Raw genomic sequence first — 288,358 nt, forward strand, 5'->3', positions numbered from 1 at the left:
CCAAGGCCGTCATTTACAACTTCTACTTGAAGCACACAAGAAGCAGTGACGACGTGCCTCCTGTCGACACATCGGCGCAACATCTCAAGTGGAGCCTACGGAGGAAGTTGCAGAGCAGACTTCTACTCGAATTCCACAGCAAAAAACCAGAAACTGTGGATTATCTTACCAGCGAATGGAACAGTGGCGGTCACCTCTTCACCATCACTGAACAGTCCATCACCTTCAGCGTGTGACACTTAACATGAGAACGACCCAACCCCAAGAAACAGTTTTTTTTCTTATTTCCTGAAATTAAAATATTGAAACCTTTGTATTTCTTTCTAAAAAGTTTTCTTTATCTTTCTTTTTTGCTGGTTTTTTGCTGTGGAATTCGAGTAGAAGTCTGCTCTGCAACTTCCTCCGTAGGCTCCACTTGAGATGTTGCGCCGATGTGTCGTCATAAAAGGGCGGCGCCCAAATTTTACTTTTCTCTCCTATTTTTCGCGTCCACGAAGTCTATTGGCTGGTTAATTGGAAGAGACAGTATGGCAGCTATTCCAAAACTAAAAATATTTATCATAGGCAAAGCCAAAGAACATCATTTCTTTTTTATGGCTGGCTATTGGCACTTTTAAATATTATCACCAAGTCCCCTGTGCCACCATCAGCCACCCTAGAGTACCAAAAGGTTAACAAACCCTTTGACACCCCTATAACAGAGGATCAAAGGCCACGCGCAAAAAATTAACTCTGGCAGTGATGGAGCCAATAGTAATCAGCAGCCATTATTAGCAACGAATTAACGGTAGAAATTTTCGAATTTTGAATCAGTAAGCAGAGCGCTACCCCTTCACTGTCAGACCAGAAAAAAGGCGCAATCGAACTCACCAAATTAAATTCTTCAGGGAGACATACTTTAGAACTGGGGGGGGGATGGCTTAAAACACAAAATCATAGCTAAATCCTCAGAGACTAAGAGAGCCAAGAATAGAAAGACAGAGAGATAGATAAGTAGAGATTAGATTAGATATAGATATCTATATAATATCTACACCGATAACTTTTAAAAAACTACGATGGTAGTATGGTAGGCATCATTTGTTCTATCTCATATTGTGCTCTGCCTTCACAACGAGTTGCCATGGTATTGCACTACCTCGAATAATAACGGTTCACTAATAGAGAAGACTATTGTTACTTATTCTCAACCCAGGCCAAAGCTATTGGCCTATCATCGGTGGGTGGGCAGGGTAAAGTAACAATAGCCAATAGTCTTCTCTATTAGTGAAGAGTTACGTATTCGAGGTAGTGCAATACCATGGAAACTCGTTGTGAAGGCAGAGCACAATACGAAATAGAGCAAATGATGCCTACCACACTACCACCATAGTTTCTTAAGAGTTATCTATGGTGTATCTACACCGATATTATATAGATATTAAGCTCTTAAAGTATTATGCCTTGTTGCATTTAGTTAATTTTAAACATTATAATATAAACCTTTTGGCATCTCTCATGTTGTATGATTATCTTTACAACTGGGTTGTCATGTCTGCAATGCCAGGTTACCTGCCCACCCACCGATGACAGGCCAATATCCGTGAAACGGTCACCAGAGGGAACCTGATATTCACGGAGTTTCCGATAATAGGTAACAACAATCTTCTCTACTGGGGTAACGTTGCCTATTCGAGGAATTTATGAGCTTTTGAGTAGAGTGAGTTGAAGAAGTAACTGTCCCTTTTTTCCTTCGACGGCATTTCTTCCTCTTCCTCTGCTATATCTTTTTATCTTCCTACATCTTTTTTGCTTTGCTTTTCTATTTTAAGTCTAATAGGAATAGTATGAGGATAACAAAGATCTTTATTCCATACCATATTTCAAACGGTGCTATTTCGTCGGGTGACATTCTGAAAGAGGAAAGATTTTCTGGATATCTAAGTTTTAATATTATTATTTTTTTGCTGACCCTGGTAATGTTCCCAGGGTGGAATTAATTGACTGCGGACACAGTTGGTTTTTTTTTGTTTGTTTAAAATGAGTTTCTATGTAAGTGAGAGAACTTTGGAGTGCACTCTGGATATAGAGTATGAACCAAGACAAGTGATTGAAGGATTAGGAAAATGCGTGAATTTACCGAGATTGCAGGAGTTTATTCTCCAGCCTTTGAGGAAATACCAAGTATTATGTAAGGACTACGTGACTAGAGATACATTGTTGAGAGGTTTTCCCTTTTGAAAACCAAGTAATACAGCCCCATTTAGTATTACTTGGTTTCAGTATCAGAAAAAATATAACTATAGAACGGTATCCAAATGAAATGCCGAATACATATTTGAAAACTCACTAGAAGTATATGGTAAAGTTACGAGAATAGAAATGCATGCGTGGGAGGGTTTCCCAGAGTTATATACGGGAAAGTCACGGTGCAAATGGAAATGAGAAAGCCGGTTTCCAATATTATTTATGTCATGAGAACTCTACTACTTCTGAATTATAGAGGGGTAGAGAAAAAATGTTTGAAGTGTGGCAGCAAGGATTATTTATGTGCGAAATGCATGAAAGGGTGTTGTTTTAATTGCAAAGAAGTTGGGCACATTAGTAGCGACTGCTCAAAAGCATGCAATAAATGTGGGGAAACAAGCCACAAAGCGGGCAGCTGCTATTCTAGATCATATGCAGAGGCCATTAAAGGAGGGGAGGAAAAGGGAAGTGAAGAGAATTTGAAAGAGGGAAACAACATGGCATTTTAAAGCCACAGGGAGATATAAAAAAGGTACTTTCAGTAGACCAGCAAACTTTATAACAGAATAGAGGAGGAGAAAGGGCCTATAGATATAAGACAAGATATCCCCACTTTAATGGAAATAGAGGATATAGCAAGAGGTCAGAAGAGGGGGAGAATATGGAGCGGACGAAGGTGTGGGAGGAGCAAAAAAATGTAAGAAGCAAACTGCAGAGGAAGACAATATCACCATAAAAGACATGAGGGAGTCGAATTCGAAGGATTCCGAAGCGAAAGGCAATTAGCATTAGCATTACTAGAGGCATATGATGCAAGAAAGCAAGCTTATGCAGCATCAGCCAAAAAAAAAAAAAAAAAAAAAACCCTTCCATTTCACCCCTCCGTTCGTTCAAAATACCTGTCCAGCTGAGGCTCAAATTTATTTAGGCTATCAACTTCCACAACAAGGGATGGAAGTCTGTTCCACCAACCACATACCGGCTGGCTAAAGGCAAATTTCCGCACATCGATCCTACATCTGTTTTTCCTCAATTTGAATTTATGCCCTCTCATGTGATTATTCTGAGCAAGAGGCAGTATCCCATCAGCATTCTGCATGCTCAAACTATTCAAGGCTTTGTACACCTCTATCAGATCACCTCGCCGGTGCCTAGTCTCCAGTCATTGTATTTTGCAAAACTTAAGCCTTTCTTCGTAAGAGCAACCCTTCGTTCCGTTCACTAACCTTGTTGCCCTTCTTTGTACTCGTTCCAGCAGCTCTACATCCTTCTTGAAATGAGGCCTCCAGACCTGTATACAGTACTCAAGGTGTGGCCTGACCATTGCCTTATACAAGGGAATAATCACCTCCCTATCCCTGCTAGAAAAATTCCTTTATATCATTGATAAGACACCATGAGCTACCCTTGCAGCCCGTCCGCATTGCTCAGAGAACTTCATATCTGCCTGCACAATTACCCCCAGGTCCTTTTCATTCTCTACCACTGTCAGTGTAGTACCACAGACTTGATACGTTGCTCTGGGGTTGCTGTTTCCCATATGTAGTACTTTACATTTGTCAATGTTAAACTTCATTTCCCACCTCTCAGCCCATATGCCCAACCTTTCCAGATCCTGTTGCAGCAGCATAGCGTCAGTAGCGTCCTTAGCAACCCTGCCAACCTTCGTATCGTCTGCAAACTTGGACATTAAGCTTGATATACCATCATCAATATTATTTATAAAAACAGAAAACAACAATGTACCCAACACTGAACCCTGAGGGACTCCACTAATAACATTAGTCCACGATTAGCAGTGTCCATTAATTACCACTCTCTGTCTTCTGCCACTCAACCATACCTTTATCCAGAGCAACAATTTCCCACCAATGCCTCACTGCTCCAATTTGTGCAGCAGTCTTCCATGTGCAACAGTATCAAAAGCCTTTCTAAGATCCAAATATATAATCTCAAAGTTCTTCCTTGCATCCAATTCTTTTGTGACTACATCGATAGTATCCAATCAAATTGGTCAGGCAAGACCTTCCCTTAACAAAACCATGCTGTGTCTGAGCTATAACTGAATTCTTGTCAAGATGATCCTGCAGTGCTTCTTTAACCAGTGCTGCAATTAATTTTCCTGGAACAGAAGTTAAACACACAGGTTTATAATTACTTGTGTCAGCCTTTGATCCTCATTTGTGAATTGGGGTTTCATTTGCACATCTCCAGTCTGTGGGTATCTCCCCTGAGTCCAAGGAAGTTCTCATAATTATGGCTAACGGATTGCTTACTTTCTTTGCTGCTTCCTTTAATATAACTGGATAGATCCCACCCACCCCAGGTGCCTTTGTTGTATTTATGTTCAACAATTTCTCCTCCACTTTACACTCAATTATTACAAGATCATCTAGCTCACTGCCAGTGTTTACTTCACCTGTGGCATTCCCTTTCCTGAATAACTCCTCATGTGTGAATGTAGATGCAAAATATTGATTTAGTTTGTTAGCTACTTGAGCAGGATCATCAACAGTTGACCCATCGATATCAAGTGGTACAACCTGATTCATCCCCTTCCTTCTAGAGTTTACATAAGGAAAGAACTCTTTGCTGTTTTTCTTTGCATCCTTGCCAATGATTTCTCGTAATCTGCCTTCTCCTGCCTAATCTCCTTTGTAACTTGGTTAGAGATCAACTTATATCTATCATAGGCTTCTATGTCACATGTTAATTTATATGTATCCCATGCAATTTTCGTCTCTGCCATATGTCTCATTAGTTCATCTGACATCCATTTAGGCCTGAACTTTGAACAATATTTCTTAGTTGGTACGTAAAGCCTCGTTGCTTCCAAGATAAGTTCTGTGAATGCATCCCATTTTGAGTTTGCTGTTGGTAACATGATCAGTTGGTCCCACTGTATAGAATTTAAATACTGGCTCAGACCATCGTAGTCGCCTTTACGAAAGCAATAACTCTTTACTTTTCCCCTGATTGAAGTTACCTCCTTGAGTAAATCCCACTTCAGCACACTGTGATCACTGCCACATATTTGTTCCTGTATCTGCAGATTCTTAATGCATGAAGAATCACTACTGATAATCAAATCAAGAGTATTGCTCCCTCTAGTTGCCTCCCGAACATGCTGATTTAGGAGACAATCATCCAATAAATCCACAAAAGCCTTGCTAGCGTGTGAATGACCAACCCACCAATTCCACTAAATATCTGGGAAATTAAAATCCTCCATTATAAGACTCTCATATTTACTGGCCCACTATTTCCCTGTACAGTTTTTTATTATACTCAGAGTCATTAGGCCTATAACATACTCCTACTCTCAATTTTGATCTCCCAATGCTTATGTCACACCAAACTGAGTCGACACTGCACCGTCCAGCGATGTCGACTGGCTTCACTTCCTTGGATTTTATGTGTTTCCTAACTAATAGCATAAACTCTCCTCTCTTCCTATCCTGTCATGTCTATCCTTCCTATACACATTGTACTCCCCAAATTCCAGTTATGCATTCCTTATATCTGTGTGAACCCATGTCTCTGATATCCCAACAATATCTGCCTTTGATGTTTTGAGCAATACCTCAAATTTATTTACCAAACTCCTAGCATTGGTGTACACGCAAGTATACATGCAACTGTTCCTATTCTTAGCTACCCTAACACGACCCATGTGTTTATTTGTACCGAACTGACTCCTAGCTGTCTCTGAAATATCCTGCATCTTGTTTTCCAGGCTGCTGCTCATTCCAAAAGAAGCAGTGCAAGAATCACTTTCACCTCTGCCAGTGGCTACTGTTAATCTATTAATCCTTGTATTCCCCCAAGCTAGCAGTTTTCCGACCCACCTAACACTGCCTCGATAGCATCAGCAAATATTCTTGCACCCTTTCTATTTAAGTGTATCCCATCACTGTAGACGCAGTCTCTCCTGTTAATAAGTACCTACCAGGCTGAAAAAAATTCTACCCCTTGAGCCTTGCACAGTCTTTTGTTCCACAGGCTTTTCCGTCATATTATGCTCTTGCCTATCAATATACTCATGAATCACTCGCTACAGCAAGAAGCACAATATCATGTGAATTCCAGAAAACCCTGGGTTTTGAATGATCTCTCTAGCAGTTTAAGTTAGGACAATATATCTAGTGTTCTGCATTTACTCTGAGAAGTAATGAGCGAATGGCAACATCTAGACGCGTTGTGTTTTTCATCCCGGGACACCTCTTAGCTAAGGGCTGACCCGAAATGCCGCAATTAATGATTCTTAAAAAAAATGATTGTTAGTGATTTGCATGTATTTAAAAAGAATGGTCACGACATAATTATAACAAACAAAATAAGGTTTATTTAACATATATGTATACAAATGAGTACAATATAACTGGTAAATAAGTTAGATTAATTGGTATTTAATTGTTAGACAAATTAATTGAATGCAAGCATTATCTTGCTGTTAGCTATATTACAATGTTGTAATATTCTTCATATGGTTTTTCCACTAATTCCTTAGCAAGTACAAAATAATTAGTGTTTGTCATAACATACCTCTGTTCAAAATATGAAACAGGTAATTATATTATCTTAATAGTGTAATTAGTAATTGACAATTAAATTAATAAGTCGCATTATTATTAAAGTTAAATACTAAGAAAATAATACAGTTGTCGGGGTATATTTATGTGAGGAAAGGTGTCTTATAAATGCATTAAAACGTATGCAGGTAATAGGATTGCTTTTGGGTGATTTAATACAGTTTGTTATTAAACAATAAGGGTTGTCTTACCCGAAAATATTCTGCAACGCCTCGGGGGGGGGGGAAATCTGTTCCAGACATCAATATAGTTCTTTTTCTCATCTTTTCCCTCGTAATTATTAATTTACTTCTTCTTTACACAATGACAAAAATCGGCCAAAACTATCACTGATCTTCTTGTCATGTTTTACTCATGAACTTAACTGTGTGTCCGTCTGTGTTTCTGTCCCCCCTCTCTTTTTCATCTTCAAATATATATATCTCTGCATCCTCGGGGGGGGGGGGTGAGAAATGAATTGATGCTGTACCATGCACGGCGTCGTAGTGACAATTAATATCTTTATAAAGGTCTTGTTATGCAAGACCTGCTGTGTCTTGTTCTGGTAATTTCTACTCATATAACAATTCACCGTTCTTCGGACCTTTGCGTTCGATCAACGCTCTTTTCCGCTCAGGAGAACGGGTGACGTCACTGTGGTGTCCCCTTACGGTGACCGCACCCCTGGGGTGATTTGAAAGCGAAAGTAAAAGCTTAGCTCAAGTGACGCTATCGTTATATAATTTAGTTGTACAGGCCGTGAAAAATATATCAGGCATTATTAGGCCAAATACCTCTTGAAAGTAAGTGAAAAGGCTGAAAATGAAAATATTTTTCACACACCTTCCCCCTACGGGCAAGAAATTCTGAGCGCCGAGAATTTCACAAGCTCAAAATTTCTCAAGTTTATTTTTTAAAAAAAAAAACGTGTAACATGAATTCTACCGGTGTAAAAAAAAATGAAGTGACAGACATCTTTCCTCTTACAGAATTTGGATTGTTCTCCACTATGATAAATGGTACCCCAAACAAAAAGAAATAATGTGTCTACATACACTTCTCAAAATCTTCTGAGTCCTCTAATCCTACCTTGGATGAGCCAACAACTTGGTCTGCAGACCTTAAACAAAATCCCATATTAGCAAGTAAATTTTCACAAGAGGTGTTTATCATATATGCAATGTCTATATTGTAGCAATGTTTATTTTTGTATTAACACAAATTGTTGTAGTATGTTGCACTGAATGTTCTCTACACAAACGTCTGAACTGGACATTTGAAGCACTGGAATACTGATAGGATTGTTCATTGTTGGTCAGGGAAAAATACTGGAACTTCTTCTCAAAGAATTCTTTGGTCACATTTCCTTTATATCAGCATTGACTCCACACAATAGTATTACATGCAACAAAAAAAATCAAAGAATCAGTATCTATTCCTTTTAACATAATTAGTATAATATGACACTAGATATACTATTCATTATGACAGTTAGCAACTGAGACAACACAAATGTTCAATACATATGACATCCTTTTATAATAAATGTATTTAAAAATATATCAAGTAAACAGCAAAAAAAAATATTCTTCTAACAGGTGAACATTTATTTTACTTATTCTATCTTATTTATTTATTTATTTACCCTTTTTTTTTTTTAAAAAAAGAAAAACATCAAACATTAAATGATTATATAATATAAATCCTCAAATATAATTGCAAATTCTATATATTATTTGCAAGAAGTACAAAAAATCAAAGAATACATTGAATAAATATGGCTACAAGTACTAACTTATACTTGCAATGTTATAAGACTACAAACTGAACTGTAAAAATTTAGGCAGTTATATCAACTGACCAATTGTATAGTTTTAACTGTTCAGCACCTTCTGATGGTGCAACCATCATCTGTGGAGAATATCTCACTAACTCTCCAGACATAGAGAGAGTTCTTGGGTCCACAAATCCTTAAAGTTTAAGGCCACTGAGTACACTTGTCAGCTGTGAAGACTGCATCATATTCCTTGAGTGATTTCATGGAGATAGTCCTTCACTATTAACTGGAACACCATGTCAGAGCATGAGAAAGACTAAATGTTCACTACAGTTCTGAATGGGAGAACTTTTTGCATGCCTTCAGAGGAAGGACAACCATCATGCACATAAAACTGAGACATCCTAAAAAAATATCCTCTAAGCAACTGAGCAAGAAGATAGTAAAATGTTAAGTGGATCTCATTTTCTCTTTTTGTCTTTCTTTTTTTCTTTCTGGACAATTTGTTCAACTGATAGGTTCACAACCTTTATTCATCTTTTCAGATTTGTTTTGACTTGTAGGAGAGGGGGTGAGGTCTCATGCCATTTACCCTTCATCTATACACTTTCCACTCACTTTTCTTGTACTTGATCACATTCCAAAACTGTCACCTCCTTATTTCTTTTCAATAAATGGATTTTTCTCTCTATTTTCAAAACAGAAACACACAAGTCACTCATGACAGATAAACAAGATTCCCTTAACAGAAATTGGTAACCAATCTCTAAACTTGAAAATGAGCTCTGATCTTCGCAATCAATGCAGTATTTTAATCATCAGCTCTTTGGATTATCAAAGGCAAGAGCACAAGAGTGATATTTCAACAGTTTGCTTACTGTTTTCTTTTCATTATTGCAGTTGATATACATCAATATGGGTACTGTCTAAACCCTTTTACTTTAATACCATATCACTTACCTTTCTAACGTCATATGTGATACAACTGTAATTAGTGGATATACTCCTTTTCAAAAAAAAAATAATTATTTATGGAACTACTACTCTGATTTATATTGTTTCAACTTTAACTCAGGATGAGGCTGAGTATTCCTTTAAAAATGGTACAAGGAAAGATTCTCTTATCTTCATCTAGAAACACAGGTGTTACTATTTATTACACCCTACTCTTCTCTTCGGAGGAACGACAAAACAAGCAGTGACTGGGCGGAACCAGCCGTCCTCAGGCCACTTATTTCATCCGATCTTCAAAAGAAAAAGCCTAAATATATATATAGACATATTTATATTTTTTTCCAGAATCTTTTCTCTTGTAGTGAAATTTTAGTCAGCAATGAGAGAGAGAGAAAACAAAAGAAACTAGGGGGTGCACCCAAAAGGCCCTAGTATCCACTGCAACCTTCCTCTCAAAATTGGCCTATACAATTGCAACATGTTTTGTGGAATGAGGGTGATAATATAGGTTCCATAAGAAAATATTTTCCTCAATGGTCAAATTTGAATAAGAGTTCTAGTATTTATCTTCTTTTACCTTCTCTCTTTTTTTTTTTTAAACAACTCCTGAAAATAACTCTTGTTTTTATTTGAAATCCAGATTCTCTTTCCATGTTCTCTACCTGTATCCTTTAATTCTCTGTGCTCACTACATCATCCCTAACATAACTGCTGATAAACACAATGATAGAGTTTGATCAGAACTAACCTTTCTGTTCCCTTTATAAGTAAAAACTTCATGGGTCTGATACTCTAATTAATCAGAAACTTCATTTAATGTATCTCTTAGCTTATAATCAAATCATCTTCAACCGAATGCAATATTCATCTCATGACACTATGCATCAATTTAGCATGATACTGGAATCATTATTCTTATATAACTTTCCCTCTCCAAGAACTGACTTCTTTTCTTTAAAGATGGAGGAAACACAATAACAAACTTTTCCTCATACTGTTTTCTCTTTCTCACAAATTTCAATTTTGCTTCTTTATAGTTTTAATCTCTCCACGCATCTCTTATAAGACCTGCCAAATCAAGGCCTCTGTCATCATTTGGTGTATTTAACCTCGCGGTAAGTGGACCTCCCAACATCCACTGAATAGTCCTATCTAATCCACTGGGTTGATCAGCGTGATCAGCACTTCCATGTTCTTCTGTATTTTGATCTGAAGGTTCGCCTCTCTGCATCTCTGTTTCATGAGAGGAGCTTCCATGTTCTGTTCCTACTCTACTGTCAAAAGCTGATTCTGGAATTCTCACTTCGTATTGTGACGGTGGATTAAGGGTTACCACATATGGTGTGTGAGTTACACGACTACGACTGCGCAAATTATAGTCATGTGTCTGTACTGGCCTATGGGTAGATTCAACTGTCTCTTCAGACTGTTTTATCACTGACGGCCTATTTTGGTTCTCATTTGAAGATGTCGTCAAAGGTTCTGAAATAGGTGCAGTTCTGGTTGGCTGCAAATACACAGGTTGGGGGTCTATGGGTGGGATTAAATCACATTCTTCTATTATGGGGTCATCAAAGATCCATGTTTCTTTTGGCACTTTTGGCACCGTCTCTGTACCAGATTGATCTTGTATTTCACCATATTCTGATTCTTCTGACTCTTCTACTCTAAGTTCAGGAAACACTTTCCTATTTACCACCTTTGTCAATCTGTCAACATTCACTAACTGCTTGTCCTTAGGTTTATTTATATTCTGTATTTCAAAATTGACTGGAGAGGTCTGATTGATCACACGGTAAGGTCCTGTACTCAATCGAGCCAGTTTCTTCGTGGTACCAGCTTTTACCTTAGGAGTGAAAAGGTAAACAAGACTTCCTACTCGAATATTCTTATCCACAGCCACTGCTGCTCTACGTTGTTCTTGTTTCTGCACTGCTTCCTCCAAATGTTCAGAGACCATTTCATAAGCTCTACGGAGTCGTGCACACATTTCTTCTGAATAGTTCTCTAAGGATGCGTAACTTGGCCTTAATTTTGCATGCCATAAATCTGAAGGTAACACTAAATCTCTGCCATAGATTAAAAAGTTGGGTGTTTCTTGAGTAGAACTGTGAGTTGCAGCATGATATACAGCCACAGCCAGTGGAACCATCTCATCCCAATCTGACTGGGTCTGATTTACGACATGAGATAATATGTTCGCTAAGGTACGGTTTAAACGTTCGACTTTTGCGTTGCACTGCGCATGAAACGGAGAGGTATGAATTTGGTGAATGTTCAATTTTTCACATACTTGTTGCAACAATGAGGACATGAAATTAGTACCTTGATCTGTGAGTATGTATTTAGGAATTCCATGTCTCGCTATCACATTGTTTATAAATGCTGTGGCTACTTCATCTGCCTTCTGAGTTTTGAGTGGAACTGCTTCAACATAACGCGTGAAATTATCCACTGCTAACAATAAATATTTGTGTCCTCTCAAGGACATAGGAAGTGGTCCTAGGATATCTAATGATACTCGCACCCAAGGTGAATTTTCACTGGGAACTCTCATCAGAGCTGCTTTAGCTTTCGGATTGTACCCTTTTCGTTCCAAACACGATGGACATGACTCAATATAATTCTTAATGTCGCTGTAAATCCCAATCCAGAAAAAATTCTTTTATACCTTCTCTAATGTCTTCTGTAGAGACCAATGGCCTCCATTGTCGTGGCATGCTTTCAATACCTCTGTCTTCAAGCCCACTGGGACCACTAATTGTTCTGTTGGCTCTTCTCTTGTCGCTCCAGGGTCAGATAAAGTGTAATGATATAGTATTCCCTCTTTAGATAAGTAGAAGAAATCTGGGATTTTTGCTGATGCCTGGGGTATTCCTTCCAATTGTTCAATTAACTTTTGTAAAACTGGATCTTCTCTTTGCAGGGTTTTAATTAAATTTCTGGTTTGTTGCTGGGGCATCACCAATGACTCCATAGTTAAATCAGCTGATATGGGAGCCACTAACTCAGTTGTTTTAGGCTTCCTTGGCCTTTTTTTCTTTTCATCCTCTTCTAACACTGGCCTTGAAAGAAAGTCTGCATTTGAATGTACTTTACCAGGACGGTACTGAATTTGGAAGTCGTATTCTTGCAAAAGCATGCTCCATCTCGCTAAGCGGGGGGAAGGGTTCTTCAAATTGAGCAAATAACTCAAGGGTTGGTGATCTGTTATCAGGGTGAAATGATTGGATGCTAAAAAAGGTCTGAACTTTGTTACCGCGAAAACAATAGCCAAAGCTTCTTTCTCTGTCGTACTATAATTCAATTCTGACTTCTTTAATAGCCTAGAAGCATAGGCTACTGGCTGTCTTGTATCTTCATCCATCTGAAGCTCGAGACAGGCCCCTACATAGTACGCTGATGAATCCGTTGATAAAACAAATGATTTTGTGAAGTCAGGAAAAACCAACAGAGGTTCAGTTGTCAAGGCAGTTTTCAGTTGATCGAAAGCTTGCTGCGTGGAACAGTCCCAAACAAAAGGTGTTTCTTTTTTTGTTAGCACAGTGAGAGGTCTCGCTATCTCAGCAAAATTTGGAATAAATTTTCTGTAGAAACCAGCCATTCCAAGAAACGATCGCACTTGTCTTACGTTCCGGGGGGGGGGGCATGCGTCTCGAACGGCGACTAAGTTTTCGGGATCAGGACGAATGCCTTCCGAACTGACTAAATGCCCAACATATTTTAATTGTTCTTTCAGGAACTCACATTTCTTAGGTTTTAGCTTAAGGTCGTATTCTCTCAGACGCTGGAAAACCTTACGCAACCTCAAGAGATGTAAATCAAGGTTGGGCGATGCAATAATTATATATTCAAGGTAAGCGAAAATCGATTCTTCCCCAAGTCCATGAAACACTAATGATAAGGCTTTCAAGAGTGACGAAAATCCATTTTTTAATCCATGTGGCATTCGAGAAAACTCAAATAAGGCTTCTCCAGTAGTGAAGGCGGTTTTGTGACGATCAGCTGGGTGCACCTCAATTTGATGGAATCCGCTTCCTAAATCAAGTGAAGTAAAATAATGCGCTTGTGCCAAATGTTGAAGTACCTCACTCACATTAGGGAGAGAATAATTATCAGAGAGAGTTTTAGAATTGAATTTTCGAAAATCCACACAGAGTTTATAACTAGCATCTCGTTTCTTGACTAAAACAATTGGCGCTGCATATGGGGAATGGCTTGGTTGTATGATGTTGGATTCCAAAAGTTCATTCACCTGCCTCCGAACTTCATCTTTCAACAAGAAAGGAACTCTATAAGCTGACTGCTTAACCGGTATACTGTCCGTCAATTTAATTCTATGTTTATATACCTTTGAATTTCCTAGCTGAGCTGGAGACTTGGCAAAAATGTCTCTATATTCATACAACAAGTCTGATAGTTCATGTTTCTGATCACCAGTCAAATGATCAAGATTAAAATCACTTAAAGTCACAGGAGATGTCTTATTGTCTTCTACTTCCTTACCTGCAAAAGTAACTGGATTAATTTCAACCCTTTCCAAACTAGCAATACACATCCCCTTTGGAAGATATAAAGGCTCAGTTGACAAATTTGCCACCAGGACTGATACTAATCCATCGGCCTGTACTTTGTCCACTGAACAACGGACAGCTAAGTCCTCATGACCAAGGTTATAATTAGGCTCTGTTAACACAAGTTGTTCTGTGGAAACAGCAAGCTGGTTACAATAGGCTGTCAAAACCCTTTCGGACGATCCTGGTAGTACATGTTTACATGTGAGTTTAGCTACCATGGGTTTAGAACTCATAATTTGTTCCCTAACCTCTACTTCTCTTAAACAAATATTCAATGGGATTGAGCGAACCATTTTTTTACCTAAGTCAATTATGAACGAAAAACGTCTCAAAACATTCAATCCTAATATAACATTATATTGTCCGGTGAAATTTCCATTAGCTACCAAAACATTATCTTGAAAACATGCATTATCCAGTTTAATGTTTACTGTAATTTCAGTATGGATCGGCACTACATATCCAGAAACACCCGTTACCGTCAAGTTTGGAGCTCTTGGATTTAGAGATTTATCTTTTTTAATTTTATTAAATAAATCTGTACTAATTAAAGTTACGCTAGCGCCTGAGTCTACCAAAAATTTAGCCTCAACATTTTGAACTGATCCCATGATCAACGGCAATTGAGAATCGTTATCTAAAATATAAACTCCATGTTGCACATTTTTGTGGTTGGCATACGATTTAGCTCCTCTATAATAATTTTGACCTGGTAAAACATTTCTATGACGCTGATAGTCCCTTCTATTTCCTTCAGACATCCGTTTATGTCAGAAATACCTATCGCTACCTTGTCTGTAACTTACATTATCTACCTGGTTAATTTGCCTACCAAAAATCGCTTTAGGGTGAGTTTGCCCCTGATTAAACTTATTTCTAGGCATTTCTTTTGTTGCCCCTGTGTAAGAGTTCATATCTGTCCTATTTCGATTATTATAATACATTTGGTTTGCATTTTTCACCCCATTTCCATTAAAATTGCAACTTTGTGTATTAACATAAGGCGGCCGATATTTTGGTAACGCAGTGTATTCGCGCGCTCCGCGACTCGGGCACGGACGGTTAGAATAAGTTGGCGTCGGTCGGGAGCTGCTCGGACGACGGCAACCGGCATAGCGTCTTACTGCCTGTCTTGCTTCGTAAGTAGGGTTACAGTATACATGCTTCCCAGCATAACACGGAGCAGGAACGCGTCTCTCACTTCGGGCGAGTTCATTGCTACTGACGCCTGAGGGCATAGCGTCTCTTCGTTCGTCAGACTGCGAATACGTAAAACTACTGGGCGCTCTGTTATTGTAGGAAGGAAAAAATGGATAAGCTGCAGTATCAAAATTTTGACATCGTTCCGTTTCGTAAATTGGCGTTTGTAAATTATTACAAGTCGCGTTACTTACAGCTAATGCTTTAAGCGATTGTTTTAAGTCCAGTATTTCATTTTGTAAAGGTTTAATAAATTTTTCAAAATAATTTTCCTGCTGGCTACCGACTACTTCATTATTAGATTGACAGTATATGGCATTAATTGGTCTGTGTTTCGTTTCTGTAAGAAGTTCATTCGTCTCCTCTCGTTTCGAAATAACAATTGCCTGATGGAAAGTGAGGGGGTTTTGTGACAAGACTATCCTTTTAATTTTATTTGAAACACCCCTAAGAAACTGGGCTAACATTGCCTGATCTAAAATCGAATTTGCTTCGGGAGTTTCATTTTGTATTTTAAACGCCTTCCTTGCCAGGTTTTGAATTCGGGCTCCAAAGCTGGCGACATTTTCGTCAGGTTTTTGCACAGTATTAGCGAATTCACTTAAACAAGTAACTATGGGTTCCGTTTTTTCAAAGTGAGCTAAGAAAGCATTTTTAAACACGTTATAATTTTCTTCCTTACGCAATTCAGTGGATTGTGCTAGAAATTCTGATGCCAAAGAACGAAATTTAGATCTTGAAATGGCGATCATTTCTGAGCTCTGCCAAGCCGCTAATTTCCCTATGCTTTCTAAAGTTTCAAAAAAATATTGTACAGATGGACCTTCATCTGTACCAAAAAAGGTAGGCACCAAACTTAGGTAACCTGCGATATTAGCCACATGCGGTCTGTCAGATCCGGGAGGGGATTGTGTTTGTTGCGTATCAAACAATGGGGCAGAAAGGTCGGTTGAAGTTTGTGGGATTTGTTCTTCCATGTTGGATTTATAAGTGTCTATGTTAAATTAGACGACTCTATTAATATTTGAGTAAAATTTGGGGTGGGAAGGTCCCTCCAAAACAGTGTACTTACCTTTACGTAGCTGAAACAGAACTAAACTGTTAGTACTGAGCAATGCTAAAATCTAAATGAGTTTCTAACACATATAGCAACCAGAATTTTTTTTTTTTGTAATTTATTATTATTATTTGTTTTGACAAATCAATTAACTACTTCTAGATGCTTCTGGTTGTTATGTGTTACTATGATGTATGTACTTGAGGACTATGTTATTTGTATTGCTGAAAAAGAAAAAAAAAATTAATAAAATGTCTCTAACCATTCTCTGTAAACACACAAAATCACGTTTCCCTTTTATTCTATTACCACATTAATCCCTTTATTTGTCTTCTATTCACTAGTTACTCTTGTTGTGCTTTGCTCTTCAGTTTACAGTAATCCTCATAACTCACAGGCTTTCATATAAAAAAAAGAGGTTTTTCATCCCGCAAAAGCACATTTCATCCTGGTCACGATTAGCAACAGTGTTCCACAGGCTTTTCCGTCATATTATGCTCTTGCCTATCAATATACTCATGAATCACTCGCTACAGCAAGAAGCACAATATCATGTGAATTCCAGAAAACCCCGGGTTTTGAATGATCTCTCTAGCAGTTTAAGTTAGGACAATATATCTAGTGTTCTACATTTACTCTGAGAAGTAATGAGCGAATGGCAACATCTAGACGCGTTGTGTTTTTCATCCCGGGACACCTATTAGCTAAGGGCTGACCCGAAATGCCGCAATTAATGATTCTTAAAAAAAATGATTGTTAGTGATTTGCATGTATTTAAAAAGAATGGTCACGACATAATTATAACAAACAAAATAAGGTTTATTTAACATATATGTATACAAATGAGTACAATATAACTGGTAAATAAGTTAGATTAATTGGTATTTAATTGTTAGACAAATTAATTGAATGCAAGCATTATCTTGCTGTTAGCTATATTACAATGTTGTAATATTCTTCATATGGTTTTTCCACTAATTCCTTAGCAAGTACAAAATAATTAGTGTTTGTCATAACATACCTCTGTTCAAAATATGAAACAGGTAATTATATTATCTTAATAGTGTAATTAGTAATTGACAATTAAATTAATAAGTCGCATTATTATTAAAGTTAAATACTAAGAAAATAATACAGTTGTTGGGGTATATTTATGTGAGGAAAGGTGTCTTATAAATGCATTAAAACGTATGCAGGTAATAGGATTGCTTTTGGGTGATTTAATACAGTTTGTTATTAAACAATAAGGGTTGTCTTACCCGAAAATATTCTGCAACGCCTCGGGGGGGGGGGGAAATCTGTTCCAGACATCAATATAGTTCTTTTCTCATCTTTTCCCTCGTAATTATTAATTTACTTCTTCTTTACACAATGACAAAAATCGGCCAAAACTATCACTGATCTTCTTGTCATGTTTTACTCATGAACTTAACTGTGTGTCCGTCTGTGTTTCTGTCCCCCCTCTCTTTTTCACCTTCAAATATATATATCTCTGCATCCTCGGGGGGGGGGTGAGAAATGAATTGATGCTGTACCATGCACGGCGTCGTAGTGACAATTAATATCTTTATAAAGGTCTTGTTATGCAAGACCTGCTGTGTCTTGTTCTGGTAATTTCTACTCATATAACAATTCACCGTTCTTCGGACCTTTGCGTTCGATCAACGCTCTTGTCCGCTCAGGAGAACGGGTGACGTCACTGTGGTGTCCCCTTATGGCGACCGCACCCCTGGGGTGATTTGAAAGCGAAAGTAAAAGCTTAGCTCAAGTGACGCTATCGTTATATAATTTAGTTGTACAGGCCGTGAAAAATATATCAGGCATTATTAGGCCAAATACCTCTTGAAAGTAAGTGAAAGGGCTGAAAATGAAAATATTTTTCACACTTTCCAGGGCCGAAGTGATCGAGAAGGCTCTCGCCATATACTCCCTCCTATCGTGTCTGGGCAGAATTGCAGACACTTTCAAATTCAACCCTAATTCACGGCTTTTTTTCAACAGTGACCTGTACTTGTTAAGTAATTCCGCCGGTCTCCTACTCTTAGGGGAAGGAAGGGAAAAGTTATTGGGTGTACAGCATTTAACAAAGTATGTACCACCATGACAGGAAAAGCTGGGGGAAAAGCTAATAGAATCGGAGCAAAATCCGAGGAAACCCAGAATAATATTAGAACAAACCCGAGAAGGAAAGATAGGAAAAATACAATTTATGTGGAAGGATATTTTTTTTTTTTTTTGGTAATTTAGTAGGTCAAACGTTTTTAGAAATCACACAGCAGTTAAGTAACTCCCGAATGACATGAATCACGGTGCAAGAACAAGAGCTTGGGAAGGCCTTGTATGGTCTTAGTTTATCCCAAACGAAATTGGTAAAACCCCTTGTGGATTCATTCGCGGTACCTATGGTAACTATTGGTACCTTGAATGTCCGGTGCTTTTCCCAGGGATACACACAACATCATGTCTGGAGAATTACATTATTGATGGGAATCAGAATTTTGGTTATTCAGGAAACCCACATTTACAGTGTCTTAACAAAAATTTCAAAATAGATTTGAATGCTTAAGTTTTTGGAGTTTTGGCGCAAGAAATGCCAGGAGGGTGTGCATTATAATTCTACCACCCTTGTAGGAAGATTTAGTAACCTTCAAAAAGATGCGGAAGGTAGGGTAGTCTGTATAGACTGAAAGCTATATTCACACACAATACGGCTGATATATGTGTATGCACCAAATGCTGCTCCAGAACGGGTCCAGTTATATAATAATCTACATCCATTTTTGATGGGTACACGCTGGATTGTTCTTGGTTGCGATTGGAATTGTGTCTCGGATCCAGTCAAAGATAAGACTGGTACGGGGGATCCTGCAGGATGGACAAGGGGTTCTCTGGAATTGAACGACATTTGTCTAAAGTGCGATCTTATAGAAGTATGGCGATGGCACAATCCTACAACACGAAACGCAACATGGATTAGGGGCACAATAGACACACGCATTGATCGGATATATGCACCAAGAAGTATGGCAAATAAAGCAACCAAAGTTAGGCATGTTAGTATTTCTGGGACACGTCCCGTTACAGATCACAAATTGTTAATAATGAACTTCCCTCTATGTCCAACAATTGATTATGGTAGAGGTATGTGGCGCCTAAACTCAGCTCTCTTGCAGGATGATTGGTGTAGCATTGAGAGTTTAACGCAGGAGTTGGCGCAGTCTAAGCGCTGGACATGGGAAGAATGGGTAAATTTCAAGCAGGCAGCAAAGACAGCATTCCAAAAATTAGCGAAGAAAAGAGGTGTGGAAAGTAGAAAAGTGCTAAGACATCTGTATGAAGTGAGGCGACTGTTAAACTATTGTTATGATGAAATGGGGGGTACAACAGGTGCAAAAAGAAATACAATGACATCTGGAAACGCAGTCAGGAAACAAAGCAGTCCAAATGCAATTGCGGTATAGGCTTGCCGACAAGAGGGCAGGGTTTATTTTCTATCAATATAACAGGACACAAACAAGCAGTTGCCCCATACAGCAAATTCAGTTGGGATCACGTCAATATGATTCTACCAAGGATATCATGGAGTATTTTAATGAAGCGTACAAACGGACGTATGCAGCATTTCAAGGGCCAGCGTTACCAGTAAGTTGGGAGATGTCGTGGTTCTCTTCGGCTCATCGGCAGGAACATAACCAGCCAATCTCTTTGAAGGAAATATCCCTAGCCTTGGGAGAAATGAAAGGGAGTAAAGCGCCTGGCCCAGCTGGACTAATAACAGAATTTTACAAGAAAGCTTGGGAAAAGATTGGGCCAATTTTGGCTGCAATATTCTCTGGTTTCTTCGTGGTAGGTCAAGTCCCGGAAAGTTTTCTGGAGGCCCAGACGGTATTTTTAAGAACACAGGGAAGAATGGGCAAGGAAGTGAGAGACTGGTGGCTGGTATCACTACTTAATGTAGATTACAATTATATGCCAAAGTACTGAATAGTTGCCTTAAAAGACACCTAGGGTCCATTATAGGAGCAAATCAGATATGGGGTGCCAGGAAGAGCTATGGGAAGAGCAATTATTGTGAGCGGAAAGGTTGCAGTATAGTTGTAGCGGTGCTTGACCTAAAGAAAGCTTTTTAAAATCTTTCCCACAATTGTTTTCAAAATTTGTTATATACTGTACAGAAGGGCTCACAGTTAAGAGCAGCTATTATCAGCTTATACAAAGGAGCAAATACTACTCTTGTGATCAATGGGTATAGCTCGGATAAAATAAAACTGGAGAGACAGCGTTGTCCACTAAGCCTTTGATATTTATAGAGTTATCTAACTGCCTAAGTAGGCTCCAACGCCATTGAGAAGAAGTTCATCTCCCTGGATCAAATCCTGATTGCAAATATATAGCTCATGCTGACGATATCATTTTAACTCTGTCTCATTGCAGTTCCCTGCGGAATGCGCTGGATCTCTTCAGATTCTTTAGTTTGCCTAGTTGTCTATGTCTTAATAAAAACAAGACAACATGTCGACAATGTGGAAGGAATGCTCTACTTTAATTACCAGTGGGCCTCTCTTTCTCAGCGGAGCCCATCACCATTCTGGGGTACTCTTCGCAAGACGGCCAATAATAACAACCTGACAACTATTGAGCTCCTGGGAAGAAAACATCAGCCAGTGGAACTTAGGTCTATTGTCGTTCTCTAGAAGAGTATTAATCATGTGAATGATTCTCATCCCAATAGTGATGAACATTGTGATGGTAGTCACTTTTAAATATCTCACACAGAAAAGGTTACATAGGAGACTATTTAAACTCTTTTGGAATAATAGGCAAAAAGACGTGACGAAACAAATATTGCATTGTAGAAAGGCTCTCGGAGGCTATGAAATATCACAATTAAAGTGGCTACGGTGGGCAGAAGTAATAAAGCACGTTCGATTGGCCTTGTGGGACACGCACGTAGCTTCCACCCTAGTAAAATACCACATGGGGAGGTTTACTAAGTTGTTACTAGTTGCGTATTAAGGCCCTGCAGCAGAAACAATACCACCCTTGTATAAACTGATTATCAAATATCTTCAGCAGCTGTCGGTAGGAGGTCTAGATATGGAAACAAAACTAAAAGTTTCAGAAATATACTGAAAATTATTTGACTTATACACACCACCATCACCACCAGTACAGAATCTCCGAGCACGGCACAGTTTAGACGAAACCCAGATGTTTAGAAATCTTCATATCGGGTATGGGTCAAGTCTTGGAGAGTGATTTAGGGGCATTTTCCGGTAGAGGTAAATAAAGCTAAGTTCCGGGGATACTCAAATACTGAGTGTCAATATTGTAAAGGGCGGAAAACAGTAGAACATGCGTTTTTTTCCTGTCCAACTGTTCAACGTATCTGGAACAAGATTCATAAAATTATGAGAGTACCGCGATAATAGGGGATCAGGTGCTATTTTTGCAATTTCGTGCGCCTGTCTCTGGAGCTACACATATCTTGATATTCGTAATAAATGAAGGAAAATACCAAGCATGGATAATTAGGAAAAGAAAAAAAGAAGGAACATGTATGGAGGTATACAAATATACTATTCAATCCATGCATGCTGAAATTAGAAGATTTCTGGTGTTAGAGTTACTCCAACTGGGGAACCAGAAATTTCTAAAACAGTGGCGCTATACCGCATCACTGTATCGGTTAGTAGATAATAAGGTTTATGTGCAGTTTAAACGGTAAAATCTAGTTTAAGTCAGGGATTAGGGGGCAGTAATCTAACTAGCTTAGTCTAAAAGGGATAGGGACCAAGCCGGCTGCAGGCAAATGGTCTCTCTGCCGACAATGTTGCGGCTTGATTTTAAATAAAACCCTGTGTAAAGATGGAAGAGTGAAAGAGGTGGAGGACATGAGAACTCATGTAGGGAAGCCAACTCCAAGTGGCTGCCTGCTGAGCAGGCAGTCACATGGGCAGTCACCATGAGCTACCCTTAAGCTGCAAGGGTAGCTCATGGTGTCTTGTCAATGATATACAGGAATTTTTCTAGCAGGGCCAGGGATGTGATTATTCCCTTGTATAAGGCATTGGTCAGGCCACACCTTGAGTACTGTATACAGGTCTGGAGGCCTCATTTCAAGAAGGATGTAGAGCTGATGGAACGAGTACAGAGAAGGGCAACAAGATTAGTGAATGGAACAAAGGGTTGCTCTTACGAAGAAAGGCTTAAGTTTTGCAAATTACAGAGCCTGGAGACTAGGCATCGCCGAGGTGATCTGATAGAGGTGTACAAGGCTTTGAATGGCTTGAGCATGCTCAATGCCGATGGGATTCTTCCTCTTGCTCAGAATAATCACCTGAGAGGGCATAAATTCAAATTGAGGAGGGACGGATGTCGGATAGATGTGCGGAAATTCGCCTTTAGCCAGCGGGCAGTTGGTTTGTGGAATAGACTTCCATCGCTTGTTGTTGAAGTTGATAGCCTAAACAAATTTAAGGCTCAGCTGGACAGGTATTTCGAACGAATTGAGGGGTGAAATGGGAGTAGTGGTTGTTTTTTTTTTTTTTTTTTTTTGGCTGATGCTGAATAAGCTTGCTTTCTTGCATCATATGCCTCTACTAATGCTAATGCTAATGCTAATGCTAACATGAACTGGGCCCTCCGCAGAGTGTTTCTGAGTGAGATTGACCCTATTGGGATATAAGATCATTATAATATAAGATCAACACTGAACCTGTGGGACTCCACTAATAACGTTAGTCCACGAAGAGCAGCACCCATTAATTACCACCCTCTGTCTTCTCCCACTCAACCATCCTTTTATCCATTGTAGCAACTTACCCTTAATACCATTCTGCTCCAATTTGTACAATAGTCTTCCATGCGCAACAGTGTCAAAAGCTTTCCTGAAATCCAAATATATGGTATCAAAATAATTTTTTCACATCCAGTTCCTTTGTAACCACATCATATATCCTATCAAATCTTAGCCGCTTGCTTCCTTACTGCTGTTCGGCCATTATGTTCTGGCTCTCCAAGTTGTCTGATATCTTCCTTGTAATGTTGCGAGCCAGGTGATTGGTCTACATTTCGCCTGATTTCTTGTATCTTCGTGTTCAGGCTTCAGATATGTAATTCCTTGCGTGAGAAACTTCGGGATTGTCTCTGGGTGCCTTATCATTCGGGTGAACTGCTCTGCCAGGTGATTGTGTGTGGAAGTGAGCTTCTTGTACCAGTAGTTAAGGAAGTCATCTATTCCTGGAGTTCGCCGGTTGTGAGAGTTCTTGATTGTCTGTTGTACTTCTTCTTGACGAATCTCCCACCCTATCACTTCTTGTACCTCCTTGGTTTTCTTGCGTTCTAATTCTATCCAAGGAACTCGACTGTTATGTCTTACTTCCCTGCCCCGTATGTTTCCCCAGAACTCCTCAATCGTTTTCTTCTCGGGTGGTCCCTTCTTTCCCGTCTTCTCCGAGACTCCTGTAAAAGCCTCTTTGGTCCTCATCGAAGATTTGGTTTTTTTTTTTTTCCCCTCTGGGAGCTCTCTTTGTATCGGCATAGTCTCTTGCTGAGTGCAAGGAGGTTCTGCTTTGATGTGTCCAAGTATTTTATTTTCTCTGATTTTTTGTCTCATGTTTGCTGTGGACGCTGCATTATTATTATTATTTATTTAAATACAGTATAGAGTTGCCTTGTTGATATAAACACCGTGTCATTATTAATATGAAGATTTAAATTTCTCTCTACCACCAGAGGTTGTTGATGTCGTACAGCTGGACGAGCGCTTATTCTTGAAGTATGTATCATATCGGTGATGTCATTGTTTTTATTTTTTGTGTTATGCGGTGAATGTCTTATATTCACTTGTTGGCATTGATACGTGTACTTTGCATTTAATTTCATTAGATATGGCAATTCCAGAAGAGGAAGACTCTTCTGCATCTTTACGTCAATACGCCGTTCCACGGAAGACGCCTTGGACAGTTTACCATATTTCAACTTTCGTTGTCACATTTTTCAGGTAACAATAATGTATATTGTATGATTGGAAATTAAGATAATTAAACGTAATTTTATTTGTTGGCATTGATCAGCTTGGCGAGAAAAGTACTGAATTAGATAAATTGCTGAAGCTGATTAAAAAAGATTGTTCAAAACAGGGGCTGCCCCAAAATTTTTCGGAACCCTGTTATTATTATTAGTCATATGGTGCAAGGAAGCCTGACGCTTATGCTGTACCAGCCAAAAAAAATTCCCAAGTTACTCTATCCCGAATGAGAGAGAGAGAGAGAGAGAGATTCAGAAGAAGGGAATCACCAAGAAAGCAAGAGAGAGAAGAATGATGATATCCAGCTCAGGACCCTGGGTTTGCCAAGCCCATACTCACCAGATGCGAGCCCCTGCTGTTCTAGAATTACTTGCGGGGCCCTGGGGTCCTGTGTCTAACTTATACAGGTGTCTTTTTGTAATAGTTATTTTTTATTTTTCTAAATTTTACAGTAACTAAGAAATAATTAAATAATTTTATATTATATTAAACAAATTTTAAATAAGAATTTCATTACGATTTAATACATTAATCAACAGTACTGTTTAACAAATGCAGTTGTTATTCATTATTTTCTTACATCCAGAAGTTTAGAATGCGGTAGGGCCATTGATAGAAATGCGGAAAAGATGTGGGTGATATTATTATTTAGACCATTTAAGTGTGGGGGCCCTGTTCAACAGAACTTATTGAACATGCTTGTGGCCAGCCCTGGTACAAATAAGTGCACAAATTCAGGATTAACCACACTCCCTGCACCCACCATTGGAAGTCAAAGTAATTGTAAGTCAGTTAACAAAAATGTTTATGTGTGGAATTCTTTAAAAATATTGTTTGTTTACATTTTGTAATCTTCTTGCCTTAACTTTCTCAGAATCTTCATCCTCACATTTGCTTTCTGCTTACTACTTACTGCTTGTTGATAGCAGTAAATCAAGATTAACATACCAACTGTGTGGTATAACATATAGGGTAGTGGAGAATGAAAATGACCTGGGTGTAATTTGTAATTGTTCAGTCAGATATGAAGTTCTCTGATCAGTGCTTCGGTGACTGTTCATGGCATTTTTTATCAGTGATATACAGCAAAAACTTGGCTAGCAGGCATAAGGAGGTGATTATACCAGTGTACAAGGCAGTGGTTTTCAACCAGGGTGCCGCAGCACCTTAGGGTTCTTCAAAAACATTCCAGGGGTGCCACAATTTGGATTTAAGTTTTTTGACTTTTTTTTTAAAAATTTATATTTATTTTATTATAAAAAGGTATCTTTTTAATTTTGTAGTGATCTATAATCGATGTTTATTTAGTACCTCTATATAAAGAATAAAATTATTATTTATATATATATATATATATATATAATTTGCATTTGAGTTTTTAATTTTGTTTATAGTTATATTATTGTAATAACTATCATATAACATATTTTTTTGATATATATATATAGAGAGAGAGAGAGAATTGGACCTAACAGGCAAAAAATTGAGTAGGTGCCACAAAATAAAATAAATTACTTAGGGATGCCGTTATTAAAAAAAAGGTTTAAAACCACTGGTACAAGGGAATGATTAGGCTGCTTCTTGAGTATTGCACACAGTTCTGAATGCTTCATTTTAGGAAAGATATAAAAATGCTGGAATGGGTGCAGAGAAAGGCAATGAGCTTGTTTAAGGGAACAAAAAGGTCTTACCAAGAAAGGCATGAATTCTGTAAATTGCAATGGCTGAAGTCTAGGCACCTATGGGGTGATCTGATCTGATTTGAGGTGTTTAAGGCTTTGAATGGAGTGAGCAAGTTCAGTGATGATGACATTCTTCCCTTACTCAGAATACACATATGAGGGGGACATAAATTCAAATTGAGGTAGGTTGGTTGTGCAGAAGTTTGCCTTCATATAGCAGGTAGTTGATTGTTGGAACAAACTTCCATTTGTTGTTGTGAAAGTGAGTAGTTTGAATAAATTCAATGGAGTAGACAGATTATTGTAGGGTTTGGACAGGTGGTGTTGTGGGAATTTTTTTTTTTGCTGATACTTTTTTAAGATTGCCTTCTTGCATAATTAGCCACTACTAATACTAGTCCACTGCAATCACAGCTCAGTAATCATTCAGATTTATTGCCATATGGTTAGTTTGAATAACTAATCGTACGGCATTACCCTTGGAGTTATTTTATTTTTGTGTTGTTTATCTTGAAATAGGAATCACTGTTCCACCTATTAAATTAAAAATCAAGCTCATCAATAAACATGCAAAAAAAAGTCCCACTTATGGGACATTTTGGGTCTGGTACTCATGCATTTATATTTTTGTGTGCTCGCTACTCATTTTATTTGTTTAGTAATCCAGATTCCTTCCTACCCTTTACACTGCTTGCTACTGTATCATTTAGTTGTCCAATTTGATTGCAATTTGTGTGTTAAATTTTTAAAGGATTTACTTCTCTGATGACACTCCTTATTTTGATGTACTCTGGCAAAAGAAATTACAAAAAAAAAACTGTGATAAATGCTTGAACGATTTATATATACCACATGAAATAATATTACTGATAGTGAGTAAACATGTGAATTGAAGGATACGTTTTTTTTTTTTTTTTATGAAGTACTGTAACTCTGTAAACAGTTATGGGAATTCTGATCTTACCAATTTTTGTATGTATTTTTTTATCATAACATAATGAGGAGTTGCTCTTGCTAACATGATGATGATGGATGCTTCACACATTACTAGAAAACATGAATGCATGTTGTAGAGACAAATAAAACTACTTTTGCATGTAGTGACCAGGTCACTGTTGAAAAAAAGCTGTGAATTAGGGTTCAAATTGAGTGTCTGCAATTCTGCCCAGACACGATAGGAGGAAGTATATGATGACAGCCTTGTCGATCAATTCGGCCCTGGAAAGATTGTGCAAGGCTCAAGGGGTAGAATTTTTTTCAGCCTGGTCTGTACTTGTTAACAGGAGAGACTGCTTCTACAGGGATGGAATACACTTAAATAGAAAGGGTGCAAGAATATTTGCTGATGCTATCGAGGCAGTGTTAGGTGGTTCAGAAAACTGCTAGTTTGGTGGGGGGATACAAGGACTAATAGATTAACAGTAGCCACTGGCAGAGGTGAAAGTGATTCTTGCACTGCTTCTATTGGAATGAGCAGCAGCCTGAAAAACAAGATGTAGGATATTTCAGAGACTGAAATATCCTACACCTGCTGGGAATCATTACGGTAAAGGTAAACACATGGGTTGTGTTAGGATAGCTAAGAATAGAAACAGGTTCATGTATACTTGCGTGTACACCAATGCTAGGAGTGTGGTAAATAAATTTGATGAATTTGAGGTATTGTTCAAAACATCAAAGCAGATATTGTTGGGATATCGGAAACGTGGTGTTACACAGATGTAAGGAATGCAGAACTGGAATTTGGGGAGTACAATGTGTACAGAAAGGATAGGAAGGGAGGAGGGGTTATGCTATTAGTTAAGAAACACATAAAATCCAAGAAAGTGAAGCCAGTCGTCATTGCTGGACAGTGCAGTGTCGAGTCAGTTTGGTGTGACATAAGCATTGGGAGATCAAAATTGAGAGTAGGAGTGTGCTATAGGCCTAATGACTCTGATGAGTATAATAAGAAACTGTACAGGGAAATAGTGGGCCAGTAAATTAGATTGTCTTATAATGGGGGATTTTAATTTCCCAGATATTGACTGGAATTTGTTGGTTGGTCACTCACACACCAGCAAGGCTTTTGTGGATTTATTCGACGATTGTTTTCTACATCAGCATGTTCGGGAGGCAACTACAGGGAGTAATACTCTTGATTTGATTATCAGTAGTGATTCTTCATGCATTAAGAATCTACAGATAAAGGAACCACTAGGTGGCAGTGATCACAGTGTGCTGAAGTGGGATTTACTCAAAGAGGTAACTACCATTAGGGGTAAAGGGAAGGGTTATTGCTTCCGTAAAGGCGACTACGATGGACTGAGACAGTATTTTGATTCTATATAGTGGGACCAACTGATGATGTTACCAACAGCAAATTTAAAATGGGAAGTATTCAAAGAACTTATCTTGGAAGCTACTAGGCTTTACATACCAACTAAGAAATATTGTTCAAGGTTTAGGCCTAAATGGATGTCAGATGAAGTAATGAGACATACGGCAGAAAAATGCATGGGATACATAAATTAATGGGTGACATGGAAGCCTATGATAGATATAAGCTGGTCTGTAACCAAGTCACAAAGGAGATTAGGCAGGCAAAGGCCGATTATGAGAAATCCTTGGCAAAGGATGCAAAGAAAAATAGAAAAGAGTTCTTTACCTATGTAAACTTTAGAAGGAAAGGGATGAATCAGATTGGTCCACTGGATATTGATGATTCAACAGTTGAGGATCCTGCTCAGGTGGCTAACAAACTAAAAGAGTATTTTGCATCTATATTCACACATGAGGAGTTATTCAGGAAAGCAAATGCCAGAGGTGAAGTAAACTCTGGCAGTGAGCTAGATGATTTTGTAATAACTGAGAGGAAAGTGGAGGAGAAATTGTTGAGGATAAACATAAAAAAGGCAACCGGGGTGGATGAGATCTATCCAGTTATATTAAAGGAGGCAGCAAAGTAAGCAAACCCTTAGCCATAATTATGAGAGCTTCTTTGGACTCAGGGGAGGTACCCATAGACTGGAGATGTGCAGATGTGCAATTCACAAAGGAGGATCAAAGGCTGACACATGTAATTATAGACCTGTGAGTTTAACTTCTGTTCCAGGAAAATTAATGGAGGCACTGGTTAAAGAAGCACTGCAGGATCATCTAGACAAGACTTTCGTTATAGCTTGGACACAGCATGGTTTTGTTAAGGGAAAGTCTTGCCTGCCTGACCAATTTGATTGGATACTATGATGTAGTCACAAAAGAACTGGATGCAGGGAATAACTTTGATATTATATATTTGGATCTTAGAAAGGCTTTTGATACTGTTGCACACAGAAGACTGCTGCACAAATTGGAGCAGTGTGGCATTGGAGGCAAATTGCTGCTATGGATAAAGGGGTGGTTGAGGGGAGAAGACAGAGAGTGGTAATCAATGGACACTGCTCATTGTGGAATAATGTTATTAGTGGAGTTCTTCAGGGTTCAGTGTTGGATCCATTATTGTTTTCTGTATTTATAAATGATATTGATGATGGTATATCAAGCTTAATGTCCAAGTTTGCAGACCATATAAAGGTTGGCAGGGTTGTTAAGGACACTACTGACGCTATTCTGCTGCAACAGGATCTGGAAAGGTTGAGCAGATGGGCTGAGAGGTGGCAAATGAAGTTTAACATTGACAAATGTAAAGTATTACATATGGGAAGCAGTAACCCCAGAGTAATGTATCAACTCTGTGGTACTACACTGACAGTGGTAGAGAATGAAAAGGATGTGGGCATAATTGTGCAGGCAGATACGAAGTTCCCCGAGCAGTGCAGACTGGCTGCAAGTGTAGCTCATAGTTCTTGTCAATGATATACAGGAATTTTTCTAGCAGGGATAAGGTGGTGATTATTCCCTTGTATAAGGCAATGGTCAGGCCACACCTTGAATACTGTATACAGGTCTGGAGGCCTTATTTCAAGAAGGATGTAGATGCTGGAATGAGTACAGAGAAGGGCAACAAGATTAGTGAATGGAACAAAGCGGTGCTCTTACGAAGAAAGGCTTAAGTTTTGCAAATTACAGTGTCTGGAGACTAGGCACCGGTGAGGTGAGGTGATCTGATAGAGGTGTATATAGCCTTGAATGGTTTGAGCATGCTCGGTGCCAATGGGATTCCTCCTCTTGCTCAGAATAATCACCTGAGAAGGCATAAATTCAAATTGAAGAAAGACAGTTGTAGGATAGATGTGCGGAAATTTGCCTTTAGCCAGTGGGTAGTTGGTTGGTCGAACAGACTTCCATCCCTTGTTGTGGAAGTTGATAGCCTAAATAAATTTAAGGCTCAGCTGGACAGGTATTTTGAATGAATGGAGGGGTGAAATGGGAGTGGGTTTTTTTTTTTTTTTTTTTGGCTGATGCTGCATAAGCTTTCTTTCTTGCATCATATGCCTCTACTAATGCTAGGTTATACAACTCCAATTTTGCCCATAGAGCAGAACAGTCAGATGCATACTAGGGTTGTAAAGGATTTAATATTATTGAGAGTTGGTATTGTGATGGAACTGGACAGGAATTTTTGTAATGACAGGTTGGCTAGAAGCAGAGCGTAAGTTAGTTTTGAAGGAGGTAATGGTAAAGATAGCATTATTATTATTCATGTGGGTTAATGATAGTTTGCATGCATGAATTGACAACCTGCTGGGCAAGTATGAGGGATTTAGGCTTGAATGAATTTGTCTGTTATACTGCCATGGCATCATAACAGGGACCATATGCAGGGTTCTGAGAAGTTATGAGCATGGCCTGCTGCAGTAATTAGGCCATGCTGAGAGGGAATCTATTTCGAAATACCTGAGCAAGAGGAAGAATCCCATCGGCATTGAGCATGCTCAAGCCATTCAAAGCCTTGTACACCTCTATCAGAGCCTGGAGACTAGGCATCGCCGAGGTGATCTGATAGAGGTGTACAAGGCTTTGAATGGCTTGAGCATGCTCAATGCCGATGGGATTCTTCCTCTTGCTCAGAATAATCACCTGAGAGGGCATAAATTCAAATTGAGGAAGGACGGATGTCGGATAGATGTGCGGAAATTCGCCTTTAGCCAGCGGGCAGTTGGTTTGTGGAATAGACTTCCATCGCTTGTTGTTGAAGTTGATAGCCTAAACAAATTTAAGGCTCAGCTGGACAGGTATTTCGAACGAATTGAGGGGTGAAATGGGAGTAGTGGTTGTTTTTTTTTTTTTTTTTTTTGGCTGATGCTGAATAAGCTTGCTTTCTTGCATCATATGCCTCTACTAATGCTAATGCTAATTTTGTAAAGATAGAATACATTTGAAGAGGTGGTACAAGGGTTTGTGCCAGTACCACTGATAAGACCTTAAGGTTGAGGGAAATTTTTAGTTGGGAGGCAGAGGATGAAGTAAAACAGAACATTTATTTTTGCTATGTATACTTTTGTCCCACATGTTATCTCATATAAGGCAATGGTTATGCCACATTAAATACTGCATAATAGACTTGAAGCCTCTTTTTAGGAAGGATGTTGATCTGTTGGAGGGGGTACCAAGAATGGCAATGATACAGGTGAGGGGAATAAAAGGTACTTATACCAGGAAAGGCTTTGTGAGGAGTTCTGTTTAAAGCTTTGAATGGATTGGCTAAGCTAAATGCTGATGGCATCCTTCTTCTTGTGCTGGAGGAGACATGAATTTAAATAGAGAATGGTTGTGGGATAGATGTATGGAAATTTGCTTTCTGTCAGTGAGTAGTTGAATGCTGGATCGGACTTCCATCTGGTGTTGTGAATAGTTTGAATAAATTAAAGGAAGAACTAGACAGATTATTAGATGGGTCAGGTAGGTGATGTGGAAGCTTTTTTTTTTGGCAGATGCTGTATAAACTTGCATTCTTGCATCATTTTCTTATACTGGTATCTGGGACAAAGGAATCTGCAAAAACTGGAAAAAAAAGTCTTGCTTACATTCATGTCTTAGGAACAGAAATCTTAATGTTTATTTTATTTTTGAAGTTTCCATCCTATTAGGATGGATACAAATAAGATTTCTGTGGTTTTCTTTTATTCCCTGGCCCTAGAATCAGTAAGGATTCTAGCAGCAATGTAAACAATAATGAAAAATTTTTTTGTCTTTATTTAGTTGAATTGTAAACAATAATGAAATATTTTTTTGTCTTTATTTAGTTGAATTGTAAACAATAATGAAATATTTTTTAGTTTTTATAATCATAAAGTAAGGAACTCGGAGACCTTTCTAATTATTGTCATGGTCAGTTGAATTAAAAATAAACCTTTTCAGTTAATTCAGTTGTCTTTCATCATTAAACTAGTTAGTTGAAGTTAATATTATCATGTAATATGCCTTATTTATAAAAAAAATGCAGAAATATATTGTGTGGTCATTATTTGTAACCATTTTAGTTAGGTCTTAAAATTTGAGGTATTGGTTTTGGCCTTCATTATCAGATTTATTTTCACAATATTTTTGTATGTGGAAACAAAATGCAATTTTTTTATGAAATCTTGTTCTAACTGAAATAATTTCCCATATATGTATATATAAATAATTGTTTTTTTTGCTTCCACAAACTAACTAGAGCCAGCAGTAGGACCAAAACATTTCCCCCCACATCAGAAGGCCACTGGAGCAGTTCCTAGTCTCCACCTGTGCATGTAACTATCAAAGGTGCAGATTTTGACTGTATGTTAGTTGTACTTGTGTATGTAATTAGCACAGATCAAGAATCAATACATAATAGAGGACAACCCTTAAGAAGACATGAATAATACATGTTGCTCTGTACAAAATGATAAGACTTTGGCATTATTTTCTTTAGTTACTCATTCTTGTGATATCAGTATTATCAGACAGTTTTTTTGCCTATCTGAATCAATTTTTTATTATCAATGATAGAATTTATTATCAGTGATAATGTAAATTTAATATCACTGATTACTGTTATCAGTGATGATAATAAACTGATTAAAAAAAATTGTGACCTTGTTATAGTATATAACATGAACTTTGTTATACAAAATGATATAGAGGTGCACAAGTTCTTTGGTGGGTGTGGACATGTATCTCCTGCCGAAGGCATGTTGTTTTTGTTTTGAATATTAGATGTCTTGGTACATTGGAGTAGAAATGCACCATGCCAACCTTAACTGAAGCAGTAATTTCACATATTTGTTAGGTGGTTTAACATACTTTTTTTTTTTTTTTTTTTTATAATGTGCATGTAATTGTTAGGGTAGGGGGGTACAGTCCTATAATAAGTACAAACTAGTATGCAGTCAAGTTACTTAGGGAATTAGGCAGGTTAAGGCAGATTATGAGACATCTTTGGATACAAATGCAAAGAAAACAGCAGGAAACTCTTTGCTTCTGTTAAAACATGTTCTACACTGCCTTTATTTCAGAGAGTATATCCAATGTGCCATTATTTTTGGAATGTTCAGGAGTAGTTTCTTTAAAACCTGCATAAAAATAAATAATGGTTGAAAAGTAAAGATCTAGAATTCACAGCTAAAACCAAACATTTTTGGGCTGAACAAATCTCAAAATTTCTTAAAAAGTTAATTCTATATACATAAACTAAATTCAAACCAAGCTAAAAAATCGTGCCAAGTATGTTAAAAAGAAATAAATCAATATGGTAAAATCAAATGGTTGTTAATTTCATGTGCCTCTACAGCACTCATTTATTGACTGATTAAGAATGAATGAATATATGCATCATAGCACATTGCTTGGGTGCCATTTGATAAAAAAAAAAATATATATATATTCACATCAGCAGCAGATCTTAACAGTAGAAGCAAAGGAATGAATCACATTGTCCACTGGATATGAATGGTATAACTGATTGATTGATCCTGTACAGATTGCTGGTAACAGAAGCATAGCTAGGTTTTTGGTGCCCTTGGCAAATTTGTGGCTACGCACCTTTTTTCAATAATTGGCAAAATCGTAATAAATAAGTAGAGTCAGACCGCTGTTTAATGAACTTCTTTATAGCGAATTTTTCTATTTAGCAAATTATATTTAAATAGTTTCTTTAGAACTAAAAAAGTTGTCCACATGGGTAAGCATTGTTTGCACCTCTGGCCTTCAAGCACTTTAGGCAACAGTGCTGTTGCTAAGCGCAAATTAAGAGCTGAAGAGATTACCATCTTCAACTTAGTGGTACCCATAAAACCTATCTAACTACCTGTCCCACATACCGAGAGGTCGAGCTGGTCACCTGCTTTCTATGTATCCATAGCCAGTGGGCAGATCAAGGTGTATTCCACATTCAGACAATAGTCTCTGGTCAACCTTCTACTGTAAGCACCCTATTAGAGATTTAGGGGAGAGTGGTTTTCCTTTAGTGGAAAACCACTCTCTTCTAAAGAGAGGTTTATAAATGCCATTATGCCTGGCATTTGGATTGTGAAAAGGCATTTGATTCCATACAGCATAAGGTAATGTTTCGGGCACTGGAAAGACAAGGCATAGACATGACATACAATATGATTTTGAAGAAAATATACGAGAACGTTACCTCCTTTATTAGACTAGACAAAGACAGTAGCAAATTTAAAATTGATAAAGGAGCTAATCAATGAGACACAATATATCCAAAGTTGTTTACTGCTGCCTTTCAAGAAACTTGTCGCAGAAAGGAGTCAATGTGAATGGAGGGTACCTAAAACCATTTACGATTTGCAGATGACATTGTGAATATAAGCCATGATCCTGAAGAATCGGAGGAAAATCTTAATCATGTTTTTGTTAATGGAAAATTAGGTTTAACTAACTTGTTAGCCAACTAACTAACCTTGTATGACACATTGACCTAGGAGCTGGATGAAGGGAATAACTTTGACATTGTTTATTTGAATTTTAGCAAGGCATTTGACTTCCTTACGATAGGTTGCCATATAGCAGAGGTGGCCAACGAGTCGATTGCAGATTTAATTTTGGTCGATCACGACGAATTTTAAATACAGTCAGTCCTCGTATAGCATGATAGTTGTGTTCCTAGAAACCCTCGTGCAATGCAAAATTTCACAATATAAACAACAGGCCCTATGGGAAAAATAGGGTTATATGTCGACCACCCAAGATTGAACACACATTTGTAACCAAAACATTACCAAACACAATAAATTATCGTAATAAAATACTTACGTATTTTATTACGACTATTATGTAATAAAATATTGCTAATGATTTTGCTTCTATTGTAAGCAAACTTGTTTTTTGTTTGATTTTCTATCGAAACAGGCGACAGCCGTTCAATCTCTTCCAATTCTTTGTGCCCTATAATCTAATGGATTTTAATTACATTTTGAGTTGTTCCTGCTATGAAAATTGTTTTTATTTTCTCTGCATTCTTTGTAATTCTCGGCGTTGCCTCATCTAGAGCTGTAGCACGTGCAATATCACATGGTCTTTCATTTTGCTCAAAGCGTTTCACAATTTCATATTTTTTCTCTATCGACAGAGGCGGACTGGCCATAAGCCTTACCAGGGAAACCCCGGAGGGCCGGAGGCCGGTGTGATTTTGGCCATAAACGTTAGTATGAGGCCACTACAAATTTTCCCGGGTAAGAATTTTTGATCCAGTCCGCCTCTGTTTATCGATATTGCTTTTCTTTTTCTCTCTGAATCTGTAGTGTCTTCACCAGGATGCTTCCTTTTCACACCTTTTAAATATTTTACTCATTTTTACGGAATAAAGCACAATTACAAAATGAGGAGGGCATGCTTGATACACATAAAAAAAGCTGTACGCGTGTAGCAACTGAATAAACAACACCGTAAATGCAGAGACACACTATGAACACCTCACTAGCTCACATTTTACGAAAGCACATTTCTGGGGATTAATACCATAAAACAATAAAAACAATTTCCAGTTGCATTCCTGCTAGTGGAATCTGTTATAAACTGGTAGTAAACTTGATCTAATTGCATTTGCGATAATATCGATAGCTGGAATTGTGTGGGTTTTTACGTTATTATGGTGAAATGTGTTATCCCTTCACTGATATAAAAAACATAAATACATTTTCAGAATCTTCTCTTCATTCCTATCGTGTTGCGTTTAGTTGGAGTGATTCTGCGTTCAACTGCAATTTCTTGTAAACACAAAGGCGAATCGTGCATAAACGAATTCGGTTCATGTTATATACAATATCGTTCCCCTATTCATAAATCGTGTATCATCAAATTCGTGTAGTGTAAACACGTGTTATACGAGGACTGACTGTATACAGTCATCCCTCGATTTGTGCACCTCGTGCAATGAAATTTTTGAGATGGTAGATCGCGGCACAATTTGAAGGAAAAAAGTAGATCGCATCACAAATTAAGTTGGCCACTCCTGCCATATAGGAACATATTAGGGATTACTGGAAAGATTCTTAGATGGATTGCTGGGTGGCTGCAGTGCTGAAGGCAGAGGGTTGTGATTCTTCAGATTGGTATAACATCAGAAGTTGGGTCCCCAAAGGATTGGTTCCTGACCCACTTGATTTTGAATTTCACAAATGACATCAACAGAGAAATAAAGGTTGTCAAAATATGCAGTGATGTAAAGATTGGAAGTTGCCAGTAGGGCTTACAATACTGGGATCCTGGTCATTTTTTTCTGGTATTGATGGCACCTCTGTGGGAGCGACAGAGGTGCCATCAATTTCTTACATTAGTACACGCTTCTTGATTAGACCGGGGTTCGAGCCCCTGACCACGAAATACGGAAGATGCGGAAAGGTCAGGGAATGACCACCACATATCCCTGGGGCAATATGGCCTTAGTTGCTAATGCTCCTAAAAACCAAATAACAATAACAAATAACAACAACAAAAAATACCGGTTTTTTGGTACTAATTAAAAAAAAAAAAAAAATTGTTTATAATTTAATCACATAAAGGTTATAAAATCACCTTTATGTGATTATGACGTCATTATCCTCTACTAGCAAATGTTCGATAAATCATCGATAGGTTACCATGCAACATTGAAACCTCTCCACAATTCTTGGACAGCAGTGTCCGAGAATTGTGGAGTCTTCTTCATGTCTGACCATATCGTACCTCCCAAGTCCCATTCCTCCGCTACTGACTTTAGTTCAACACCACCAAGTGTATAAGTTATTTTGGGGTTGCAGGTGTAAGACCTTGCATTTTGCTGAATTAAAGCATAGTTGCCACTTTTCTGATCATCCCGAAAGTCTATCTAGGTCACTCTGAAGAAGCTCTGCTTGGTGGCGATCATTAACTACTCTACTGATCTTTACATCATCTGCAAGTTTAGACGTCATGCCCTCCATCCCTTCATAGATGTCATTGAAGATAATCAAAAACAACAGTGGTCCCAATACTGATCCTTGGGAACCCCATTTCTTACATTAATCCAATCTGAGAAATAACTATTTATAACAACCCTCTGCCTGGTTCCTTGAAGCCATCATGCTATCCATCTAAGGATTTTCCCTATGATTCTAGCCTGCTTCAGCTTATAAAGTAACCACTCATGTGGGACTGAGTCAAATGCTTTGCTGAAATCCAAATAAACAATGTCGAAATTATTCCCTAAATCCAGCTCACAAGTGACCTGTCAGAATGGCTAACCAGATTTGTTAAACATGATTTTCCCTTTACAAAACCATGCTATGTATCCTACAGAATTCCATTTCCATCTAAATGATCCTGAATACCACCCTTGATCATTGCCTCCATGATTATCCCTACTACTGAAGTTAGACTGGCTGGTTGGTAATTTTCCGTTACACTCCTAGAACCGCCTTTATGTTCCAATTTACACCAATCCAACGGAATCTCTCCTGAGTCCAGTGATGCTCTCCTAACTAGTCTTAATGGTTCAATGCACTCACTTGCCTCCTCCTCTAAGATTATAAGGTATATGCCATCAACCACAGGAGCCTTCCTTGACTGTAGGTGCGAAAGTTCTCATTAAATAATCATTTGAAAATTTCAACATCATTAATTACATTTTTTGCAAATTCACTTACATAATATCTCATTGACACAAAGGGTTTTTTAATGTAAATATCGATGCAAAGTAACTGTTGAGTTCATCTGCAACTTTAGCTATGTTATCTAATACTATCCCACGTCCATTGCATAAGGGTCCAATCTGATTTGTCCTTCTGTTCTTTGCATTTATATATGTGAAGAATTCCTTAACTGGACTCTTTGCTCTCTTCTTTATTCCTTATCCCCACTCTTTGCTCTCTCCCAGACTCAGTAAAGATACTATAGTGAAAATTATACTTCGCTGAATGAAATGTCTTTCTCCTTCAGAAAATGATGAACATAATTCAGCCATGGAATACCAACATGGAACAAAACATCAGTGTTCCACAAATTCTTTCCAAAATAAGAAATTGTCTGACTCCAATGTGATTTTAAAAGATGAACTTGAGTCAGAAATTAATGAAATACTTAACTATTTTTTCTAAAAAAGTTCAAAGCCTGGAAAATATGGACTGAGATCTTTTTCAATTATCTCAGTACAATAGTACCAGAGTAGAATCTGAAGGGATGTTTTCTGCCCCTAATTAAATACTGTATGTACCAAAATTAGATCCATTTTAAACGATCATACTATGATTGCTTATGTTTCTTAAGAGCTCACTTTATTCGGAGAGGTAGTGTGGATGCTTAAACATAACTTAACCTTGCAGTAACAATATGTATTTTTTTGTTTTTAGAATAACTGTATTTTAATGATTTTTTTTCAGAATATTTATTATTGCAAGAAAAGTTTATTTAAAACATGAATTCAAGTAATTACAGTACTTGTTTTTTTCTTACTTTATTGCACCTAAATGTGATCAAAATTTATTGAGAAAAATGTTTGTTTTTGGAATACCGGTATTAATACCGATATCTCGGTTTCATAAATTAAAAATACCAAAATACCAGTATTAAGATTTTGACTGGTATTGTAAGCCCTAGTTGCCAGTAATCAGTGCAGAGCAGCACTCATTCAAGATCACTTGAACAGGCTTCTAGGATAGTCAGAAAAAGTGGCAGCCATGTTTTTATGCAGCAAATGCAAGGTTGTAACTTGGGGAATAGCAACCCAAAAATAACAGACCTGGTGGTTGTTGTTGTTGTTATTTGGTTTTTAGGAGCATTAGCAACTAAGGCCATATTGCTTCGGGGATATTCGGTGGCCATTCTGTGACCTTTCCGCATCCTCCGTATTTGGTGGTTATGGGCTTGAACCCCGGTCTAATTAAGAAGCATGTGCTACGCACTGCTGCTCCTGCCCACCTGGCTACGTAGGCAGCCTAGACTTGGTGGGGTTGAATTAAAAACAGTAGAGTAAGAAAGCAATCTGAGATTTATTAAAGATGATTTATTATTATTTATATATTAAAGTGACCAGACATCCCGGATTTCGGGGGACACTCCTGGATTTCAGTTGTTTGCCCTGCATTGCAAACTGTCCCGGAAAATGTCCCAGATTGGAAAATAGCCTCCATACTTAATGGCAAACATAATGCAAATGATTTGCATTGTTTTCCAGTAACCAGTGGTACAACAAAGAGTTTTTTTTTTTCTGTAGTAAATAAGTTGTGGGCATCAACAAAAAACAACTAACCATAGAAATGCTGAAAGCAATACTACAAGTTAAGTGCAATTTTGCTAATTCTTGTGAAGAATTTTATGAAGAAATAGCAAATAATGAAGAATTAAGAAAAATTCACTGAGCAGAAAAATATATTTAATTATATTATTTAATTTCTCTTGTTTTTATTGTTAAAAGAAGTATGTATTTTTATTATTAGTATTATTTCACAGAAAAAAAACCTAACCTTTTTTCACTAAACAAAAATGAAAGTCGATTAAAAACATGACCCCCTGTAATAATTGGATACTATGATGTAGTCACAAAAGAACTGGATGCAGGGAATAACTTTGATATTATATATTTGGATCTTAGAAAGGCTTTTGATACTGTTGCGCATGGAAGACTGCTGCACAAATTGGAGAAGTGTGGCATTCGAGGCAAATTGCTGCTATGGATAAAGGGATGGTTGAGTGGCAGAAGACAGAGAGTGGTAATCAATGGACACTGCTCAACGTGGACTAATGTTATTAGTGGAGTTCCTCAGGGTTCAGTGTTGGGTCCATTGTTGTTTTCTGTATTTATAAATGATATTGATGATGGTGTATCAGGCTTAATGTCCAAGTTTGCAGACGATACAAAGGTTGGCAGGGTTGTTAAGGACACTACTGATACTATGCTGCTGCAACAGGATCTGGAAAGGTTGAGCAGATGGGCTGAGAGGTGGCAAATGAAGTTTAACATTGACAAATGTAAAGTACTACATATGGGAAACAGTAACCCCAGATCAACGTATCAACTCTGTGGTACTACACTGACAGTGGTAGAGAATGAAAAGGACCTGGGGGTAATTGTGCAGGCAGATATGAAGTTCTCTGAGCAGTGCAGACGAGCTGCAAGAGTAGCTCATGGTGTCTTGTCAATGATATACAGGAATTTTTCTAGCAGGGACAGGGATGTGATTATTTCCTTGTATAAGGCATTGGTCAGGCCACACCTTGAGTACTGTATACAGGTCTGGAGGCCTCATATCAAGAAGGATGTAGAGCTGCTGGAACGAGTACAGAGAAGGGCAACAAGATTAGTGAATGGAACAAAGGGTTGCTCTTACGAAGAAAGGCTTAAGTTTTGCAAATTACAGAGCCTGGAGACTAGGCATCGCCGAGGTGATCTGATAGAGGTGTACAAGGCTTTGAATGGCTTGAGCATGCTCAATGCCGATGGGATTCTTCCTCTTGCTCAGAATAATCACCTGAGAGGGCATAAATTCAAATTGAGGAAGGACGGATGTGCGGAAATTCGCCTTTAGCCAGCGGGCAGTTGGTTTGTGGAATAGACTTCCACTTGTTGTGGAAGTTGATAGCCTAAACAAATTTAAGGCTCAGCTGGACAGGTATTTCGAACGAATTGAGGGGTGAAATGGGAGTAGTGGTTGTTTTTTTTTTTTTTTTTTTTGGCTGATGCTGAATAAGCTTGCTTTCTTGCATCATATGCCTCTACTAATGCTAATAAGAGTGTTTTTTTTTTTTTTTTTTTCCCTTCTATTAACAACTATTTTTCTCAGTTCATGTTCTTCATGCAGCATAACACAGAGGGGTACCTTTCCTGACTTAAAATATAATATTTCAAAATTTTAATATTTCTTAATGTCCTATACGTTATATTTATTATCCTATTATTATTTGGTCTAAATTCAAAGCATCATTTTAAATTCAAAGTGAAGACAGATTCTCTACAAGAGAAAATCACAGTAAGTTAGCATTTGTCCGATTTTACGAATATTAGCGGGTCTCGATCACACAAGTTGTCTGTCCAACAATGAGGGGTACCTATAATGAAGATCAACCTATATAGGCTATATATATTTTTTCATTTTTTTTTTTAAGAAGTGTGATATTTTATTTTATGTTTAGTTCAAAGAAGCATATGTATTTAATTTATATTTTGTATGTGTATATTGTTTCTAGGGGGTTTGTAAAATTTTCCCCCCAGATTGGAATACTAAGGATCTGGTCACTGTATGATATATGCAAATATCAAGTTCTCTGAGCAGTGTAAACAGATGGCCATTTAAATTCTGTGTGTTGTTGATGAGTTATCAAACAATAGTCTGACATGATATATTCCCTCCTATCATGCCCAGACATGATAGGAGGGAATATACGATGAGAGCCTTGTCGATCAGTTCGGCCTTGGAGAGATTGTGCAAGGCTCAAGGGGTAGAATTTTTTTCAGCCTGGTCTGTGCTTGTTGACAGGAGAGATTGCTTCTACAGGGATGGGGTACATTTAAATAGAAAAGGGTGCAAGAATATTTGCTGATGCTATTAAGGCACTGTTATGTGGGTCGGAAAATTGCTAGCTTGGGGGGATACGCAGACTAAAACGTTAACAGTGGCCGCAGGGAGAGGCAAAAGTGATTCTTGCACTGCTTCTATTAGAATGAGCAGCAGCCTGGAAAGCAAGGGGAGATTTCCAGGATTGCTAGAAGGCATAGTGGAACTAGTAAATACATGGGCTGTGTTAAGGTAACTAAGAGTAGGATTAGTTGCATGTATACTTGCATGTATACCAATGCAAGGAGTATAGTTAATAAATTTGATGAACTTGAAGTGCTAGTCAAGACATCAAAGGCCGATATCATTGGGATATGAGAGACATGGTGTCACACAGATATAAGCAGTGCAGAATTGGAATTTGGGGAGTACAATGTGTACAGGAAGGGAGCAGGGGTTATGCTATTACTTAAGAAACACATAAAATCTAAGGAAGTGCATCCAATCGATGTTGGTGGACAATGCAGTGTTGAGTCTGTTTGGTGTGAAATAAGCACTGGGAAAGTAGGTATGTGTTATAGGCCTAATAAATCTGATGAGTATAATGAGCAATTGTGTAGAGAAATAGAGTGGGCCAGTAAATCAGAATGTCTTATAATGGGGGATTTTAACTTTCCAGATATTGACTGGACTTGTGGGTTGGTAACTTGCACAGTAGCAAGACTTTTGTGGATTTATTGGCTGGCTGTTTTTTACAGCAGCATGTTCGAGAGGCAACCAGAGGGAGTAATACTCTTGATCTGATTATCAGCAGTGATTATTCATGCATTCTTCTTCTTCTTCTTGGTCCTTAGCTGGCAGCTGGGGGAGGCAGTTGGCCACGCAACCAGTATGCTGCTGTAGGTGCCGCAGGGTTTCGGACTTGCTCTGTGATGTTCTTCTATACTTTACGATCCATGGCGTCAGTCCTGGCCTGGTTAAGGTCGAGACGTCGGCTCTTCAAGTCATTTTCCACTTGCTTGGCCCACGTTTTCCTAGGCGCGGTCCGTTGGATGCTCCATTGGGTGGGTCGTTGTCTCCAAAGGAGTGTGGATGGTATTCTGTTCGTGCCCATTCTACATACGTGGCCAAACCATCTAAGCCTTCGCTTCTGGATTTGGTCGGCAATGGTTGGTTGCTGTTGACATCTGGCACGGATGGTATCATTAGTGATGCGGTCACGAAGTGAGATGCCCAAAATCTGCCGCAGGCATCGCATTTGGAATACCTCAAGTTTGTTTAAATCTAGCTTGAGACAAATCCATGTTTCTGATCCGTAAAGGAGAATGGGCAGGATCAAAGTCCGGAAGAGTCGGATTTTAGTCTTTGAGGAAATGTTGGTCCTCTTCCACAGACACCATTTGAGCGAGGCGAACGCAGTGGCCGCCTGTCCAATTCTGCTGTGGATTTCCATGGTGGATGCAACTTTCTTCTCCTGGACCAGCGACCCAAGGTATTTAAAGTCCTGCACTTGCTTGATCTGGACGCCTTCGAGATAGATGGTGGCTTGCGACCCATCTGTTGTCAGGGCCTTTGTCTTATCAGCATTGATCTTCAAACTGTATGGCCGGGCAATGCGGGCAATGTCGTAGAGGATGTCCGTGGCTTCAGAGTCGTTACCAGCAAAGATAGCACTATCATCGGCAAACATCAGGTCAGTCACATAGTGATCTTTGTCATATTGTATGCCCTGTCTGTTTCTGAATGCTTGCCTCATAATGGCGTCGACCACAATGTTGAAAAGCAACGGGGAGGCTACATCCCCTTGGCGGACTCCAGTTTGGATGGTAAATTCCTCAGATAAATTGTTCTGGATGCGCACCTGGCTGGTTAAACCATTGTATGCAGTTTGGAGGAGTGTGATGACTTTTCGAGGTACATGTTCGACCACTAGTAGTTTCCATAAGGCAGGCCGATGGACACAGTCGAAAGCAGACTTAAAGTCAATGAAAACAATGACGGTTCGCTGTCCATACCGGATCCTCTCCTCCATCAGCTGACGGATGGCAAAGATTTGATCACAGCATCCTCGCCCGGGTCTAAATCCCGCCTGTTCTTCTCGACTGGTTTGCTCGCGATGTTTTTGCAGCCTTGACTGGATGATCTTCATAAAGACCTTTCCGATGATGGAAAGGAGGCTGATGCCACGGTAGTTCTTGCAATCCCGGTTATCACCTTTCTTGTGGATCGGTACAATAATGGCTTTCCTCCATGTTAGCGGAATTTGTTCAGTGCACCAGATGGTTTTGAGCAGTGAGTGTAGTCGGCAAAGCAGTACATCTCCCCCAGCTTTGATCGCTTCTGTGGTGACTTGGTCCACTCCTGGTGCCCTGCCATTCTTTAGGGATTGTATGGCTGCTTTCACTTCTTCTACTGTAGGCTCAACATCGACCATGGAGACTTCAGGGAGATCAATCGATAGTGCGGCTTCTGGCGGTCCCTGAGGTGGGTCATGATTATACAGTGCTTTGAAGAATTCACTCCACCGTTGCAAGCGTTCGGACGGTGATCGCATGAAGGTCCCATCAGCATTCTTGATGTTGTCACTAGTCAATTTGGTCTTTCCACTCAGACATCTGAGGGTGCGATAGAGAGAGCGGTACTCGTTCTTGGATGCCACCACTTCAAGGTCGTCTGCCACTTGATTCCAGTATGCTTCTCTTTCCGCTGTCATCCTCTGTCGGACTTCTCGGTTTAGCTGCCGGTACCGTTCAAAGTCGACCAACTTTGCCTGCTTCCGTTTGTCCACGAGGTCGAGGCACTCGTCTGATATCCATGGTTGCGTTCGACGTCGGGCAGGTGGACATAGGGGCTTGGCACATTCCAGGATGGCATCAGAGATCTGCTTTTCTTCTTCATTTATATCCTCGGGCACGGCTAGCGTCTCGAAGCGGTTGGATAGGGCGATCTGATATGCCCCTTTGTTGGCAGTATTCATTAGCTGCCTCCAGTCCAGCTTGGCTGACCGAGATGACCTTTTTGCATGCCGTAATTTGAGCTGCACCTTAGCCCGGATGAGGTAGTGATCAGATCCGCAATCAGGTCCCCTCATGGCACGAACATCCATGAGTGATGAGCGAAATCGGGCGTTGATCAGAACGTAGTCCAGGATTGCTGAGTCCTTGCCACATGGATTTCGCCATGTAAGTTGATGTTTTTGAGGGTGCTGGAACTGACTGTTTCCGCATCCGGGGTAGCCGATGCGCCAGCACTGGGGACCCAGGGTACTGGTGTAAAGTGGACCACTGGCCATAGCAATATGCTTACTACGCCGAAAAGGGCAATTAACATTGGCGAATGGAATGTTCGAACGGGGCACCACGTTGGACAAAAGGAAATCATTGCCCAAGAACTACTTAGGTGCAAGGTATCAATCGCGGCATTATCCGAATTAAGGCTCACCGGGTCTGGAACGATGATCATCCAACCACCAGCACCTAACGAAGCGGTTATGCTATTCATGCATTAAGAATTTGCAGATAAAGGAACCACTGGGTGGCAGTGATCACAATGTACTGATGTGGGAATTACTTAAAGATGTAGCTACCATCAAGGCTAAAGGGAAGGACTGTTGTTTTCACAAAAGTCCTTCCCTTTAGCCTACAGAGGTCTCAGACAGTTTTAAATTCTGTACAGTGGGATCAACTGATGATGTTACCAACATTGAATTCTAAATGGGAAGCCTTCAGGGATGTAATTTTGGAGGCTACTAGGCTTTTCATTCCAACTATGAAATATTGTTCAAAGTTTAGGCCTAAATGGATGTCAGATGAATTAATGAGGCTCATGGCCCAAAAGAAGAATGTATGGGATGCATATAAAGTATCAAGTGACACACAAGCCTATGCCAGGTATAAACTAGTCTGTAATCAAGTCACAAAGGAGGTTAGGCAGGCAAAGGCAGATCACAAGAAATCTTTGGCAAAAGACGCAAAGAAAAACAGCAAAGAGTTCTTTACTTATGTAAACTCTAGAAGAAAATGGATGAATCAGATTGGACCACTTAACATAGATGGGTGGACTATTGATGATCATGCTCAGGTAGCTGATTAATTGAATGATTATTTTGCATCTACATTTACACATGAGGAGTTATTCAGTGAGGGGAGTGCCAGAAGTTTATCAAATGCTAACAGGGAGTTGAGCGATTTTGTAATAACTCAGAGCAAAGTGGAGGAGAAATTGTTGAAGTTAAGCATAAGGAAGGCACCTAGGGTGGACGGGTTCTATTCAGTTATATTAAAGGAGGCAGCAAAGGAAGTAAGCAATCCGTTAGGCATAATTATGAGAGCTTCCTTGGACTCAGGGGAGGTTTCCATGGATTGGAGGATTGTAAATGTATCACCAATTCACAGTGGGGTTCAAAAGGTGACACAAGTAACGACCTGTTAGTGTAACCTGTGTTCCTGGAAAAATAATGGAATTACTGGTTAAAGAAGCATTGCAGGATCATCTAGACAAAACTGCAGTAATAGTTAAGACACAGCATGGTTTTGTTAAAGGGAGGTCTTGTCTGACCAATTTGATTGGCTATGATGTGGTCACAATGGAACCGAATGCCAAAAATAAAGGGATGGTTGAGTGGGAGATAACAGAGAGTGGTAATCAATGGACACTGCTCTTCATGGACAAATGTTATTAGTGGAGTTCCCCAGGGTTTGGTGTTGGGCTCATTGTTTTGTATATTTATCAATGATATTGATGAGGGTATATCACGTTTAATGTTCAAGTTTGCAGATTATACAAAGGTTGGCAGGATTGTTAACGGTGCTACAGACAGTATGCTATTCCAACTGGATCTAGATAAGTTGGAAAAATGGGCTGAGAAGTGGCAACTGAAGTTTAACATTGACAATTGAAAAGTACTGCATATGGCTAGCAGTAACTGAAGAGAAACGTACCAAGTGTGTGTTACTACAATCAGGGAAGTTGGTACTACACTCAGGGAAGTGGAAAGTGAAAAAGACCTGGCGGTAATTGTGCAGTCAAATATGAAGTTTGCTGAGCAGTGCAGACAGGTGGACAGGGCAGGTCATGGAGTCTTGTTAATGATATATATGAATTTTGCTAGCAGTGACAGGGAGGTGATTATCCCAATGGTCAGGCCGCACCTAGAGTACTGTGTATAGGTCTGGAGGCCTCATTTTAGGAAGGATATAGAGTTGCTAGAACAAGTACAAAGAAGGGCAACAAGATTGGTGAGAGGAACAAAGGGATGCTCGTACCAACAGAGGCCTAAGTTCTGGAGAGTAGGCACCTGCAAGGTAATCTGATTGAATTGTATAAGGCCTTGAATGGGTCGAGCAAGCTTAATGCTGATGGATTTCTTCCTCTTGCTCAGACTAAGAACCTAAGGGGGCACAGTCTCAAATTGAGGAAAGATAGTTGTAGAATAGATGTGCGGAAATTTGACTTTAGCCAGCGGGCAGTTGATTGGTGGAACAGGCTTCCATCTTTTGTTGTGGAAGCTAATAGCCTAAATAAATTTAAGGCTGAGCTAGACAGGCATTTGGAATGAATGGAGGGGTGAAATGGCAGGGTTTTTATTTTCTTTTTTGGCTGATGCTGCGTAAGCTTGCTTTCTGGCATCGTATGCCTCTACTAATGATAAATGAATTGTAGAAGTTTTCTTTTAGAAGTTGATTATTGGAAACAAGTTGCCCCTACGAGGTAGTTGAGGGTGACAGTTTGAAGCAATTCAGTGGTCAACTGGAGTGAAGCATGTAATTAGTCTATTTGTTTATCTACTAATTTTTTTATATATTTATTTTGTATATCTTCCTTTTTATTATTATTATTTTATTTTTTTATTATTCTTTTTAATTTTTATTTTTTAGTTATTATTTTTATGTTATTATTATTTTGATTTATTTTATATTTATTTCTTTTTTTGCCAATATAGCATAAGCCTATGGTGCATTGGCAGAAAAAAAAGTATTAGCTATATTGCACTATATTGCTAATATTAATATAACAGCAAAAAGTTTGGGCAGTTAGTATTAGTAATGGCCATATGTAATGTATAGTCAGTTCTGCTGTAACACGGTACATGTTCCTAAAAATCTCCGCGTTATGGTATTTCATGCATTAAAAACAAAAAGGCTTATGGCGAAAAAGTTCAGTGTGGTAAGTAAAACACTAAAAAAAGTTAGAAACTCAATAAAATTGCTAACACAGGTTTAAACATCCTACGTTTTAATAAATAAATATTTTAGTAAACATAGCACTGTAATATATATATACTAATTGATATTTCTGTTCACTGACTTTTTTTTTTTTTTTTATTATAAAATTTAAAACAGTAAAAAAGATAAGCAATCGATAATGACGAATACCAAGCACAAATTGCGCAAGTGAGATATGCAGTAACAATTTTTTGTGTTTAAAATAGGAAAGAAGAGAAGATTCCAAAAAATTGTTTTTTTTATACGGTTGAAGATGTCATGGAAGGGTTTCACATTTCACCATAATAACGTAAAAACCCACAGAATTCCAGCTATTGGTATTATCGCAAATGCAGTAATGTTGAGTTTACTACCCGTTTATAATTAGATTGCACTAAAAGAAAAGCCCAGTAAACTGGGAACTGCAAATTGTTTTGTGATAGTGACCTCCAGAAATATGCTCCTCCACTCAAGCTATCCACATCACGAAATTTCTGTTTGAACAGAAAAATTTGAGCTCCGAAAACGAGTTGGCCAATATCACATGTTATCTTGTGAATACAGTGAAAGACAATAGTCCATCTCCGATCAATACAACTACAGTAAATGGGAAATATAGCTCTCACACATTTGGCAGCTTCATAAGAAGGGCCTCAGAGGGGACAGGCATTCTGTGTGTTATCAGACACCCAATCTAAAACACTGATGGATCCAATATATTTCTATTTCAGAAGATTTAGGAGAAGTCTGGTTGGCCTGCCTCTCTAATGATGAAGAAGCTTCATAAACTTGTATGTATTGCTGTGCAGGTCACCATGTTCAGCTTGGTGCCAGGTTTTGCATTCATCTGGTGTTACTCGCAGACAGTGGCGCCTCCGTAGCCAGGTGGGCAGGAGCAGCAGTGCGTAGCACACGCTTCTTGATCAGACCGGGGTTCGAGCCCGTGACCACCAAATATAGAGGATGCGGAAAGGTCAGGGAATGACCACCGCATATCCCCGGAGCAATATGGCCTTAGTTGCTAATGCTCCTAAAACCCAAATAACAAACAAACAAACTCGCAGACAAAATCATGCAGGAGCTAATGCAAAAATCATGTTATACTCACATTGTTCCCTAATATACCAGTTGCTTTGGAGAAAATTCACGTTGCCAGAATGTGCATTATAGCAGAACTGACTGTATTGTATGGGCCATCTCTCTCTCTCTGCACAGTCAGAGTGACTCATCTGCTTTCCTAAATCCCATGTCTTTTAAAGTACTCAGTTGTGAACAGAATTTTTCATATTTCATTCCTGATTAACTATAACCAGATTAGCGAGGGTTTACTGTGTCTCGCACCATACAGATTCTATATTATCATGCGAAACGTCTGACTGAATATAGAAAAACTTTCGTCACACTGTCTGCTTTTGATAAGAAGCATGACCCCACCATCCCTTCTGTCTTCCATAACCCCCTTAAATACAGTGTATACCATAGTTCTGTGTTAGTATATAAAATCATTATGCTTGTAGTTAATGAAACTTGAGAATAAGGTCAGCTCTACCACTAGAACACAATGTGCTCACTTGGCAGTATAATGTTTCATGAAACTAATAAATGTCATCAATTGCAGTTTGCTACCTCCATTGTTCTGTTGTTGGAGCTGACAGCAAATATCTAAATGATTTTTGTACTTGTTGCTGCCAGCACAGAGCCATCGCACAGTCCTTACAGTACTTAATAATTATTAATACAATATTAATATAAATATATTAATTAATTTCAGTTTGTTTAAAATTTGGACTTGTCTTAGGTTTTTTGTTTTCTTTCTTATAGTTATGCACTCTTCCATGTGACCAGAAAGACATTTAGCAATGTAAAAACAACAATTTCTGAAGTGTGGAGCCCAACCAATACCTCCTTTCCAGATATATATGATGATGTAAGTTTTGTATACATTTGCTTTTACATTAGTATTGGCAAAATGCTGCAAGGAAGCAATCTTATACAGAATCCACAATAAAAAAAAAAAAAAAAAAAATTCTTAACCATTTCCTTCTGATAATTTTTAACCTGGAATTAGCACTACCTAAATACAATAAAACCCTCATAACATTAGTCATATCCCACTCACAACATTAGTCCATGAAGAATAGCCATTTATAAATGCTGTCTCCTACTAACCATCCCTTTAATAATAGTAGAAATTTGCCTCTTATGTCACAGTGCTCCAGTTTATACAACAATGTGTGGGACAGTATCTAAGGCTTTATCGAAATCTGAGTATATAATATATTCGTTGCATATTCTAAACTTCATGTCATTATTCTGCCTATATGCCTAGGTTATCTTTTCATTAATCTTTTGTATCATCGGAAACTTGGGCTTCAGTCTTGAAATAGCTACATCAGTATTATATATAAATATTAAAAACAGTAAAAGGTCCGACACCAAACCCTCACAATATTAGTCATATCCCACTCATAACATTAGTCTATGAAGAATAGTGACAATTTATAAATGTTGTCTCCTACTACTTAACCATCCCTTTAATCCTAGTAGAAATTTGCGTCTTATGTCACAGTGCACCAGTTTATACAACAATGATGTGTGGGATGTAAGGCTTTATTGAAATCTGAGTATATAATACCAAAATTGATCTTTGTATCTAGTTCATTCCTTTGTGGCTGCCTACTAGTAGCTAATCAGATTGGTTAGTTATGGTCTCTGCCCTTAAATTCATGCTATTGTTTATGGTGCATATATGAGGGGCATTCAATAAGTTATCTACCTAAGTTACTCCCCATTGTTATATTTCAGTGATTCATGATTTATCGTGTTCCTACATATCTCAACTTGAATCAAAATTTTGATCCCACTATATTTATAGGTTGTGCTTGCTGTACAAGGAAGACACCTGTATCAAATTATGAATTTGCTGAAATTGGTGCATCATTCAGTCATCAAGTTTCTCACTAAAGAAGGAAATGGTCCAAAGGCTATTCATGGAAGGATGGTGGCTGTGTATAGCAACAGTGTACCTTCAGAGTAGCAGGTAAAATTCTGATCAAAACAGTTCAAGTGGGGTAGAGAGTCCATCAAAGGTGATCCACATATTGAAAGGCTGGTCTTGGTGCATTATAGCCTTGGTTGCTAATGTGCCAATAAAATCCAAATCAACCAACATCCAGAAAGGCCTGTGACAAAACTACTCCAGAAATTTGCCAAGCTGTGGGAAATCCTTGTGCTGAATGATACATTTAAAGGTGTCCAAATCTCTAGGGAATGTGACATATCTGAGGGAACAGCTATACTTATTCTTCATGAACATTTGGAGATAACTAAGGTCAGTGCAAGGTGGGTTCCCAGATTTCTGACCCCTGTGCAGAAGCAATTCAGAGTACTGTGTTATGAGGAGAATTTAGAGTTTTATGGAAGGATCCTGAAACTTTCATCTCCAGAATTGTTATGGGTGATGAAACATGGGTTCATCACTGGGATCCTGAGACTAAACAAGAATCAATGCAATAGAAGCACAAGGGTCCCCACCCAAACAATTTCAGACAACTTTCAGCTGGCAAGATTATGGCCACCATTTTTTTGGGATGCTGAGGGAATTTTGTACATTCACTACTTGGAACACAAGCAGACAGTCACTGAGGAATTATATGCATCCCTAGTGTGCAACCTAAGGGATGTCATAAAGGAAAAATGGCATAGAAAACTTTCCAGAGGTGTGCTGCTTCTTCAGGACAACCCACCAGTGCACAGGTCACATGCTGTTGCTGCTGCTTTGAGGGACTGACTTTATAGAATTTAACCATCCACCTTAAAGTTCAGATCTGGCCCCCCCATGACTATTTCCTGTTTCAACACCTCAAGAAAAATGTATGCAGATGTCACTTTGCTGATGATAATGAACTAAAGTTTGCTGTTTCTGTGTTCTTTGATGGACAGGACAAAGAATTTTTTTGTTAGGTATATTGTCAACAAAATGGAACAAGTGTATTGAAGTTCAGGGGAGTTACATTGAAAAAACAGATTTTTGCCTCTATCTCATTTCCTTCATAAGCAGGTAGATAATTTATTAAATGCCCCTCATAAACATTTATGAAAAGCAGTTAAACACTGAGTTAATCCTGAGACATATCAAAATAAAGCATAAAAAAAAACAAAAAACGAGGATTGGCAATGGATCTCTATAGAACAGTTCATCATTTGAAACCCTCATGTGTAGATAAGTTAAATGAGAGCATATTTACTATTTCTCCAATCAAATCTAAGCATATAAGCTGTTCTGAATGTGATTTGTGTTATGGAACAAAATAACAAATGTATGATAAGTGATATGCCTAACTCAGTATTCAAAATTAACTTTAGTATCTGAAACTCGAATCACTTAAACATCCAGAATTTACACTTTTTTAACCTATTTGCAGTAGGTACTGGTGGCCACCACTAATTAGCTTATGAATTACTACTATAATAGTGGGCAGACAATGACAGTAATGAGAGACAGTTAAATATAATGTGTGTACATGTAAACTTGCTATTGTTATAAACATAAACAAAGTTCAATGTCGTTGAAATCATGAATCCATTTTAGTCTCTTGGTTTAAAGACTGCTGTGTTTAAAAAATAAGCCATATTTAAATATTGGATTTTATTCCTGTTATGTTTCTAATTGTTAGAAGAAGGTAAATTCCTCTTAATCATAAATCCTTATGCTGTATATTTTAATTTTTTCTTGAATATATTATTAAAAACTTTATTAAATTTTACCATTAACTTATCATTCAGCTTGCAAGCATTACCATTTAAAATCCAAGGCAAAAGCTAACTCATTTATCTTGATAAACTTCAAGAAATCATTAATATCGAATCTCATTTACTCCAAACCAAATGCTATTGCAACATTAATGTTATGGATTTTTTTTTTTTTTTTTTTCTCTACAAAGAAACTCCCTCTATATTTTTTAAATTACAAACTTCCACCTTCATGTACTGGCTGATACACTATTGCTAGCACTGCAACACACACAAAAAAAAAAAAAAAAAGAAGCAGTTTGAAGAGAAATAAGTGCAGGAAACATGAATATGAATACGGTAGAAGTAGTAATGGCATGTGATGCAAGAAAGCAAGTTTATGAGCTTATGCAGCATCAGCCAAAAAAAAAAAAAAAAAAAATCACACCATTCCCTCCAAATGCCTGTCCAGTTCCTCCTTAAATTTATTTAACCTATCAACTTCCACAACGACAAATGGAAGTTTGTTCCAGCAATTAACCACCCGCTGGCTAAAGGCAAATTTCCACACATCTATTCTACCTCTATCTTTTCTTAATTTGAATTTATGCCCCCTTAGGTTCGTAATCTGAACAAATGGAAGGATCCCATCAGAATTCAGCGTGCTCAACCCATTCAAGGCCTTATACACCCCAATTAGATCACCGCACAGGTGCCTAGTCTTCAGCCACTGCAATTTGCAGAACTTAAGCCTCTCTTGGTAAGAGGATCCCTTCATTCCCCTCACCAATCTTGTTGCCCTTCTCTGTACGCATGTACAGAGAAGAAGAACAGGTCTGGAGGCCTCATTTTAGGAAGGCCTCATTTTAGGAAGGATGTAGATTTGCTTGAGCATTCAAGCAAATCTACATCCTTCCTAAAATGAGGCCTCCAGACCTGTTCGCAGTACTCAAGGCATGGCCCAACCGTTGCATTATACAGAGGGACAATCACCTCCTTTTCCCTGCTAGCAAAATTCCTATATATCATTGACAAAACCCCATGACCTGCCCTGGCAGCCTGTCTGCATTGCTCAGAAAACTTCATATCTGACTGCACAATTACTCCCAGGTCTTTTTCATTTTCTACCACCTTAAGTGTAGAACCACACAGTTGGTATATTTCTCTGTGGTTACTTCTACCGATATGCAATACTTTGCATTTGTCAAGGTTAAACTTCAGTTGCCACTTCTTAGCCCATCTGCCCAAATTATCTAGATCCTGTTGCAGTAGCACACTGCCATTACTGTCATTGACAACCCTGCCAACCTTTGTATCATCTGAAAACTTCGACACTAAGCCTGATATACCTTCATCAATATCATTGATAAATATACAACACAACAGAGGACCCAACACTGAACCCTGTGAGACTCCACTAATAACATTAGTCCACAAAGAGCAGCACCCATTAATTACCACCCTCTGTCTTCTCCCACTCAACCATCCTTTTATCCATTTTAGCAACTTACCCTTAATACCACTCTGCTCCAATTTGTACAATATCCAAAATCCGAAATACCCGAAATCCAAATATATGATATCAAAATTATTTTTTGCATCCACTTCCTTTGTAACCACATCATAATATCCTATCAAATTTGTCAGACAAGACTTTCCCTTAACAAACCCATGCTGTGTCTGAATTATTGTTGCAGTCTTGTCTAGATGATCCTGAAATGCATCTTTAACCAGTGACTCCATTATTTTACCCGGAACAGAAGTTAAACTAACTGGTCTGTAATTACTCGTGTCACCCTTCGTTTCCCCCTTTATGAATTGGGGGATACATTTGCACATCTCCAGTCTGTGGGGACCTCCACTGAGTCCAAGGAGGCTCTCATAATTATGGCTAAGGGTTTTCTTAGTTGCTTTGATGCCTCCTTTAATATAACTGGATAGATCCCATCCACCTCAGGTGCCTTTCTTATGTTTAACTTCAACAATTTCTCCTCCACTTTGCTCTCAGTTATTACAAAATCATTAAGCACCCTGCTACAATTTAATAACCTTCTGCCATTTTCAAACCTTAATAACTCCTCATTTTTGAATGTAGATGCAAAATACTCATTCAGTTTGTTTGCTGTCTGAGCAGGATCATCAGCAGTCGAACCATCAATATCAAGTGGAACAATCAGATTCATCCCCTTCCTTTTAGAGTTTATATAAGTAAAGAAATCCTTGCTGTTTTTCTTAACATCTTTTGCCAAAGATTTCTCATAATCTGCCTTTGCCTGCCTAACCTCCTTTGTGACCTGATTACAGACTAGCTTATATCTGCCATAGGCTTCTGAGTCGCTTGATAATTTATATGCATCCCATATATTTTTCTTCTCTGTCACGAGTCTCATTAGTTTATTTGATAACCATTTAGGCCTAAACCTTGAACAATATTTCTTAATAGTATGCAAATTTTAGTAGCTTCCATGATTAATTCCTTGAATGCTTCCCACTTAAAATTTACTGTTGGTAACATCGTCAGTTGATCCCACTGTACAGAATTTAAAAACTGTCTGAGACCACTGTACTCACCTTTACGGAAGCAAAAACCCTTTCCTTTACCCCTGATGGTAATTACATCTTTAAGAAAATCCCACATCAGTACACTGTGATAACTGCCACCTAGTGGTTCCTTTATCTGCAGATTCTTAATACACGAATGATCACTGCTGATAACCAGATCAAGAGTATTACTCTCTCTGGTTGCCTCTCAAATATGCTGCTGCAGAAAACAATCATTCACTAAATCCACAAAAGTCTTATTAGTGTGTGAGTGACCAACCCACAAGTTCCAGTCAATATCTGGGAAGTTAAAATCTCCCATTATAAGACATTCTGAGTTACTAGCCCACTATTTCTCTGTACAATTATTCATTTTACTCATTTGAGTCATTAGGCCCATAACACACTCCTACTCTTATTTTTACTTTCGCAGTGCTTATGTCACACCAAACTGACTCAACCGTGTATTGTTCATCTATATCAACTGGATGCACTTCTTTCAATTTTGTTTTTCTTAATTAACAGCGTAACACCTCCTCCCTTCCTGCGCCTCCGTAGCCAGGTGGGAAGGAGCAGCAGTGCGTAGCACACGCTTCTTGATTAGACCGTGGTTCGAGCCCGTCACCACCAAATACGGAGGATGCGGAAAGGTCAGGGAATGACCACCGCATATCCCGGAGCAATATGGCCTTAGTTGCTAATGCTCCTAAAAACCAAATAACAACAACAACAACAACAACCTCCCTTCCTATCCTGTCTATCCTTTCTGTACACATTGTACTACACAAATTCCAGTTCTGTATTCCTTATATCTGTGTGAGACTTATATTACATGTGAATGAAATCAGTGTTAAGTGATATCTATAATTTATAAATACCAATGGTCTAAGTAATTAATATAGTGGATAGGTAAGTAAATTTACAAAGAAGTAACACTATTATTTTTAATTTGACAATATTCCTTATATATGGATATTATTAATATTGGGAACACGATGCAAGGAAGCAAAGCTTATATAGCATCAGCCGAAAAAAAAACAAAATAACTTTATTCTTTATTTAACTTAACTGTATTTAACTTTATTTCCCCATTTCTTCTAATACACTGCCCCCTGGTTCTAATGGCATCATTTGTATCACAGATTTGGATATACTCCATGATTTTCTGCCTCACCCTGCCATTGAAAGAAATTCTGCGAAGAAATTTAATATTGCTTCTGCAAACTTTACACTGCAGGAGGCTTTTGTAACAAGACTTCTGTGGATTTACTGGATGACTTTTCTACAGCAGCATGTTGCTGGCAGTACACGCCCTCATGTTCCATATTCTTAACTGTCAGTTTGACTGATGAAGGTTAACAAACTAACCGAAGGCTTTTGTATGTATGTATCTGATTTAATATATATGTGTTTTCCAATTAATATGAAACTTGTCATTATTTATTCTGTCTCCATTTTGCTCTGTGTCCACAATAGTAATAATGAATCCAGAGCGCACAGGCCTCTTTAATCATATTTGAACTGTTCTTGGCCAACAAACATTTGACATAGTCTTGAAACTGCAGAAGAACTTCATTTTTATAGCCTGTGGTAGACAACATCTCAGATTTGCCCACAGGTGTAAATCAAACAACGTCATCCTGAAAGAATTTCTCTGCAAACCTCCATTTCCTAACGAATGTATGTGATGTGCCTGTCAAATCTTCAGCTACAAGGCTCCCAACATTTGGATCGGCTGCCTTCATTGAGACTTAAAAATGCTTCAACAAGTAAAGCAGCCCTGTTAGTCGAACTTAGAAGTTAAGTTCCTGATCCTGTTTACACAAATATAGGCCATACTTTGTGCTCCCAAGCCATCAGAGAACCTTAACGCCACTGTACACGCCAAAAACATGTTCACTGTTTTAATTGGTGAGTCCCGTGAATCTCGTCATCGGCATAGTACCGCTTCCACAAATTGCACACAACTTGTATTGAACTTAAGCAACAAACAGTTATCTACAGAACAAGTAAATCTGTTGACTCTGGGTATGAAATTTGCTGTTCTCCCAAGAAACCCACTAATCATAGATATTGCTTTAGGCGCAGAAGTGTGTTTAAGTGGCAAACACAATTCGCCTAAACATTGCAGCAATTTTGCATCATACTCATCCTGCTTCTTCCAATTTCAACTGCAAAAATTTCTGTCCTTAAAGCATTGAAACAAGACTCATCCATCATCATCCTGCCAGCAGATAAAGGACTTCGAACAGTCATATTGAATTGCACAGATTAAGCCCTGCTGCTCTTGCAGGACATTTCTGCTTACCAACCCCTAGCTGTTCTTCCCATCAAAGCCTTGGAATGATGGGAGTCGAAAGTAAACGTCCTCATCAACAGTTGGTTTAAACAGAAGAAAATAACAGAATCCACACGTAATCGTCTCCGTTCTTCCGGCTGCCAGAATCCACAATTCTATGGACTACCGAAGGTTCACAAAGAAGGTATACTGTTCAGACCCACTGTCTCCTGTTGTGGCTTGCCAAGTTATGAATTAGTGAAGTTTGTTTCGGGGCTCTTTTCTCCCCTAGTATGCAAGACCACCAACACTGTCTCTAACAATAGTGAATTTATAGAATGGATCTGAACCCTATCCATCTCTGAAAATCAAATCATGGCATCATTTGATGTAGTGTAACTTTTCACCTCCATCCCAGTGGAACTTACCATCACATGTGCAAAGGAACTCTTGGATAACGACCAAACCCTTGGCAACACGACCGAACTAACACCAGATGATATCTCCACCGCCCTCAGACTGTGCTTAACAGGTGGTACAATTATTTTAAATGGCTCCATTTACCAACAGGTGTATGGCACAGTCATGGGTTACCCAGTTAGTTCAGTCACAGCAAATATCGTGATAGAACAATTAGATCCCATTACCTTTCGGTGTTGCTACGTGTATGATGTGTTTGTGGTTATCCCCAGAAATTCGGGTGACCGACTCTTAGACCACCTCAATTCTCTGTTGCCTTTCATAAAATTCATCATTGAGCTAGAATCGGACAATACCATACCATACTTAGACACCATTGTCTGACATGAGGGCACACACTTAAAGACAACTGTCTATCATAAACTAATGTGTGCTGGCCAATTTACCAACTTCTGGTCAGCACATGCGTGCAGCCATCTTCTTGCCACTGCACGAACCTTGTTAACCCATGCCTGGATCCATTCTAGTTCTGTAGATGAGAGGCGCACTGAGATTGCTAAAGTCAAGGCAGATCTTATGAGGTGTGGCTATCCCACCAGTATCCTTGACAGATGTGACCTACAGACACATGACCACATAGTGGCTAACAGGAACATTCAAGGTAATGACTCAACCATGAGCACCTTTACCCCATACTACCCAACCCTATCACAAAAGGTTTCTAGGGTCCTAAAATCACCCTTTTAACTGTCAGTTTGGCTGATGAAGATTAACAAACTAACCGAAAGCTTTTGTATATATCTGATTTAATATATATGTGTTTTCCAATTAATATTAAACTTGTCATTATTTATTTTGTCTCCATTTTGCTCTGTGTCCGCAATAATCCACAATAGTAATAATGAGACTTGTTGCAGAGAAGAAAAATGCATGGGATGCATATAAATTATCAGGCAACACACTAGCTTTTAGTAGATATAAGCTAGTCTGTAATCAAGTCACGAAGGAGGTTAGGCAAGCAAAGAAAGATTATGAGAAATCATTGGCAAAGGATGCAAAGAAACACAGCAAAGACTTCTTTATTTATGTAAACTCTAGAAGGAAGGGGATGAATCAAATTGGTCCACTTTATATTGATGGTTCGACTGTTGGTGATTCTGCTCAGGTTTCTGACAAAGTATTTTGTATCTGCATTCACACATGAGGAATTCTTTAGTGAAGTGGAGGCCAGAAATTTGTCAAATTCTAACAGGGAGCCAAACAATGTTGTAATAAGTGAAATGACAGTGCAAGAGAAATTGTTGAAGTTCATAAGAAAAGCACTTGTGGTGGATGTGACCTATCCAATTATATTAAGGGAGGGAGCAAAGGAAATAAACAAACCCTTAGCCAGAATTATGAGAGCATCCTTGGATTCAGGGGAGTTCCCCAGGGACTGGAGATGGGCAAATGTATCCCTAATTCACAAAGTGGGTCAAAGGGTGATGCGAGTAATTACAGGCCTGTTAGTTAAACTTCTCTTCTAGCAAAAATAATGAAATGACTGGTTAAAGAAGTAATGCAGAATCATCTAGACAGGCAGTTATAATTCAGGCACAACATGGGTTTGTTTAGGGGAAATCTTGTCTGACTAATTTGATTGGATATTATGATGTGGTCACAAAGGAACTGGATGCAAAAATTAATTTTGATATCATATACATGGATTTCAGGAAAGCTTTTGATACTGTTGTGCATAAAAGACTGTGTGACATTAAGGACACGTTGTTATGGATAAAGGTATGGTTGAGTGGGAGAACACAGAGTGGAAATCAGTCGATACTGCTCTTCATGGGCTGATGTTATTAGTGGGGTTCCCCAGGGTTCAGTGTTGTGCCCATTGTTGTTTTCTATATTTATTGATGATATTGACGTAGGCATGTCTGGATTTATGTCCACGTTTGCAGATAATACGAAATTGGCAGGGTGGTTAATGCAGTATGCTACTGCAACAGGATCTAGAAAAGTAAAGCAGATGGGCTGAGAAATGCTAGCTGAAATTTAACACTGACAAATGTAAAGTACTGCACATGGATAGCAGTAACCCCACAGTAATGTGCCAACTATATGGTAGTATGTTGAGGGTAGTACAAAATGAAAAAGACCTGGGGATACTTGTGCAATCAGATATGAAGTTGTCTGGACAGCTCATGAGGTTTTGCCAATAATGTACAGGAATTTTGCTAGCAGGGTTAAGGTGGTGATTCAGTCTTATATAAGGCAATGATCAGGCCACATTTTGAGATACCGCATACAAGTCTGGAGGCCTCATTTTAGGATGTAGAACTGCTGGAATGTGTACAGAAAAGGGCAATTAAATTTGTGAGGAGTCACAAAGGGATGCTCTTACCAAGAAAGGCTTCAGTTCTACAAATTGCCGTGTGTGTGGAGACTAGGCATCTGCGAGTTGATGTGATTGAGGCATTTAAAGCTTTGAATGGTTTGAGCAAGCACAGTGCTAATGGAATTCTTCCTCTTGCTCAGATTATGCACGTGAGGGGACATAAATTCAAGTTGAAGGACGTTTTCAGAATAAATGTGAAAGTTTGCTTTTTCCAGCGAGTGGTTGATTGCTGGAACAAACTTCCATCTGTTTTTGTGGAAGTTGATAGCTTAAATAAATTCAAGGAAGAACTAGACAAACTATTGGAGGGAATGAATAGGAAAACAATGCTGCCTCCTTAAAAATTGAATATACACATCAGTAAACATAGATTTATCTTTTCAGATTCTTTATATGAAATATAAAACAGGTGGTAGTACAGTAATTGAGCCAGCACAGCAGAAAAACAAAATCCTTAATTGGAAGTGCTGACAGGAGCGATAGCTGTGACATCAGAGCAAAAGTAGAATTTTATGATATTGTGGTGGGCGTGATATTGGACTGCAAAGTGTTAACCTTGTGAATGGAATAGATATCCACTAAATCACAACATAGCATTAAGTGTTCATATTCACCATAACATGTTTTCTTATTTATTACATTTTCTTATATTTCAATGAAAGCAAAATTTATTTTATGAATATATATTGATATTATTGATTTTGGTTTTGAAACAGCAATGGAATGGTCACCATTTTTATGAGTCAAGTGATGGTGCTTCATACTTTCTTGGTGTCTTGGATACAATATTTATGGTTTCATATGCAGTGGTAAGTTAATAAATTTTTTTCTGTTGTAATAAATAGGGATGAAATGGATTTGATCAATTAGTGTTGTACAGTTATCAAGTTCCATGTTGTTTTTGAAGAATTTGGTATGAGTCTAATAAATACTGGGTGCCCACATTATTAAATATACATACCCTTTTCATAAGATGAAGTGCTCCTTCAGTAACAACATCACGTGTTGATACCATGTGATATAGATCCAGATGAGCAGATACTTAACAATGTTGTATGTATGCAATTTTGTATATATAACAATGTTGTATATGAGAATAGAGAAGTTCAATGTTATAAGTGACTTCGAATATGGCATGGCAGTTGACCAGACTTGTTGGTTTGAATATTTTGGAAACTGCAACCTTGCCAATGCTTTTGTATATGACTGTCTCTTGGGTATGTCGAGATTAATCCAATAACTAAATTACATCCAGCAATGGTGATCTTGTGGTTGGAAACAGCGCATTGATGCAAGAGGTCAACGAAAGCTTTCAAGATTTGTGCAGGGTAACAGAAAGGCTGCAGCCAGTCAAATAACAACACAGTACAGCCAGTCAAATAACAACCAAAGGGGTAGAACTTCAGAACTTACAACCCATCATACCTTGTCATAAATGGGGCATTGTAGTCAAGTGACTGAACCAGTTTCCACTCTTGTCAGGAAAGTACAAGGTTTGGTTACAGTGGGCCCAAGAATAGCAAACACTAGAGGTTTGGAAAAAATGTTGCCTGGGCCGATGAATCCTGGTTCCTACTATTTTCTCCTCAAAGTGGGCACCTTTATGTGGTGGGAGGACCACTTAATGATGTGCTGTAGATTAGCATCACTGGAATCCAGTGCCCATAGCCTAGGTTCCAGGCTAACATCATAGGAATGTGGCATGTTTGCTTTGCACTGTGACCTGTGGAAACTCAGAAAGGGGGAAATCCTGATGGCTCAAAGTCCCAGCTTCACCATTTTGGCCTTGCTTTTTCAATACACGTGGTCCTGAGGTTTCTTGCCCAAGATCAGTTGGCAGTTGGGTTCTCCTGGAAAGGTAAACTATGTCAATGCCATGTTCTGACCTCCCCCCCCTGGTCCGAGGGACAGGATTTGGGCTGTTGGTGGGGTGAGTATGGTGTGTGAATAGCCTTGGCATCCCACTCCCAAGTGCTTCCCGATGGTTCAAGGGCCCAGTTTCAATGCACCACTTTGTCAAGAAAGATGGTCCTGGGATTGCTCACCCAGGATCAGTTAGTTCACCTGGAAAGGTCATTCATGTCAATGCTGTGCCCTACCCTCATGGTCTGAGAATATGATTTAGGCTGGTGGTAGTCTGGGTAGCCTTGCTGTCACACTCCTGAGTGCATTCTGGTGGTTCAAGGGCCCAACTTCAACACACCACTTTGACCTTGCTTTGTCAAAATATGTAGTCCTGAAATTGATTGCCCAGGATCAGTTTGCTAGAGGGTTCTCCTGGAAAGGTCAACCATATCAATGCCATGGCTCTACTCTAATGGTTTGAAGGACAGGATTCAGGCTGACAGCAGTGTAAGTATAGTTTCTGGATAGCCCTGGCATCCCACTTCTGAGTGCATGTATTGCTTACTGGGTAGTAGGCATCCCATTTGTGCTCTGTGGTGGATGGAGAGCTAGGATACTGAATCAAAATAAAGCATACCCTGAATCCTCATAATCAGAACTTTTCTTCCCGGGAGGGGGCGACATTTGAATCAGACAGTGAATGGATGCTGATGACTGGTTTGGATGAGAGCCAGGGCATTTCATGTGCTAATTCAAAAAACAGTGCCTGTTGAGGCACTATACAAAAAGCATGCAGCAGAAACCAAATGTGTATAAGCCCATCTCTGCTCCTGCCTCTGTCAAAACCAGATGGTTCTGTTGTCACTTCAGCCAAGGATAAAGCTGACCTGCTAGCATCCCATTTTTCTTCCAACTCATGTATTAATGATCTTGGTAAAACACCTCCCACCATTCAGTGCCTCCTGTGGTCTTCCATCAAAAGAATGTCAGAAGGATTTTGACTAATCTCAATGCTAAGAAAGCTCCAGGTCTTGATGGTATTTCTCCACTTGTTCTTAAAACCTGTGCTCCTGAACTTACCCCCTCTTCTTTGCTGCCTTTTTTCACTTTCTTATTCCAAAAGAATGTCAGAGCAAACAGATGAATTTGATAGATTGAGGTAGAAATATATTAAGCCAGAGGAGATTCTAATTGGGAAGTCTCTGACAAGGAATATCAGAGTGAAGACATGTACAAGTACTGCCTTTGAACCAAAAATAATCTTAAATAAAAAAATAATTAGTGAAACTGGAATGAGTAGTGGTTCAACAACTGATGATTGAGATTCTATCAAAAAAAATAAGCAAGGATTAGCAGATTGTAGGTAGAAATGGACATCATTGAGATGGAACTAAGATCATATTTGTGAAATGAATGTAAAAGTTTTAGGGATGTTTAGATCTTTTCTCAGGTAAGTTTGTTCTAATGGTTTTTGACTGTTCATGATGCATTCATGCGTCATGAATATACCCAGCTCCTTGACATAATTTGGCTTCAATAATGCCATAACCCTTTTAAGGGCACAAAAGGTGATATAGTTGTACACGTTGGCACTAATGATATCAAGAGTAGGAGACTGGCATAATTACTTAACAAGTACAGGTCACTGTTGAAAAAAAGCCGTGAATTAGGGTTGAATTTGAAAGTGTCTGCAATTCTGCCCAGACACGATAGGAGGGAATATATGATGAGAGCCTTGTCGATCAATTCGGCCCTGGAAAGATTGTGCAAAGCTCAAGGGGTAGAATTTTTTTCAGCCTGGACTGTACTTGTTAACAGGAGAGACTGCTTCTACAGGGATGGGATACACTTAAATAGAAAGGGTGCAAGAATATTTGCGGAAGCTATCGAGGCAGTGTTAGGTGGGTCGGAAAACTGATAGCTTGGGAGGAGACAAAGACTAATAGATTAACATTAGCCACTGGCAGAGGTGAAAGAGATTCTTGCACTGCTTCTATTGGAATGAGCAGAAGCCTGATAAACAAGATGCAGGATATTTCAGAGACTACTGGGAGTCATTGCGGTACAGGTAAACACATGGGTTTTGTTAGGGTAGCTAAGAATAGAAACAGGTGCTTGTATACTTGCGTGTACACCAATGCTAGGAGTTTAGTAAATAAATTTGATGAATTTGAGGTATTGCTCAAAACATCAAAGGCAGATATTGGTGGGATATCAGAGACGTGGTGTCACACAGATATAAGGAATGCAGAACTGGAATTTGGGGAGTACAACGTCTACAGAAAGGATAGAGAGGATAGGAAGGGAGGAGGGGTTATGCTATTAGTTAAGAAACACATAAAATCCAAGGAAGTGAAGCCAGTCGACATCGCTGGACAGTGCAGTGTCGAGTCAGTTTGGTGTGACATAAGCATTGGAAGATCAAAATTGAGAGTAGGAGTGTGCTATAGGCCTAATGACTCTGATGAGTATAATAAGAAACTGTACAGCGAAATAGTGGGCCAGTAAATCAGTTTTATAATGGAGGATTTTAATTTCCCAGATATTTAGTGGAATTTGTGGGTTGGTCACTCACACACTAGCAAGGCTTTTGTGGATTTATTGGATGATTGTTTTCTGTGTCAGCATGTTCGGGAAACAAATAGAGGGAGTAATACTCTTGATTTGATTATCAGTAGTGATTCTTCATGCATTAAAAATCTGCAGATAAATGAACCACTAGGTGGCAGTGATCACAGTATGCTGAAGTGGGATTTACTCAAAGAGGTTACTATCATTAGGGGTAAAGGGAAGGGTTATTGCTTTCATAAATGTGACTACGATGGACTGAGACAGTATTTAAATTCTATACGGTGGAACCAACTGATGATGTTACCAACAGCAAATTCAAAATGGGAAGCATTCAAAGAACTTATCTTGGAAGCTACTAGGCTTTACATACCAACTAAGAAATATTGTTCAAGGTTTAGGCCTAAATGGATGTCAGATGAACTAATGAGACATATGGCAGAGAAGAAAAATGCATGGGATACATACAAATTAACACGTGACACAGAAGCCTATGATAGATACAAGTTGATCTGTAAGCAAGTTACAAAGGAGGTTAGGCAGGCGAAGGCAGATTACGAGAAATCTTTGGCAAGGGATGCAAAGAAAAACTGCAAAGAGTTCTTTACTTATGTAAACTCTAGAAGGAAGGGGATGAATCAGATTGGTCCACTTGATATCGATGGGTCAACTGTTGATGATCCTGCTCAGGTAGCTAACAAACTAAATGAATATTTTGCATCGACATTCACACATGAGGAGTTATTCAGCGAGGGGAATGCCAGAGGTGTATTCAACTCTAGCAGTAAGCTAGAGAATCTTGTAATAACTGAGAGTAAAGTGGAGGAGAAATTGTTGAAGATAAACACAAGAAAGGCACCTGGGGTGGATGGGATCTATCCAGTTATATTAAAGGAGGCAGCAAAGGAAGTAAGCAAACCCTTAGCCATAATTATGAGAGCTTCCTTGGACTCAGGGGAGGTACCCACAGACTGGAGATGTGCAAATGTCACCCCAATTCACAAAGGAGGAACAAAGGCTGACACAAGTAATTATAGATCTGTGAGTTTAATTTCTGTTCCAGGAAAATTAATGGAGGCACTGGTTAAAGAAGCACTGCAGGATCATCTAGACAAGACTTCATTTATAGCTCGGACACAGCATGGTTTTGTTAAGGGGAAGTCTTGCCTGACCAATTTGATTGGATACTATGAAGCAGTCACAAAAGAACTGGATGCAGGGAATAACTTTGATATTATATACTTGGATCTTAGAAAGACTTTTGATACTGTTGCACATGGAAGACTGCTGCACAAATTGGAGCAGTGTGGCATTGGAGGCAAATTGCTGCTATGGATAAAGGGGTGGTTGAGGGGGAGAAGACAGAGAGTGGTAATCAATGGACACTGCTCATCGTGGACTAATGTTATTAGTGGAGTCCCTCAGGGTTCAGTGTTGGGTCCATTATTGTTTTCTGTATTTATAAATGATATTGATGATTGTATATCAAGCTTAATGTCCAAGTTTGCAGACAATACGAAGGTTGGCAGGGTTGTCAAGGACACTACTACCACTATGCTGCTGCAACAGGATCTTTAAAGGTTGAGCAGATGGGCCGAGAGGTGGCAAATGAAGTTTAACATTGACAAATGTAAAGTACTACATATGGGAAACAGCAACCCCAGAGTAACGTATCAACTCTGTGGTACTACACTGACAGTGGTAGAGAATGAAAGGGACCTGGGGGGGTGGTTGTGCAGGCAGATATGAAGTTCTCTGAGCAGTGCTTACGGGCTCCAAGAGTAGCTCATGGTGTATTGTCAATGATATATAGGAATTTTTCTAGCAGGGATAAGGAGGTGATTATTCCCTTGTATAAGGCAATGGTCAGGCCACACCTAGAGTACTGTATACAGGTCTGGAGGCCTCATTTCAAGAAGGATGTAGAGCTGCTGGAACGAGTACAGAGAATGGCAACAAGATCAGTAAATGGAACAAAGGGGTGCTCTTACGAAGAAAAGCTTAAGTTTTGCAAATTACAGTGTCTGGAGACTAGGCATCAGCGAGGTGATCTGATAGAGGTGTATAAAGCCTTGAATGGTTTGAGCATGCTCAATGCTGATGGGATTCTTCCTCTTGCCCAGAATAATCACCTGAGAGGGCATAAATTGAAATTGAGGAAAGACAGATGTAGGATAGATGTGCAGAAATTTGCCTTTAGCCAGTGGGTGGTTGGTTGGTGGAATAGACTTCCATCCCTTGTCGTGGAAGTTGATAGCCTAAATAAGTTTAAGGCTCGCTGTACAGGTATTTCGAATGAACAGAAGGGTGAAGTGGAAGCGGTTTTTTTTTTTTTTTTTTTTTTGGCTGATGCTGCATAAGCTTGCTTTGTTGCATCAAATGCCTCTGCTATATTATACACTAGCTGATCTAGATACCTAGTAGAGAATTACCAATAGGTTCAATCCAGTGTTCTGTCTAGTGGCCAGCCCGTGAAAACCAATTTAGTGCTGTACTATCGAAATGTAAGGAATACTGGATCTTGCTATGATGCCCATCATAACCATGATGGAAGAGATGGGGTTTATGTGATGAAACATTTATACAAAATTAAGAATTGGATAAAACTATTACTACTGTTAAAATCAACTTTATGAATATATGTGTGTTGTTGATTCTTATCAATATATATATATATATATAAAAAAAGCCACTTTTGGAGTATACAAACAATAGAAAATATCTATGACTATAAAATTTTTGTGTAATTAATATTTATTCATTGTTTAGGGGCTCTACATCAGCGGATTTGCTGGGGACAGATTTGACCTAAGAAAAGTTCTTGCCTTTGGAATGTGTTCATCAGCCATAACGGTAAATAAAAATCTCCTCTTTTGTAATTAAAAATGTCATTAGGTATTGGGACCTCACTAATGCAGTGGTTATGGCTACTGCTTTTTTTTACACTGCGCTGTAGAAAAGTCTGAGTTGAAGAAGAACTTTTTTGATTTTTTTCTCCCTGTGACAGAGTATAAGAGCTTAATTAATTTACCACAGCCAAGATTTGGCTGTGGTAAAGTAATTGGATATGAGTATTTACATTCTGAGATTAAGGCAGTATGCTGTCTAATACATGTCCCATTAACTGTCGTCTTGATATGTTGGTTAAAATTAACTTGTAACCTTTCTAGTCTAGGTGGCTGTTCCAAATAAAAATTTAAATTTATTTATTTAGTCAGTCTTGGGCAAGGGTTATGTGGGTTTTTCCCCTACTGAAAATGCAGTTTTTCATCCTTCTGTTTTGAGAAGTTACTGATGGCAAAAATCTTTGAGTGCCGCAGTTTGTTTGGTCTTTAGGACAGTAATAATGCAAAAGATTACTTAAGTCGGGGGAGCACACAGATACTTCCCAACTTAAGTAATACTCGACTTATGTAAGGTTTTTGCCAGCCGGTGCAAACTTAAAAAAATCCTGGAAACATATTTTTCATCCTGTAGGAATAAATGGAGGTATTGTGAAAATGTCGTAATGTGAACCCAATAAAATACTGTTCTTTTGGGAATTAGGTCCAAGACATCAGAAGTTGAAAATTTTGCTATACAGTTGGTCGTCGACTTACGACCAACTTCTGTTCTGACTGACAGGTCGTAAGTCGATCTGCTCGTATGTCGGCCATATATTTATTAACTGTATTTTTTAACCTTTCTAATCTTTTTATCATCTTTATAATATTTTAAATTTGTATCATCTTTTATTTTTCATTTTAAATACAGTAATGTTTTTATCTTTTACTTAGTGATACTGTACATACCTTCGTTTCTACGCCTAGGCTATCTCTCTCTCTCTATGAGGTTAAATTCAAACGTTCTCTACATTTTAATTGGTTTATTATTCATACTGTTTATAAAAATACAAAACTACAGTCTATAATTATATTGTACATAATGTGAAAAATAATACTGTACATAATGTACTGTAAACACAAAAATACAATCTAAAATTAATGTAAAAATTAATACAAATGAAATTTACAAAATCAATTTTTAATCTTTGCTTGTGCTGGGTTGTGGATCATCAGGGTCATGTTCTTGGGTTGAGGTAGGAGATGTTTTCTTGATGAGGAACATGCTGAGCTTTGTTTGAACAGTTTGGTTCTTTTTTTCTTCATATATCTCACGATAGCAACGCACAGCATCTTGAATGATACGTTCAACCTTTGTAAATCGTTCGACATTAGGGTCCATTGCTTTGAAACTGGCGAGAGCTTTATTCAGTTGCGAAAAAGAATCTGATAAACCCTTTGCAGTGAATTTCTTTTCTGGCTCCTCTTTTTCTTCTCTCGCTTTTTCTTGTGCCACTCTCTGTGCTTCCAATTCAATCAACTCTTCATCTGAAAGTTCTTTTGTCTCACAATCTAGCAACTGCTCTACGTCTTCTATTTCACATTGTAATTTAAGTTTTTTGCAAGTTTAACTATTTTTTTTCTGTAATCACTTCCAGCTCCTCTCCTTTTTCAGATCCTTCAAATGTAGTATTCGCATAATATTTTAGACACTTTTTTCAAATTCCCGACATACAATTCTTTGTTACACATTCCCACGTGGTTGAAATATTCTTGATACACTGAAGAATGTTGTACTGCTTCCAAAAGTTTCGCAAAGATAAATCAGCATCAGAATCTATCGCTTTGATGGCTTGTGCGAATGTTGTTCTGAGATTGCGAACCTTGAATGCTGAAATAGCACCCTGATCCATGGTTTGAATAAGAGCGGTTGTGTTAGGTGGCATGAAAACCACTAACATCACGATGAAGGTCATCCAGATGAGGGGGGGGCAGGGGCATTGTCCATAACCAATAAAATCTTGAAAGGGATACCTCTCTCCGCACAATATTCACGAGCCTGGGGAATGAAGCAGTTCATGAACCAGTCTTCGAACAGTGCTTGAGTCATCCAAGCTTAAGGGTTTGAATGGTAGTAAATGGGCAGTTGTGTGTGCTTGTTGATGTGCTTAAATGCACGAGGGTTTTCTGAATGATAAATGAGAAAAGGCTTCAGCTTTAAACCCGCGGCATTCCCACCAAGCAACAAAGTTAACCGATCCTTAAAAGCTTTGGATCCTGGCATCCATTTTGCTTCTTGGTGTATGTACGTACGATTAGGCATGCGTTTCCATTGCAAGCTGGTTTCATCTACGTTGAATATTTGTTCCGGTAGATAACCTTCTTCTTTGATTAAAGAGTCGAAACTATCAACGAATTTTTTGGCTCCATCTTCATCTGCACTTTCTGCTTCTCCTGTGACATGTACATTATGCAAAGCAAATATTTTTTTAAGATGCTTAAACCACCCAGTACTAGCCTGAAAATATTCTGCGTAATCGTCTCCGGTGCGTGATTTTAAACTCTGAAACAAACTTCTAGCCTTCGCTTGCACTGTGTGAAGGCTCATGGGTGTATTCTTTTGTATTAAATCTTCCATCCACATAAACAACAATTTCTCCATTTCATGGATGGGTCCCTGTCGTTGTTTGGTTAAAATTGTAGACTTAATAGGTGCAGAACCTTTCACAGCTTCCTGAATTCTTTCTTTGTCCTTAAGTATCGTCGATACCATGGAATGTGATAACTTCAAGTCACGTGCTATCGTATTCACTTTCTTTCCGCCTTCATACTGCTAGATAACTTTCATTTTACACTCTAAATCAATAGTTTTCCTTGACTTCTTAGCTGGCGTATATGTAGATGAAGGCATTTTCCTTTTACTAAACATTTTATGGGTATTTCAGTAGAATTTTAATTAATACACCACACGCAACAGATGCTTGAAAGCGACTGAGTGTATATGAGAGAGAGCGACTGAGTGTATGTGCCTGGTGGTGTCCTCAGGCCTCCCGTCATCGATGTGCCTCCTCACCTGGGTTATGGGTGTCCTCAGTAGTGACTTCCTGATTTATTATTAATTTATTTATTATTATTATTTTTTTTTGTGGTCGTAAGTCGACAACCAAGTGTATAACTAAGCTCTTTATCTCTTCAAAAGGTCATTTTTATAATGGAAATTGCACTTCACTTTTATCGTTATTATATGTTCCGTTATAAGAATCAATTTTGTGAACGCCTTTGTGATTTTTCTAAAGCACATTTCTGGAGGTCATGACCATAAAACAATAAAAAGAATTTGCGGTTTATTGGGTTTTCTGTTAGTGCAATCCATTATAAATGGGTAGTAAACTCAATCTTATTGCATATGCAATAATACCAATAACTGGAATTGTGTGGGTTTTTATGTTATTATGGTGAAATGTGTTTTTCCCCCTTCACTGAAATATTCAGTTATATAAAAACATAAATAAATTTTCAGAATTTTCTCTTCATTCCTATTTGCTTATTACAATGATGAAGGAAAAGTGACCAAAGGAAAGTGCAAGTGGTGGCAGTGCTAGGAAACAAAACAAAATTGATTTTTTAGAAATGAAGCTGAAAATGATTAAGAAGCACGAAGCAGGACAAAGTTTGTCATCTATTGCACAGGAATTAGATCTCGCTGCTTCAATGGTGAATACTATTTTAAAGGACAGTGTGCATATAAAAAAACATGGTAAAGGATTAACAGTGATCACAAAACAGCATTCAGGTGCTATATTGGAGATGGAAGAGCTATTAATAATGATGGAAAATCAGATTCAGAAGCAAGTGTCCCTGAGGTGTTTGTACTAGCACTTGTCTTAATCTTTTTATTGTACATTTTGAAGCACACTTTTGTAATTTTTCTTGAACGTGAGATAAAAAATTGAATATATAATTCTATTTACACGTTCATCGAACATTTATTTTTTGCTTCAATCAAATTCAGTGCACATAGCTGCAAGTGCTACATAAGCATTTAGGGAAATTCCGACTTATATGAAATTGGACTTATGTAGAGTTACGCAGAATGCAACCCTTACGTAAGTCCGGGAGTATCGGAATATAACTTTTGTTAAATAGGTTAAGTGTGCCTGTGAAATACATTAGGCACTGCTTAATGTGCCTAACGTTGGGCACATTAATTGCTTAATATGCTAAAATTTCAAAATCAAGCTTCATAGAACAGATTCAAATCATCAATTGCACTGCATTCCATTGTGTATTAGAATCAGATTTTTGGTTATTAGAATCAGAATTATTTGTCTATCATTGCGTTTCTTCTAGAAACTGTATGCTAAGCAAAAACAGAACTTGTAAATACTAAAGTGATGCAATCTTCCAAATAAAATTAGCTGCTGATCCCTTGATACTTGGTTGCTTTGTCCTGCTGTTGCTGGAAAAGATTTTGAGGTGATCGTAAATCAGTTCACCATGTGAGGTGGCAATAGATTGGGGAGTAATAGCATTACTGCATAAATTGCTATTTCAATCCTCAGAAAGTACTCCTGCTGAGTCTGTATATCTGTTATGCAGTGCCACTGACTTTGATCACAAATCTTTGCACTTGAAGAATAAAGGTTTGTTGCAGGAGATTTTATGGTATTCTTAAAACTTTCTGTTTGTTGTCTTCTTTTGCATTCTTCTTACTGAGTTCTGGAATCCCAAATTTTTAAATTGATATCTCATGCCCATGCAAAAAGCGCCCTTGGTGCAGCCCTGCCACCACCACAATTTTGCACCGTACTTGCTGTCTGTTTCTTTATTCGAAAGTAGTACAGTACAGTACAGTACAGTGCAGTGCAGTGTAACAACTGACTTGAATCTGTTAATGTTAGTTCTCATCAAACAGTACTTGATTTTTAACTGTTTCTGCATTTTCACTTTTTCTTTTAAGTAAATGTCAGTAAGAAAGAAAAGAATTGATTCTGATGTGGTGCAATTTGAGTTTAATAGAGAAGTTGCATCTTACAGACAGATGTGAGTTAAACTTAAACAGCCTTTCAAAAAGGGAAGTGGATCTTATTTTGGGAATGCCTGTCATTGTTATTAAAATTGCATAATAATAGGATTAGCAAAATTAGAAAATGGAAACAAAGTAAATTGTCAATCCTTTGATAGAGCATTGTTGGTTTAGTTCAAGCATGCCAGCATTGTGATATTCTTTTACAAAATTCAGTGATTTTGGTGAAATTATTAAGAGAGGAATTAAAAGCAACCAGTGAATGGTTGATGAGATTGAAGGAGAGACATGGCATTATTTATAGAAAAATTCATGGAGAGAATTAAGACTGATAAACTGTGTTAATATTATATTTGCTGAAGGAAGCAGGCTATGAATGAAAGTTTTTATTGCCAATAAAAACTTTCATTCATACTATCCCCATCACCCAGAAAGTGCCTGTCCAATTCTTTTGAATTCACTAAACTATCAACTTCAAACAATGGTGCCAGCGATTCATTCCAGTGGTGTACAACACATTGCCCAAAAGTAAATGTCATGAGCAGTCTTTTGTTACTCTCCCCAAATTTTGTATTTTGTGCCCTCTGATTCTCTTTTTTGCTAATGAAAATATACCTTCCTCATTCATTTATTGATTTCTTATAGGGCCTAATATTTTTTTTCTGAATCCCTCCCCCCCCCACACCAAGATGTCTAGTTGCATTTGCACTTTCTAAGCTGTTCATATGGACAGCAATTATCAACCCTCACCAATCTGGTTGCAATCTGGTTGCCCATAGAAGTTCTGTCTTTCTTCAAGTGTGGCCTTCAGACTTAGAGTATTCTAAATGTAGACTCATTATCATCTTATACAAAGGGATTCCCTACTTGTGAAAGGTCCATATATCATAGAGAAGATACCATGTGCCTAGCCACCTGTTTACACTGTGTGAAAAATTTCATGTCTGAATGAATCATAATCCCTAAATTTTTTTCATCCTGGATCACTTTTCACTATCCTCTTCTATCCCAGCTCCTGGATTTTTGTTCCCTAGGTGCAAAACCTTACATTTATAAGCATTAAACTTAAATTGCATTGTTGGTTTAGTTCAGCATTGTGTGATATTCTTTTACAAAATTCAGTGATTTTGGTGAAAAATTAAGAGAGGAATTAAAAGCAACCATTTGTTCATGCAATATAATTAATTTTGAAGCAAAATAGCCTGGTTCTAGTCATTAACATCCTTCCTATCTTTAAATCATTAGCATTAGTAGAGGCATTTGATCCAAGAAAGCAAACTTATGCAGCATCAGCCAAAAAAAAACAAAAAAACAACCCACTTCCACTTCACCCCTCTGTTCGTTCAAAATACCTGTCCAGCTGAGCCTTAAACTTATTTAGGCTATCAACCTCCACTACAAGGGATGGAAGTCTGTTCCACCAACCAACCACCCGCTGGCTAAAGGCAAATTTCCGCACGTCTATCCTACATCTGTCTTTCCTCAATTTGAATTTATGCCCTCTCAGGTGATTTTTCTGAGCTAGAGGAAGAATCCCATCAGCATTGAGCATGCTCAAACCATTCAAGGCTTTATACACCTCTATCAGATCACCTCGCTGGTGCCTAGTCTCCAGACACTGTAATTTGCAAAACTTAAGCCTTTCTTCGTAAGAGCACCCCTTTGTTCCATTCACTAATCTTGTTGCCCTTCTCTGGACTCGTTCCAGCAGCTCTACATCCTTCTTGAAATTAAGCCTCCAGACCTGTATACAGTACTCTAGGTGTGGCCTGAATAAGTTTAAATAAGCCTAAACAAGTTTAATAAGCCTAAATAAGTTTAAGCCTAAATAAGTTTAAATAGATAGCCTAAGTTTAGATAAGTTTAGATAAGTTTAAATAGTTTAGATAGCCTAAATAAGTTTAAGGCTCAGCTGGACAGGTATTTTGAACGAACAGAGGGGTGAAGTGGAAGTGGGTTGTTTTTTTTTTTTTTTTTTGGCTGATGCCTTATACAAGGGAATAATCACCTCCTTATCCCTGCTAGAAAAATTCCTGTATATCATTGACAATACTCCATGAGCTACTCTTGCAGCCCGTCTGCACTGCTCAGAGAACTTCATATCTGCCTGCACAACCACCCCCAAGTCCCTTTCATTCTCTACCACTGTCAGTGTAGTACCACAGAGTTGATACGTTGCTCTGGGGTTGCTGTTTCCCATGTGTAGTACTTTACATTTGTCAATGTTAAACTTCATTTGCCACCTCTCAGCCCATCTGCTCAACCTTTCCAGATCCTGTTGCAGCAGCATAGTGTCCTTGACAACCCTGCCAACCTTTGTATCGTCTGCAAACTTGGACATTAAGCTTGATATACCATCATCAATATCATTTATAAATACAGAAAACAATAATGGACCCAACACTGAGCCCTGAGGGACTCCACTAATAACATTAGTCCACGATGAGCAGTGTCCATTGATTACCACTCTCTGTCTTCTCCCCCTCAACCACCCCTTTATCCATAGCAGAAATTTGCCTCCAATGTCACACTGCTCCAATTTGTGTAGCAGTCTTCCATGTGCAACAGTATCAAAAGCCTTTCTAAGATCCAAGTATATAATATCAAAGCTATTCCCTGCATCCAGTTCTTTTGTGACTGCATCATAGTATCCAATCAAATTGGTCAGGCAAGACTTCCCCTTAACAAAACCATGCTGTGTCCGAGCTATAACTGAAGTCTTGTCTAAATGATCCTGCAGTGCTTCTTTAACCAGTGCCTCCATTAATTTTCCTGGAACAGAAGTTAAGCTCACAGGTCTATAATTACTTGTGTCAGCCTTTGATCCTCCTTTGTGAATTGGGGTCACATTTGCACATCTCCAGTCCATGGGTACTTCCCCTGAGTCCAAGGAAGCTCTCATAATTATGGCTAAGGGTTTGTTTACTTCCTTTGCTGCCTCCTTTAATATAACTGGATAGATCCCATCCACCCCGGGTGCCTTTCTTGTGTTTATCTTCAACAGTTTCTCCTCCACTTTACTCCCAGTTATTTCAAGATTCTGTAGCTTACTGCTAGAGTTGAATACACCTCTGGCATTCCCCTCGCTGAATAACTCCTCATGTGTGAATGTCGATGCAAATATTCATTTAGTTTGTTAGCTACCTGAGCAGGATCATCAACAGTTGACCCATCAATATCAAGTGGACCAATCTGATTCATCCCCTTCCTTCTAGAGTTTATATAAGTAAAGAACTCTTTGCTGTTTTTCTTTGCATCCCTTGCCAAGGATTTCTCGTAATCTGCCTTCGCCTGCCTAACCTCCTTTGTAACTTGGTTGCATATCAACTTGTATCTATCATAGGCTTCTGTGTCATGTGTTAATTTGTAAGTATCCCATGCATTTTTCTTCTCTGCCATATGTCTCATTAGTTCATCTGACATCCATTTTGGCCTAAACCTTGAACAGTATTTCTTAGTTGGTATGTAAAGCCTAGTAGCTTCCAAGATAAGTTCTTTGAATGCTTCCCATTTTTAATTTGCTGTTGGTAACATCATCAGTTGGTCCCACTGTATAGAATTTAAATACTGTCTCAGTCCATCATAGTCGCCTTTACGGAAGCAATAACCCTTCCCTTTACCCCTAATGGTAGTTACCTCTTTGAGTAAATCCCACTTCAGCACACTGTGATCACTGCCACCTAGTGGTTCATTTATCTGCAGATTCTTAATGCATGAAGAATCACTGCTGATAATCAAATCAAGAGTATTACTCCCTCTAGTTGCCTCCCGAACATGCTGATGTAGTTTACTGCTGATGACTTTACTTCCTTATCAGTGTCATTAAAGAAGAAAAGAAATGGAAATGGCCCCAACACTGATTCCATTGCTCATTATACTGTCCATCCTGAGGCATGTCCATTTATTAATACTTTTATGTCCTATCTTCTAGCCAACCTTTGATCCATTGAAGAACCTTGTTATTGATTCTAGTTTGCTCCAATTTATATAATAGCCATTTATGGGGAATTGTATCAAAAGCTTGTAAAAAAGGTCAAAGTAAATAACATCAGAGTTGTTTCTTGCAGCTAACTGTTTTGGTCAGCTAAGAATTACCCTTCATGAACCCATGCTATGATCCATTAGAGATGCCATTCCTATCAGAATGGCCCTGTATTGTATGCTTAATCAAAGACTCCATGACCTTGCCACTGAAGCCAGATTCACTGGTCTGTAGTTATTCATCATAACTTTTGCACTTTCATTGTTGATTGCACAGATGTTATTGTGTCTCCAGTCCTGAGGATTTCCGTACAGTTTAATGATGATCTCATTAACATTCCCAGTGAGATGAAATGCATGCAGCCTTTTTTTACTATAACAGGATGTATACCATCCACTCTGGAGCCTTACCTGTACTCAGTTTCAGTAGTCCCCCACCCTTCCACGGCCTCTTCTCTGAGATTGGAATATCACTTAATTTACAGCAGTCTAATTTCTTATCACTGATTTCTCATGAATTGAAAGGTGGATCCAGGTTACAAGTTGGTGCAGCCTTTGTTGGATCAAAGGCTGGCTGTTGAACTTATACAGTTTTCATTTCAGATGATATCTTTATTATGCATGGAAATATTTTGCTACAACTTCACCCCAGATTATTGTATGATTTTTAAAAATGCTTTTGCTTGTGCATCAAAGAGATTGAGAACCTGCTGGAACAAGCAAAATGAAGCTTTCAGTGATAGGTAATTCTCCTTGATGTTTCAGAATTACCTGTGCAAGTGGGATAGGCACTTGGGCAAAACAAAGAAAAAAAATAATTGCACTAGTTTTGGACAGCTGTCCAACTCATCCAAATTTTGAGGCAGAGTCATCTGATCTAGAGATGACAGTGTAGAGGACTTGATCTGATTGCAAAAAAAATGAAGGGTAATATTTAATACTTAAATTAATTCAATTTAATTTAATTTACTTAAAACCATTTACTTGTATATCATGACCTATAAGTTGGTGTAACCTTAATAAATGAATTGTTGCTAGCAGTAACTCCAAAGAGGAAGATGAAAAGAATAATAATGATTATGAACCTTAACAAAACCCAGTTAGCAAACAGAGAGTACTGATATCGATAAAGTCTCTAAGCAAGGCTGTAAGAAAGATGGTTATGTGGGGGGGGGTGATTAGCAGATCCTCATCAAATGGCAGGGTCAAGGTGTCATTGTTCAGTGATGAGACATACATAATGTGATTAACCCAAAGAGATAGATAAAAGTCTGATATGTTGGTAGGCTGATAATTCTCTTTGTCAGGTATGGATATTGATGGTAATAAAGTTTAAGATTGCCAGCAGTCACTTTGGAATTCACAAATTGGGAGGATCTTGTGTTAGTGAATAAAGCAGACCTTTCTGATGGATGGATTTGGTGGATCATGGCCTTAAGTCCCCCTTGCACCATCAAAATCACACCTTCTGATGGATAAAAAAAAAAAAAAAAAAGTAAACTGCAGCAATTATCAACACACAGCAGGGTGGAAGCCTCCTCAACAATTCATGTTGAGGGAAATGGACCATAATCTGCCATGCTGGTCCAGTGCAGGTTGGCAAATCGACTGTATTTAGCAGTCGGGCTTGAACCCCGGTCTACTGAAAGAGCGTGTGCTACTGCACTCCTGCTAATGACCACTCGGCTATGTAGGCCTTCTGATAGATACTATTGTTAAATTTGAAGGTGAGGTTTTGCATTTGATAAAGGTGGAGAAGCTGTCATTCCACTAGGGTTTGCTGATTTCCTCTGATAAGAAACATTCTTTGGCCATCATAGAAACGTTAAGTATTAGTATTAGCAATGGCCACATGGTGCAAGGAAGCCTATGGCTTATGCTGCACCAGCCAAAAAAAAAATTTAATAATAATAATAAAATAAAATGAAATAACAAAAAATAAAAAGAATAAAATAATAATAGCAAGAAGAAAATTTAAAATAATAATACTATTTAATAAGAGAATTGGAAATAGACAACCTATGTGTTTCCCTCCTCTCATAGGTAATTATCCAGCTTACCTTTTAATTTCCTTCTGAGCCTCTACCACCCATGTAGGCAACTTATTCCAGTAATTTATAACTTGCTGGCTAAAATAAAACTTTCTGCAATCCACTCTAAACATCTCCCCCTGTAACTTTAAATTATGGCTCCTTGTTCTAGAATCATTTTTAACCGGGAAAATTTCGTCCTCATTCATTTTACTTATGCCTTATTCATTTTACATGAAGTATAGCCAGCATCTAAAATAATGCTGGCTATACTTCATGTAAAATAATCTCATTCATGTGAAGGGGAGAAGGAAAGTAGTATCTCCCATGGGTAGACTTGAAAGAGAAAAATAGCTGGGTTTTGTTGTAGATATTGCAAATCAAAATGGCAATTTCTTCTTACATTGCTGATCAGGTCTTGACTAAATTTTTTTTAGTAATATTTACCATGAAGGGGATAAAGGAAGATGGTAAGATTGAAAGTAGAATAATGGATAAATTGGTAGGTCAGTAATTTACAGATCTATGAAGATCCTATCCAGATAAGTGGAGCCTCAGGAGAAGAGCAAAGGAAGGTGGGAGGCAGTCTATTAATTTGGAAAATGAGGCAGGTTGATGTGAGTGGAGGGAGTGTTAAATATTACAGTAAAGATTAAATATATATGTCCAATTTTTGGAAATGGAGGGATCAGCAAGCCTATGATACTACAAGAAAAAATAGCTGATACAGCTAAATAGACAGAATGAAAGTTGAACTTGACAGATAAATAACAATTTCTAACATATGAGGGGCATTCAATAAATTATCTACCTACCTATGAAGGAAATGAGATAGAGGCAAAAATCTATTTTTATTTTTCAATGTAATTCCCCTGAACTTTAATAGAATTTTTCCATTTTGTTGGCAATGAGGAAATACCAGACAAATAAATTTCTTAGTTCTGTCCATCAAAGAATGCAGAAACAGCAGACTTCAGTTGATTATTATCAGCAAAGTGATGTCCACTTACCTTTTTCTTAGTGTTGAATCAGGAAATAGTCACTGGGGACCAGATCCAGAGTGTAAGGTAGATGGGTATGTTCTGTAATGTCAGAGTCTCTCAACACAGCAACAACAGCATGTGACCTGTGCACTGGGTTATCCTGAAGAAGCAGCACACCTCTGGAAAGTTTTCCATGGCATTTTTTGTTTATGATATCCCTTAGTTCGTACAGTAGGGATGCATATGATTCCCAGTAACTATCTGCTTGTGTTCCAAGTAGTGAATGTACAAAATTTCCTCAGCATCCCAAAAAATGGTGGGTATGATCTTGCCAGCTGAAGGTTGTGTCCAAAATTTTTTTTGGGGGGGTGAGAGAACCCTTGTGCTTCTATTGCATTGATTCCTTTTTTGGTCTCAGGATCCCAGTGATGAGCCCATGTTTCATCACCTGTAACAATTCTGGAGGTGAAAGTTTCAAGATCCCTTCCATAAAACTCTAAATTCTCCTCACAACACAGCACTCTGAATTGCTTCTGCACAGGGGTCAGAAATCTGGAGACCCACCTTGCACTGTCCTTAGTTATCTCCAAATGTTCATGAAGAATAGGTATAACTGTTCCTCCAGATATGTCATATTCCCTAGAGATTTGGGATACCTTTAAATGTATCATTCAGCACAAGGGTTTCTCACAGCTTGGCACATTTATGGAGTGTCACGTGCCTTCCTGGATGGGGATCATCTTCAATGGACTCTCTACCCCACTTGAATTATTTTGACTAGAATTTCACCTGGTACTCTGAAGGTGCATTGTTGCCACACACAACCATCATTCTTTCATGTATGGCCTTTGGTCCATTTCCTTCTTTGGTGAGATGGTAAAATTGAAAGTAGAATAATGGATAAATTGGTAGGTCAGTAATTTACAGATTTATGAAGATCCTATCCAGATAAGTGGAATCTCAGGAGAAGAGCAGAGGAAGGAGCAGCTGATGCTACAATTTCAGCAAATCCATAATTTGATACAGGTGTCTTCCTTCTTTCTGTTATAGCACCAGAATCTAAAAATATAGTGGGATTAAAATTAGTATGATTCAAGTTGAGATATGTAGGAACATGATAAATCATGAATCATTGAAATATAACTTTGGGAAGTATCTTAGCTAGATAAGTTATTGAATGCCCCTTGCAGATTACTTTTATGTGATCAGATGTAATGGGCCAAGGAAGATAGTAATTTCTAGTCAGATACCCAGTAAATTGCAGTATGTTTAAAAGTTTTGTTCCTAGGCACACAAGAAGAAGAGAAAGGAGGTTATTGTTTAAGTTTCTGATGTTATGGTAGAATGCAGTGGTGGTTCAAAAAGTTTGTATTATAACACATACAGGAAAGCCATGTCATTATGATTCCCTTTTTTATTTTTTGACATTGTCCCCAGCCACAGCAATGCACATCTCCCACTGATACTGTAGTGCTTTGATTCCATTGGAAAAAAATGTCTTTATCGTGGTCCTCCAATCAAGCACCCACAGTTACCTCAGAGTTGGAGATGTAAAATAAAGACTTTTGACTTTTATTTGTTGTGAAACAAATAAAAGTCACTAGGGGCTAGATCTGGATCGTTTGTGACTTTTGTTCCCCAAACTGAAGCTGGGTGCCGAAGCAACTGAAATCCTGAAGTCTGTATGGCAGTCATGCAGTTTGTGAATTGTGACTGGGTGCATTGTCGTGAAGGGGCAAGACACCTTTTTGCAGTTTTCTGTGTTGCTTTTCCTTGACAGTTTGACATAGTTGCTTTATGAGATCATGCTGTAGTATGCACCAGTGACAGTTAGGTGGTGCCGTTTTCCAGGTAGTCAATCATGGTGATGCCTTCTGCATCTCAAAAAACTGATACCATTACTTTGCATGCTGACAGAGCAACATGAAACTTCTTGTTAGGCAGAGAACATAAATGCTTCCACATCAGACTTCATTTTTTAGTTTCTGGTTCAAAGTGATAAACCTATATTTCATCTATTGTAACAATTGGGGACCAGAAATTTTGTGGATCCTCACAAAGCATGTGCATATTTTATTTGTTTGTGGCATGCCTTTTGCTCATCTGTCATCATTAGTAGGACCCATTCAGCACTGACCGTTTTCATCTATAAAGATTTCATCAGGATTGAATCGACACTGCTGATTGCGATCGATGTCTACAGACTGAGCTATACAACTAAAAGTCATTCGTCTGCCTTGCATCTCATGCATGCGGTTGATGTTTTCATCAGTGGTGGATGTGGAAGGTCAAGCAGAACAAGCTGCATCAACACACCATTCCCTGCCACAATGAAAATCTCTGTGCCACTTCACAACTGTGGAATATGCAGGAGCTTTATCCCCTAATGTACCATATCAGCATGAACCCCCTGTGGGGACATTACTTTCAAAGACAGGTATTTTATCACTGTCTGTAGTTCTTTTTGATCCATTTCAAAAATTTTCTACTCCATAGTTCACAAAATCATCTGCCAAAAAAAAAAAAAAACAAAAAAAAAAAAAAAAAAGCCACAGAATTGGATCTATTAAAGTGAGATTTTGTACAGTGATCTAGAAAAAGATGTACTACTTGCTGAAAAAATACTGCATAATCATATGCAGTATTTTGTATTTAAACCTACTAAAAGTAGTTAGAATACAAACTTTTTGAATGCCCCTTAATCCAAAAGACATTAAGACATGTCTCAAAGACATAAATCTGATTCTTAACTAAACTGAAATCTGCTGGATCTTTCCTTATATGCCTCAAGTCTCAGCAAATCATTTAAATAAAAGAAAACTGGCTTCATTTTTCCAACACGACTCTTTAAAGATAGTTAATTCCACATCAATTATTTGTCTAAGAACTGTCTAAAAGAACCTCTCTATGGCACACTCAAAAAGGCCATTCTGATTGCTATAAGAACTCTGTTTACTACACAAAACTATGTAGTAATTGCATACATAGAGAAAAGACAGTCCAATGTGATTACTGCATGCATGTGTTATATTTGTACATATAAATCTATTAATATTGCAATAGAAGGAATATTAATAATGTTGAGGAAAGTAAGTAATTTATGAAATAAGTAATTTAAGAGACAATATATGAACTGTATATGTTTAAAGTTACCATAAATATCCTGTGACTAATTTTGTGTTTTCTTGCAGGCACTCTAAATACTACTTGTTTATAATACTTGAAAAAATAAATAAAATAAAACCAAAAATCTTTTTGAAAAGTTATTTTTTATATTTTTAATCCCCCCATATTCTCTCCAGTTGTACATCTCAGTTTAATTTACTTCTGTTAATTTTGTTTTCAGGTATTCTTGTTTGGTACAGTAAGTGAATGGTGGCATATATATAACTGTGTGTGGTATGTTGTATTTTGGATTTTGACTGGATTATTTCAGTCTACAGGGTGGCCTACTGTTGTTGCTATTGTGGGAAATTGGTTTGGAAAATCCAGGTAAGGAGTGTTTGTTGTTTTTAACATTGGATTTTTTATTGCTGTGAAGAATTGTTTAAGTTTTTATTGACATAATAATTTATTTAAATAGGAAAAAGTTTGCTAAAAATTGCATTTCTTCCATTAAGATCCAAGAAATTTAATACAATAAACCCAAATATAGATATGTATAATTATAACCCAGTTTAATGTAAAATATAATAATAGTAACAGGCAGTAGCTTTCGAGTCTAACGAGTCTCTTTATCAACTGAAATTCAAAATACAAATACAACGGCCGACCGGGCTAGCCGGGTCGGTAAAGTGCCTGCCTGGCAACCCAAAGGTCGCGGGTTCGATTCCCGCCTCAGGCTTGGATCAAAGTACTGCAAAAACCTTGGGAGGTGCATTATGGCCACAGAAGCCTATGCGCCAACAACTACCAAAAAAAAAAAAAACAAAAAAAAAAACAAATACAACGGATAAGTGCAATGAGCTGAGTGAGGAACGTTATTCATGTGCTATTGTTGCACGGATGTGCGCTGTTTTTACTCCACTGATCATCTAGCATTAAAATGGTTGTCTCTAGGATGGGGTGTAGACATATGCCATTGTGGCGGTTTATTGCCTTTGGATTGTTTAATATGTTAAGTGACTCTAGCCACAGGCGGTGGCAAAAGTGTCGTGAGTGGTCTACTATTTCAAAGTCATGTTTGGGATCAAGATCGTCTACACCCCATCCTAGAGACAACCGTTTTAATGCTAGATGATCAGTGGAATAAAAACAGCACACGTCCGTGTGTGTGCACACACACACACACACACACACACACACACACACACACACACACACACACACACACACACACACACACAGGTAACTAAGAAGAAATTTTAAAGGGGAAAATAATGAATGAGAGGCAAGACTGTTAGAAAATTCCCCACTCATGAATAATGTACTGCTCTGGGATCCTTTTAGAGCCTCACAAGTAGCACAATGATTATAATCACCATCCATTTTCTATCCACACTGGGAGGCCTGAGTTTAATACTGTCAGTGATATTAGGAATTTAATTTATTTTCTAAATTTAATTTAATTTATTTAATCTCGGTTGAAGGTTGAACTGTTTGTTCCTCCTTGAAAATGCTAGTTTTTCATTCGGCAAACACAAACTGACCAAAGAATGCACACAGTTACAGACACAAATGTACCAACAAATAGTCTTACTTGTTTTGGTGCTTAACATGCACTAACATAACCTAACCTAAATCTTACCCTTTTTTACTTAATTTTTTTTTTTTTGCTTAACAGATGTGATGTATATAATATACATTTAAATTTACATGTTATTTGGATTTTACAAAGCATTTGACTGGGTCCTGCTCAAAATGTTACTGTATAAGCTGGAATATGTTGGTGTCACAGGTAAGATTCTTAGATGGATCACAGGGTGTGTGCTACAAGGCGGGAGACAGAGGATTGTGCTAAGTGGTAACTCTTCAGATTGAATTAAAATGAGAAGTGGATCCCACCTCCCTTTGTTGTTAGTGATTTTCTTAAATAACATTGACAAAGCAATAGAGAGCATAATGTCAAAATTTTTAAATGCCAGTGTTGGAGAGTGATTAGTGCCAAGTAGTAATCATTCAGGATGGTGTGGGAAGTTATATACTGTATGTAATTATAATAAATTACACTATATACCATGCAAAATTAACAAGATAGGTTTTATTAAACTCATATGGAATACAAGCACAATTTCTACACCAAATTTTTAGCAAGTGGAATTTCAGGATTCTTACCAAAGACCATAAATGCTGTGGGCGGGATAGAAAATCATAAACCATAAACTTATACAAATGGTCAGTTTCAGTTAAAAATGGGAGAAGAAGAAAGGGCTTGTGGGGAGGATTATTATGATATGGGCAGACATGTAGTTCTATATGCAGTGTTGACAGATAGCAAGGAGAAGAGAACCCATGATGATGGATGATTTATCAAACATTTGCTTGTTGAGATATGGAGGTAATAATACTAATATATAAGGCAGGAAGGGGGTCATAATACTATTATATAATTCTACTACTATATTGTAAGATTTCACTTTAAATACTGTGTCAAAATATGGAGACAGCATTTAAAAAAAAGGCTTGGTAATGTCATTCATTTTACTGTCTCCTCTCAAAGCTTTGTAGGTCTATAAAGCTTTGAGTGGAGACAAAATAAGGCAAAATTTTCACTGTTATAAATGATTCTAGAAGTAAATTATGGGGAAGAAGGTTTAGACTGAATTGGGAGCAAGGTATTAGCCAGCAATTCAAAAGTTGTCTATATAAACACCACCACCGAATTTAACAGGCTACCAAAAACTGGGCACAGAGAACCAGATGTAGAGAGTGCATCAGAAGAAAGCAGTATTCTTGATCTTATTATCAGCAGTGACTTTTTTTTTCATGTATTTGGAATCTCCAGATAAAGGAACCACTGTGGCAGTGGTCAGTGTATTGATATAGATCTACCTAAAGCTATAATTACTGTTAACGGTAAAGGGAAGAGGTTTTGCTTTCATTAAGGTGACTACAATAGTCATAGACAGTTTTTAAATTCCTTTTAGTTGGACCAAACTGATGATGTTACAAACTCAAATTCTAAATAGGAAGCTATTAAGCTTTTTATACCAAATAAGGTTTAAGCCTAAATGGAAGTCAGATGAACTGATAAGGTGAGTGGCAAAGAAGAAAAATGCATGGGATTATAAAATAGAAGGGGACACAGAATCCTACAGTAAGTACAAGCTAGTTTGCAATTGCAAAGTCGCTAAAAAAGCTAAGCAAACTAATTCAGATTATGAGAAGTCGTTGGCTAAGAATGCAAAGAAAAGTAGCAGTGAATTTTTTCCTTATGCTGTCACTAAAAGGAAAGGGTAGAACCACATTGACTCATTAAATATGACTACCAATGATGCTGTTCAGGTTGCTGACAAACTAAATAAATATTTTATGTTGACATACAGAACTAGTAATAGTATTCGTCATGTAGTGCAAGGAAGCCACAGGCTTTTGCTGCACTGGAAAAAAAAAAAACAAGTAGATAAAGTACAAATTATTTGCTTCCCTCTTCACATAGGTAACTATCCAGTTGACCTTTGAATTTAGTAAAACTGTCAGCCTCAACTACCTGCGAGGGCAATTTGTTCCAGCAATCAATGACTCACTGGCTAAAAGAAAACTTCCTACAATCTAATCTAAACCTCAACCTCTGTAATTCAAATTTATGACTCTTAGTTCTGGAATTCTTTATAACAGTGAGAATTCCAAATTCATTAATTTTAGTAATCCCTCTCAGAGGAATTAGTAAACCTCAATCAGGTCACCTCTGAGGTGCCTTGTTTGCCAAGCTTTGCAGCCCACATAAATGGAGAGTTTCCTTATACTGTTGTCCTTCTGTCGATCTCACCATTCAAGTTGAGAGTCTTTTTTTTAGATGAGTTCAACATACTTGGATATTCCAAATGCAGTCTTACAATTGCCACTATACAGTGGATTATGACCTCCCTATCTGTACAGGATAACGTTAGACAAATCATCAATGGGACACTATGGGCTTTCCTGGCTGCCTGTTTACACTGTTCAGAAGACATCATATCTGCCTTTATTTAACTCCCAGATCCATTTCCTCCTCTGCTGTTTTTAATTCAACCCCACTAAATATATGATTTATTTGTGGGTTGTTATTCCTCAAGTGACCTTGCACTTAGCAGTATTAAAGCATTACTGCCACTTCTCTGACCATCTTGGAAGTCTATTAAAGTCATCCTGAAGGAGCAGTGCATTGCACACTGATCATTAACGATTCTGCCAATCTTTACGTCATCTTCAAATTTTGACATCACACCTTTTCTTTCGTTGATGTTATGAAAATGAGAAACAACAGTAGTCCAAGAACTGATCCTCGAGGGTACCCCAATCCAGCACACCAATCTATTAATTAAAACCCTCCATTAATTGGGTTGTTAATTAATATCCATTAATTACAATCCTCTGCCTTCTGCCCTGCAGCCACCCAGGAATCCATCTTAGAATCTTACCAGTAATCCCAACCTGTTTCTTTGCTGAAATCCAAATAAACTATGTCGAAATTTTTTCCTGAATCCAAATCATGAGTAACTGTGTCAAAATATCCTACTAAGTTAGTTAAGCATGATTTACCCTTAACAAAGCCATGTTGTGTGTCCTTCAGAATGCCATATCTATCTAAATGTCCCAGGATTGTACTCTTAATCATTGCCTCTAAGATTTTTCCTACCACCGAAGTCAGACTAACTGGTCTGCAGTTACCAACTTCACTCTTAGAACCACCACTTATGTATTGGTGGCATGTTGACACTTCTCCAATGCAAAGGAATATCCCCTGAGTCCAAAGATGCCCTCATAATTAACTCAATAGTTCAATACACTCCCTCGCACTCTCCCTCAGAACTACAGGGTATATGACATTAACTCTTGGGAGCCTTAAGGCGGAAACACACTATTATCATGTCTTGTCCCTGTTTAGTGCAAAGTCGGTCAGATAAGAAGCGTCACTGTAACGTAGGGTGGCCAAAAATTTGATCTCGAGGTACTCGTGCTTATGTTTGGGGTATTCGTTCCTTGTTTAGGGGTACTCACATTATATCTTAAGAAAACCGAACTATTTTAATAACAACCATTTTATTTCTATATTTTGTTGATTTTTACAAGTTCATGGAGGCGCATTATAGCCAAAGTAGCTTATGCGCCATCAAACTCCCATATCAACAACAACAACAAGTTCATGGAATGCAAAATTAGTCAAATTTTAATAAAATTAACCAAATTATAGCCCGTGCTTTAATTAGTTTAATTCCGAAAATTTTATTGCAAGAGTTATAAACAATAAAGGAAACTTTTTATAAATATTAACATCAAATGTTTTACATAATTGTTTACAATACACATTCAATAAACCTGATTTCTTTTATCAAAAAGAAAATATTTACCTAGCAATACTTCTCATTTGAGCGAATTTTCTTTAACAGTTTTTCATTTTTTAGTACACATGCGTAAAATTCTTTGCATGGCATGTTGTGATTGGTTTTCGGCAACAGTTCTCCTTCAGCATTCTTTAGGTCTAATTTATTTCTATCCTTTTTTCCATGCGTTAAACATTGAGCTAAATACTCGCTCACTCATTGCATTTGTTAGTGAGGCAAAGCAAAAACAAAATTAATATTTTTTTCTGTATTACGTACTTCGTACACATTTAAAATTTTTATCCAAACTTCTGTGGTATTTTTGGGGTCTTTTGTCTCAATATTTCTACAGAATGATTTCAACAGAAAGTGTTCTTCATACAGCAAATCGATATTGATATTGAGAATTTTAAATAAAAAAAAATTTAGTTGCCCAAGCCTTAAACCATTACAACAAAATAAAAAAGAAGTCAAATAGAATGTAAAAGGTTACAAAGTAAGCATAATATAAATATTCTATAACCCTCTTTGTAAATAGGATAGAATGTTATTTTTGAGTCTTTAAGGGTGCATTTCAACAACAACTTTATCGTCAGTTAATTCTTTCTTCCTAAATAATCATCTCAACAGGTTGTTTTTATGATTTCTGCATTTTTCAAATTTCCCATTTCAAATGTTAAAAAAGGGGTATCTTGGAAATTTTATTATAATAAAATTTCCAAATTGTCTGGCAACCTGTAACATTGTATATGTGTCATTCTCTTTGAGGAAAACTGAAGCAAAATGAATTTCCACAGTTCATCCTCCTCTATTTTGAAGAAGATTTAGAAAATGCATATGCTTTTCTTATAGCCGAGAAAACAAAAGAGTACGTAATGGATACCTGACATAAACTGGAAGAGAACAGAAAAAGGCGAATTCCATCATTTACTGCAGGACTTAGAAGAAGATGAAAATCGTTTCAAGATGTACTTACGGATGAATAAAGAAGAATTTGATTTCCTATATAATCCAATTAAGGATGACATTCAATGGCAAAATACGCAATTTTGAAATTCAATCAGCGCTAAGGAAAAATTAGTTATGTGTTCAATTCATCCACAACATCATCTGGGTTATCTAAGACTTTCCCACACCCAGTGCACAAGGGTCTTCACATATATGTATTCACATATATGAAAAATTCTTTGTACCCATTCTTTGCTCTCTTAGTCAGTACTTTCTCATATACAGCCTTGGCCTCCTTAACCTTATGTGTGTTACTTTTACAGATCAACTTGTACCTCTCGTAAGCTTCAGTACTTTTCATCGCTCTGTAACTGCCCCACGGTATCTTTTTCTGCTCTATTGGACCAGTCAGCTCCGCAGTCATCCATTTCGGCATACTCCTCCTGCAGTAATTTCTTAAAGCTATGTATATGTTCATGGCTCCTGTGATTTTTTGTTTTAAAAGTATTCCATAATTCAAATGTATCCCTCGGCAATCCACCAAATTCACAGATTCCATACAGCACTTTAAACTGTGAAAGTCCCCTCTTCTGAAGTTAAAGCCCATGCCTCTACCTTTAACATCTTTCTTCATCTTCCAACTGATGATTGCACAATCATGTCCTGATAACTGTCCCTCCTGTACTTTCTCCTGACTTTCCCTTCCACTTATTCCAATCAATTAGGGGCAGATTGTAGTCACCCATAAGACATTCATGCTTGCTTGCCCATTCCATCTGCATGTAAAGACTATCGTCATATTATTCACAATCTTCTGGTCCATAGATTACTCCCACTATCATTATTTCTATGCTTCCAACTAACTCACACCACACAGAATCTGTGCTGGCAGAAGTAACTTCTGAGTCAGCAAAAGTGCTTTTCGTGCTCAAGCTGTTCAGCACAAAAAAATTCATGCTGCTTATCGAGTTGTTGATAAGAAGCATGACCCCACCATCTATCTTCCCTATCTTTTCTAAATATATTATACATACCATAGTGGAACTCGTCGTCCCCAATTTATGGGTGGTACAAGGTTTCTGTTAGCCCCATTATGTCAGCATTAGTTGTCCTAACCAGGCGTTTGAATTCAGCAGTTTCATTGATAACACTCCTGACATTACCATAGACACAGTTAAGATGAAGTATTCTAAGTTACTACTCTGACACACCCCCTTGAAGTTATTTAGGCTTCTTTCGCTAACTTTATCTTTCTGCTCATTTGAAACATTGCTAATCTCAGAATATCTTACCGACATTGGCTGTTGTTGCAACAAACAAGGATCCTTGAGGTGATTGCAAGCATTACTTTGACCCACATTATCAGATATGGGTGTCAAAGTAATGCTTGTCTTCTCCCCCTTAACTAGCAGTTTCCCTGAATCATTAAGGTATTCTCGATGGTACTAGCAAAAATCCTTGCACCACCTTTGTTCAAATAAATACCATCTCTACAAAATATTCTTTTTATCTACAAATGTGGGCCACTGATAAAAATTACCCCCCCCAGGGGGATAATTTTTATCAGTGTGGCCCGCATACATCCATGCAGGTTCCCTTAAGTCTCCAGTTAATCCACAAGGCTTTTGACATATAATCCCTCCTATTGTGTTTGAGCAGAATTGCAGGCACATACACATTCTGACCTAACTGGCAGCATTTTTTCAGCATAGTCCTATATTTATCTAACAGATGGTAGTCAGGTCATGTATAATGTAAGGCAGGAAGGGGGGTCATAATACTATATTGTTAATGTTTAATATTGTTAATCCCCACAGTGCGCCCCCACATATGCTGAGACACTGAGGAATCCTTCTAGTAAATCAAGCACAAGTCAACCAGTGAAAAGAAAAACTCTCTTACCAACACTGCACCTAGTTCTCCTCAATCCGGCCACCTCCGAAGCACTATAGACAAGTGAGCAGATAAAGGAAACAATAATCGCCAACCTATCCAAAGATCTAAAAAATATACAAATCAAGTCCATTAGAAAAACAAGAAACACGGGAGTGATAATAGAAACTGCGACTGAGGAAGACACAGCCAAAATCCTCAACACCAAAATCCTAACATTGGGCCTGAGCGCTGACCCTAGCAATGCCTAGCAATCATAATATTTGACACCGCAAAGGACACAGAACTAGAAATAATAAGAAACAAATTCTACCACAAGAACTTTCAACAAAGCTTCCCAGATGAGGACCCCACTTCCTTGGTCACACGAAAGTACCAGACCAAGTTGTGCATAGGAGGGACAACTAACTGGGTGTTAGAACTTGCTCACCGCCCAGAGTGTGGTAGGTAATACACCAACCACGAGTCTTTCTAAACTGGGGCAGCCATTGTTTTAAAGAATACGTGGCTGTCCCCAAATGCTTCAGATGTTGTCACTTTGGCCAAATGACTCACACATGCATTCAAAGCAAGCCCACTTGTGGTCATTGTGGACAAAAAGGTCATGGCTACAATACATGCTAGAGCAGACGATCCAACCTGCACCAATTGTAAGGTGCACAACATCTACAGCACACCCATTCAATAAGAGATAGTAAATGCCCAGTCTACCTAAAAGCCAAAAGTGCTCAACAAACCAGAATAAATTATGGGTACCATCCATAAATAGTACAACTCCACCAAGGCTAAAGATTTTGCAAAACAATGCCCAGAGAGCAATTTCTGTAGCAGGACAACTCTGCCAAAAAACAGACGGGGAGAACATTGATATTCTCCTTCTTCAAGAATCAATGCAAAGGAAGTCAGAGGCTATCTCCTGACATATAAAACAGTTCACTGCCAGAATGACATCCCTTGAGCTGCCGTACTTGTACATAACCCCACCCTCACGATTACCAGGAATACTCACCTCTGCCACTCTTGAGGTGCATGTGACCACATAATTGGACCAGTTGGAGAATTTTATGTCATATCAATGTATTGCAGACCTGGGGATGATATCTCCCCAGCCATCAACTATCTGCAAAACCTCACACAGGAACTACCAAATGCCAACATCTAGCTCGGAGCAGATGTCAACTGTCGCTCTCCCAGTTGGTACAGTGGAACACCAGAACGATGTGGCTCCAGGAACGGATAACTTTTTGAGGAATATCTGACCAATGGCCATCTCACTATTCTGAACCAACCAAATATTCTCCCTACATATTCCAGCACTACGTGGGAGTCTACAATAGATATCTCACTCGCTACAAGATCCTTAGCAAGCCGCATAACAAACTGGACAGCACATGAAGACCGGTCAGTGTCTGATCACTATGCCATTAGCTACCAACTTCTCTGTACAATCGTTCACACCTCCACATTAAGACTCAGACAACAACGATACTCCATTAATAAAGCAGACTGGAACTGCTTTAAAGAAGCCATTCTAAATATCCAACCAAATATGGACGTAAACAATAGATCTGCCAACCGCCTGGACTTATACCAACGAGCTGTCACTGATGCCATCACAAAGGCAGCAGACTGTGCCATCAAAAAGAAGATACCCAACCCTGGTGCTGGGAACTCTAGACTCTCAGATATGAAGTTAATACCAAGAGACGAGTGTTCCAAAGTTCCTGCAGAGCCTAGCCTCTGGGAGAAGTTGTTGTTCTGCGCCAGTGCTACCGGGTCGCAATAAATAGACACACAGCAGTGATCAGGCAGAGGAAAAAACCCTCCTGGGAGCACCTTGTATCCACCATTGGAAATGACAACCCCTGGGGGTAGTCTACAGGATCACCACAAACAAGCTACCAGGGGGGGAGAAGTTGTTCCTTTGACAAAAACCCAACAAAACTGTGATTAAAACATGGCCAGAATTGATTTGAAATATCCTGGACACTGTCTACATACTAGTGATGCTCCCCAACACATTGGAACAAGGCACCCTATGCGCAGAAAACGAAAACTACCACACGGAGGCCCCCTTCATGGAGACCGAACTCGCCCTGGTAGCCTACAAACTACGGAACAGGGAAACCCTGGGACTGGACCTCCTAGAACCAGAGATTATCAAGAAGACTACTGAACACACACCTCACCTGCTCATAAACCTTTTTAACAACTGCCTCCAAAACAGATATTTCTCTCTGGACCAGAGAAAAGCCAATGTCCAACTAATTTTGAAGAACCCGTCGAAACATCAAGATTGTCTAAAATCATACCGTCCCATCGCCCCCCCCCCCCCTCTCTCTCTCTCTCTCTCTCTCTCTCTCTCTCTCTCTCTCTCTCTCTCTCTCTCTCTCTCTCTCTCTGTGTCACTTTGGAACACCTACGAAAACGTATTGATATCCACTAAAACAATGCTGGCCTCTCCTCTGTCAAATAGTATGGCTTCAAAAAAGGCAAATCCACAACAGATGCCTTCGATAACATAATCAACGCTTGCAACCAAAAATACTTCCTAATGATAACCATTGATTTTTCCGGGATATTTGACCCCCTCTGGTGGCCAAGCATCCTTGGCAGACTCAGAGAAGCTAAACTACCAAGCAACTTATATAGTTGCATAAAACACTACCTCTTCCAAAGGAGCATCGAAGTAAGAGTGCCCTACTGCCAAGTAAACCATCAAGTTCATCAAGGCTGCCCACAGGGCTCTGTTCTCGGTCTCTTTCTTTGGAGCATAGTCCTTGATGAGTTCCTCACCTTGAACCTCAGCAGTGTCAAAACCCAGGCTTATGCCAATGATTTGGTACTGATGCTGGCTGCAGATAACTGGGCCCAATTGGAGGCCTCTGCTATTAGGGCAATCTTCACCCTGCAAGATTGGACAATGCACCACCATATAGCAATCTCCCCTACCAAGCCCCAGTCAATCCTCCTGAAAGGCCATCTCGACTTGAACAGACTACCACAAATAAGATCCACAGTGAAACGATCAAACTCGTAGCACAGCCAAAATACCTCGCCGTATACCTGGATAAAAACCTCTCCTTTCAACCTCACTTGCTCTACATACAAAAGAAGATGAAAAGCTACATCTCATTAGTCACAAAAATAACAAGAAGGGACTGGGGGCTAAACAGGAGAACCTTCACCCTATTCTGCAAAGCAGTATTGATGCCAACCATCACCTACATTGCTCCTATTTGGTACAGAAAAGCAACCACTACAGTCAACCAAAGGAAGCTGGACACAACACAGCACTCCATGCTGCTCACTACCAAATGCATGTGCCGCATTGTCAGTACGCGTGCCCTCCCACTGGACCTGGGGGTCGTCTGATGAGGCATGTTGGCACACCTGTCCAATGGGAAGACTACTACTTTCCTAGACTATACCACAGACACAACTAACGGCCAACGGAAGAAAGACTACTCACCACCTACCTACAAAAGATATGGCAGCAGAGATGGGAGACCTCTGGAAAAGGGGCAATAACCAAGAAATTTATACTGGATGTAGGCAAAACCTTTCCGAAATCCCCAACCTGGCTATACCCAGGCCCGAGGACCATATACCTGTTAACCGGCAATGGTGCAATTAATGAGAAACTTGCCATCCTAGGGCTCACTGATAACCCACACTGTTCATGTGGACAACTGGAGACATGGGATCATCTCGTGCACCGCTGCTCCCTCTATGAGGATCTCCGATCTGTTCTGATTACAGAAATACAATTTATCCCCAGAGACTAAGAGCACTACCTTCTGGAGTCGGAATAAAAAAAAACCAGCTTTCTCAGAATTTGCTCAAAATCTCTTTGCGAGATGCTGGACTATCCCACAGAGACAACAGCAACAACCAACATAAAACCCAACCTAACGCAAGTGCATCATGGATTGACTGGCCCCTAGCTAACAACAAGTGAGCGGTCACTCTGCAAAAGTCATCAAACAAGTGCAATGCGCAGAACCGAAGACATTGCATGTGACCACACTCACGAATGACTATAAAAGAAACTAAAAAGAAGACACCTACATCAAGAATAAGAACTGTACTAGAAGACAACATCCCAAGATGAGACCTGCGTCTTAAGCATGATAAAATACCGGACCGGACCATGAATGACAGTGCAGTACACTGGCTAACACCACTATTGACAATCTGAACCAGACTCTCTTGCGTGGTTCCCTTTGAACTCCCCTTCCCTTGGCAGGGGTGAGGAGACGGGCTCTGTCTCAATCCCCCAGCCACCTCCCTCCTTTCGCCTGGTGAGTCATGAGCCTGCTTCACTGATTCTCTGGGGTAACTTTCTCTATCGTTCTCATATTTCAACCCTCCCCCCACACTATCTGTATGCTAACGAATGCCCTACACATCCAAATTTAACTACACCCAAATTGTTACGCCCACAAAACTTTTGCCCTTCAAATTCTTGTCTATCCCTGCCACAATCACTCCACGTGTGTGTATTTTTTTTTTTTTTTTTTGGTCCTAGCCACTGAAATCTCAGGAAATTAGGTGGCAGAACCTGCCAGAGTGACTGTCTTAAACTGCTGGTATACCTGGTCTGCCTCCATGGGGCGAAGTGCAGGCGACGTCTGGCCTCAGCAGGGGTCTGGCAGTTAAATGGCCAGAGAAACAATGAAACACGACACTGCACATAAACAATACCCATATACTTTTAAAATCTCTGGCCTTTACAGTGTTCAGTATCACAAGACAATGTATACCACGTGGAGATGGGGATAACCCCTGGTGCTGTTTGTTTACCTCCCTTAAAATCTAACAATCTGTTGGTAACATCATTTATTGTTGCGCCTTGCAAACACACTCTGGTTCTGAACCACCTATCGTTATTATGAAAATGTTACCCTTTCCCTGACAATAGAATCTCTCAATAAAACTAGAACACCTTCGACCAGAGGAGCCTGCACTTTATTCTTTTCTGGGACCCAAATCGAGGATGCATCACTTGACAGGTCAGGAGATATTTGAGTTTCCAATGAGCTCCCAGTTACATGTGTTTTTAGGGCAAGTGCCCATTTCTTTAGTGACTCAGATTCTTCTTGTAATGCACCAAATTATGATTTGAAATCAGTACTCTCCTTATGTCAGGTGCAAAGTCAGCACAGAGCTTGTCTGTATCTATAAACATTGAAATGAATGTTTCTATGGTATTTGTTGGGTATATTTGGAATGCCAGATTTCAGAATTTAGATCTTCAGGGGAGAGGGATGATTTGTGTAGTGAGGGCATCACATCCGGGATATTAGTCCATTCTGCAATAAGCTGGGCTAGGGTTAAGGGGTTTATGGCCACAATTTGTTGACAACCCCCCTCACAGCATGACATTAAGATTGGTGTTGGATATTGTATGCAGCAAGCCGACTATACTGCTGGGCCATTTTATAATCCAGAATTCAATGCCTGCCTAGAAAGCTTGATATGCTCTAGGGGCTGGATGACCATATGACCAATGAATAAAGTGGCATTGGCAGCTAACATTTCAGGATATATATTGGATTGTTATTCTGGACTTTTCAAATCAGAGTTCCTATTTAATGGCCCATAATGGCTAAAGTGGTGCTCTCAAAGTTTCACTTTCCTAGTTTAACATTGATTGGTTTTTTTGCAGTTTCCTTCTAGTATGAAGGTGTAAATTTATTGGGGTGTATTTTGTAATCTGCTAGATTTAATGTATTCCTCAGAGTTACAGTTGGTGGGTACAATGCTGGATGACTTCTGAGATATGTCCAGGATCTTTGCTCTTGACTAGGAAATAGGCTCAGTAGCTAGCACAAAAAGAGAGTCATAAAGGATGCCTCCCTGCAACATCCTTCTGAAACCAGATATTTCTAACTGTCAATTATTGCTTATGATGCACCAGTCTCCTATGCTGAAGCATTTCTTTCATTGGAATCAGGATGCTTCCTGAAGTGCAAAAATTGGGGTCCAAAATGGTGCCGAGAGTGTGTACAGACATTTTCTTAAGCAGATCAAATGTCCAGAAAGATATCTGTTTCTTCCATGTTGACTGCCTGCTGGGTTTTGAGTAATACATTAAGTCAGTTTGTGACTGTATACCTGCCTTGAAGAGCCATATGGAAGTATGGTGGTCTGTGTTGAAACAGTTGAATAAAGATAGGTAAACAGGATTGTTTTGAGTATATTGAAGAGTGCGCATTCCACTGCATTGAGGTTGAAATCCTTGCCAGTATTTTGTAAACTATTCTTTGGTAAAGGAGCAAGTTCCTAATAAAGGGAACGTGCTACATAATGTTAACTTCTATTCCAGAGAAAATAATGGAGTGCCTCTTAAAGAAGTAATGCAAGACCTTCTAGACAATTATATTGCAGTTACAGCACAGATTTGTTAAGGGGCAATCTTGTTTGAGCAATCTGATTGGATACTATGATGCAGTAACAAAGGAACTGGATGCAAAAAGTAATTTTTTTTATGATATACTTAGATTTTGGGAAAGCTTTCGATACTGTTGCACATAAAAGACTTGTAAAAATTGTAGCAGTGTGGCTTTATGGGCAAGTTTTTGCTCTGGATAAAGAGACAGTTGAGTGGGAGAAGATAGACAGAGTGGTAATCAATGGACACTGCTCTTCATGGACTAATGTTATTAGTGCAGTCCCTCAGGTTCAGTGCTGGGCCCATTGTTGTTTTCTTAATTTATTAATAATATTGAAGAAGGCATATCAGGCTTAATGTCAGGATTAGTTTACAGACGAAACAAAGGTGGTAGGATGGTTAATGACAGTAATCAAGGTAAGCTACTGCAACAAGATCCAGAAAAATTAAACAAATGGGTTGAGAAATGGCAATTGAAGTTTAAAATTGAGAATGGCATGGTACTGCAGTATGCAATACCATGCAGTGTTTAGTAAATCCAGATTAATGCACTAAGGGGGTAGCAGTAATCCCAGATTAATGTACCAACTGTGTGGTAGTAGAAAACGAAAAAGATCTGGGGGTAATTTTGCAGTCAGATATGAAGTTCTCTGAGCAATGCTGCCAGGACAGCTCACAGGGTTTTGTCCAATGATATACAGGAACTTTGCTAGCAGGGGTAATGAGGTGATTATCCCATTGTACAAAGCAATGGTTTGGCAGCATCTGGAGGCTTCATTTTAGGAAGGATGTTGATCTGTTGGAATGGGTTCAGAGTAGGGAAATGAGATTGGTGAAAGGAATGAAAGGGTTGTCTTACCAAGAAAGGCTTCAATTTTGCAAATTCCAGTGCCTGCAGACTAGGCACCTGCAAAGTGATCTGATTGAGGTGTTTAAGGCTTTAAATGGAGTGAATGAGCTCAGTGATGATGATATTCTTCTCCTTGCTCAGACTGCTCATGTGAGGGGGCATAAATTCAAATTGAGGAAGGATGGTTGCAGAACAGATGTGCAGAAGTTTGCCTTCAGGCAGCAGGTGGTTGCTTGTTGGAACAACTTACATTTGTTTTTGTGGAAGTGGATAGTTTAAATAAGTTCAAGGAAGAACTAGACAAGTAATTGGAGGGGACAGGTGATGTGAGAAGGTTTTTTTTTTTTTTGCTGATGCTTTATAAGCTTGTTTTCCTGAATCATATGCTACTATCTACTACTAATAACAATAATATCTAGACTACAGATATTAGTCATAAAATTGGGAAATGAAATTGTAAAACTATTCAAGGTACAGAAAATGTGCTGTGAGATACAAATGCCAAGTGCATACCTGTTTATACACTGAGTAATTGATTGTCAAACTTCTGTTTGGTGTTGTGGAAGTTGGTAGTTTGAATAATTTTAAAGAGGATTGGACAGATTATTAGCTGTAAAGCTTGCTCCCTTGTATTATTTTTACCACTACCAATATATATTGAATATATAATATATATTGAATGTGGAACATTGTTTCACCATCAAATGCCAGATGAGGAACTCAAGCTGCTGTATGGAGAAACTGTACTGCTGTATTACTCTGTATGGAGAAAAACTGCCATTCCCAGTTTTGTCTTGTGATGATACATTGATTGTGTTTATATTTAAATCTTGTGAGTGCTATATCATAATTTATAGTTATGATTATGTAACAGTTTTGATTATTAATTATTTTATATTTAATCTTCACTAACCCTTGTGATTTTGTAAATACCTATACATACGCTCTGTATATATTGTAAATGTTTATTTCTTCTATTAATGGGTCATAGGAACAGATACATAGTTTTAGGTGAATAAATTTGTTATTTTCTGCTATAAATTAATAGCATTATTAATATATATCGATTAATTTATATTGATATTGACAATACATTAAAACTGATACACATTATGAAACGGTCCATTTCAATATAGTATATTGATTTTGTAGCAGAGGTTTGGTAATGGGATTCTGGGGTGCTTCACCATCTATTGGAAATATTATTGGTGCCTATGCTGCTGCTGCTGTCTTGCATTATGGTTACCAGGTGAGTTTATTTGAATTATTGCCATGTTTACTGAGAGAGACCAAGATTACTATAATTTTTTTTTTTTTTTTTGTCCTTGCTTTTTCCCATTATATATATGGGGTCAGCGTTTTTTTTTTTTATTGTTTTGGCATGAAATTTTTGTGGCCGGATGCCCTTCCTGATGCCAACCCTCACCCTTTATCCGGGCTGGGGATATGCAGTGGTCATTCCCTGACCTTCCGCATCCTCCGTATTTGGTGGTCACAGGCTCGAACCCCGGTCTAATCAAGAAGCGTGTGCTACGCACTACTGCTCCTGCCCACCTGGCTACGGAGGTGCCCACCATGATTACTATAAATCTAAGGTGATTTCCACTTAAACATTTTCAAATTATGAATGCTAGCAGAATTTATTAGAAATAAATCATCAGTAATATTTTGACTGTGTTAAATGATATTTTGTCTAGACAGGGCCACCTCTCTGTATCATGAAATATTATTTGCCATGAATTGAGAATTTGTCAGCAAAGTACTGCCATAGTTGTCTTATTTTTGTTAGCTTTTTTGCTTGGTACAGATGTGCAGAAAGTACTCACCATAATTAGACTATTGGTGTCACAAACACTCCTTAATTATTATTAATGACATTGTTGCAATTATTTTACTTTCTGTGATTGCATGCAAAGTCATTGTTTATTTCCATATTGCTATTAGATACATCTGAATATATTCGCTTCCAACATTTTCCTTATTGACAAGCAGTATTTCAAGGCTTCTGTTCCTCTCAGCTTTATTCATGTGACTTGCACGCTTGTTACAAACATCTTATAGTTATTGCAGATGAAAATTTTTCTTTTGGCATTGGTTTCCATTTAAGATATGTATGTAATAGTTTTTCTCTCAATAAAGCAAAAGTAATTGGAAGATGAGATTGCTTTCTCTTATAATCTTTTATGTGTTTCAGTTGAGAAGTTCTTAGAATGCTTGCATAGTGCTGCCATCAATAAATGCATCGCAGTTTGCTATTTTTCAGTTGTTTCAACCTACATCTGTATATACATAAAGTTTGTTAATCATTCAATACCTGTTCGTTGCTCCGTGTTTGAAGTGCATTTATTTTATCCCGATTTTCGATTGTGCAAAAATTTTTAAATTTGGAATATCATACAAACAATGAATTTTGCCAATGCTTAGAGAAATCTACTTTTGAAACAATGGAAGTGATGCATTAAGTTGGTAGAGGGATTTTCTTTCTTGTACTGTCATATTTAGAAAGATGGAAAGGAAAGTTTGGTAGAATAATGATTGTGTTGTAAGCCTGTTTTCATATTCAAAAAATTTGAAATATCAATTTATGCATCAGGACTTAAACTGCTTAAATATTTAAACTGCAAGTTGATAAACTTGCATCTTCAAACAGGCCTATTTGGCTGAGAAATTCCATACTGCAATAATTAAAGACAAACACCAGCCAAGGAATAAAAAATTTTACTATAAAAATAATGTGATAAACTACCGGAAATATTACAATAAATTATGATAAAACGTTAAAAATATAGTTAAAAATATACCGAAGCAATAAAATGATCTAAAATAAACTGGATTAAAAGCGATAAAACCTGAAGTTTTCAGAGACTGCTGTCTCCTTCTTCAACAGTATACTATTACTGCAATGGCACATTCTTAAGTAGCAGACCCATGGCACTCATGCACATGGTCCATCAGACACATGGTCGGCATTCCCCACGCGCGCATCGGAAACAGAAGTGGCTCGGGAGCGTGTCAAACAGAACCGGTCATCCCGTCTGAGGACAACCGCCTCAAACAGGGGGTGTAAACGTGTCTCCCTGTTAATAGTATTACGACTGGATGAACCGATTCGCAAGCTCTCGAGCCACTTGCGTTCCCAAAATCCATGGGCACGGTCTGTAATGACCGCATCTTCAGGGGAGATCCGATGCTGCTTCTCCCAGAAATGCTCTGCCACAGCAGACCTCGCATAATTAGCAGTCTTAATAGCGGTCATGTGCTCCACCAGACGGTCTTTTAAACATCGCCCGTCTCCCCCACATAACATTCCTCAAAATCCGGGCACTTGATCTCATAGACCACACTACTAGTATAGTCCTGGGCTACGGGATCTTTAACTTGAGACACCACTGTGTGCAACCTCTCATTACAGCTCGGCACAGGCTTATCATCATAAGAATAGTGTAGCCAGGGCGTTGTTGAATAGGGTGGGGACCCACTGTAGTACCCCCGAGAATAAGGAAATGGAAATTTGTAGAGTCACGGCAGACCTCAGGAAGTGTGGGTACCCCCAGAGGGTCTTGGACAAATATATTTATAGGGTAGAGTCCAATTGTAGGGAGTCGCCTGCCCCTGTGGCTACCGCATACATTCCTTACTATCCGGGCCTTTCAGAACGCATTGTACGGGCACTGCGGGAGTGTCAGACCCGCTTTGTGCAGCTTCCGGGATGGAGGTTGCACACAGTGGTGTCTCAAGTTAAAGATCCTATAGCCCAGGACTATACTAGTAGTGTGGTCTATGAGATCAAGTGCCCGGATTGTGAGGAATGTTATGTGGGGGAGACGTTTAAAAGACCGTCTGGGGGAGCACATGACCGCTATTAAGACTGCTAATTATGCGAGGTCTGCTGTGGCAGAGCATTTCTGGGAGAAGCAGCATCGGATCTCCCCTGAAGACGCAGTCATTACGGACCATGCCCATGGATTTTGGGAACGCAAGTGGCTCGAGAGCTTGCGAATCGGTTCATCCAGCCGTAATACTATTAACAGGGACAGGGGGACACGTTTACACCCCCTGTTTGAGGCGGTTGTTCTCAGACGGGATGACCGGTTCTGTTTGACACGCTCCCAAGCCACTTCCGTTTCCGATGTGCGCGTGGGGAATGCCGACCATGTGTCTGATGGACCACGTGCATGAGTGCCATGGGTCTGCTACTTAAGGATGTGTCATTGCAGTAATAGTATACTGTTGAAGAAGGAGACAGCAGTCTCCGAAAGCTTCAGGTTTTATCGCTTTTAATCCAGTTTATTTTAGATAATTTTATTGCTTCGGTATATTCTTAACTATATTTTTAACGTTTTATCATAATTTATTGTAATATTTCCGATAGTGTATCACATTATTTTTATAGTAAAATTTTTTATTCCTTGGCTGGTGTTTGTGTTTATTATTGCAGGATAAACTTGCAGTTTAAATATTTAAGTAATCTAAACATGCATCAGGTTGCTCAGCATCTAGTGCCTCAGATGCTTACCAATGATCAGTGCAGTGAACAGATAACAGTATATGGTTGTCGTGATTTCATAATGTACCACTCTCCTAGAGTTCATCCATCAGCAGGGATAAGATGTGTGTTTTTTTCTGTAACCCCCAAAGTATAAATCATTAACTTGGGAATTGCTACAATCAGAAATATTCCAGAAACATAGACTGAAAGACAAGGTGTTGTTAAAGTCTTTTTTAATTTTATTATTATTGTTTTTTAACATCTAGCAGTTTGCATCGCTAATTAATTCCTCAGAGTGCCACTCTGAATTAATAAAAAATATATGCTGGCTGTGAGATGCAATTAAGCAAAAGCATCCTGAATGGGGGGGGGGTGCAGAAAAAGATTGGAAATTGTTGAATGACAAGTCAACTGCGTACTGCTCATTTCTTGTGAATCAGGAGCTTACCATATACCACATTTTTGTACTCGAATAATTCTAGATTGCACTGCTGGATTTCAGAATTTATGTTATTAAAAATATCCAAATAAAATTTAAATAACTTTGATTAAGTGTATAATATTACTGGAAAATGTTTAAAATATACTGAATTAAAAATATAATGAAATAAATTAGTATTAGTACTATTAGCCATATAGTGGAAGCCACAGGCTTTTGCTCTGGACAAAAAACAAAAAAGAAAAGAAAAGAAAAAAACAAAGTAGATAAAAAAAAGTACCAATTATGTACTTCCCTCCTCATGTAGGACTACTCAGTTGACTATTGAATTTCTTTAAAATGTCAGCTCAACTACCTGCGGAGGCAACCTGTTCCAGTAATTAACAACTCTCTGGCTAAAAAAGAATCCAGTCTAAACCTCTTCCTTGTAATTTGAATTTATGTCCCCTAGTTCTGGAATTCTTTAACAGTGAATTTTGCTTTCATTCATTTTTACAATTCCCTCTCATAGTCTTCTAAAACTAAATAAGGAGCCCTCAAAGGTGCCTTGGTTGTCAAGCTCTGTAGTGCAGATAACACCACTTTGCATGGTTTTCAATGTCTATAAACTAGTAGCTGTTTTTATCTCAGTTTTTTATACTGCTTTCCAAAATGTTATTAGTTTTTTTTTTTCTATCGTGTACTATTTTTCACAGATCACTTAAGTTGATATCATGAGTTGTATTATTGAATGTATTAAGTTAGGAGTAAATGCTGGGAATATTTAAAGTACATCTTTGCATGTTAGCAACACTACCTTCAATCATTTATTTCTTGACCTTGAGAGCTCTAAGCAGCAGTGTTTATCAGTGTGAGCTCAGTTTATTTTTGAGGTTTTTATGTCAGACTTGTGCTGAGAAGTGAGTAATATGACTTCACGTAATGTCTGAATAATCCGAACTTACTCTGTTATATTTGTGGAAGTTATTTAGCCCTCAGCAAAGACAAGATATTACAGAATTTGTAAATGCGTATTGTGCTTATTTTGGAGCGAAACTTGGTGACTAAGATAAACAGTGGGTTCCACATAAAGTTTGCCGAACCTGTGTTTGAAGCATTGAGATTGTGGAAATATGGTGAAAAGAAGGCTATGCCATTTGTCATTCCCATGATTTGGTAGGAGCCTACAAACCACTGTGAAGACTGTTACCTTTGCTTAGTTAATGTAGAGGGATACAATGCAAAGAGTAAGAAGGGCATTGTATATCCTAATATTCCATCTGCCATTACCACCTGTAGGTAACCTGCCAATTTCATGCCCTCCACTTACATTAGAGAATGTAGCAGCAGAGAGTGCGGAAAGTGAAGCTTCTGAAGATGAAACTGAAGTTTATGCTTGGAAACATTGAATCTGGTCCTTAACTGTTTTTACAGCATGACTCTGTGATCTGGTAAGAGATTTAAATTTGCCAAAGGAGGCTGCAGAAAAAAATCTTCTAGCACATGATACATTTTTATCATTGTACAGACAGAGAGAATTAAAATTACTTCCTTACTTTTCTTAGGATGATTCTTTTGTTTTTTGCAGTAATATAAATGACTAAACTGTTTAGGAAATAGTTACAATCCTACACAGTGAAGACTTTTTATTGACTCATCAAAGGAGAGTCTCAAATGTGTGTTGCTTCACAATGGAAATAAATATTGGTCAGTTCCAGTAGCTCACTCTGTGCATTTGAAAAAAACATATGAGAATGAGAAGTTGATGAATATTAAGTATGAAGAACAAGGTTTGTTGGTCTGTGCTGACCTTAAAGTGATAGGCATGTTACTTGGACAGAAATCTGGCCACACAAAAATGCCTTGTTTTTTTGTGTGAGTGGGGCAGTCAGGCAAGGAGTAAGCACTAGGATGTCAAGGTCTTGCCTCTTTGGCAAGACCATGACATTCTAGTGCTTACTCCTTGTCCGAATCAAAGAACATAGTTCATGAACCATTGGTAGAGTTCAAAACTGTCCTTCCAACCTTGTATATCAGACTGGGTTTGATGAAACAGTTTGTGAAAGTTTTATCTCAGAAAGATCCTTGTTTCAACTACCTCTGTGCTAAATTCCCATTGATCACTCAAGAGAAGCTAAAACAAAGTATTATTGGACCTCAAATCTGCAAACTGATGAGGGACTGAGATTTTGAGGGAACAATGAATAGAAGAGAAAAACAGGCATAGATTAGCTTCAGATCTGTTGTTGAGAACTTCTTAAGGAACAACAAGGATCCAGACTACAAGAATATAGTTCAAAATTTTTGACAAACTTTAAGAAGCTGGACTGCAACATGAGTGTCAAGGTACATTTTTTACACTTCCACATCGACTACTTTTGAGGAAATCCAGGAAGTGTTAATGAAGAAGGGTGAGAGGTTTCACTAGGACATTAAAGATATAAAGATACCAGGGGAGGTGGAATGTTAATATATAATGGCTGACTACTGCTGGATGCTGAAGAGGAACTGTAAAATAAGATCTGCAAGAAATGAAAATTTGACCCATTCTAGAGCAGTTTTTAAAATGAGAGATGAGTGGCGCCTCCGTAGCCAGGTGGGAAGGAGCAGCAGTGCGTAGCACATGCTTCTTGATTAGACCGGGGTTCAAGCCCATCACCACCAAATACGGAAGATGCGGAAAGGTCGGGGAATGACCACCACATATCCCGGAGCAATATGGCCTTAGTTGCTAATGCTCCTAAAAACCAAATAACAAACAAACAACAACAAGAGATGAGTGTTTAGTGGACTTTTTACTACACTGCCCTTTTTAATAGTGTTTTCAAGATGCATCGGTAAAAGTAGCATTTTGTTATAATTTCAGTGCACACATTCTGCCAAAATTATTAAAAATTTCTGAAAAATCAAATTTTATTTCGTTATTTTTGAAGAAACCTAATAGGATGGTAACAAACAAGTCATTTTTGAAATCAGTATTAGAAAATGATTCAGAAACTCCCTTTTCTGAAAAAACATCAGTGAATTTTTTTCAAAATGTAGAGTAGTGTTACAGTGGAATTTTGTACTTTTCATTTAATTAGATTTATATAAATTTGCCAAATTAATACACACACTAGTTAGTTTAAGAAAACCCAGGAAATTAAACCCCATTTTTAAAAAAAAGAATAGAGGAGCATAGAATCAGAGAACTGCGATAATTGCTTGCAGGTCAGGAGAGGTCAGTAAAAACATGTACGTGGGTAGGTTTTATTTTGTGCATTGGGGGAGCAGCACAGAAGACATCAGCTCTCTCACATGAGATGTTTTCGGCCTGAGAAAGCAGTGACCTCATGCATGTGTGCTATCGCATTGCAATTTCCATAAAAGGCTAAAGTGGAGCACTGGATGGGCAGTTTCAGACATTCAATTTAAAGAACATTGTAGGTGGATGTCAAGAATATAAGGGTTTCTGGGAAGACCTGGAGAGTAGAGAGTTTTGGTAAGATGTGAGTGCGGAAGAAAAGAAGTGGTTATTGAAAGTGAGGACTTTATAGTCAGTGTTCTGACCGGAACAGCACCCATGTTTGTTCACCGATGGAGGGATCGAAAGTCAGCCAACACCAAAGACTGGCCCTACTAGACCATGGGAGTTTGAGAACCGACTTCTGATGAGACAGAAGACCATAAGCGGGTAGGTGATTACATATATTATAAGTATGAAAGTTTTTGTATGTAAAGTTGAGACTGAACTAGTTAGAAAATGGTTTCACCCTAGAAAATCTAAATATGTGTACAGGTAACCCTCATATAACACGGTAGTTTGGTTCCTATAAAATGTCGTGTTGTGCAAAACCATGTTATACGGGACTAAGAAAAAGTACAAAAAGAGGGGTTACCCTTTTCCAAAAGCTAACAAAAATACACTATTTTGTTAACAAAATGTTAACAAAAATACAACATTCTAGATTTCTTGTATCTTCTACTCTCTTTAAAAAATCAGTAATCTGGATTTGTTTGCTTTTTCTTGATAAATCTTTGTGAATTTCATCATATGGAACTAGGCATTTTTGGAGCTCCCTTTTGAACTTTGAGCTCCATTCATTCAAGAATCTGCATTCAAAAAATAAGATTCTAATTGTTCAGCTAACTTTTTACCTTCCCGTATTCTTTTTTAGTGTAAAATTTGGAAGTTTAGAATTTTCATCTGCACTATCATCCTCTGAATTGATTTGGTTTTACCTTCGATGCCATTTCCACCAAATCCGCTTTGCTAGCCTCTTTTTCTACCAGTAATTCTTGAACGTCTTCGTAATCATAGTTTTTTTAATTTTTTTTTAGCAGCATCGGTGACTAAGGCCATGTTAGTCTATGTATATTGTCTATAAATAGCGTGCATATGTCCTGAGGTAAATTTTCTGTTTTGCTGGACCAAAACCCGAAGTTTCTGGGAGGAAAAAACCATGCTACCCTTGCCTGAGCCTAACTAACTCATCCACATTGTGAAAAAGATCCATAAAAATTCCTCTCTTCATCGATCGGATTCGAACTCAGGTATTTTCCCCTCCCACCGATGTAGCAAAGTTCTACTATCGCACTGATTCCGTTTTCTGCCAGTTCGACCATATTTCCTGAATGAACTGACTCTGGCCATACATTTTTACACATGAAAATTAACGTTGATGGTTTTACTTCTTTCAGTGATAAAGCTATGATGCTGATATAGTCCACAATTGAGAAATGTTTCCATGCCTCCATTACTTCAATAGATTCGGAATAATTTTTTTTGAAATCCATTGTAATGATTTTCTGATGTAAAGCGTTAAAGGTGGATATAATCCCTTGAGCTAATGGCTGAATGAAAGCAGTTGTATTAACCTAGTACAACTGTGGTGGTAGGAACATAACTTCAAAGTTTGGATGACTTAAATCTTTTGGGTGGCCTGGTGTGCTATCCAATAGCAATAAAACTTTGAAATCTAGATTTTTCCACAAGTTCAACAAGCATAAGTTCAGTAGCACAGCACAGAACATAACATGGGGATTTCCCAACAAAATAAAATACAGGGATTTCTCAATATTTTTTTGACTAGCGAGTCAACAATAGAGATTCAAAAAGAGTGGAAATTTGAAAAATTGCATCCAACATAATAGCAGCGTTTCCCCCACACAAAAGCTCAAAAATACCCTGTTATGCGAGGTTTACCGAAATTGTCTAACCGTGTTATATAAATACCATGTTGTGTGAGGATTGCTGCAATTTATCAATCGTGTTAGAGTGCAACCGTGTTGTAGAAGTACCGTGTTATATGGGGGTTGCCTGTACATTATTTCTTGTTAAATGCTAAAGTGTTTCTTGTTAAATGCTAAAATGGTTAAATGTGTAAAAAGGGTTTCCTGTTAAAGTATATTAAATGCTAAAGTGCCTTAATAATTTAATGTTTACATGGTTCATATTTCAGTTAGGGAAATTTATATAAAAGTTGCAGTAAAACAAATATCATGATGAAGAGGGTTACACTTTCAATGGTTTATACCCTAATATTTTGAAAAGCTAATATATCTTGGGTTTCTCATTTTGGTATACAGTAAGCCCCCGCTATTCGCGGTATCTGTATTCGCGATCGCCGATTTAATATAAAATGAAACCTAAAAAAATGTGAATTTTAAAGCGCCTTGAATATTTTCCGCCATAAGAAAACATTGGGCGTGACTAAAATTATCTTTCCCGGTCAAACCAGCGCTCAGTGGGTGGGGGGTGACAAAATTGCTAGCGTGGATGTTTCTCACTAATCCTTATTCAGTAAGTTGTTATCCGCTTGTCATGGAAGGTTTCGTCGTTTGCTTTTAATTTATATGCTTATAAATTGAATAAATTTATCAATTTATAAATTGATATGCTTACAAAAATGATAAATCTACCGTTTTGCAGTGTAAAACAGACTTTTTCGACTGTGTTAACGGAAGAAAGTGACTTTATTGTGGACAAGTTATTTCTAACCCCTACAAAAATATGGCTACGAATAACAAGAGAAATGTGAAAATATCAAAGAAGGTGATGACATTAGCGAATAAAATTGAGTTATTAGATAAAATTTCTAATGGTGAAAGTGTCTCCACAGTCGCAAAACATTATAAAATCAATGAGTCAACGGTACGATCAATCAAAAAATCGGAAGAAAAAATCTGCAGTAGTGTCCGTGAAAATGCACTAATTGCTTCAAAAATTTGCTCTGTAACTCGTGATGTTATATTAGAAAAAATGGAAAAAGCTTTAAATCTGTGGATAGAAGACCGAACTCAAAATAAAATTCCGTTAAGTTCACTCATCATTCGTGAAAAGGCAAAACTCCTTTATCAACACTAGCGAAACTGGTGATAGCACTGGCAGGATAAGTTTTTTTGCTAGCAAAGGCACTGGTTTGAAAGATTTGTTTGAAATTTCTAATAAATATTACATTTAATATTAAATTGTTTCTTATTTTCATTTCGATGTCGTATGTTTGCATTTCACTATGTACTGTCTATGTACATAGTCATATTATGAAGGTACATATAATACATACATAGACAAAATTTTAGACTAGTTTTTCTTATATATTTCATCATTTGGAACAGAACCCCTTTATTACTATGGGAGCCATAATTCAGTATTCGCGTTTTCGGTATTCGCGATATTTCTCAGGAACGTAACCCCTGCTATTCGCGGGGGTTTACTGTACTTATAACCTAATAGATGGGTCAAGGAATAGAGGGTTACAGGGGTTTAAGTTGTTGTAATGTTCTTTATTGAGAAGGGGATATTTTCCTCAGAATTATGTGTTTCCTAATACTTTCCGAACTTAGTGTATATTGTTGGTCTCATGCTTAAATATCCTTAAGTTAAATAATGTCTAGTGCTGCATATGTGGGTGGATTTTCTAACTGGCAACAGATCTTGATATTTCATGTGCTATCAATAATTTGAAAATCATTTGGCCTAATGTCATGTCCCTTCTGCCAATAGTACACAGCTATCAATTAGTCAAAATTAGCATTTTCAGTGAATGTAGCATGGTCTTTCAAGCAGTCCTCCATATGACAGATGGCTTCACTGAATTAGCTCGCATTGCAGTCTTTATATGATATACTATAAAAATCAGCTTCCATATGTCGTTGTGGAAGTTGATAGGTTAAATAAATTTAAGGAGGAACTGGACAAATATTTAGAGGGGATTGTTTTGTAATTTTTTTTTTTTTTCTGATGCTGCATAAGCTCATAACACTTGCTTTCTTGCATCACATGCCACTACTACTACTACCCCACTTCCCTCTGTAACTGATGTGGGGGATTTTTGTAGTGGTATGCACAATTTGTAATAGTGTTAATATTTTAACTGCACAAAATCCTGATATACCATTGCGTAGAAAGGAATTTGAGCCATACCCAAAGCTTGGTTTGTGACCAACACATGGGTTCGTGTTGGAGAAAAATTTATGTTTCTGGGTTAAAAGCAACTCCTAGTAATTTAAATTACTTCAAGAAAGTCGCATTTCTGGAGAGCTGTTTTCTGATTCTCTTCATTTCTTCCTGTTTCTAATTGACAATGTGATCATGTCCTGTTCCACAAGTGTGCGAATATAGAAACAAAAAGACACAGTTAAATATTTTCAACTATATAAACTTGAATGTTTATTTGGACAGTGATCTGTTGTTTCTGAAAGAAACAGCAAGAAATTGTCAACCCAAAACAGAATAGTATGTTTATAATTTACATTTTATTCTATAGCTCTTCATAATTATGTCTTTATTTTTTATAGTATGCTTTTCTAGTTCCAGCAGCAATGACATTTGCTGGAGGTATTGTTGTGTATTTCAGTATTATTCCACATCCTCGTGACGTTGGTAAGTTTTTTATCATTTTTTTTATTTTTAAAAACTAGTGTTTCATATTATTTTTTTTTTGAATTTCATATTACACTTAAATGTCTCTTTTGTGCATGCAAATAATTTAATAATTTATGAACCATTAAGGAAAGAAAGGATAGTTATATATTTGTAGGTTTGTTTTTTTTTTATGAATGTTACTGTTTGACAGGTATGTGTTTACATTATTTGTATTCATTAATAAATGGACCCTGGCTGCACTGATATTTATTAATTATTTGGATTCAATCACCATTCTTCTCTTTCTTGGTGATTCCTTTCTATTTCTGACACTCTCACTCACTCACTCACACACACACACACACACACACACACACACACACACACACACACACACACACACACACACACACACACACACACAAGGGTAGCTCAGGAATTTTTTTTTTTTTTTTTGGCTGGTGCAGCAAAAGCCTCAGGCTTCCTTGCATCATATGGCTAATAATAATAATAATAATAATAATAATAAATGAGGAAATTAAATTAGGCAGGTTAGTTACTCAGAACCGTTACAGATATGTTCCTGGCTTTTACTTTATTTCCAAAAAGCATCTATTCTTATAAGTTTCCAAAGAATTTGTGATAAAAAAAAAATAGAATTTTTATTTTTTTCAAAGAATTTTCTTAGAATTTGTGATAAAAAAATAAATCTGTTTGAGCGATAGCCACTCAAATAATAACAAATGACAACAGTCATCTTGTACCCACTATACAGCCACTCCCCGGCTTACGTAATATTCGACTCACAGAAATTTGACTTTATGTAAGTTTTTGCTGGCCGTTGCAAACTTAAAAAATCGTGGAAACGTATTTTGCCTCCCATAGGAATAAATGGAGGTATCGTGAAAATATCGTAATGTAAATCCAATAACACATCGTTTTTTTTTTTTTTTGGTAATTTGTTCCATGACCTTGGAAGTTTAAATTTTTGCTAAATAACTAAGCTATTTATCTCTCTAAAAGGTCATTTTTATAATGGATATTGCACTACACTTTCATCATTATCATATGTTCCGTTATAAGAATCAATTTTGAATGCCTTGTGATATTTTTCTAAAACACATTTCTGGAGGTCACTGCCATAAAACAATAAAAATAATTTGCACTTTCTGGTTTATTGGGCTTTTCTGTTAGTGCTTATAGTTAAAAATGGATAGAAAACTCGATCTTATTGCATTTGTGATAATACCAATAACTGGAATTCTGTGGGTTTTTATGTTACTGTTTTATGGTGAAATGAGTTCTTCATCACTGAAATCTTCAATCATATAAAAAACATAAATGAATTTTCAGAATCTTCTCTTCATTACTATTTACTTATTACAATGGTGAAGGGAAAGGGACCAACGGAAAGTGCAAGTGCTGGCAGTTCTTTTTTTTTTTTTTTTTTTTTTTGTTAATGAAAACCCCAAACACGAGAGGTATTAGAATCTATAATACTTAGTACTGTGCTTGAGTTGGAGGTTGAGAAGACACGAGAAGATATTAGCATTAGCAAAGGCACATGATGCAAGAAAGCAAGCTTATATAGCATCAGTCAAAAAAAAAAAAAAAAAACAACCCTTATTTCACCCATCCACTCGCTTCAAATGTTTGTGAAGTTCTGCCTTGAATCTATTTAAGCTATCACTTCCACAATGACAGATGGAAGTTTGTTCCACCAATCAACCACCCGCTGGCTAAAGGCAAACTTCCGCACATCTTTCCTACAACCGTCTTTCCTCAATTTGAATTTATCCCCTCAGGCGATTATTCTGAGCAAGAGGAAGAATCTCATCTGTGTTGAGTGTGCTCAAACCATTCAAGGCTTCATACACCTCAATCAGATCACCTCTCAGGTGCCTAGTGTCCAGACACTGTAATTTGCAAAACGTAAGCCTTTCTTCGTAAGAGCAACCCTTTGTTCCATTCACTAATCTTGTTGCCCTTCTTTGTACTCGTTCCAACAGCTCTACATCTTCTTAAAATGAGGCCTCCAGACCTGTATACATTGCCTTATACAAGGGGATAATCACCTCCTTATCCCCGCTTGAAAAATTCCCGTATATCATTGACAAGACACCATGAGCTACTCTTGCAGACTGTCTGCACTGCGCCGAAAACTTCATATCTGCCTGCACAATTACCCCCAGGTCCTTTTCAAACTCTACCACTGTCAGTGTGGTACCACAGAGTTAATACGTTACTCTGGGAATGCCACACTGCTTCTCATGTGTAGTACTTTACATTTGTCAATGTTAAACTTTATATGCTACCTCTCAGCCCAACTGCTCAACTTTTCTAGTTCCTGTTGCAGCAGTGTACTGTCATTAGTGTCATTAACAACCCTGCCAACCTTTGTATTGTATGCAAACATGAACATTAAGCCTGATATACCATCATCAATATCATTCATAAATACAGAAAACAACAGTGGACCCAACACTGAACCCTGAGGGACTCCACTAATAACATTAGTCCACAAAGAGCAGTTGATTACCACTCTCTGTCTTCTCCCACTCAACCATCCCTTTATCCATAGCTGCAGTTTGCCTCCAATGCCACACTGCTCCAATTTGTGCAACAGTATCAAAGGCTTTTCTAAGATCCAAATATATGATATCAAAGTTAATCTTTGTGACTACATAATAGTATCCAATCAAATTAGTCAGACAAGACTTCCCCTTAACCGTATTTTTATCCCCTTCCCCAAACCGTAATTTTCAATCTCACTTGAAAATTGTCCCCCACTGAGAGAAACTAATAATTTCCATAATTTCTACTCAATTTACAAAATTGAAACTCTCAATATACATAAACAGAATTATATTCTTTGATTTCCTAATTTTAGTGCTCAGCTAAAAAAACTGTTAATTCACTCTAAAACAGCAAAAATGTCCGATTATATTTCAATTTATTAAATTTTGATGTCGGAAAAACAAGATCCAATCTTTGAAAATAAAACTTGTTACAGCATTAGTTCAAAAATTCGTGCGTCAGCTTGGCACCTCTGGATAAAACGAATCAACACACGCAGAGAGATAATTGACTTGTCAAGCTTACGTCATTAGCGTTACCAAGGTGATCCAAGGAGAAAATAAAAAAGAAAACAACTTTCGTGGAAAACAAACATTTGAGCATCATTACTTGCGAACACTAATTTGCATGGCTATCTCACAACAGTTGCTTTACTGCTTTTCGTAATTGTTGTACGAAAGAATTGCAATGAATTGGTTTTTAAGAACAAAAATATCTTCTTTCCTTTCTTCAGTATGTATTATATCTACTAACAAAAAATCAAGGAAATTCATCTATTGGAAGCTATACTGGAAATGGAAGGAAAATAAAAACTGTTGTAAAACTGATCACCACAATGTGCATTTCATAAAAAAAAAAAAAATTTGCTTTATTGTAATTGTTTTTAGAGGACTAAATCGGAACAGCAGTTTCATGGATGTATATTTGATCTTCTTATGAACTTTCAAGAAAATATTTCTATTCATAGCTGCGTTATAAACTTTGAAAACTGATGTCGAAGGAACTTCGCCTTCATCTCACCTGGTGTGCAAACGAAAAAAAAAAAAAAAAAATGTGGTCGAGTGACGGATTGTGAAAACAGTCCGTTACTTCGATATTTCCTTGATATGCATTTGATACTATCAAAAATTTTCGAGGGAAAAATTGAATTTTCGTTATCACACACTGCAAATGTAATTTCACTTCTCTAGTGCTGACAGAGTAGCTGTTTGCTGAATGAAGGAAAACAGGGTTCATTTTCCTGAAATTTCCAGTTCCTTTCATTCACCTGGAGGAAAAAACTCCTTAGGGGAGAGAGTTCGCCTTTCTAGTCCAATCCTAATGGAAAGAGACAGAGAGAATGAAATAAAAATACTCATTTGATGGGGGGGGGAAGGCCAGGAGATTGTCAAAGGTCCACAAATGTAACTTTCACATCAGAGATGCTGAAGTTCTAGCAAGTCAGTTTTGTCGAGGATTCGAAAGTTCTAAGTCTGTTTCTTTATTGCATTCATTTCACAACAGATGCTAAAGTTCTAATAAGTCAGCATCATCGTAGGATGCCTAAGTTCGGATTAGTCCGGTGTGCATTCGATAAAAAAACCCTCTTTACTTTACTGTAATTGTTTTACGGAACAATATTTTGCAATAATCCCTCTGGAAATAGCCAGTGAACTTCATTATACATTTCAAACATCGTTGAATATAAATGACTACGGTTACTTTCCTTTGAGTGACCACCTTGTACAGATGTTTTATTGTGGACACTTTCTTCCAGTCAGTAAAATCATTAGTAGTCGTCCTTTATTATACCTATAAAGTAATTCGTTATGTTGGGGGAAACGGTTTTTGCTCCTAATTGAAGTAGCACTTGCGAATTTTGCCGAAGTCGATTATCTGCACACATTGAAAATTAGAAGGACAGTAAAAGAGTTGATAATTGGTGCCATTGGTGGGCAGCATTCTGACAAACAAATTTTCTGTTTATATTCTGGGACGACCCCTGTCAGAGAAGATCCCAAAATAGAGATAGAATACAAGAAACCGCACCGCATTTAGCAGTCACCGGCTTGATTGTGTGAAATTGAACTCTGCCTAAAACCACAGTAGAACAAGAGAAGTGATGGGGAGAAAATCTATTTTTCAACGGGGTTTATATCTTTTTATTCGGCTTCTGTACTAAAACTGAATTTCTCCCTTTGCGATGACATCAAAGCGTAACAAGCAAATATCTTCTAACAATACTTTTTTGAGCAACCTGTGATTCCTAATCTGTTAGCTTTGTATTGTTAGAAATATTGCAGTTTTGTGAACAATATGCATTTCAAGAAACAACCCGTTATTCTTAGCGGATATATATATATATATATATATATTTTTTTTTTCCCCTTTTCCCTTTGGCGTTTTCGAAGTGGCGATTTCACCAGTTTATAACTCAGCTATAAATAGAAATATTTTCTTGAAATTCCGTTATAAGATCAAATATATATCCAGGAAACTGCTGTTCGCTAAAAACAATTACAATAAACCAAACATTTTTTTATTTTATCAAATGTGCATTGCAATGTTATCGGTTTTACACCAGTTTTTCTCGTTTCTAAAAGATGAATTTCTCTGATTTTTTGTTAGTAGGCGAACTACACATTGAAGAAAGGAAATATGATCTTTTCGCCTTTCAAAAAACAGTTGTTGCTACTGTTTCGCTTATTGCTTCTTATGTCAACTAACAATTTAGCTCCTGACTGTGTTATGTTTATTTTCCTTCTTGATGTGACATAACCACCGTTGGCACTCTCTCGATGTAGCTGTATCTAGGAAGTTTCTCATGTAACTCCAACCGTTTTTTTCACAACTCACTCCACGAAAACAATTTCGCTCTGTAAACAGAAACTCCCACTCCAAAACAAACAAACGAATCAAGTATTGTTTCATAAGCCATAGGTTAATTAGCGTGGGTTTAGAAAAATAACAGAAAAAGGCCTAAAAGAATACACACTTGATGTTACATTTTTGTCATTTGCGTGAAATTCAATAGAAATTTTTGAAAATTGAAGTGGGAAAATCGAAGAAAACAATTCTGGCTTCACCTATAGCGAATTTCAGCTGTGTCCATAGAATAAAAATTATAGAATTAATTAGTTGACCTTTCAACTGGGTCCACCAGACCTCAAGATACAAAAATACGGTTAACAAACCCATGCTGTGTCCAAGCTATAACTGAAGTCTTGTCTAGATGATCCTGCAATGCTTCTTTAACCAGTGCCTCCATTAATTTCCCTGGAACAGAAGTTAAACTAACAGGTCTGTAATTACCCATGTCTCCCTTTGATCCTCCTGTGTCGATTGGGGTCACATTACTTTACATAAGTCACATTACTTTACATAAGTAAAGAACTCTTTGCTGTTTTTCTTTGAATCCTTTGCCAAAGAGTTCTCATAATCTGTCTCCGCCTGCCTAACCTAACTTGGTGACAGACCAGCTTATATCTGTCATAGGCTTCTGTGTCATATGTTAATTTATATGTAGCCCATGCATTTTTCTTCTTTGTCACATGTCTAATTAGTTCATCTGACATCCATTTAGGCCTAAATCTTGAACAATATTTCTTAGTTGGTATGAAAAGCCTAGTAGCTTCCAAGATAAATTCTTTGAATGCTTAACATTTTGAATTTGCTGTTGGTAACATCATCAGTTGGTTCCACCGTATAGAATTTAAATACTGTCTCAGACCACCGTAGTCACCTTTACGAAAGCAAAAACCTTTCCCTTTACCCTTGATGGTAGTTACCTCTTTGAGTAAATCCCACTTCAGCACACTGTGATCACTGCCACCTAGTTGTTCCTTTATCTGCAGATTCTTGATGCATGAAGAATCACTACTGATAATCAGATCAAGAGTAGTATTACTCCCTCTAGTTGTCTCCCGAACATGCTGTTGTAGAAAACAATTATCCAATAAATCCACAAAAGCCTTGCTAGTGTGTGAATGACCAACCCACAAATTCCAGTCAGTATCCGGGAAATTAAAATCCCCATTATAAGACACTCTAATTTACTGCCCCACTCTATTTCTCTGCACAATTGCTCATTATACTCATCAGAGTCATTAGGCCTATAACACACACCTACTCTCATTTTTCCTTTCCCAGTGTCACACCAAATAGACTCAACATTGCATTGTCCACCCACATCAATTGGATGCACTTCCTTAGATTTTGTGTTTCTTAACTATCAGCATAACCTCTCCTCCCTTCCTGTACTGTCTATCCTTTCTGTACACATTGTACTCCCCAAATTCCAGTACTGCACTGCTTATGTCTGTGTGACACCATGTCTCTGATATCTTCACTGAAATCTTCAATCATATAAAAAACATAAATGAATTTTTAGAATCTTCTTTTCATTCCTATTTACTTATTACAATGGTGAAGGGAAAGGGACCAACGGAAAGTACAAGGTGCCTTCAGTGTTTTTTTTTTTTTTTTTTTTTTTAAATGAAAACCCCAAACACGAGAGGTATTAGAATCTATAGTACTTAGTACTGTGCTTATGTTGGAGGTTGAGAAGACAAGAGAAGATATTTGTTGATATTAGACTTGAACTTCTGTAGACTGTAATTTTCATAAAATGAAGGAATTACATATGAAGGTAGGTTGTTACAGAAAACGGCAGTTGAATCAATAAACGAGGAAGATGAAAAGTTGGTTCTATGAGTTTGAAGTTGGACAGTAAATGGATATTGGCTGGTGGCGGCACGGGTTTGGACTGTTTTGAAAGGGTGAGCAGGAATTATAGAAGCCAATTCAGAAGAACAGTGCCCATGGAAGTATCTGTAGAAAAAGCATGCAGCAGAAACAGTACGTCTATGAGACAGCGAGTGGAGAGATTCAGTTAGAGACGAGTCATTAATTTACCTAATTGCCCTCTTCTGAATGGATCTAGAAGCCTGAGAGAGGTTTTGGGGGCACCGCCCCAAATGTGGGAATAATATTCCATGCTAGGCAGATTTGTGATAAGTATAGGAGCAGAAGAATCCTTTTTGTGAGATATAAGATAAGACTGAGTTTTAGAAGTATTGAAATCAACTAAGTTGTCTTTGCCCCACTGTCACCTTGTACGAATAGAAGCAGATATAAGAGATGCATTTATAACCTCAAAACATATAGTTACTGTATTTTTTGATATAGAAAAGGCCTATGACACAGCATGGAGACACGGTATATTACAAGATATCCACGATGCATGACTCAGAGGACATTTACCACTATTCATTCAAAATTTCATGAAAAATAGAACATTTCAAGTTGGAGTACAAAACACCATGTCAAAATCATATAAACAAGAAGAAGGAGTTCCCCAAGGGTCTGTCCTGAGTGCCATGCTATTCTCCATAAAAATAAATAGCATCACAAAACAACTACCACTCAATGTCATATGCACTATATGTAGATGACTTCAGTATTTCATATCAAGCACAGAACATAGGAACAGTAGAAAGACAACTACAATGTGCAATTAACATCAGTCATTGGGCCCAGAAAAACGGGTTTAGAATATCAAAAGAAAAAACAGTCTGCGTACATTTCTGTAGAAAACGAAATTTACACCCTGAACTAATATTGCAAGGTAACACAATACCAGTTAAACAAAGTGTAAAATTTCTTGGACTTATTCTAGACAACAAGTTGACCTTTGTAGAACATATAAAAGAACTACGAATAAAATGTGTGAAACAACTTAATATTCTTAAAGTCTTAACAACAACATCTTGGGGGGCAGACCGATATACCCTGCTCAACTTGTATAAAGCACTAGTAAGGGCAAAAATAGATTATGGAGCACCGGTTTATGCATCAGCAAGAAAGAGCACCCTCAAATGGCTAGATCCGATTCACCATAGTGCAGTACGAATAGCAACAGGAGCTTTCCGCACATCCCCTATATACAGTCTCTATACAGAGGCTAATGAATCACCACTGTTCCTGAGGAGAGAACAGTTGTCACTGCTGTATGCTTACAGGATAAGACCCATAAGAGACCATCCGACTTGGACAACTTTATTCTCGCCAAAATGGGAAAACATATATAGGAACTGCAAAAGAACAAACCAGCCCCTAGGCATCAGACTACAGGAGCTACTGAAAACACATGATCTCAAAATAGATAACGTTGCAAACCAAGAAGGATATATAGATCCACCATGGATAAACCATACCACAGCTTATGAACTCCTCACACAAAACTGGAATAAAAATACTTTATCAGACAGCAACTTTCAACAACTGCATGCAGCACATAGAATGCAATATCCCAATCACATACCAATATATATAGACGGATCAAAATCAGAGAACCATGTAGGAGCAGCAGCAGTATTCCCAGATGTTACATTGTCACACCAACTTCCAAAAGAATGCAGTGTCTACACTGCAGAATTAGCAGTTCAGATAATGAACTGCTAATTGGAGCATTTCAGAACCACCTACCACTTGAGAACAGTAATATACTGTGATTCATTAAGTGTAATCCAATCCAGTACTCTTACAAATTAAACAGATACTAACAGGCTTCACAAATAAAAAACAAGAGATACTCTTCTGCTGGATACCAGGACACAAAGGGTTAAAGGAAATGAAGAAGTGGATAGAATTGCAAAATCAACCACTAACCTTCAAGAACAATATTTCAAAGTTCCACATAAAGACTACAAGCCAATCATTAAAAATTGCTGTCTAACCCAATGGCAAGAACACTGGCAAAAACAAACATGGAATAAATTATATGAAATAAAACCAAAAGTTGAGCACTGGAAAACGAGCATAAGGAAATCAAGGAGAGAAGTTGTTCTGACCAGATTGCGGATAGGCCATACACATTTCACAAATGGTTATCTATTACGTGCAGAAGAACCCCCAATGCCAAGTATGCAATACTATCCAAACAGTTAAACGTATACTTATAGAATGCCCAACATATGAAAATGATCGACACCGAATTTTTTCATCATTGTATAAAGGAAACCAAAACATCACCCTTAAAGATCTTATAGGTGACAAAGAACACGTGTCAGATATTTTTAGATTCATACAAACAATCAACATATACCATCTGCTGTAAAAAATAGTATAATACCACAGAAACAGTTAACCTTTTACATTCGAACAAGATTTATATAAAGAGAACATTGTATAACAAATGAACTGGCGCACTATGATCTCCGTTGTCAATGCACCAATAAACACCAAAACAACGACAACAACAGCCCCACTGTAGAATTATCTGGAGATTAGCATTTAAGGAATTGGTAGCAGATATTTGAGAAGTTGAAGCTGATTGAGCAGGGCAAGTTGTCTATAACAACTGGTTGAAGAAAATAGGAGGAATTAGTAAATTCTAGGATAGAAAATTGGAATTGATCGATGGCTCAGAGAAATAAAAAGAAAAGGTAAAAATAAAGATCGGCTCAGTCAGTTGCTTAAGATGGAGGGATAAGTAAACTGACAAACATATATACAGGGTGTCTCAAAAATATTGGTACAAACGTTTAGGGGAGATAGGTAACATCTAGAGGAATGTGAATCGCATAGGAACACATAACCAGAAACATCACCGTAAGTCGGTAGATCAGTTCGCGAGAGGGAAAATTTCTGGTTTACTCATTCAAGCAGTAGTCGCCGCACGAAGAGCATGCATCGATATATGAACTGTGAGCTGGCAGTCATGCACCTAGTGTATGGATTAGCAGAGGGCAATGGACAATTCGCTCAACGAATTTATGGAGAATGTTTCCCAGACAGACATGTACCGGACCACCGTTTGTTTGCGCTTGTGCATCAAAATTTGATTTGTGCGATTATGGATAATTATAGGTAACAGGAGTAGTGCGGGCAGACCACGTTCGACGCGAACTCCTACCATGGAAGAAAGTGTTTTGAATGCCGTCCAGAATAATCCTACTACCAGCACACGTGCCGTTGTCTCTGCCTTAGGAGTGTCTCGTTTCAGTGTACAGCGTGTCTGGCATGATGATTCCTTACACCCCTTTCATCTCCAAAGGGTTCAGTTACTGCCCCCCCCCCCCAGATCATCCTGCAAATGTGGCTTTTGCACAGTGGTTTCTCCAAGAAAGTGTTCAATACAGTAAACCTGCTATTCGCGGGGGTTACATTCCTGAGAAATGCCGCGAATACCGAAAACGCGAATACTGAGTTATGGCTCCCATAGTAATAAAGGGATTCCGTTCCAAATGAGGAAATATATAAGAAAAACTAGTCTAAAATTTTGTCTATGTATGTATTATATGTACCTTCATAATATGACTATGTACATAGACAGTACATAGTGAAATGCAAGCATATGACATCGAAATGAAAATAAGAAACAATTTAATATTAAATGTAATATTTATTAGAAATTTCAAACAAATCTTTCAAACCAGTGCCTTTGCTAAAGCTAAAAAACTTATCCCGCCAGTGCTATCACCAGTTTCGCTAAAGTGTTGATAAAGGAGTTTTGCCTTTTCACGAATGATGAGTGAACTTAACGGAATTTTATTTTGAGTTCGGTCTTCTATCCACAGATTTAAAGCTTTTTCCATTTTTTCTAATTTAACATCACGAGTTACAGAGCAAATTTTTGAAGCAATTAGTGCATTTTCACGGACACTACGGCAGATTTTTTCTTCTAATTTTTTGATTGATCGTACCGTTGACTCATTGATTTTATAATGTTTTGCCACTGAGAAGACACTTTCACCATTAGAAATTTTGTCCAATAACTCAATTTTATTCGTTAATGTCATCACCTTCTTTGATCTTTTCACATTTCTTTTGTTATTCGTAGCCATATTTTTGTATGGGATAGAAAGAACTTGTCCACAATAAAGTCACTTTCTTCCGTTAACACACTCGAAAAAGTCTGTTTTACCCTGCAAAACGGTAGATTTATTACTTTTGTAAGCATATCAGTTTATAAATTGATAAATTTATTCAATTTATAAACATATAAATTAAAAGCAAACGACGAAACCTTCCATGGCAAGTGCGTAACACATACTGAACAAGGATTAGCGAGAAACATCCACGCTTGCGATTTTGTCACCCACTCTCCCCCCCCACCCACTGAACGCTGTTTTGACCGGGAAAGATAATTTTAGCCACGCCCATGTTTTTTTATGGCGGAAAATGTTCACGGCGCTTTAAAATTCACATTTTTTTAGGTTTCATTTTATATTAAATCAGCGACCGCGAAAAGCGGGGGTTTACTGTACTTGAATTTTCCTGCCTATGTTTTGTTCATGGATGAGGCTTATTTCACTCGGGAAGGCTTATTCAATCAGCACAATGCTCATGTGTGGGCTCACGACAACCCACACGGTGTGTGCCCCCATGCGGCACAACATCGCTTCACAATAAATGTGTGGGCAGGCATGGTCGGTGTGCTTAGTCGGCCTATACCTGTTGCCATCCCGCATGAACTCCACTAAATATCGGATCTTTCTTGAACAAGTTTTACCAGGGTTACTTGACGATGTTCCAGCATATGTGAGATGCAACATTTGGTTTCAACATGACAGTTTCAACTGCCCATTATGGAAGGTGTGTTCGTGACCATTTGAACAGGCGTTTTGGGCGTTGATGGATTGGCCGTGGTGGACCACGCTCACATGATTTATCGAACCTTGATTTCTTTCTGTGGGGGCCCTCAAATTTATCGTGTATGAATTGCCTGTGGAGATGGAAATGGATCTCGTGGCGAGACTTGTCTGCGCTGCTGCTACTGTCTAAGAAACTCCAGGTGTGTTTGACCGTGTCCACCAATCCATGCTGCGTTGGTGTCACGCATGCATCGCGTCTCATGGTGTAACCTTTGAGCATCTGTTGTAACATCATGAAATGCATCCATCTTGTACTCCATTGTTAATATTATGTCAAATAAATGTTTGCCACTAATTACTGTCTTGTGTCATTTCTGCTTCTTGTGCCTCTGCTACTACTACTTTCCCATGACATTTCTGGTTATGGATTTCTATGCGATTCGCATTCCTTTAGATGTTACCTACTTCCCCTAAACATTTGTACCAATATTTTTGAGACACCCTGTATATATATATATTGAAGTTAACTGAATATTTCATTATATAGATCGTTATAGTATATTTAGTTTATGCACTACTAATTTCTTAATGTTTTTAGATGTACTTTGAAACAGTAAGTTCTTTTTATTATTTTTGTTTACTTTTACTTATTTTATTTGGTTAACTGTAAATCACAACATTCTTTTTTTTAATAGCAAATTTTTTTCTTTCATAAGTGTTTCTAGCCTTAACATTGGTTCTAAATTCAAAATATAATTACCATTTACTTGTATAATGTTCATGTTAGAAACAACACTACACATTGCCATCATTTTTCGAAATTTTGGTGGTTGACACCTAATAATGACACCCAAGGTTAGTGCAAAGAACCTAGTTAGTGCAAAGCTTATGCATTGGAGCCAATGAACCCTCAGTATTTCTCATTGGCGCGCTATGGCCATAGACTCCCATGCACCTAAAAAATTCTCAAACAAACAAACAGTATTTCTCAGAAGGCAACCCCTTCCATGTCAATGTGCAGCAGAGATACAGAGCTTACTCATCTCATTTGGAGATGTGGGTTTCTCTGAGTGGTTTCCTTTCTCTGAAGCCATTCCTTTATAGATCTGCAGAACTTCTTAAAGAGTTGAGTGTTTGGAACCAAAACTTTAGTAAAATTTAGTTGGATACTGAATATACATCCTGGTATACATCCAAGTGACCTCCTTATTTTAAAGTATTCTTACACTGTGATGTAAGAATACCTTGCCATCCCAGTTTCTAGTACTTCCAGTATTTTCAGAAAATGCACATAAATATAAAATGACAATCAGATGGCTACAGCAGCTATTCTCCTCCTCTCCTTTATAGACACTGTTTCCAGTCTCTTTAAAGAATCCTGTTAGCCTTGGCTGAAATTCACATTTTCTTATGGCTTGCCATAATTTATATAAATTCAGTGCAGTTAATCAGAATAATTTAAATTCTCACCCTGTATTGAGAGATATCTGATCTCATCTTCATCGCTGCCAAGAAAACGATAAGGAAATCATTTTTGTGGGTATACTGGTATTCTGGGATAGAGCCAGTGAGTGGACTGAGCAGCTAAATTAGATTATTGGTATTTCAGTACCTGTCTTTAGTTTCTTGCATAGTTTCTCACATACTGAAAAGTTTGTAGCGTTAAATGGATACAGATATAGAGAGAGAGAGAGAGAAAGCTAGCAACAAATTCCACCTGATCAGACATAAATTGCACCCGAATATGCATTTGTGAAGTAGATAATAGAAAGCAATATTAGCACAGTTGTATATTGGCCATGCATATCTTGCCCACTTTGATTTGTTTCTGCGTAAAAGTTCTTGATGCACTTTTCAGCACATTGCCAAGATAATTATTTTCGAGTTTACTAGTGTCTCTTTGTGTGTTGTTTGAAATAGCTGGCCTAGTGGTGGCTCAGATTTTTTAAGTGTATGGCAGATTCATCTCTTCTGGTGATGCTATATAATTTAAAAAGATATTAACAACTTAGGCAGCATCAAAGATAACTATATGTTTCTAAGTTGACTTATCACTCCTTTATATCACAGAACTGAATCCTCAGACCACCTGTCACAGGTCTAGTGATATGTAGTGGTGTGCCATCATGAATGAACGCGATGATCTGGTTCACTGTAGCAGTATATAAGGGTTTCATTTGTCACTCATTTGGAGAAGTCCAATTGCAAATTCTGTTACAGACTGGAGGAGTTTCTGATGGGCTTTTGAATTGGGGCTGTAGTTAGCGAATCTCAAGTCGAGGGACTAGAATTTTTTCTCCACCAGTTATTCTTGGATACTTCAGTCCACACAATATGCAAATTAGTTCACACACCACCACCACTTACTAAGCCTTATTGCACCATAATAAATACAAAAATGGATGACAACAATAGCATTTGGGATATCTGCAGAAATGCGAACAACTGATTCCATTCCCCCATTCCCAGTAGTTTTACTTTGTGGAGTTTGAATAATTAATGTTCAAACATTAATTATTCATATTGTGGAGTTTGAATGATTAAGAATGCAATATGTTGTTATTTTTCCCATATAACAACATATTGCATTCTTGTTCAGTAGCACCCATTCAGTGAATTGTGATTAGTTTTTCCACCTGTTAATTTGTTTCAAATATGGCAGACTGGAAAATCTTCTCTGGACACAGATTTGATTTCTGCTGTTTCTTGCTATTTTGAGTAAATGTATCTCTGTACATAAGGTATAAGGTATGTTTGTGTCAGACGGCGCCTGGGATTTCTCCCATCTCCGCGTATGTTCGCTGTATCGAGGACAGTACACTGTCAAGCCAGAGACTTGAAAGTGTGTGGGCCATGTCTGTGCAGTGTGATCTGTTGTGCCCATTGTTTGTCTGGCTTATTGGCCGCCAGGCCCCTGGTGGGGCCCGACGTTGCCCATACCTTGCCACGTGGAGGCTAACAGGGTGTTCAGAATCATGACGAGTTGCTCCGGCAGGTCCTGCCACCTAGTTTCCTGGGATTTCAGTGGCTAGGACCTAAAAAAAAAATAAATAAATAAAAAAATAAATAAATAAAATAAATAAAAAAAAATAAAAAAAAATGATAATAAAAAGTAAAAAATAAAATAAAATAGTAATAAAAAAAAAAAAAAAAAAATATATATATATATATATATACGCGTTTGACGTTAATTCTTAAGGAGATTGCTGTTAGGAAATCGCTGGTTGGGGTTGAACGCTAGAAAGATGTGTTAAAAGGTCTAATAGGTCGGGCAGAATTTTGTTGTTATTAAATTTAGACATGTGGGCTATACGTTAGATGAAAGATAAAAGTGGGAGGGAGGGGAGGCTGAAGACTGGGGGGGTAGAAGTAGAAGTAAGGGGTCGATAGAGGAGATGACCCCTGCTAGGCAGTATGGCATGCCCATGCCACACCAGAGGGGAGTTTGGATGGCGGGTGGGGAAGACGAAGAAGAGTTATCTCCCCCTGCCATGGATAAGGTATACAGTTAGAGTGGGGGAAGAGACTGAAGACTGGGGGGAAAGGCAGAAGCATGGGGATGATAGAGAAGGCGACCTCAGGTGGTCAGTGAGGCAGGCGCATGCCTCACCAGGTGAAGAGATGGGTTGGCAGGGGAGGGAGGAAACAGAGCATGTCTCCTCTCCCTCCTGCCGGGGATAGGGAATTTAAGATGAATAGGGTAAGGGTACCCCATTCAGCTCGCCATATAGCATTTGGCAGCGGAGCTGCTAGTGGTTCTAGTCCGTTTCCAGGAGCGATCGGACCGAAGCATGATCGTTCATGGGGTGGTTCCCGTCCGTTCTGCAGTCTTTACCGTCAAAAGGTCCGGGTTTGCTTGTCGGCGTTTGTGGGGTCTTTCTTGTGACATTTCCCATCTATGTGGTGTTTGCGTCAATGTTGTTTATAGAGTCATTTCTCATTTATTCAACTTTAGGTTCACTTCAGGGTTTAGTGCCTTGATTATCGGAGGCCATTGGGTTCAGGCGTCTTCCGCGGGATGATTTCCTTCGAGGTTTGTTCATTTCCTTATTGTGTCAGTGGTTGATTGCAGTTTGCTGTGATAAGAGCTCTCCGTCTTGTGAACAGGGCCAGTGCATAGCTGGAGAAAGCCTGATATTCTTCCCTGGTGTCCAAGATGTGGTGCTCCTGGCCGTATGGTAGATACTGTATTTTGGTGATGAATGCACTGCGGAGATCGTCATACAGCTGGCAATCATGCATGAGGTGCTGCCAGCTCTCCAGCCCCCCGCAGGTGCGATCTTCTTGTATTCCGAGTAGGGATAGCTTTGCATTCAGAGCTATAAATATGTATTATATGTACATATAATACATATATTATATGAAGGTACATATAATATATGTATTATATGTACCTTCATAGTCATATTATGAAGGTACATATAATACACATATAGACAAATTTTAAGACTAGTTTTTCTTACATATTTCATACTTTGGAACAGAACCCCTTTATTACTATGGGAACCATAACTCAATATTCGCGTTTTCAGTATTCGCGGCATTACTCAGGAATGTAACTCCCGCGAATAGTGAGGGTTTACTGTATTTGCAGTTTTTTCACAGCAGAATTGGGCATGAGAATGGGAGTTACCATAGGTCATAGTGGTATATAAATATTTATGTAATCAGATAAAGTCTGGTTTACTGGCTAGTTGATTATATGTATTGATTTGCTTTTTTTTTTTGTTCAGATCACCCATTCACAAATGCATATTTGCATTTGTGAATGGGTGATCTGAATGAGGCCGCCGTAGCCTAGTGGTCAGGCGCGCGGGTGCATAAGTACACGTGCCTTGAGTGACCGGGGTTCATGCCCGTGACTACTGAATACGGTGCTGCTTGTATTCTGTCTATCTTGTGAACTCCTCTGACCGTTTGGTCGTCCCGGAGTATAAACAGAAAATTTATTTATTATTTATATTTGTATATTGTTTGTATATCTTCGCTAGGGCTGCTTGATCCTGATGGAGACCCTGAAGATTTGGAGCCACTTATTAGAAAAGAAGATTGTTCCAATACTGATGGTGTGAATGATAAAGAATCCATCTCAAAACCGAAAGCAATAAAATTTTTAGATGCTTTCCGCTTGCCAGGAGTTCTTCCTGTATGATTTTGTTGATTTTTTTAAATTTAAAATCATTATAAATAGTATAGAAATCTTTATTTTACAAGGGAATTTTACAGAGCTAGTAAAATTTAAATTTCAAAAGATATCATCTGGTGTGTTGAAGTTTTTTTTTTAATGTTTTTCATAAAATTGCATGATCTTTAGATTAACAGTTAAATTTTTTTTTTTTTTTTTTTGTTTGTGTCATTCAGCAGCAGTTAATTAACAGCTAAGCAGTATTAACAGTTAGCAGCAGTTAATAAGCAGTGGTAGTGCAAATTTAACGACACAAATAGTGGCACAGCACCTTATGGGTGCCAATCTTTTTAATTTCTAGAAAAAACTTTTGGGTGTTTTTGAATTATTTGTGGATTATACCACTGGAAACTTTCAGCTGGTTTTAAAAGATTGCAATATTTATTGTGTGGATCTTTTTATTTATTTATTTTTTAAATATTTTTTCAAAAATTTAGTTTTTTTTACTTTTTTTAATTATTTTAGTTCCAAAAATATCAGAAAAAATATTAATTCTTCAGAAAATTAAAAACTATACACTAAAAAAAATAGACTTGAATCAATTATTTTTAATATGTTCTAGTTGAAAACACCATTAAGTATGCAAAATTTTAAATGCACAATATTTCTGTTTATTATATGTACAAATATGTCTAAAAAAAAAATAGACTTGAATCAATTATTTTTAATATGTTCTAGTTGAAAACACCATTAAGTATGCAAAATTTTAAATGCACAATATTTCTGTTTATTATATGTACAAATATGTCTAAAAAAAAATTTTAAAAATATATGTAAATATTACACGATTCTACACTTAAATTTTCCTAGTTTTTTCAAAATTTTATTTCAAATTTGGCATGCTTCACAAAATCATGATATGGTACATATTTATTTTACTTTCTGTTGAGTAGCGTCCACCTTGAATGAATATCTTGTTACATTTTGACATCTCTTTTATGTGAACACAATAACAAACATTTAAAAAAAACGGCTCCTCTGTGACCAGAGATATTTAATTAATTTGTGGGAGTGGAAAGGCAATTAATCTTGAATGTTAAAGAAATATGGAGTTTGAAACTTTGTAGCAAAGTCGGTTCCTCTGGTACTTTTTATGCAAATGGAGGAACTGTTAAACTATAATATGTACATTATAGGGGATTGCATTTAATTATTCCCTGGAAACCATAAGAAAAAAAATTCAGAACTATTGCAGTAAAAGTTTGACTGTATTTAGAAAGCTAGAAATAATTTCATAATTTAATTATTAATTAAAGGATAATGTGGGAGTGATATTTTTGAAAGGCACCTGTCAGGTGCTGTGCCACAAATGGTGAAGTTAAGAATTACTTATTTTTATTTTCCTGATCTATATGAGAATCTTTCTGCTTGAAGTGTTTTGTGTGTGGACTGTTTGAAGCAAATTAGTAATAAAATTTTAATGGACCATATTCACGTTCAAAGGTTATTTGATATATAATTGTCATATCTGAGCTAGGAAACAAAAAGTCAAATGAATTTTGTGTGTGAGAGAGAGAGAGAGAGAGAGAGAAAAGAAAGTTAACCCAGAATTGGTATTGGTGGTAGCATATGATACTAGAAACAAACTTATAAAGCATCAGCCAAAAAAAAAAAATCTTTCCACGTCCCTGAATTTCTTTAAACAATTCAATTCACTTCCACAACAACAGATAGGATTGGAACAGATGGAAATTTGTCCGTACAATCAACCATCTGCTGACTAATGGCAAATCACTGCACATCTATCCTGCAACCTCAGTTTGAATGTATATCCCCCACCTTTGACAGAGTGAATTGAGTTAAGCTGATTGAAGTCTTAGGAAAGATTGGCATAGATAAAAGAGATTTAAAACTAATTTGGGAACTTTACAGCTGTGGTTAGGATTGATAGAGAGTAATCAGAAAATGTAGACATTGGTAAGGCAAGGATGTTCCATATCCCCTTTACTATTTAATATATATGCAGAAGTATTTATGAAAGAATACAAATAAGAGCAGAAGGGAGGTGTAAAAGTATGAGGGACAAAGATAAAGACAATAAAATTTGCAGAAGACTAGGTATTGATTGCAAATAATGAAGAGGAGTTATGGAGCTCCTTGGATATCTTGAACAGCAAAGTAAAGGAGTACAATATGAAGATTAACAGCAAGAAAACCAAGGTAATGTTAATTTCAAAGTGGCAAAGAAGAAGAAAATGTAACATTAGATGGAATAAGATTGGAACAGGTGGACAGATACAGATACTTGGGAAGCATAATGATAGAAAATGGGAAAAGTCTGTAGGAAATAAAAACAAGAATTATAATGGACAAAGAGGCATTTAGTAAGAAATGAACTATTGAGAAGAAATTTCAAGAAGGAATAAAGAAAGCAAATGGCAAAAACATTTAATAATAAAAAAAAACATTTAACATTTAATTTAATGTTGTATTATTTGGCTCAAAGGCATGGACTCTGGGAAGAGAAGAGATCTGATGGCTAGAAGCTTTTGAGATGTGGGTGTGGATGAGAATGGAAAGAGTGAAATGGGTGGACAGAGTGAGCAACAACGAAGTATTGAGGACAGTAGGAGAAGAGAGAATGTTAGTAAAAGAACTTTATAGGACATGTTTCGACAAGAGAAAGTGATTGAGGGGAAAGATATGTAGGAAGGAGAGCTGTTGGGAAAAGGAGAATCAGAATGATGGATTGGACTGGAAGAGGAAATCATTAGAATTAGCAGAGGCATATGATGCAAGAAAGCAAGCTTATGCAGCATCAGCAAAAAAAAATAATAAATAACCGCTCCCATTTCACCCCTCCGTTCGTTCCAAATACCTGTTCAGCCTTAAATTTATTTAGAATATCAACTTCCACAACAAAGGATGGAAATCTGTTCCACCAATCAACTACCCACTAGCTAAAGGCAAACTTCTGCACATCTATCCTACATCTGTCTTTCCTCAATTTGAATTTATGCCCTCTCGGGTGGTTATTCTGAGCAAGAGGAAGAATCTCATCAGCATTGAGCATGATCAAACCATTCAAGGCTTTATACACCTCAATCAGATCACCTTGCAGGTGCCTAGTCTCCAGACACTGTAATTTGCAAAACTTAAGCCTTTCTTCGTAAGTGCAACCCTTTGTTCCATTCACTAATCTTGTTGCCCTTCTCTGTACTCGTTCCAACAGCCCTACAGCCTTCTTAAAATGAATCCTCCAGACCTGTATACAGTACGCAAGGTGTGGCCTGACCATTGCCTTATACAAGGGGATAATCACCTCCTTATCCCTGCCAGAAAAAATCCTGTATATCATTGACAAGACACCATGAGCTACTCTTGCAGACTGTCTGCACTTCTCATATGTAGTGGTGTGCCTGCACAATTATATCTGCCTGCACAATTAACCCCAGGTCCTTTTTGTTCTCTACCACTGTCAGTGTAGTACCACAGAGTTGATACGGGGTTACTGCTTCTGGGGTTGATCTGGGGTTACTGCTTCCCCTTATGTAGTACTTTACATTTGTCAATGTTAAGTACTTCACTTGCCACCTCTCAACCCATCTGCTGAACTTTTCTAGATCCTGTTGCAGCAGCATACTGTCATTAGTGTCCTTAACAACCTTCGTATCGTCTACAAACTTGGACATTAAGCATGATATATACCATCAGCAATATCATTTATAAATACAGAAAACAACAATGGACCCAACACTGAACCCTGAGAGACTCAACTTATAACATTAGTCCACGATGAGCAGTGTCCATTGATTACCACTCTCTGTCTTCTCCCACTCAACCATCCCTTTATCCATAGCAGCAATTTGCCTCCAATGCCACACTGCTTCAATTTGTTCAGCAGTCTTCCATGCGCAACAGTATGAAAAGCCTTTCTAAGATCCAAATATATGATATCAAAGTTATTCCCTGCATCCAGTTCATTTTGTGACCATATCATAGTATTCAATCAAATTGGTCAGGCAACGCTTTCCCTTAACAAAACCATGTTGTGTCTGAGCTATAACTGTAGTCTTGTCTAGATTATCCTGCAGTGCTTCTTTAACCAGTGCCTCCATTAATTTGCCTGGAACAGAAGTTAAACTCACAGGTCTATAATTACTTGTGTCAGCCTTTGATCCTTATTTGTGAATTAGGGTCACATTTGCACATCTCCAGTCTGTGGGTACCTCCCTTGAGTCCAAAGAAGCTCTCATAATTATGGCTAAGGGTTTGCTTACTTCCTTTGCTGCCTCCTTTAATATAACTGGATAGATCTCATCCACCCCGGTTGCCTTTTTTATGTTTATCTTAAACAATTTCTCCTCTACTTTCCTCTCAGTTATTACAAAATCATCTAGCTCACTGCCAGAGTTTAATTCACTTCTGATGTTCCCCTCCCTGAATAACTCCTCATGTCTGAATGTAGATGCAAAATACTCATTTAGTTTGTTAGCCACCTGAGCAGGATCATCAACAGTTGAACCATCAATATCCAGTGGATCAATCTGATTCATCTCTCTCCTTCTAGAGTTTACATAGGTAAAGAACTCTTTTTTTTTTTTTTTTTTTTTTTTTCATTCTTGCCCAAGATTTCTCATAATTGGCCTTTGCCTGCCTAATCTTTGTGACTTGGTTACAGACCAGCTTATATCTATCATAGGCCTCCAAGTCACCCATTAATTTTTATGTATCACATGCATTTTTCTTCTCTGCCATTCATTCATTAATTCATGTCTCATTAATTCATCTGACATCCATTTAGGTTAAAAATTTTGAACAGTATTTCTTAGTTAGTATGTAAAGCCTAGTAGCTTCCAAGATAAATTCTTTGAATGCTTCCCATTTTGAATTTTCTGTTGATAACATCATCAGTTGGTCCCACCGTATAGAATTTAAATACTGTCTCAGAGACACCGTAGTTGCCTTTACGAAAGCAAAAACCCTTCCCTTTATCCCCGATGGTAGTTACCTCTTTGAGTAAATCCCACTTCGGCACACTGTTATCGCTGCCACCTAGCGATTCCTTTATCTGCAGATTCTTAATGCATGAAGAATCGCTACTGATAATCAGATCAAGAGTATTACTCCCTCTAGTTGCCTCCCTAACATGCTGATGTAGAAAACAATCATCCAATAAATCCACAATAGCCTCGCTAGTGTGTGAGTGACCAACCCACAAATTCCAGTCAGCATCTGGGAAATTAAAATCCCCCATTATAAGACTCTCTGATTTACTGGCCCATTCTATTTCCCTGTACAATATCTGCAATAATCAGTCATCTGCAATAATATGTATTATGCTGTCAAGTTTTATATTTCATTGTATGTAATACCATTACATTCGTAGAACATTAAATTAGTTATTGCTTACAGGAAATAGAATTTCTTAGCAAAAAACAAAAAGAAAAAAAATGCCAAGGTATGAGATTAGAACTTACACGCTACTTATTTACCACAGTTAAGTTCCTAAAAATAAGCTATGCAGACAGGCTGCCATGGCAGGTCATGGGGTTTTGTCAATGATATGTAGGAATTTTGCTAGCAGGGAAAAGGAGGTGATTGTCCCTCTGTATAAGGCAATGGTCAGGCCACACCTTGAGTACTGCGTACAGGTCTGGAGGCCTCATTTTAGGAAGGATGTCGATTTGCTTGAGCGTGTACAGAGAAGGGCAACAAGATTGGTGAGGGGAATGAAGGGATCCTCTTACCAAGAGAGGCTTAAGTTCTGCAAATTGCTGTGGCTGGAGACTAGGCACCTGCGTGGTGATCTGATTGAGGTGTATAAGGCCTTGAATGGGTTGATCATGCTGAATTCTGATGTCATCCTTCCACTTGTTCAGATTACGAATCTTAATTAAGAAATTAAGAAAAGACAGATGTAGAATAGATGTGCGGAAATTTGCCTTTAGCCAGCGGGTGGTTAATTGCTGAAACAAACTTCCATCTGTCGTTGTGGAAGTTGAGAGGTTGAATAAATTTAAGGAGGAACTGGACAGCATTTGGAGGGAATGGTGTGTTTTTTTTTTTTTTTTTGTGGCTGATGCTGCATAAGCTCATACACTTGCTTTCTTGCATCACATGCCACTATTACTCTACTATTTATTGAACACAATTTAACTTGTTAAGTCAAAAAAATCAAAATTTTCCAAAAAACTTATCCACTTCTAGGAGCTCAAAATTCTTTGCCCTTACACTCCATGGCTTCTGTAAAGGATCTGCAAAAGCACATTGTGGTTTTGCAAATCCTTTACATCTGAAATTTTTGTAAGACTTGCAAAGCCACATTGTGGGTTTGCAAGTCTTCTTACTGCTTTCTTTCATGACATCTAATTAAAAGTAGTGCAAATATTTAGTAATTTTTTATTTTAATTATATGTAAACCTATATAGCAATCAGAAGAATAAAAATAAAGGATAAAAACCCAGGAGTAAACTTTTGGGCAGTAATCCATCATCAGCTACGGACTGAAGACTGTGTGGTTGGAAAACAGATTTATGAACAGTTAAGTGAGGCATACAATGAAGTATTTTGTCACATAACTTAAGTAAACTTGAAAGAATGACTATCAATCCTCCAACTGAGACTTCAAGACTTCACTGCCAGAGACTTCAAGTTAATATATGGTCATTAGAAGAAAGTTAAAAGCATTTCGTTGCCATAGTTTTGTTCAACATTAGTTTGGTCATTTATAATATACGGCAAGATATTATTACAGATTCAAATATTGTACATTTTTTGGCATTCATATGTTTCATTGACCATCAATACTTAATGTAATGACTGTCAAAGGTAAAGGAAAGGACTTTTGCTTTTGTAAGGGTGACTACAGTGGTCTCAGACCATTTTTAAAGTTTGTGCAGTGGGACCAACTGATGAGGTTCCCAACAGAAAAATTCTAAGTGGGAAGCATTTATGGATGTAATCACAGAAGCTGCTAGGCTTTTCATGCCAACTAAGAAATACTGTTCAAGGCTTAGACCTAAATAGATGTCGGATGAACTGATGAGACATGAAGAGAAGAAAAATACATGGAATGCATATAAAGTATCAGATGTAAACTTTCTGTAATCCAGTCATTATATGTTAGATATATAGTTTATATTAGGTATATGTTAATATAACATACTTGATTAGTCTGTAATCAAGTTACAAAAGAGGTTAGGCAAGCTAAGGCAGATTACAAGAAGTTTCTGACAAAGAATGCAGCCAAGACTTTACTTATATTCACAGTAAAAGGAAAGCGTTGAATCACATCAGTCATCCACTTGATGTAAGTGGTTCAAATGTTGATGATCCTACTCAGGTTGCTGACAAATTGAATAGGTACTTTGCATCTACATTTACAAAAGGAATTCTTTAGGGAAGTTGTGCCATAAGTTTATTTAACTCTAGCAGGGAGCTAAATGATTTTATGATAAATGAAAGGAAAGGGGAAAAGAAATCGTTGAAATTAAACTTAAAGTTGTCTGGGGCATGGGATTTATCCAGTAATATTAAGGGAGGCAGAAAAGGAGGTAAGCAAATCCTTAGCCATAATTATGAGAGCATCTTTGGATTTAGGGAAGGTCCCTATGGACCAGAGATGTGCAAATGTATCCCCAGTTCACAACAAGGGATAAAAAGGTGACATGAGTAATTATAAACCTGCTAGCTTAACTTCTTTTCTAGTGAAAATAATGGAATCACTGGTTAATGAAGAAATAAAGGACCATTAGTATTCGTAGAGGCATATGATCCAAGAAAGCAAGCTTATATAGCATCAGCCAAAAAAAAACCCCTTCCCATTTCATGCATCCATTCACCCCAAATGTTTGTCTAGTTCTGCCTTGAACTTGTTTAAGTTGCTGAACTCCAATGCAACGGATTGAAGTTTGCTCCAACTATCAACCACCCTCTGGCTTAAGGTGAATTTCCGCACATCTATTCTACAATTGTCTTTCCTCAATTTGAATTTATGCCCACTATGGTGAGTAATTTGAGCTAGAAAGCCTTATATACCTCAATTAGATCACCTCGCAGGTGCCTATCGCCAGAAGCTGCAATTTGCAGAACTTAAGCCTTTCTTGGTAACACCAACCTTTTGTTCCACCCACCAATCTCGTTGCCCTTTTCTGTACTTGTTCCAGCAGCTCGACATCTTTTCTAAAATGAGTCCTCCAGACCTGTATGCAGTACTCAAGATGTGGTCTGACCAGTGCCTTATACAAGGAGACAATCACCCCCTTATCCCTGCTAGCAAAATTCCTGTATATCATTGACAAGACCACATGGCAGCCTGTCTGCACTGCTCAGAAAACTTCATATCTGACTGCACAAAATTACCTCCTGGTCCTTTTCATTCTCCCCTACCCTGAGTGTAGTACCACCCAGTTCATAACTGGGATTAGTGCTACCCATATGCGGTACTTTACATTTGTCTATGTTAAACTTCAGTTGCCACATCTCAGCCCATCTGCTCAACTTTTCCAGATTCTGTTGCAGTAGCGTACTATCATTACTGTCATTAACAACCCTGCCAACTTCGTTTCGTCTGCAAACTTAGACATTAACCCTGATATACCTTCATCAATATCATTGATAAATACCGAAAAAAACAATGGGCCCAACACCGAACACTGAAGAACTTCACTAATAACATTAGTCCACGAAGAGCAGTGTCAATTGATAATTAGCTCTCTGTCTTCTCCCACTCAACGTTCCTTTTATCCATTGGAGCAACTGCCCTTAATGCCATACTGCTCCAATTTATACAGTAGTCTTCCATGTGTCACAGTATCAAAAGCTTTCCTAAAATCCAAGTATATGATATCAAAATTATTCTTTGCATCCAATTCCTTTATGATTACATCATAGTATTCAATCAGATTTGTCAGACAAGACTTCCCATTAATAAACCTGTGCTGTTTCTGTACTATAACTGCAGTTTTGATATATGATCCTGCATCACTTCCTTAACCAGTGACTCCATTATTTTCCCTGAAACAGAAGTTAGACTAACATGTCTGTAATTCCTCGTGTCACCCTTTGATCCTCCTTTGTGAATTGGAAACACATTTGTACATCTCCAGTCTATGGGGACCTCCCCAGAGTCCAAGGAAGATTTCAGAAGTATGGCCAAGGGTTTGCTTACTTCCTTTGCTGCCTCCTTTAGTATAACTCGATAGATCCCATCAACCCCGGGTGCCTTCCCTATGTTTAACTTCAATAATTTCTCCTCCACTTTTCTCTCAGTTATTGCAAAATCACTTAGCTCCCTGTTAAGAGTTTGATAAACATCTGGCCCTCTCCTTCTTGAATAACTCCTCATGTGAATGTAGGAGCAAAATACTCATATAGTTTGGCAGCTATCTGAGAATGATCATCTACAGTCAAACCATTGATATCAAGTGGACCAATCTGATTCATCCCCTTTTAGAGTTATATAAGTAAAGAAGTCTTTGCTGTTTTTGTTTGCATCCTTTGCCAAAGATTTTTCATAATCTGCCTTCGCTTGCCTAAGCTCCTTTGTGACTTGATTACAGACTAGCTTGTATCTACCATAGGGTTCTGTGTCGCCTGACAATTTATGTGCATCCCATGCACATAAATTGTCATATTGATGGTTCAACAGTTGAGGATCCTGCTCAGGTGGCTAACAAACTAAACGAGTATTTTGCATCTACATTCACACATGAGGAGTTATTCAGGAAGGGGAATGCCAGAGGTGGAGTAAACTCCGGCAGTGAGCTAGATGATTTTGTAATAACTGAGAGGAAAGTAGAGGAGAAATTGTTTAAGATAAACATAAAAAAGGCACCTGGGGTGGATGAGATCTATCCAGTTATATTAAAGGAGGCAGCAAAGAAAGTAAGCAAACCTTTAGCCATAATTATGAAAGCTTCTTTGGACTCAGGGGAGGTACCCATAGACTGGAGATGTGCAAATGTGACCCCAATTCACAAAAGAGGATCAAAGGCTGACACAAGTAATTATAGACCTGTGAGTTTAACTTCTGTTCCAGGAAAATTAATGGAGGCACTAGCTAAAAGAAGCACTGCAGGATCATCTAGACAAGACTTCAGTTATAGCTCGGACACAGCATGGTTTTCTTAAGGGAAAGTCTTGCCTGACCAATTTGATTGGATATTATGATGATGCAGTCACAAAAGAACTGGATGCAGGGAATAACTTTGATATTATATATTTGGATCTTAGAAAGGCTTTTGATACTGTTGCACATGGAAGACTGCTGCACAAATTGGAGCAGTGTGGCATTGGATGCAAATTGCTGCTATGGATAAAGGGGTGGTTGAGGGGAAGAAGACAGAGTGGTAATCAGTGGACACTGCTCATCGTGGACTAATGTTATTAGTGGAGTCCCTCAGGGTTCAGTGTTGGGTCCATTGTTGTTTTCTGTATATATAAATGATATTGATGATGGTATATCAAGCTTAATGTCCAAGTTTGCAGATGATACAAAGTTTGGCAGGGTTGTTGACACTACTGACGCTATGCTGCTGCAACAGGATCTGGAAAGATTGAGCAGATGGGCTGAGAGGTGGCAAATGAAGTTTAACATTGACAAATGTAAAGTACTACATATGGGAAACAGCAACCCCAGAGCAAAGTATCAACTCTGTGGTACTACCCTGACAGTGGCAGAGAATGAAAAGGATCTGGGGGTAATTGTGCAGGCAGATACCAAGTTCTCTGAGCAGTGCAGACTGGCTGCAAGAGTAGCTCATGGTGTTTTGTCAATGATATACAGGAATTTTTCTAGCAGGGATAAGGAGGTGATTATTCCCTTGTATAAGGCAATGGTCAGACCACACCTTGAGTACTGTATACAGGTCTGGAGGCCTCATTTGAAGAAGGATGTAGAGCTGCTGGAAGGAGTACAGAGAAGGGCAACAAGATTAGTGAATGGAATAAAGGGTTGCTCTTATGAAGAAAGGCTTAAGTTTTGCAAATTACAGTGTCTGGAGACTAGGCACTGGCGAGGTGAGCTGATAGAGGTGTATAAAGCCTTGAATGGGTTTAGCATGCTCAATGCCAATGGGATTCTTCCTCTTGCTCAGAATAATCACCTGAGAGGGCACGAATTCAGATTGAGGAAAGACAGATGTAGGATAAATGTGTGGAAATTTGCCTTCAGCCAGCGTGTAGTTGTTTGGTGGAACAGACTTCCATCCCTTGTTGTGGAAGTTGATAGCCTAAACAAATTTAAGGCTCAGCTGGACAGGTATTTGGAATGAACAGAGGGGTGAAATGGAAGTGTTTTTTTTTTTTTTTTTTTTTTTTGGCTGATGCTGCATAAGCTTGCTTTCTTGCATCATATGCCTCTACTAATATTAATGTATTTTTCTTCTCTGCCACGATTTTCATTAGTTTATCTTACATCTATTTGGGCATAAACCCAGAGCAGTAATTCTTAGTTGGAAAAAAAGCTTAGTAGCTTCCAAAATTATTTCCTTTAATGCTTCCCATTTAGAATTCACCATTGGTAACATCAACAGTTGATCCTACTGTATAGAATTTAAAAACTCTCTGAGATCACTGTAGTCACCTTTACAAAAGCAAAAACCCTCCCCTTACCCCTGATGGTAGTTACATCTGTGCCACCTAGTGGTTCCTTTGTCTGCAGATTCTTAGCTCATGAAGAATCACTGCTGATAACGATCAAGAGTATTACTCCCTTTGGACTCTCAAACATGTTGCTGTAGAAAACAGTCACCGAATAAATCCACAAAAGTCTTGCTTGTGTGCGAGGGCTAACCCACAAATTCCAGTCAATATCTAAAAAGTTAAAATTCCCCATTACAAGACATTCTGATTTCTGGCCCACAATTGTCCATTATACCCATCAGATTTATTAGGCCTATAACACACACCTACTCTCATTTTCTCTTTCCCAGTGCTTATGTCACACCACACTGACTCAACATTGCATTGGTCACCAATGTCAATTGGATGCACTTAATTTTGTGTTTCTTAACTAACAGCATAATCCCTTCTCCATTCCCTTCTATCCTTTCTGTACACATTGTACAGAAATGATAGATGGGACTCTCAGTTACCCTAACACAACCCATGTCTTTATTTGTTCCATGATGACTCCCAGCAGGCCCTTGAAATCCCCAAAACCTCGCTTTCCATGCTGCTGCTCATTCCAATAGAAGCAGTGCAAGAATCACTTTCATCTCTGCTTCTGGCTACCATTAATCTAATAGTCTGTGAATCCCCCCCCCAAGCAAGAGTTTTCTGACCCACCTAACACTGCCTCGATAGCATCTGAAAATATTCTTGCAATTCATTGAAGAGGCCTCTGGAGTCAGGAACTCTATGATTCACCTATGATACTATTAAAACACTGACTGAAATCAATAAAAGCCTTTATTAAACAAAAAAAAAAAAAAAATACACGTACTGACTGTATAAATTGTATATTAAAATAAAATAAAATGGTATATAACAAGAATAAAATGTAAAATTAAAAATGCTAAAAAGATATTTAAAATCACTAAAAACCACTGAAACAGGACCTTTCGGCTGCAACGGCCGCCTTCATCAGCAATAATGGTTGCAGGTTATCCAACAATCTATATATGTAAACATACACACCAGCAGGTCCGCGACACGAACTATGGCACCTGAGCATGGTCCACTTCTTGTGTGTTGGAACCAGAATCTTGTGTGTTGGAACCAGAAATGAAACGAACCACTCTAAACCATTCATCTCTCTCCTTAGGATAAGTGCTTCAAAGAGTGGATGCACGTGACAGTCTTTATCCCTATTAAGACTATAGCGTCCAGACGATCATATCCTTAAACTCTCTTGAGGGCCCTATCATGTTCCCCCCCCCCATGCAGATGCCATAGTTCATGTCGCGGATGTGCTGTTGCATATGTGTACATATATAGATATGTGGATATTGCTTCATCAGCAATAGTGGTTGCCTGCAACCATTATTGCTGATGAAGGCAGCTGCTGCTGCTGCCGAAAGCTCCTGTTTTAGTGGTTTTTAGTGATTTTAAACATCTTTTTAGCGCTTTTAATTTTATATTTTATTGCATTTTATTTTTGTTATATAACATTTTATTTTATTTTAATATACAGTTTATACAGTCAGTACGTGTATTATATATATTTTTTTTGTTTAATAATGGAATTTTATCAATTTGAGTCAGTGTTTTAGTAGCATCATAGATGAATCAAATATTCTTGCACCCTTTCTATTTAAGTGTATCACATCCCTGTAGAAACACTCTCCTGTTAACAAGCACAGACCACACTGAGAATAGTTCTACAAATTAACAAAGCTCCCATCATATACTCCCTCCTGGACCATCTGGACAGGAATGCAATTCCTGTCCAGATGGTCCAGGAGGACAGGGAAAAAAAAAAAAAAATTTTTGATATCATGTATTTGAATTTCTGTAAAGTTTCTGTTGCATATAAAAGACTGCTGTAAAAATTAAAGTGTGGCATTAAGGGCAAATTACTGCTCTGAATAAAGGGATGGTTGAGTGGGAGAAGACAGAGAGTGGTTATTAATGGACACTGCTCTTCGTGAACTAAAGCAGTCCCTCAGGATTCAGTGCTGGTCTCATTATTGCTTTCAGTATTTATTAATGAAGTTACTGAAAAGTATATTAGGCTTAATGTGTAATTTTGCAGGTGATACTAAGGTTGGCGGGATGGTTAATAACAGTAATCAGGGTAAGCTACTGCTTCCAGATCTAGAAAAATTAGGAAGATATTGGATGAGAAATGGCAATTGAAGTGTAATATTGAGAAATATATAGTAATGCATATTGGTTGCAGTAATCCCAGATTAATATACCAACTGTGTGGTACAGCACTCAGCATAGTAAAAAATGAAAAAGACCTGGAGGTAACTGCATAATCAGATATAAAGTTTGAGCAATGCAAACAGGCTTCCAGGACAGCTCACAGGATTTTGTCCAGTGTTATACAGGAAGCGTTCTATCAGGGATAATGAGGTGATTATCCTGTAGTACAAGGCAATGGTTTGGCAGTATGTTGAGTACTGCATACAAGTCTGGAGGCCTCATTTTTGGAAGGATATACCCTTCTCATTTTACTGAGGTACATCCTTCCTCATTTTAGGAAGGATGTACCTCAGTACCCTTCTCTGTATCTGCTGGAACAGATACAGAGAAGGGTACCAAGATTGGCGAAAGGAATGAAGTCTTGCCAATAAATGCTTCATTTCTGCAGATTGCAGCGTCTGGAAACTAGGCACCTGCAAGATCGCATTGAGGCCTTGAATGGATTGATTATGTCAGTGCTGATGGCATTATTCCTTTTGTTCAGACTATACACATATAGGGGAGTATCAGTTCAAGTGGAGGAAGGCCAGGTGCAGGTCAGATATGCACAGTTTTCCTTTCAGCAAGCGGGTGGTTGATTGTTGGAACAAACTTCCATCTGTTATTGTGGGAATGGGTGTTTGAATAAATTCAAGGAAGAACTACACAAAATATTGGAAGGGATGGGCAGTTGATGTGGGAATATTTTTGTTTTTGGCTGATACTTTGTAAGCTTGCTTTTGTGTATTGTTTTCCACTATTAGTACTAATATTAATATCTGGGAATAATCCCTTAGATTTTCTCTTATTCCTTGAGACTCATGCTACCTGATTCTTGTGTTCCCTATGCTGGAGTACATCTTTTCCTCATTTATTTTACTAAGTACCCTGGAGCACTCTTTACATCCCAATCGCATGTGAATTGATTTGCACTTATCACTAATCTCATTGCTATTTCTTTTAACCTTCTCTTTGAGTTCTGTGTTTTTTTTTTTTTTTGACCCAAATACAGTATTCCAAATGTAGGCCAACCATTACCTTGTATACACAGATAATGATTTCATTTTCAATACTAACTAAGATCCTTTATTATTATGTATATTTTTTATAGTATGCTCAATACTATAAAAAATATACATAATGCTCAGTATAAGTACAAGCTTATAATATAAATATAAGCTCATTATAAGACACCATGAACTTTTTTAGCCACTGGTTGAAATTGCCCTGAAAATTTCACATCAGATTGAACCACTTTTCATATTGATCCACTTTCAGCTCCATCACCCATGTGCCATTAAAAACCAAACCAAACTTTCAGCTCCTCTTCTAATTTTAATGACTCCAGGATTTCTGTTCTGCAGATTACATAACCTTAAATTTAGAAGTATATAATTTTAGTTAACATTCTTTTTTTTCAAAACATTTATGCAATTGATTCAATCTTTTTTGATAAACACAGCATTGCTTGAATTTTTAACCATCCTTCTCACCTTCAGATTATCGAAAACTTTAATTCATATGGAAAAGACCTCTTCAACCCCACCAATTTATCCAAACTCAAGTAAAAAAATTAGTTTTTGTTTCATGCATTTGTGCTTCAATGCATAAAAGTATAGTTATTAGTTGGAATTTTTGAATTTTAATATAGGATGGCTAGTGGTTAAGAATACTAATATTTGTAAAATTTCTGTGACTTAACAGTTGAAATCGCATTTTATTTGAATTAAGCTGTCATCTCGGACAGTAATATATAATGGAACAGAGTTGTGCATGTTTACAAAGTTTCCTTACTGGCCACTGTGTAGTGAGTACAAAATTCATCTGCTTGATAATGGTAGAATACAGTCTGTTGAATCATTTTCCATTTATTTCAAACAATTGGATGCATTCACAATTGACACATTAGTAAGGTCATTTATAATGCCCTCTACAATTTGTTTTTAAGTTGATAGAACTTGCTGAATATGCAAAGATTCAATCTCAAAATAAGCAAAACTGGTACAGAAATCCCGTGACATTTAAACTCTTTGGAGAGGAACCAATCAGCAGAACTTAAACATTTGACTGGTTTTCAAAGTTCAAAATGAGAGTGACTTCTTTTGATAGTGCTGAATGGATGGCTGTCCTCTAGCAAAACAGATAGAAATGTGATATGAATTGAAGAACTTGTTCATGGAAATTGGTTTAATGAAAATAGTGAAGTTGTCCATGTTCTGGATAATAAAGCAAAAGCTCATTTGAATCATGCTGAAGCATTTTTTGCACAAGACTTACAAAGATTAAACAGATTTCTGTTAAGTTCATGGTCAAGTTCTGACTGACAAGCAAAAACAGCATTGAAACAGTGTGTCAGGACTTTTGGTAAAAACTTCAGAAAGGTGAATTCCTATCTACCTAGTGGCAAAATGCTAGTTTATGGGCATGACCACAAAACAAAAGTTTCCATAGTGGAAAATTGTGAAATTACCATGCCAGAAAAATTCAGTTAAGTTGCTTATCCTGATGTGAAGTGCATGATAATTATGTTTTTCAGTATTGTTTGATTTATGCATCAGAGATTTTTCTCACAAGGACAAGCTGGATCAATGTTGCACATCATGAATTTGTTTCACAAACTGTGAATCATGTCTGATTAAAAAAAAAAAAAAAAATTCTGAGAAATGGTGCACTAGAGATTGGTTTCTCCAATATTACAATACTTCTGATTTTGATGATATCTTTTAATCAGATCTCCTTTCTGATGCTTCTAACAAGAAAAGACATAATCAATGGACTTGCTGTGTCAAGGAAACTGTGTTATAAGGAAATTTCTTCAGGCCTTGACAGCATAAAATTGCCGCCAAATGTGGTGTACAGTGAAAATTAGCCTAAAATATACATAGTATTTTATATAAAATATTTATTGTGCAAATTCCCTCATCATATAGTTTTTGGTTTGTATTATTTTAAGTTTAGATATGCAAAGTTAACATAGAAATTATGCACATTGTATGTATGACTTGTCTAGAATTCTGTGTAATATAGTTTAGTAATTCTGCAGGTATTTTTTAGCAGGAGTGAATGGTGTGAATTGCTATATGCATAATGATAAAAGATATCTGATACAGTTTTATTGGCTACATAAAAATAATCTGTGTTATGGGATATATAAACTATTTCAGCAATTGAAAACAGTAATACCTTCCTACTAATGTGTGTATATATTTATATATACACACACATTAGTAGCATCTACTTCTGCTCTGCGTGTTTTGGAGCATTAGACATAATATAACTTTTGTTATTTTCCGTTTTCTGCTTATTTTGCTTCTCAACTGTTATATATTACTACTATATATATATATATATATATATTTTTTTTTTTTTTTTATCTTTTACAGTATGCACTTTCTTATGCTTGCCTGAAGTTGGTGAACTACTCTTTCTTTTTTTGGCTACCCTTCTACCTTCACAATAAATATGGTTGGGAAGAAGAAAAAGCTGATGAAATTTCAATATGGTATGATGTGGGTGGAATTATTGGTTAGTATACTTTCTGTTGAAATTAGGTTAGTCAGTTATATTCTGTTAATTTATGAGGTCCGACAATCAATTTCTATGACTGTGTTCATTGCACATATGTCAATGTGTGCAAGACAATGATGCTGCACATTGTGCTAGCTGACTCATGACTACTTTCATCATATGGAAGCAGTTGCATGAGTCAGTGTTCTCTCTCTCTCTCTCTCTCTCTCTCTCTGTAAGGTCATTTGTGTATTGTAATTCATTCACATGCATTTGAGTTGTTAAAGATAGTCATTAAATAAAATGATGCAAGAAAGATAAACATTACACTTTGTTCAATTTTAGGGAGACTAAAATTGAAATCTCTAAATTAGTGAAACAAGCAACAATGTTTTCTCTTGCTTGCATGTGTCTCACTAGTTTGCAAGATTCAAGATGGCCCTGAGGATATGGAAGAGGACTGTGATCATCCAACAACATTTCCATCTCCAGAAATGGTTGAAAAAGTTTCTGCTCATCGATTCACCTGATCGTTAAGTGACGCACTTCAAAAGTTGGAAGCACAACTTATTAAGGAGAAATAGTTTGTGTATTTATGACAGAAGTTGGAGGCAAATGCATGACTTCTGTCCTAGGTTCATGTGACTAATAAAGAAAACCTGCTCAGACTCAAAGTATGTAAGGTTTTCATTCAACCATTTAATGACGATCCCATCTTGCTTCATTTGATCATAACAGGTGAAAAGTTATGGTGTTTCAAATATGATCCAGAAACAAAGAGATAAAACATGGAGTGGCAATCAACATGCTCTCTGAAACAAAAAATTTAGTTTTCAAAAACCAAAATCAAGCTGATCCTTTCATTTGATAGCAAAGAAATTAACAATGAATTGTTCCACCAGGTAATATGGTGAATGAGCATTAAGCACAAGTTTTTAATTGTTTAATTAAACTAAGTTGCCAAGTAAGGTCTCAGTTAAAGATAAAAAGCACTGATTCCTATTTCAAGTTTTGTTAGAACTCATTCTATGCTGATTATTAGTTTTTGGCAAAGCATAGATTGATGATTCTATGTTTGTCAAAAACATTGACTGTGTAGAGGACATTAAAAAAAATGTGATGGTTTTGGTATCAGTCAGTTCAAATGCATTTAAAAAAAAAAATTTCCAACAGTTCTACAGGCAATTTCACAAGTGTGCATAGCTGTTCAAGTTGATTGATAAATTTTAAAAAGCTTTGATAAACTGATAAATGTTAAAAGCTTGTTTCATTCTACCATGTTTTATTTAAATTGAATCAGTCCTGGAATTTATTTGTCAGATTTTGGAACTTAATTGGAAACCTTGTATTTCCACAAATAAAAGTTAAAAGTTTAGTTGACATTCAGGACACAGCTTCTTTAACGATGCCACCAGAATAAAATGTCTGATGCTTATGGTATTTGTTATGTAAGATACTGATGTTTTTATTGTCTATATAGTGGGGGCCTCGATAAATTTAGATCCACATCCAGATAATCGAGGATCCAGAAATATCAGATAACAGAAACCCCACTTTTTTTCCAACATGTTTTTATTAAACAAAATTGCAATACATAGTTAATGGGTGAAACGTGCATTATATGTAGAACGTAGTAAATTTGTAATTTTATTTTTTCTTACAGCATTGAATAAAACAATTTAAAAACAAAATTCTAAATATATTGCCTGATAAGTTTATTTTTTTTATATTACACCACTGTTATTTATTTATGTATTCCATTAGCATCAAGCACCATACTGCCCTGTTATATTATGCATTTTTTTCCCTTCTTATACTTCTCAGAAAAGTTATATAAAAGATTAATTTGGTCAAATTTGAGAAAATATATATAATTAATCTTGGCATATGAATATCAGAGTTCCTAGTTTCCATTTCAAAAACTAGTAGAGAATTCATTGGAAGCTACATATATATTGTGTAAACAATACATCTTTTTCTAGTTGAACTAACAGACTCATTTAATAGAAGCTTGGATAAATGAGACTTCACTTTACATTTTAATGGTCATTGCAGTTAGTTGCTTTTTGTTACCAAACATGGGTTTGTTGGAACCTAATAATGTGGATGATTGGAGGACTGAAAAACGTGCTAACATTATAGTAGGTTCTTGACAATGGCGTAGCCAGAATTTTTTGTTAGCAGATACATTCACAAAAAAAAAAAAAAAAACAATTCACAAAAAAAAGGTACCATTTGCTTTCTAAAAAATCGCCACAATACCAGATTTCGGCATCAGGAGGTACAATGTACTTGCTGACCCTATCCTGGCTATGCCACTGGTTCTTGATGTCTATCATTAATTGATTCCTTAAAAGTGTAGTGTATGAGGAAATGTTGGTTAAAGAGCAAAAAACTCAGGTTATGTGATAATTGGTCACAAAGGAAGATATAAACTTGAGTAATAAATTGGTTCAGATAATTTGATCACCAATAAAAACTAATGCAGTGATAAACTTTATTGATATTAACTATACAATATGCATATCAGGTTACTCCTTGAAGGATGAATCATATTAATCGATTCAAGAATCAATTTAGGGTGATTATCCTAAATTGATTCACCTTCAAGAATTGGTAGAAACCAGTCTTCATCATTACAAGGAGGATGTGAATTGGGACATTATCTAAGGTCATTAAAGGATCTTTGCATAGGACACTCATCTGCTCACTACTGATTGGACTTTGCAAGAGTTTCTGAGTGTTGCAAAAATAAAATAAGAAAAAATCATTGGACAGCCAGTTTGTTTAGTATTGTTTAGTATTAGTATTGTTTTAGTATTGTTTTAGTATTGTTTAGTATTAGTAACGGCCGCATGGTGCAAGAAAGCCTATGGCTTATGCTGCACCAGCCAAAAAAAAAAAAAAACCTTTGAACCTTTCAAAGAAGCGTTCCTGGCAGACTGATACTGCTGAGTGACTGAAGTTATATAGATGTGTGAGACAGGGGATGACACATCAATGGATAAGTTGTTGTTGTTGTCATTTGGTTTTTAGGAACATTAGCAACTAAGGCCATATTGCTCCGGGGATATGTGGTGGTCATTACCTGACCTTTCCGCATCCTCCATATTTGGTGGCCACGGGCTCGAACCCCGGTCTAATCAAGAAGCATGTGCTACGCACTGCTGCTCCTGCCCACCTGGCTATGGAGGTGCCAACAATGGATAAGCGAATCAATGATGGATGAGAGGATAATGGCATTAAATGAATGATGCACTTAAATGACAAACTAGAAAGTTGATGAATATTGGCTGCTCACTTACTTTAATTTCTGTGGGTTATAATTTTCAGTATATAACAGGAAAGTAGTGTAGTAGAGTTCATCTTGAAGGAAATTTATGGAAATATCTCTAGAAAGGCATATAATATAAATGTAATGTCTGTAATGCTTAAGGAGTGAATGATTTCATTAGCAACATTTGGTTGATTAATCTGACACGTGTTTTTTTTTTTTTTTGTTCCATAAGGTATTTAGAGGTTTGGTGACATCTTTAGATGTGGAATAGCCTGATAGGATAATGTCTGAGACTTGTACAAAATTAATAGTTTCTCAGTAAAGAAAACTTACTAGATTATGTTTGGAAGGTTTCCCTAGGAAGATTCAAAATTATTCCAAGTAGCGAAATAACAATCTTGCTTATTAAAATGGAACTGGCAATATCTATTGGCTTAGTACTGGCTTTTGCTGAAAGAAAGTACAGTAGAATTCTAGTTATCTGAATACCAGTTGACCGAATTTTTTCCTTCTTTTTCCCTTCTAATTTCACTTTAAAGAAATTGAAATATTTAATAAATTTACATTTATTTTCTAGATGGCAGATTTGTGGCCATATGTGCCAATCACTGGACCATGGCTGGCCTGTTTTCCAGTGCAGGAAACAAAACTACCACATGAATACCAAAGGTTCTGCTAATATAAAGCATTAAGGTATAAGGTATGTTCGTGTCAGACGGCACCTGGGATTTCTCCCATCTCCGCGTGTGTTTCACTGTATCGAGGACAGTACACTGTCAAGCCAGAGACTTGAAAGTGTGTGGGTCGTGTCTGTGCAGTGTGATATGTTGTGCCCATTGTTTATCCGGCTAATTGGCCGCCAGGCCCCTAGTGGGGCCCGACGTTGCCCATACCCTGCCACGTGGAGGCTAGCCGGGTGTATCCAGTATCACAACAATTTGCTCTGGCAGGTCCTGCCACCTAGTTTCCTGGGATTTCAGTGGCTAGGGCCTATTTAAAAAAAAAAAAAAAAAAAATTTTATGCATTTGACATTAATGCTTAATGGGATTGCTGTTAGGAAATCGCTGGTTAGGGTTGAACACTAAAGAGATATGTTAAAGGCCAAATAGGTCGGGCAAAATTTTGATGTTATTAAATTTAGACATGTAACGCTAGATAAAAGCTGATAGTGTTAGATATCTTAGAGATTTGCACAAAACCGGTAGAATTTAGACGTTGGTTATATTTGACGGCATTGTTAAGGGATATAAAGCATTATGAAGCAAAGAAAGTGAATAATTTTGTTCATATTACCTGCTCTATTACCAGCTGTAAAAAAAAAATCACTGTATAAAAAAAAAAGCTACAACTTTTCCATTATGCAAATTGCTATAAATAAAAAACATTATGTAATAGTCAATTTGTATGACTAAAGAAATATGTCTCTCCGAATGAAGATGCAGACAATCTAGTTTTGTCATGTTTTGACACATGAAAAAGTGATTTCATTATTAAATACTAATCTGAATTGGATTATTATTTGAATGAAGTTGAAGAAATTGCAAATGAAGAGGGACATCACAAATATAAACAACAGAAACCAAGAACCAGTGAAATTATTAATACCTTTCAGAACACAACTAAATGGGCTAATCTCAAAAGAATTGCATGCAAACCAAATCTTTTGAGATTAGGCCAAATCGGTTTATGAAAATATAGAACCTTGCAATGGAAAAGGACCGACATCTTTAAAACAGAAACCCCCCCCCCCCTTTTTTTTTAGTCATATATAAGCAGTAAATGCAAATTACTGTAATTTCCTTTCCTTAATTTTTTTTTTTTTATATGGCTACCTCTGATATACTGTAGATTTCATGTAAAATTGGTTATCCCCCCCCCCAAAAACCAGACTGTCCAAAATACTCTTGGTTCAAATTGTTTCAGATAACCAGGGTTTTATTGTTTAGACTAAAAAGATTTTTTATTTGCAAGAAGAAAGAGAGGATTATGTTTCAAATTCTAGATGGATTGAAATTAACAAGTTTGTCTCCCCCTACCTTATCTATTTAGATTAATCTACTGACAATTGTTTAAAATGCTGCCAATAGATATCTACGTAATATTTACACAAAGTTTGTTTGGTGTAAGAGCTATCAAACAAACTTGCATTGTTTGATAAAAAACTAATGAAACATATTGGATAAATATGTTTCATTAGTGTTTCTGATGAAACATGCCAGCTTGATCAAACACTTTAGAAATGTCAAAAGTAGCTGGCAGAATGCATCCAAATTTTTGAATGGAATTTATCCATAGATAAAAAATATAAATTAAAAATACTCTGCAAGTTTCTAGTGTCTTTTTCACATAAAACACACTCAAACATAGAATCTTACTATGGTCTTGATTTATATAATGGAATTATAACCTTCTACTTCCAAGATGCATGCAAAGGTCTTAAGTCACCTGACATCATGTGCCTTTCGTTGCTACCTTAATTACCTTTGCATGGAGAATTTCATGTGCTTGTGTCAAAAGCGCTTAGATCTCTTCCTTTTCATTACCCCTCATCTGTAGGGGAAGGAGTCATTTCCCAATTCTTTGCCATAAATTTAGTACTTATATAATAATCTAAGTGCAATTTCACTATTGATTGACATAGTGGAATTCTAACCAACTCCTCCAACATTGCCTGCAAAGATCTGGTAAGTCAATGATTAGATGTGCTTTTCATGGCTGCTTCGCTACATTTCAGAGAAAACTTTATGCTTGTTTGTATCAAGTGTATCCAAGTCATCAGGAGTGAAAATACAGTAGCATGTATTCTTCAAGCCCAAATGACTACCAAATACAATTAATGATTGTATTTAGGATCTATTGTAAGCTCCTCTGACCTGTGATTGTGTCAGAGTATAGATATAGACAAGGACATAAACAACAGTAAGTCTCTATTTTTGGTGACTGCTTTTGACCTCTCCACCAACTCTTGGCCTTAAATTTGATAGCATATATAGCCTTTTTGTGACCATTGAGTTGAGAATAATAGCATCAAAGCAGCATACTGTTAAAAACAAACTGGCTTTCTACTTAAGTGAAAAACAAAACTTTTCTTTGTTTGACCAATCAGGCAGAGTAATGTTTTATTTAATTTTAGTAATACCTGTATGGTTATATCCCTTTCAACACTAATACAGTAGAATTCTGTTACAGTGAACTTTTTGGAATGACTCGGAAAGAATCGTTTTGTTGTACTTAAATTTTATTCTGATGAACATTGCTGAAAATTATTTTGAAAGACTCATTTATTCAGATAACGATTCTTTGTTTGCTCTGCTTGTTTAATATATAGAAATATTAATTTTCTTTATTTTACTTAAATATCTATATTAAAATCAATAATAAATAAATGGCAAAAATACTACAGAAAAAAATATTTGTTGAGAGATTATCATTGAAAGCATTTTATTTATAAGAAATATGGTACTGTAGATATAATTTTCTGTTACTTTTCACTTATGTCAGTTTTTGCTTTTGAATGTGGTGGTTTTTTTTTTTTTTTTTTTGCACATTGATATGAAATTCGACCTTTGCAATTTAAAATGTGTAGGTTTGTTTTGCACTAAGTTGAATTAGATTGTCAACTCTAACACATTTTTTTAATTTGAGTTATAAGTAAATGGTTAAGGAAATTTTTCTACAAAAAAAGATTTAATCACAAAAACATAAGGCTTCTTTCTTTATGGTCCCTGTCTGTTTTTTTTTTTTTTTATTTTTTTTATGTTTTCTTTTATTCTGATAAAAATATCAGAAACATCAACACATTCATCAGAAGAAGTTTCCTTATTGCTATTTTAAGCAATCTCATAAATTATGTCAGTGGTAAATCAGTGTATGTCACTTATATTATTTGATTTTACATTGAGAAGTATTCTCTGTAAGTTGTAGTTTAAAATTCCTGCTTGACATTAATGTTCTTAATTTATGTTCTTAGAATATAATTTCACAAAAAACTTAATTCAGATTTCTAGCCAAATATTAGTAGTTAGTTTTAAATCTTTTTAATTATATTTTTCTGGAAGGGATAACAAAATAACTCAGTAAGAAACAAATAAAATAAAAATGTTGGCAGCTGCATTAAAATATTAGAATTATAGCTCCTATAAAGGCATATTTTAACCAAGCAGATTTCTTTCTTTTCACTCCATATCATTGGCAATGGTTCTTTGGTTGGACAAATTTTATCATGCCATGTTAATTTCCACCTATATTGTTAAAAATGAACATTGCCTTATTTGTTAATACTGAAAATGCATTTATATAAATATTTTTGTCTGTAGGTAGCATTATTGGAGGATATGTGTCTGTGAGTATTGCTTTAGTTATTTTTTAAAATATTACTTTAGTTAATCTTATTATGAGCTGAAAAATGCAATTTCTTTATTATAATTGATAGTTGTATATAAGATGACAATTTTTATTTTTTACTTATAGCATATTGGTCATCAAAGCATCTTTTTAGAATTAGGGAAGGATGAATTCATGTTAATTTCCACTTGTATTGTTAAAAGTGAACATTGCCTTATTAATTGCTGAAAATGCATTTATATAAATGTCTTGCTTCCTATTGTTTGTTATTTAGTAAAATTGTGTTACAGTGAATACTATTTTAACAAAGATTTCACTATAATGAAAATATTTTATGAAATGAAAACAAACTGACTCTTTTGAAATAATCCTGGACAACTTCCCTTATTATATATACTTTCAGTTTCATTTTAGTCCTATTTGAGCAAAACAGTTCTGGTAAAAAAAATCTGTACAGTGAATTATTTTTGAAATCCTATGCATGATGTATATTGGATGACAACAAAAGGCCCACTGTGAAAATTGATACTTTGTACCACAAACTGCAAATATAGTTATTGGAAGATTCACAGTGGGGTTGGGGAGGAAGTGAATGAAAATATTAAAATTGTGGCTAAAGAATTCAGTATCTTCCTGCTACATTTTCCATACTTTTTCAATAATTATGGTGAAATCCATTTATTTTTCCTGCAGTTTAGAAAGGACCTAATAATTAAATTTTATCAGGAGTTACTTTTTCTTCATTTTTCCTTTTTCTAGAGGAAATAAATGCTCAAATCTAAGAGAATAAAATGCAGAATCTAAGTCTAGTCTTACTGTTGATTTATATAATGGAATTTTGATCTCCTACATGCATACAAAACTGAAGAGTACTTCATGTTTTCAGACCTTTCATCCTAGAAATAGTCCTATAGCTGTTCAATCATTCAGGGTAGGAAAAAAAGTTAATTTAATTCAGCTTAGCACGATATGAACTTGCACACATTTGATTGTACTTCAGTTGACTTTTTGTATTAAAATATAAAAAAGTTTAACTTTAAAGGCAAAAAAAAAAAAAAAAGAAAACAAAAAAAGATTAATACATGGAAATTCAAAAGTCCTCTTCAGTTGAAGCTGTAATTAGCTGATCTCAGAGTTTTTCTTCAAGTTTGTGTTCATGGGTCTGAAATTAGCAGATCTTGTGCTCATGAGGATATATTTGTACAGAGGTAATACACAATGATGCAATGCTGTCTAAGTTGGTGATGTACCTAAAACCAACAGTATTTTTGCAAACTACCCTATTTCTGAATGTGTGATTTGTCAAGATTTTATATAGTACAGTATTTCTTATAAAATATCTTTCAAAAGTAATCTCTGAAATATTTTTAATTTTTTTAGTGCTTATTTTAACATTTTATTTACTTATTATTGTTTTTAGAGTGTTCATTTAAATAAAATTAACAATTACTGTAGGAATTACTATTTCTACATATTATATTATAATTTATTTGAACAAACAGCTATTCCTTTGAAATAATTTTCAGCGGTACTGTTGGGAACAAAATTTTAGTACGACAAAACAATTCATTGCAATGAGAATTTACTTTACTTAGGCTGTATGTGCTTGTTTGCTAGCCAGTGATGGCTTCTGGTTAATAACATAAAATTATTGGAATGGCTGGTTATCAGTGATAGGCACTGGCACTTAACTGTCATCCATAGGCTAGTCAATTTTTAGTGTCATCTATCACAAACCTAAAAAAATAATATAAGTAGCTTTGAGGGTCAACTTTAAATTTTGATGGTAAAGTCAAGATATATCTGAGATAAATATATCTACAACAAATTTTTATTGCAATCATATTATAATTGATGTTAACTCTGTTGTTCCTTGTAATTGCTATTCCTGTGATGAGTTTTGGGTGGAAGACACACACAGTTTTATCATAATGTGATTATAATTTAAGACTATTGTGGCAAAAAATTACATAATAGTTAAAAGCCATTTAGTATTATGAAAATTATATTTCGCTATTAGTCTCTATAGTACTGTTGACCAGAGAGTGAGAAATATTGATAAAAGGCTTTGCTATGCGTTTAAATTTAGAAGTCAATAGAGTCCCCATCTATCCACCCAATTACACAGTTTGGGTAGACAGATTGGTGGCTTGCTGATGATTTAAAAAACCAGGGGTTGGGGTTTATATTTCAAATAGGATAAATACGGGGTACTTCATAAGCTGAGAGGTTTTTCCAAAAATGAATGGGGATTCTCAATCGTTTGGCTCTAGCTTTGTTAGTTTTTCAGTCTTGAGATTATTGAGCAGCTCTTTCAATGGCTCCTTTGATTTTCAGTTGTGGGTTTTTTTTGAGATTTTTTTAAACTTGGTGCATGTTTTCCACCTCATGGGAAGTCTAGTACTTAGTAGTCTAGAATTATCATACCCATACCTTAATCTTGCTGATGCTAATAATCTGATCCTTTTTCAGGGAAATGGACATGTTGTTGTTGTCCTGGATGATATTGGGGGAACCTGTGTGTTGACCTGCTGGCACAGTGCAGCAGTAATAAGGGTTTACAATTTGAATTTGCCGTTTCTTTTCAGTATCACCTCTTTTGGCTCATTTGTGCTGATGTATCTAGTTTGGGAGAGTGTACCCCTCTTGGAAATTGTATTAAAACTGTACACCTTAGTGAAAACAGAAATTCCTGTGTTGAGGGTGCAGCTGCTGCGGTTGTAAATTTTCTATGCTGTAGGAAACTCTCCAAATGTTTGCACATGGCTGAGTTGTCTGATAGTTCTGATCTACTCTTGTTCTGCAGGATTGCATATAACTCATGCTTTGCTGTAGTTTGGTTGCAAGAAGGGCATAGCAGAAGTCTATTCAGTTTTTTTGGTTTTCAGGAAATTGGGATTAAACTGGTTTCAAGAAATCAGGATGGCTGTGAGAATCTGAAAGACAGTGCTGGTTGATCAATTGCTTCAAACCCCAGAAATAGTCAAGTAAGTTCACGTTGTTTATATCTGATATTTGAATAACTGTTCAAATGATAAAGAATGACTTCAGATTAACAGAGAAACAATTCATGCAATTGTGACAGAAAATTGGGGCAGATGGAAGATCTGCTCTGGGTTTGTTCTGCACTGTTTTACTGATGAACAAAAATTTCTCAGACTTGAAGTATGCAAAGAACTTATTCAAGCTTGGCAATGATCCCTCCTTGTTCAGTTTGATTGTGACAGATGAAAATTTATGATGATTACATTTCACAAAGTGTGGAATATTGATTAAAATTCTCTCTAAGACAAAGCTTGTATTTCAAAAACTGAAATGATGTTGATCAAGTTCTTTGACAGCAAGGAATCATTCATAAGGAATTTGTTCCACCAGATAAGACAGTGAATAAAGAGTACTATGTTTTGGATAGTTTGCTTAAAAGAATTTAGACTAAGTGCCATTTCTGGAAAAAAAAAAGAAAAAGGGAGCTACTTCCTATTTCACAATAATGCTGAGCTGCTTCCTGTGCTGTTTATCAAGGAGTGGCAAAGCATGGGGTTGTGGGGCTAACCATCCTCTCACCCACTTTATTCCCTGATTTAGTTCCTCCCAGACTGTTACTACTTGTTCTCCAAGGTCAAACCATTGTTGTTGATTATATTTGATCATTTGATAGTGTAGAGGACATTAAAAGAAATGTGATAAATTTGTTGCAGTCAGTTCAAATGCATTTTAAAAAATGTTTCCACCAGCTATACAAATTCTTGTGTGTGTAACTACTCAAGATGATTACTTTGAAAATTATTAAAAGCTTTTTTCATTTGTTTTTATTAATTTTACTTAGTTCTGGAATTTAATTGTAAAACCTTATGTCATGCTGTTTCCAAGAGTTAACATCTGACCAGCAGCAATGCACAAAACATGTTCACAACATCTAGAGGAAAATAAAAAGGCAAAAATTTTTGTTAAAAAAGGAAAACGCTGATTTGGATATTATACAAAGAGTACTTTTTTATTTAATTTTTCATAGAATACATTCATCTCGTCATTGAAACAGATCAAGTTAGTTGTCACCTTATTTAGGAAATCAAGGTAGCCGCTGTGAAAATCAGAAGTTTTGATATGGTATAGTTCTGGCAAGACAAAGTAGCAACTATTTAAAATGAAATGGAATCTGATATAACTGATAAAGTTGTGTCATTTGAAAATGTACCATTTTCTGTTTCAGCTGATGGCAGATGGTTTAAATTAAGATTTATCTCATAGTCAACTTTTTTGATTATAAATTGTAGAAAATTATGAATACTTGGTTTTTCATACCTCTTTGAAAGGTAATTTTGCTGGATGGAATATAGATTTGATGCTTTCTGAATATGAGTGCTCTTAAGTTAGTTTAACGCCGTGTCATATTCTGTGCAGATAATTCTGCTGTCTTGATAGGCCATGAGAATTGTGTTCATCAGTATTAGTAGCAAAGCATAAAGCACTCAAAGCTGTAGGCTCTCTTCCTCAATTAATTCATTTAGCTGTGGAAAAGTTACAATAGGTTTTCCAGTTGACTTGGATTAAATTCTTGTAGATATATCATTTCTCTGAGAAACATGCCCAAAGAAAAGAAAGGATGCAGCAGTTTCAAAAATTTTCAAACAGTCTTCAATTAAATACTGAAATGCACAAGACAGCCTTCATTTGGCTGAGGAGTTGTCAAGATTGATTGACCTCTGGGAATCATTATTTAGTTTTTTAAAGATGATGTCATTTGTGTATATTCATTGTTGTCAGCATATTTAAATTTATACCAAATTCCAAATAATGAGCAGACTACATAAGAGTTTAGCTCTGAAAATAAAGGATAGGAAGAATGAAAAGAAGAGAAAATATTGCCATTAGTCTGGTTCTGTCAACAAGAAAACTGCTGTTTTTTCAGAAACATTAGGCGAACAATGTAGTCCTAAAGAATTGAAATATTCTAAGTTATGAAGAACATCATTTGTTCATGTTTCCTCTAACTTGCATAAGGCATTCAAGTCCATTCTCCTTAATGTAACACCTGCATTTGATTAAGTGAACGTAATTCTTCAGACAACCTGTTCACAGATTTGCATTTTAATTTATTCAGTGGTGCTGCTTTATCTGACAGCACCCTCAGTGAAATATGCATTACATGTCAATCATTAGCTCAAAATTAATGGGTATTGTTCTTTGTCTTCCTTATTGTATACACAGTCTTATGTGATGTTTTTGAAGTGGCTTTTTATGGTTTTCTTGGAATTATACATTAGAAGAGTGGCTGACCATGCCCCGCTGTTCGTTCTGATTTTGCCTTCCTCTTTGTGTTGCTGTTTTCGATGTAGCATAAAGAAATAATTTCTTGCCAGCTGATTGCTGCTAGTCACAGAAGGTAGGTATCCTTTATTTTATGTTTAATTTTATTATATAAAACTTTTCTTTCTAGAAAGGTTTCTTGTCTCTGTTATTATTTATGTAAAATGAGTTCTAGTCTTATTATTTACTTATTTAATAATTTATTTGACAAAACGTATCAATATGCATCTGTTAATGCTGAATTTTTGTGCATCTGATTTAAGAATTATTATAAATTCTTATCACTAGAATGACTAATGAAAGGCATTTTGACAGTGAGCATTTGTGATAATTTTTGAAACATGAATGACATTTAAATTTTGTACAGTATAGTGTCAAATGGCTTTTATATTGAGCAGTATGTCTGTGCAGATATCCTTAGGAAGTTTTATTAGATTTGAGCAATATTTTACATGTTTTTACTTGATAGAGTTTCACGTAATTGCTTTTCTCTTTAAGGATAAAATTGGTGCACGATCCCCTGTTGTTGGCTTTCTGTTACTGTTATCTCCTGTAGCACTTCTCCTTTATTATAGTAAGTACATATATTTTTTTTAAATTTCATTAGTTACGTAAAGACAAGAATTTTTATTATTAAGCTAAATTGCATATATAATTATTTTGGGATATACACTGAGTTATGAACACTGAATTATGACCACCCCTATGAAACCTGAATGCTACCTGTTGACCATGTGAGGTACTTGAGTGCAGAGTTAGTCGACCTACGTAGCATAGATAAGGTATCAGTGTCTCAGTAGGTAGTAAAATTCCAAGCGTGATGGGTAAAAGGAAGGATTTATTGGACTTTGATAAAGGACAAATTGTGGGTGCTCGACAAGCTGGTGCCTCGTAAGGGCTATACCAGCAGACAACCCCCTACAGCATCCTCTCCTAACCAAGGTTCATCGGCGCAAAAGACTCGCCTGGTGCAAAGAGCATGAAAGTTGGACGTTAGAAGACTGCAAGAAAGTGTGCTGGTTGGATGAGCGACGTTATTTACTCTACACCATGGATGGTCATGTATGGATTTGGCTTCAACAACATGAGGCTATTGATCCATCATGCATGGTATCAAAAGTGCAGGCCAGTGGAGGCAGTTGTATGGTATGGGGCATGTTTCACTGGCAGGAACTTGGACCCCTGGTGCATGTGGAACAACATATCAGTAGTCTCCACTATCATCAACTGCTTGCTGACTGTGTATACCACGCTATGTTACACTTTTTCCCGAATGGCTATTGTCTTCCAAGATGACAATGTGTCGAGCCATCCGGCGCTTGTTGTGCAGGAATGGTAGGAGGAACACAGTTCTGACTTCCAGCGTATCGATTGACCTCCAAACTCCCCCGATATCAATCCCATAGAGCAGTGGCATGCAAACTTATTTCGCTCGTGACCCCCTTTATTGAATGAAAAATTGACGCGACCCCTCAATGTAAAACCCGAAGTAGGATGACCAGATTTTTGTCAGGAAAAATAGCATTTTATAAATTATCTAGTAGAAAATTTTATTTGACTACTGAGAAAGGAATAAAAAAATTGTTTCCATTTTAATTTACATATTTTAATTGAATACAGCAAAAACAACAAATCAAATTCTTATTCTTCAATTAAGGTTACAAAACAATAAAAAAAATTAACGATTACAAAACAAAACAATGAGAAGGACGAGCTTGGATAACCGATAATATTTGAATCCATATTTGAAATTGCTAATCTCGTGTCTCCTGGAACGCTGTTTTTTTTTATAACTGTTAATTTTGAGAACGAAACCTTACATAAATATGTAGACCCGAAAGGTATCAATGTTTGTACAGTCAATTCTGCTATAATGCAGTACATGCGTTCCTAAAAATCTCTGCATTATGGTATTTCACACAATAAAAACGACAGGGCTTATGGGAAAAATGGGGATAGGTGCAGAGCACTCAAAAATATGTTCAATCTGGTGAGTAAAACACTAAAAAAAAACTTAGAAACACAATAAAATTGCTAACACATCTTAAATTTCTAAAAAAAAAATAAATAAATATTACAGTAAATATAGCAATTTTACCTTGACAAGATATGAAGTGGATGTGGTGAAGGTGTGTAGCTGGTAAGTTATAGTGAAGAGGTAGAAGGAGGGTTATCATTCTTAGGATGGAATGTTGTTATACCGATGTGGAAGGGTGTGATTCACTGTCCTGATTTTCTTTCTTCTGCACTGGTTTAAAATAGCTATCTAGCTTTTGCTGCCTCCTCCTTTCATACAGGAGCTGCCTGATGGTTCCAAATGGGTCCAAATTCCACCAAGCACTATCCTATTATGTTCAGCATTATAATCATTATCTTCAATCCACTGCAGGTGCTTTTCAATTCCACTTAAAGCAGCTGATAACTCTGCTGTTTTAAGTTCTCGTGGAGCAGCCTGCTGGACTTTGTCGTCATCCTCATCTTGACTGGCTGCAACAAGTTGTTGCAAGTCTTCAGTACATAGATCCTCATTGTGAGACTCTAGAAGCCCTTCTGCATCTTCATTTTCTACTTCCTCGAAACCAACTTCTTTTGCAAGAGCAACACAACCTGCTTTGATTTGTTTTAGTTACTCTGAAGGTTCAAAGCCTTCAAAATCTCAATTTAAATGAGGGATAAATTTCCACTACACACGATTCAAGCAGTCTTTTGTTACTTCATATCATATAAATATTCTACAGTCATATCAATGGCAACTTTGATGTTAAATCTCTTCCAAAATTCTATAACAGTTTGTGCCTTGTCACCTTCAGTAGCAGCAATTAACATCTTAAATGTTCGCCTTAAATAGTAAGCCTTAAATGCTATTATCACACCCTTGTCAAGGGGCTGTAGTAGAGAGGTTGTGTTTGGAGGTAAAAAGATGAATTTGATATTCAGAGAGAGTTCAGCAACTGTCTGAGGAGGGCTTTGGTGCATTATAAAGAATTAGAAATTTAAAATCTAAGTTCTTCTTAGATTTTAAAAACTTCTTCTTAAATGTAAATTTAGAGTATTGGTTAATTTATTGGTAAATTAACTACTTCTAAGGTAGTAGTATTATAGGAAGCAATGTGGCATTCTAATATAGATGTGTATAACTTGAATATTGCACATACAGTGTTAGCAGAAAAGATGCAAGGCATGACAGAATTGGAGAGGTTATTCTCATTTTATGGATCAGTAGTTAATTTATTAACCATCACCAAAAACGGTGATGATTAATTTATTAACCATAGCCAAATATTTTAAGTTCCATTATTGAAATATTGCAAAATAGCAATGGAAAACTATTTGGATGTTTTTTTGATCAGACATTAATTTAATGCCCAATGTGACATGAAAGTTGCAAAGCTACTTTTCAATCAAAATTGGGCAAGAAGCTAAAAAATCACTGATCTTGCTTTAAAAAATAAATTAGAAGACCTTTCAATATTTTTTATATAATTTACTTATACAAAAAAAAATCTAAATTTCAGTTGTATATTTTTCACACCACTGCTCTCAAGTCTGATATATAATGTCTAGTTGCAAAAAATGGAATTCCATTTGAAGAAACCAGCATTGAACAGAGTTGGTACTTCTGCCATACTGTCATATAAAAGGCACAGTGGTACAGACAGATTCAGCTATTATAAAAAAATAATCAAGTTTAGTAAAATTAGTTGACTCTGAAGTTACATCGAACAATAGAGGATTAACATTTCATGGATTCAAAATTGTGCACATATGTATATATATACATTTTTTAAAGTTTTTTTAATTATGCTTCAAATAATAAGTCTGTTTATGAACAAATTATCTTAATCTTTCAGTAAGTGCTGCTACCCTAAGTAAGTAAGTAGTAATAGTATTCACTGTATAGTGCAAGGAAACCAGAGGGTTTTGCTGAACCCTCTAATTTTCTAATTTCCTTTAAAAAAAATAAATAAAATAAAAAAATACAAATTATATGCTTCACTCCTCACATAGGTAACTATCCAGTTAGCCTTTGAATTTATTCAAACGGTCAACCTCAGATACCTGTGAAGGCAACTTGTTCAGGATATCAAAGACTCACTGGCTAAAGGTTTCAACTACAATTTAGTTGAAACCTTTTCCCTTCTTTTTACTTGTATACTATTTTACATGTATACTTACTTGTATATTATCTTACTTTTTACTTATATACTATCTGTAATTATGTGATTGTGAAATTACTGCACAATAACAAAAACTATCTGGTGAATTAATGCACTGACATGACATTTTAAGCACACATTCACTTGAAATTGTAACAACTTTATTTCACAATTTCATAACTCCAAATAATTGTCTTCACTGGGAGGTTTAGTTTATATGTCTGTGGGACATGTGGAGAGCATAATAATCAAAACACAACTGACAACTTTATCAAAATCTAGAAAACTCCTAGCTCCAAAATGCCTCAATCAGCATTCCAATTAACATAGATAAACCAAAATCTAAGTACTTAAACTAAAATATGAAATTTTTTTCAAACTGAGGTTGCAAGGAATAAATGAGCTGCTCATTCAAAAATCCATGTTAAAAAGCACTAAGTTCACATATTTATATCGAGAAAAAAAAAAAAAGGGTTTTCCTTGTCATGTGATATGTAACTGTAGACAGTTTATAATATGTGGAAGCATGAAAATTGTTTTTAAAATCAGTAGTATGAGGAGATCACACCTATCAGTTGTTGTTGTCAGATTTTGGCTTGCAAATCAACCGATTCTATGGAATTCAGATACAGAAGTTCATAAAGCTTAGTCATTGATACATAAAATATATATAAGATAGTATTATTTTTAAAAAAGTAGCAATGAGTTTTTATGAATTTTTTACTTTATTAAAATTAAAATTGTGTTTTGAAATTTTGACTTATCCAATATTAGACTTTAGTATAATATTGAACAAGTCAAAATAAGACCAAATTAATATTTAAAAGCGTTAATGTACAAAGTTTAGTAATTTTTATAAGTTTTCAATATTTCAGGATGAATCTTGTTGCTCAAGACCCACAGGTTTAGAACTTGCTCTGTAATTTCTTTAAGAAGCTAAGTATGTCTGTCTTATACTTTATACTTGTATAAACAGCAAATTAAATGTCTGAGTAAAATCATTAGATGAGCATTAAAAAGAAGAGTTTCTAAATCAGGAAGTCACTGACAAGGAATATCAGAGCAGATGTGGAGAAGTACCATCTTTGAATTCTATATTCCATATCCTGCTATTTGCAACTCGATGTCTGGTTTCCTCTCCATTTATACAATGTTAACCTAATACTGGTTATGTGGATTTTGAATTCTCATGAATAGTAATTTGATGTACTTTTAACCATCAGTGATGGGTAAGAGTAATCATATTACCATTAACTTTGTCTGATAAACAGATCCCATAAAAGATATTAAACTGCAATCACAAGCACCATATACAGGGTGATTCAGAGGGAATAGTATAAACTCCCGAAAAATATTTTGGGAGTTTATAATATCGATTATTCTGAGTAAAATTCATATAAATGTGTCCAATTGTCAGGGGATACGGAGATAGAGCTGTTTGAAACTGGCACGCACAAAGCCATTATGAGAGGTATTAAAGAACGATAAACAACTTATTGTTTGTATTTATTGACTTTTTGAATGATACAAAACACAAATAATTGACAAATTTTTTACAGTTCACAATAAATGTTCGAAAATCCACCGCCAACCTCAATGCACCTTGCAACTCTTGTGGTAATATGATTGAGGTTATCTTGGTGTTCCTTTATGGTTCCTTGGCAGCAGTATCCAAAATGTGAGCAAGCAATTAGTCTCTTGTATTCACCTTTTCTTTGTATACTGAGTTTTTTGAAAAAATCCATCCCCACAAACAAAAATCTAACAGAATGAGGTCTGGAGACTTTGGTGGCCACTGTATGTGACCATTTTGAATAGAATTCAGGGAAAGTTCGATTTAGATATTGTATCACCAGATGGGTATAATGTGCAGTAGCTCATCATGCTGAAAGTACGTACCAATCCTTGTAGCCGAGGAACATCCTCCAATAGTAGTGGAAGTTCGTTTTACAGAAATTCTAGGTAAATGGGTCCTGTTAGATGATTTTATAACACATCAGGCCTAATCAACTGATTGTCAATGATACCACACCACAGAGAAGCAATGTTGAAAATTTGTTTCTATAGTGGCATGTGGATTTTTGTCTGACCACCTATGAGAGTTATGGATGCTGTTGATATCATCACGGGCAAAAGTATCTTCAACACTGAACATTAATGGAATTAATCGGCAATTAGCATTTATCCACCGACAAAATTCCAGTCACTCCTGGTTGAAGATGTTGCACCCGCTGTATGTGAAATGGATGCAAGCCATGCTCATGTAATGTTCGCCATACTGTAGAACACCGATATGCATAGAAATTCTTCATGTGCTAATAGTAGGATTACGTTCTGCCGACTGAAGAATGTGTTCTGTTTCATCCACATTTTGTTCATTTGCATTTTCGAAATACTAGTGCTGGGAACTGTACCAGTCTCGTACAGTTTGGTGTAAACACTAGTAAATGCTCTTGAATCCGTTATTTTGCGGTTAGGAAACTATTGACAATATTCTCTACAACAGCAATAGCACTTCCACCACAAAAACTGTAGACGAACACCATATCGGCATATTGAGCATGTGTGAAGATGTTCTTAACAACACTTCTAACACCAAACATTGTCAGTGTATAACTGCTTCTTGGTCACATCTGATTCAAGGAGCTGTGTGCGCTAGTTTCAAACGGCTGTATCTCTCTATCCTTGAGATACAGAGATACAGCTGTTTCTCTCGTTTTTTTTTGGCCACATGTTTATATGAACTTTTTTACTCAGAATAATCAATACTATAACCTCCCAAAATATATACTATTCCTCCTGAATCACCCTGTATAAATTTGCCAAGTGAATTTTTCACTTTTATAATAGTTTTTAGACATAAGAGCACTTCAGATAATTTCCAATGTCTGGAATATTTACTTATACATTCAGTGTTTGTAAGTGGGTTGTGTTTCAGCTAGGCCGAAATAAACAGTATTGACTTCACTCTGTTGGTTTGTTGAGGTTTTTAATTAAATTCATTTAATACTTTCAAAATTATATATATCATAAGTCAACAGAAGTACATGTACAAAGGGTACTAGAAAAGTTTTGCAATATGACGCAACAATGAATCACAGGAAGCTGCTTGTTGCTGCTGCATGTTGAGACATATTCATACGTGCATAGTAGCCGCCGCGGCAAGTCGATGGGCTCAGTTATTCATTAGTAGTGAGAGTGTAAAGTGCTTGCGATGTCATCGTGGTCACGAAATGAGATAAGGACAGTTTTGCGGAATAATTTAGTGCGTGGTTTAACCATAGACCAGTGCTTAGAAAAAATGACTCTTGCACTAGATGATGATTGTCCACATCGTACAACGATATTCAGGTGGTATAGAGAATTCCAAAGGGGAAATTTCACTCTGGAGGATTCTGAGAGGCCGGGTAGGCCACGAACGTCAGTTACGGAGGAAAACGTTACTGCTGTGAGGAAAATGCTTGACGAAAACAGGCGAGTGACCTACCAACAGATAGAGGATACTTTGGGCCTAAATGCACCAGCAATTTGTTCGATTCTGCAAGATCATTTGCACGTGAAGAAACTTTGTTCTCTCTGGGTGCCGCATCAACTGACTGAAGAGCAGATGACACGACGTGTGACTTGGTGCCGGGAGATGTTAAAAAAGTTTGATAAGGGACAATCTCGGTATGTGAACAACATCGTGACAGGTGACGAGACTTGGCTGTACTATTACGATCTGCCGACCAAGGCTCAAAACAAAGTTTGGGTCTTTGATGATGACGACACACCCGTAATTGTCAGAAAATCCCGATCTGTAAAGAAGAAAATGATAGCTGTATTTTTCAAATCGAGTGGAATTGTGGAACGTGTCATTTTGGACACGCAAAAGACAGTCACAGCTAAGTGGTATACTGAACAATGCCTGCTTAAAGTCATTGGATCTATGAAGAACCTGCGGCCAAAGTCAAGAATGGACACCTGGTACCTCCATCACGAAAATGCTGCAGTTCACCGCGCCAAAGCCTGCACCGAATATTTGACCACGACAGGACTGAAACTTCTCGAGCACCCTCCCTACAGTCCAGACCTTGCTCCCTGCGACTTTACACTGTTCCCGCATGTGAAAATGAAGCTAAAAGGGAGGCGGTTTTCCAGTGATGAGGACCTTCTACGGGCTTGGGACAACGAGTGTGCTTTACTCCCTAGTGAAACTTGGCAGAACTGGTTTAAAGATTGGTTTCGGAGGATGGAGAGGTGTATTGAATGTAGAGGAAATTACTTTGAAAAACTTAAATAAACAAAGCTGTATTGCAAAACTTTCCTAGTACCCTTTGTATGTAGCACATTAGTTTTTGTTGTATGGTTTTAGACACATCAGTAGCTTAGGCCATTTTGTACCATTTATAACATGTCTGTAAATTGTGAGTGCATTCTTTTGTTGACCTGCTGTGTGCTGGATGAAAAATCCACCCAAGTTTCCAGGAGATGAAAAAATCATGCTGCCCTCTCCTCAGACTGACTAACTCAACCATTATTGAAAAACCATAAAAATTCTTCACGTAATTGACAGGAATTAAACTCGGGTCTTTTCCAACTGGTGTGATGAGCAATCAACCACCCCCTTTAGCCAGCAGGTGGTTGATTGCTGGAACAAACTTCCATCTGTCGTTGTTGAAGTTGATAGCTTAAATAGATTCAAGGCAGAACTAGACAAACATTTGGAGCAAGTGGATGAGTGAAATAAGGGGGGGGGGGTTGACTGATGATATATAAGCTTGCTTTCTTGCATCATGTGCCAGGCACCTCCATAGCCAGGTGGGAAGGAGCAGCAGCAGTGCGTAGCACACGCTTCTTGATTAGACCGGGGTTTGAGCCCGTCACCACCAAATACGGAGGATGCGGAAAGGTCTGGGAATGACCACCACATATTCCCGGAGCAATATGGCCTTAGTTGCTAATGCTCCTAAAAAAAAACCAAATAACAATAACATCATGTGCCTTTGCTAATGAGGATGGTGATTATTCCAACTAAACCTGGTATAGGAGCAATGATTATACCAATTAGGCCCTTTTGATCTTCTGGCTTAAAATCGCTCTCTACTTTATTCTGCATTTATTGTTTGTCCAACTATGTTAATCATAACGCTTTGATTTCCTTTCTTTGAAACTCAATTTTGTCCATTCTAACTTTTCCTGAAATTTTTGCTTGGTGAATTTAATGTTCACAACTCCAGCTAGTTCATTTTCTAATTACACAGACCTAACCGTTCATGATGTTGACGCTTTTGAAATCATTAATGCCTTACACAGTTTGTTCATTTACTTACCAGTATACTAGGCAGTCCTAATCCTGCACTCTTGATCTTCTTGCCAACAGCCATTAAGGTATACAGTCAATATTACTGGTCCTCTGAGCATCGCAGATCACAATTTGGTGATGGTCTCAGACATGCAGATTAGGGACTACCGTGATTTGCTGATCTCTCTGTCTCTCTCCCCTCCTCACCTTCTTCCTTGCATATGCACATCACAAATATTGCTTCCTCTGCATTTTCTCTTTGCTCTTGTCAATCCCTTTCTTTCAAACAACTATGTACTCTGTTCAATCTGCTCCATCATAAAACATTTCACTCCCTCTAGACTATCCAAAAAAAGGTAGTCAGGTTAATTAAAAACCTATCTCTTTTAAAGTCTCAACTCTCCTCTTCTCTGTTTCATAGACATGTTCATTTTCTACGTGGTTCTTCTCTAGATAATTCTGTGAGCATTGTTCTTATGAATTCTATAATTCCCCTACTTTCTTTCAAGTTGGTCCAAACACTGGCTGCAACCAATCAGCATCAATTCACTGTCCAGCTCCAAACTCACCAACTTTTTCTCATTTATACTTTCTACTTCTCTTCTCTGGAGCAACCTTCCTTTACTTATATTTCCCAGAAATTGCAATCTATAGAAATTCAAATCTAATGTTTACAAGTATATAAACACTCTCCCCTCTCCATAAACTCTCCCCTCCCTGTATACTATTTTACTTGTATAGTATAGAACTTCTTATCAGCCATGCATCATACTAAGTACTATAGGTTCTAATGGCTTTTATGTCTGGGGTTTTTACAAAAAAAAGGGCAATTTCAGTCCTTTATTACAAACTGGAACAAATGCCTTTGAAATATCAAAAGGCACCTTTGAATTTCTCCTGACTTTTTCATTTCATTTGCATGCAGATGAGTGATGATGACTAGAAAATTCACCACAGATTGTCATTGATGGTAGTATATTTGAGGCTTAATGTCAAAGTTTGTAGATGATACAAAGGTTGACAGGGGTTGTTAATGATGGTAAAGACAATATGCTACTGCAACAGGATCTAGAAAAGTTAGGCAGATGGGCTGAAAAGTGGCAACTGAAGTTTAACCTTGACAAATACAAAGTACTGCATATGGGTAGCGCTAACCGAAGAGAAATGTACCAACTGTGTGGTACTACACTCAGGGAGGTGGAGAATGGAAAAGACCTAGGGGTAATTGTGCAGTCAGATATGAAGTTCTCTGAGCAGTGCTGCCAGAGCTGGTCATGGAGTTTTGTTAATGATGTATAGGAATTTTGCCAGCAGAGACAAGGTGATTATCCCTTTGTATAAGGCAATGGTCAGGCCACACAATGAGTACTGTGTACAGGTCTAGAGGCCTCATTTTAGGAAGGACGTAGAGTTGTTAGAATGAGTACAGAGTAGGGCAGCAAGATTGGTGAGAGGAACAAAGGGATGCTCTTATGAAGAAAGACTTAAGTTCTGCAAGTTGCAACATCTGGAGACTAGGCACCTGCAAGGTGATCTGATTGTGGTGTATAAGGCCTTGAATGGTTTGAGTATGCTCAATGCTGACGGGATACTTCCGCTTACTCAGATTAAGAACCTGCGGGGGCATAGATTCAAATTGAGGAAAGACAGTTGTAGAATAGATGTGCGGAAGTTTGCCTTTAGCCAGTGGGTAGTTGATTGCTGGAACAAACTTCCATCTGTTGTTGTTGTTGTGGAAGTTGATAGCTTAAATAAATTTAAAGCTGTACTAGATAAACATTGGAAGTGACCGGATGGGTGAAATGGGAAGGATTTTTTTTGGCTGATGCTGTATAAGCTTGCTTTCTAGCATCAAAATGATGCAGTCAAGTAAAGCTTGCATATCTATCTTCAGCCAAAAAAAAAATTATCCACCTGATTTGCCCATTTCTTCTAATAAAATTTATCTTTCAACTGTGACATCATGTATGATATCCAAAGCAGAACTATTTTAATGCTTAAAGAATATGTAGTACACTTAGCTTTTATCTAGATCTCTTTAAAATGCTTGCTTAAATAAGTTTTTATAAAAGATTCAAGTTTTGGTGATGATGATGTAAAGATTAAATCAAAATTTAACAAAAAAGTGCGGAACTAAAGTTTTAATTTTAAAAGTCAACTTTATGAAAAAAAAATATATATCCGGTGGTCTAGTTAATAGCTGATTGACTATATAGACTAGACTAGGTTTAATGACCGAGTCTTCCATGACAGTGGTTTTACCACTGGTTGTTTGTTTGGAGATGGTCTGGGTTTAAGTTCCATTACAGACTGGAGGAAGCTCTAAAGGCCTCTTCAATTAGGGCTATAGTTAGCTGAGCTGAGCTGAGGTGGAGGGAGTAAGGTTTTCTAATGTGAGTTTTTCCGATTTTTTTAGTTGGCAAAAGAAAATCAACCTGCAAACTTGCACTTGTACAGATACAATGGCATAGTCTGGTCTAAGTTGCTGATGCACCTGAAAACCAACAAAAACAACTGATGAATGATAGGATATAATATATTTAGCACACGCTTCTTGATTAGACCGGGGTTCGAGCCCGTCACCACCAAATACGGAGGATGCGGAAAGGTCAGGGAATGACCACCGCATATCCCCGAGCAATATGGCCTTAGTTGCTAATGCTCCTGAAAACCAAATAACAAATAACAACATGTAATATATTCTTGAAATGTAATCTTTTAGTTCCAATCTGTCTGAGTTAGCATTAGCATTAGTAGAGGCATATGATGCAAGAAAGCAAGCTTATTCAGCATCAGCCAAAAAAAAAAAAAAAAAAAAAGCACAACCACTACTCCCATTTCACCCCTCCGTTCGTTCGAAATACCTGTCCAGCTGAGCCTCAAATTTGTTTAGGCTATCAACTTCAACAACAAGTGATGGAAGTCTATTCCACAAACCAACTGCCCGCTGGCTAAAGACAAATTTCCGCACATCTATCCGACATCCGTCCTTCCTCAATTTGAATTTATGCCCTCTCAGGTGATTATTCTGAGCAAGAGGAAGAATCCCATCGGCATTGAGCATGCTCAAGCCATTCAAAGCCTTATACACCTCTATCAGATCACCTCGCCGATGCCTAGTCTCCAGACTCTGTAATTTGCAAAACTTAAGCCTTTCTTCGTAAGAGCAACCCTTTGTTCCATTCACTAATCTTGTTGCCCTTCTCTGTACTCGTTCCAGCAGCTCTACATCCTTCTTGAAATGAGGTCTCCAGACCTGTATACAGTACTCAAGGTGTGGCCTGACCAATGCCTTATACAAGGGAATAATCACATCCCTATCCCTGCTAGAAAAATTCCTGTATATCATTGACAAGACACCATGAGCTACTCTTGCAGCTTGTCTGCACTGCTCAGAGAACTTCATATCTGCCTGCACAATTACCCCCAGGTCCTTTTCATTCTCTACCACTGTCAGCGTAGTACCACAGAGTTGATACGTTGATCTGGGGTTACTGTTTCCCATATGTAGTACTTTACATTTGTCAATGTTAAACTTCATTTGCCACCTCTCAGCCCATCTGCTCAACCTTTCCAGATCCTGTTGCAGCAGCATAGCATCAGTAGTGTCCTTAACAACCCTGCCAACCTTTGTATCGTCTGCAAACTTGGACATTAAGCTTGATATACCATCATCTATATCATTTATAAATACAGAAAACAACAATGGACCCAACACTGAACCCTGAGGAACTCCACTAATAACATTAGTCCACGTTGAGCAGTGTCCATTGATTACCACTCTCTGTCTTCTGCCACTCAACCATCCCTTTATCCATAGCAGCAATTTGCCTCCAATGCCACACTGCTCCAATTTGTGCAGCAGTCTTCCATGCGCAACAGTATCAAAAGCCTTTCTAAGATCCAAATATATAATATCAAAGTTATTCCCTGCATCCAGTTCTTTTGTGACTACATCATAGTATCCAATCAAATTGGTCAGACAAGACCTGCCCTTAACAAAACCATGCTGTGTCTGAGCTATAACTGAATTCTTGTCCAGATGATCCTGCAGTGCTTCTTTAACCAGTGCCTCCATTAATTTTCCTGGAACCGAAGTTAAACTAACAGGTCTGTAATTACTTGTGTCAGCCTTTGATCCTCCTTTGTGAATTGGGGTTACATTTGCACATCTCCAGTCTATGGGTACCTCCCCTGAGTCCAAAGAAGCTCTCATTATTATGGCTAGGGGTTTGCTTACTTCCTTTGCTGCCTCCTTTAATATAACTGGATAGATCCCATCCACCCCGGGTGCCTTTTTTATGTTTATCCTCCACAATTTCTCCTCTACTTTCCTCTCAGTTATTAGAAAATCATCTAGCTCACTGCCAATGTTTACTTCACCTACGACATTCCCCTTCCTGAATAACTCCTCATGTGTGAATGTAGATGCAAAATACTTGTTTAGATTGTCAGCCACCTGAGCAGGATCCTCAACTGTTGAACCATCAACATCCAGTGGACCACTCTGATTCATCCCTTTCCTTCTTGAGTTTAAATAGGTAAAGAACTCTTTTCTGTTTTTCTTTGCATCCTTTGCCAAGGATTTCTCATAATCTGTCTTTGCCTGCCTAATCTCTTTTGTGACTTGGTTACAGACCAACTTATATCTATCATAGGCTTCCATGTCACCCATTAATTTGTATGTATCCCATGCATTTTTCTTCTCTGCCATATGTCTCATTAGTTCATCTGACAACCATTTAGGCCTGAACCTTGAACAATATTTCTTGGTTGGTATGTAAAGCCTGGTAGCTTCCAAGATTAGTTCCTTGAATGCTTCCCATTTTGAATTTGCTGTTGGTAACATCATCAGTTGGTCCCACTGTATAGAATTTAAATACTGTCTCAGCCCATCATAGTCGCCTTTACGAAAGCAAAAACCCTTCCCTTTACCTCTGATGGTAGTTACCTCCTTGAGTAAATCCCACTTCAGCACAATGTGATCACTGCCACCTAGTGGTTCCTTTATCTGCAGATTCTTAATGCATGAAGAATCACTACTGATAATCAGATCAAGAGTATTACTCCCTCTAGTTGCCTCCCGAACATGCTGGTGTAGAAAACAATCATCCAATAAATCCACAAAAGCCTTGCTAGTTTGTGAGTGAGCAACCCACAAATTCCAGTCAATATCTGGGAAATTAAAATCCCCCATTATAAGACTCTCTGATTTACTGGCCCATTCTATTTCCCTGTACAGTATCTTATTATACTCATCAGAGTCATTAGGCCTATAGCACACTCCTACTCTCAATTTTGATTTACCCATGCTTATGTCACACCAAACTGACTCGACACTGCCCTGCCCATCGATGTCGACTGGCTTCACTTCCTTGGATTTTATGTGTTTTTTAACTAATAGCATAACCCCTCCTCCCTTCCTATCCTGTCTATCCTTTCTGTAGACGTTGTACTCCCCAAATTCCAGTTCTGCATTCCTTATATCTGTGTGACACTATGTCTCTGATATCCCAACAATATCTGCCTTTGATGTTTTGAGCAAAACCTCAAATTCATCAAATTTATTTACTAAACTCCTAGCATTGGTGTACACGCAAGTATACATGCACCTGTTTCTATTCTTAGCTACCCTAACACAACCCATGTGTTTACTTGTACCACAATGACTTCCAGCAGTCTCTGAAATATCCTGCATATTGTTTTTCAGGCTTCTGCTCATTCCAATAGAAGCAGTGCAAGAATCTCTTTCACCTCTGCCAGTGGCTACTGTCAATCTATTGGTCTTTGTCTCCCCCCAAGCTAGCAGTTTTCCGACCTGCCTAACACTGCCTCGATAGCATCAGAAAATATTCTTGCACCCTTTCTATTTAAGTGTATCCCATCCCTGTAGAAGCAATCTCTCCTGTTAACAAGTACAGTCCAGGCTGAAAAAAATTCTACCCCTTAAGCCCTGCACAATCTTTCCAGGGCCGAATTGATCGACAAGGTTCTCATCATATACTCCCTCCTATCGTGTCTGGGCAGAATTGCAGACACTTTCAAATTCAACCCTACTTCACGGCTTTTTTTCAACAGTGACCTGTACTTGTTAAGTAATTCCGCTGGTCTCCTACTCTTAATATCATTAGTGCCAACGTGTACAACTATATCACCTTTTGTGCCCTTAAAAGATGATATCCGCTCTACAACGTCATCAACCTTTGCCCCTGACAGACATACCCTGGTCCTGTTCCACCTATCAGTGCCCGTTCCACCTATCAGTGTCATCGGGCATTTATAATGCCCGATGATAGGCATATGTGTGTAACATGTGAAAGAATATGTATTCTCAATGGAATTCTTAATATCGTCTCTTCTTTGGTCCTTAGCTGGCGGCTGGAGGAGGCGGTTGGCCACGCAACCAGTACGCTGCTGTAGGTGCCGCAGGGTTTCGGACTTGCTCTGTGATGTTCTTCCATGCTTTACGATCCATGGCGTCAGTCCTGGCCTGATTAAGGTCGAGACGCAGCTCTTCAGGTCATTTTCCACTTGCTTGTCCCACGTTTTCCTAGGCGCGGTCCGTTGGATGCTCCATTGGGTGGGTTGTTGTCTCCAAAGGAGTGTGGATGGTATTGTATTCGCACCCATTCTACCTACGTGGCCAGACCATCTAAGCCTTTCGCTTCTGGATTTAGTTGGCGATATTTGGTTGCTGTTGGCATATGGCACGTATGGTATCATTAGTGATGCGGTCGCGAAGTGAGATGCCCAGGATCTGCCACAGGCATCGCATTTGGAATACCTCAAGTTTGTTTAAATCTAGCTTGAGACAAATCCATGTTTCCGATCCGTAAAGGAGAATGGGCAGGATCAAAGTCCGGAAGAGTCGGATTTTAGTCTTTGAGGAAATGTTGGTCCTCTTCCACAGACACCATTTGAGCGAGGCGAACGCAGTGGCCGCCTGTCCATTCTGCTGTGGATCTCCACGGTGGATGCAACTTTCTTCTCCTGGATCAGCGACTCAAGGTATTTAAAGTCCTGCACTTGCTCGATCCCTACTGAGTGGATAGCTTTATAGTGCTAGAGTCATGTTAAAATGTGCTCCCGTGTTTTGGATTTATTTGTGCGTTTTTAATAGCCCCTGAATTGAGAAAATAGGTGTCAGTCAAAATATTATGTGTGGTGAGTTTAAGTGTTAAGTTTTGGTGGTCGAGGTTGTGTTTTTGGCAAGATATACTCGATTTTATTTTTTACAGGTTTCCAGATTGTCTTTCCTATAGTAATACACAGTCCCATAGAGTTAACATTATTCATATAGCATTGTGAAATTTCCCATAGGATTAACATTGCCCCATAGACTTTATATGGGACAATATGGCTACCTAGATATAAACTTTGTTTGTGTATCCAGGGATATCTCACAACAGGCCTAGCGACATCTATTTGTGATATTTGCCTAATATTAACTGAATTATATTGGAAAATATTTGAATATCTAATGATTTTCTATGGAGAAACATTTTCCCATAGGTTAACATAGGATTTACTGTGGGCTGGTGTTGGGCTATAATTGTGAAAACTTTAATAATTAATATCTTCTTACCTATTAGGATTGAGGTACTCATCCTTGGTGGGATGAATTTTAAGATTACTTATTTTCTAAGATTTTTTCCAGCTCCATCTGGTGATTAGGAGCTGAGATACAGAAACTGAGTTTAGTGAAAATCAAAACTTTTATGCAGATTTTCATCCACTACATAACATAGGAAAAATATATATATATTGAATCTGATTTTTTCTTTAGGAGTGAGGTAAGTGTAAGTAATAACAGGACAGTCAAGAAGAAGAGGATTTCATAAATAAAGATATTTTATTACAGGAAGAAGAGGATATTTTTAGAACTTAAGGAAAATTTTTGGTACTGTTTTCTTTAAATTTAAACACATTATGGACACAGAATTTAATAGAGACACTGTACGGGATTCGGATGCAGAGGGTGGGGGGGTCTTCTCGGGTGAGTCTGGGGATAAACCAGAACCCCCTAAGAAACATAAGGGTGAAAATGCAGTCAAATCGCTTAAGGGAAGTTCTAAGGGTGATAAGAGTAAGAACAAACGCAAAAAATCTGTTTCTACTGAAAAGGATCAAAGTAAAAATGATTCTGAGGGAGGTACCTCTTCTGACTCGGAGTCATCTTTGATTAAATCTCCTGAGGTGTTTAAAACATTAAAAGGTCGTAAGGTTCCCTTGACTCCTAGGGTTGTGGTTCATGGAGACAAGGATAAAAATAGTAATACAGACAGACAATGTGGTTTGCCCCCCGAAGCTTCTTGTGGAATCATCCACTTCAGTGGATGATTGAGGAGGTTGCAGTGTGTGCTTCTTTGAAATCGCCTGCATCTGAAAAGAATCGGGGTGTGGGAGCGACTCAGAGATGGGAATCGATATTGAGTTCCCCATTTGATGATGATCTTGTTTCAGGACAGGTTTCGGAGGTCTTAGGAATATGTTCCGCGGTATCTAAAGTTAAAAAAGCTCTCAGATTTTTTGTTTTCTGAATCCTGTGGGGTCACGGGAGCGGTTTCTGGGCGGACTTGGAGGCTGTGACCACGACTTTACTTGTAGATAATGAATGTTTGAAGGTTCGCTCTGCGGAGCTTGAGACTCGTGTTGATCTTTTTAACAATTTGGTGAAGACGCAAACTGTGGCTGGGAGTTTGAATCCTAGGTATAAAACGTTTGCAAAGGTTGTTGGAGGTGGTTTGCCTGTGGCGGATGAACAGGTTTTGTTGAAGTCAGCAGGGGATCGTGAGAGTACTCGCAGACCTGCTCTTAGAACTCCTGAATCTCAGTCTGATCCTAATAATATTGTTATTTTTTGTCCAACCGAGGGTTCTGAGATTGACTCGAGTCAGAGCGTAAAATCGACAGTGACTGAGGAGATTAAAAAAGAATATAAAAACATGAAAATTAAAAGTATTCGTCTCTTGCGAAATAAAGCAGTACTTTTGGAGACAACTTCCAAGAAGATGTAAGATAACTGAGAATTTAACTTTTAAACATGCAGGTTTGTCGGTTGAGAAACCAAAATTTTCCAATTCAACTGTCTTAATTTATGGAGTTCCCAAGGATTTTACTAAACAGGATATTTTGGAGGATTTGTATTACAAAAACTTCCAGGATTATAATGTCACTCAGGAGGAGGTTAATCAAGAAGTTTCCTTTCAGTTTAGTTCGGGCTCTGGAACTAATGTCATAAACTGGATCATTGGATTCAGCCCACGTCTTTATAAATGTTTGTTTAAGAACAACAGAATCTTTTTGGGCTTTGGATCACACTTTTAGAAAATTTACTGTGGTCGGCAAGTGTTTTCGCTGCCTTGGCTATGGTCACTCTTCACAGAATTGTTCACATAATGCAGTGACATGTGGCCACTGTGCTAATAGTGGTCATGTTTATGCCGAGTGTCCCAACAAGGATAGTCCCCCTAAATATCAACTGTAAGAGGAGAGGTAGAGGATATGATCACTCAGTGCAAGATAGTAAATGTCCAGAATATATCAGAGTTGTAGAGATGACAGACAGAAGAACATATAATGAGTAGTAATAATTATTTGCAATCTAACACAGAGATCTTAAATTATCATAAAGGTTTAAAAGTTTTACAGATAAATGGACAGCGGTCTCGTGCTGTGGCTGACGAAATTCAAGTTGCAGCTTTTGAGGGTAATTTTGATTTAGTGTGCATACAGGAGCCTTATTATATGGCCCAAGTGGGAGGACTTGTATATAAGGTTGTGGGATATCCGTCATGCAGAGTTCTTGCTGCTTCGGATGCTCCTCCAAAGTCAGCAATTGTAGTTCTAAATCGGGATATTGTGTTGACTTATTACTAGTGAATGTTCTGCAGATATAGTATGTGCAATTGTGGCGTTGAGGGACTTTTCTTTTTGTTTGATTTCTGCGTATTGTTCTCCTCTGGCAGACTTTCTGGTTTGTTTGTATCGTCTGGATAGGATTTGCTCGAGATATTCTGAAGGTGGATTGGTATTATCTGCGGATTTGAATGCTAAATCTCATTTTTGGCATAGCGCTGTAGTTGATTCTCGTGGATCTCTTTTGGAAGACTTGGTCCTATCACATAATTTAAGCGTACAGAATTTGCCTGATAAGCCTTTTACATTCTCTACCTATCATGGACAGTCTAATATAGATACGACTATTGTTTCTTCCGGGTATGCTGAGAGAATATTGAATTGGGACGTGCATTCTGATCTTCTGATCAACAGCGATCATAACGCTATTACTTTCTGTATTGCTCCTAACCCTGTGCAGAGGGATTTTGGAATTGATAATTTGAGATTTTCTATGGAAAGAGTTAAATGGGATAAATTTGGTAATTATTTAAAATCAGTATATAATGATGATTTTGTATTATCTTTAAATAACTTGAATGCGGATGACTTGGTAGCTCATGTTGAATACCATTTATTTCAAGCTATGCTACATAGTGCTAAAAGAAAACAGTAAAGTGGTCCTGGTGCCTTGGTGGTCAGTAGAATTGTCTGCTTCGAGGTCAAGGGTGATGAGGGCTAGAAAAATGTTGCAGCGAGGCAGGCATTTGTCTGGACAGGATGTTGAGTTGCTTGCTGAGAGTTATTGTTCTTTGAGACGACAGTATCATAGAGAAATTGCTCGCGCCAAGATGGAATGCTGGCAGAAATTGGTAAAGGAGGTGGGTAATTCGGACCCTTGGGGTCTGATTTAAGTTAGTACATGGTGAAATCTACAATACCGTGGTGACCCACGGGGAAGAGACTGATGATTGGTATAGTACTGTTCAGCGGATAGTTGGGGAGCTTTTTCCTGAAGATGAGCCACAGTTGGATACAGGTGATCAGGCTAGAATACGTCGGAATAATTTGGAATATGATGGTTCGTCGGAGATAGGTTTGTTTTCGAGGTTGGTGCTCGGTATAGCTATTGCGAGGTTGAACACTAAAAAATGTCCAGGTTTGGATTTGCTAGAAAACAAAATACCATTGAAGTTTTTCGAGATTTGCCCAGATGTCTTGTTAAATATGTTTAATAAATGTTTGTTGGAGCGTGTATTTCCGAGATCGTGGAAAGTAGCTCTTCTCAAGATTTTACACAAGCCGGGTAAGCCTCTTGAGAGTCCTTGAGCTTACAGGCCAATTTCGCTTCTGTCTAACCTGGGTAAGCTGTTTGAGAGGTTATTGCTTTCTAGAATAGTTGAGGTCCTGAATGCTGGTCATGCTATGTCGAATTTTCAGTTTGGCTTTAAGAAGGGTCATTCAACCGAGGAGGTGATATTGACGTTAATTAATTATATGAGGTCTCCTGAGAAGTATGTTTTGGTTGTGTTTGTGAATTTTGAAGGTGCTTTGGATACTGTGTGGTGGGAGAGCGTTATGAATGTTTTGAGGAGGTCTGGTTGTGACAGTTATTTATACGGAGTTATACGTTCATACTTTAGGGACAGACTGGTTAAAGTATGCGTGAAGCACTTGATGTACAGTAAATACGTAGGTCGTGGATGTCCACAGGGATCAGTTCTGGGTCCAATATTTTGGAATGCCGTACTGGACCAGTGGTTAAATAAGTCTCAAGCTATAAACTGCATACAAGTGGCATATGCGGACGATTTGATTGTGGGGGTCCCAGGTCGGTCTAGAATCGTGTTGGAGCACAGAATACAGGATGTCCTGGAGGATCTCTCTAATTGGGCTACTCTGAACAGATTGAAAATTTCATCTACTGAAACCAAATTCATGGTGTTTAAAAACCATTTTGATTATAACTGCCCACCTAGAGTTGTGACGGGAAACAAATTCCTTTTTTGTCTAATATCAAGTATTTAGGGATAATTCTGGATGACGGGATGGGTTTTCATCTGCACGTTTCACACCTTAACGATAAAATTAAGAAGTTTATCTGTTCAGTTATAAGAATTTCAAGGCAAGAATGGGGACTTAGCAAAAAAACTATGAGCTTGTATTAAAACGATCTTTCTGCCAGTTATCACTTATGCTGCTGGCATGTGGGTGGAGGCTGTGTTTAAGATCAAAACTCAACGTAAGTTAATGTCGCTGCAGCGATCAATGATGCTGACTTATTTGAATGCGCCACGGACTGTGTCTACGGTTGTGCTACAAGTGATAGCTGGCTTGTTACCTCTGGATTTATATGTGGTTTACCGAGGAATGTTGTACGCGATGAGGAAGGGTATCCCTGCCCAATATCTAGGGATGTCTTTAAATCTGATGGCTACCATTAAGGAAGAGAAACTTCGAATTTGGACTGGTTTGGTTGGAATCTGGAGAGCCCGATGGAGTTCTTCTGAGGTGGGAGCGATAACTAGAAAGATTATTCCAGAGGCAGATTTCGCTATTTCTAAACCAGTGTCGTCGTGGTTTTGCCACACTATGTATACCAGTTTTCTGCTAACAGGGCATGGGTCGTTCCGGGATAAATTGTATTCTAGGGGGTTGGAGCCAGATCCATGGTGTTCTTGTGGAGCGGTAGAGACTTGGCAACACATTCTATTTTCTTGTCCTTACTATAATGTTGAAAGGCGTCTTTTGAAAGAACAGATATCTAATCTTGAAGAAGATAATGTACATACATTGGTGCAAGGAGTTAACAACTTTCAGGCCTTGCATGTGTATGCAAATGCTGTGTTTTCCAGAAGATGTATAATAAGAAACCTTACGGACATTGAATTGGCTGTTTACAACCAGAATCTTCATTGATTGCATCTTGGCTTGGGAGCTTCAGACCTGGAAGCCTTTGGTCGGGTCTGGGGCTCCTGGGCATTGACCACTGCAGTGGTTTTTTTTTTTTTTTTTCAGTTCTTGGGTTTGGGCGGCCCAAGTCTGGATGGCTGGCACTCAATAGTATTGCACTTTCTCTGTTGAGTGTTCAATTGTGCTTTGGCGCTCCAACTTTTAAATATAGTACCAGGGACGGGCATCAGATTGCAGTTGAAAAGTCCAGCTGCTTTCTGATGGCAAAGTGACCTGACATAAACAACATACTACACTCACAAACATATCTCTCTTATATATACTTTTATTCTTTCCTATACAAAAATCATTTATACACTTGACTTAGCTTACGAACTTAACTTAAAAAAAAAATTTTTTTTTTTTTTTCCCCTCCTATTCCTTTTCAAAATTGTGCTTTTGTCTTCTTATTTCTTAGCTATCTTTTTATTTATCAGGTCCACTTTACAGATTTTCTGTTTAAAATGATTTAGGTGGAGATGGGCTTTTGCCTGGGAACCACCCTGACACAGTACACACACACACTTGCTCGATCTGGACACCTTCGAGATAGATGGTGGCTTGCGACCCATCTGTTGTCAGGGCCTTTGTCTTATCAGCATTGATCTTCAACCCGTATGGCTGGGCAATGCAGGCAATGTCGTAGAGAATGTCCATGACTTCAGCGTCGTTTCTGGCAAAGATAGCACTATCGTCGGCAAACATTAAGTCAGTCACATAGTGATCCTTGCCATATTGTATGCCCCGTCTGTTGCTGAATGCTTGCCTCATAATGGCGTCGACCACGATGTTGAAAAGCAACAGGGAGGCCACGTCCCCTTGGCGGACTCTAGTTTGTATGGTAAATTCCTCAGATAAATTGTTCTGGATGTGCACCTGGCTGTTTAAACCGTTGTATGCAGTTTGGAGGAGTGTGATGACTTTTCGAGGTACATGTTTGATCTCTAGCAATTTCCATAAGGTGGACCGGTGGACACAGTCGAAAGCAGACTTAAAGTCAATAAAAACAATGACGGTTCGCTGTCCACACTGGATCCTCTCCTCCATCAGGTGACGGATGGCAAAGATTTGATCACAGCATCCTCGCCCAGGTCTAAATCCTGTCTGTTCTTCTCAACTGGTTTGCTCGCGATGTTTTTGCATCCTTGACTGAATGATCTTCATAAGGACCTTTCCGTTGATAGAAAGGAGACTGATGCCACGGTAGTTCTTGCAATCCCGGTTATCACCTTTCTTGTGGATTGGCACGATAATGGCTTTCCTCCATGTTAGCGAAATTTGTTCAGTGCACCAGATGGTTTTGAGGAGTGAGTGTAGTCAGCGAAGCAGTACATCTCCCCCGCCTTTGATCGCTTCTGTGGTGACTTGGTCCATTCCTGGTGCCCTGCCATTCTTTAGGGATTGTACGGCTGCTTCACTTCTACTGTAGGCTCGACATCGACCATGGAGACCTCAGGGGGATCGATCGGTGGTGCGGCTGCTGGTGGTCCCTGAGGTGGGTCATGATTATACAATGCTTTAAAGAATTCACTCCACCGTTTCACTCCATTGTGCTTGGATGCCGCCTCTTCAAGATCATCTACCACTTGGTTCCAGTATGCTTCTCTCTCTCTGCTTTCACCCTCTGTCGGACTTCTCGGTTTAACTGCCGGTACCATTCAAAGTTGACCAATTTTGCCTGTTTCCGTTTGTCCACGAGGTCGAGGCACTCGTACGATATCCATGGTTGCATTCGTCGTCGGGCAGGTTGGCATAGGGGCTTGGCACATTCCAGGATGGCATCAGAGATCTGCTTTTCTTCTTCATTTATATCCTTGGTTGCGGCCAGTGTCTCAAAGCGGTTGGATAGGGCGATCTGATATGCCTGTTTGTTGGCAGCATTCATTAGCTGCCTCCAGTCCAGCTTGGCTGACCGAGAAGACCTTTTTGCATGTCGTAGTTTGAGCTGAACCTTAGCCCGGATGAGGTAGTGATCAGGTCCCCTCATGGCACGGATGTCCATGAGTGATGAACAAAATTGGGCGTGATCAAAATGTAGTCCAGGATTGCTGAGTCCTTGCCAGATGGATTTCGCCACGTAAGTTGATGTTTTTGAGGGTGCTGGAAATGGCTGTTTCCGATGATCAGGTTGTTAGATGCGGCAAAGGACAACAGACGTAGTCCGTTGTCGTTGATCTTCCCATGACCAAACTTGCTCATTGTTGTTTCCCAACAAGATCTGTCCACGCCAATGTGGGCGTTAAAGTCACCTGCGAGGATGATCACTTCTGTCTGTGGAATTGAATCCAGCATATGTTGGAGCTGCTTGTAAAAATCATTCTTGGTCGGGTCCAGGCTAGTCTCAGTTGGTGCATAGGCAGAGATGATATGGGTCTTGATGGTGCCCTTGACAGTAAGGACTGCCAGGCGGTCCGATATTGGTTGGAAAGTGACCACACTACTGGTGGCCTGAACATCGACCATAAAGCCCACTCCTGCTTCTCGTTTCTCACCATCAGAGTAGAATAGCATAACTGCTTCGTTAGGTGCTGGTGGTTGGATGATCATCGTTCCAGACCCGGTGAGCCTTAGTTCGGATAATGCCGCGATTGATATCTTGCACCTAAGTAGTTCTTGGGCGATGATTTGTCCAATGTGGTGCCCCGCTCGAACATTCCATTCACCAATGTTAATTGCCCTTTTCGGCGTAGTAAGCTTACTGCTGTGACCAGTGGGCCACTTCACACCGGCACCCTGGGTCCCCAGTGCTGGCGCATCGGCTACCCCAGATGCGGTAACATTGTTGAAAGAGCTTGTTCCGAATTTCATGCGGTTTCTTGCCTAGTTTCCCTGGTTTCCGGTTCTGGTCATTTCGGCAGGATGACCACCCTCCTCCTTTTGCAGCTGGGCTTGGGACTGTCCATGGCGGAGTTAATATCTAATATTAACTAATATCTTAATATCTAATATTGTTTATTTGTTATTATTAATCATTATGATTGTTAACCATGCAATTCTCTTGTTAGAACTTATTTTAAAAAATAAGTAAGTAATTATAATGTATTAAGAATTGTGATGTTAATGAATAATGTATTAAGAATAGTGATGTTAAAATAAACCAATGTTATGTAATTCATAGTTTTTGGGCTTTTGGCTTCAACTTTTTTTTATTTTTTTATTTTAAGTTGCTCCCAGTGATATAGTCATCAATGCCATCTTCATGAGCAATGCTGGATTCTTTGTTGGAGGAGCATCCAATCTTATAAGCACTGCAATTTCAGCAGATCTGGGTCGACAGAAGGAACTGAAAGGAAATAGTGAAGCACTGTCTACTGTAACAGGAATCATTGATGGTACTGGTAGTGCTGGGGCAGCCATAGGACAGGTATAATTCCATTTTTTTTTATTATTATTATTATTAATTTTAGCTGAAAATTACATAATTCTTTGTTTTTTGATCTGTTACAATGAATTGTGCATTTTGAGGCAGTAGTTTCACTGTGAAAATGATAATTAGAAAAATAGTCATCAACATGGAATTGGATAGTATGAATAAATTTAAGAAAGAATTAAACAAATTATTGGAGGGAATGGACAGATGAAGTTGGGTAATTGTTTTTGCTGATGTCTATATGCCGGCCTTTTTGAATTATTTGTTGCTGCTAATGCAAATACTAATTCCTTTAATTAAATGCTGAAAACTTGCTTGCCATTTTTTTTTTTTTTTTTATCTTGTGTTCTTCACTGTTTGCAATTTCTATTTTCCAAATCACATTGGAGAAGATTAAGAGATTGAGAAGTTTGCATTTTAGTTCAATAAAGTCGAAATATTTCTTGTACTAGTTACTAGTCAAAATTCACTTCTCCAATAATCCTGAAATTAGTTAGGTGAGTGCTAAATTTATTTATATCGAGGATTTCTCAAAAATCAAAACAGTTAAAATATTTTTGATTTTTCATTATGATGCTTATCATTTGCAAGGAAGTAGATATACAGGGTGTCTCAAAAATATTAGTACAAACGTTTAGGGGAGGTAGGTAACATCTAAAGGAATGTGAATCGCATAGGAACCCATAACTGGAAACGTCACCGTAAGTCGGTACACGACGCTGTTCATAAGTTCTCGAGAGGGAAAATTTCTGGTTTATTCATTCAAGCAGTAGTTGCCACGCGAATATTGTGCCCCCATGCGGCACAACATCGCTTCGCAATAAATGTATGGGCAGGTATGGTCGGCTGACTAAGCAGTCAGCCGACCATACCTATTACCATCCTGCATGAACTCTGCTAAATATCGGATCTTTCTTGAACAAGTTCTACCAGGGTTACTTGACGATGTTCCAGCAAATGTGAGTTTCAACATGACAGGGTGCCTGCGCATTATGGAAGGTGTGTTCGTGACTATTTGAACAGGTGTTTTGGGCATCGATGGATTGGCTGTGGTGGACCCGTTGCCTGGCCGCCACGCTCACCTGATTTATCGAGCCTTGATTTCTTTCTGTGGGGGCCCTCAAATCTATCGTGTGTGAATCGCCTGTGGAGACGGAAATGGATCTCGTGACGAGACTCGTCTGCGCTTCTGCTACTGTCAAGGAAACTCCAGGTGTGTTCGACCGTGTTCACCAATCCATGCTACGTCGGTGTTACACATGCATCGCATCTCATGGTGGAACCTTCGAGCATCTGTTGTAACATCATGAAATGCATCCATCTTGTACTCCATTGTTAATATTATGTCAAATAAATGTTTGCCACTAATTACTGTCTTGCATTTCTGCTTCTTGTGCCTCTGCTACTACTTTCTCATGACGTTTCCTGTTATGGGTTCCTATGCGATTCACATTCCTTTAGATGTTACTTACCTCCCCTAAACGTTTGTACCAATATTTTTGAGACACCCTGTATAAAGTGTGCTATATGAAATGAGTTTGCTTATCAGCTCAACTATAAACTAAATAATACTGCACAATAAAGTTATCTGGTAAAATACCAAAATGCTTTTCTTATCATGAAAAGAGCTCAAAAAGAACAGAATTAGTGCATTATATTTTGAACTCAGAATTTACAATTTTTGTAGAATTTAGAAGAAGAATTTTAAATTTTGGATGAAGTCTGCATGTGTGGACACAGTGTACAAATGCAGACACTATGCTAATTACAGAGAGCTCATGCCACTTACCCATGTCACATTAAGCACAGAACATTATGGAATACAGATTTTATAAGATTATTTAAATTCTGAGTATGAATATGGCAGTTATTCTCTAATGAGAATAATTGCCATAAGTACTGATATTAGTATTAGCCATATAGTGCAAGGAAGTTTCAGGCTTTTGATGCACTAGCAAAAAAAAAAAAAAAAAGGAAAAGTAGACAAGAAAATATTATTCGAGAAAAGGTTTTGGGTTGCATAATTACTATGAAATGCATTGTTACTACCAAAAACACTTAAAAACTGATATGTTTATTATAAAATAAACTAAGATACAAAAACAAACAGGAGCTTTCTGGGCGAGGTGGGCCCCTTCTTCAGCTGGACCATGGTACAAATACATTTTACCTCTAATATATAGAATAACAATATAAGACTGGGTGTGATCATATATTAGACAAAGTAAGATGCGTACATGAGGTGGATGGACGTTATAGGAATAAAACAATAAATGAGTCACCGGGCAGAATCAGATGTCTGGTGCTGGGAATGAAAGACATGTATGCGAGACATATGCTAGCATTCATTCACTTTTAAAATTAAAACTCCATAATTGGGAGGCATAATTGCCTCCCAATTATGGAGGCAATTGTTTTACAGTACGACGAACGCTGATATACATCTTGTGTATGTGCCTTACATTCCCATCACCAGACATCTGATTCTGCCTCATTTATTGTTTTATTCTGTCCATCTACCTCGTGTACATGCCTTACTTTGTCTAATGCATTATCACGCCCAGTCTTATTGCTATTCTATATATATAACGCATTTGTACCATTGTCCAGCTGAAGAAGGGGCACCTCACCCCGAAAGTTCCTGTTTGTTTTTGTAACTTAGTTTATTTTATAATAAAAGTATCAGTTTTTCAGTGTTTTTGGTAGTAATAATACATTTCATAGTAATAGTAAGAAAATACTAAATGAATAGTGCACTTGCCTGTTCATAGGTAAACCGTCCAGTTGACCTTTGAATTTCTTCAGGCTGTCAGCCTCAACTACCTGTGGAGGGAACTTGTTCCAGTAATCAGTGATTTTCTAGCTAAAAGAAGACTTTCTATAATCTAGTATAAATATCTTCCCCTCTAATTTGAATTTATGGCACCTAGTTCTGGAATTATTTAATTCTTTATAAATAATGAAAATTCTTCATTCATTCATTCTATTAATCCCTCTCAGAGCTTTATAAACCTTAATTAGGGTCCCTTCCAATGTCTTTTTTTGGATGAAGTATTCATGCGTGGACACAGTATACAAATGCAGACACTGCTAATTACAGAGAGCCCATGCCACTTAATCATGTCACAGTAAGATACTTATAATACCTTTAGTGAGACTGTGTGCCACGTCTTAATAGTGAAGCAGCTAAATTGCTCAATTTGGTTAATAGAAGCATTTATTATATTAGATTATTTCATAATGGTATTAATAAATGCTTCTGTTAACCAAAATAAGCAATATGTCTTACTCAGAACTTTTTTGAGTGAGATATATCTTGTTGTAGATGCAGAACTCAAAGGAAGATTATGGAGAGATATATCCAAGAATAGCTTTAATAAACGATTGGATACTGCAATGTTTCAATGGTTTGTTCAGAAATGTAGCCAAGGAATTCCATTGTCAGGATCTATAATAATCAAAAATGCCATCGAAATAAATAAAAAACTAGGCGGAGACCCTTCATTCAAAGCTAGCATCGGATGGTTGGACAAATTTAAGCTGATTAAAATAGCTGATTAAAGTTTGGTTAAAGACCAAATATACAACTGAGATGAGACTGGCTTTAATTGGAAGGCACTGGCATCAATGACAATGTATGGCACCGGAATATAAGATGCAAAAAGATTGAATCACTATAATGATATGTGCTAATGCCAGCAGTAGTCATAAATTGTCTTTGGTTGTTATAGGAAAACCAAAAAGGTCTAGATCATTTAAAAATATTAATTTAAATGCTATGCTAGTTAAATGTGTCTCACAAAACAATGCATGGATGAGCCAAGATATATTTCATGATTGGTTTCATAAAATATTTGTACTATGTGTAAGATCACATTTGGCATCAAAAGGTTTACCACAATATGCAGTGCTACTAATGGACAATGTGCCTTCTCATCTGGCGCCTCCGTAGCCAGGTGAGCAGGAGCAGCAGTGCATAGCACACGCAGGCGCCTCCGTAGCGAGGTGGGCAGGAGCAGCAGTATGTAGCACACGCTTCTTGATTAGACCGGGGTTCAAGACCGTGACCACCAAATACAGAGGATGTGGAAAGGTCAGAGAATGACCACCGCATATCCCGGAGCAATATGGCCTTAGTTGCTAATGCTCCTAAAAACCAAAATAATAACAATAACAAATAACAGCATAGCACACGCTTCTTGATACAAGCCCGTGACCGTCAAATACAGAGGATGGGGAAAGGTCAGGGAATGACCACCGCATGTCCCCGGAGAAATATGGCCTTAGTTGCTAATGCTCCTAAAAACCAAATAACTAACAAACAAACTTTCTCATCCCACACACGTATGTGATTTAAAAAGCGATGATGGCAAAATATCATGCCACTTTCTGCCAGCAAACATGACATCTCTCATTCAGTCGATAGACCAAGGCGTGATTGAGAGTATGAAATGTCGTTATTGCAAAATATTCATTCAGAAACGTGTTTCGCCAGAAAATTAATTAGATGTGATAGAGTTTTGGAAAAGCTACACTATAAAAGACGCAATTTTCAATGTTGCCGATGCCTGGAATGATGTTCCAGTTCACACAATACAAAGAAGATGGAATAAGTTGAGCCCAGAAATATATTCAAGTGATACAGAAACCATTCCAAAAGAAACTAAAATTTTGCAGTTATGTTTGAATGTTCATAGCATTCGAACATTGAAAATATTTGAAACATCTAAAATATTTTGATGGAGGAAGTATTGGCTGGATATGGATAAAATGGATATCAGATGTGAAATTTTATACAACAATGAAATTGTGCAAAGAGTGATGACAATTTTGGATGATTCTGAAACTGAAGAAGAAGAAAAAACTGCTGCTAATGGAACAACAAACATAATTAGCCACTGTGAAGCTGAAACTATGTTGTCAAAGTGCATTGAGTGGTTAAAGGTAGAAGCAGATGCTATCCAAGTGTTAATTTTGCATAAAATTCATAACATTGCCTCCCAAAATTCTCGAGGAATAATGAAACAAAAGAAATTGACTTGACTTTTTAAGAAAAGAAATTTAATTATGTAATGTTATTTTCTTTTAAAAATTTTTTTATGACATCACTAGACAAAATATTCAGTCAAAATATACTAAAATAGTCAAAATATTAAAAGTAAGTATGTATATAGATGTCTGTACTGTGATTTTTTTTGAAAGTAAAAAATAAATAATTAAAATTTAATTAAATTTCATTAGGTTATGTATTATGTAATAAAATAAACAAGTTAGATGACCCGGTGTATTGTATGTACAACGTTTTTAATTTACTTATTCTATTATCTGTCTATTCAATTATCCATCATAGTCTCAGTCCCGTACCCTGCCTGACAATCGAAGTTCTACTGTACTGAATAATATTTTGACAAAAAGCTGAAGGCAATTCATCATTGCCTTCAAAGGCTACAAATGCAATAATCTCCATATATAGCCTTAACTACTGATGGAGGAGGAGGAAATAACTCACTAACCCAGTAATTAACAATTCACCGGTTAAAAGAATATTTTACAATCTAGTCTGTAACTCTTCATTCATTATGTGAACATAGTTCCTAGAGATATATGTATTAAACCTTTAAAATTTTGCCTACATTCATTTGATTGTTCACTCCAAGAGTCTAAATAAGATCTCATCTAAAGTGCCTAGTTTGCTCCATGGCCCCCATATTCATAATTGCCTTTTTTTTTTTTTTTTGTTACTGCCATAGAAATCCCTGAAGCATTTCCAAGTTCTCCAGAAGATTAATGACTGCCACTAATCATTAACCACAAGCCCAATCTTGATGTCACACTCATCATTACCCATCACCTGTCAAGGACGTTTTAAAAAAGCTCTCTCTTTTTTTAAGATGTGGTCTCCATACAATATTTCAAGTACAGGTTCACGGTTACATTATATATATATATATTTTTTTTTTTTTTTATGAAAACCCCAAACACGAGAGGTATTAGAACCTATACTACTTAGTACCATGCTTGAGTTGGAGGTTGAGAAGATGAAAGAAGATATTTGTTGACATTAGGCTTGAATTTTCAGGAAATATGAATGAAGGTTGTTCCAGAAAATGGCAGTTGAATGAATAGATGAGGAAGATGAAAAGTTGGTTCTGTGAATTTGAAGTTGAACAGTAAATGGATGTTGGCTGGTGGCGGGAGCAGAGATGGGCAAAAGTTGCGGCCAATAGCTTTGGCAAGAGACCAGAATGCTCGGCTACCATTAGGGCAAGAATCAAGTTTTCTACTCTTAGCCTGTTCAAAATCTAGTTTGGACTGGTTAATAACTGCTTTACAATTGTTGCGAGCTTTGGTGTAGGCAGAAAATGAAACTGAAGAATTGGAAACAAGCTAATTATGATAAGCAACGTTCTTCTCTTGAACAGCCTTAGCACATTTATTGGAAAACCAAGGTCTAGATAAAGGATGAGATTTTAAAAGGAATGTGGAATAAAGGATTCCATTCCTACAAGAATAATTTCACTGACACGATCTGAGCAAATGTTGACACCAGAAGTATTGAAACAGTAATCCGACCAAGGAAAAGAAATCTCGCAGGTCATCCCATTTTGCATTCTTGTAATACCAAACAATACGAGGTTGGGAATACCCATGAGATAAAGCCTCCATTGGAGAAGATACAATCACCAAGTTGTGATCTGAGGTGCCTAAAAGACCACTTACTTCAACCATGTACTTAGAAGGGTTGTATGTGAGAAAAAGATCAAGCATCTTGGCTGTATGGTTAGGATTGTCTGGTATTCTTGTAGGTAAATGACCAACCTGTGCAAGGTCATTAGTAATTGCAAAAGCCTTAGCATCTTGACCAGCTGGGTCAGTGTGACTAGAAAACGGAAGCCAGCTCGAGTTGTGAACATTAAAATCACCAAGGAAAATTACCTCGCTGTTAGGAAAGTTGGAATGGAGGAAGTCAAAGAGCTCCAAGTGATTAGTGGAGTTGGGAGAATGGTAGAGACAACAGATGAATTTGGCACAATGAGGTAGAGAGATTTTAAGCCAGAGAAGATCGAAAAGAGGAGATTCCAAATTACCAAGTCTCTGACTGGGAATATCGGAATGGACATATGCATAAGCACCACCTTTGAGGTGAAAGGAATCACACAGCGAATAGTTTGGGCAACTGAGATGAGCAGTAGTTAAATCAACTGATAACTGAGATTCTGTCAGAAAAAGTACATGGGGTTTGGCAGACTGCAAATGGAAATGGACGTTGTTGAGATTAGAATTGAGACCACGTATATTAGTGAAATGAACTTGGAAGTGTTTGGGAAGTTTAGAACTTTTCGCAGATAAGCTTACTCTATTAGTTTGACACTGATGGAATCCATACTGGTGATCGTTGATCAGATGGAAGGTGACATTACACCCTATATCCTATCTTGAATGTCATTTAAGAAAATCTAAAGCACAGCCCTCCTTGAAAGTAAAGGTTGCGATAGTGGTTACAGAAAAATCTTTCAGCCATCCCACAGTCCACGTAAGAATCCTAACCATGGTTCCAACACATTTCAGCTTATATAGTAACTTCTCATCCAGACACATTCAAATTTCTCTTCTAAAATCTGAACTGTCAAAAAAAAAACAATAATAATAAAATAACTTTTGAACAATTAAGCTTTATTCTGTGTAGGTGTGTTTTTATTTGCTATTTTTTTATATCGAAGCTGTTCCTGTTTGTGTGTTTGTGATTATCATCAGTAATTTTGAATTTATTGGGATATTTTTAATAAAATCAAAATATTGAATTTTCATTTTATATAGCTTTTTTTTTTTTTTTTTTCTCCCTAGCTTCTAATCCCTATAATTGAAAAGAAGTTGAGTTGGAAATTTGTATTTTATCTTTTTATGCTTATGGTGAGTATTCTATGTTTTTTATACTTTTATTTATTTTTTTTTTATTTTTTATTTTTAACATATGATATACACAACAGGCAGTCACCCAGTTAAAGTGTATAACAGAGCAAAGGTTGTACAAAACATAAAAATAAATGGTAGACTTTGTACAAGGAAAGTTAATTCAAACGGGAAAAGTCCAATTCACAAAAATAAAAAAGATATTCATGACGTCAAGGACATTCATGACTTTGAAGTAGATAGTTGAACACTTTGCACCACATAGAGATATTTAATTCTGTAGTTTGATAGCAAATGTTTATGTTTATTCACTAAGTTACAACATGAATTGACATGCTGTAATGATAATTCTGTAAATTTCAGCTTTTTTCTTCTTTTTTTTTTTTTCTACTGCAAAAACTTTTCCACATGTTTCAGCAATATGCTTCATCTGAGATTTACCAACATCACTACTGAGTATTTTTATTAGTATTGCCACTATTATCATACCAAATTTTGTCTGTGGCATTATTTGCCTATAGACTTTGAATAACTACATATTTCAAGTGTTTAATTCTTTTTGTGTGTTTAATTGATTGATGAAATATAGAAATAAAAGATATATATAAATAATACTTAATTTTTATTTGTGTTTCTCTGCTAGACTGTTCTCACCTTGATTTGCATTATTAAGATAGTGTACCATGACCTTCAAGATCTTTACAGGAGACTAAAAACTAGAAGAGCAGCAGTTAATAGCTTGCTAGTTAATGCTGAAGTAGGAAGCTCCAGTGAACCTTTTAATACTAGCTAACTATAGTCCATACTTAAGTTTTTAAGATATGAAAATTCTTTTTTCCTTTTTTTAATTATTGTACAGACATTATACAATAATTAAAAAAGGGAAAAAAGATTTTATAAACAAATGCATATTAGTGCATTTTACAATTAGTAATTACAGTTTTATACAAAACATATTGTATTTTTATATAGTGGCTTATTTTATTTTAAGTATGCCTCCCAAACAGATGTGAAAAATATATTATATCTAAATACTTTTATATCCTATCATCATATTGCTTAGAATAATGAAGTAGGTCTAATTATATTTTTAGTGAAGTTGAATAACTGTTTTAAGTGAATGCAAAAAATTAATCATGAGCATAAGCATTATTGTTTCTTAATTGCTTTGAGATCTGTATTTCTTATTTAATGTATCATGCCAACATTCCATGATTTCAAATTGTAATATGGTTAATGTTTTCTAAACCTCATTTTGTATAGAAAAGTTGTTTGGTGTGTAATTTTGAAATGGAATGTTTAATTGACATTATCACTTAATTTTTAAATAATTATTGTAATTATCCTTTGACTCAGCAACAGACTGAATTTCTTCCTAACATGCATTTGTTTAGCATACTTTATTTACATTTCAGTTCTGTAATGTGTGTTACGAAAGTAGCTGTAGTTACCTTTATGTGCACTGAGAACTGCTCTTCTGACATTTTAGCTTTACACCTACACACACACACATGTACATATGCATATTTATATTCCTCCCCCCTTCCCAATCAGCAGTGTTGAGCTCGTAGTACATCTGTATCCTTAACATGTACAAATTTTATCTGTTAAAGTTTGATTTGTATAGTAATCTCTCCCCATTCACAGAGTTTTGCACCTTTGTCAACTGAAAAAGCACAAAATTGAGATAGTGGTTCTATATTTTAACACCAAAATTGTGTTCTTTTTTTCTTATTCTAGCAAAACAGTCCAGTCTCAAGCAAAAGAACATGACAATTATTGTTCCTTCCTTCTGTAGATCATTGTTGGGGAAGAGTGATTAATGTAAAGTGAGGGGATTTATGCTCTACTCCTGTGGTCCCCAAACTTTTGTCACTCATGTCAAACTTAAAGTTAAAAGACTATATTTGTAATGCACATAAAGAGTGATTGCCATTCAAGTCACTGGATTTTTTCCTAATCTTGTCGTACACTCAAGATGTAGCATGCCATGTGCTGAGACGAACAGTTTGTGAACCAATGTAGTCTACCCTGTTGATGATGCACTTGTCACTACCATATATATAGTGTTGTTGGCTCTCTGTAGATTCCTGTTTTTGATTGACATTTACATTTTTCTCAAATGTATTTTGGACTTGTTTGCATTTCACAGTATCAAATGAAGGTGTCAACTAGGAGAACTGTTATAAAAATAAGTGTATATCTTGTTCCATCACTTTGTTCTTATCTTCTTTTCCTTATTGTATTGCAAGTTAATCGTATTTCTTTTTACTACAAATGGAAAATGAAGTTTGTTTTTTGCATATATTTTATTGGCATATTTATTGTTTTTCCCCTAACTGCCAGTTTTCTATGAGACTGTATTCTTGGCAACCACAGTTTTACTTTTCAGGAACATATTTCCTAAAGTTTCTGAGAAGTATTGTATTTTTGTGTAATCCCTTCTGAATAACTACAGTATAGTAATTAATGAGACATTGCCTCATTAATGAATTACATTGGTTTGAGATGGCTGAGGAAGGTCCATTTTTATTGCATTTTGTAGCTTGTCTAATTCTCCCACAGTAATAACAGATGTGTAGCCTAAAATAATTACATTGAAGAAATGAAAAATAAAAAAATTAAAAAAATAAGAGGTTTTCCATCTGTTTACTTCCAGTAAACAAGATGATTAATGACCTAGAACAGTGGTTCCCAAACTATTGAGATCTACGGACCCTTTCAAAAAAAAAAAAAAAAAAAAAAAAAGTTCACGGACCCTTTCAAAAATCAAAAGTTCATGGCCCCCTTCAAATATCAAAAACAGTTTGTGGGCCCCTATACATAACATATGCATATGTTGTGTGTGTGTGGGTGGGTGGGTGGTCGACCACCATTTTGCAGATCCCTGGAACTGGTCTACATACCCCCATGTGTCCGCAGACCCCAGTTTGGGAAATGCTGACTTAGAAGATATGTTTAAATCTCTTTCTAGAAAAATGCTTTCTAAACTTGTTTTCTCTTGTTGTGTGTGTGTGTGAGAGAGAGAGAGAGAGAGAGAGAGAGAGAGAGAGAGAGAGAGAGAGAGAGAGAAAGAGGTATACCCGATCAGTGTATATCTTGTATTATAATGTGAGTGAAGGTTTTTCCCCCTCCCCCTTTTTTTTTTTTTTATAACTGGTGGGTGGGGGTTGCATATATTTTGTTTCATGTAATATTTTAAAATTTGAACTTGGACTGTTTTGAGTTCTTGTCATAGATTCTTGATTTTTATATAAGTGCTGTTTATGAGTAATATTCAAATATTTGAGTTTTTATTTCATATTAACTATACCTTGGTGTAAATAACACTACAAATTGATATTAGGGCATATCCATACTTTATCCATACACATGTGTGGGCACACGCACACAGTATAATAGTCATCATCGGCATCTCAACATATGTTTATTTGGTTACTTTATGTATATCAGTGACAATTTAACTTTGAATGAAATGAAAACTTGGAGAATTTATCACCTTCCAATGCAGAATGAGTTGTTTGAAAAGTATCATTATCAATGCATCACACTGGCAGTTGATTGCCTTTTTGTAATTATTTTGATACTAATAATTATGGGTTTAATTAATCTTTGGAGTAATTTAAAATGCAATATGATTTAATTTGATCATTGTGATCATTGAAGAGCCTGTGATTGCTTGATTAGTTTTATGTTATAAAACTTAGCACATAGTATTTGAGACACCACTATTTTATTTTATTCCTGAAATAAAAGAAGAGTTGATTTCTTTTTCACTTTTGCATGATGGATTATGTTATTACTCTTACTACTTTTCCAATAGTTTCTGATTTCTGAATAGATGTTCCCAAATAAAAAAAAAGCAAAAAATTAACATTACATTCCTCCTGCACCTCAGTTAAAACTTGGGAAACACCTTCATGTATCAGAATTTACTACTTAAAATTTGAATATGGCAAAAATTAATTTTTCAGTTTGACCTAAATAAAACTATTGAAATTCATAATAAAAATGTATCAGATTTGATAATTGTTCATTCTGTTCACTTTTCAAAATGAGTAGAACAAATGCTAGTAATTCCTAAAAAAAGGAATTAATAAAGGAAATAATTTCTGCAGTTATTATAATGAGAGCAGAACATAGTGTTACATGAATACAACAGCCACATACTTTGCAATTATGGTACTTCAGAAATTTGGTACTTAAAAATGCAAATTTTTTCATACATACATACTACTAAGAATAATAATTGATGGTTAATTTATCTCAGTAACAATTTATTGGGTTTTGTTCAGTTTAAGCAACATAGTGATCTCCTTGGGAAGATGATGATCAGAATTAAGATTCCAGACTGGTGTTTTTTGGTAGAACTTATTTTTGGGTGGTTTCATTCTACTGATTATAGACTTCTTTCCCTCCCCCCTCTTGTTTAACTAGAGAAAATTAATGATAAATTAATAGTACTAGATTAATTAATGATTAAAACATTAAAAATATATAATTTTTGATAATGCCATAATAACAGTTATATTATGACACCATTTGGTTATTTTAATTCTTTATTTAGATTCATTATTTATTTTATTTTTACAATATTATTATTATTATTATTATTATTCAAGCTGCAAGTTGATCCCTAGGTTAATGATGGTTTGTTAGTACTTCTCATCTTATTATAAACTATTCATATAGCATTTTTGCTTTATGTAGTGTAATATGCCATTTTCCATTATAAGTTGAACTTGTATATACAACTTTCTGTAATTGGCATTGGAAAGCAACTGAGTGATAATATCCGAATACCAGCTAATATCAGACTTTGATATTAGCTGGTATTTGATATTAGCTGTGATAATATCCGAATACCAGCTACTGGCAGACTTTGGTATGGAGAATGAGTGTCAGTAAAAGAAGTTTTGTCAGTGTTGATTGATTTAGTTTTTATTTCACTGCTTTTAGACTTAAGAAACAATATTGCATTCCTCATAATTTCAGAGACAAACTATATTGTTTAGTGACTGTCAAAAGCATTTGATCAGGTTAATAATGCCTTAATTTTCTCCTCTGAATAATATCAAGTAAGACATTAGTGATCCAAATTATAAATGAAGCTATCAAGTCACTGATTTCAGCACAATTTTTTTAAATGTATGTCTTATTATAAGTCTTTTAAACATGTCCTTTTTTATTTTATTTTAAATATATTTAATATTAAATTATTTTTTGGGTATGTATATATGACTTGTCTGTCTGTTATAATCCCAGATGGTGCTTATTACCTTTAATGGGACTGTCTTTGTACCTTTTCGTATCGCCAATAAAATGAATTTATTCTGATTTTAATCTTGAAATAAGCATTTTCTGAAATCATTGCATTTATCAGTTTTCCATAATCTTTTTCACAGTTATGATCACAAATTTTTTCTTCTTAAAAAAAACATTTTAAGTACAACAATTATCTTTTAGACAATTACAAGGATTTGTGTACTGTCCAGTGAAGGAGTAAAAGGTGGTACACTTTCTAACTTTTTTTTTTTTTTTTAAATTTTTGTAGTTATGGACCTTCTTTTATTATATTTTTAAAAATAATAAAAGAAGGTCCTAATACTTTGAATGAATGGAGATTTATAGTATGTTCAATATTTACAGTATGTCAATAACATACTGTAATAAGACATCCCACATTTTGACTCTGTCCCTGCATGATTATCTTAAGGGCATATCTTTGTAATAACTATCTGACATAGTTCCTAATCTATTCAAATAATTGCTTTGTGGATAGAAAATCTCCATTTCATTTGTATAAATATTATTATTGTTATCAATTTATTACCCCAGGAAACTGTGGGGCACCCTGGGATGGCAGCGTGCCAGGAGGATGTGAGATTTACTAAGGTGCGAGGATCCACACATACAATGTACAAGAGTACATGCTTGCTTGACCCGACATATTTACAGAGATGAACTTACAAGAGCTCGAAATAAAAGGCGCCTCCGTAGCTAGGTGGGCAGGAGCACCAGGGTGTAACACACGCTTCTTGATAAGACCGGGGTTCGAGCCCGTGCCCACCAAATACGGAGGATGCGGAAAGGTCAGGGAATGACCACCGCATATCTCCGGAGCAATATGGCCTTAGTTGCTAATGCTCCTAAAAACCAAATAACAACAACAACAATTCGAAATAAAAGCAAAATTTGTAATAAACAGCAAGATATTTCAAATTTGCCCTCTGAAATATCTAGGGGTGTTTTCCAACTGTTTTTGAGTAATAGAACATTGATATGGATAAGCAGGTGGTAGAACACTACAGTGTTCTGTATACCATAAGAAAACCAAATAAATTTACCATAACTTTATTTTGTTCTGTTATTTTCAGTTTTAAAAAAAAAATCTCTTGAGACTAGAAACAAAATTTAATTGATGTGTGATAAGAATATGTTTTTAGTATACATAAATCGATTTCATTTTCATTTTATTTTAGACTGCATAAAAATGTAGATAAGTACTCATTTTTGGTTTAACACTTGGGTAGTGCTCATGGAAAGCCAGTTGAAAAACTAATTTACGAGATGAGTGACATCTTTAGCACTGAAAATGCCTAAACTGCATGTTGAAGCAATAACATGACACATTTAGGATAGTTCCTTGGTTGTCTCTTAAAGGGTTGCTAGCCTCCACTTGTAATGATATTCACACTTGTCATCCTTTGAAATTTTTTTTATAAGGATATGAATGCTTTAGTCTATATTTGCATGGGACAGAGCTTGTTTTACTTATTGTTTCTTAATGATTCTGCAAAGATTATTATACTAACTAAATTAAATACATTGAGTGTAGGCAACAGAGATATTCCTTTATCATGCATGTATGCCAGCAGAAGATTACATTACCTATCTTAAATATAGCTAGATATTATAGATAAATTTAAAAATTGTAGAATTCTTTCCTTACACATAGAAGGACACTTATAAACAACTGTTAAAATAATCTCACAAACGACCCCCCAAAGTACATGGTCAAGGTGAATAGTTCTCCAGGCACCTCAGATCAAAACTTGATGACAGTCTCTTCCCCAATGCAGCCATCCTTTCATGGCCATTCTCAGTTTTGTGCTGTGGCACTACAAGAATGCAAAATAGGATGATCTGTGAAATCTCTTTTCCTTGTTTCTAAGAATGCTCAGTATTTATCACATTAATAGCATTCTTTACTATTCTGTATTGTCTGTTGTTAACAGATTTTCAAACAAGCACTTCTTGATAGACAAAACCTGGACCAAATATAGAATATAAGGAGGTTTAATACACTGCTTCTTTGGCTGTTCATCATGGCAGTGCCATCTGCAGTTACAGCACAAAGATTTCTCATGGAAATGACAAGAAGATTCAAGTTTTCTTTTACTGCATTGTAAATATTTCTGTTGTTCAAGCATTCTTTTAGAGAACCTAAGCACAGCACAGTAGTTTTTCACAAAAATGACCTTGATCAATATTAAAATAATGTGCACATACAAGCATTTGTCCAGTGTATGTAATCTTGTTTCATCTAGGCATATATATTTAATTAACTTATGTATTCTGTGTTTTACAGTATTAGTAACAGGAAGGTCTCTAAAAAGTTTATTTTCTGGTCCAAAAGCTAGCACCAATGACTTAAATTCTTCATCTGAAAACCGTTTTTGATTCTGTCCAATAACATGACTTCAAAATTGCCAAACAATTCTTCTGACCTTGAATAATCAACCACCTGCTGGCGAAGGCAAACTTCCATACATCTATCCTTCCTCAACTTGAATTTATGTCCTCTCATGTGTAGTCCCAGCAAGTAAAAGAATATCATTAATATTCAGCTTACTTGATCCGTTCAAGGTTAGGTGATCTGATTGAGTTTATAAGGCCTTGAACGGGTTGAGCAAGCTCAATGTTGAGGAGATTCTTCCTCTTGCTCAGATTAAGAACTTGAGGGGGCATAGAATCAAACTGAGGAAAGACAGTTGTAGAAGAGATGCGCGGAAACTTGCCTTTAGTCAGCGGGTAGTTAATTGCTGGAACAGACTTTCATCTCTTGTTGTGGAAGTTGATAGCTTAAATTTAAGGCTGAGCTAGATAAGTATTTGGAGTGAATAGATGAGTGAAATAGGAGGGGTTTTTTTTTTTGGCTAATGATGCTGCATAAACTTGCAGCATCATCAGCCAAATGCTAATCACATCTCACCACAGGGGGCCTCATCTCGAGATGCTGCAATTTGCAGAACTGAAGCCCTTTCTAGGTAAGAGCACCCCTTTTGTTCCCTTCACCAATCTGGTTGCCCTTCTCTGCACCTGTTCCAGCAGATCTACATCCTTAAGTGAGAACATACCTTTGTACACTACTCAAAATGTGGCCTAACCATGGCCTTATACAAAGGGATAACACCTCCTTATCCCTGCTAGCAAAGTTTCTGTATATCATTGACAAAATCACCATGAGCAAAATCTCCTGTTTTCATTGCTCAAAGAATTTCATACCCAACTACAATTTCCTCCAGGTCTTTTTTGTTCTCCCCTACCCTGAGTACCACACAGTTGATGTTACTCTGGAGTTAGTGCCACCCATCAACAGATTTGATAGTGATGCATTGGATTTCATTTAAACTCGTGGTATTGTAGTTTTATAACCCTAAACCAGGCTCTGTGAAATGGTTTTGAGGGGGAAAAAAGGCATTTATATGGGATTCATGGATTTAAAATATTTTGCTAAAAATTTATAATGGAAAGCAAATTTGTATTTAACCTACTAAATAAATTACTATTAAATTAAATATACTATTAAATGCTTTGATATTTAAAAGTAATGATTATGAAAAATAAGGATGAATTTGTAATGTAGTAGTGGCATGTGATGCAAGAAAGCAAGTGTATGAGGTTATGCAGCATCAGCCAAAAAAAAAAAAAAAATAATCACACCATTCCCTCCAAATGCCTGTCCAGTTCCTCCTTAAATTTATTCAACCTATCAACTTCCACAACGACAGATGGAAGTTTGTTCCAGCAATTAACCACCCGCTGGCTAAAGGCAAATTTCCGCACATCTATTCTACATCTGTCTTTTTTTAATTTGAATTTATGCCCCCTTAGGTTCGTAATCTGAACAAGTGGAAGGATCCCATTAGAATTCAGCGTGCTCAACCCATTCAAGGCTTTATACACCTCAGTCAGATCACCTCGCATGTGCCTAGTCTCCAGCCACTGCAATTTGCAGAACTTAAGCCTCTCTTGGTAAGAGGATCCCTTCATTCCCCTCACCAATCTTGTTGCCCTTCTCTGTACACGCTCAAGCAAATCGACATCCTTCCTAAAATGAGGCCTCCAGACCTGTACGCAGTACTCAAGGCGTGGCCTGACCATTACCTTATACAGAGGGACAATCGCCTCCTCCCTGCTAGCAAAATTTCTATATATCATTGACAAAACCCCATGACCTGCCCTGGCAGCCTGTCTGCATTGCTCAGAAAACTTCATATCTGACTGCACAATTACTCCCAGGTCTTTTTCATTTTCTACCACCTTAAGCGTAATACCACACAGTTGGTACGTTTCTCTGGGGTTACTTCTACCCATATGCAGTACTTTGCATTTGTCAAGGTTAAACTTCAGTTGCCACTTCTTAGCCCATCTGCCCAAATTATCTAGATCGTGTTGCAGTAGCACACTGCCATTACTGTCATTAACAACCCTGCCAACCTTTGTATCATCTGCAAACTTCGACATTAAGCTGATATACCTTCATGTATTTCAATTAGAGTATTAATTTTTGTTTGCTGTTGAAATTAAGATTGTGTTGGTGGTGCATTAAATGCTGTTAGGTCCATCGTGGCCATACTTGAGAACCACTGATTCAAAGAGGGACTCATCAAGGTCTCAGCCATCCAGCCCATTTGCCAGCATTAGACAACACAATATCCTCTGCAGCAGAGAACCTTGGTCCCACAGGAAGTTGCTGTGGTTTGTGACTCAAGCATCAGGGAAGCGGGATAGTACAAAATAAAACAGGTGGAATAAGACCAGGGTATGTCTGCCGGGACCAAAGTAGGTAACAGTGTAGAACAGCTGTCATCTTTTAAGGCCACACGAGGTGATATTGTACACATTGGCACTAATGATATTAACTAGAGATTGGGAGATTTAACAAGTATAGAGTGATGTTGAGAAAAGGTTGCAAGTCAGGATTGAAATTGAAAATATTGAAGTTCCTGCCCAGACAAAATAGGAGTGAGTGCACGATAAGTACCTTGTAAGTCATTTCAACCCTGGAGGGACTGCAGGGCTCACGTGATAGAATTTTTCTGTGTGCTTGTTAACAGGAGAGACTTACAAGTGGTATACACTTACATAAAAGGGATGGAAGAATATTTGCTGATGCTCTTAAGGCAGTGTTAGGTTGCTCAGAAAAATGGTAGTCGGGGAGGGGGTGCATAGATTAATAACAGTCGCAGGCATAGGTGTGATTCTTTCACTGCTATTGGAATACAGCAGCCTGGTAAGCAATGTGTCAGGGGTTTCAAGCTAGCGTATGTTCCCCGAGAACCTGCCAAGCAGGTTCTCTGAGAACATACATGGCTGTGTTAGGGCTAATAAAGGCAAAAATAATAAATTTGATTAATTTGATGTAGTGGTCAAGTCATCAGATGTAGAATATTGGAGATGTGGTGTCATTCAGATAAATGGGATCCAGAATTCGAGCATGGGAAGTATGATGTGGACAAACAGGGCACGAGGCAGGATTATGCTTTTGGTTAAGAAGCACAAAATCTGAGGCAGTGCATCCAGCCAACATATTGGCTAGTTCAATGTTGAGTCAGTTTGGTATGATATAATCTCTGGCTAAACAAAAATAACTAGGAGTGTGTTATAGGCTGTTTGACCTAATGACTGTGAATATAACAATCTGATTACATTGTGTACGGTCTGTGTGAGTAAAACATCTGATCTGTTGGTGAACTCTATATGTACTCACAAAGTGGGCCAATAAATCAGAATGTCATAATGGGGGGAAAATGTTTTGATATACAGTACTGACTATTTCTTGAGAGTTGGTCACTCATACAGTAGCAAGACTTGTGGAATTATTAGATGAATGTTTTCTTCCTCCAGCATGCTAGAGAGGAAGCAATACTCTCAATCTAATTAACTGCAACCCTTTATGCATTGAGGATCTGCAGATAAGACTTCCTAGGTAGCAGTGATCATAGTATATTGGTGTGGGTTTTTCTTAAAGATGTAGCTGTTGTTAGTGGCAAGGGAAGTTCTTGTTTTTGTAAATGTGACAGTTTTTAAATTTATGCAATAGGACCAGTTGATTATTTATTAACAGCAAATTCTAAATGGGAAACATTCAGGGACTTAATCATAGAAACTGTTGAGCTTTTTACCCCAACTAAAATATTGTTCAGGGCCTGGACCTAAATGGATATCCTGTGAACTGATGAGAGTCATAGCAAAGAAGAAAAATGCATAGGATGCGTATAAATTATCAGATGACAAAATCCCACAACAGATATAAATAGCTTGCAATCAAGTTACAAAGTAGGTTAGGCTTGCTAAATCAGATCACAAGATGTCCATGAAGAAGAATGCAAAGATAAGCAGTAAAGATTGGTCCTTGAGGTTGTCACAGACATTCTCTCAGATATGCCAGACAAGCTGTACTTGCTACCTGGGAGTCTAAAACGCTGATGGAACTGATATTCGGGTGACACTCAAGTCAAGTGGACCCAATTTCGGCGAAGTCCGGACGGTCTGTGTCAGCCAAATCCTCTGTTTGCACCTTCACGATGGTGGGACTGTTAGTAATCCTGGGTATAACCTCCATGCACAAGCACACAGTGGGTGACCACCCAGCTCTGAACCAATGTATGCATGGGTCGAGGTGTGGCGCCCAAACCACATGGAAGAATGTCACCCCTCTGTGTTACCAGGCTGTACTAGGTGGTAGATGACTCATCAACCGGTGCAATACCACCACTTTGCTTATTGGAGGCTTGAAGTGGTGAAACCTATGTTTAGTCTCCAGAGCTAAGTTCTGGTCAACCCATCTCCCATCGTGCAGTATGATTGATGACTTTTGAGATTAAGACGAACATCGTGGCGAGATCCAATCTTCCTTACATTTCGAGGGTACAGCTCAAAAATGGTGTTCGTTGGCTGGCCACTAGTTAGTACACCGGACCGAATCTATTGGTAACTCTAGGAGGCTTCCGGGTCAGCTAGCGAATAATCTTGCTACTTCTACTCTGCCAGATAGTGACTGGAGGAAGTTCGGGTAGTGTGTATGCGGAGGGGCGGCATTGTCGAGGCCAAGTTATGTCAAGGATCTGGGTATATTCTTACCATGTGTACGCCACATCCAAAAATTTCATTACTTCATACAGCATGTCCCACCCACTTTTTCTTACTATTGAATACACCATGAATTGTCAAACTAATAGAGAAAACTTATCTGCGAAAAGATCTAAACCTCCCAAACACTCCCTAATTCATTTTACAGATATACGTGGTCCATTTCCACTTCCAGTCTGTCAAACAGCATGTACTTTTTCTGACAGAATCACAGTTATCAGTTGATTCAACTACTGCACATCTCCCCGTGACCACTAAATACGGAGGATGCGGGAAGGTCAGTGAATGACCACCGCATATCCCCGGAGCAATATGGCTTTAGTTGCTAATGCTCGTAAAAACCAAATAATAATAAAAAAAAAAAAAAACCTGCTCATCTCAGTTGCCCAAATTATTCACTGTATGATTCCTTTCTCCTCAAAGGTGGTACTTGTGCATATGTTCGTTCCGATATTCCCTGTCAGAGACTTCTTCTCTGTCAGAGACGATCTTCTCTGGCATAAAATCTCTCTACCTCATTGTGTCAAATTTATCTGTTGTCTCTACCGTTCTCCCAACTCCACCAATCAATTGGAGCTCTTTGACTTCCTCTCTTTGCAACTTGACTTTCTCCAGTCCAACTTTCCTGACAGTGAGGTGATTTTAATGTTCACAACTCCAGCTGGCTTCCGTTTTCTAGTTACACCGACATCATCTTGTCGAGATGCTGAGGCTTTGCAATTACTACAAGAATACCGGACAATCTTAACCATACAACCAACACACGGGATCTTTTTCTCATAACCAACCCTTCTAAGCACAGTCGAAGTGAGAGGTACTTTAGGCACCTAAGATCACAACTTGGTGATTGTATCTTCTCCAATAGAGCCTTTATCTCATGGCTATTCCCAACCTCGTGTTGTTTGGCATTACAAGAATGCAAAATGGGATGGCCTGCGAGATTTCTTTTCCTTGGTCGGATTACTGTTTCAAAACTTCTGAAGTCAACGTTTGCTCAGATCGTGTCAGTGAAATTATTCTTGCAGGAATGGAATCCTGCAAGAATAATTTAAACTTTAAAAATCTCGTCCTTTTTCTAAACCTTGGTTTTCCAATAAATGTGCTAAGGCTGTTCAAGATAAGAAAGTTACATATTGGTTTGTGTCTAATTCTTCAGTTTCATTTTCTGCCTACACTAAAGCTCGCAACAATTGTTAAAGCAGTTATTAATCAGTCCAAACTAGAGTTTGAACAGGCTAAGAGTAGAAAACTTGCTTCTTGCCCTAATGGTAGCTGAGCATTCTGGTCTCTTGCCAAAGCTATTGGCCGCAACTTTTGCCCATCTCTGCTCCCGCCTCTGTCCAAACCAGATGGCTCTGTTGTCACTTTAGCCACGGATAAAGCTGACCTGTTAGCATCCCATTTTTCTTCCAACTTATGTATTAATGATCTTGGTAAAACACCTCCCACCATTCCCAACATGCTCCATTCAATGCTTTCTGTGGTCTTCCGTCAGAAGGATTTTGACGAATCTTGATACTAAAAAAAGCTCCAGGTCCCGGTGGTATTTCTCCACTTGTTCTCAAAACATGTGCTCCTGAACTTCTGTTCTTTGCCGCCTTTTTTCACTTTCTTATTCGAAATGTGTGTTTCCTTCTGCTTGGAAATTTGATCATATCTAGCCAGTTCCTAAAAAGGGTGACAAATCCTTCCCATCCAATTATGATCCCATTGCAATTACTTCTACTCTTTCTAAAGAAATGGAGAAATTGATTAACCGCCAATTCTTAAGCTACCTAGAAACCTTCCGTCTGATCAACGATCACCTGTATGGATTCCGTCAGTGTCGATCCACTGGTGATATTCTCGCTTATGTTACCCATTTATGGACTAATTCAATGGAAAAGTTCGGTAAAACATTCAACTGCTGTTTTTTGGAACAACCTTACTTCATACGTATTTCCTGAAAATTACAATCTACAGAAGTTCAAGTCCAATGTCAACAAATATCTTCTTTCGTCTTCTCAACCTCCAACCCAAGCACGGTACTAAGTACAAATAGGTTCTAATACCTCTCGTGTTTGGGGTTCACATAAAAAAAAAAAAAACGCAAGCAGTTTGATATCTCAAAGGCTTTCGATCGTGTTTGGCATAAAGGTCTTCTAAACAAGCTTCCATCTTATGGTTTGTTTAGAAGACCTTTATGCGAAACACGATCGAAAACCTTTGAGGGTTATGGTAGATGGCTCTCCGTCTTCTAACTTCTCCATTAATTCCGGTGTCCACCAAGGTTCAGTTCTTTACCCTGCTCTGTTCCTCTTGTATATTAATGACCTTCCATTGACTGGAAATCATATCCATAGTTTTGCCCTTCTCAATCAGCTTCAACTTCTTGAAAATCTGCTACCAATTCCTTAAATGCCGATCTCCAGGTAATTCTCCAGTGGGACAAAGACAACTTAGTTGATTTCAATCCTTCTAAAACTCAGTCTTGTCTTATATCTCGCAAAAAATGATACTTCTGCTGCAATGCTTATCTTTGGTGACACTGCAATTTCTAGGCAAAATTATATATCTCTTTTGGGGATTACCCTGACTTCTAATCTCTCTTGGCACAAGCACATCACAAATATTGTTTCCTCTACATCTAAAAAACTCGGTTTTTCTCTTTCGTTCTGGGCGTTACTTTTCTTTCAAACAGCTGTTCACACTGTACAAATCGCAAATCCGCCCTACCATGGAATGTTGTTCCCACATCTGGAGTGGTGCCCCCAAAACCTCTCTTAGGCTTCTTGATTCCATTCAGAAGAGGGCAGTTAGGTTAATTCATGATTCATCTCTATCAGAGTCTCTACTCGCTGTCTCATAGACGTACTGTTTCTGCTGCATGCCTCTTCTACAGATATTCCCATGGGCACTTCTTCTGAATTGGCTTCTATAATTCCTGCTCTCTCTTTCAAAACAGCCCGAACAGGTGCCGTCAACATCTAACTTCAAACTCACAGAACCAACTTTTCATCTTCCTCGTTTATTCATTGAACTGCCGTTTTCTGGAACAACCTTCCTTCATACGTATGACCTGAAAATTACAGTCTACAGAAGTTCAAGTCCAATGTCAACAAATATCTTCTTCTCAACCTCCAACCCAAGCACGGTACTAAGTACTATAGGTTCTAATCCGTAGCCGAGTGGTCAGGAGCGGGAGTGCAATAGCACACGCTCTTTGAGTAGACCGGGGTTCAAGCCCCTGACTGCTGAATACGGTCGATCTGCCAACCCGCACTGGACCAGCGTGGCAGATTATGGTCCACTTCCCTCAGCATGAATTGTTGAGGAGGCTTCCATCCTGCAGTGGGTTGATAATGGCTGCACTTTACTTTTTTACCTCTCGTGTTTGGGGTTTACATAAAAAAAAAGACTTTTTTTTTTTAATGTAAATACTAGAAAGAAGGGAGTGAATAACATTAGTCCTCCAGATACGAAGGTTTTTCACTTTTCATGGGCGTGCTCGGGTTACTGACAAACTGAATAGGTGCATCTACATTTACATATGAGGAATTTTTAGGGATAGCAATACCAGAATGAAATTCTAACCGTAAGCTGAATCATTATGCAAGCCCATACTCACCAGAATCCCTATGGACCATCTGGTGAATATGGGCTTGGCACACCTAGGGTCCTGAACTGGATATCATCATTCTTCTCTTTATTTATAATGCCCCCCCCCCTCTCTCTCTCTCTCTCTCTCAGGGTTACTCAATTTTTTTTTTTTCTTTTGGCTGGTGCGGCATAAGCCTTAAGCTTTCTTGCACCATATTGCTAATAAAAATAGGACAGTGGAAGAGAAATTGTTGAAGCTAAACGGTACAGGCACCGTGGGGGTTTATCCAATTATATTAAGAGAAAAGCAAAAGAGGTAAGCAAACATTTAGTCATGCTTATGAGGTATCCTTGGATTCATGGGAAGTCCCTATGGACCAACAAGTCTGTATTTACTTATGGTTTGACTTGAGTAAATATAAACCTGTTAGCTGAATTACTCTTACAGGAAAAATAATAAATTCATTATTTCAAGAATTAATGCAAGACAATCAAGAAAGGAGCGCAGTTATGTTGCAGTTACAACACAGATTTGTTAAGAGGCGATTTCATCTATTCAATATGAATGGATAGTGTAACGATGTAACAAAGGAATTGGATGCAAAAATTAATTTTGACATCACACTTAGATTTCAGAAAAAAAAAGGCCATTTGAAACTGTTGCACATTAAAGATCTATTCGAATTGGAGCAGTGTGGCAATAAGGGCAAGTTACTGCTATGGATAGAGGGAAAGTTCAGTGGAAGAAGACAGTGGTTATGAGCGGGCATTGCCCTTCTTGGCCAAACGTTATTAGTGGAGTCCTCAAGGTTCAGTACTGGGCCGATCGTTGTTTTCAGTATTAATTAATGAAGCATACCAGGATAAAGTCTAAATTTGTAGATTATCCCAAAGTTAGTAGGGCAGTTTATGACAGTAACCAGGGTATATCACTGCAACATTATCTAAAAAAATTGGTCAATGTGCTAATAATTGGCAACTGAACGATGTAGACAGGAGTATTCACAGAATAATATACCAGCTTCGTGGTGCGACACTCAAGGCGTGCTGAGGTTACTGACAAACAATAGATGCATCTACATTTACATATGAGGAATTTTTAGGGATAGCAATACCAGAATTTCATTCTGGTATTGCTATCCCTAAATCCCTCTGGTATTGAATCATTTTGGGATAAGTGAGATGGCCCAAGGGGTTCATATTTGGCGAGTATGGGCTTGGCACACCCAGGGTCCTGAGCTGGATATCATTATTCTTCTCTTTCTTGGTGATTCCCTTCCACTTTTGACTCTCTCTCTCTCTCTCTCTCTCTCTCTCTCTCTCTCTCTCTCTCTCTCTCTCTCTCTCTCTCTCTCTCTCTCAGGGTAATGTGGGAAATTTTTTTTTCTCTTTAAATTTTTACGAGCCATATGGTACAAAGAAGGCCGAGGCTTATTCTCAGGCTTCTTTGTACCATATGGCTAATAATAATAATAATAATATCCATCTGAATGTTTCTCTATTTTTTTTTTTTTTTTTTTTTGCTGGTGCAGCATAATCCTCAGGCTTCTTTTGTACCATATGGCTGATAATAATAATAAGAAGAAGAATGAAAAAGACCTGGGAAAGGGGTAAACGTGCAGTCAGACATTAAGTTCTCTGACCAGTGCAGATCAGCTGCTAGGATACATCATGGGATATTGTCAATGATATACAGAAATTTTTCCAGCATGGATGAGAAGGTGATTGTTTTGCAGTATAAGGCGATTGGTATACCACATCTTGAGTGTTATATACAGATCTGGAAGCCTTATTTGTGCAAGGATGTGAATCTTAAAACAGGTGAAGAAAAGAACAATGAGATTAGTGAGGGAAACGAAAGGGTGCTTACCTGTTCTCCCCTCAGGTGCCTATGCATCTGAAGCATAGTCACCTGTGGGGAAAACAGGTGATTGAGACGTTTCAGGGACAATGTCCCGAAACGTCTCAATCACGTCTCAATTTTCAGCTAACGTTATCAGTTAGCTGAAAATGGATGTTAATTCTTACTCTTGCTTGGACTACAGGTATGAGGGACAAAATTCAAATTGAGCGAGGAAGGTCGTAGGGTATATGTGAGGAAATTTGCATTCAGCCAGTGAGTTGTTGATAGTTGTAACAAAATTTCGACTGTTATTTAGGTGGACAATTTGAATTAAGAAAACTAAATAACATTGTTATTAGTGTTTTTTTTTTTTTGGTGATGTTCTGTAAGCTTGTTTTTTTGGCAACATTTGCATGCAATACTAAGAGTAATATTGCAAAATATCTTGAGATGAAATACACCGATGAGTCAAAACATCATGACCAGCGAGTCGTTATGCAAATCAAAGCAACTGCAGGTGAACTACAGCGAATTCGCGGGTTGGGACACGTTATAAAAATCACCTGATATTTGATATTGAGCTCGTTAATCAGTGTTATTCTTGTTCTTCAGATGGGAAAGGCAGCGGACTTAGCGAGTTTGACAAAGGTCAAATTGTAATGGCCAGACAACTGGGTCAGAGCATATCCGAAATGGCATGGCTGGTGAGGTGCTCATGGTCAGCCCTGGTTAGTACTTACCAAAAGTGTTCCGAGGAGGGGAACTCTGAAACCGCTGGTGAGATGTTGGACGACGACAGCTCATTGATGTTTGAGGTGAGCGAAGGCTCTCCCGGATGACATGTGGCAACAGAGGGGTGACTGTGGCGCAACTCGCGGGTAATAAGAATGCTGGTGACGGGAGTAATGTGTCACAACACACAGTACATGGAACCCTACTGAAAATGGGGCTGCGTAGCCGCAGGTCGCTCCGAGTGCCCATGCTAACCACGGTTCACCGGCTACAGTGCCTACAATGGGCACGCGAACATCGAAACGACCTTGGGTGATTGGAAGAAGGTCATCTAGTCCAATGAATCATGTTTCCTGTTGCACCATGTGGACGGCCTGGTACGTGTGTGTTGTTTACCTGGGGAAGTGATGGCGCCTGGATGCACTGTGTGACAAAAACAAGCCAATTGTAGCGGTGTCATGCTTTGGGCGATGTTCTGCTGGGATACCCTGGTTCAGTCATCCATGTGCCGGACACTCTGATGTCTACCACGTACCTAAACATCATTGCTTACCAGGTACACCCTTTCATGGCAACGGCCTTCCCCTCTGGCGGTGCCGTCTTTCAGCAGGATAATGCACCATGCCACACCGCCCGGATTGTTCGAGACTGGTTCGCGGAACATGAAGAACACTTCCAGGTATTGCCCTGGCCTCCAAATTTCCCAGACATCAATCCCATCAAGCATCTGTGGTTTGTGTTAGAACCATCTCCGATCTGCGGCGTCTCAACCATGGAACTTACAGGAATTAAAGGATCTGTTGGTTACGTGTTGGTACCAGATACCACAAGACACATTTAGAAATCTTGTAGCGTCCATGCCTCGCCGGGTACGAGTTGTTTTGGCACGTGGAGGACCAACATCATATTAGGTAGGTTGTCATAATGTTTTGGCTCATCGGTGTAGTTTCCATTCGTCTTACACATCTTTCAAGGATATTTTCGTGGTAGGATTTGGCAACTGAATCTGAGGACTTGCTTAACAAGTACAGGGCAACGCCGGGAAAAAGTCATGAATTTGAAAGTTTATGCAATTCGGCCCAAGAGAGAGAATATGCAAAGCTCATTCGCTGTGGGTTGTCACGGAACAATTAAATACATAGGCTGTATTAGGGTAACTAAGAGTAAGAACACGTGCATGTATGTTACATGTATACCAATGCCATGAAGTTGTAAATTAATTTGATGAATTTGAAGTACTAATTAACTCATAAAATGCAGACATTGTCATCAAATTTGGGACACAGTTTTGTTCAGACATAAGCGATGCTGAATTTGAATATGGGGAGTACAATGTATACAGGGTGGACAGGTGGAGATTGGACTCTTAGTTAAGAAGCATTTTAAATCTACGGCAGTGCATCCAGTTGATATGGGTGGCTAGTGCAATGTTCAGGCAGTTTGATGTGACCTATGCACTGGGTAAACCAAAACGAGAGCGGCAGTGCCCTATAGGCCTAATGACGTCAAAGAATTATACAGAGAAATGGAGTGGGACGGTCTTGTATGAACAATCTGATTGAATACTATGGTGCAGTAAAAAAGGAACTAGAAAAAAAAATAATTCCGATATCATATACTTGGATTTTAGGAAGACTTTTGATCATTCTGTTGCACGTAAAAGACTTCTGTACAAAGTGGAGTAATGCAGCATTAAGGGTAAGTTATTGCTATGGATAAAGGGTTGAGTGGGAGAAGACAGAGAGTGGCTATTAATGAACAATGCTCTTCGTAGACTAATGTTATTAGTGGAGTCCGCTAGGGTTAAATGCTGAGCCCAATACGTGTTTTCAATATTTATTGATTAAGATATATCAAACTTAATGTCTAAGTTTTCAGATAATACAGAGGATGGTTTAAGACTAAGGTGAGCTACTGCAACCAGACCTAGAAAAATTAGGCCATTGGGCTGAGAAATGGCAGTTGAAGTTTAACATTGACAAATGCAAGGTACTGCATATGGGTAACTAATTCCAGATTAACAATTGTGTGATATTTCACTCAGCTTAGCGGAAAATGAAAAGGACCTGGTGGTAATTGTGCAATTTGATATGTAGTTCTCTGAGCAGTGCAGATAGGCTGCTAGGACAACCCATGGGTTTTGTCAACGATATACAGAAAATTTTGGCTAGCAGGGATAAAGAAGTGATTATCCATTTGTACAAGGTCAGGTCTAATCTTGTTTACTTTATACAGATTTGGAGACCTCATTTTAGGAAGCATATAGATTTGGTGTTGGCTCTCGACTAATTGAGATAAGAATTGTTTATCATTTTATTTACCATTTTCGTAACATCTTTTTGCTCGTTAAGTTCAATGGCCTTCTACCACTGTCAATCTGCCGCTTACTAATAAAAATGAAAAAAAAAAAAAAAAAAAGCCACTCTTAATCTAACTTTAGCTCTTCGACAACAAAGTGGTTTCATTGTGTATATCAAGGCACGTGATGGATGAAGTTAAGTATGCAAATGCTTTCGACTTTGCAACGTTGCTTATGGAGTTAACTAAATTCTTTACTTAAAAAAATTTTAGTTCTGATCAAACTCATGTCCTTAAATTACTAATTTTGACGTTGATTGATAACTCTGAGGATATTTACAGTGCTGACAGAAAAATCGTCCTTCCTTGGAGATCTTTTTTCTTTTCTGGCGTGTTAATTATAGTTAATATGTATTACTCTGACCAATAAATCATCAAAGCAAAAACAACTGAAACTAAACCTAATAAACTGACTTCATAGAAGTTTTTGAACTATTAAACGTATTCGCAAGTATGAATATTCCTGATTGATTGGATATATATATATAAAAAAAGCTACTTTTCATCACAGGTTTTATCTTTCTTGAATTTATTACGACCTGATTAGCGAAGATTCCATCATTTCAGGTGCCACTCCTAATTTTTCCACATGTAGCCCTTCATAACGTCATGGTCTTGGAAAAGTAGAAAATTATCAGAATCATGAGAAAGGAATCGATTATTTTCGAAATGTGAATTTAAAAGGTGCACATCTACGCGAAACTAAGTCAATTCGCAATTGAAATTGTTATTTGTAAGAGGTAGAACTCCAACTTCCTTCAGTTATGGGAAGACAAACTGATTTTCCGAGATTATTAATTCTATAATCTCGGAAAATTAAAGTTGTTTTTTTTTCGTTTTTCTTTTTTTAATTTTTGATTTGATGAAATTGGTTGTTGATAAGAGAAAGGAATGCTTTTGCTTTTATTTGCTTAAAATCTTACTTAGGAATTCAATGTAGATAACTAGACGGTTTTTTTTTTATCTGGGCAATAAAACAAGTACAGCTGTAGATATTAAAAACAATTTGCATAATAACTGCTTTTAATACATCTGAGGATCCGAAAAGTAAATTTTTCCTATGAATTGCCAACTGTATCTTTATATTTTTGAACAGTTTTTCGCACTGAGTTTATTCACTATACCTAGCAGCTATAAAATGTTAAACTATACAACTAATTATAATAATAATTATTATTATAAATTATAATTATAATAATTACTATAAAATTCTTATCTGCTATTTTGAAGTTAGTTAAATTAGTGGTTCTAATCACCGCGGACCTTTTCCTCCCCACACCGGGTGGAGAAGGTCCAAATTCGAATGTTGTCAATGATGCAAGGAACTTTTTTGTGCTTTATTTACACCATTATTGTGTTAGTCAGTGTCTCAGGCGAGGATAGCCAAATATTTTCTTCTCCCAGACTACCGGATATTTTATTCCAGCAAAATAGGTAAACTGATCAGAGGACACTCAATTTAAGAACGTAACACACATGGGTAATGAGGTTTTAAAACGAATTCTGCTACGCATCACGTGCCTTCTATAGGGGCGTGATGCGTAGTAGTATAAGAAGGGGAAAATGGTGAAAACTTGGGTAAGTTAAATGATTCCTTGTTTCTACTCTCCTAAAACGGACGATTGCCAGTGTGAGAAGAGTCAATTCGTCCTTAATTGCTTTTCTTGAATATTTTGTCAACCTTAATATGTAATCTGTCAAAGGGGCTGAATTGTAATATAAGAGATTACCCTGTTTTTGGAATCTGCATATACTATTATCAATATCTGTCTCTTCTTGCTATTGATCGCCAATCATTTCGTTCTACTAAACAAAATTAATTTCAAGCGTACTGGGAATTGTAATTCATTTCCTAGGCAGAATCTGAATTTACTGAGTAGCCTTGTTACACTGTTACCTAGTCTTGGGTGTTTACGCTCGTTTCTCAGGAAGTTCTGCGCCTTCTGATGTGCGCTTGGCTTGTCATTGATTAAAACCGGCAGTTACTAGAAACATGATAGGTGTGATGATATTTAAAATTTCGAAAGAAGAAAACTGAGCCATTTCTCAGATCATTATTATTTATTATATACGAGGGGTGATCATTTAATTGGCAGACTGATGCAAGATCTTATCTTAATTGTCATCATCTGAATCTTCTGTGCATTTCTCCTTCTCGAAATACTCTCCCTTGAACTTTACACACTTTCGTCACCGTCGTACCCACGCATTAAATGCTTCTTGCAAGCCATTTTTTGAAAGATTGCCAAGTGCTTCCGTTGTGGCTCTGTGAGCATCGTTGTGTTCGAACGCTTGCCTTTCACAGCTTTCTTCAGACGTGGGAACAGGAAGAAATCACATGGGTTAAGTCTGGTGAATAAGGGGAATGTGGCAGAACCTCGGAACCTATGGCACTAATCGCTGCCTGCACAAAATGTCATGTCGCTTCGGAGATTCTTTGAGATAGAGAGCTATAAGGAGAACTGAGGTGGGAAAAGTCAAATCGAAGTGATCAGATTACAATCTGACGCTTATTTGATAATCGTCGAATATGGTTCGCAGTATCGTAAGTAAGCTGTGACACCGGTTCCATAATACATTCCCTTATAAAACTCTCTTTAAGATCTGTTCGATACAATTTTAATGCCACATACATGCAAGATGACCATTATTTAGTCCTAATTGCGATTAATCATAGACACTCATGACCCGACAACTTTCTTTCCATCCTTCCGTTTCTACAGAACGGCTTGTATCCGGCTATGCTCTCTATAGACGTCTTCAGGAGAGGATTCTTTACGCACAACCAGTTATCTGTGTTCCCTTGACTTCTTTCCATCCTTCCGTTTCTACAGAACGGCTTGTATCCGGCTATGCTCTCTATAGACGTCTTCAGGAGAGGATTCTTTACGCACAACCAGTTATCTGTGTTCCCTTGACTTCTTTATATAAAAAAGACCGTTTGAATTAGTGTTGACACATGTCGACTGGACCTAAGAGCAGTGGATCGTGGCGTTCTTTAGTGATAAGTCCAGATGCAATGTACTGTCGGATTCTCGATGCATGCATTTTCATCTAGGGGCTGGGAACCAGATTTCAATGAGATGAGATTCTTGATAATTATGCTCTTATTTAACAGGAAAAAAATGGCCCAGACTGTAAATCAATTGACGTTAATGCATATGTTCACAGATTTTGTCAGTGATCATCCCCACCTGGAGAGGGAGAGTGCAATCTGTTTATAATGGTCCACCGGAATTCAGTCCAGTAGCGCTAATTAAGTCTCGTTCTTAGTATGGGATAAATGTCGTTCCCGACATCCATTGGTATTGCAGTGGATGCGGAATTTTAGCCCATAGGTAGTGCAGATAGTAGAACCTGGCCTCCCTCCCCACTGGCTATGGACGAACACCAAGCAGCAGCAGCAGCGCCCCGGTGTTGACTGCTCCCTGGTGACAAAATGGCCTGAAACAACACAAACAACATATCCGCACTCACTATACAAACAAACACAACACAAGACACTCAGGCCTTATGTATAGAGTTTATAGGCTTTAAGACTAATAAGCACATAAGGTTGTACTTATGTGTTAATTCATATTGTAAATGTGATCTTATGCATAATACTGATCAAATAAGTATAAATAATAAACAGTTATATGTATGTTGTATACTAAAAACAACATTCAATTAACTAATAAAAGGATTGTGTTTATGTAAGAAGTGTAGAGGGAAGAAAACACGACAATGTAGATTGTTCCAGACAATTCAAGTGAGGCGATTATATTTACAGAAACATAAACTTCAGGTTGGTCGGGTTTATATACTGAGTAAAAGTGAAATATTTTCGCATTGTCATTGCTTAGGTCGAATTCTAGTAAGGAATTAATTAACCATAAAGATCTGCCCTGTTGCTTGTAGACACTGGATATGATGTCTTATGAGTATTCTTTCGGAATATTTTCTTAAAAGCCCTTTTAAAGTTCGTGTTGCAGAGTGCGTACAGAAAGGGATTCATAGTGGAATTTAGGTAACCGAGCCATATGGCGGCAGTGTGCACATTAGGATGAATACAGTCTTCACAATATGCAGTCACGATGAAAATGATTATGTAAGGAAGCCAGCAGAAGACGAAAGCTCCGATTATCACTCCAAGTTGACGAGCTGCTTTCTTTTCCTGGCAAAAATGGGACGGTGTCTTTCGAACCACCTTCAAACGAAGTGCTGTAGTTAAAGTTGGAATAAATTTACAAGAGCTAATACTGATGCGAGGAATGGGTGGGGTCGCTTTCGTACTAGTATCATCGGGAGAACGTTCCACTGAGTGATTTCCTTCCTGCTGTGATTCATTCTTGCTTTGTCGTTTGAGCAACGGGGGATAAACATTGAGATGGTCCACTGATTTCGGCTCTTCAGATAGTGTGCCTTCGTTTGGCTGCACTGTGCAAAGGTACGAGCTAGCTGTTGAGGCCACTTTCGTGTCATTAGAAGTTAGCTCAGATTCAACGTTGATGTTTGGGGAATCTAACCTCTCGTGGCTTTCCTCCAAATCACTGTCAGCTACATATTCCACTTTCACATTCACTTCATCGAAATGCTGCCGTGAATCCGTCTGTTGCTCTTGTCGATGTATCGTGAAAACTGTCAGCTGATGGAAATGCCGATGTTCATTTGAAGTACTGCTGCTGAAGTCGCCGCTGATCTGTGAACTCCTCGATGCATATCGGTCGGCCTCGTGCACTTTCAGGGTTTCTTTCCTCTCTCGGCTGTTCGAAAGGTACATTGATTCGGTGCCGAGATGACCATCGGTATTTGGGACAGTAGAGTAGTCGCAGCTGGATGGATACCTGGACATCTTACACTTCCCCACTTCGAACTTGCTCCGTTTCTTGATTTCGTGGAAGATCTTTAGATAGATACAGATGATGAGGATCATTGGCAGATAAAAATTTGCCGTGGAGGCAGAGAGCTTAAAAAATACGTTGTCAACGAACTCAGTTTCACACACTGTTTCTGGTTGGCAACGAACACCACCATTATACCAATGATGCCAACCAATGATAGGAAGAATCCACATTGCTGACACTGCCCACACAATGGCGATCATGACCAAAGCTCGTTTCTTAGTCCTTTTACGCAGATACTTCAGAGGAGATCGGATTGACCAGTATCGATCCAGGCTTAGTGTTAACAAATTGAGGATTGACGCAGTGCTGGCTGTGTAGTCTACTGACAGCCACAATTGACACACTGTCTGACCAAAAGGCCACACACCCGTTATGGCATAGGCAGAGCTGATCGGCATAACAATCATCCCAACGATCAGATCGGCTACAGCAAGGCTTAAGATGAAAATGTTGCTTACCTGCGGATATAAAAAAGAAAATATTTAAGTGGAGACCTCGATGTTCAGCAAATTAGAAATTTTAGTATTTCTTATTCTTAGAACATTGATCCTTAAAAGAATCAGAAAGATGAGAATAACATTTTAATCAAAATGAAATGACCAGTTCTTAATGAAAACAGTATACGTAAATTATGAAACAATTTACTGTATGTAAATCCGATATTAGTAAAATGTATAAAAGATATATAAAAAGTACTCAACTATAGTGTCACTACTTATGACCAGTAGGTCATAATAAAGGGTTTTAATTGATTAACTGCACCTTCATTATGGGGCACAGAAGGCAGTGAAAATTTCCGTTTAAAGTAGGACTCATTAGAATAACTTTGATGAAGACCACGCATGTAACTTGAGTATAAATCATCAAACTAATGAATGCAGAAATAGCGCCTAATACTACGAAATCTGCATGTCACAGATTTCCTGTTCAATCTCACTACTTAGGACAACTACTGTACATGATTGCTATGTCCAGTATACGATGGTAATGACGCTTTGCAAGTTTCCATGATTACAAAACTTTGGAGATGCTACGTCAACAGGAGAGAGCACATTAAAGTGAAATGTTTACCTCATGTTTATTGCACCATTCTCCTAATAACAGAGGTCTGAACCAGATGCTGATGTTCGCGTGAAAATGTCCATGACAGAAGGATTTTTACTGTTCACTGATAAAATGAGAATAGGAATTCAAAAAATAATATAAATGATGTTTATTTTTTTGTAACAATATGGATATTAGTTAACTTTGCATTTGGAAAAACTCCTGTAAAATGAAGTTAAACTGATTGAACATTTGAGAGTGTCAACTCTTTTCAGGGTGTTGTAGTCTATTGAGATACCTGGATTAAAAGCTTGATTTCTTTTATTTGTGGGTGCGAACAACAACTGTAATTCTGCATCCATTTATTACAAAACAAACAACCACATACTGGACATAACGTTGCACACAAATAAAATTAAATTTTTAATTTACGTTTCAAGATTTAAATTACAATTTCTTATCTCGGATTCATTCTGTTATAGCGAATTTGTAATTTAATCCTTGAAATGCAAATGCATTTAATTTTATTTGTATAATTTTAAGTGTAGCTACCAGTTGTTATGTAATTTCAATAGGAATTTATATCCGATGAAGAAAGCATGGATTGCGAATTTCAGAAATGAAACGAACGACATTTATCACTAAGCAAACTACACTGGCTCTCGAAAGTTAAGGCACAAGCAGAAAAATGCCAATGCATTTTTGACCTCGCAATCAGAGGTCAATATAGATAAAAGTCGCTTGTTTTTGAAATCTTTGTATTTATGTTTCTCGTTCTCATTACTGATTTTAAAGATCGCCATCATTTCATAAAACGCCAGTTTCAACGATTATTTGAAGTGTAGAGCTGGACAGAGTCAAGACGAGGTGGCCGAATGTGATTCATATTTTAAGAGACTATAAAACCAGCAATGAACAGACTATACCTTGAAGTGCCATCGAGGCCGTCCTCACGAGATAACTGTTATCTAGCCTTATTTGCTTGGAGTCATAAAGTACTTCAAACACATAACTTTAAAAGTTTGCTGGATTTGCAGGAGGTCGTATTCTATATGGTCAATAAGAGGTTTCATGGAGAGGGGTCTTTATCACAACGGCCAATTGTTCGTGTTTCTTTAATCCTTATACAGAAAAGAGCTCGTTTTAATTGGCGGAGATAGCATACTGATTGAACCCAGGAGTAGTAGCTCATGGTGCTCTTCATTGATGAGTCAAGACAGACTTCGGTGGAATTCGCAACACACGTTCGTCTAAATAAAACTTCATAAATCATAAAACGTAAATCCTAATTATGATTATATGCATGTCATTTAAATCAGTGTGAGTTTACCTTAAATTATTTACTTGTTTAATTGCTTAATTATTGATTTGGTTCAAATTGATTGCATGTCCCTGGTATGAACGAGAATGATGGATGAATGGAACAAAAAAAAAGTATAAAAATTTGTAAAAACTATAAAATGTTGTCTTTGAAATGTAGGGAAAAACTATAAAACATAAAATGTAAGAAAAAGTATAAAATATCAAATTCAAAAAAAAAAAACAAAACAAAAAGAAAAATACAAAACAAAAATGGTCTGTGAGTGAATGATGAACGAATGATTTTAATTGCATGTTCTATTTCAGCATCTCCACCGGATAGAAGGATTACCATGGAAACCTTATGGACCCCAGGTCATCCATGCTGACACCATGCTGTTCGCTTTCCTAGCCGCCATGGAGTGGACGGTTAGGAAACATGCTGACACAGCCCACTTGGACTAGCCCAGGTCAGTGTGGGACTACGGTGTCTGATGCGGACTCCATACCATAGGGATCTATTTCCTATGTTCTTTCATTCCTACCACCTGGAGTGGTTGTGTCTCCATCCCCCACCCTGGGTGGCCCTACCGCGTTTTTACCTGGTGACTGACCCCACTACTCTCTTTCACTTTCCCCACTAAACCAGGATGGGCTTCCTGTTCCAGGATCCCTTTACTGTTACCCCTTTCCAACCAGGCGGGCTCCTTTGTTACAGCCCCCTCTATTCCACTTCCCCTTTTATCCCACTTCTGTCTATCTCTACCTATTTCATTTTCAATGAAATTTTATTTAATTTTACTTTTATTTATTTATTTTGGTTTTTTTTATTATTTTTTTCTGGGCTTTCCCTGGAAGATAAGGTTATCCCAGAATTTGCCTCGCCAGAGCTATTCTCTTCTACGGTCCTGGCCCGTCTGTCGGGGCGGTGACGGAAAATGGGGGTTAGTGGCTCTCCACAACCCCCCCCCCCCCCCCAGCTTAATGGTCAGAAGAATAACACAATCCACACTAATACCTCACAAAACACACACTAATGCACACCCTGTCTTATACAGAGTATTGTATTCTACACAGAGTAATAACGCAGAATTGGGGGAACCCCGGTGCTGCCAGACAAAAAACACTATGTCACTAACACACGTTCGTCTGGAGGGAGAAAAGGATCAGGTTTCATCCCTCTGACAAAGTGCAAAGAGGAAAATTTGTAAGCGATAGTCTCAAGGCTGTAAGTTATTTAGATAAGATCCATAATCCTTATGTCCGCCCTTTTGCAGGTGCAATTAGTTTAGACTTACTTTTAATAGACAATAATGTATATCTCCTAGTGAACAAGTAGATTTAACCTTCATCGAATGGGGCTAGGATCTTCAGACCTCAGTCCAATACAGCATTCGTGGAACGAACTCTAAATAGGAGGACTTTTAGCTCCAGAAACTTCACTGGGATTTCATCATTTACGCAAGAATGGAAAATAATACATCTCTCACCAAATCTAATGAATAGTCTCGTTTTCATGATGAAGAGAATCGACGTAACGTCCTCATGGGTAGAACAGTTCGTATAATCACCACTTTCACCCAGACACGATGGAAATGATCTGAGTTAGAATTCGGTCAATGACGCGAGTTTTTATGGGACTGTTTCACAGCTTGGCTGAAGTAGTAGGTCTCAAGCGAGGCTAGCATGGTTTTACTCCCAGTTTTTTTGTCGTCCGGCATACAACAAATCGACCACAGAAAACACGCAATTTACAGACATGATGTATAACGCGCAACATGGACTAAGTTGCAGATGCGCCTGAAACCCTACAAAAACCAACCAAATTAAGTCGATGTAATGCCTCTTTTTTCCATCCTCGCCTTATTAGAATACATTGTTATGGATTGTCAATTTAGGCTGCTTGTGCATAATTTCAATAACTTTTTTAATTGTAGTTCGAAATTTGACCAGTCTTTGTACATTATTAGGTTTACGTTTTCCTTTTGTTCTTTAGTTTTTGAGCTTCAGTATAAAATTAGCAGTAATTGCTATTTATTATATTCTCCCTCTATCTGTCTGTCTGTCTGTTCTCTCTCTCTCTCTCTCTCTCTCTCTCTCTCTCTCTCTCTCTCTCTCTCTCTCTCTCTCTCTCTCTCTCTCTCTCTCATCTATGTAAGAAACAGAAAGGAAGAAAAAGAGATCTGTTCTTATATATTTTTTTTATTTTACAGGACAATTTATTTATTACTTTTCTCTGTTATTAACTAAATTTCTAAGTTCTGAAGATTTACCATTTTGTAACTTAATGTTCACGTTGTTGTTCACTTTGATATGCTGACCAAATTGAGTTATAAATTTGAAATAAATATTAATTAAAAATACTAAATAGAATAAACAATAATTAGACTTAACAGTAATTAGAATAAATACTAATTTAAACGAACAGTAATTGAAATAAATAGTAATAAAAAACTATAAAAAATCCTGTAATTAGTTTCGTTAAAGTGTCAGAAGAATCCGATAAATTATTCAAAGAGAGATTAGACCGAGTAAAAGATGACGAAATTGGAGTTTAGTATTTAAGTAATTCACGCTGTTTATAAAACAATTAGCACAAACGATAATTGAATTATCTTTCTATAATGAATCTCCTAAATGGAAAAGTGATAGTCGAAAAGGAATGAGTAGTAATCTCTCTTTCTCCATTATCGACAACTAGGTTGTTAAGTGTTTTAATTACTATCATATTTCCAGAAACAATTTCTAGAAACAAACAGACTGCGCATTCTAATTAATTCATTGTGTTCAAGTTAGGTAACTTATAGCGAGTGCCTGACTTTGCTAAGGGTTATTGTCTAATAAGGTTTGATGGTGCTACTAGCTTGAGCCTTTACATCTTAGTTATATTTATTATATGAAAAAAAAAAATATGTTATTTGCTTGAAGAAGTGCACAGTAAACCTTGTAATTTGAGTTACGAAGTAATGTAAAAGGTAAGATCAAGAAATTAGATAGGATTCGCATTAACTGCTATATTAAAACAAATATTAGCCTTCAGAACTAAAAAGTCACCTCATTTCTCCTACTTCTGGAACACAGAGATTAAGGATTATTACTGTTCACATGACACAATACAGGGACCTTCTGGACAAGTTAATAAGGTTCTGTAGATATTGGAAATATTGGTTTAAATATACACTGCCATACCATTAATATCCGGATACCCCTCCATGGATGGGGAAACAGGTCCTATGTATGCAACATCACAGAACCTGCTATAAATATGCACACTGGACTTCGAACAGATAATTGCAAAAGTGAGCATGCAAGATGACGCGTTCGATAGAATTAGCTCAACAGTTCAACAGAATTGATCACCACAACAAATGCTAGACGCCGATTAACATGGTGTAAGGAACGCGAATCCTGGACTGTAGAGCAGTGAAAAACTCTGGACAGACGAGTCGAGGTTCGCACTCTAATGGCCTTTTCTGGGTGTGGCGAATGCCAGGGAAACAGTTCCTTCCTGATTGTATCCTCCCAACAATGAAGTTTGGTGGAGGCAGTGTCTTGTTATGGGGCTCCTTTCATGGTTTGGCTTGGGCCCATTAGTCGTTATCGACAAAACCATGAATTCCGTGCAATAGCAGGACAGCCTGGACAATTATGCACTTCAAACATTATGGCAATACTTCGGGGAAGGCCTATACCTGTATCAGCAAAACAACGTGCCATGCATACTGCTCGGGTCGTAACAGAGTGGTTTGGGGACAGTTGTGGAAAAGTTGGGTTGGATTGGCCAGCCAATCCAATCCCAATCCAAATATGAACCCTATCGATCATCTTTGGGATGTATTGGATTGTCGGGTACGTGCACGTCGAGATCGCCCAAAGAACAAGGCCCAACTGGTGGCTGCATTAAAGGCCGAGTTTGTGGAACATATCACCTGACATTTATAAAAAGCTGGTAGAGAGTATGCTGGGAAGATTGAAGGCGGTCATAAAAGCAAAAGGTTTCAGCAAAAAATATTAAATGACACAATAAAAGCTTTTTTTTTTTCGTCTAAAGGCGAGTGTCCGGATATCAATGGTAAGACAGTGTACGTTTCGAACTGTCCATAGAGTATCTCAATTCTTATTCTTTTGGAAAATAAACGTTAGGTTACGTGTGCTTAGTGCGAGTACACTAAGTGCCAAATCAGCTAAGGCTATGAGGCAGGCATCATGCCTCATAGCCTTAGCTGATTTGAGGCATTTGCTGTTTTCTGGAGTGAAATCCCAAGTTTCCTGAAGAGGAAAACCATGAAACTCTCTCTTTGTTTCTCTCAAGAGATTCAGCGGCTTTGTGACAAAAACTTATAAAAGTTACTCTCGTCATTGATGGGATTCAAGCTTAGACGATTTTACATCCGGTGGGAGGACAATGGTTAAAGCAGCCATTCTTCCGGCGAAGGCGAAACAGGGAAGAAAATTCTCTTTTATAGATCCGACAGTAAATAGTATCTATGCTATGGCAAATTGAACGACAGCTACGTACATCTCACATGTTTACCCACTTATGTATGACCAAAGTGAGGGTCCCACAAGGAAGGATTCTCTTGGGGATCCTCTTCACTTTTTACCATTGGTTGTGAACCAGATGACATACCGTGCTATGCACATGATATCAAACTGATAACCGCATTAATTGACGCGACAAATCCTAACTTACCACAGAAAGGAAATATCGTCAGCTAAAACAAACAAATTACTTTTCCCAATTCGACCTACAAATCCAGCAAAAACAACCCCACACTGAAGAACAATCCCGCACAGGTCACGTCACATTTCCAAAAGAGAGAACTCAAATTCTCATCTCAAAAAAACATACTGATTGAAAGTTTCCCCATGATCGAATGTTGCGGTTTCACTGACACATAGAAAAGCTGCACCTCAAGCTAAGGTGGCAGATGAAACAGCACCTATTGCATTTCGGGAATTGGCACACACCAGGAACTACATTCTAAGATTTTGATATTCGACCACACTCAACTGCGTAGAGATATTGAGATCGGCAGGATCCACTAATTAGAGGAACTTGTACACTGGAGAGCACTGGCTTCTGAAGCGGGCAGGCTGCAAGCGTTAGTGCCAAATCCTTTCCATAGCATTTCAGCCTAGACAGCAATCCTAGAAATGCTCAGACTGCCACAAAAATGGACAACGTTAGGATGGTTATTGCAGTTGAATCAAATATCTGGACCAGTATGTTGGAAGAATTTTATCTGTCCCTTTAGGGCTGGCTCACCATTCTCTGCAGAAAGAACTAGGCTGTATCGAGTAGACAGATTTTCTACCATACTAATCCTAGGAGTGATGTGACATTTGCCATCGGTTTTCTGGACTCTCTGCTGTCAATCTTCCATCGTTAACCGTGAGACCATTGTCAAACATTGCTATTCTATCCACTACCGTTGGTCTCCCATAGTATACCAATTCTATCTTATGAATATACAATTTTCTATCTTATGAATATCGTTAAGGCTTCCATAAGGGAGACTACCAGCCTTTAATCGATTATGTTCAATATTACACCTGCACTTCAAATAAACACCACTGCTCCCTAAGCAAATTTACAAACATTTTAAGTATCTCATTCGTGGGTAAGTAAGCGCAGTCATTAAAATACCCCAACAATCCAATGATGATATTTTTCCATAATATAAGAGATGTCAAAGGGTTAAAACTCAAGTAAATCTAGAGCATCTCTATCTTTCCTTTGAACTCTTATCCTGGCGTTTCTAATTTCCTAACTCCGCCTCCGTTAAGGTATGTAATTGAACCTTCATTGATCGTATTTTTTTAAAAAAAAGTTACTGATGAAATTTTATGCGGTAAAGTACTTTAGATTTTTTATTTCTCAAGAGAACTAAGCCAAGAGTCGTCTGTATATTCTGTCTATAAATTATGTGCGTTGTATGGTCGGTTTTTAGATCCGATATGAGTGAACACCGATGATATCAGTGTCGCTGCCTGCGCTACCAGCGAGAGCAAAACTTTTATACCAGTAGATCTTTTCTGACAGCAGGCAATAGGAATATCCGCTAATACCCGAATGTCTTTCGTATTCCCCACCTTCATTTGACCCGCAGCCATTTGAGTAACATAATGACCGACTTCACCTTCATTGCCCTTCCATATTAATTCCCGTCATTCTGAACTGTTCACGAAAATGGCTTCAGAAAACAGGAGAAAAGAATTTCGGAGCGGGTTGTGGAAACGTGTCATTTCTCTTTTGGAGGTAGAAACATTTCTGTATTTCAGATAAATGAGTCTCCAGCTGCTTTAGATGCTAAAAACGATGCTTTTGAATAGAATTCTCTTGGCCGACACCATCCACTATCAATAACCTGAGGCTATTTGCGTAACGTCTTAGCTAGTAAACTGCTGTCTTTTAAAGGACAGCCCAAAAAGAACATATATGAATACATTTAATAGGGAAAGAGCAGAGAATACTTCCATTTTAAGATGAGAACAGAACAGAACTTGTATTACACTTTCTGGTCTTAATGTGTTTAAAATAATTCTACACAAATATTTCGGTATTGACAACAATAATTGGAATTAGACTAATTAACAATATGTAAAGAATACTTTGTCTTAAACCTGTAGTACTTATAAAAACAAAGTAAACGCCGATTGAGGAGGTCTTTAATAATTCATTCTTCACTCTACGGTATTCGAACCCAGACCTCTCCAAACGAGGTGACAAAACTGCTAACCTTTCACGGAGAATGCGTGTTTTTATTCCTGAACACTATTTTTGGCAAACGTTCGTTCAAAGTGTGAATGGTCAATGAATTTCCAAATGAAAATGGCCAAATATCTTGACAATAACTTCCTTGGACTTAATATAATTGACTTTTAAGGATGAAGACGGTTTTCATGTTACGCCCCATTTTCGGTGTCTCTCTTATGCTAAGAAAAGAGGTTTTCGATGATAATCAACTTTTAATTACTTTAAGAAAATCACTGAGAAAAGTTTAAGTTTATCAGAAAACAGGATTACCATATGGTAGTGTACAGAGAGAAACAAAGAAGTTAAAACTCCTCCCTTGTCATGTCCATGTGATGCAAAGACTTAAAGGTTCAAATACGCTACAAGTCGTTTCTTAAAGGTTCGATGCTACAAGTCGTTTCTTAACTCTATCAGGAATTTGCTTCAACGATGAAGAAATCTCATTTGCTTTCATCTTATGTTAATACGATTCTATTAAAATTGGAGCGCAATGCGCACTCTTCTTTCAGAGAAAATCTGAGCTATTGTTTTTTACTGAAAAAATTAAGTGTGGAAAGAATCAGAACCTTATAATTCCATTTATTGCGAAACGCCTACGATTGAACAGGATGGAAGCAAGACTCCTACAGTTAGGATCGCGATGAAGATGCTGTGGAAGTTCTTTCGTAAACTGAACATATGAAGCTCTTTAGCCGCCGCCATCACTACCACCACCACCTATACATTATAAAAAAAAGAAATATCTAACATAGATTACTAAATTTGCAGTAGATAATATTCTATTATCGGTTCACCTTTTTTTGATAAAAACCACATTTATGGACGAAGGACGCACCACCCTTTTTATGTTTTCAGAGTTTTCTGATTCCCGCTCCCTTCTCCACTGAGCGAGATTTGCCAATTCAGCGTCACCCTTCCCTACAGATGTAGATGTAGCTTCACTGTATTGCACTTAAGAACAACAAAGCGACCTTTACAGGGTGCGTTATTATTAAAATAAATACGAACTTGGTACTCGTGAATTCAATAAATAAATCAAAGTAACTTCTATAGTTTTATCCACAAGTCTTTAATAACATTCATTAACAGCGCAATAAATTTTTTAAGCCATTCCACCTGTAATTAAGGGGAAAAACTGATGCAATCCACATGGAGTGAACCTGTGCTGTTTTGATGGCTGACTAGCAGCGCTTTATTAGAGCTACGTACCTTTTTTTTTTTTTTTTTTCGTAGCCGAGTGGTCAGGAGTGGGATGCAGTAGCACACGCTCTTTGAGTAGATCGGAGTTCAAGTCTACGACTGCTAAATACGGTAGATCTGCCAACCCGAACTGGACCAGCGTGGCAGATTACTGGTCCATTTCCCTCAACATGAATTGTTGAGGAAGTTTCCATCCTGCAGTGGGTTGATAATGGCTGAGGTTTTACTTTTTTTCCCCATGAAATGGGGCACTCCTACAGCAACAGCATGATGTGTTCCTAGCATGCAATATAAAGATGGGCAGATACACAGGGAGTTCATGTGTAATTTAATGCGAGAATGAGCAAGACGAATGATTTTTAAGTGACTCTGAACATGGCATGGTGATCAGCAACAAATGAGCCGCTATGAGTATCTCGGAAACTGCAATCCTGCTTGGGTTTTCACGTACGACTTGTATTTGGGTGTATAACCAATGGCGATTCTCTGGTCAGAAACAGCTCGTAGATGCGAAAGGCCAACGAATATTGACAGGATTTGTGGAAAGTAAGAGAAAGTCGGCTGTCAGTCTAATAATAACCCAGAACAACAATGGTGACTAAAGAGATATTTCACGACACACAACTCTTTATACCATCATGAGACCGACTAACTCAGTTGACCTCGTGAAAAAGACCCATAAAAATTCCTCGCATCATTGATGGGATTCGAACTCTTTTACACCCGGTGTGTGGGGAGGGTGGAGAACGGAGAATTGTGCTACCCACGAGGGCACAACGTTTAAAAAAAGGACAGGTCGCATTATACAGTACATTACCTTCAACTTACTCTGGATAAAATGTGGAAGTTCGTACATCCTTGTTTCATTTGCTGTAGGATACAAAAAGGCTCATCGGATATCACTAAAACATAACATAAAAAAAAAGGAAACGTTTTTAGTATAAGAAATGTTAAAAGCATCAGGCCAGTAATCGGATCACGAACGCTTTAATGGACGACAAAACGGGGCTTCTAGAAGGGGGAAACTTCGAAACTCTCGACGGACTAAGTTTGGTAGTATTTCTGTCTTTTAGATTCATAATCTCTTTTCGAAAAGAGTAATAACCGACTTGAATCAGGTTAAGATACACTGAGGTTATTTCTAGAACTTATTAGAAGAGCTAACCGCATTTTGGAATTCTATTTTCCTTTTCTTCTACAAAGAACGTGCTTTCTTAAGTCTCTAGTTTGTATTTTGGACCAATTAATGGCACAGAACAAAATTCGCGGGTGCTTCTTATTATTAGAAGTCAAAGAAGTACATTATTCATTTAAATAAATATTCATTTATACATGTTCACAGCAAGTTCTATAAGATAAGAGGAGAATAAGGAAATAAGGTACTTACTAGTAATCATTAGACAGTAATTAACATGAAATTAAAAGTTAGTTCTCGCATAACTGTGTTGCATTACTTATCTGAAGATAAGAAGGACTTTAATACAGTTATGTGAGAACACGTTTATTCTTAGGAGAATAAAAATCTGTTTTGTTCCACAGGTAAATTAATTCATTAAATAGCATAATAAACTATAGTAATTACTATAGTTTTACCCAGAAGTCTTTAATAACATTCTGCCTTATGCCATATTACAGCCACACGAGAACTAACTTACACTGAGTGATCATTGAATTATGACCGCCTACCATTAGGTAGGCGGTCATAATTCGTAGGTCCTCTTTTTGCCCTCAGTAACGCAGCTATCCGACTTGATTGAACAAGATGTCGGAAGTGTTTGCAAGGTATGGCCAACCAAGCTGTGTGTAATGCAGGTATGGAGGTGACTGGTGTATCCAGACGCCTAATATACCTTTCCATAGTGTCCACAAGTGTTCTATCGGATTGATATCGGGAGAGTTCAGAGGACAATCGATAAGCTGGAAGTCAGAACTGTGTTCCTCAAACCATTCCTGCACAACAAGTGCCCGATTGCTTGGCGCATTGTCATCTTGGAAGACAGCATTCTTCGTTTTGTCGATAACGACTAATGGACCCAAGCCAAACCATGAAAGGATCCCCATATCATGGCCTCCACCAAACTTCATTTTCATTGTTGGGAGGATACAATCAGGAAGAAACTGTTCCCCTGGCATTCGACACACCCAGGAACGGCCATCAGACTAGTAGAGTGCGAACCTCGACTCGTCTGTCAATACGACTGTTTTCCACTCCTCTACAGCCCAGGATTCGAGCCCCTTACACCATGTTAATCGGCATCCACTATTTGTTGAGGTGATCAGTGGCTTGTGAACTGCACGACCATTGTAACCCATATCATGGAGTGTCCTTCGTATTGTACTAGTGCTGAAATTAGTCCCAATACTCTCACAGAGAGTTTTTGTGACTTGAGACAATGGCAAGTTACGATTTGTCGCATAGTTCTTCGCAGAATTCTCTTGTCCCGTTTTGTTAGTTTTCGGGGTTTACCAGGACGTTTTTTGGCAGATTCAGTTCCATTCCTCTGCCATTTGCATATGACATCACTAACCCTTGACCTAGGGAACTCTAGGTCAACGGCGTCTGACTGCGATGTCTCGTACAGAACGCTTGCTTATGTGGTATCCTACTATCATTCCACGTTGGAAGTTTGTTAATTCTGTTGATGGCACATCTTACATTCCCACTTTTACAATTGTCTGTTCGAAGCCCAGTATGCATATTTATAGCAGGTTCTGTGACGTGTTGCATACATAGGACCTGTTTCTGCATCCATTGAAACGTGTCTGAATATTAATGGTAGGGCAGTGTATATAGTATAAGACAATGGCATGCAGAGAAAAGGACGTCGTTTTTCCATTATATAAGACGCTAATGAGACCGCATTTAGAAAACCGTGTTCACGTGTGGTGGCAACACAGTGAGCTGCTACAGACAGTTTAGACAAAGGTAAATATATTAGCAACGGGTGCTAATTGAAATCCCTAAGCAGAAATACTCTGCTAAAGCGTAGGGATCAACTACAGAGTTTAGTTGCGACCACCGGATAAAAAACCTAAAATTCTGTTGAAGGACTCATGAGCCATACTGCACTTTTTAATTTTTTCTCTTATAATAAAGGTATGTTGTGAATAAAGACGCGTAATTGAAGAATTCAAAATTTTATAAAACTATTAACTTTTTTTTAAATATCTCAAAATTTCATTAATAATAATTATTGCTATAAAATATTTAAGGGCAAAGGCCTCATGCTACGAGGTAGAATACTAACATGTAAGTTAGTGCAAAAGAATCATTTTAACGTAGCCATCTACCAAAGTAGTTAAATTAATTAATTAAATTGGCATCGTTTTGGTTAGCATTAGCATTAGCATTAGCATTAGTAGAGGCATATGATGCAAGAAAGCAAGCTTATTCAGCATCAGCCAAAAAAAAAAAAAAAAAAACCGCTCCCATTTCACCCCTCCGTTCGTTCGAAATACCTGTCCAGTTGAGCTTTAAATTTGTTTAGGCTATCAACTTCAACAACAAGTGATGGAAGTCTGTTCCACCAACCAACCACCCGCTGGCCAAAGGCAAATTTCCGCACATCTATCCGACATCCGTCCTTCCTCAGTTTGAATTTATGCCCTCTGAGGTGATTATTCTGAGCAAGATGAAGAATCCCATTGGCATTGAGCATGCTCAAACCATTCAAAGCCTTATACACCTCTATCAGATCACCTGCCGGTGCCTAGTCTACAGACTCTGTAATTTGCAAAACTTAAGCCTTTCTTCGTAAGAGCAACCCTTTGTTCCATTCACTAATCTTGTTGCCCTTCTCTGTACCCGTTCCAGCAGCTCTACATCCTTCTTGAAATGAGGCCTCCAGACCTGTATACAGTACTCAAGATGTGGCCTAACCATTGCCTTATACAAGGGAATAATCACCTCCTTATCCCTGCTAGAAAAATTCCTGTATATCATTGACAAGACACCATGAGCTACTCTTGCAGCTCGTCTGCCCTGCTCAGAGAACTTCATATCTGCCTGCACAATTACCCCCAGGTCCTTTTCATCCTCCACCACTGTCAGTGTAGTACCGCAGAGTTGATACGTTGCTCTGGGGTTACTGTTTCCCATATGTAGTACTTTACATTTGTCAATGTTAAACTTCATTTGCCACCTCTCAGCCCATCTGTTCAACCTTTCCAGATCCTGTTGCAGCAGCATAGCGTCAGTAGTGTCCTTAACGACCCTGCCAACCTTTGTATCATCTGCAAACTTGGACATTAAACTTGATATCCCATCATCAATATCATTCATAAACACCGAAAACAACAACGGACCCAACACTGAACCTTGAGGAACTCCACTAATAACATTAGTCCACGTTGAGCAGTGTCCATTGATTACCACTCTCTGTCTTCTGCCACTCAACCATCCCCTTATCCATAGCAGCAATTTGCCTCCAATGGCACACTGCTCCAATTTGTGCAGCAGTCTTCCATGTGCAACAGTATCAAAAGCCTTTCTAAGATCCAAATATATAATATCAAAGTTATTCCCTGCATCCAGTTCTTTTGTGACTACATCATAGTATCCAATCAAATTGGTCAGGCAAGACCTGCCCTTAACAAAACCATGCTGCGTCTGAGCTATAACTGAATTCTTGTCTAGATGTTCCTGCAGTGCTTCTTTAACCAGTGCCTCCATTAATTTTCCTGGAACAGAAGTTAAACTCACAGGTCTATAATTACTTGTGTCAGCCTTTGATCCTCCTTTGTGAATTGGGGTTACATTTGCACATCTCCAGTGTGTGGGTACCTCCCCTGAGTCCAAGGAAGCTCTCATAATTATGGCTAACGGATTGCTTACTTCCTTTGCTGCCTCCTTTAATATAACTGGATAGATCCCATCCACCCCGGGTGCCTTTCTTTTTATTTATATTCAACAATTTCTCCTCCACTTTCCTCTCAGTTATTACAAAATCATCCAGCTCACTGCCAATGTTTACTTTACCTACATCATTCTCCTTCCTGAATAACTCCTCATGCGTGAATGTAGATGCAAAATACTCATTTAGATTGTTAGCCACCTGAGCAGGATCCTCAACTGTTGAACCATCAATATCCAGTGGACCAAACTGATTCATCCCTTTCCTTCTCGAGTTCAAATATGTAAAGAACTCTTTTCTGTTTTTCTTTGCATCCTTTGCCAAGGATTTTTCGTAGTCTGCCTTTGCCTGCCTAATCTCCTTTGTGACTTGGTTACAGACCAACTTATATCTATCATAGGCTTCCATGTCACCCATTAATTTGTATGTATCCCATGCATTTTTCTTCTCTGCCACATGTCTCATTAGTTCATCTGACAACCATTTAGGCCTAAACCTTGAACAATATTTCTTAGTTGGTATGTAAAGCCTGGTAGCCTCCAAGATTAGTTCCTTGAATGCTTCCCATTTTGAGTTTGCTGTTGGTAACATCATCAGTTGGTCCCACTGTATAGAATTTAAATACTGTCTCAGACCATCATAGTCGCCTTTACGAAAACAAAAACCCTTCCCTTTACCTCTGATGGTAGTTACCTCCTTGAGTAAATCCCACTTCAACACACTGTGATCACTGCCACCTAGTGGTTCATTTATCTGCAGATTCTTAATGCATGAAGAATCACTACTGATAATCAGATCAAGAGTATTGCTCCCTCTAGTTGCCTCACGAACATGCTGATGTAGAAAACAATCATCCAATAAATCCACAAAAGCCTTGCTAGTGTGCGAGTGACCAACCCACAAATTCCAGTCAATATCTGGGAAATTAAAATCCCCCATTATAAGACTCTCAGATTTACTGGCCCACTCTATTTCCCTGTACAATATCTTATTATACTCATCAGAGTCATTAGGCCTATAGCACACTCCTACTCTCAATTTTGATTTCCCTATGCTTATGTCACACAAACTGACTCGACACTGCCCTGTCCATCGATGTCGACTGGCTTCACTTCCTTGGACTTTATGTGTTTCTTAATTAATAGCATAACCCCTCCTCCCCTCCTGTCCTGTCTATCCTTTCTATACACATTGTATTCCCCAAATTCCAGTTCTGCATTCCTTATATCTGTGTGACACCACGTCTCTGATATCCCAACAATATCTGCCTTTGATGTTTGAGCAATACCTCAAATTCATCAAATTTATTTACCAAACTCCTAGCATTGGTGTACACGCAGGTATACATGCACCTGTTTCTATTCTTAGCTACCCTAACACAACCCATGTGTTTACTTGTACCGCAATGACTACCAGCAGTCTCTGAAATATCCTGCATCTTGTTTTTCAGGTTTCTGCTCATTTCAATAGAAGCAGTGCAAGAATCACTTCCACCTCTGCCAGTGGCTACTGTTAATCTATTAGTCCTTGTATCCCCCCCCAACTAGCAGTTTTCCGACCCACCTAACACTGCCTCTACAGCATCAGCAAAAATTCTTGCACCCTTTCTATTTAAGTGTATCCCATCCCTGTAGAAGCAATCTCTCCTGTTAACAAGTACAGTCCAGGCTGAAAAAAATTCTACCCCTTGAGCCTTGCACAATCCCTCCAGGGCCGAATTGATCGACAAGGCTCTCATCATATACTCCCTCCTATCGTGTCTGGGCAGAATTGCAGACACTTTCAAGTTCAACCCTAATTCACGGCTATTTTTCAACAGTGACCTGTACTTGCTAAGTAATTCCGCCGGTCTCCTACTCTTAATATCATTAGTGCCAACGTGTACAACTATATCACCTTTTGTGCCCTTAAAAGATGATATCCGCTCTACAACGTCATCAACCTTTGCCCCTGGCAGACATACCCTGGTCCTATTCCACCTATCCTTTTTACAAAGTATGTTCCCCGTTTCCCTGACAATAGAGTCACCAACAACTACTAGTTCCTGTGGGACCAGCGCATTCTGCCTAGGGGGCTGCCCCTGTGTTGCCTGATGACCAAGTGCAAGCTCTGGCGTTGATGTGGGCAGCTGAGAGCTTGATGGGCCCCTCAATTTATTTCCTTCGAGGGCATCCACCCTGTCCTTCAAGGTCTCATAAAGGCCCATAACAACGCTGAGTTGTCGCCTGATTTCCTTGCACTCCTTACATCGTGCACACACAAAGACATCCCCCTTGGCAGTATCATGTCCCGTACCCGACTGCTCCGCAAACATCAAGCAAACAGTGCATTTTAATAGACTGTGATTCAGAGGGCAACTGCCCCCCTCAGTTCTCCCCTGAACCACAGCACTCCCATTAGCTTGAGCCTTTTGCTTTGCTGCTCTGGTCAGAGTCATGATTCCGATTTAATTCAATAAAATTCAAAACAAAAATTAAATCCTTAAGTTATATCCCAAAACAGTTATGTTATATATATTTTTTTCGGTATCTAGTGTTTTCTATGAGTTCCCTTTATACAACTTCCGTATCACGTGTACCACTATAGTTATGTATTAATTATTTGTTACGATTAAGTCGTTATATATATATAGAGTTAAAAATACAATTTAATTGACAATAAAGTTTATCAAGATTAATATATTTACTGATTAATTGACAATATTATATTATGCACTATACTACACTAAGCTTATGCTATCGTGTAAAAATGGCGGAAATTCACGAACGATATTTCTACGGACTCGTAAGTATTGATTAGCTTCCAAATCTCGCTATCTCAATTTAGAATAAACTAAGAATCCTGACTAGGTCTATAATCTACTTATAGAAGATAATTTGATATAACAATTGGTTAATAAATCGACTAAATGTGGTTAAAAAAAAAAGACCTCTCGTTCAATTTGTGACACGTGGATTTGATACCGTTACCGATACTAAGTAATATCTACAAAATCTCTGTTATATCTCATATTGTGAATGCCTTCACAACGAGTTGCCATGGTATTGTACTACCTCGATTAAATAACACTTCACCAGTGGAGAAGACTACTGTTCTTTATTCTCAGCGGATACCACCACCCAGAAGGCACCGTTTCAAAGCTTGTTGGCTTCTCTTCGGTGGGTGGGCAAGTACCCTGGTGTTGCAAAAGTGACAACCCAGTTATGAAGTATAACTTCATATATGAGAGATGCCTGATGTGTGCAGTGATATCACTGTGGTGTTTGAAAGTGGTTATTAAGTTCCGGGTAGGGATGAGGTGTACCATCAACTGAAAGATTTTCTCCTTGAGATCGCTCCTTTCAAGATATTTAGCGGCTTTGAGGAGTATACCGTGACTGGAAGACCTACAAAACAGTTAACTTTCATTAGATGTTCGGAGTGTCTTGAATTAGTGATTTCTAGATCTCCTGACTTGGGTCATTGAAGTGTCGTATGTTCCAGCAATGCTCTTCAGTTCTTTCTGGATTCTGAATGGTGACAGTTTACTCACTGAATTATTTAGCTATTGGAATGAATTATTATAAAAGTAGGAGCCGGTTGTCATTTCGTCAGCTTTTCTTTTACCTGTTGGTGTGAGGGGGGCTTCATACTTCATGTTTGCCTGCTGCTATGTTTGGATCCAAGAATCCAATAGCTTTCTGGGTTTTAGAGAATTCAGTTCGTTCCATTTCGCCCTCGACAGGAGAACTTATCCCGACAAGGTTACCGGCCCCTCCACATGGAGGCAGGAGCAATACCAATCTATCAAGCGGTACAGAGAAAGAAAACAAAAAAGGGAAGTTTTCCTTCCAAATCGATAAACTAGTAAAGTGGATTTCTTTACTCATCTCTTGAATAACTCTGCAATGTGTTTTGCTGCGCGTGTTCAAAGACTTGTAATCTTCTGAATTATCAACGAGGAAATTTGAGAAAATTCTAGGTCAGCCCTCATGATTATATTTCTATATCATTGCGTTAAAACAGCAAATTACATTTTCCAGCTTATGAAAGGCATTGACACGATTCAAAAATTACCTACAAAAGTTGACTCCAACCTTCGCAATATTAAAAACGAATGCATCAGGTGAAATACATCCTTTTAAAATGGTTACGTTCAGCAAATACTTCAGTCTAAGCCAGTTCATGTAGCATAATTTAAACATTTACGTTTATGAACGTGCCAACACTCTTGAATATACAAATGGAAATCAATATCCATACAGGTGGATGCGGCAACACCTAGAACAGAAGAAAAGAATTCTAACATCTCCCACTGGAATATCAAATATATTAGCGGGCGGTGTGCTTGCGTGGGTGTTTATTGCAACTGTTCTACTTTAATGTCGTAGGCAGAGTGCATATAAACCTCGTGAGGACAGCGTTTCATGAATAGGTATTAATTTCCACTTCTGTATTTTCATTCAAAACAAACTGAAAACCTTATTTCGATTGCTGGCTTTATTTTCAGTACACTTAAGATAACGCTGCTGCTGTCAAATATTTGCTAAACACTTTCACCATATAGTGGATTGATCACGAGCGAAACCATTGCCTACCATCAATAAAATAAACTGTAAATATTAGATTCATGCGGTATGAAAAGATATTTTAATTTTTTTGCGAAGCACTTAAGACATTTCAGAAACAAGTTTGTTTTTTTACGCTATTGAAATTAATGGAAAATGGATACACAACGGGTGATGAAAATCGTTCCAGACAAATTAACTCAAAAATAAAAATAAGTTGCTTTATTGATGGTTATTCCTTTTTCGACATAGCCTCATCTAGTCCAATACAAACCTCCCATCTCTCCACCTGTTTTCTAAATATTCAGAGAAGTCGTTAAGCGAGAATAGGCAGAGTAGGAAACTTTTGATGTTATTGTTGTTGTAGGGTTTTAGGAACATCAACGACTAAGGCCATATATCTCGTTGGCCTCGCCTGAGACCACTAATTAAGCCACGTTGTGAAAAAGCCCATAAAAATTCCTCATTTAATCGACTGGACTCGAGCTGAGGTCTTTTCCATCCGGTGTGGGCGAGGACGACTAAGGCTTCCGTAAGGTTTCTGACTGTAAGTCATCGGTCTTCAAGAAGGGTATTAATGGCCACACCAATTATTGATGTTATTGGACAACGTGGCCAGAGTCCCGTTTTATTCTTGTTCTTCCGCCTGTGAACCGCTTACGCCATTAAAATATAGTGGATGCAAATGCAGCAGAATCTCTTCACGCTTTTAATAAGTGGGACATGGAATTTCCCTTTGGTTTACTGTCCATTCCATTTCATTCATGATTGGTTTGATGCTGGTTTTCAGAAATTTGTACCGGTAAAGATATAATAATATAGTATAGTAAAATTAATTTAAATCTTTTTTTAATCACATTAAATTTGTATTCATTATCAATTTATATTTCGATTTAAGGGATGAAAAATCTATGATTTCAAGTCCTCTTCAACCAAAAAGCAAATTTACTACAAATTCTGGGTTCCTTTCCCTCCTAAGAATATTACATCCTGAGCCCAACTCAACTCCTGGGAATATATATACACTGTTTTTATGTTTTTTGTTACAGAAATATTTTTTGTTACACTTTTTGGGTGCAATATACACTGAGTGATCACTGAATTATGACCACATACCTAATACTTCGTAGGTCCTCCTTTTGCCCTCAATACAGCAGCTATCCGACGTGGGATTGATTCAACAAGATGTCAGAAGCATTCGGGAGGCTTGGCCAACCAAGCTGTGTGTAGTGCGCCCAGCAATGCAGATATGGAGGTGAGTGGTGTATCCAGACGCCTGATATTCCTTTCCATAGTGTCCCACAAGTGCTCTATGGAATTGATATCGGCTGAGTTCGGAGGCCAATCCATATGATGGAAGTCAGAACTGTGTTCCTCAAACCATTCCTGCACAACAAGTGCCCGATGGCTCGGCGCATTAACATCTTGGACGACACCATCGCCATTCGGGAAAAAGTGTAACATAGCAGGGTGTACACAGTCAGCAAGCAGTTGACGATAGCGGAGACCACTGATACGTTGTTCCACATGCACCAGGGATCCAAGTTCATGCTAGTGACATATGCCCCATACCATAAGACTGCCTCCACTGGCCTGCACTTTTGATACCATGCATGCTGAATTCAGCGCCTCATGTTGTTGACGCCAAATCCGTACACAACCATCCAGTGTGGAGTAAATAACGTGACTCCTCCGACCAGTACGCACACCTTCTTCCACTCTTCTAACGTCCAACTTGCATGCTCTCTGCACCAGGCGAGTCTGTTACGCCGATGAACTTTGGTTAGGAGAGGATGACGTAGGGGTCGTTTGCTGCTATAGCGTATACGTGCGAGCGTGCGACGCATGGTCATGCCAGATATTGTTCCGGGTTGGCCCGTGTTGTATTAGGTAGTCAACTCTTCAACGGTGCTACGCCTGTTCGCCTGTACGAGTCGCCGGACCCAGCGCTCATCTCTAACATCAACCTTTCGCTGACCTTTGCAGTTTTGCCGTCGGGTCGTTGTTTGACCATTTTGACGCCAGTCCTGGTACACTTTAACTATGTCGACTCTCGAACACCCCACCAGTTCAGCCGTTTGGGAAATCGAAACTCCCGTGGCCAACGGGTCGCGTTCAGTTTTCATAGTGTTGGTCATAATTCAGTGATCACTCAGTGTGTAATATGCCCATACATTGCGCTTATTCTGTGATTTATTTGCCTGTTTTTCTGGACGAAAGCCAAGAAGTTTCAGGGGAAAACCTTGCTGTCCACGCCTAAGATTGACTAACTGGACCATGGGTTGAAAACAAGCCCAAAAAGAAAGGTTCCTCGCGCCATTGAAGGGATACAAACCCGGGCGTATGTGTCAGAAGGACGGTGACTGTGAACGACCACTCTGCTAATAGCGAAGATTTCTTATAAGAGTAAGAATTTACTACTTTAAGTATTCATCATTTAGCTATTAAGACCGCTCGAATGTTTTAGTTTAATTATTTTGCAAGTACTTGACTTGCCACAGAACTAAAAGGTAATATGCAACAGGCGATTCGCCCTGGGCCACCAACAGGTTGTCGTTGTTGTAATAGGTTTTAGGAGCATCACCGACTAAGGCTATATTGCTCTTTAAATTGCCTGTGTATATACTGAAGGTTGTATGTATATACACTGCCCTACCATTAATATCCGGACTCCCCTCCATGGATGGGGAAACAGGTCCTATGCATGTAACACGTTACAGAACCTACCTGCTATAAATATGCACACTGGGCTTCGAACAGACAATTGCAAAAGTGGGCATGCAAGATGGCACGTTCGACAGAATTACCACAGTTCAACAAAATTGACCACCTCAACAAATTCTAGACGCCAATTAACATGGTGTAAGGAGCGCGAATCCTGGACTGTAGAGTAGCGAAAAACAGTCCTATGGACAGGCGAGTCGAGGTTCGCACTCTACCAGTCTGATGGCAGTTTCTGGTTCTGGCGAATGCCAGGGAAACAGTTCCTTCCTGATTGTATCGTCCCCACAATGAAGTTTGATGGAGGCATTGTCATGGTATGGGGCTCCTTTCATGGTTTGGCTTGGGCCCATTACTCGTTATCGACAAAACCATGAATGCTGCGGAATACCAGGACAGCCTGGACAATTATGCACTTCAAACAGTATGGCAATCCTTTGGGGAAGACCCATACCTGTATCAGCAAGACAACGCGCCATGCATACTGCTCGGATCGTAGCAGAGTAGTTTGAGGACATGGGTGTAGAAAAGTTGGATTGGCCAGCCCAGAGTGCTGATCTGAACCCTATCGAGCATCTTTGGGATGTAGTGGATCGTCGAGTATGTTCACGTCGAGATTGCCCAAAGAAGAAGGCCGAACTGCTGGCTGCGTTAAAGCCCGAGTGGAGGAACATATCACCTGACATTTATAAAAAGCTGGTTGAGAGTATATCGCAAAGATTGAAGGCCGTCATAAAAGCCAAAGGTTTCAGCACATAATATTAAATGACAATAAAAGCTCTTTTTTTGACGGAAGGCAGGTGTCCGGATATTAATGGTAGGGCAGCATATATCCACTTCGGTATTTCATAATTTTATTAATTTCTCGAATTGTTCAGTTAACTGAAATTTTTTCAAAATCAGAATCAGTGGTAATATTTTCGATCTTTATCCAATGCCTTTAATGTATCATTTAATTATACGTTGATCAGTGGCACTAAATTAAGCCAAACATTTTAATCCCAGCGCTAATTTTATTACACTAACACTAACATACACTGATTGAAATCTGAATTATGACCACCCATATTAAAACTGAATGCGATCCGTTGACCACGTGAGGTACGAGAGTGTGGAGTTAGTCGACTTACGTAGCATAGATAAGTCGTCAGTGGTTCAGAAGGTAGTAAAATTCCCAGCGTGATGGGTTAAAGGAAGGATTTATCGGACTTTGATAAAGGACAGATTGTGGGTGCTCGACGAGCTTGTGCCTCGATTTCCCGAACGGCTGAACTGGTGGGGTGTTCGAGAGCCGCCATAGTTAAAGTGTACCCGGACTGCCGTCAAAATGGTAAAACTGCAAAGATCAGCGAAAGGTTGATGTTAGAGGTGAGCGCCGGGTCCGAAGACTCGTACAGGAGAACAGGGGCAGCACTGTTGAAGAGTTGACTACCCAATAGAACATGGGCCAACCCCGAACAATATCTGGCATGACCATGCGTCGCATGCTCGCATCTATCAGCTATACCAGCACACGATCCCTACGGCATCCTCTCCTAACCAATGTTCATCGGCGTAAAAGTCTCGCCTGCTGCAAAGAACATGCAAGTTGGACGTTAGAAGACTGGAAGAAGGTGTGCTGGTCGGATGAGTCACGTTATTTACTCCACACCGTGCAAGGTCGTGTACGGATTTGGCGTCAAGAACATGAGGCTCTTGATCCATCATGCATGGTATCAAAAGTGCATGGCATGTTTCACTGGCAGGAACGTGGACCCCTGGTGCATGTCGAACAACGTATCAGTGGTCTCCGCTGTCGTGAACTGCTTGCTGACTGTGTACACCCCGCTATGTTACACTTTTTCCCGAATGGCGATGGTGTCTTCCAAGATGACAATGCGCCGAGCCATCTGGCACTTGTTGTGCAGGAATGGTTTGAGGAACACAGTTCTGACTTCCAGCATATTGATTGGCCTCCGAACTCCTCCAATATCAATTCCATAGAGTACTTGCGTGGACACTATGGAAAGGAATATCAGGCATTTGGATACACCACTCATCTCCATACCTGCATTGCTGACCGCATTACACAGCTTGATTGGCCATACCTCCCGAACGCTTCAGACATCTTGTTTAATCGATGCCACGTCGGACAGCTGCTGTATTGAGGGCAAACGGAGGACCTACGTAGTATTAGGTCGGTGGTCATAATTCAGTGATCACTCAGTGTACGTACTTTGTATACAGATGTTTTTAGGGCTTTCCGTTAGAGGGCGAGACGTACTCAAAATATCGTTTTTTAAGTGTGGTATAATACAGGAATCGCTACCCTGTAAGTACGTTTAATCCTAATATTGTAAACTAATTTCACAATTATTAATATCTATAATACTTTCGATTTATTCAGATTATTATCAATCCAAGTAAATCCAACACTTAAAACTGATCTTGAAATTCAAATTCGTTTTCTGGTTGAATGAGTTTAATATTTTGGAATTTAAGTTCAAATTTTGGAATTTCAGACCAAGTCACTAAGAGTATTTATTTTGTCTAACGATTGAATATCTATCGCATTTTAAAGGGTTTATTATTCTTCCCCTCCTTCTTTCTGTTCGTTTCAAAATAGCATGCTGCTTTTAATCGTGCAATCAAGTATTTTATGATGTAATTTGGCTCTGTTTATATGCTGTCAAGCGTTATTAAGATTTTTTTTGACTATGATTTAATTAATTCTTTGAAATCGGAATACTACAGTTAGTTATCTTTATTGCTTTTATCCTGGCATGGTGTGACGTGAATTATAATGTTATAGTCATCTTCATTATTTGGAATATCTAATCTTTCCTTGTATTTTAAAACTCCCCACGACTGGTATGTAAATAACTATATATATATATGATTGACAGGTACAACATGCAAATTGTTTCCCAGCAGTCCCCTGGTCATGGATATAAAAGCAGGTTGCGAGCAAGATTGTTATTACGAGCGAAAGTAGTTGCTTGGTAGTGACATAAAACAGGGTGTTATTGTTAGAACTTGTCAGGGCCGTTTTCGGCAAAGAAGAAGGACTCAATAATACTTTATAGAAACTGCCTTGAAGGTTATCGATGGCCGAGGGAATAGTTCATCATAGTAACGTAACAGTGGTCTTGGTAGCGGGGACGTTGGAACACTGGGATTGCAAAGCACCAAAGACGAGACAGGACAAATTTATTCTTAAATCTCTACTAGTACCAGCTAATGCCTGCGTGTGTATGTAAGGTGTTGGGATGTAGCCCATGGATGTGAGCTAAAAAAGATCTTTGCTTTCCGCAGGGAAGCACGCGTCCGTGTGACGACAGCCGAAGGAACTGTCTTAAAGAGTGCCTTCAATGGTTCTATAAGGGTGTACAACGCGCTCATCTAGCATGGTAATTGACCCTTCGTACCAGCGGAAGTCGCCAGCTACGCGATCATCGTAGATAATCATTTTCTCTCGGAATATTTTTAAATTTTGGCCAATAAGAAATCTGAAATCTTGTCAAGCAGTATTGAGAAGTTCACGAGTACGAAATTACCTCCGTCACTGATGTTAATATCGTAGAGAGGGACTTAAAACAGAGTCCACCGCCATCCAGTCTGCGTGAATGGACGACTGTCCTTGTGAACGAATGGTGTCCAATTCCTGGAGAAGTCAGTCTTGCAAATTCTGAATCTCGCCGTATCGGTGCCGCCCTGACCACACACCTTGGCCCAATGCGACTGACTTTGGTAAGCGTTACTTGTTATTTTAACCAGCAGTGGACATATCTGTATATTACAGGGAATTAATTATCTGAAAGTTGTATTTGAATTACAAATTATCCACACAGTTTTTTGAATTCATTCGTTTGTTTTAAATTTAGTGATTTCGGATTATTTCTTTCATATTTGATCTCACCCACCCACTCTTCTGGTGTGTGTGTGTTTTTTTTTTTTTTTTTTTTTTTTTTTATTGATTACACTACTCTAAATTTTCAAAAAAATTCACTAGTGTTTTCGCAGAAAAGGGTGTTTTTGAATTCTTTAAATGTAGTTTTTAAAAACTACTTCCGTTTGTTTCCATCGTGTCGTGCATTCTTCAAAATGTACAAATGTAAATAAGATTATTCACAATTTTGTATTAATTATAGCCGAATTTGTACACTAAAATTATAACAAAATGGTACTTTTACCAGACATGTTGAAAGCCCTACTAAACAATTCGAATTCCATTGAACACTTCAGTCATTTTAAAAACTGACTTACGATGGGTTACATTTTTTGTTTCTTTGATTTTCCTACTTTATAGTTCCTCTTTACAGTATTCATACTTCTCTCAAAATCGAAGTCCCTAATATGTTGCGAATTTGAAGTACAATGTATCATTGGGTGATCAATAGTGCTTTAGTACGAAGGCAATTAAAGCATGGACATTCCTCAAGCAACGCTTTCACAAACAATTTCATCAAACCCAGTTTAATGGGGAAGAAGAGTTTGGGGTTTATGAAATGTTCCTTGATCTAGGAGATAAAATCCCACTCTTTGGCCAGACCTTGACGTCCCAGTGCTTACTCTTTGCTTGCCTCCCCCATTCACAAAAATGCATTCTTTTAAATGCACCGCGTGGACTACTAAAACTAATTCATTTATTTCTGCTGTGGAGCAACACACTTTTGACTCCTGTTTGAGTCAATTAAGTCTCCACTGAGCAGGATTGTAACTTTAATTTCTAAATAGTTGTTTATATTACTGAAAAAACCATAGAATCGTCCTCGGAATAGTAGGGTTTTAGGATACGATGTGGGACTGGTCTAATAGCAGATGGAATGTTGATTGACAATTCAATAACCTTCGTACTTTGTATTGTATCCCCCTACGTTGAAAATGGTGGGTTTTTTTTTTTCATCAAATGTCAATTCTTCAACACTGGTTCTGCATCCTTTATGTGGAACCCATTATCTTGGACACAAGTTTCACTCTAAAATAAGCTCAATATCCGTTTAAGTGAAACTTCTTTAGGTGCGCCCCAGGCAGTTTTCAAATGGGAGTAACTCTGGATTGACAGAAAATGCGACAAGGCTAACATAAGCCATAGTAAACGCATTATGAGCGCTCTGTACAGCTACCTATCATACTTGGCTGAATGCACTGGTTCCCGTAGGATAACCAAAGTAAAGCAGCAGTACGCCTGGTTAGTAATTGGGAGGGTAAACACCTGGATATACCCGGTGTAGTTGCCTTCCATTCTTTTTAATTGGTAAGGTAATAAAGTGTAAATCTGTGCTTTGTATCTCTTACTTTTATAGCCTGCAGATAATATTTCTCTAATTAGAATCTCCGTTAATAGAACTTAATTCAATTCTTAAACGTGATCAAAATGACCGGCGCTTACTACATCGTGTGGTGAACGGTATTTTGTTATGGAGTAACCATCGTAAAGTGGTTTTTAAATCTTGTAACATCTGTCTTTTCTTGACGACTACAACTTTCACAAATATAACAGAATAAGTAGATTTTGCAAACACTTGCGTATATACATTTTACTGACTTTTCAGTACAAGTTTGACACGATATATTCAACTACTCGATCAAAACATTGACAACGGTATCTAATAGCGCGGTATTTTACTCTAATCTTTCTATTAGAGAATATTCAATGTAGATCTGTCGTTGGTTGCTCAGTCCTACCTTCGATGCATCTCAAATTATTCCACTGCTCGAACTCCATGTACCGGAACTGTGCAGACATGCCACATATTGCGTATACCAATTCTGATCAACTCGTGCTCTGTGTTGTGCTATCTTCCTCTTGGAAGAGTCCATTGCTATGGGGTTGTAATCTAAGATAACAGTAGTGTACAAGAATATTCATATACTTAACAGGAGAGAGTCCACTCCACAATAACGAGCGGATACGTATGTACCATGAAAATAACCCCTGAACATGACCAATGGCCACAGTGATATGTAGGGGTAGGACAATTCATTTCAACGTTCGTACATTGTCGGCAGCGTTGCCTTCCGATTTGTGTTGATGGATTAGCACATCAATGGCCGCAGTTGTAATCGTTGGAAGCACTGCCTGGTTAACTGTTTTCATGACTTGAAAACGATTGACTTCTCCCTAGAAGAGCTGTATTTCTGTTCAGTAATGCATGTACCCCCGCATTACTGAACAGAAATCAGATTATCACCGCAGCGCAGATCGTTTTAGCAAGTTGCTGTCCGAAAGATCTTCCTTGACGGGGTTGCCTGCTTAGCGATCAGAAGAGGATTAGATTGTCGGTGAGTAACTGAGTTTCTCTTCTTCGCTATTGTGTAGTCAAAAAAATAAGTGATAGTACCATACTAATGAAACTAAATATGGTATCTTATATAATTCTTTTGTAGTAGGAGGCATTTGCCCTAAATGCATCCCCCCCTTCTAAAACTCCTGTATAAAAAATTTCTTGATGGTAATTTATGTTAACTTTCTACATAGCTGTGTGTACATTTACAAAAACCCCAGAAAATAAATTTCACATTTCTTGGAAACTCAGTAATTAAGTCGTCCACCTCTTCCTTAACAGGGATTAATTAGCGCAAATTCCGAGCAAAACTTAATTACTATGAGGTCTGAAATTTCATTTAAAAGATCTGATTAACAAAAGTTCGACTCGTTGATTTACAACCCTCAGAATATTTTTTTTTATTAATGCGTACTTCCTGAAAGTTGTTTTTGAAGAGGATAACGCATTCAAAGTTAGTTTAATTATGTTTATTTCTGATATGTAAATGTGTCATTTGAAAAACATGTGTACATAATGGAGTCAAACGTTTCGTGGTATTTTCTTACCACTTGTTCAGTGTTTTTGCAGTATCAATTTTACAAAAGGTCACAAGAAACAAGACTTCTTTATTTTAAAGACCGCTGTCGATGAACAAGTGGTAAGAAAATAAAACTTGTTCATTGACAAGTTTAATTTGACTATTTTGTACATATTTCCAAATTTGAAATAAACATTTTAAACCAGTTTAAGTAACTTTTTTTTCCTTCAAATAAGTTTATCAACTCACTATTCCACTGAAGGAATATCCAACATAAAAAGTGGTTTTTAATAATTGTACATGAATACTTGTTGGTCCCCGGTGGCAAGCGTTCCCAGTGCCTTTTATTAAGGCGAACTTACGAATTCCTTTTTGTTCGGAATGCAGTTTTCCTCATTTTCTCTTGGAGTAGCTGTTTCGCACCACAAAGTAGGCCAAGGTAGTAAATAGGCCTTTTATCGCTAACACAGTAACAGCCGCTTGGTCACTTCGTGGCACTGTTCCTACATCCCCTTCGAAGGGATTGGAAACCTGGAAGGAAAAGTTGCCCTTCCAGGGCTAAAAGGGGCAATCATGAAAACGAAAATTTCCATCTGCTGAAGACTGAAAATCGACCTATGGATCTACAGAAAGCTCATTGTGACAACCAAACCCGAAAGAGAATGAAAATAGATGTATCTTAAACGGAATTTCCTTATACTGCATTCAGCCACTAAGTATGCTGCCACTTTTCTATATTCAAATGCTTAGAAAGAGTGGCCGGATTACTTAAATGGTATGAAGACTCAAATCTGGCGACGTATTAATCGAAACCATCAGCTTCAAGCATTGAGTCTCTCTCCCGAAACTTATGTCATTTGGTGGATTTCTTACCATCTCCTTATGCCAGTCTTGACACTTCCAAAGGTGTCATTTCCGAATGGGAAATCTTAAACGTCGTGGCGGAGGAGATCCTGTAAAAATTACAGGATAAAAAGTTACTCATGCAAAGCGAATAATGCTTAAAAAAAGTTGGTAAGATGGAGAATTTATTCCTACTCATAGCATCATTCTTAATTTCACTACACCGAACTCTTTTTCAACAGTAAAAGGCGGATACTTGAATTGTCGTATCCATCCCTACGTACTTAACGCCATAAGGTGCTGAAAGTTTGGTATTTCTAAAATGTCTGCCAAGGAGATTGTTTACTCAGTGGATCAAATGAATATATTCATACTGATTGCAATGCCGAATCATCACGATGTCCAAACTGTAAAGACAACTATCCTGCCTTTTTCTAAATCATATGAGCAATCGTAACTGGAGAAAAAAATCCAAGACCACAAAGTAGCGAACGAAGTCTCATACCCAGAAGCAAGTAAACATCTACCACAAAATATAAAGAAACTTACATATGCTGAAACATCCCAGAGATACCATGCAGGTTCAACTCAAACAGTTGCATCAGTTCTCCCAACAATGTCAGTTTCCGAATGGACTCTATCACTGCTATCGTCTGCATCACAATCAACAAAACGAAGTGTAGATAGAACGAACAATACTACAATCTCAATACCACCTACTGCTCAATCAGGTCCAGTAACGCCAGACCAAATTGAATCCAGATTGTTACCTTCTTTCAATCGTGAACAGCATTCGTCTCCTAGAGCTAATTTTTGATAAGAAGCTAAACTTCCAAGAGCATGAAACATCTACGAAATACTTTCATTAATAAAATGAATATATTCAGTGTCGTATCTAGTACATCGTGGGACGGAGATGTTTTTATAACTGTTCCACTTCCAACCGAATTAAAATGCTGAGCGCCATGCCATTAAGCTTGCTCTGGAAAACATTTCGCTTCTCCTGTAAACCAATTATAGTATAAACAGATTCCAAGAGTGCTCGCTTAGCTCTCAAAAGAACTTCACCCTACAGTCCTTTGTTAAAACTAATAAGACGCGCTGATACATCTTTAAGCATCAACCTCTTCTCTTGGATCCCAGGTCAGTGGTATTCCAGGAAATGAGTGCGCTGATGATGCTGCAAAGCATTCCTCCAGCATAGCCTCAACGAATGTCTGGTTCTATATGTTGATTATAAAAACAACATACAGAAAACATGTATGGAACAATGGACACTTCTATGGGAAAAGCAAATACAGAACTTGTTACAACTAAAACCAGAACCACAACTGTGGACTTCTAGCCAGAAACTGCCATAACAACAATACTTATATCCTTTCCAGAAATACGAAAACACTTCGTGCCGTTCTTTAATGAAGTTGACCTAACAGTTACTATTCACGGAAGCTCTTGATGCGTTTCAACGTCTAGGAGTAGGAAGTGCTGAACGAACGTTAGCTGCACCGAAGTTTCCATAAATTCAATTATTTCTCTTCCGGGGGAAATGCTGTCGTTTTCAATACGTGATTTCCAGGATTAGAGTAGTACCACTTCTCATTTTCAGCTAGAGAATACCAGTTAATTCTTCCTCTCCGAGAAGAGGAAGTCTTCATCAATAAATTGAGCAGTGTTACCCTTGATGAGAAATTTCTATCGAAATTCGGGAATATACAGTGGAATGAACAATTAAAAACACTGGATTTTCTGCGGAGTCCTAATATAAGAATCTTAGAATTAATAAATCCATGTCGACAATAATGGAATGACCACCTGTTATTAGTGGTTAAGAATTAGCTTATTCCCGGTGGAGTAAACAAATTTATTAAACTGTTTAGCGGTGTAGTGGCGAGTGGAGTAAAGGGATTATTTAATTACCTACTATTGAAAGACCTTATTAACGGACGAAGTTTTAATGAAGTTGGCCGAATAATGTACTTATTAAGTACTGACAATCTTTGTTAAGGCATTGGCTATTAATTAAGCCAGCTTAGGCAGACATAGGCCAGAACTAAAACATTACTATTTTTCTTTTAAAAAAGAATCTGCGATCGAATTTCGTTGTTCTACAAAGTACAACAAAAACGGCTTAAAACGCACATTTGTCTGTTATAAGCCCATGATAAATTTTAAACTGGGTTGAGTTTGGTGGTTTGGCCAGATGGTGTTAAGTTTCGATGCTCAATTTATTTTATTTTTTTTAAATAGATTCCACCCCTTGTAAATCCGGGTGCAATCCCCTTTAAAATTATGAAACAATTGTGATAATTTAGAAAAACAGATACACAGTACAGAAAAGAAATTTTCTTCAGGGTTCTTTTTTATTGAAATCATAATCCTGGTGACGAGATTAAACAGAATTCAGAAATGTCGCCTTTTAAATAGGTGTCTTGTGAAGGTGTGTAGGTTATTTACAGTAAACTGACTCCACATTATTCCAGTTCCCTAATAGATTAGTGACTATTGAAGTCTTTTCGAATGTTTTTAGAATTGATAGTTGGAAACATACTGCCCTACCATTGATATCTATTGATAGTTGGTCACGTCCTAAGCTCTATGTGCCATGCAAGATACCGCGATCGACAGATTTGGATTTCCAGCGCGGAATGATAGAATGCCAAAAACAATCGTTCTGTACTCGCGTGACATTTCAATACGAGTGAAGATCCCTACGTCGCTTATATCTGATTGGTGAACTGCAAACGAAAGCGGACTGGTGCTGTCACGAAACAATCTGCGCAGATGAGGAAACCTGACATGATAGAACTGCAAAGAATCGTTCGCGCGGAAAACAGGTCGACGTTGTTGCAGCACAGACATACAGTGAGATGATTGGCACACGTACTAGTAGTGCTCCTACGCTGCATGGTGTGAGTTACAAAGGTCGTGCCACTAATCGTCCGAACAATGCCAGACTCCGTGTAGCTTGGTGTAAGGCCTGCAGTTTTTGGGCCATAGAGTAATAGAAATGCATGATTTGGCGTGACTGTACTTGTTCTCCCAGTTTTATGGCAGTGCTTGGGTGTGGCGGATGCCCGAAGAAAGCACGCTACCTATCGTACTGTATCGTCCCGACAATGAAGTTTGACGGGGACAACGCTCAATGTCATACTTCTGGCGTTGTTCTGGAATGATTTGACGACATGAACGTCAACAAGTTAATGTCAGAAAACCTCTTGAATAAATGGGATCGTCGTGTGCCTGTGAGGAAAGATAGTCCAAAAAACAGAGGTGAACTGGTTTCCGGTTAGAAGAGTTCCGAGGAAATCTATTTAAACAAAAAATGGAGGGTGTTTCAAGCATAAATTATTAATTTTCCTGTAAACCAAACTTATTTGCAGATAAGTACGTGTTCGGATACTAATTTTGGCAGGTAATACGGATATAATTTTCAATTGATAACCTGTGATGGTTCTAAAGGATTAGAGCAAGCTAATCTATAGTAATTAGCGAGCATTTTGTGAAGTCGACCGTTTATGAACACAAAATGTGCGCAACTCTTTGTATTTACCAAATGCCTCTAAGTTCATTTTAACTTAATTATAAGGTGTTCTGAACTTAAAGTTTAAAGGCAGACATTCGCATCTTTGAGAAAATGTTTAGAGTGCTATAATTTTTTTTTCTTTTTGATTTATTGATATCAATCATGACTATGCACGATTATTCCCTTGATTTAACCGGCTGTGATTCTAAGATTGTTTTAATTCTTCTTCCCTGAGGAAGTGTTGCAAATGAAAATACTTGTTTACGCAGGTGGTAGAACCATCTTTAAATCTTCATTAAGCGTTAATTCGCTTGTCGCTCTTATTTCCTTGGAAATAACTGTCTCGCTTGAATTATCTGTAAGCAATAAACGAGATTCCATGTGACGGGCTGGTGGTCCTGGGATCTGGTCATTAGCGATTAAACGGCCTTAGGAAGTTTATGGGCTCTTCCTAAGAGCAGGGACAATGCAAAAACTTCTTTCGCTTAAAGAAAAAGTTGTTAACGTGATCTTTTCTTAGCTCGTGATCATAGTTAAGGGCTTGCAAATTAACCCGAAGAAAAGATTCACCTTTACAAAGTGACATCACGATCAATTTTCCCCGGTATATATTTTTTAATTTCATGGCCTAAAAGAAAGAAAAAGCACTTTTTTTTTATCTTAATTTTTCCGCCAGAAGAATACGTGAGATGGATGCAGATGCGAACTTCAAGCAATGCTAGTAAATAATTAAATTGAAATAAACGGGAGGGGGGATCGTAGTAAACGTCGTTGGAATATGCGTGAAGCGTCTATTTTCTTCTGTTCCTCCGATCATATATAACTGGACGCCCACCGTGTGAAATTTCGTATTTGGTTCTTTTAGAAATATTTGTTGAACCATCCCAAGTCCGAACTTGTTAAAATTGGAATTTCCCCATTTGTACTGCATATTGTAGCAGGGGATGTTAGGTTGATTTTCGCTCATTATAGGAATGAATGGGCATTGTCTTATGCGCAGAATAAAATTTTCGTGGTTTGCGCATATGAAACTCGTCCCTTAAACTTTTATTAAAAATCCAGTAAGAAATAATTATTACAAAAGATTAAGATATTGAGTTGCGAGGTACACTGAGTGGCCACTTGATCTGAAAGTTATCCAATATGCTGCATCCCTGAAAAGAAGTTAAGTTCTCATAGAGCAATGCAATCCTTTGATATCTTGTTGAGCCAGTGCCACAACAAATCCAGGCCATTGTGATGACTGAGGTGGATTAACTCGGTATTACGTAGTCTACCTAATAAAGCGGCCTCTCAGCGTAGGAGTAGCAAACTAAAAATTGGTTTTATAATTACCAATTTTATAATTAATCGGTAACAAGATAACTGGTTATTTACTTTGCGCTTCCCTTACCAGTGGGAAAAGAAATCCATTCACTTTAAAAAGAAAAATTGAATGCCCCAGAATATAACGTACTATTAATCAACTTGTGTTTAATAGGGATGATTAGTTCTTAGCAAATAACATCCCTGAAGTTGTAGCTTGTAGAACTTTTCTGCCGTAATAAGTTATCTTCTTTAACGTTTAACGCCTTATTAACTAAAACTTTTTTTCTCTTAATATAAAAGTTGTAGCAGAATGTTTTGTAATTTAATTTCATCATAGACTTGGCACATTAAGCCTTGGCTGCCAATGTCTTATAAGAGAAGTAGAACAACCAACCTTGAAGACGAGATGGGATCCAACTAATGCTTCACTAAGCTCATGATTACCAAAACTGACAGAACAGCTTTGCCCAATTTTCTTTTTTGCTTGTTCGAACCTTGAAATGGAGTAAACCAACTTTCTTGATCATTAAAGAGTTAAATTACGATAGACTTTGCTTGTGTATGCAACTGAGCTCCATTTTTTAGCTGTGATTTTGAGAAATTAACGTTTCGTTTGTCTGCGTTATTTAAACCTTCGTTTTTTTTTTCTGCTGTTATGTTTAGTAAGTGAAATGCTGACATAATCGTTTTATAACCATAAAAATAAATCCTCGCGAAATTTAATACAAGCGCGTCTTGGTAAATATTTACTCAAATTTCACTGAAAATAAAGGCAAGAGTTATTCACGCGTGCAGACAACTTTGGACCATCGCATATGTGTACAATCGAAGTTAAACATTTTCTTCCTTCTTAAATCGGGGACCGTGTGTGCATTAACTACGTTTTCCAGGAGAGCGAAGGAAAGTGCCATATGTCCAACTTATCGTCAGTTTTATTTATTCGTATTAATTATTTTCGTTAATCTATTTAAAATGGCGAGATGAGAGAATGGAGGCAAAATTGATGTAATTAAAAGTGAATCGGTTATAAATTTGAATAATTCCTGAGAAAATTTAACTAAGAGGCTGGAAAACAAAAGGGAAAAAAATAATTTGTTGATTAACAGTGAACTTTGACATTAGTAATATAAATAACAATTCGTTTTATTTATGCGCGTTAGCATATTGCATGATTCGCCAATTGTCTTCACTATGCCAGTCTACTCTTCGCATTTAACAAGATTGGGCCGTTCAAAATCCCTTAAAAAAACTAATAGAATTCTATCCAAAAATAAATTTACAATCCGATAATTTCTTTTTATTCCTAAATTCATATGCATTAGACTACATATCTGTTGGGTTCCCGGGGATTAAAATAGGCGCTGCCAACCTACTTTTTTTTACAATTTTTCCGAAGCAGCTAATGAACGCTTACTGAAGTTTTCTGCACGATGACAAGGTCGTTGGTGCCCAGAGTGTAATGCAATATAAGCCGTCGTGAGACAGTTTGAACAGTGAATTCCACCCGATCTCAACAGAAGCTGACGCGTGATATTAGCTCAAAATCCTTCCACAATTAAGTAATAAGGTCTTCTCTCTTTTTTTGAAATCCAATAATCCTTGTCCGGTCCTCAATTTTATTTCCCGAGAGCTTTTCATAAGGATTTCTTAATTTACAATTTTCTTGTCTACGTGACTTAATTTCTTAATATATCACTAACACTTAAAATTCTAATAAAGTTCTGTACTAAACTAAGCTGTAGACCAATACATTAATGGTAAACATTTGTGGTTATAAGTCTTGCCATCTCATCATGAATTGAGTTCTAAGATTACTAATGAAGACAATTCTCAATATCTTTCGGCATACCGTTTAGATTAAGGGTTTATAAAATACTAAATTTTATCTTTTTGTTTCGATATCAGTAACGAATCTTGCACTGGGATTGGTGGGAATAGTTTAATATTTTATCTGAAGGTGTAAATGTGGTATAAAAGCAATACTTTAAGATCGAAGCCATCATCCTCTAAGGAAGACTGTACTGAAAAAGGAACATCCAGTGTACAGCAAATAACATCTGAATTCGACAAAGCTCTGAATTTCGCTACTTAAACCCGTACCATTCTCAGGTATTTGAAGAAATTTGGTATTGGCAGTCGCAAATTGTTCAGAAGCTAGGTGAAAACAGAAAAATCAGTTTACAGTGATGCTGAGAAAGTTGGGATTGGGTAACGGAAGAAAGTCATGTAGTCAGTCGAATCACGATACACTTTATTTTGTAATGATGAAAGGCAAAGTGTAGCGAGAATCTCACGAAGAGATGGACTCTGCTTGCTTTAAGACTACCCAAGCATCTGGAGGTCGTATCATTGTACGACATATGTTTTGTTGGCACTGATTACCGGTGGAAGGTCGAATATTTTTCCAGGGAATACCTGAATTTTGCATCAAAATTATTGCACCCTGCAGTGTTCACTTTAATCTCTAAGGTGATGGCCATTTTATGGATGACACTGCAATAGCACATCGTGGTAGAATCGTGCTAGAATGACTCGGATTTCCACCATCTTTCCTGCCCCCCGCATTCACCTGATCTCAATCCTAATGAGAATGCGTAGGACATGCTGGAGAAAGCTGTTCGGCAACGAAGTCCTCCTTTAACTTTGTCGCAGGTGAGTGATATTTTGCTGGAATAATAGTTGCAATTAGAACAAACGCATTAAAGCAACTTATAGAATTCATGGTGCAGCTTGCTGTTATTCGATAAAGGCGGTTCGATTGGATACTGAATAAAGGATAGCATAAATTTTAGCCAGTGTGTAGATTTAATTTACAGTAATTATGGTGATTACCATTCTGCCAACACTTAGTGGCACCCACCGGTATAGCACTTCCTCCGGTGGGTACGGCATTTCTTCAATATAGCACATACAGGGACGACTACACCCACGAGCTAGTCGAGGTTCATCACAGTACATGTGCAGTTGTGGCCAAACTCCCCGTGGTGTAGATGAACATTGGGCATTCTTTCCAAGTGTAGCTTTCCTTATGACAGAAGCCCTAGACAACGCGCATGCACTGCAAAAACGTGACACTACACACGTCTGGCCTTTTACAGAGTTCTGTATCCATCAGTGTACCAAGGCGGAGATGAACTGCCGTTTAGGTTTCCTCCTATGTAAGATAATATACATGTCAACACTTAGTCTGCAGTACTTGGCTAACTGCAAATTAACTTAATGTGTTTACTTAGCACATTAATAGAATATGCAGTATTTCATTATTAATTTGGGTTTTTTCTTTTGTTAATTTGAGTATTTCCTTAGTTCTATATTTCTAAATGAACAGATTCGCCTTAAACTGGCGAAATTACATTATTGCTATACTTGTATTTTCTATTCTAAACAACATCAGAATTTAAAAAAATTCATTCAATTCTACTCTTATGGAAGTTAGAGTATGCAAATATGAAACTGGAAGAAAACTAATTCTGTTCGCTAAAGAACTGAATTCTGCCCTTGTAAAAGAATCTCATGAGGATTATGATTTCATATAGATTATTTGTAATACGTTTAATAACTTTATGCGTGATCATGGATTTAAACAGGACATATCTGAAGTGTGCAGATGGTAAACTTAAATCTCTTAGATTCAATTTTTGAATAAATTGAGATGGTCACTTAACAGTTTCAAGAGGGAATCAAAAGGATATTGGTTGCTTCAAGGCAACTGCATTGTTATTTCCATTAGGTGGCGAAGTGAGTGGATGTCTTTTGTTCTCAGCCTGTTTGGAAAAGGCTCGGATTGTTTTTATTTGGCCGAAATAGAGAAATTCCTTTTCAAGAAAGGTTAAATTTTATTAATGGATTTTTAATATCATGACAGTTTCTAAGGGTAGCAAGATATTTCCTCCTGAAAAATTCAGGCTTTTCATCCGGAAAAACTAAATCAGTCACACGGTTTAGACACAAGCTATACTGATGCTTCGTGCCCTTGGTAGCCCATGCAAACTCAAGTAACCCTGTTTTCACAACTGTGCTGTAATCAGGCTATGGCATAACAAGTAGATTTGTCGTTCGTGGAAACTAATCTTTCTCCATATGCAGCTGAATTGTCTGTATATCACATCTATATCTCCTGAGCTAGTGAAGATTAAGAGTTGTACAGTATTCTCTTGAAACTTGGGATTCACCATGTAAGGTTTTTTCACTCATCGTGACTAATTTTTATAATTCCAATTGAGTCGGTTTGTGGTGGTGCAAGCAGTATCTTCAGCGTACGCTGTTGAGCTCCAAGGTGCCGACACTGCTGTTCATTCCTACATCAGATATTCCGACCGATGTTCGCAACAGAACTCTTCACTTTCACCAAACATTGATTTCTGTAAATACACTTGTGTTTTTTTTTTAGACTTTACTGACTCAATTAAGTTTGAATTCGTTATATTCCCACCGAAAATTCCTGAACATTAGTAGTAAGCTCAATGAATATCAGGATTCCAAATTGAGCTTACAAGAAGTGTTAAATTCCTAGAAGCTATTCGGATTCCAGCCAACTTGACGTTTAAAGACCGCACATTTTTTTTCCAAAACATTACAAACTTTTCGGTGCATAAAAAATGGATCTGCGCAAAAGAATCCACAGCAGGGACACAGTAATGAAATACTTCAGTATTACTTGGATTCAGTGATTACCCAGCTGAAATCGGTATAGGTGGGAAAGCTCCAATGAATCACTCGTGTGAAATTCACTCGATTCAAGTAAGAATTATAAATAAATTTGTCTTTGTCAACTTAGTGAAGGATTTAACGATGATTTAAATATCTGGGATAGAATAGAAAATAGCAAGAAATCTCGGAAGAGTCTCAATGTCATGCTGAAAGCCCACGAGATTTGACTAATTCAAAGCTAATTCCCGAATAGAATTCTTAATATTTAGATTTGTGAATATTTTACTGATGCCGAATGATAACTACAAAGTGAATCTATCTGCAATAGAGAAACTAAACATGTGGAGTGTCGATATCTTAGATTAGAAAATAATAGGTTAAGATATGGATTGCATTAAGACTGATCTCCAGGCAGTTGAGAGGGAGAGTGACATTTTTCTATGTGCACTGTGTAAATATAGTGCGGAAGAGGCTGAAAGAACATCTCTGTGCATAAGACAGATACGGTTGAATCCCAAATATCCAATCTACAGTAGTATATCAGGATAAATGAGACTTTTGCTACGAAAAGATAAAAATCAAATCTCCTTTGAAGAACTAAATTCTTTCCGTGTTTTATTTCAGTTATGTAACCCCATAAGCCTCGGGTTTGTCAGACATCGGTCATCCATTTGTTGTTTTAACTTCATTCTGCTCACTTTCGGAAATGAAAGTAAGTAATCTTACCTAATTCCCAGCAATTCGCTGAAGGTGACCTTTGCAGGACCCCAGTTCGAAATGTGATTCTTCGAGAAAGTTTCGGGATCTCGTTTTAGTGATAATAAAATGGTGTTATTAGCCGATTACGGAGTTTAAAAAAAATGGAAGAATGAATTTTTTTTTTTTAAATTCTGATATTTTGTATACATTCTGAAAAAGAATGAATCGTAGGAGTTTCCAAATGTCTAGTTTTAATCACCAAGGAACGATTTTATGACTTTATAAAGTTTGGATTCTTATTTTATTTGTGAATTACTTGCTAAATGCAAGCGATTGTTTTATTAACCTTATTTGCCGAAGGTTAGCTGTACCTACCATAATTCTGGTGTTGGAAGAACTGCCGTTTGCCAAAGAAGCGTGTTCTTTCTAATTAAAACATCCATTTACCCAGGTCTACATCGTGAAGCTGTCTTCTACTCCACACGTCTGAGTAGACGATCGCTGCGTGTGTGTAATCTCCCCACATGTTTCTGGTAGTTATATCATGAATATGAGAGCATGACTATCGTTCGCAATTTAGTTACAATCGAAGTTCTTCACTTAATTCGCCACCGTTGGTGGCAAAAAGTATCTTAAACTATCTGCGAAACTGTCTACGTGTATGGTCGCAGCAATCGGTTCAGACTTGTATATCAAATTCTTTCTTGTTTTTGGCCTGCTAGTCATGCAGCCATTCAATATGTAGGAATGGGCTAGCATCGGTTGTTACATGCATTTCTTGCTCGGAAGACGCTCTTTGGAATGTTGAGTTTAATTGTTCTTCGCCAACCAATTAAAACAAATTTGACCCTCGCAAGTGCTTTATTTATTAAAGCAGGCTGACCCCGCCACTTATTCACGATGCGGTTCAGTTTTCAGAGAAATCTGCGTACTGGAGCACGAATCGCACTATATTCGCATTTCCATGAAATAAAATTCTTAATCGGAGAACACTTTCAGAACTTGACCATTCGGCTTCTGTTCGGATGAAGTCAAAGATCGCCATTCCAGCGCACCACAAGGAGATGCAACAAGAAACGCTGAGATAGCGGTAATTCATCCTTTAGTGTATTCTTCAGATGGAGAATGTCTTTCTGAGTTGTCCGAACACGCCTCACTCTTGTCCTGTTCTCAAATTCCATGGGTAACAAAGCATCAATAGGCACTTTCGAAATGTGACTGGACACATTCAACCTGTTTAATATCAAATCGAAGTTAGTCGATTGACAAGTGCTATAGCGGTGCTATTCTGGACTTAATCCGCGTCCATGTTGGATATGGCCCTCAATCAGTTTTCTTCGTCGCCAGGATCTGTCAAATGTCAGCTGTCTTTCATTTATCGTTATTTAATATACTTCTTAAATGCACATGAACAAAACAGTTTGCTATGACTGAATGACAGGTGTTATTTGTAATGACTTCTCCAGTTTCTCATTATGAGTCAACTGGTTACAAGTTGTTTCACAATTACACTACATATAAAGAGCACAGCTCCAGAAGAAATATGCCACCGATATGGCCATTTTTCGGATTGTTCTTTCATCAGGAGGTAGCTGGACACTGAACAGTACAATTGTGTACTATCTCATGTAGCAAAGGAAGATTTCATTCAACGTTGGACAAGCACCAGTAAATGATATTTAAGTATTCATTATTTTTATAACAAGGTACCCCTCCGTCAAGGCATTTTCTTTTTTTCATCTGTTTTATGGATACCATGCTAGTGATAACGACTTGAAGGATAATAGTACGTTGTGGTCGTTCAGTTTCTTTTTGATAAAAAAAAAAAACTGCACCAGGATCTTTGTGCATAATTAAACAACTCATGATTGAGAGCACAATTATAAAAGGCCACCGAATGTAAGTATTAGTAAATTATGATATAACACTTATTTTACTGATCCGTTTACGCTGTAAAACTTCTATATCATCTGCACAAGTCAGTCGACAAACCCCATTATTCATATAATAAACTAAATCATTTTAGTATATTCTAACGAGAGTCCCAACGCAGAGCGTTGAGGTACACTAGCCTGTATTGAAAAGGAAGAGAAAGTATGTTATCAGTATACTTGATTGACAATCTCAGTAAATCTTAACTCAAGGACTGAAGACAGCTGTACCATTTCGGATTAATACCACCACGCAATAGAATTTAACATCATATTGAATTTCAAAGTAACTACTACTTGGTATTCAATTACGCATAAAAATACTTTCTGGTAGCGCAGTGGAAACGTAGTTTCTCTTCGGATCGTGCAAAAAAACAGCCACTCGAATTCTTTGGACGAAATGAAGTTTTGTACCGTTTTTAATGAGTATATCTGTTTTCTGTGCCCGGTTGCACTTTTCTTCTGGAGGTTGGTAGTTTCATCCCGATAAATAGGAAAGTTGTTATAGAATACGCCATTATACAGACGCTAAACCTCTGCTCATGGTGTTAGTTGCCTCAGTAAAACTTCAGTCAATAAAATTGTGATAAGCCAGTTTTACTCAATCTTTCGTTGTTGCTTGCAAACATCACCATTTTTGATATGTTGCAAGAATAGTGCGTAAATTACTGCAATTTGTATTGCAGTTTCTTGCTGATATCAGTAAAAGTTAATCTAGTTTCTTGTTGATGCTTACTTTCAAGAAATTAATTTCCATTTCTTGATTTCATTACGTAAAACCTAGGCAAAAAAGAGCCAAGGACCAAAAGAGACCTGGATTACAGAGAAAGTAAGATGCTGTAGAGGAAAAGAAACTTGCATATCAGAAATGGCTGGGTGATAGGAATGATGCATATAGGAACACTTTTCTTGAAAAGAAGAAAATAGCCAATCGGTTGGTAGCAGAAGTGAAGAATGGGAAAGGAAATGCGCGACTACTAATAGAAAATTCTGCTTCAGGCAATCAGCGGAATGTGAAAGTCCTAGACTTAACAGAATAAACAACACTGGTTTGCAATTAATACCTTTGAAAGACTGGACGGAGTACTATGGACTTTTAATAGAAAACAGGAAAGAGTTCAAGACGATGGAGGATTTTGTGTCGAAGAGTCGGGCTTAAGTTCTTGTTAGGGAAGTAGAACTCCTGCTGAAGGAAGAAATGGCAAATGACCTGGAAGAGTTTACACGCCACTTCTGAAATATGAAGTGGGTCGCTGTTCTGATACGAAAACTGTTAAATAGTATACGGAGAGAAGAAATAATAACAGGATATATTACATCAATTTATAAGAAGGGCGATCTGAAAAAAACTATTCGAATTGCAGAGGAATATGCGTCCTGAACCCGCTGTTAAAGATCCTTGGAAAATGGATCAGGAACCATTTTAGAAGCCCGAATTGAGGTGACAGAAGACAAAGTAGTTTTTCAGCCGGGAGGTCATGTATAGACCATATTTCAACAGTACGACAGATCCTTGAAAAATGCCAATCGAAAGGAAAAATATCTTTTGATTTTCATTGACCTTGAAAGGCATATGACAGTGTTATAATAAAAGTTATGGGAAGCACTGAAAGAGGCAAATTATTGATGGGCAACTGATTAACATTGAGGCAACTTACAGATAATAATAGATCCAGAATTAAAGTGGAATTAGCTTTGTCACCTGAATTCCACACTTCAAAAGGCTTATTACCAGATTGTTGCATGTCACTAACACTAAAAATTTATATCGACATCTGCCTAAGATACTGGTCAAAAAATGCAATAAAATGGGATTGCCGATTAATAAGAACACCTATATTCACAATTTACGTTTTGCAGATGATCAGGTGGTGATAGTGCATACTTTGCATCTTCTAAGTCTTGTATGTCGTAAATTGTTTGAGGAACATAAACAATGGGGTCTAAAAATCAATTTTAGCAAGACTGAAATTTTATCTTCAGTATCGGGACACGTTTTAAATATTGCAGGTTTTAAAATCAAGCAAATCGATAAATTCAAATATTTGGGAACCATCTTTCAAAGTGATGGATCGTCGCAAGCAGAGATCAATAAGAGAATAGGAGGCGGCAGAAAGGCTATCGGCATGTTCAACTCTGTTTTGTGGAGCAAAAATATCCTAAATAAAACAACTTATTTCAAACGATTGTACAAAGTATTCTATTGTATGGGGTGGAAAACTGGACATGGAATAGGCGAGCGGAAAACAAATTTCTCTCCATAGAAATGGATTTTTGGAGATGCTCAGCAGGAACTTCTAGAAGAGATAGAAAACGGAATGAAGTGAAAAAGACTTATTGACACTACCAAAGAAAAGCGTATAATATGGTATGAACATGTAAAACGGTTGCAAGAAAATATATTCAAAGGGCGTACTAGAATGGATACCTCCTGGAAAAAGAGGACGTGAATGGATGGAGTACGGGAGTGCATGACAGCCAGAGGCTTAACCAACCAAGACGCCCTGAACCTCACTTTATGGCAGGAAAAAATTCCTGCCAATAAAGAACTTGTAGGCTGAGGAAACCCATTGTAAACGGAAACACTCCTGATGATTTCTTTACGTTAACCACATTGAAATCAAGATGATTTCATTACTACTACAGTTGCATTTTTATCACTTTTTACACTAAAAACCCATTACACTTTATACATTTTAAAAATAATGTAGCGCACTCATTCGAAAATGATAAACAATTTAAAAATGTGCAGATTTCCTTGGACACCCCCTTTGTCCGGTATGTAGGGGTAAAACCTACAGCAGTATGATGCCAAAATGCTTTCATTCCAGTAACCGTGATAGCGATTTGACATTTATCAATGTCTTAATGGAATCGGTTTCCCTCCTCATCGTGTTAATGGTCTTCCAGAAAAATCTAAATGCGATGCAAAAAGTGAAGTTCCAGAAGTATTTCATTTCTTTATATGCATCGAACAGTTTCTGAGCTTTACCTTTGTATGCAGGAGACTTGTAGTTACCCAACAAGTTTCCACAAAGCCATTTGAAAGCCTGCCATAATTTTAGTTCTAATACACTGAGGCATTTTTGAATCTAATTCTGAAGAAGCTGCCAATTTTGGAGCCTCATAAATATTTTCTCTTTCGCGCCATTAATCTTTGGAAGTTTCTCCTTAAGTAATGAAATCCTCTCTAATTCATATTACCCATCGCGTTTACAAAACTCTTGATCAGGTCAAGATTAGTATTTTGAGGTGATAGGAAAATCTTCAATGTATCCACTAATGGAATCTACTGCACACTACTTGTTCGTTACGTCTGTAACGGTTGTCCCATAGGCATAGAAACTATTGTGAACCCTCCTCGCATTCCCATTAACATACCAATGACTTCGAGGTTACCGCTTTGAGTGCTGCACTGAATTGATCGCAGATGTTACATCGAGTACTGTACCGAATAGATTAGAGCAGTATCTTCTTTAGATGAACAGAGTGGACTTTGGGGGTTGGATGGATTAATTTCCCTCTATGCAAGCGAACAGCTTTTAAACTTTGAGGTGTCAGAGGCGCCATTCAGATGTAATGTGTACTCTTGACAGTTCCCTAAAGTCTATCGGTATTGTCGCAATAATAGAGCATAAAAAATATCGCCAATATTTGGTTACTTTTTTCTTTATAGTAGTAAAAGTGTCTTACTATTAGGAGACACTTTTCACCTTTTTCTTAAACAAGAGTTTCTGCTTTAGTCTCTAGACGAGAAGTTCGACTCTCCCTCTTTGGAGAGGGATACATCTGTAATGACGTCTTTCAAGTCATCTTTGGATAAACAGATACGGCTCCGATGTCTTTGTCGAGTGTCCTCAGAATCGGCTGAAGTTCTCGGTTCCCTGCTAAACGCATGTTCCCATTTTGTCTTCTAAAGAATCTAGTCCACGTTGTGGAACTACTGGAATTGGCTCGCTGTCTTCGTGAGTCTATGTTCTCATCAGTGAAGCTAGGTTTGGATAAACAATCTTGTGCTTATTCTTCACTGACGAACCAGCTCCATTTACTTTTATAAAAGTAAGTGATTATTGTAGTTCATTTTTTTTTTTTTTCTCCATATCACGGGTATGGCAAACGGCATCGATTCGTTTCTCTTTTGTTCTCCCAGTCACGTAACCATTCGAACAAACGGGGCAAATAACGTGGTGCCCACGCCTTATTCTAGTCGTCCACAGGATAGCCAAAGTTTTTAATTGGTAAATTTTAGAATACATGTCGTGATTGTACTTCGTTGTGATTTCGTTAGGAAAGTCTCACACATAACAAAATTTGTTGGTGGTTTTTTAGACTTTGGAGGAGTGTTTCAGCAATTCAATGCGTTTTACTTGAAACAATTTTGAAATATCAGAGATATAGATATTCAAACAATTACATAATAAACACCACGTTACAATTCCTTCTACGTTACAACGTAGCAGGAATAGGGATTTGAGTGGTATAATTGGTCTCGTTCAAACTAAACATGTTAGAGGGAAAATGGATTTGGAAACTGCCAAAGCTTGATCTAATCCTCATTTTTTTTTTTTTTTTTTCCCCATAGAAAATGCTTGTTGACCTGTAATCAAATGGCTATACCATTCTATTATCCAATTGAACTAACCAGATCTTTATTGGATTTCACATCGCTAAATAATTTATAATACAGTTAACGGAACATTATTTTTAAATTTAAACCGGACCAGTAATGATTTATGAAAAATTAAACCAATAATGATTATTTGACTTTAGTGACGTCTGTTTAAAAACTCTAGATATGTAAATAATCTGTAACTGAATGTTCTGACCTCATTATGATCAACCATTTACTTAGTAATGTGGATGCTTGAGAAAACTATTAGCGAAGGTTTCGATATATTGGTGCCCAAAGGGAAAACATGCTTCCAGTTTTGTTTCTTAGCAGTTCGATGACTAAGTCATGATGGTTGGCTGTACTAACAGTTGAACTAATATTCCATTTCAAGAATTGGTAATTGAACATGGTTTAGAAATATTATCCGAAATCTTCAACAGAAGTACTTCGAAGTTGGTGAATTTCCATTTCAAACCGACGTTCAGACTTCGCTAGGAACTCGTTAAAATAAAATCGCCTGCAAGCAAAATTTTAAATATTTATAGTCTATTTAAAGTTACTTTTCAGTTATAAGAGATCGACATTTTGTTTCGATAGCAAAAATGCAAAATTAGTTTTTCCGGAAGGGTTTTTTAAATATTTTAATGGCTTCTCTCTTCTGCATTCGGTAGCGGTTGCTCTTCTATTGACCGTTGTCAAATAACTTTTGCTTTAAGCAGTAATATTTCATGAAAATTGTGCAGATGTGATGAAATAATGACGATCATATTTATGCCTTATAGCAACTGTCGTTACAAGGATATTATTAAGGAATTTCCTACCCGATCTGTGGATTGAAAATCACTGGACAATAGTTTTCAGATGCCGGATTGCAACGTTAGATCGCAGTGATTCACTTAATTTATTTAGTCAACATTAGACCCCCCCCCCCCACTAACCCAAAGTGATTTAATACTTAACGTGGAAATACATAATGCGCCTTCTAATTTGCCTTAGAAATAGATGGTAATTCAGTTTCATCCCAACAGTCTAAGATCTTAACGGTAAATTTGCTATGGTAAAATCTGTATAGTAATATGTTCCAGACTTTTTTGATACAGCTAAATGCTCAGATGAATCAATATTTCATTTCGATCGCAAGTTAAAAGACAACAGTCCTGTCTGAACTATAAAGGAAAAGAAACTGCAGCGTCATTAGAGGAAGACTATGAAGTCGATCACTAATCTTTTAAAGAAAATCCGAAGAAATCGGTTGTTCATTTCTCAGGAAGCAAGAATGAATGGAGAAAATTGTGTACTTCCCGAATTGGTCTCGAAATATGCCACCCAAAAATCTTTCTAGCATAACACAGCAACTCCACTCGTTAGCTATTATTCTTAATGTCCAAGTTCTTGGAAGATTCTACGAAGTAAACCTTACAATAGCGTACTACTATGACTCTCCTCATTGTCCTCTCTCGCAGTACAGCGAAATTGCCACTTTCTCATCAAGAGCTCGGCTCGTTTCCCGGAGTAATTCTAAAGTCTCTTCAATCAAGGTTGCATTTAGGTCGTATCAAGCAGAAGGGGTTCTTCCCTTGAGTTATTCCCAGTCTTTGAGCCCAGACAACCAGCAAACCGGCCCGCAAACACATTCGTACAAATATAATACTATAAGGATCATATGAAGTAGCCACTATGATCACATTAGTCGATGCACCCAAAACAACCAATTAACTAATTTTGTCGTTCGCTAGACTTTATCCTTAATTTGGGAAGAAAAGTCAAGCTCATCGTTTGCTCATTATTTTGCACAACTAAAGCACTGCACATCTCCAGCACGATCCTTGACTGGTTTATGTTCTGTTCTATACAGAACAAGATTCCTGAAACTTGGACGCTTAGGAGTGACAACAAGGATGTGCAATTATGTCGAGTTGACAACGAAAACTTGTAATTAAAGTAACTTAATTACAAACTTATACTATTTACATAATGCTATAGTGTTATCTTTTCTACAACAGTGAATCAAAGATTTAAGTGATGGTTTTCTTTTGGCTGACATACTGAAATAAGATGACAGCTTAATCCCTTCTGTCCTCGGAACAATCCCGGACATTCATCTTTTCGCAAATGAGTTACTTAACTATGAAAGAAGTTACAAAATCGAAAACAACAAATAATACATTTTACATTATCAAAACCGTTCCTGAATATGTTTCGATACTGGCCTCGAATTTGACAACCACAAAGGTAAGTCATATATCATTCGAAAAGTCTCAAATGGAATAGTTTTTATGATATTACTGATAATTTAATGAGTTAATTTTTAATCAGGTTAGATCAACTTTCTCTGAGTAATATTAACGTTACTTCAACGTGTGTATGGGGATAACCAGAATGGCAGTTTAAGATTGAAAAAATTTAGAATAATTAAAAACATATCGCTAATATGATAAGACAAGTCAAACAACCTTGGAAAGAGAATGAATTGAGTACCTGTTATATGAAAGATGACAAAACAAAGATTACAGAAAAATCGTTAAAAATGCAACGAGAAAATGTACGTGCGCCGTATGGACAAAATAAGCAAGGGCTATTTAGGATACGTAGGCAGTTCTTCTGATATTGATCTGAGTCCTATTCAGAATAGAAGGTCATTAGAAATCTTTCAGGGGGAAAAAGACGCCAGAAGCAGAAAGATTGAAAACTGGCAGGAAAGAGTGGACATGGGGTTCGTGTAATGGAACAAAAGACATTGAGTAGTCGTTACTTGAAAGTAACGTTGAACAGCGTATATGCTAAGAGAAAATGGCTGAAGAAATACTTTCTCGAAGTAAAAGTTGATAGGGTTAGAAGTAAATGGAGCTGCTATCTTCCGCTAATGGAAGCTGCAGCGTGCTACACTGCTATTGCAAAACTTACAGAAGATTATTGAATAGAAAAGATGTATTTGGCAAATGAGGATATTAGTTACCATGCTCTTCTCTTAGCTGCAGATATTCGGTTAATTGGACCATGCTGGTTGCCCTTGATTTATGAAATCAAGGAAATTTCTTTACTTTCCGTGTTGTTTAGATAGTTATTGTCTCTATTTATGTGGATTCTGTTTTTTTTTAGTTGTTTGAATTACCTTTTTGAATTTTCATAAATAATGAAAAATGTGGGCTTGGAACTAGTTTAAAGGACACTGGTACTTAGTTCCTTCCTTTATAATCGCTGTTTATAGTATAATTGCGTGTTCGCAAATATTTGTCTATCCACATTCATGGAGTTTGAATGTGTATAGCTGAAAATTGACCGTGAAAGCTGCTTTCTAAAATTGGCTTAGGAAAATGAGACAAATCATTAATAAGAATTAAATCTGCCTCAGAGGGCCAGCCTGCAGTGCACTTTAAAAGTAATACAGAATTTAATGTAATGGAATTTTACGTTGTCAGCTTCAGGGCTTGTACCCGTTTACAAGTGAGTAGGTTGTTATGATAATAAAATGTTTAATGGAAAGAGCATTTTCATTTCCCGATTCGAATTCTGTTTCTCCGAATTACCCCGATGTGACACTGCAGATAAACAATGAGTCCCTTTAGAAAAGCAGCATAATTGCCACTTATTTGAAATGTAATGTCTGCAGTTACCTGCGGTCTTCGAAGACAGTAATCTCATGGTGATAATACTCTTTATTAAAATTAAATTGGGTTACAATAGAGACAAAGCCCAGTGGTAAAACATGCGATAAACTGCACTAGGAAAGGACAAAGCTGTACACTTTTTTAAAGCGAGTTTTTAACCCTCGAATACACTTGTGTTCGGGTAATAGCGATAGATGGAAAGTCCGATATTTTTTCCAGTTTCTTAAAGGAAAACTGGCATTCAGTTTCTTCGTACGAAATGGTAATAGAAGCAGAAAGAAGAGGTAGGACTGTGCGAGCTTTATCGGGTTTAGATTCCTAAACCTCAAACTAATTTGCTGATAATACGATCTGTTTCAATAGAAAGTAAATATGCCGAGAAAAGCTTTCTATAGTTAAATGAGAGCGTGAGTAAAAGGTACTTAACGTTCATTATGAAGGTTGATTTCTAACCGCAGTTAATTTTATTCTTGAGTATAGGCTTACCGCATACTTTAACTGGTCGCTAAAAAGAGGGGCCTTGATGCAGGATCTAGTGACCAACTACCAATTTCTCAACCGTCAACGGAGCAAACTGAATTAACTGCTGTAATTAATTCTCCTCTGAACTTAACTTCAGAGATAATGGACGCAATTAAAACTCAGACATGCACAAGTGTTCACAAATTTCTGTTGATTCTAGTTGAATATGAACTAACAGCTTATTCAAAATAAAATGACATTTATGATCACTTTGTTATGCATTCTGAACTCGAAATCATGTTCATAATACAAAGTGATCATATATTGCCTTTCAGGATTGAATAAATAGTAAAAATGTTTTGAAATTTCGCGGATAGGTTAACGGAACGTGAGTTTGAAGACAGTTATATATTTTGATTATTCTACACAACACTAGGTGCAAGATTATTCCAACAATTGACTGCCTTTTGGCTAATGTGGTTCTTTAATTTTCTAGCGTTAAAAATGAGCAAAATCTTTCAGTGTGTGTTGAAGACCAGAGCAACCAAGGCCATGAGTCAATCTTATCCCGTCTGAAATTGCCTGCACTACTCTTCGTCAGCCTGACTGAAAACTGGTCTCTTAAATAAAAAACCAGTGTTACAATTACTATTCTTCCATGCAATGTGGAAAAGGTCTGAAATTTATCCTGTGTAGAACGTTTTTCACATGTTGGTTGGGTTAATCGGTCTCTGGCGAGGGTCACATTTATGGACAATTCTCCTATGCCTCATCACGTTTGTTGCTTTGGTACAAAATCAACCAAAAGTCCATTTTCATTATCTGTCACTGAGCACCCTTTAGTTATCAATACCTCCAGATAACTTTTATTTTGTAAATCTTTCACTTTCGTAGGTGGAAAGACAAATGTCTGATTCAGAGGAACAGTTCTTATCAATACACCCAATAAGGTCTTGCATATTGCAAAACCTCTTATTAGGTTTCTCAAAGAAAAGGCCTTGAAGGTGGTTTCTTTGAGAAAACAATCTGGACATTGTCTAAAACTAAGTGCAAGTAAGGTGATTGTCCAAAATATTCTTCAGCTAAAAGGGCTGCATTTGCTTTGTTACGGTGGTTATCTAATTTCCGCAGGTGGAGTAACATCGACAATGTCACGTTCTTTGAAAAGATTGTTAAAGGTGGTCAGTATTAAGCTTCAAGATTATTGCTCAAAAGAATTTAACGAGATCAAAAGTAAAGAAGTTCGATCTGATGTTAACGAACCCTTGTTCAGTGCATCAATATTATTGAAAAAATGACTTCATTACTTTTAAAGAAGGTTGATGGAGTGGGCAAAATAACCATACCGGAGCCTCTAAATTCCCATGTCATTGCACACAGGGGAATTTCCCATGTGTAGTTAAGACCAGCGGTCGGTAACCGACTGACGGAACTAGACAACGACAGATGCTATTTCCTAAAAAATCAAACAAAAATTAAAGTTCACAAAAACGAGATACCCTGGCTTTGATCCCTGAAGCAGAAAATTGGTAGAAAGATATTAATCAAGTGAGTAATGAAAAATTACACCAGCGGCTAAAAGGCTGGACTGGATGAAAGGAATCGCTAACGTATTATGGAATCGAGCATTGATTAGTGGAACAGAAAAAGCCAGCTGAGACAAGCGAGGAGAATCAATATAATGATTGGCCAGTTCATGAATGAAGCACCTCGGCGAAAGCTGCAGCTAACACCCAATGGAGGCATTCCCAAAAGAAGACAGTAGTCCGTAATTTATCTTGTGATAATCTTTAAGAATAAAGTCTCTATAAATCTGGTTTGTAAGTATTCATTATTAGCTACTTCGAGCAGATGAGATTGCAATGGTCTTAGACAACAGAATCAGGATAAAGTTCTGTTCGTTTGTTTGCTCATACCCGCCAATTAGCTAGCTGAAGTGTAGATGAAGCTGATTTGCCACTCACGGGGTAAATGAACCTCAATGTTTGCACTTGTCAAAATGTCAACTAAAACTTGGTCACGTCTACCTTAAGCATCCTGAAAGATTATTTTTGTAATCCCGGTTCCGTAAGCTAAATTTCTAGCTCCCTGTTAGCACTCCTGAATGGGAGATTAACGCGAAGAAGGGAGAGTCCAACGCATAATTAGACGCCATAATTTCTTTACTTTTTGATTACGATTGTTGTCGCGATTTTTATTGAACTGCTCAAGGCAGTTCAATTTTATTGAAGGTCTGTTTCCAAAGTTCCACCATAAAAAAACGCACATTTATCTTGTTGCTCGATGTATTTGTGATTGGATCATTCGAACCAGTCAAGGAGCTAGCAAGTAGTGCCTTCCTCTAAGGTACTATGTAAAACTTGTATATTTGAACGGAAATGAAATTTAGCGTAGATACTGAAAAGGCTAGTCTTGTTCAAAATTCTCTTATATGTAAAGTTTTTTTTTTTACAAATTATTTTGCTCAAGTTTTGAAAATACCTGCTGTGTCTTAGGTTCTATAAAATTCGCTATGTAAACCGAAAACGGGATAAATAAAGAACATCCACCAATACTGTTGATTCAATCTTATATTGAAAAGCATTTTATATTATAAAATGCTTTACAAAACAGTTTAATAAGAATTGATTCAATTTTTTTGTTATTGAAAAAACATTTAAATCACATTTTATGCTTCGCCTGTCGTTTGCAGTCCACATCTGGGGCATTTCTTGTCTGTTCAGCAATAGTCGGCTAGCATAGTCGAGTTCCACTTACCTTGGTCTCGCATCTCCATCGCTGATGTCCTGATGGAATCTCTCGCCATTCTCCTCACTTAATTCTTAGTTATTCAGGAATGAGAATCAAGTATTTTTAATGACATGTAGTCTAATTTATGGTAGGATGACAGAAGGTTTCTTACAAGATGTTTATAGTTTTATTTCCCAGAAAGCTTGTTGCTACAAATTCGAAAGCATCCCAGGTCGCTTTCTGATCACCATGGAGGATTTGGTCAAAGTGTTCGCCTTTGAAGGTCCCGTATCTGTGCGCCAATGAGCAGGCCTTCCTTTATTTTGGCCTCGCTGTCTTGTAAATGTTTCCTTATGGTATTTGAAGTCCTATCTTAATCCATGGCCTTAAATTGTTTCAATTTTATGTCGGGGAGGTAACAGGATTTTTCTTGCTTCAACATGGGACTTTTTTTTCCCACTCTGGATCGAGTGATTTCTTCGAAGGCCAGTCATTTTCTTATGTAATGAGGAGATAGTATTCTACTGTCCCATTCGCAAAAAGGCAAAATTGTTTCCTTGTTGCATTTCTAATAAGATAGCAAAAACTTAAGTCACCGCAAATATGTCATTGGTATTCCTTGTAGTTGATAGATTCAATAAGAAGCTTCATTCATCATATGAACTGCATTGTCTATTGGAATTGATGTTAGCATACTGCCATTATGTATACTGCTTTAAAAACTGTTTAGAAGAATCTATGAAGAGTCCAATTTTAAAAGTTGTGGTCAATATTGAGTCCATTAATGTCAGTGCAGGCAAGGTTTCCCATTTGAGCCTAAAAATTCTGCTTTATTTTTTGATAAATAAAGGTCTCTGATATGAACATTTAATTCATTTTGCCTAATTTTGTTTGGCTCTGCAGAGAGGCAATTGGAAATAAAATCCTCATCTATTGATGTGGAGGGTTCAGATGATTTATCTCGGTTATTATCTGACTCTTCATTAGATTTCAAAACATGTTCAGCTGGCGGCTCACGCTCTAAGTCCTATTCTGTGGGGTACTGGTCAAATAGCCGATGGTATATTCGGGTAACTTAAGTTCCACTTAATTTTTTTTCTTGGAAATCCTCTGCCGAGGGGATTTCCATATGATCTGAAGGCTCTCCATATCATAAAGACTACGAAAAGCATTGAGGGGGGCAAAATTATCGCCAAAATCAAACAAAAACGCGCTGAGAGTAACATGTATAATAACATCAAAACTAATAATCCATTTTAACTGCCATATTTGGTATTAATATTAGACGGAATGAAGGCCTAATTTTATTACTGACATGTTTAAGCAGTTGACCAGTTTTATTGTTGTGTAAACTGAATAAATTATCACCTAAGTGTTCAGTTAAATGTTTATTACATAAGTTTTATTCTCAAGACTTCTAATAACGAAGCAAATCGCATATTATTCGTGCAGCATTAAGATTACGGTTAAATCTCAACAGAACATTTCTCTCCTGGTTGGAATTCCTGTGCGATTTCAACATAGTTCTCCAAATTAGAAATCCGTAGCAACGGGAGTAATTACATTAGGTCTGGTACTTGCTAAAAGTACAAAGTGTCTTGGAAATCAAAAGAAACGACCTTACCTGAATGACAGAAGTTTAATTTGTAAGTAAATCATTATTTTTCCTCGCCAATTCGTGGATCTTTCTTTTCTAAGAAAGTTTGCAAGAAGTTTGTTGCGAAATAAAACATCTTATTGGAAAAATGCTTTTTATTAAAACATCCGTGAATTATACGAGCGTTTCACAAATTGCGAAGTTTCTTCCCTTAGAAGAAAACGAGAAATATTTTTAGGGAGATGAGAATTCCTAAAATAAAACGCTAAAGAACTCATTCTTATTACAAACTTCTTTGCATTTAAATATGTTATCAAGAATTAAACTCCATGAAACTATTTCTTTACTTTTCAATAAAGGAAATTATACTTACATTACCAATAACATGGGAAAGTGATAAGGTATCTTTATTTAATTTAAGGAAGCATAAAACACGAAAGTTTTTGGAAAACTGAATTATACAGTAAATTGAAATAACTTAAATCTTTCCCTTGATGTAATTGAATGAGTGTGCTGACGTGTTGGATTTAGATTGAAGCAGTCCATCGATTAGCAGCAGTTTATTTTTCTGTCCCTGACATTTTTTGGTGTTTACTGTTAAAAGTTCTAAAATACGAATAATTAGTTAGTTTTCCTTGTAACATTACAAAATACGTAATATTGTAAAAATACGTAGATCCATTTAAAGGATTTTGAATTTTGCTTAATGACGTTAACAAGTTGCATACAACCTGTTAACCTTTATTAAATTACCTCAAGATTTTCTCATTATTATATTAGAAACTTATAATCTAGTTAGTTGTGGTCACAGATAGTCAGATTATGTGATAAAGTGCTGAGTGTTTGTATATTTTGGATGCTTAAATGATACTGAAGTTTTATTGAGAATACTAATCATAGTGTCATTTATTAGGCTTATTTTTCAGTAACAAATTAAGGTCCAAGCCTGCTAATCTCTGGAGATCCTAATGGCTGCATTTTTATTTGTTTGGAGAAGTAATAAAAATAATCACTTTGATTTAACGTCTAAATCTAGTGAGGGAGCACATAAGCTCTATGGAACTTGAGTGCTGAACATGTCAAACTGTTCTGCTCAGGTTCATTACCGACCTCCTCCTTTATGTGCCATCTTAGACAGTTCTAACTTTTTAGAGCTGTCACATCGCGAAATGATCAACTCTTGTATGACGACTTGTAATATGTACGTTGATTTCGCAACACGTGTTTTAATAACTGTCTTCAGTTTCATTTAAATGCTTTGTTTATTGTCCTTCATAATCGTTCCAGTCTAAATGACTCCTTGAATTACTTGGACCAAGTACTTTGCTTTCTAGATTCTTCTAATATTATTATTACAACAGATGCTAACTCCAAATCACACTTTTGGCATCGCAATCCCGTCTATGATGCGAGGAACTTCAAGGGGCTTTTTTCACTCCATAAGTCTCGGGCGTAGATAACAAGATTCCCCCACCCTAAAAACTGGGATTTTTAACTACCACAAGAACACACGCAATTTACAAATAGCCATTACCGGCGATCCTAATATAATTGTTTTTGGTTCGGTTTGATTTTCTCTCTGGAGAAGGACGTCTGTAATGGTAAATTACAGAAGTCCTTCTCCAGAGATCTTGCTATTATTTCAAACCATGTAGAAACGACAAATTGGATTGATACAATGGAGAATATATTAGACGGATTATTTTCATATGATGATCCTTTATCCGATTACTCAGAACATGTTTCTACCCGGCTTAAATTCAAATTACCTTCTTCAGTACCTCTGACTGTAGGAAACTCCAATCAGTTAGTGACTGTAAACACCACTAAATGTCCGGGGTTTGATTTGTTAGTTTTTTATCTATCAGATTACAAAAAAATGCCGTAAATTGCTTCATCTTTTTCAATTGGTGTTTTTGAGGATGGTCATTTCCATAGCATTGGGAAAACTGGTTTACTCGGAAATATTAGAGCCTGATAAAAGCCATCTTCAGGTTTTATACGCTATTGCATTGCTGGCCAATCTAGTTTCTGTGAAGATGCGGTAGTGGGTCTTCTCTACTTGAATTCCTCAAGAACGAAATCAGAGCCTGTTTTCTTTGATTTCGAGGGCATTTTTGATTCCCTTCGGTGGGAGAACGCTCTCTAACGACTTTCACACGCCGGCTGCTGTTTACATCTTTTCAATCTTATACGCAGCTATTTCTAGGATTGAGGGCTTCTTGTAAAGTCCAAAAACCAAATTTACAGAGCTGTAACCAAAGGGTAACCCCCAAAATATCTTGGGCCCTCTCATATGGAAAACTGGCTTTGCCGCTCCTTTCAAAATAAACATGTAATAGCTTACGTTGATGACCTCACGTTGATCAGTGGTAAATCTAGATCACGGTTAAAAACACAAACCTTCCTCACGAATAATCTTTCTGTAAATCCTGGAAGTAAATTGGCTGTATTCAAAGGAAAATTGGATTATGTTACTCTACAGATTAAACAAAAGTGGTCGCCTTTTGTTTCTGAAATAAAATACATGAGCACTTTGGACAAGTTAAATTTCAACACATCTAAATAATCTTTATCAAGACCAAAAACTTTACTCGTGCCTTGATAAAGATCTTGCACCACGATGGGGGTTTTTCCAGAAGAACTTTAGCTTTATATTATGACGCAGTCTTTATCCTGGTGCTTGGTTTCATAGAGCAGGAAAAATTCAGTTAAAGCTGTTCTCCCTCCAACGCACTTGATCTAATTCCTGTCAGCACCTGCAGGACAGTTTCAATGGCTGCTGTATAGAAGTACAGTATAGAAGACTCTGCCACAGGCTCCGCAAAAACATTCCTACGGAATTTCTTAGTATCAGCATTAATTCAACCAACGATATTAAAAAATGAAGCAAATAATTTTAAACGTGCTTGTAAACGTTTCTCAAAAAAATGAGATTCTTCTCTCACTGGAAAAGTTGGTCTTATTTCCTTTCTTTTCGAAAATAAAATAAATCTGGGTTCTTCCTCGGTCTATACATCTCATTTATTCACATGGCTAGATCAACGATTGCTCATCACGGGTTTATGTACGTATAGAAATAAAGAATGGGAACATATCTTATACAGTAATTTTATTTAAGAACATCGTTAAGCTCCTCGATACTCTGCACCTAGTATAGAAATATCTTTTGGAAACATCAGACCTTGCAACAAATGTGTTCGATCAATGACTTAGTCTGCAAACTACAAAAATCTGCCAAGTACTTCAACTGCTTAAATAGTTCTGGAAATTCCAGTTGTGTTTCTGCATTTTTAAAATTTAAAGCAATCCCTATTACTCTAGATCAACAGTCTTGCGGGATTGCTGGTATCCACTAGGTAGGCTTTCCTGGTGGCAAAGCGGCCAGAAACTTAACACAAAATTCTGGCAGTTTTACAGAATTCTGTTTCGCCACAGTTACCACGATGGAGAGTTAAACTACATCGAAATCTGAGGAATCTTATTCCTGGTTCCAGTCTTGATGGATATTTCCTAATGAGTTAAAAGCTTTAGTTTTTTAATTCCTGATATTATTGAAAACACCTTATTTTTCTTTCATCTTAGAGCTCCATACGGGTCTAAATTATACCAAAATTTCATTAAAAATTGACAATGAATTCAACCAAATTCAGATGTACCAAGATGAAAAGTATTCAGGGACAGCGAGAAGGCGTTAGGAAAAATCTCTCGAATACCAGTTATCAGCTTAATTTCATGAGCAAATATCTCCCGTAATAGTTTAACCGTAGCAGTTTCATTACCTTAATCTTGTTTCCGGTTTGTCACCACCAGTTCGCTACATAATCCAATGTGTGGAATGTTTCCTGTCCTGGAGCCTTAATTTGGCCGTGTAGACAGTAATTGCGTTATATCCAATTTAATACTTGGTTAAGCGTTATCACATGTGACCTTTACAGAATAAATGTCAAATATTACTTCCTACTGAGAACTTGGTTTCTGCAAGTGATCAGCCCATCTCCTTCAGAGGAACTGTTTGAAAATCTTAAGTTTTTGTATCTTTCTAAGAAGTAACTGAAGCGCATAACTTATCGGGGAGGGTTGGAGCTGCTGGAGGGACGCATCTGGTTTGTGGAAATTCTTTCCAAGCTTGAAGGCTATGTACAAATGTATTCAGGAATATGTTTGGAAGCCACTTAAATATTGCAGCAGTTTCTTAGAGAACATGTACGGCTATGTATTTGAAAATTATAAATTTTTTGAAATGGTTTTATTTGATATTTTTTTTCAAGTCTATCAAAGTAAAGCGTAATGCTGTGAATTCGCTTTTTTTTAGTACATATTTTAAAAATGACAGTGACGTATAAGAGTACTGTTAAATTAACTTTATCTTCTCAGTCGTACACACGGAAAGTCAGCGAGGACTTTGCTAATAGTGGATAGCACTCTATTGTATGTTTCTGGACTGTATGAAATGTTGTGGAAGTTTTCCTAATTTTGTCGAGTCAGTCGGTTTCGAGCATGGTATCTACCCCCGACAATTTGAGTTTGTCCCACAAAACATGTTTGATTATTTTATATTTCGCGGTTGCAGTACGCTGCGTCTATTAACTGCACATATTCTATAGTAGAGTTCTGTTTTTCTGGATGAAAAACCCATACTACTTTTTCCTCCTATTCCTGACCAGCTGTACGAAGGACTTCTGAGTTCGGCAACGGATGGAACACTGACGTATGCTGTGTTCCACCACATCCCACAAATTTCCCGTGGGAACGTCAGGGAAATCGTGGCCAGGGAGCGCACAAAATGCTTCAACATGAATCTTAGATTCATTCCTACACAATGCGGTGCTTGTGACACTGGGCAGTCTTGTTGAGAGTCCAGTGCCTCTTGAATACACGGACACAATGAGGGGAAAACACATGGTCCAAAACAGTGTTAGGGTCAGGCGCCACCTATGGTTTCCCACATCTGCACCATATATACTGTGAAGAAATACCGTATTATTGTAAATGCAAGAAAAGTGTTGGGTTCTGTTGTGTCCTGGAATTCGGCCGCAGGGCCCCTAGTGGGACCTCACGTTACCCGCACACACCGCTAGGAGGTAGTCAGGCTGCCCATATCATTTTCTGTCTTGTCTAAGAATCTGACAGTGCGAATGTCTTCAGTGGAGATGTGAGGAGAGCAGTGATATCCATGAAAATAACTCCAATTCATGATGTCGGCGTGCTTTCGCCCAAGCGTGTAGTCTGGTTGCAGTTGTTCACTTGCTCGCCGTCAAATACGAGCCCATCGGACTGATGGAGCTGAAACTTTGATTAATCGGAGAAAGCGACTCTTTACAGCTCGTCCAAATGTGCAGGAACTGTGTTCCTGATTCCTTCAACCGGAGGTTTCGATGATAGTCGTTCAATATGGGCATAGAGTAGGTCGCCAATTCCGTAATCCACTCCGAAAGAGCCTACGCTGGATCGTGTGCTCGAAAACGTTTCTTTGTGGGCCCTGATTGTAGTCTGCTGTTAACTGAGGGATCGTCAGCCGCCTGTTTCAGACAGCGTGTTGCAACCACCATTCACTTCGACTGTAAACTAGTGGTGGTCACCCCATACCAGAGCGTTGTGTGGTTTTGTATCCCTTTTCGGACCATTCCTATCAATACCCTCACTACGGCGGCCCTGGAACAGCCGACAATGCCTGCGGTTTCTGAGATGATGGCCGCCGCCCTCCTCTCAGAAACAGCATCAGCTATAAATCATTCTCCATCGGGTTCTCTTCTTTACCCGTTGCACTGGACACCTTCTTTCCTCGTTCTTCCATCTTCTTCCCCTCTTTGACTATCACCCTTGCTCATACTTTTTTTTTTTTTTTTAATCTGGCCAGGAAGCTCAGGCGACCCTGGCGGATACCAGTCAGACAATGATCGGCAGCCTGGCTCACTTCGTGATGCGGCCAACGTGCGGTCCCACTTATGGCTCTGCACATAAATAGAAGTTATTAATTTCATTATATTTAAGATATTGAGAACGCATATATAATATATGCGCAGTGCCGTGCTCCCAATGGCTCCCCAGGACGAACACTAAACCAAGCTCATCCGATATTCTTGATATCTACGGGCTAACTTTCCCACTCGTAAAATTCCGAGACTCTGAACTAAACATTGCAGCAAAGCAACTCAGCAACTGCCCTTCAGAACCTTTCATCCTGCTGCAAAAAATTACCTTGGCACCATTATCCAATTCTGGGTATGGGAACACAAGACCTAGAGGAGATGCCAGACAGTCAACAGGGCCAGCCGGAGGGTTCCCAGACATCTACCGACAAGCGAGCGGTGAAACCCAACCTGGACAAACCAGGACAAGACTCCACCTGCAAGAGGAGAAATAAGAGGTACAATATTGAAAAACCAGACGGGAAATGAGGAGCAGTAGTGAAGCAAGAGATCGACAGGAACGAAGCAAAAATAAGGGGGAAAATCCCTCCCCCCTGGATCTCGCGTTGCCACAGGAACAGTCCTCTAGCAAGTGCTCACTCTGCGAGCCACTCTAGAAAACAATGAAAGACAACAGTAGCAGGATTTCTTCAATCTTACGAGCGGACATAGTCCTTCAATGGACTAAATTAGAAACAATCCTCCTGCAAACAAATGTGGGTGCTTGCAGCCCTAGAAGCATATGAAGATGCTGATGGCGGCAAACAAATGCTACAGCGCGCCCCATCATATGCCCAAGCGTTGAGGCTCACCCCAAGTGAGAGGGGGAAAAAACCAGCGAATTACAAGTGCAAAAGAAGAAAATACTCAAACTCCAAATATAGTGATACTGAGACCTACCGGGGACAGCAACCAATCAAGTGAGAAAATCAAACAAAGTCATAGATAATAGGAAGGAAGACTTTCAAAACACCAGGATAAAGTTTATCGGCAAAACTAGGAACCCAGGGATCGTGATCGAGACAGAGCGAGAAGGAGATAAAAGAAAATGAGAAAATAACCACGTTAGGGCTAAAGGCAGAATTACCGAAAAAGAAAGGCCCAACAATACTAATATTCGATGAAGAGTATGACATGGATCCGCAGCAATTAACAATTTTATAGAAAAAACTTGGAGCCACTTCCAAGAGCTGGAACCCTCTGAGCTGATTTTTCGAAGTTCAAAATAAAAGCAAAGAATGGGATGGGAGTAAATTGTACGGTGGAACTGGCGCCATCTACTTGGCAAATCTTAAGCACCCAAAACAGAGATTATATAGAATGGAGCAACCTGAGATACCGGGAATATATTCCCAAGTGCTTTCGCTGTTGCAGATATGGCCACACCACCCATACTTGCACACAGCCGATCTGCGGCCAGTGCTCTGGCAAAGAGCATGAGTACAATACCTGCCCCAACAAAACCGACGCCCAACATGCGCAAACTAAGTCTGAAACTGGAGAATTCGCACTCCATCCCCGATGCTGGGTGTCCGACATACCAAAAAATCAAGGGTTCCTACTAACAGAATAGATTATGGCCAAACGCCATAAACAATTCAACTCCAGCGTTCTCGCATTCCACCAGCTCAATGCATAGCGTGCCAGGGCAGTGACGGAGCAAGTCCGACTAAAAGCTGATGATGAAAATGCTGACATCCTCATAATATAGGAACCGTACACGCACCAAAAGCAAGTATGGGGATATCCTATTAAATACAAAATTGTGCATTATACAGATGAAACCCCATGGGGAACTGGGATAATCAGCAAACCCCATCCCGGTCACAAAAATCCCACAAATCGGCACTCCCTGGGAAGTCTGTGGTTGCTTTATACTGTAGGCCAGGAGCAGAAATCGACTACGCGATAACATACCTGGAGAATCTTCAAACTGCACTAAGTGGATACAAAATACTACTGCGGGCAGAAGTCAACTGCAGGTCCCCCCTCCGGCACAGTACCACGCCTGAAAGAAGCTCAACGAATGGGCAAAGGCTCGAGGAGCACCTGGCCAAGTCCATATTTGTTGTTAAAAATCAGCACTTTATGGGAAGCAGAGATTGAAATAACATCAGCCACAAGAAACAGACACCCACATCACAAATTGGACGGTTAGAAACGCCTGGATGACCTCGGCCCATCGTACAAATAACCTTAACATTAGAAAGGAACCTGACAAGAACTGCCGACAGGCACATGCTAAATAAATGTGCCCTCAGCAAGGCAAACTGGGACACCTCCCAAAAGACTACGCACAGCACGCCAGCAATACCTGCACACACTGAGGGAGCAGGAATGCAGAAGCGAAAACTCGGAACGACTCCAAAAGGATTTAACAGAAGCAGCAGAGAAAGCCATGAAGAGAAGAATCCCCATTGCAGAGGCCAACCCCTGGTGGACTCCAGAGCTCACACGAATGAGGGAATTAGTACAGCACAGAAGGAAACAATTTCAGAGGGCTTGGAGGAATTGGCCGCAACAAGAAGTCATTGAACTCTGGAACCAATATAGAATCTCTAGAAATTATTATATTGAACAGATAAAGAAAGAGAATCATGGGAGAGGTTGGTACAAGGGTCAGGGAACGGCAATCCCTGGGGGTGGTATACAAAATTACCACTCACAAACTCCTCGGGGGGAAGTCGTGACAGCCAACAAAACAGCACAAGGAAATTTAACCATAACCTGGGAGGAGTCGATTGGGAACATCCTGGACAACATCCTTCAGGAGCTGCCAACAACACTAACAGGTGAACAGTAGGCTATCTGACAAGCAAACAATTTCTGTAATAATGAACAAATAGAACTCCTTCCCCCCCATTAAACTTAGAAATTCAGATTGCAGCAAGCCACGCGAAAAATGAACCCTGGACTGGACCTAATTGAACCGGAGATGACAAAAGAAGCAACTGAACATATACCGGAATTACTGCTAAAACTATTCAATTGCTGCTTGGAAGCAGGTAAATTTCCACTACAGTGGAAAAAGGCAAATTTAAAACTGCTCCTAAAAAACCCAACAAGGCTACCAGACACACCTAGTTCCTACAGACCCATAATCCTGCTACCAACCCTCAGTAAAATATTCGAAAGGCTGCTGCATACCAGAATCACAAGGCATTATAATGAAGTAAATCCTAACATGACAAAGCAATACGGATTTACTCCTGGCAAATCCACTACCAAAGCAATACAGAACCTCCTCTTTATAGCCACCCATTGTCAAAGGAAATACGTCCTCGTCATCAAAGTGGATTTCGCCGGGGCGTTCGACACCCCCTGGTGGCCGAGCGTCTTGGCGAGACTCAGAGCTGCCAACCCTCCATTGAATCTTTATAATTGCATGAAGGATTACCTGGCTGATGGAGCAGTGAAAGTTACCACATAAATGCGTCAGTCGCCCAGTCCGCAGGGGCTGCCCCTAGGGTTCTGTCCTGGGGCCGCTCCTGTTGAACTTTGTCTTAGACGAATTCCTCGCCATGGATCTGGGTGATGTGGAGGCCCAGGCCTATGCAGATGACTTGGTCTTGACCATCGAGGTTGACAGCAGATCCTCCTTAAAAATGCAAGCAAATGATGCCCTGCAAAAGCTGCTAGATTGGACGAAGCTACACTTACTGAAACTAGCACCCGACAAGACAAAATCGGTGCTGCTAAAAGGTACGTTAGACTTAAGGAGACCACCACAATTTAAGATTGAGAACAAAACAGTTGAAGCTGTGCGAACAGATTAAATACCTAGGAATAATCCTGGACAGAAAAATTAAATTTCAAGTCACACCTAGAATATATTAAACAAAAGATAAGAAGATACTGGACCTAGTCACTCCCAGGGACTGGGGACTCAGATGTACTACCCTGTCTCTCTACTACAAAGCTCTCTTCATCCCTGCCATCACATATTGCTCCCCTGTCTGGTACGCGAGGGCGGGACTGAAGAGACTAAACGGATCCTCGAAACCATTCATAAGACCATCCTCCTTACCATGTCGAGATCGACTAGCACGGCTGCCCTCCAAGTCCTGGCAAGAGTTCTCTCCTTGGATCTCGAAGCTACCCACTGTGGTCTACTCTACCATCTTGTGAGAAACACATCGGCTACAATGTATGACCTCACCACTGACGTCACTAATGATCGCAACTATGAATCACCTACCACCTCCTCCAGATTTGGCAGAGGAGATGGAGCAACACAGAAAAAGGTGCAGTGACTAGTAGGTTCCTCCCCACTATCACCAAGCTGTACCCTAAGGCGCCAGCGTGGTTTCACCCTGGTCGAAATACCTCCTTCCAGGAAGTTTAAAGCTGAACTTCAACTTGGCATCATAAATAACGTTGACTGTCCCTGTGGCGACCTGGAGACACTTAATGTTCGAGTGCGATCTGTATGATAACCTAAGACTACGCCTAATAACGGCAATCCAATATATCCAGAACAAAAACCCAGACTGTTAGACACAAGAGGACTACAAGGCACTCAGTCAATATGCTCAGGATCTATTTTCTAGAAGAAAAACAATGATAGAAATGCACCAAAGGCAACCCGACTAGAAAGAATGCAGGAGGTCAAACAAGTAAAAAAACTCGCCATACCACAGAAAGACAAGACTTTAGGGTGATTTGGATGGCCTACTGGCGACCCAAAACTGCATTCCCTTGTGCTGCTTTTTTTTTTCGCAGAGGGGGATGGAGTATTCTCTCTTCGCCTCCCCATATTTTCGCTCTCGTGGGGCATGGGCATGCCCACTGGAAATGGGATCATCTTCCTATCCGACCCCCTCTTCATCCTATTTCATCCCCCCGTCTACATCCTCCATCCCATCACTTTCTCTTGTACAGCGACTGCCCCACATGTCCATTAAATCACATCAAATTTTGCGCGACCCTTTTAGGCTCTCTAGAAATAGTTCTTTTAGCTTAAAACCCCACGCAGCGCTTTCTAAATGCAATTTTACTTAAATCAACCGCGATAGCTCCAACCTTTATTTTAGGTCCTAGTCACCAAAATCCCAGGAAAGTAGGTTGCAGGACCTGCCAGAGTATAATTAGTCTCTTGGTACACCCGGCCGGCGTCCCCGTCGCTAGGTATGGTAACGCCTGGTCCCACTGGGGGCCCGGCGGCCAACAGGCCGGATGAACAATGGGCATAACCAACTACATACCACATGACCCATACATTATTTTTAAACCTCTGGCATAGACAGGGTACTGTCACTCGATACATAGCACATACGCGAAGATGGGAGAAATCCCCAGAGCCGTCAGATCCTCAACATACCTGAGAAGTCAGAATCAACAGAACTGAACACAATGCTATGCACATAACATTCCACACATACTTGTCGCATTTACAGTTTTGTGGACTTCGCAAGAGATGGCGCAGTTGTGGGAGTTCACCGGTGGGGCTATCCTCAAATACTGTGCATTGGTTTCGAACTGACAGCCGCTACTGCACCGTTACTATATATGCTGAGCAAAATAACCACACTGCAGGGAGCCACAAGCTCCATCCTCTTCAATACGGATTTAGGCAAGGGCTTGGATGCGAAGACGCCTTATTAGAACTCCACCACCTCATTGACTGCTCCACGTCCAAGTACGTTATGGCAATCTTTATCGATTTTGAGGGCGCTTTTGATAATTTATGGTGGGAAAGTGCCCTCAGCAGACTCCGTTCCAATCACTGCTCTCTTCAGCTTTATAAACTTGTTAGAAACTATTTTGCTGATGTCACCGTCATCACTAAAAGCACGAAGATTAACAGATCTGTCTCCCGTGGCTGCCCCCAAGGATCTATTTTAGGTCCCTTGATTTGGAACCTAGTTCTCGATGATTGGCTGCTTAGGACTCCTGAATTTCAAAATGTGCAACAACTTGCGTATGCAGATGACATTATCATTTTAGTGAATGGAAACTCAAGATCTGAATTAGAACTCTATGCCAATAAAGTACTCTTTGAACTATCGTCCTGGTCCTCTAAGAACAAATTAAAATTATCCCCAACAAAATCGAAGATCATGATTTTTAAACAAAAATTAGACTATCGCAGACCACCAGTTGTAAAACTTGACAAGAAATCACTTCCACTTGTCCGAAGCACCAAATTTTTAGGAATCATCATCGACGACCGCTTTTCCTTTACTGAGCATATTCAACATCTGTCTGTCAAAGTTAAGAGTTTTACCGCGATGCTGCTCCAAATTACCAGACAAGACTGGGGACTGAACACTAAAACCCTACATCTATTTTATAATGCTGCCATAATCCCAATTACAACCTACGCTGCCAGCCTTTGGTTTAGACGTACTGCACTCAAAACAGTACAAACCAAGTTATCCACTATTCAACGTTGCTTTCTCCTCAGCCTACTTCACGTTTGCCGAACAGTATCAACTCCAGCTTTAGAGACTCTTGCAGGCACCATACCACTTGACTTGCATGTTGTGTTTAGAGGGCTTTGCTTTTACATCCGCAAAGGCATTTCTGCGGAATTTCAGGGAATCATTGTTAACCCTCAGACTGATCCCAAAACTGAGCGAACCAGATGCTGGAATTTGTTAGTGAATACCTGGCAGAATAGATGGAATTCTACCGAAAAAGGAGCTATCACCAAAAACTTCGTTTCCGACGTAACTGCACTACTCTCATCATCCACCAGAAAATGGTTTTCACCCTCACTGTTTACCTCCTACATACTAACTGGGCATGGTTCGCTTAACGCAAAACTCTACCAATTCAGACTTTCCAATACAGTCTCCTGTCGATGTGGGCTACCGGAAGACTCCTCACGTACTTTTTGAATGCTCCATTTACGAGGATCTAAGATCGGCTCTTAAGGCAACAGTACCAAACTTGTCCCGGAGGTGAGAAGATACTCATTTCTGTCAACAATTTCCAGGCCCTTCAAACCTTCTGCAATGCTGCTTTTAATCGCAGGAAGGCTCTCAACCTCAATGTTAATTCAAGAAATGAAACTGAAAATGCATCATAAATCATAATACAACTGTGCGCTGCCTCGTCGTCCTGATGACGTCATATACAAAATTGTTGTGGCTTTCAAGAACACGCAAAGATTTTGACAGATGCTGCACTTCTCTGACTCATCCTTTATCAAGACCCTCTTCAACTAAACCTCTGCTCAGTGACATCGTCATCTACCAGAGACTTCTGACACAACTCCAGTTTAACAGAATTAAGAATTATATCTAGAACTTGTTCCTGCCGATCATGATTGAATGACATTACAACTTCTGTTTGACAATACACCTTTTCTCTTTGTGGGCCACTTTGGCAGCACTGCATACAGATGTGGGCAAGAAATGGATAAAGTTTTTTTTTTTTTTTTTTTTTTTTTTATTATTATTTATTTTAATTTTATTATTTTTTTTTCTTTTTTTTTTACTTTATGCTATTCTCATCCTTATTTCTTCGTCTTCTGCTGTCCTGTCTCCTGGGAGTGTGTGTGCGCGTGCGCTGTTGCCGGCTTGCTGGCGCGGGGTTCTTTTGAAAGGCTCCAAACCCTCTTTGGACATTCAGTACGTGACTGAGGTTGGCCATGGTTCTTGCGCAGTTGTGGCCTACCTCCCCGTGGTGTAGACGGACACTGGGCAGGCTTTCCAGGTGATCGCCTGCCTGGTGACAAAACGGCCAGAAACAACTAAACAACACATACACTGCACGAACATAACGTTACACACATTTCTGGCCTGTTACAGTGCTTTCTGTAACCATCACAGTGTACAAAGACGGAGTTGAACTTTCGTTCAGGTGCCGTCCTACATAAGATACTATACATGTCTACATATGCTGAGCTGGTCGGTCATGGTGCTGTGAGATGTCTACTCCTGGAGACCGGTGCGGTCGTAATGTTTTTGACTCATGAGTGTAGAAATCAGTGGTTCAGATTTTCCAACATTTTATATTTATTTGGTTCCTTGTATGCTTTTAAGTACGCTCCGTCTATAAACAATACGTGTATACTGACTTAATTGATCACCCAAGTTATACAACACTATGGTTGAATGTTTTAACAGGGTTAAAACAAGACTATACTAGAATTGCGGCCCAAAAATATCATATCCAGTTTTTAAAACAACAATGTCTATCTGAAAATTTAATACCGAAATTTGCCAAATTTCGTCTAGGTTTGAAAATCCAAGGAATACAAAAATTGGTTCTTACCACGTCAAGTAACATAGTAAAACTAGCTTTAAAATCTCGATTATAATCTAAAAAAATATTTTAAACAGATTCAACGATATCGCAATATTTTTAGAAAACACCTGAACAGCATTGATTGGAATACTCTAAAGCAAGCCATTCAATTAAAAATCGACGCCCAATAATCCTCCACATTAGAGAATAGACATAACCTAAAATTACAAGCCCTTAGGGGTTTTCCGCACAACATAAGTCATCATTCGTCTCACAATCGTTTTGGAAATCAGCGTGCATACCGAAACACCAAAAACGCAGATAAAAATTCCCACACCTTTCTCAATAAAAATCTACCACATTAATGACTTCCGGGCCAGTTTAAACACAGTTTCACAAAACGACCCCAATCCATCAGATAATGTAAAGAACTTATCTGTTACGCTAACTTCTCAGCAAATAGCCCTATTAAATAAGGTTTAAATTATAATTTACCACCGAGAATCCCCCCCCAAGAAACAAATGATTATTGATCTTGAGTTCGCTCTTAGAGATTTGCCACAAAAAACGTATTAATCCAACAGACTAATCGAATCATAAACCAAACTATCCTCTCAATATCAAAACGACGCAGAGAAGCAAAAGCTTAACACACACTTAGACAAAACTGAGATATCATTATTCAAAAGGCCGACAAAGGCGATACAATAGTTCTTCTCAATAAAGGAGACTATATAAATAAATCATATACCATCATTTCAGACACGACATACGAAGAGGTTGCACCATCAGAGTTCAACAGCTTAGTTAACAAATATAACAAAATGCTCACCACCTATAGGAAAGATGACCACATCACTATGACCCAAATTAAACAAATTAAAGCCCGCACATACAATATCCCAACCTTATTCGGCCAGGTAAAATTACACAAAAGAGGATACCCAATCGTGTCATAAGAATTCAGTTTTTGCTTCCTTAGCCATGTTCATCTACCCAATTCTAAAACCACTCTGAGAACTCATAACATAAAAAACTACGATGCTTTATTCATGAACCTCAAAGATCTCCATATCAAGGAGGATACGAAGTTATATTCACTGGATGTGACTTCACTATACACTAATGTAAATGTACTTTACGCCTTAGACATAGTCTGGGCCTGCTTGAACGATGAAAACAAAA

The 288,358-nt window shown here is 37.9% G+C and overlaps 2 protein-coding genes across 2 annotated transcripts; one reads left to right on the top strand and one right to left on the bottom strand.

Annotated features, from left to right (window-relative positions):
• The first annotated feature begins 24,177 nt into the window (after window positions 1-24,177).
• On the top strand, window positions 24,178-192,909 carry LOC150076510 (sugar phosphate exchanger 3-like). Its single transcript, XM_090387474.1, has 14 exons — window positions 24,178-24,367; window positions 49,949-50,054; window positions 61,197-61,289; window positions 67,663-67,746; window positions 83,082-83,227; window positions 99,438-99,534; window positions 110,972-111,056; window positions 128,182-128,336; window positions 145,553-145,694; window positions 153,271-153,296; window positions 159,104-159,179; window positions 184,000-184,199; window positions 192,051-192,116; window positions 192,760-192,909. Exons 1-14 carry the CDS (start codon window positions 24,255-24,257, stop codon window positions 192,907-192,909), a joined length of 1,539 nt encoding a protein of 512 aa, XP_090243600.1. The 5' UTR covers window positions 24,178-24,254.
• Window positions 192,910-216,874: 23,965 nt separating this feature from the next.
• On the bottom strand, window positions 216,875-218,290 carry LOC150076511 (histamine H1 receptor-like). The gene has a single exon (XM_090387373.1). It carries the CDS (start codon window positions 218,288-218,290, stop codon window positions 216,875-216,877), a length of 1,416 nt encoding a protein of 471 aa, XP_090243499.1.
• Window positions 218,291-288,358: the final 70,068 nt, after the last annotated feature.

Source organism: Mastigoproctus giganteus, chromosome 13 (genome assembly GCF_048544385.1).
Source record: "Mastigoproctus giganteus isolate SK-2022 chromosome 13, ASM4854438v1, whole genome shotgun sequence".
Taxonomy (NCBI): domain Eukaryota; kingdom Metazoa; phylum Arthropoda; class Arachnida; order Uropygi; family Thelyphonidae; genus Mastigoproctus; species Mastigoproctus giganteus.

Excerpts from the sequence above, each read along its gene's own strand:
- LOC150076510 (XM_090387474.1), top strand. The coding sequence starts at position 24,255 with ATGGCAATTCCAGAAGAGGAAGACTCTTCTGCATCTTTACGTCAATAC. Across the intron at positions 83,228-99,437 it reads AATTGGTTTGGAAAATCCAG|CAGAGGTTTGGTAATGGGAT; the intron begins GTAAGGAGTGTT and ends TTGATTTTGTAG. Across the intron at positions 159,180-183,999 it reads AGCACTTCTCCTTTATTATA|TTGCTCCCAGTGATATAGTC; the intron begins GTAAGTACATAT and ends TTTTATTTTAAG.
- LOC150076511 (XM_090387373.1), bottom strand. The coding sequence starts at position 218,290 with ATGCCGATCAGCTCTGCCTATGCCATAACGGGTGTGTGGCCTTTTGGT.